We start from the raw sequence: 277,187 nt of genomic DNA on the forward strand, positions 1-277,187 counted from the left end.
TTCAGGCAGCGTCTTCTTTAGGTTGGTCTCTGTGGGTCTCTGAGAGTTGTCTGGGGGACACAGCATCAGAGCAAGAAGAGCTGGATAGGGCTTCCCTGGTGGCGCAGTGGTTGAGAATCCACCTGCCGATGCAGGGGACGCGGGTTCGTGCCCCGGTCCAGGAAGATCCCACATGCCGCGGAGCGGCTGGGCCCGTGAGCCATGGCCGCTGAGCCTGCGCGTCCGGAGCCTGCGCTTCGCAACTGGAGAGACCACAGCGGTGAGAGGCCCGCATACCGGAAAAAAAAAAAGAAGAGCTGTATAGCTTCAAAGTGTATTGGCTTCAGGGGTAGGGATCTTTTTTTTTTTTTTTTAAATTAATTTATTTATTTGGCTGTGTTGGGTCTTCATTTCTGCACGAGGGCTTTCTCTAGTTGCGGCGAGTGGGGGCCACTCTTCATCGCGGTGCGCGGGCCTCTCACTGTCGCGGCCTCTCTTGTTGTGGAGCACAGGCTCCAGACACGCAGGCTCAGCAGCTGTGACTCATGGGCCCAGTTGCTCCGTGGCATGTGGGATCTTCCCAGACCAGGGCTCGAACCCGTGTCCCCTGCATTGGCAGGCAGATTCTCAACCACTGCACCACCAGGGAAACCCAGGGGGAGGGATCTTCATGCTTCCTTCACCACAGGGATGCCTTTAACAACTGAGCCAGAAATACTTGAATTCCACCCCCTAAGATGTCTCACACCAGTAACTAATGGTTGTCACTGCGTGTCTCAGTTATTTATTGCTGCATAACAAACCACTTCATTTAATTTTGTTGGCAATTGTGTGTGTCAGGAATTCAGGAAGGGTTTAGCCAAGTAATTTGTATTTGATCCACATGGCATTAGCTGGGGCAGGCTGGGGCTGGAGGATTCATTTCCAAGATGGCTCTATCACTCACATGTCTCCCTACCCCCTCTCTCTCCATGCAGCATCTCACCCTCCGTGCACCAGTCTGCACATGGCTTGGGATAACTTGAGATGATATACATATATATGTGTGTGTGTGTATAAAGATGTTGAATAGGAAATGCTCGTCGGGAATTCACTGGTGTAATTTGGGCTGGAGATATAAATCTGGGAATTATTATCATATTAGAGAAGGTAGAGCAACTGATGGATGCTCAGCAGCCTGGATGAGTTCACTTAGGTAGTGTAAATGAGAAAAGTCCAGGGACTGAGCCCTGGGGCTCTTCAACACTTAGACGTTGGAGAGGTAAATCAGATTTAATGAAGGAGACTGGAAATGATCAGCCAGTAAGGTAGGAAGAGAATCGGGAGGGTGGTACTCCAAAAGCCAAATGAAACTGTTTTAAGAATGAAGCTATGACTTTGTCAAATACTTTATATAAGTTAAATGAGGTGACCATTAGATTGGACTGACCATTGGATTTAGCAATATGGTAACTGATGACCTTGTTTAGAGTAGTTTTGGTGAAGTGTGGGATGTAGGGGGGTAAAGGCATGATTGGAGTAGGTTTACAAGAGAAAGGGGACTTCCCTGGTGGCGCAGTGGTTGAGAGTCCGCCTGCCGATGCAGGGAACATGGGTTTGTGCCCCGGTCTGGGAAGATCCCACATGCTGCGGAGCGGCTGGGCCCGTGAGCCATGGCGGCTGGGCCTGTGCGTCCGGAGCCTGTGCTCTGCAACGGGAGAGGCCACAGCAGTGAGAGGCCCACGTACCACACACACACACAAAAGAGAAAGGGCCCAAATGTCTATCAGTGGATGAATGGATAAACCAAATGTGGTTTTATCAATACACTGGATTACTATTCAGCTGTAAAAAGGAATGAAGTACTGAAACATGCTACAACATGGATGAACCATGAAAACATGCTAAGTGACAGAAACCAGACACAAATGACCCCATAATATATGATCCCATTTAAAGGAAATGTCCAGAATAGGCAAATCTGGACAGGAAGTAAATTAGGGGTTTCCAGGGCCTGGGGGAGGGGGACTTTGAGACTGATTGCTGATTGGTATAGGATTTCTTTTGGGGGGAATAGAAATGTTCTGGAACTAGATAGGGGTAATGGTTACACAACTCTGAAAATACTATTTAGTATAGTATACTATACTTCAGTATAAATCACTGATTGTACACTGTTTTGTTTGGCTGTGTTGGTCTTCCTTGTTGCGCGCAGGCTTTCTCTATTTGTGGAGAGTGGGGGCTACTCTTTGTTGCGGTGCACGGCCTTCTTATTGCGGTAGCTTCTCATGTTGCAGAGCGCGGGCACTAGGTGTGTGGGCTTCAGTAGTTGTGGCACACGGGTTTAGTTGCTCCGAGGCATGTGGGATCTCCCTGGACCAGGGCTCGAACCCATGTCCCCTGCATTGGCAGATGGATTCTTAGCCACTGCACCACCAGGGAAGTCCCTTGATTTTTTTAAACAATATTCGTTAGAAATATTTTCATATCATTATGTAAACAGCTCTTTCATTGTTTTTTTTTTTTGAGAGCTATATAGTATTCATTATGGATATACCGTAATTTATTTAACCAATTCCCTACTGACATTTAGGTTGATTCAAATTTCTTGTTATTACATATATTGCTGCAAGGAATATATAGTGCAAATATATTTTAAGAAAAATTCCTAGAATTCGAACTGCTGAGTCAATGGCTACACACATTTGTAATTTAGAAAGATACTAATTGCCCTCCATACCAGTTTATACCCCAAACCATAATATACAAAAATGGCCCATTTATCATCCTGGATGATATGGTATTTAATCACTTATGGCCCTTTCTGTGAATCAAGTACATCAGAATTAAATGACTGTGGTCAAACACTTTCTAAGTTATTAACTGAAAAGAGGTCAAGATTATATTTCCTTGTGGGGTGGGTGGAGTGGGGGGGGTCAGAGATCGACTAGGAAAGGCCACAAAGAAGGGCATTATTTACCTGTGCCAAATTATTGTCTCTCAGCTCTAAATTCGCTCTTCCTTGCCCAACTTTGTGATATGGAATTGGATTCTGTAAACCGTTTTCCTTTGGAACAACAGAGGGCACTGGAGTGACACTGCAAGGCAAAAATGTATCAAGATTTATACTTAAAGATTGTGCCCTTTTAATTAATTAATTTGGCTGCGCCGTGTCTTAGTTACAGCACAAGGGATCTTCGTTGCCTTGTGCAAGATCTTCCTTGTGGCATGTGGGATCTTTTTTTAGCTGCAGCACGCAGGATCTAGTTCCCTGACCAGGGACCGAACCCAGACCCCTTGCATTGGGAGCATGGAGTCTTAACCCCTAGACCACCAGGGAAGTCCCAGTCGTGCACTTTACGCTTCTTATTTTTGGTGTACAATTATCTGAGTTGGTGAATACACTGATACATAAGAATAAATACGTTGTTCGATGTGAATTATTAAAAGGTCATGAACGTATTACCTCTCAGTTCCTGTTACAGATTGTTTCTTGCTAATTTTAGAGACAGTCTGTATTTAAGGAGGGCACATCTTCTAAGATTTCAAAGTATTCAACAGCAGCCCATGAATGCTGTTAATTTGTGGAATAAACAAAAGTAACACACACCCCCCTTTATGGATCTTACATTCTTGGGGGGGAGTAATATCATAATAAGACTAAGTAAGATCTGTTGTGTACTTTAAAGACTCTAAACATCTCAAAGCAGGTTTATTTCCCATCTACCAAAGGATTTGTTAGCACAGTGCTTGGCTCATACAGGTGCTCAACAAACATCTGGTAAAGTAGGATACGTTGTTGGCCTACAGTAACCTTGGCAGGCTGTTAGCAGTAAGATAAATCCACATGGCCTTGACCAGAACAGCCGAGCCTCTGTTACTTGCCCAAGTCTTCTACACTAAGCTGCAAACCCTTCCTCTCTTCCCTTTGCTCAGGATCTTTGTTCCAGGATGGCAATTAAACAAGACATTTCATCACTATACCCATTAGAGGGTGTGTGGGTGGCAGGTAGCAGAGAAGCAGCAAACCTGAGATCCCAGGGGACCAAAGAAAGGTTATGGGCAAACAAACCTCCAAGTTGGCACAGATATATATTTAGTTTCTCTGTATATCAAAGTGTCCCAGCATGTTACCTCACTTAATACTCACAATAACCCAGGAGTTTTTTGTTTTTTTGGCTGTACGCAGGTCTCTCACTGTTGTGGCCTCTGCCGTTGCGGAGCACAGGCTCCGGACGTGCAGGCTCAGCGGCCATGGCTCACGGGCCTAGCCGCTCCACGGCATGTGGGATCCTTCCGGACCGGGGCACGAACCCGTGTCCCCTGCATCGGCAGGCGGTCTCTCAACCACTGCGCCACCAGGGAAGCCCAGGAGACTGGTTTTATAATCTTTTTCTTATTGATGAGGAAGTTGAGGGTCTATCTGAAAGGTAACTTGCCCTACAACCAATTAAACATCAGCTAGAATATGCATCCAGGACTGACTCTATGGCTGTTTCTCTGCTAGTCTGTCTCTCAGACAGTGACAGTGAAATGATTTAGACACAACACCGTCCCCATGGATGGAAAGGCCTTTATTTGATGTACTCATTCTGGAAGATTCTAATCTGCTTCAGAAACTAAAGTTCTTAGTATCTTGGAGGAAGCAACTTCTTCTGTTCCCAACCCACCTGAGTATACTTTGATATCTGTGGCATGAGACCACCCACAGATCTCGTCTAATCATAGTCCAAGTGGCTCTGAGGGTAGGTGAGGGGGGATTCATTTAAAAAATGAGAACACTTGGAATTTAGGCTCGCCTGCTTATGAAATTAAGACAAATTTCTTTACAGTTCTTAAAAAATTCAGATTACTTGTACTAAGAGAAAATGTCTCTAGTATCTCGATTACTATGATTTAAAAGGAATTATGTAGGTACAGAATAAATAAATTATGTTTTGGAAGTTGTTCAACAGACAAAGTACACCTAGAGAACATAAAAATTCTTTATTTAACCTAATCCAGCCAGTGTTGAGATAGTCTGTTAAAAACAAGACGTTTAAAAAAATTACAGCACAGTTAGCAAGGCAGTGACTAATTAAGTCACTCAGTTTAATTTTATATTCTTCACAGTCATTTGCTAATCATGTAATGATGAACAATATTTTCTGCCACTTTGGAGATAAGTTAAATTCTGCAAAGAAGAGAATTCTACTAGTTGTCATTGAATTTTATAAAAGAGGTTTAAAACATTAAAGTTTATAGAAATAACACAGTAATGTGAAAATAAACTGGAAAACACAAATATACCTGCCCACCCCAAAAGTCTAGAGCATCCCTTTAATCTGTCCTCTAATGTTTCTCTTTTACTGCCTCCCTTTTCCTAGCGTTCAGCAATTAAGACACTACTGCTCTGTATAGGCTATTTTGAGCTTAGCTAAAGTGCCTCTCTCTGTTTCTTTCTCAGTTAATCCTAGAAACAGTCTTCTGAATATTACTCGTATTTCAGAGATGAAGAAAACTGTAGCTGAGAGCAAGTTGTCACTCAATGAAAGTCATACATACAGTTATTAAAAGCAGAATTAGGATCTGAACCTAGGTCCACCCAACTTTAGTCAGCCCATGCTTTTGTTGATTCAGGGTGGTGCAGGACACTTTCTGAAGAGGCTGGTACCTGGTACTTCTTGAGCTAAGGCTCTTTAGATTTAAATGTGTCCAATTCCAGGGCTGAGGCTACTCTGGTCCCCAGGCATTTGCAGTTCCCTCCTCACAGCCCTCAAAACTCCTTCTCCCTGCCTCTAAAGGATTAGAGTTGTTTCTCTGGCTCTCACAAGCCCTGATGCCAAACAAATCCAAGCAGTTATTCCCCCACTTTGGGCATAAAGTAATAAATGGGGAACTGTGTGCTTGTGTAACTTTAGTAAAGGCTGCTAAAAGCTGTTCTATATAACAAAATTATGCAGGCAATATCCAGTATGTCTTTTCGTATCGAAAATTTAAGAAAGCCAATATATTTTATAAGCACAGCTATATAATGTTATTTTTATATATAATCATAGTTTTATATTTCCCCTTCAGAACTGTAGCAGTGATCTTAATATAAGGCTCACTGTCAGTCAAATATTCCCTTCCTCCCCAAGTAATTACAACTTTGAATGTTCAATAGCCATTCACATAAATTTCATGTTATAACTCAAAATTAAGACATTCATACTATAGAAAGGTACCAGTCTTAAATTACTGAAGTTAACATATACTACTGTAATCTAACATAGCTCAATCTATACTTGCTACAATCCTAAAGAGAAGTGGCCACTTATCAGTAAGGGGGAACATTCATGTTGTCATGCATTAGATGCTGTGAACAAGAAAATAAATAGGGTTTTTGGAACTATCTTTAAAAAACTTAATACTAATTGATGAAAATAACTCCAAGACCAGATCGCTGAACATTAAAAGGGTCACTACTGAACACCTTAAAATAAATAATTGCTTTTGAAAAATGAATATAAAACTAGTTAAACAGTGACTATTAAGGTGCCAGCCTCCTCAGTATGACAAGCAATTTAAATTTAAAAGTATTAGTATTGGTTTTTTTCTTATAATAATTTGACAAAAACAATGACCTTAATATTTACTCAAGACTTGTTTTCATAATTATTTCCTCACTGACTGGTATAAAAACAAAGAGCTCAAGGCCTCACCTTGGTTTACTCACTGCTGGTTTTCTACCTGTTGAAACTAGACTGTAAACTACATAAAAGCAGGAACCAAGTCTGTCTTGTTCACCACTGTATCCCCACAGTACTTTGCATAGTGCCTGGGGAAGTAGGAGGTGATCAACAAACACCTGAATAACTGAATCGATGAGAAAGGAGAGGAAAATAACTTTATTGATTTTTTGCAAATCGTTCTCTGTGCTCAAACTACTATAAACTGGCAGTTCTAATTTCTAGAAACACGAATTTAAAAACCTTACTCCGGTGACGGAAGGACCTGATGTCGCTGTCTCTGCCTCTCCCTCTCTCTCCTCTCTCTCCCCTCTCTCCCCTCTCTCCTCTCTCTCTCTCTCTTTCTCTCTCTCTCTCTCTCTCTCTCACTCACACACACACACACACGCGCACACACACAGTAATTAAGACTGCATGAGTCAAAATTACAATATGAACTATGAGATGTCAACATTATATAAATAAAATTTAATAGTGAAAAAGTGATCTGGAAGCCCTGTGAATTTTTACCCTACACATTTTGGAGGACATCACATGGGTTAAGAAAAACACAACAAAATTGCATTTGTTCAGATAATCATTTGAATGTTTACATACATTTTTGGTTTGTTAATTATGTATAACTAATTTACATTTCCTCATATTAACATATACTCCTGTTTAGCTTGTAATCAAATTATGCCAGTGAGAAAAATCCTCATAGTACCTTCATTGAGTTGCTGATTCTGAGAAAACACTGAACATGTACAAAAGAGGCCTTTGAATAAAACAGCATGTGCATTTAAAAATATTTGCACAGTTTGATCTTTACATTTCTGTCTGAAGAAAATATGAACAAAACTCAAGTTCACCATGCTAAGATAATGGTTCAGATGATGGCCATAAAAGAAGTACATACAAAACAATGAAAACAAATCACATCCTTAGGTTCCGTGATTACTGAGAGGGTTTCCCCTTCCCTAAGTGCTTTATTTTACTTCTTAAAAATATGAGAGCAGCAGCTTATCGCCAAGTCTCCACTACTGTGCATTAATGATGGAATCAAAACAACACAACAGACTCATAAGAATGAGAGGACTGCAGAACAACGAGAAGTCACAGTTTTATGCTTCTTCTTGCTCTGGATAATTTAGAATTTTGCGGTGTGCCTGACGTAAATATTGCTGCTGTTTGAAATAAACCTTGAATGCTCCTTTAATGGCAACAAAAGCAATTCCACCCTAAAAAAAAAGAGAAAAATTAGCTTTTTATAATGCAGATTTAGAGAAACATAATAAAAATCATGTTACTTAAATCACAAACGACACAGGCATTGTTGCTAATTCAGATGACTGCAAATGAAATTGTTCTCCTTTTTTTACTAGGGGGTAAGATAGGAATAGACATTAGAGGTCAGAAAGCCTTTATCCTCTCTGAGTAATCTTCCTTCCACTTAGCTCTAAATCCATTCTCACATAGTAGAGAGAATGCCCAGGCATTTTATGCAGGCTGCTACCAGAGGGGAGAAATGGGAACAATAATAATGACATCAAACAATATAAGGGCTTACTATGTGCTAGCACTTCAAATGAATTATCTCATTTAACCCTCACAATAATCCTGAGGTAGCTACCATTACTATCTCCATTCTACAAACATAGAGAAATCAAGAAATTTTATTTAGATTTCTCAGCAAGGCAATGTCTGTGATAGGATTTGAACTGGGCAGTCTGACCCTAGAGCAGAAACTTTTCAACACTATCTTTGGGGAGTAATGATTCACACATATCCCAGGAGAGAACTCCCACAGCATAGTTCCAAAAGACCAGAACTACTGCAGTGGATCCTCCTCTTTTTATTGCTATTGGATGACAGCAGGGATCAAACAGAGACTTAAGGCACAGGAGCCATAGTATAAATATTTATATAGTCCCATTCTTCTTTCTTTTTTTAAAAAACAAATATACAGTTCTTTCTCTTTTGCATAGTCACTTGAAAAAAGTAACATTAAAGCCACCTTACCAAGATTGTCCTTTGTAAATTAGAGTTAACACTACTGAACATTAGTTTACCAACTATTGTTGCAATAGTAGGAAAAACAAGGGCTCCACACAAAATTCGGGTTGCAGAGACATGATCTGCTAAAGGGTTAGCCTCAGCTGGAATTCGAGGAACAGGACAACCAATCCCTAGAGAAAAAAATGTAGGGTATTAGTGCTAATAAATCAGAATACCTAAAATATTTTCGCATGCTAGAATTTGTCTACAAGATTAATTTGGTATGTTCATTACCACCACAATTCAGGGCCTTACCTGGGAATATACTGTTCAAAATTTGTAGTTTATTTGAGTATTTGCGCCATAGTCTAAGCACATAGTCCTCCCAGCGAATCATCTTGCCTAATATCAGCATGACAGGAATAGTAGGAAGTCCAATTAACAGGAATAAAGGATCAGCTCTCTCCATAACATCCAGACCTTCTTTATGGCCTACAACCTGTGAAACAGATAGCATTTGCTCCAATCATTTCCTTATCTAATGAAGGGTTGAATGCTTGAGTGCAATTCATTTTAGAGGAAATGCTAAATTTCAAAAGAAGACAGAAATAAAAAGTTTAAAAAATAAGCTGGAAAGCTATCAATCCTGATTTATTTATAAGAAATGTCTCTCATTGAAGGGGAAAAAGAAAAGCTCCCAAGCTGTTTCATATTACATTGGAATAAAAGCTCTGATTACACATGATTACATTTCAATAGAGGGGAGGGGACTTCTGGTTCTTGCTTCCATTCCTCTATTTAATTTGGTTAGACTGGGCTATAATTTTAGGTCTCCTGTGTCTTCCAGAAGACCAACTGTTTTCCTGCTCTTCCTACTAGGAGGTAAGCCCCAGCCAAGGGGCAGGACCGGCCTTCAGGAGATGGTCTGAAATCTCATTTCTCTTTGGCTTTCTCCCTGCTCAGTGGTGTCTGGGATTGAGTGTGATTTCTCTGGTTGGCTAAATGCCTGCTCTACAGACCTAACTCTCCTAAAATGCAATTCCAAGGTCTAGATTTGAGGGAATGCAAATAGGAGGTCCAGTTTTGGTTACAGGTTCCAGTCACTTTTTCTAATCCAGGAACCCAAGGGTGTCTATCTATGGGGTAACAAAGCTAAGACAATCCTTCCCCTCTCATTTGGGTCTTGGGGTTATTTCTCAGTTGGTTTAGATCTGAGAAGGCAAGAAGGACATGATTAATTCGCATTTGTGCATCTCCATATTTCCCCTCCTGGCAAAATTCTTTTCACTTGCTGATCAAATCTTGGTCTTACATGTCTCTCAACATGGCCATTTTGTTGGTGAGCATCTTACTTTTAACTAGAGAATTTCCTTAAAAATTCTTTCACCGGTCTCAAATGACCTCCCTTTAGTCAAAAGTCTCAAATGCTGGCAAATTAAATATATTTCTCTGAGGGATTATTCTTGGCAGTTTTGACAGGGGAGACTATTTCAGAACCTTGGGGTTTTAGCCCATCCAGGTATCACAGCTTGATATGAAGAGAATACTATAAAGGTTTCTATATAGTTTTTCTGTACACACTTGAGGATTAAACTATGAAGAAAGGATTGTTGATATAGACAATCTATATCTTTGTCTATATCTCTGAGAGGGACCAGGGAAAAGAAAGGAAGGAAAGGCAAGGGGGGAAGGGAGAAAAGAAGGTAGGGAAGACTAAAAGCTCCAGGGACAAGATCTACTCGGCAAAGCAAACTCATGAAAAAGTAAATGGGATTTTTTTTCCAAAATGAGATGCCCTTTATGCCAGCTATTATAGCAGATTTTCTTAGGTGGACTTCAAGGAGATGTGAAATAAGGAAGCTGACAATGGTCACAGCAAATTGAAATTTTAGACAACAGACTTGATCTAGGTAGAAATAGTTTATAAAATTATGTGGAGGGACTTCCCTGGCAGTCCAGTGGTTAAACTCTGCACTTCCAACGCAGAGAGCATGGGTTCAATCCCTGGTCGGGGAACTAAGAGCCCACATGCCATGCTGTGTGGCGTGGCCAACAAAAAAAAAGGAAAAAAAAGAAAAAAAAAGAGAAAAAGCATGTGGAGAGGATCAAAATGGGTGCTTTTCTCAACGCTGTGGCCTCTCGAGCCGCTGTGGAGCACAGGCTCCGGATGCGCAGGCTCAGCGGCCAGGGCTCACGGGCCTAGCCGCTCTGTGGCATGTGGGATCTTCCTGGACAGGGGCACGAACCCGTGTCCCATGCACCGGCAGGCAGACTCTCAACCACTGCACCACCAGGGAAGCCCTGGGTGCTTTTAAAATTTCAGCTAAGGATATAGCCTAAACTTTTGTGCATGGTTAATTTATCTAACCAAGATGTAACATTAAAGAACAGGGGACTAGCCTCTTCCAAATGGTCAAAACCCATGGTATCAGTATCTGATATTCTTCTGTGTTTCCAGGTAGAAATTAACAACCTCATATCTTGCATGTGAAGGGTGGTTGTTTTGAGCTGTCCTAAAGTGAAATAGTCTGGTTCACCATATTTCATAAACACATATCCCACATTGGTGGCAAAAGTGGATTAACCCAGAAACTCTCTTTACCTATAATGCCTGTCACATGACACTCTATTTTTTATATCATTTTATTATTTTCAATATTATGATCACTTTAAAGTTAAAACTAAATGTGATTTAAATACTCCCAAAGTGTTAGCAAATAAATTCAGAAATTTGAAAAATTCCTTTGTTGGGTTATATTTTCTTTTTAGAATTTAGGGTTTAAAAATATAAAGCAAAGTGAATATTCAGGTATGGACTACAGTAAAGGAAAATTTATTCCTCATGGGTAGCAGTAAAAACTTTCCAACCAGGTGTCTAAGAATGAGGAAATAAGAAAGAAAATAGGGCAAACAATGAGCAAAAGCCCATTTTCCCCACCTGTGATCAAGAGCCATGTTTTGTGCTTAAGCTGAGGCTGACCATTACATGCATACCTGCATGCATTCATTCAACTGAATACTGATTATGTGCCAGACACAGGCCTAGGTGCTGGGAATTAAAAGGTGAGCTAAATAGACGTCTTTTGGAGGTAAGAGGCAATCAAATCAAACAAGTGTGCAAATATAAATGTTAAGGAACTAGGACACTGTAACACCTGTAGTGTCATACTACGTGCCGCTACAGTCAGACTCAAGGGTAATAAATGAAAGCTGAATTAATCAATGGGGCTGATTTAACTTTGGTCAATATAAAACCAGCAAACCTCGTGTAGGATCATGTACATTCTGATGTTATGCCCTAAGACTGAAAAAGAGATAATTTTCAAGACTTAAATTCTGAGGTTAGATTCAGGAACTACAGAATGTCTTCTCTAAGAATTTTTTATCCATGTACAAAATCAAGGCCTATGGAATTACAGGTTTAGAGAAAGGTTTGTTTGTTTTTCTGCTTAAGACCTAAAAGCTAAATCTCCATAGTCAGCTAGGCCTGCGGTTCATCAATGCTAAAAAGCTAAGAGTTTTAATTAAGGTTTGATCTTTTAAAGCACTGCCTATAGAACCCTACTTTTAAATGGGAGGATGGAACAGCGATGAACTAAAAGATTTCTTTAGAATTCAGGGTAATTATATGCAACACAATTAAGAAGGGACAATGCACGTGGGGGCTGCTTTACAGCAGAGGCAGAAGCAGAGATGGGCCGGGTGTTAGTGTTCCACTGTTCCCCGATACAATGCTCCAGCTGCCTCTGGGATCAGCTTTCATTTCAGGAGCCCTAGATTAGGGACAGGAGTCCTAATGCTTCTTCCTTGCTGGAAGGTGGTACTGGTACTGGACATGTGAGCTCTCTGAACCTGTAAACTAGGAATAATTGATAGTATCTATGTCACAAGATTGTTACAAGAATTATATGCATCAGTGCTTGAAAGGTGTTCAGCCAGGTGCTAGGGGAAGAAAAAGTTAACTATCATGTTGTCTTTTCAACAGAAATTTAAATCAAAGGGGCCATTCAAGTTCTTTACAACGAACAGGGATTGAACCTAAGACTGGTTTGTGAAGAAATAAATGGGAAAAAACCAGTGATCTGATTCCTTAATCTGATTTACCTGAACTTCAGAGTAGTCAGAGAACAAAAGGAAAAAAAATAGTTAAGTGTTAAAAAGAAAATCTTAAATTCTGCTGATGGAGTAGGGGGCATGACTGCTATCAAATATTCAGAAAGATAAAAGTCTTCCAAATACTCTTAAATCACACAACAGGAGCTATCCACTGCCACAGCTAATCGCTCCCATTTCAGGGCTTAAAAAAAAAAATCTTTTCAAGTGAGACAGTACATGTGAAGGTTATATCTAAATGGTAACACATAATATATATATATATGCATTATCATCATTTTAGTTCTTTTCTGTCACCATTAACCTTCTTTACTGTCACCATTAACATGTTTATTTTTGTCTCCTTGCTCATATCATTTCCTCCTCTCTGCCAATCCAAATCATTCTCTTCAAGGGTCAGCTCAAGACTTATTTTTTTCATAACTTCAAATGATCTTTCACTTTTACTGAATTAAAATACTGTTAATGTAGTCTTTCCTTAATTGGCTCCTGTTGTTGAAGTGTCTCATTAATTATGAGAATTCTTTGAAGACTGTGCTATAGCCTAAAATCTTTTCAAAAAGAGCCATCCCATTTCTTATGGTCAATTAGGTCTTAAAGAGAAATCACTCAATCACAGAGGGCCTTAATTTCCCCATCTGCAAAAACATACTTTTGTATAATGTATTTGTACATTAAACAATGTATAATCTCTAAGTTTTCAGGTCTTTGTCAGTCCTAGTGAATGGTCCTGAATTTCCTTGATCTAATGATATACTAAAACTCATTACTGGAGCTTAACAAATTATTACAGAACATATAATCAGTTAAACAAACCTGTTACTACCTGATAGAATTGGTCATATTAAAAAAATCATTTATGAAAGCCTTTTAAAGTTAACATCTGTGTATATGCTATACAGGGAACACCTACGTATAAGATAGTCTCTAATTTCTCAAGGAAATTAGCTGCTAATAGGAAGAGAGGCCTGAATACAGCAAAAGTTAAATAACTTAGGTAATCTATATAAGAAATAGCATTTGGTCAACATAGAATTGGCTGCCATTTGAGGAATAAAAATGTCATGAATGCAGAGGAAGAAGAAATCACACTGGGCAGCAGTTGCCTGATAAGTTTCATGGAGAGAAAGTGGCTGAACTAAGCCTGGAAGGACGGTTTAAATTCAGAGAGAGGGCTTCCCTGGTGGTGCGGTGGTTGAGAGTCCGCCTGCTGATGCAGGGGACATGGGTTCGTGCCCTGGTCTGGGAGGATCCCATGTGCCGTGGAGCGGCTGGGCCCGTGAGCCATGGCCGCTGGGCCTGCGTGTCCGGAGCCTGTGCTCTGCAACGGGAGAGGCCACAACAGTGAGAGGCCCTCATTCCGCAAAAAAAAAAAAGAAAAAAAAAAGAAAAAAATTAAATTTGTAGAGAAAGGACTGAAAGGACAGGTATTAGGCAGGGAGGGTGACATAAGCCAAAGGACAGAGGTAAAAAACCTAAACAACGTAAGGATGGGTTGGAGGAGACAGCCCTATAGGCCTCAAAGTAGAATGAAGTTAAGATTGTGGAGAACACTGCAGAACAAACCAGGTTAAGGAAATGGAATCTTTTTCAAGTCAGTGATTCTCAATCTTTATCCACTAACCTATGACAAATAATTTGTGATTCATTCCAGTGACTACATCTAGATTTCTGGGGTATCATCAACATTTTATAAAGAAGCATTGCAATATTCTGTCTCACCATGATTATTAATGTAGCAACCAGAATGGCGGCTCACTATGGACCTCGCATAGATAGGTTATGTGCAACTTCTAGAATATTATATATAATCCCTTCAAACCCTTTTTCTTTCGTGTACTCTTTAATTTATATTAAAGAAAAGCAAGTTATATCACCTACAAACCAAAGTGTGTTAACTATTACTGAGTTAGTTATGAAACATTTAACTGGGCTTCCCTGGTGGCGCAGTGGTTGAGAATCCACCTGCCAACACAGGAGACTCGGGTTCTAGCCCTGGTCTGGGAGGATCCCACATGCTGCGGAGCAACTAAGCCCGTGTGCCACAACTACCGAGCCTGCGCTCTAGAGCCCGCAAGCCACAACTACAGAGCCTGCGAGCCACAACTGCTGAGCCCACGTGCCACAACTACTGAAGCCCATGCACCTAGAGCCCATGCCCAGCAACAAGAGAAGCCACTGCTATGAGAAGCCTGCGCACCACAACGAAGAGTAGCCCCCGCTCAGCACAACTAGAGAAAGCCTGAGTGCAGCAACAAAGACCCAACGCAGCCAAAAATAAATAAATTTATTAAAAAAAAAAAAGAAACATTTAACCAACCTAGGTGCTGCTTTTGAAAATGATCACTTAAGTTAGAGGAGACGTTAAGCTTTGAAGTAAAACGTTGAAAGGTATTATTTTAGGAAGATTCATTTGTAAGGATGGATTGACAGAAAAGAATGAAGTTAAAGAAAACAATCAAGAGGCTCCTTTAGCCATCCAGGTATGATGGCAGAAAGACAATAAGTCAGGTATTAAAGATTGTGGAAAGGAAGCCACAGATGTTAAGACATATCTAGATGGAAATTGCTAGGACTTAGTGGACTGGATATAGTGCTATGAAGCAGAAAGAGTTAAAGGTAATCCTAAGAATGTAGGCTATATATCAAGTAGATGGGAAAATAATTGTAGGAATAAAAGATATAGAGAAATTATAACAGAGAATAAATTTAGGTTTCAAATTGAGGAAAAGACAAGTTTGATTTCAATAATATTCAGTGTGAAGTCATAAGAGGTCATTTAAGGAGAAGGGCCATGCTGTTCTTATAGGACTGATTTTGGGAAAAGATTAGGGTGAAAGACATAGATCTAAACACAAAACGCATAGTTAAGATGGCTGGGAATCTTCAAAGAAGAGGTATACAGAGAGAAGAGTCAAGGGCCTGGGACTAAATCTTGAAATTTAAGTCATTCTGATTTTCATCAACAGTTCCTAACTGTAGCATTGTTTCATAATAGCAAAAAACTAGAAGTAACTAACTGTCTAATCAATAAGAGACTGGTTAGTAAACTGTTGAAATTCTATACAAAGAATGCTACGCAGATTTCTCCACACTTTGTGAAAAGATCTCTAAAATTCATTCTTTTTGGAAAAAGGGGGGTCAGCTCTAATACATTTCCTTTGGGGGGGGGAAAACTATAATGTGTGTGGGAGAACATATTTATTTTATCTTGCATATGCACAAAGGAAGTCTGGAAGAATATATCTGGCTAACTGAGGAGAGGGGAACCTGGGCAAATGAAGGACAGGAGTAAGAAGACTTTCCCCTAGAGAGCTTTTATATATTTTCTTATTTTTAAGCCATGAGATTGTTATCATTTGTTCAAATAATAATTTTAAAAACTCCTAACAAAAATCTATTTAATCTGTTTGATCTTCATATCAAAAGTAACATCATCAAATAGAATAAAATAGTGAACCTGCATCACTGTCACCGCTCCATAAGTCACAGCTGTCCAATAGATAGAGCCAACCATTATTCCTGCTGCAGCAAATGGACAGGCTTTTGAGATCAGTCTATCTGCAAGATCCAAGACGTAAACAACTGGACCTATAATATAAAGAAAACAAAGTTTCAACACAAGACAGACTAAAAAAAAAAAAAAAAAGACCAGATCTAAAATATTTTTATGAAGTTAGATGCCCTGATGCTTTAGAAATAACTTATAAATGTAATGGGAACCTAGATTTGAACAGATTTAGAATTTCTCAGTCATTTGCATGAATAGCTGAGTTTTACTTCCTAAATCCTAGGAAATAGCGTCTTCAAATTTTTATCTTTATCAGTAAACCTAAGAGTAAAGCCTTAAACACAGCTGCTTCTTATAAAGGAAAATAGTTCTCTTACTTCTCTTAATGACACTGGCTACTGCAGAATGACACGGCCATTTCAACTTGCTCTTCACAAACAGTTCCTGGCCACAATTAGATTCTATAGTACTTGGTAAGACTATCACTTTTTGACTTCACTTATTACTTCCTTGATAGTTTGTGAAGGTAACCTAGGCTATTTTTTTGTAGTTACACAAAGTCAACCTATCTTACTTTGATATCCAATATACTGTAATTAGTTCAGTACTATTCTCTAACAAACTACTTTTAATGATCATGCCAGTTTTTATGGTATTCCAACAGCTGTATATGCCAATTATGCTTCTATTATTATGTGCTTACAAAGTGAAATTTGGTTATTATCTTCTCTGGTAGTTATTTGGAATAACTATACTAGGAGGAATCATAATAATTGCAATTAAGCCCGATATAATTTAGCTCCAGAATTTTCCAGAATAGTGGAAAAGTCTTAGACCTGAATTAGAGCAAGGCCTAAAGAACTGAATATCTAAGTTGAACTAAAGGAACATGCAACCTTGTCTTAGTTAGTAATCATCATATTTGTTGAATGCCCTCTACGTACAAACTATTACTTAGGACATTTTCTTAGAAATGTATAAGAGGTATTACCTACCTCTGGGGGCTTACAATCTATAGGAGGATGCTGTATACAAAACCAATTTATTTGCATTGTACAAAGAAATTCAAATAGCAATATGATGATAAAATCATTAAAAGAACAAGCATCCATCTATAGAGCCCTGATCAACAGTTCCCCCTGATTGCTGGAGCCAGTAATATTACTAGTCACTGTATAAAGAGAGACCATACTGTGAAGAAGGAAGAACATTAGGAGATATGTCAAAGGGACCAATGATTTAAATTTAGCATATAAACTTACTATTGTCAAAATCTAACTTACATAACATTTAAAACTATGACAAGGTATCTTTTGGGACCAAAGAGATAAAGTAAGCCTAGTTCAATGTATACTGACTCTACATTCTACATGATAGCAGGCGCTGTGCCACACATTACATGTATCAGTATTTAATCTCATAATGTAGGGTTTAATCCTTAAAATACACAAATTTGCAGGTTTAAGTTTATAACGCTCTCAGAAGGCACAATAAAAAGCATTTTAGTAAGTCACCAAAGATCCCTGAAATGCTGGTACTAAAAGTTAGCCAACAGGTATATATAAAACCTCAAAACTTCAGCTTTCATATTCTCTATTGATAGTTCTTTAATCAGAAAATTGAAGCCACAAAACAACAACTACAGACTCTTTACAGCATGTTTCCACCTACCAACATCACACGTATCTGAAGTCAATCCCCACTTATACACCAGATCCCATCCCCTCACCAACTCAAAGACACAGCTCTAGCAATTCACTTCTACCCTCTTACATCATTTCCCTCTACCCTTTATTGGATTATTTTCATCAAACATGTCATTATTTATTCTATCTTAAAAAAAAAAAGAAACCCCTTCTCTTGATCCTTCTTTTCCCACTGCTCCATTTCTTTGTTCCCTTTACAACAAAATCACTCAGAAGACTTTTCTGTTTTCACTCACTCTCCAATTCTCTCTTGAATCCACTCCACCAAAACTGCTCATCAAGGTCACTAACAACACACACATAGCTAAATCCAATGGTCTAATCTCAGCCTTCCTCTTATTTGGCCTACCACCAATATCTGATAGATGTTCCCCTTCTTCTTCCCAATAATCATTGCATCTCCAGGACCATCACGAACTCTTGGTTTTCTTTCCATATCACCAGTCACTAACTTTTCAGTCTCATTTGCTGGTTCCTCCTCTTTTTCTTGACCTCAGTGAGGCCCAACCTGTCAACTTCTACTTCATCATACTCCCTATTTGATTACTCTGCTCTATTTTTCTTTTTCCTAAAGCACTTACCACCTAACATACTCTAATTTACTTATTGTTTCCACCTACTAGAATAAGGGTTGAAAAACCATGGCCCATGGGCCGAATCCACCTGTTACTGTAAATAAAGTTTTTGAGAAATATGGCTACATGCAAAGTTAGCTGACCCTTGAACAACACGGGTTTGAACTACATGGATCCACTTACACTAGGATTTTTTTCAATAGTAAATTCTACAGTTCTACACAATCCTCTGGTTGGTTGGTTGAATCCATGGATATGGAGGGATACAGAGAAGCTGTGGATACGGAGGGCCAACTAAAAGTTATATGTGGGTTTTTGACTGCAGAGGGTTGGACCCCTTCCCCCCTCCAAGCCTGCACTGTTCAAGGGTCAACTGTATTTACTATATATATATATATATATATATATATATATATATATATATATATATTTTTTTTTTTTTTTTACAGAAAAAGTTTGTTGGTTCCTGAACTAGAATATGAGCTCCAAAGCAAAAGTAACCTTTTTATTTTGCTTACTGATGAATCCCAATTCCTTTGATTCTCAAAAATTTGCTTAAAAGTAGTTCTGTGCAATTTTTTTTTTTTTTGGATGTACACAGGCCTCCCACTGTTGTGGCCTCTCCTGTTGCGGAGCGCAGGCTCAGCGGCCATGGCTCACGGGCCCAGCCGCTCCGCAGCATGTGGGATCCTCCCGGACCGGGGCACAAACCCATGTCCCCTGCATCGGCAGGTGGACTCTCAACCACTGCACCACCAGGGAAGCCCAAGTATCCTTTTTAAAATCATGTCTATTTGTAAATCTTTCAGCATATTCTAAGGAAAGGAGGCCACACAGAAATTGAACCTCAAAATTTCTGTCAAGTGTTTCACAGAGAGAAAGCTACGCTCATAGTCTTATGAAAATCTATGATATGAAAATCTCTAGGTCTTCCTTTTTCATTCTTCTGTATGAAGCCCAAGTTATGAGACTATTTTCTACCCAGTCAGAATCAGAATGTATTACGAGAGAAGGTATTTTACCTGCTTCCAGCTGACCTTCTTTCCCCATCCCCCACCTTTTCAAAAGGGTGCTTGGAAAGATCTACTGATGGAGCAAAGCAATATAATTCCTAAAAAAAGTAACATCATTTAGATGAAAACATAGTTCCTAAAAAGTAATCAGTCACTACTGATTTTATCTATTATGAACACGGACAATAGATAGATGTTTGAATTGTCTTTCCTTTAAAGATCTCAGAAGGTTCTAACAGAATAAGCTCAGTTTTCAATTTTCTTCTGAATCACTGGGTATGAATTCTTTCTGTACAAACAAAAACAAACAAATAAGTCCTCATACTTCCTTCTGGAAATTTTTTACTTATCCCTTGGGTCATATGCAACAGATGTGCTGGATTAAATGAAGTCATTGGCTGCATTTTATAATCCCTATTTCCAGTTTTTCTGGCAAAATTCTGTCTAGGCTTTTGTCTTAAGTTTATTTTGCCTAAACCTCTCAAGTCTTTTCCAGATAGACTAGTCCAAGATTAGTTTAATATTTAAAAGGAAGGATAAATGCCTAGTGGTAAACATACCATTAGAATTATAAACTGCCACCCAGGGGAGGTATTTCTGAGAGCTAAAGATTATCTAGGCAAGCTGTTTGATGAATAAGAACAATCACTCAAATCCTCCGGATGCAGTCCCTCATCATATTTTTCTTACTAGGAAGCTTATCATGTACTATCCTATGACTTGAGGTCATAAAAGGAAAACAGCCAACAGTCACTAGCCTCTTCTTATTGTCAGATTAAAGTACAAACAGTTCCGGGAAATGAGGAAAGGCAAGACTCTAGCCCTTGAAAATCTCAATTCTAATGGGGAGGAAGAAGTATGAATAAACGTACTTCACAAGTTAAATATGCAAGAGCATAAAAAGGTTTTATTTAGTATTTTAAAAAGGTATTATTGAATTTTTAATGCCTCAGTGGGCTTCATCACTTATGTTTCCAACAGTACTGTATTTACACAATGAATGGCAACTGGAGAAGGTTTGTATAAATACAAGTCTTGAAAATTCAATAATTTAAAGAGCATTAGGGACACTTGCAATTAAAAGGAAATCTAGGGCTTCCCTGGTGGCACAGTGGTTGGGAGTCCTCCTGGCGATGCAGAGGACGCAGGTTCGTGCCCCGGTCTGGGAGGATCCCACGTGCCCCACGTGCCGCAGAGCGGCTGGGCCCGTGAGCCATGGCCGCTAAGCCTGTGTGTCCGGAGCCTGTGCTCCGCAATGGGAGAGGCCGCAACAGTGAGAGGCCCACGTACCGCAAAAAAAAAAAAAAAATCTATTGTGAATTCTTTTGCACAATAAAGCTTTTGTAAAGAAAATAACTACACGTAATGTTTTGGGTAAATTCAAATCTTCGCATTTCAGATTTGAATGACATCAAACAGTGAGCTGAGAACTATTAGGGAAACTCCTAAGTCCATGTCTACTGAAAAGAAGTAATCAGTTTTATCTGGCAGACACTGCAAAGGTAGATTTGTTGTGATTGTTGTGTTGTGATTTAAATTCAAGTTTCTGTATGCATGGTATTAAAGGTACATTTTGGAAATTAAGAATTAATGACTGAAAGGCAGGTAATACTTAGTGTTCAAAATCTCCTGGCACTGCATACAATCATACCCAGAATTCCCAGGACCTTTCCTGGGGATAGAAAGGTATCCTCAAAAACACCTCTGACCAATTCTTGAAAAATAATTTCTGAACACTGCCAGGGTGCTAAAGTTTCTAACATAAAACATAATTTAATGCTTCACAAGATAACCTTGTATAAGTCCCTGAGATGGTAACAGCTCCCATGAACTCCAAGGTTTCTGTTAAGTGGCCAAATTTATAAAAGAGATTGCCAGACCCAACTCAAATGCCAACCTGCTAAGCCAAAACATCAACCCCACTTTCAGGTTCAGAACTGCTGAGAATTGCAGATTTTAGAGGTCACCAAGAGTCTAAAAATACAGTTCTAAACTTCTTTCCTTGCTCCAAGTCTTCTTTTTGTTGCACACTATTTCTGGAATGTCCTGTCCCTACTTTGATTAAATCTGTATGAAAACCCAAATTCCCAATGAAAACTAACCTAACCTAATACAGGCTGACTAATTGTTCTACCCCACCCTGTTCACGAGGCTTAAGCCTCGTGGAAGCCTGTTCCACGAGGCTTCCTTTACATACTGTCCCACAAAATGCACTTACCCCTTTGCTTGTGCATAATGTTAGTACTTTATTTTCTTGTTCAATGTTTGTTCAGTTGTCTCAATATCCTTTAAGTCTGTCCATGTCAGCATCATCTGAGACTGAAAGCTCCCAGGGGGCAGGGGCCATGTCTGTTTAACTCGTTTTGTACAGTGCCTAGGATAGAACCATGTACAGATAGGTGCTTAAAAAATGCTTTTTAATGATGATTGGTATCTATCACTCTCAGGGACTGTCTAAGCTACAGCTATCTTCAGCACATGGTACTTGGCAGTATATCAGGGTACTTTGGCCTGTTCCACAGGGCATTAGAATATAATGGCACAGGACCTAGCTGCAGCACTCTGTGGCAAGTATTTGACTCAATTCATTGTTAAAAAAACAACTTAAAAAAAGTATTAATTATATGGTCCAACAACAAATGTGGATTTTACGGAAAACATGAATATCACAACCACCAATTCAATTGAGTTAAAAACATGTGGGAATTTTGATGGGATAGTAAAGAGTTTTAACTTGTAACTCTTTCTCTAGCATTCATCACCGTTTTAAACACTAAGATGCCGGAAGGTAGGTCTAAGAGCCCCAGACAAGCTCATTTAAGTTCATCTTTAATTGCTCTGCTTGTAGGTTGAGATTTTACCATTTTTTATGGAAAAACAAACATCCTGCAAACTCAGGCTTTAATTTACTTTGCTTAATGATGAAAGTTAGTCATTAGATTGTCAACAGAAGGAAGGATATGTTCTTGGACAATTTTTTATTTAACCAAACTAATAATAATTGACCAAAACCCCCTCAAAACAAAACAAATGATGAATAAACGATTCAGAGTCAAAGCAGATGAATATTATGTCTTGGTGTATATATATATAGTGTATTACCAAGAAAAGTAACTAAAGATCATCAAAGTAGTTCTTTATGAGTACATAGCTTGTGCCAAGGGAAAGCTTATATTTTTCCCATTAGAATAGATTAGCCCATAGAATATTTGAGGGCTATGACGTCAACTACTAAGTACTTATTAAGCACCTATTGTACACATAGCATTTTACTATGCATTAAAAAAATGTAAATAAAATTTAACACACTAGCCTCTGCCTCCAAGGAGCCTACAATCTAGTTAGGGCCAAACAATAAATACACATTAAACAACTGGAAAACTTTATGGCAAAACTTACAAATATATGATAGTATCATACACACTACACAGATACATGTTAACAAATTTAAAGATTATAGAGGGGGTAAGGGTGCAAAGAGTTTTAATATTACTGTCTGTATGTATGTGTTTACTAATTAACAGAAGTGAATCTTGACCTTGAAATCTATGATCTGAAAAGGGGGGCATGCTAGAAGACCTTCTAACTAGAGGCAAAAGACTTTATTCAACGGGTTTATATATTTTTAAAAAGCTAGTATGCCAGTAAGGTGGGGGTTAATTGATAAAAATCGTTAGCCAGATCTCTGAAGAACATGACACAATAGGCAGGAAGGAAGTTCCTGGTGACAGGCATACTAAAATGAATATGATATTTTAGGAAAACTAAGAATGTTTAAAGTCAGAATAAACTAGAATAGAATCCACAAGGTTTTGTATCTAAAGTGAGTACAAAAAAAGAGAAAGTAGCATCAATCTAAAGTAGTTTAATATAAAAGAGAGTTGTTAGAAAGGATAAAGAAATATTAAATCTTTTAGAGAAAAAATGTTTTGTCTGCTTTTAGGAGAAACCATGTCTAAGGTATTAAACTCTTTGAATTTCCAAATTAAAAGTTGAAAAAGTTGTGATAAAAGAAACACCACCATCAATTATCATTAATACATAAAAATAGATGGCAATATTAATTATGTAGTTACTACATATATGCCAAGGAATTGTTATTACATTTTCTTTTTTCTTCTTTAAACATACCTATATTTTTCAAATTTTCTATGATGAGAATATAATTACTTTTATTAATAAGAAAAACGACTTTTTTGAGAATAACAAAGAGTTATCATAAAATTCAGGTAACCATACCCTAAGGAAAGTCAACCTGACATTACTGTTTCATTTTCTTTTCCCCTTTATATGAGAAACCCACAGTAGGCTACTTAGGAGGCAAAATAACAAGGGGAGTAAGGATTAGGTAGGGTCTACCGTATGAATTTGGACAAAATGCTATCTCCAGACCTCAATTTCTACATCTATAATGATAATGAAGATAATATCTACCTCAGAGTTTTTGTGAAAATTAATGCATATGAAGCTCTTGATACAGTACTTAGTGTTACACTGTACCAACATCGGATATCAGTTCTTTCAAAAATGGCATACTAAATTAAGTAGAATAGAACTCTGGAATAGGAGGTATAATCCAAGACAGATGTTTGAGAAAAAGTTATGGTATAAGGCTCTGGTATAAAAATAAGACTGTTTCAGGAAAATCTGAGGTAAGAAATAAAGGACAGATCTTTTTTGCCTAAAGGTCTGGGACAAGGAGGAAGAGGAAAATTCATGGTGCCTGGGAATCTGAGAATGAAGAGGGAGAAGACACCAGACTATAATTAGTAATTACTTTTTAAAAAATGTAAGATTCTGTAATTGTGTTTTGGACCTATAATTCAGCTACCAGTATTTATATATAGTGTGCACCCAGAAAGCCTCACCCTATTGAAGATACTTATTAAAACAAATTTATATTTAAATCTTAGGGAACAAGACTAGATGTGATCCAGCAATAAACATGAGAAATCCTTACTTTGAAGGCATTCTAGTCATCTGCCTCATAAGAGGGTATATAAAGGAGGGCCAAAGAAGATCTAATGAGATGCCTACCTACAAACTTTAACATCAGAGGGTACTCAAAGATTGAATCATTATGGAATAGGATTTTGGTTTTTCAGTTCCTTTATTTTGATCATCCATAGACGTTTAGATATAATGCAAAGCAAAAATAAACACTTCTCTGATGGCCAAGTGTAAATATTACTAGAAACTCTTAATTATATGAAGAAAGTACCTGAATTCTTAAGTCTGTACTGGTTTTCAAGTAATGAAATAAGCCAACAATATATTTTATGAGAGCAGTCAGGAAAGTAACCGCTTGGATTTACAGTGAGTAACAGAGGGCCATGTGGTTAGAGGAAACAATGCAGACTATTCTTAGAAAGTAACTGATAGCTTAGAAAATATTAAAAATGTAAAATTCTCATTAAATTGAAGCCATGAAAAACTTTTTTAAATTTGGAGAAAATTAATATATATTTAGTACCCTTTTTCAAACAAAATGATGCTCAACATCACTAATCATTAGAGAAATGCAAATCAAAACTACAGTGAGGTGTCACCTCACACCAGTCAGAATGGGCATCATCAAAAAGTCTACAAACAATAAATGCTGGAGAGGGTGTGGAGAAAAGGGAACCCTCTGGTACTGTTGGTGGGAATGTAAATTGATACAGCCACTATGGAGAACAGTATGGAGGTTCCTTAAATAACTAAAAATAGAACTACCTTATGACCCAGCAATCCCACTACTGGGCATATATATGCCCAGAGAAAACCCTAATTCAAAAGGAGTCATGTACCACAATGTACACTGCAGCTCTATTTACAATAGCCAGGACATGGAAGCAACGTAAGTGTCCATCAACAGATGAATGGATAAAGAAGATGTGGCACATATATACAATGGAATATTACTCAGCCATAAAGAGAAATGAAATTGAGTTATTTGTAATGAGGTGGTTGGACTTAGAATCTGTCATACAGAGTGACGTAAGTCAGTAAGAGAAAAACGAATAATGTATGCTAACACATATATGGAATCTTAAAAAAAAAGGTTCTGAAGAACCTAGGGGTAGGACAGGAATAAAGATGCAGACGTAGAGAATGGACTTGAGGACACGGGGAGGGGGAAGGGTAAGCTGGGACAAAGTGAGAGAGTGGCATGGACATATATACACTACCAAATATAAAACAGATAGCTAGTGGGAATGCAGTGCACAAGGAGATCAGCTCAGTGCTTTGTGACCACCTAGTGGGGTGGGATAGGGAGGGTGGGAGGGAGTTGCCAGAGGGAGGGGATATGGGGATATATGTATATGTATAGCTGATTCACTCTGTGATACAGCAGAAACTAACACATCATTGTAAAGCAATTATGTTCCAATAAAGATGTTAAAAAAAACAAAAACAAAAAACCACAACAGCATTCTTTCTTGTTTTCCAATGGTTAGCCACCTCACTCATAAAGAAATGGAAATTAAAACTCTGAGATACCTTTTCTTACTTAACAGATTATACCAACAAACTAAAATGTTAGCCAATCTACTGGCAAAGCTGTAAGTAAACAGGCAAACTCATCCATTGCAGGTGCATATAAAATGGTATAGTACCTAATCCAGCAGAAGTATATGTGCTATTCACCCCAATTTAGCAATCCCTTCTTGGTTCACCTTTAGTAGTATTCTAAGCTAACAAACTCAAAAAAAAAAAAAAAAAAAGAGAAAGAATTACAATGTCATTCTTCTGTACCATCTAATGAAATAATAGATCTAGAGCCAATGAATAAAAAATTTATCAATCTCTGCTAAAACCAGTAAGTGGAAACTGACAGGGAATTCTGTTGGAGTTATCAGGTTGATAACACCTGTATCCACTGATCAGTCTTATCATAAAAAAAGATATCTATACATTTTTCCAGCTTTATTATTGACATATAACATATATGTTTAAGGTGTAGAATGTGATAATTTGATAATATATATTGAGAAATGATCATCACAATAAGGTTAGTTAACACTTCAATCTTCTTATATAATTACCATCTTTGTGGTGCTAACACTTAAGATCTACTCTCTTAACCTTCATTTATATAATACAGTGCTAATTATGGTCACCATATTGTACATTGATCTCTAGAACTCATTTATCTTTTAAATGGAAGTTTGTAGCCCTTGACCAACATTTCCCAATATTCCCCAACCATTCTACTATTTGAGTTTGGATATTTTAGCCACATATAAGTGAGAACATACAGTATTTGTCTTTTGAGAACATACAGTATTTGCCTTTCTCTGACTTATTTCGCTTAGCACAATGCCCTTAAGATCTACCCATGTTCTTGCAAAAGGCAGGGTTTCCTTTTATTTTTTTAAAAAAAGGCTGAATATTCTACTGTATATACACACACATTTTCTTTATCCATTCATTCGTCGATGGACACTTAGGTTGTTTTCCATGTCTTGGCTATTGTGAATAATGCTGCAGTGAACATGGGGGTGTAGGTATCTCTTCCAGACAGTGATTTAATTCCTTCAGATATCTACTCAGAAGTGGGATTGCTGGATCACATGATAGTTAAAAAACATTTTTTTGAGTAATCTCCATATAGTTTTTCATAGTGGTTATACCAATTAACATCCCCACAAACAGTGCACACAGTACCCTTTTCTCCACAGCCTTGTTAACACTTGCTGTCTATTGTCTTTTTGTTAATAACTATTCTAACAGATGTGAGGTAACACCTCATTGTGGTTTTGATTTCCATTTCCCCAATGATTAGTGATGTTGAGCATCTTTTCATGCATCAGTTGACCATTTGTAGGTCTTCTACAGAAAATTTTCTATTCAAGATCTTAACCCATTTTTAAATCAGATTGTGTTATGGTTTTTGTTCTTGGATATTGAGTTTATAAATTCCTTATATTTTGGATATTAATCCCCTATCAGACAGATGATTTACAAGTATTTTCTCATTCCATAGGTTACCTTTTCATTTTGCTAATTGTTTCTTTTGCTGTGCAAAAGCTGTTTCGTTTGATATAGTCCAACTTACTTCTGCTTTTGTTGCTTGTGCTTTTGGTGTCATATCCAAAAAATCAAAAATGTCAAGGAGACTTTCCTGTTTTATTCTAGAAGGTTTATAGTTTCTGGTCCTAAATTTAAATCTCCAATCCATTTTGAGTTACTTTTTGTGAGTGGAATAAGACAGGGACCAATTTCAGTCTTTTGCATGTAACAATTCAGTTTTCCCAACATCACTTATTGAAGAGACTTCTCTGAGTATTCTTGGCTCCCTTGTCAAATATTAGTTGAACATATATGTGTGGGTTTAATTCTGGGCTCTCAACTCTGTTCCACTGGCCTATGTGTCTTTTTACACTAGTACCATATTGCTTTGATTATTATAGCTTTGTAATAAAGTTTAAATCAATAAATGTGATGCCACCTGCTTTGTTCTTCTTTCTCAGGATTGCTTTGGCTATTTGGGGTCTTTTGTAGTTCCATACAATTTTAGGATTATTTTTCCTAATTCTGTAAAAAATGCCATTGGACTTTCAGGGATTACACTGAATATATAGATGGCTTTGGGTAGTATGGACATTTTAACAGTATTAATTCTGCCAATCCATGAATATGAGATAGCTTTTCATTTATTTGTGTCTTCTTTAATTTCTTGCATCAATGTGTTGAAATTTTGTTTTACTCCTAAATATTTTATTATTTTTGGTATTACAAATGGGATTATTTTACTTCTTTTTCAGATAGCTTAGTGTATATATAGAAATACAACTGATTTTTATGTTGATTTTGTATCCTGCAATTTTACCGAATTCATTTATTAGTTCTAACAGGCTATTTGGTGGAGTCTTTAGGATTTTCTATATATAAGATCATATCATCTCCAAGCAAAGACAACTTTACTTCTTTCTTTCAGATTCAGATGTCTTTTATTTCTTTTTCTTGACTAATTGCTCTGGGTAGGACGGGAGTGCTGAGAACAGATACTCTTGTTTTGTTCTTGATCTTAGTGGGTACACTGTGTATGATGTTAGCTGTGAGAGTTTGTCATACACAGCCTTTATTACGTTGAGGTACGTCCTTCTATACCCAATTTGTTGAGAGTTTTTATCATGAAAGGATGTTGAATTCTGTCAAATGTTTCTCTGCATCCTGCAGATAATGAGATGCAGAGATAAGATTTTTTATCTTTCATTCTATTAATGTGGTATATATCACACTGATTGATACACAGATATTGAAACATCCTTGTATCCCAGGGATAAATCCCACTTGATCATGGTGTATGATGCTTTAATATGCTGTTGGATGTGTTTTGCTAATATTTTGTTGAGATTTTTTCATCTATATTCATCAGGGATATTGGCTTGTAGTTTTCTTATAGTGTCCGTATCTGGCTTTGGTATCGGGGTAATGCTGGCCTCATAAAATGCGTCTGGGAATGTTCCCTCCTCTTTAATTTTAAAGAGTCTAAGAAGGACTGGCATTAATTCGTCTTAAGTGTTTGGCAGAATTCACCAGTGAAACCATCTGGTCCTGGGTTTTTCTTTGTTGGGAGCTTTATGATGTCCTTAGTTGTTATTGGTCTGTTCACATTTTTTATTTCTTCATGATTCAGTCTTTGTAGGTTTTATGTTTCTAGGAGTTTATCCTTTACTTCTAGGTTATCCAATTTGTTGGCATACAACTGCTCACAGTACTTTCTTAAGATCCTTTGTATTTCTGGGACTTCTCTGGTGGTGCAGTGGTTAAGAATCCACCTGCCAATGCAGGGGACAGGGGTTCAACACGGGTTCAAGCCCTGGTCCGGGAAGATCCCACATGCCACAGAGCAACTAAACCTGTGTGCCACAACTACTGAGCTTATACTCTAGAGCCTGTAAGCCACAACTACTGAGCTCACGTGCCACAACTACTGAAGCCCGTGTGCCTAGAGCCCGTGCTCCGCAACAAGAGAAGCCACGGCAATAAGAAGCCTGTGCACCGCAACAAAGAGTAGCCCCTGCTTGCCGCAAATAGAGAAATCCCGCACTCAGCAATGAAGACTCAATGCAGCCAAAAAAAAAAAAAAAAAAAGTACAGGGGAAAATATAGTATCAGAGGAAAAAAATTCCAATCCACAAGATGATCAACTAAAGGGGAAAAAAAGAGAAAAAAGGACAAATAGACTGCATAAAATTTGACAGTAAAAACCCAACTATATGAGTATCACTATAAGTTTACACAAAAGAATTCAGAAGAACTGAAAATAAAAGGATGAGAAAAGATAAGCAAATGCAACAACATCAAAAAAAGCTGGTATGAAAGGGGGGAAAGAGTAACTTTACAGTGAAAAAACCTGACAAACATAACCTTACTGAGATGATCAAGATGATGATTAGTATCATGAGTGATAAGTAATATTGATAGTATGTGCCTGTGATGTGATGTGATGAAAATGGCACTTCATCTCTGTGGTCTTGTACCCCAAAACTCATAACCCCAGTAGATAATGGGAAAAACATCAGACAGATCTGAATTGTGAGACATTCTGTAAAACATCTAACCAGTATTCCTCAAAACCATCAAGGTCAACAAAAACAAGTTAAGTCTGAGAAGCTGCTACTGCCAAGAGGAGCATTAAGGAGACATGATTAAATGTAATATAATATCCTGAACAGGATCCTGGAACAGAATAAGGACATTAGGGAAAAATTAAGAAAACCTGAGTAAAGTATGGACTTCAGTTAATAATATCATCAGTACTGGTACATTAATTATAACAAATGTACCATACTACATAAGGTGTTAATAACAGAGGAAACTGGATATGGGATATTTGGGAACTCTCTGTACTATCTTTAAAATTTTTCTGTAAATTAAAAATTGTCCTAAAATAACAAATCTATTTTTAAAAAGCTGGTATAGCTATATTTTCATTCTACAGTTGGCCCTCCAAATCTTTGGGTTCTGCATCTGCATATTCAACCAACTGCAGAATGAAAATATCTAGGGGAAAAAAATTCCAGAAAGTTCCCCAAAGCAAAACTCAAAGTTGCTGCACACCAGCAACAACTTACCATTTACACTGTATTAGAATATTATGAGTAATCTAGAGATGATTTAAAGCATATACTAGGGGGACTTCCCTGGTGGCGCAGTGGTTAAGAATCCACCTGCCAACGCAGGGGACACAGTTTCGATCCCAGGTCCAGGAAGATCCCACATGCTGAGGAGCAACTAAGCCCGAGTGCCACAACTACTGAAGCCTGCACGCCTAGAGCCCATGCTCAGCAACAAGAGAAGCCATGGCAAGGAGAAGCCTGTGCACCACAATGAAGAGTAGCCCCCGCTCGCCACAACTAGAGAAAGCCTGCATGCAGCAATGAAGACCCAACGTGGCCAAAAATAAATAAATAAAATAAAGTATATAGTATGTGCATAAATTATATGCAAATACTATGCCATTTTATATAAGGGACTTGAGCATCCATGGATTTTGGTATCTGCAGGGGTCCTGGAACCAACCTCCTGCAGATACCGAGGGGTAACTGTATTCTATATTATCATGTCTATATTATATAGAAGTTTAAGACACACACAAAAAATTCTTATAGATAAAATAGTCATTACTTAATGATAAAAAGTTGAAATCACCAGGATATTTTATTTCTAAACCTGAGGGATAAGTAAATGGATGATGGCTTATTAGTCATTATTCCTCATATGTAGTTATATATTCTTTCTCAACAAATGAAATTTCATAATAAAAGAAAAAAACCTTAGTGAACATTCTGCTGAGCTTTGATCAATGCTAAGGCAGCAGATATAATTAGTTCTGTATATTGATAGTAGCATGTTGGTAAAGGCAATGGAAAAGCAGGCACTCCAATACACTGCTGGGAAGATTAAACAGACAATCTCTACAAAAGCCAATCTGATGATGTCTACTAATGTTATTAACTGCACATACCCTTTAACTTATAGCAATTCCACTCTAGTCATTTTGCACATTTGTAAAATTATTTTACACAGTTGTCTATGACAGCACTCTTTGTAGTAGTAAAAGATTACAAACAGCCTGTATGTCCATCATTAGGAGACTGGTTATATAACCATACATTTATGTAACAGAATACTATACAACTACAAAGAAAAAGAAAGCTCTTTATACACTAATATAAAATGGCATCTACCATATATTGCCAAGAAAAAAAAAGCAAGCATAGAACATGATGTACAGTATACTAGTCTAGAATATATTAACATATAAACGAATTGTGCTCAATATTCTGTTTGCCTCTCCAAATTTACTCCTTTCTCTACCCTGCTTTGTGCATTGGGAGACTGACCAAACAAAAGTGCATCCTTTAGGTAACCTTCCCATCTAGCTTCTGATGTGCTTTGGCAATTTAAAATCCTGGCTCCTTACTTGCTAGAAACCCGTGGGATTCCATTAAATAAATTTGCCAAGTCTGTTTCCTTCACTGTAGAATAAGGACACTATCTATTGTGTAGAGCTTTAGAGAAGCTTAAAATAATATAGGCAAACTGATTGACATAGTGCCTGGCAAAGAGTCAGTGCCTGTTAGGAAGTGATAGCTACTAATATCACAGTTAATATTATTAAAAGAAAATATTATAAAATAAAATAGTAGCAACTATTAATTTTATTTGCTAGATTTTCTAGGAAAGGTTTCTCCCAGGAATCATTCTTCATCATCCCTAGTGAATATATGTTCCTTCTAAGCTTTACACTCCACTTAACATTTGACAACCAGTTTTTGAGGGTAATTGTTAGTTATCTCCATCTCTACACAGAAGTTTGAATTAATGCTTAGTTGAGAACAATAAAGAAATAAAAAACAAAGCTGTAATAAAATTTAACTTGAAAGCAATCTAAGAATTTACATAAAGAGTGGAAGTGGCAACACTATCAGTTAAAATCAATTTTAAGACAAAAAGTGTTACTAGAAACAAAGAAGGACATTTTATGATGGTAAAAGGGACAATCCATCAGAAAGACATAAGAATTAGGAACATTTATGCACCTAACAACACTCCAAAATAAACGAAGCAAAATGGGCAGAACTGAAGAAACAGACAATTCAACAATAGCTGTAGACTTCAATAGCCCACTTTCAATGAAGAATAGCTAAAAGAACGACAAGGAAATAGAAGACTTCAAAATTCTATGAGTTGGGATTCCCTGGTGGTGCAGTGGTTGAGGGTCCGCCTGCCGATGCAGGGGACACAGGTTCGTGCCCTGGTCCGGGAGGATCCCACATGCTGCGGAGCGGCTGAGACCGTGAGCCATGGCTGCTGAGCCTGCGCGTCCGGAGACTGTGCTCTGTAACAGGAGAGGCCACAGCAGCGAGAGGCCTGCATACCGCAAAAAAAACCACCAACCAACCAAACAAACAAAATTCTATGAGTCAACTACATATTTATATCACACTCTACCACCACCACCACCACCACCAACAGGACACACATCCCTCTTAGAGGAAAACATAGGCAGAACACTCTATGACATCAATCACAAAAGATCCTTTTTGACCCACCTCGTAGAGAAATGGAAATAAAAACAAAAATAAACAAATGGGACCTAATGAAACTTAAAAGCTTTTGCACAGCAAAGGAAACCATAAACAAGACCAAAAGACAACCCTCAGAATGGGAGAAAATATCTGCAAATGAAGCAACTGACAAAGGATTAATCTCCAAAGTTTACAAGCAGCTCATGCAGCTCAATATCAAAAAACCAAACAACCCAATCCAAAAATGGGCAGAAGACCTAAATAGACATTTCTCCAAAGAAGATATACAGATTGCCAACAAACACATGAAAGAATGCTCATCATTAATCATTAGAGAAATGCAAATCAAAACTACAATGAGATATCATCTCACACTGGTCAGAATGGCCATCATCAAAAAAATCTAGGAACAATAAATGTTGGAGAGGGTGTGGAGAAAAGGGAACACTCTTGCACTGCTGGTGGGAATGTAAACTGATACAGCCACTATTGGAGAACAGTATGGAGGTTCCTTAAAAAACTACAAATAGAACTGTCATACGACCCAGCAATCCCACTACTGGGCATATACTCTGAGAAAACCATAATTCAAAAAGAGTCATGTACCAAAATGTTCATTGCAGCACTATTTACAATAGCCAGGAGATGGAAGCAACCTAAGTGTCCATCATCGGATGACTGGATAAAGAAGATGTGGCACATATATACAAAGGAATATTACTCAGCCAAAAAAGAAAAGAAATTGAGTTATTTGTAGTAAGGTGGATGGGCCTAGAGTCTGTCATACAGAGTGAAGTAAGTCAGAAAGAGTAAAACAAATACTATATGGTAACACATATATATGGAATCTAAGAAAAAAAAAAGGTCATGAAGAACCTAGGGGCAAGACGGGAATGGAGACGCAGACCTACTAGAGAATGGACTTGAGGATGTGGGGAGGGGGAAGGGTAGGCTGTGACAAAGCGAGAGAGTGGCATGGACATATATACACTACCAAACGTAGAATAGATAGCTAGTGGGCAGCAGCCGCATAGCACAGGGAGATCAGCTCTAGCACAGGGAGATCAGCTCGGTGTTTTGTGACCACCTAGAGGGGTGGGATTGGGAGGGTGGGAGATGAAGAGGCAAGAGATATGGGAACATATGTATATGTATAACTCATTCACTTTGTTATAAGGCAGAAACTAACACACCATTGTAAAGCAGTTATACTTCAATAAAGATGTTTTAAAAAATAATAAAAAAAAAAGAACACACATCTTCCCAAGTACACATGGAACATTTACAAGTATAAAGCTTGCTAGGCCATAAAACAAGCCTTAATCATTTAAAAGAACAGATAGCAAAGTATGTTCTTTGATCACAATGGAATGAAATTAGAAATCAGTAAGAGAAGGGCATTTGGGAAATTTACAAATATGTGAAAATTAAACACACTCCTGAATAATCAATAGGTCAAAGCAGAAATCCAAGCAGTGCTTAGAGAGAAATTTATAGCTGTAAATGACTACATTAAAAAAGAAGAAAGATGGAGAGAATTAGAAGACAAGCCACAGACTGGGAAAAAATATTTGCAAAAGATATACCTGATAAAGAACTGTTATCCAAAATACACAAAGAACATTTAAAACTCAACAATAAGAAAACTGATGTTCCCTGGTGGCACAGTGGTTGAGAGTTTGCCTGCCGATGCAGGGGACATGGGTTCATGCCCCGGTCTGGGAGGATACCATGTGCTGCAGAGTGGCTGGGCCTGTGAGCCCTGGCCACAGAGACTGTGTGTCCGGAGCCTGTGCTCCGCAACGGGAGAGGCCACAACAGTGAGAGGCCCGCGTACCGCAAAAACAAAAACCAAAAAACAAAACAATCAAAAGACTTAACAGACACCTCATCAAAGAAGACTCTTTTTTAATCTTTTTAAAAAACATCTTTATTGGAGTTTAACTGCTTTACAATGGTGTGTTAGTTTCTGCTTTATAACAAAGTGAATCAGTTATACATATACATATATCCGCATATCTCTTCCCTCTTGCGTCTCCCTCCCTCCCACTCTCCCTATCCCACCCCTCTAGGTGGTCGCAAAGCACTGAGCTGATCTCCCTGTACTATGCGGCTGCTTCCCACTAGCTATCTATCTTACATTTGGTAGTGTATATACGTCCATGACACTCTCTCACGTTGTCCCATCTTACCCATCGCCCTCCCCGTGTCCTCAAGTCCATTCTCTAGTAGGTCTGCGTCTCCATTCCCGTCTTGCCCCTAGGTTCTTCATGACCATTTTTTTTTTGTTTTTTAGATTCCATAAATATGTGTTAGCATACAATATTTTTCTCTTTCTGACTTACTTCACTCTATATGACAGACTCTAGGTCCATCCACCTCACTACAAATAACTCAATTTCATTTCTTTTTATGGCTGAGTAATATTTCATTGTATATATGTGCCACATCTTCTTTATCCATTCATCCGATGATGGACATTTAGGTTGCTTCCATCTCCTGGCTATTGTAAATAGAGCTGCAATGAACATTTGGGTACATGGCTCTTTTTGAATTATGGTTTTCTCAGGGTATATGCCCAGTAGTGGGATTGCTGGGTCATAAGGTAGTTCTATTTGTAGTTTATTAAGGAACCTCCATACTGTTCTCCATAGTGGCTGGATCAATTTACATTCCCACCAACAGTGCATGAGGATTCCCTTTTCTCCACACCCTCTCCAGCATTTATTGTTTGTAGATATTTTTTAAAAAAATAATTAATTAATTAATTTTTGGTTGTGTTGGGTCTTCATTTCTGCACGCAGGCTTTCTCTTGTTGCAGCAAGCGGGGGTTACTCTTCATTTTGGTGCACAAGCTTCTCATTGCAGTGGCTTCTCTTGTTGTGGAGCACGGGCTCTAGGCGCGCGGGCTCAGTAGTTGTGGCACGCAGGCTTAGTTGCTCCACGGCATGTGGGATCTTCCCAGACCAGGGCTCAAACCTGTGTCCCCTGCATTGGCAGACGGATTCTTAACCACTGCGGCACCAAGGAAGTCCCGTTTGTAGATTTTTAAAAAACATCTTTATTGGAGTATAATTGCTTTACAATGGTGTGTTAGTTTCTGTTTTATAACAAAGTGAATCAGTTATACATAAACACATGTTCCTATATCTCTTCCCTCTGCGTCTCCCACCCTCCTTATCCCACCCCTCTAGGTGGTCACAAAGCACTGAGCTGATCTCCCTGTGCTATGTGGCTGCTTCCCACTAGCTACATATTTTACATTTCGTAGTGTATATATGTCCATGCTACTCTCTCACTTTGTCACAGCTTACCCTTCCCCCTCCCCATATCCTCAAGTCCATTCTCTAGTAGGTCTGTGTCTTTATTCCTGTCTTGTCCCTAGGTTCTTCATGACCTTTTTTTTTCTTTCTTAGATTCCATATATATGTGTTAGCATACGGTATTTGTTTTTCTCTTTCTGACTTACTTCACTCTGTATGTCAGACTCTACATTAATCTACCTCACTACAAATAACTCAATTTCATTTCTTTTTATGGCTGAGTAATATTTCATTGTATATATGTGCCAAATCTTCTTTATCCATTCATCTGTTGATGGACACTTACGTTGCTTCCATGTCCTGGCTATTGTAAATAGAGCTGCAATGAACATTTTGGTTCATGACTCTTTTTGAATTATGGTTTTCTCAGAGTATACGCCCAGTAGTGGGATTGCTGGGTCATATGGTAGTTCTATTTTTAGCTTTTTAAGGAACCTCCATACCATTCTCCATAGTGGCTGTATCAGTTTACATTCCCACCAACAGTACCAGAGGGTTCCCTTTTCTCCACACCCTCTCCAGCATTTATTGTTTGTAGATTTTTTGATGATGGCCATTCTGACCAGTGTGAGGTGATACCTCATTGTAGTTTTGATTGGCATTTCTCTAATGATTAATGATGTTGAGCATTCTTTCATGTGTTTGTTGGCTATCTGTATATCTTCTTGGGAGAAATGTCTATTTAGGTCTTCTGCCATTTTGGGATTGGGTTGTTTGTTTTTTTTTGATATGGAGCTGCATGAACTGCTTGTAAATTTTGGAGATTAATCCTTTGTCAGTTGCTTCATTTGCAGATATTTTCTCCCATTCTGAGGGTTGTCTTTTGGTCTTGTTTATGGTTTCCTTTGCTGTGCAAAAGCTTTTAAGTTTCATTAGGTCCCATTTGTTTATTTTTGTTTTTATTTCCATTTCTCTACGAGGTGGGTCAAAAAGGATCTTGCTGTGATTGATGTCATAGAGTGTTCTGCCTATGTTTTCCTCTAAGAGTTTGATAGTGTCTGGCCTTACATTTAGGTCTTTAATCCATTTTGAGTTTATTTTTGTGTATGGTGTTAGGGAGTGTTCTAATTTCATACTTTTACATGTACCTGTCCAGTTTTCCCAGTGCCACTTATGGAAGAGGCTGTCTTTTCTCCATTGTATATTCTTGCCTCCTTTATCAAAGATAAGTTGACCATACGTGCATGGGTTTATCTCTGGGCTTTCTATCCTGTTCCATTGATCTATGTTTCTGTTTTTTTGCCAGTACCATACTGTTTTAATTACTGCAGCTTTGTAGTATAGTCTGAAGTCAGGGAGCCTGACTCCTCCAGCTCTGTTTTTCTTTCTCAAGATTGCTTTGGCTATTTGGGGTCTTTTGTGTTTCCATACAAATTGTGAAATTTTTTGTTCTAGTTCTGTGAAAAATGCCAGTGGTAGTTTGACAGTGATTGCATTGAATCAGTAGATTGCTTTGGGTAGTATAGTCATTTTCACAATGTTAATTCTTCCAATCTAAGAACATGGTATATCTCTCCATCTGTTTGTATCATCTTTAATTTCTTTCATCAGTGTCTTATAATTACCTGCATACAGTTCTTTCATCTCCTTAGGTAGGTTTATTCCTAGATATTTTATTCTTTTTGTTGCAATGGTAAATGGGAGTGTTTTCTTTATTTCATTTTCAAATTTTTCATCATTAGTGTAGAGGAATGCCAGAGATTTCTGTGCATTAATTTTGTATCCTGCAACTTTACCAAATTCATTGATTAGCTCTAGTAGTTTTCTGGTAGCATCTTTAGGATTCTCTATGTATAGTATCATGTCATCTGCAAACAGTGACTGCTTTACTTCTTCTTTTCCAATTTGTATTCCTTTTATTTCTTTTTCTTCTCTGATTGCAGTGGCTAAAACTTCCAAAACTATGTTGAATAAGAGTGGTGAGAGTGGGCAACCTTGTCTTGTTCCTGATCTTAGCGGAAATGGTTTCAGCTTTTCACCATCGAGGACGATGTTCGCTGTGGGTTGGGCATATATGGCCTTTATTATGTTGAGGAAAGTTCCTTCTCTGCCTACTTTCTGCAGGGTTTTTATCATAAAAGGGTGTTGAATTTTGTCAAAAGCTTTCTCTGCATCTATTGAGATGATAATATGGTTTTTCTCCTTCAATTTGTTAATATGGTGTATCACATTGATTGATTTGCATATATTGAAGAATCCTTGCATTCCTGGGTGTTTGTAGATTTTTTGATCATGGCCATTCTGACAGGTGTGAGAAGGACATAAGACTCTTAATAAGCATATGAAAAGACACTCAACATGTATGTTAACTAGGGAATAGCAAATTAAAACTGGTGGCGCAGTGGTTAAGAATCCGCCTGCCACAGCAGGGGACACAGGTTCGAGCCCTGGTCCAGAAAGATCCCACATGTCGTGGAGCAACTAAGCACGTGCGCCACAACTACTGAGCCTGAGCTCTAGAGCCTGTGAGCCACAACTACTGAGACCGCATGCCACAACTACTGAAGCCCTCACACCGCAATGAAGAGTAGCTCCCGCTTGGTGCAACTAGAGAAAACCCACGTGCAGCAACAAAGACCCAATGCAGCCAAAAATTAATAAACAAATTTATTTTAAAAATAAAAATAAAAAATAAAACAATGAGATATAAATGGTTAAATCCAAAACACTGAAAAAAGCAAGTGCTGCAAGGATACAGAGCAACAGGAACTTATTGCTGGTCAGAATGCAAAATGTACAGCCACTCTGAAAGACAATTTGGTAGTTTCTTACAAAACTAAACATACTCTTACCATATGATCCAGCAATTATGCTCCTTGTTATTTACCTAAATAAGTTGAAAATATATGTCTACACAAAAACTTGCACACAGATGTGTACTGCAGTTTTATTTGTAATTGCCAAAACCTGGAAGCAACAAGATGTCCTTCAGTAGGCGAATGGATAAATAAGCTGTGGTATGTCCAGACAATAGGATATGATTCAGTATTAACAAGAAATGAACTATCAAGCCATGAAAGACACGGAGAAACTTTAAATATATTTACTAAGTGAAAGAAACCAATCTGAAAAGGCTACATACTGTATGATTCCAGCTATATGACATTCTGAAAAAGGCAAGACTGTGAAGATGGTAAAAAGATCATTGGTTGCCAGGGTTTAGGGAGGAGGATGGGATGAACAGGAGGATATATTCACAATATATTCCCTATTGACAATTAAACACACACTTGCCACCATCCTTCCATTCTGGCCACCACAAAGTACCAGAAAAGATGCAGACTTTGGCCAGCTAGCCAGATAGATTGAGTCTAAATCCATATGAAAACTCTTTTTTAATACCTGCTACACAGAGATCATCTCATAGAATGTTAACCATCACCTCTTCTTCTCTGCATCTTTTCTCTTGTCTTTCATTCTTTCTTCTGGCCAGTGTCTCCTAAGTGTTGTCTGGGGACCAATGGTGGTCCCTGGCAATCAATTAACTGGTTTACTATAGACAGTTTGATTTTTTTTAAAAAGTGATAAAAACTTTGATCATAAACATTTCATAAATTGAAAAGATTAATTATGACTTTCAAGGAAATTCCTTTAGCTTCTTAATTGTTATGTTCCAAGTGTCACACATGCTTTACAAGGATAGTTAAGAGGGGACTGTTTGTTTCAGCGAACAAACTTTGACATCATGAGCTGTTTACATTGGTTAAATATACATTTTGTTGTTGTTCCTATCAAGGTGTTAAATCCCCAATTAGGAAAATGAATCAATGCCTCAAAAGTGTTCACTGAAGAGTAAAAGTGATAAAAACACATTTGACTCAGAATGTCATAAATGATAAATAGTATGATCTTATAGAGTAGGATCTTACAATGGGCTATGACCAATGAATTACAAGTTATTAGTTTATACTGGGGGACCTCCTTGTTCCAAAGTATAATACATTTTTAAACAGGGACTGAAACATTATAAAACAGGGATAAGAAACCACTGAAGCATTCGTATAATTTTCAACCACTCTAGTAAACCAATCAAAACCTGCATTATGAATTTTGTCATTGAAAGCAAAGATTAAAAACTGTGAAGGAACTTTAAGTTATTTTAACAAAAACAGGTATAATTATGGTCAGCTGCAAAATTAATGACAACTATGCTCAGAAAGAAAACAATTTACTGGTATGTTTCTGTATCAGATGACACTACTGGACATTAATTACATAATGTTAGGTGTGGTATTTAGTGAGTAAGAACAGTTAGTATCACAGATGTATGCTCTTTAATATTTTGTTTCATGGCTACAAGAAACCACTAGTATTCAGAATATGAATCAACTCTTGGTATGTACATAATATGTAAATTACGAAATACAAACAGTTCTGATTATCAATGAAAACATGCTTTAGAGAAGGGATTTTCCTTTAACCAACAATTATCTTTGAACCTTGACTTGAAAATGTACACTAGGATCAATATGGCCAAAAGCACTAGTCATGTGTGTAGCAAGGAAGAGTATAGCATCTGAAAGTCAGTTCACACATGGCTTCATTTACAGACAACACCTGACATTTGACAGTAAGTCTTCTATTGAGTCTGTTAAAGATTGCATGGAAAATTGTGAATGTAATATTCAAACTGCAGTCCCTGAGCAGGTATCTTCAGCATGTTATGTCAGGAAAAAAGGAGCAAATACAACACTCTGCTTTCCTATCTTGTCAGGAGGAAAGATGCTAACAAAAACTATTTAAATGAAGTATGTACATTTTTTCCCCCATGGACACCAGTAAGGTCAGTAAAAAATGTCTATGATTATCTGTGGCTTACTCAAGTGGCAGATTTCTGTGATATTCAGTATAGTGAATAGCTTGAACCTATCATATGAGGGTGAAATAACAATTCTTATTGATAAAATACGAAGACCAAATCATGATACACATAGCTTAAGCAAAGAGTTTGACTTTTCCAACATGTAGCCATTTTCTTTCCTTGCTGTAGAATGAAATCAGTGTCTTATTATTAGTATACTTAAAAAATGTATTCAATTACCACATTAGACCTAAAAACATGTTTCCTAGAACTGAAATACAACCAGAAGGACAAATTTATCCACTGCCATCTTCCAAACTGAAATATTCAACTTCATTGCTGAGTGCCATACATTTGTCAACTCAGTGCTTCATCGGATATTGTAGGTAGTTTTCAGTGAGAATTCTTGGAATAATTTTTGTACCCATCCATCTGAATATCTAAAACTGCTAAACGAATCATCCTATACTTGCTGCTATTCCCAACAACCTATAGTTGAAAAGTGGGATTATCTGATTTAGCAGAACTAAGAAGTAGGAAAAGAAACAGTTAAATACTACTGAGCCTGTGTGCCGCAACTACTGAAGCCCTTGCGCCTAGAGCCCATGCTCCGCAACAAGAGAAGCCACCACAATGAGAAGCCTGCGCACCACAACAAAGAGTAGCCCCCGCTTGCTGCAACTAGAGAAAGCCCGCGCACAGTGACAAAGACCCAACACAGGCAAAAATAAATAAATAAATTAATTAACAACAACAACAACAAAGACCTGTCAGTGTGGTCCACAAATTCTAAATGTCTGAGAAATGCTACTTTCTCTACTATTTTTCTTTCATAGAAAGCTATCACTTCTTCCTATGCATTATGTTAGAGAAATATAGAGAGCTATGGAAATTTTGTTCGCCCTCATTATTAATCTTCTCACATCAGAAAAGCACTTCATCATCTGCACTTAGGTTGCCTTATTTTTTTAAAGAAAGGTCTGATTTCAATATGTATAGCACCTAGAAAAAAAAAATCTAATGATTAGTTCCAGTTTCTCCTTGAACTCTATTCCTCCACAAAGTCATTTTTTCCTTGACTTTCCCAAAACCCAAACTGCTTTCATATACCTCTTGATCATAGTCAAGTGTGATATTAAAAATGTTGAACAACTGGCATGGCATAAACACCAAACAAAGAGAATGACACCAGTTCATAATCACATGGATGAAATGGAACATGCTAACTAAATATCAGCCTTAGTTATAGCTTCCTTTAAACAATCGTCTATACTTGTTTCAACACTAGCCTCATTCTCAAAGACCATTGGTTATTCCTTGCCTGCCAATTCACAGAAAAAGGAAAGTAGTTTTCATGAAAAACAGCCATATTAATTGGATTCCAAACACTGTCTTTTATTAAATATTTAATTTCCCTTTTATTCCTTAATAGAAGAATTAAGAAAAATAAGTATTAGAAAGAACACACTATTGTTTTCTTTCTCCCACACCAATGGTTTCCAGAGAACGAGGCTCTTTAGTCAGCCTTTTATTATAGTTTTGTTAACTTGATTTTACCCACACAATTAGATATCCAAGTTCTTTATCCACTCAACCAAGTGAAAACATTGAATACACAGACAAATGGATAGATCTGGGGATATATTAAGGATAATGTAAACTGTTAGCAAAACAAATATCTGACATTTAGAGAGAAAACAACAGAAATGGAATAGAGAAATTCAAAAAAAGCAAAGACATGAGTCACTTAAAAATAAAACTAGGATCACAGAGTCATATATTATAACATTATATATATATATATATATATATATATATATATATATATATATATATATATATATATCTGTGTTGGTTTTAAGGATCTTCTTACCCAACTTTGGAAAAACTATTAAGTATTCAGCATTGCACTGGGGACATGCCACTCTGGCTGTACTGTTTCCTCTTTGTTTTTCATCCACCCAGCGCTGCAGACAAGCCTGGTGAACCCATTTTGTAGATCCTCTGCATCTGCATGGTCTCACCCATTCAGCTGTTCTATCATCTTCATCAGTGGCAAAACACACCCAGCAACTTCTGTAAATTAAAAGAGAAAATAATGACATTATCATTAACATCCCAGCCTCCTCTTCACTGCAGCTCTCACTTAATGGGATAAGCCTACTATGTTATATTACAAGAACTTTTAATTCTATATTAAAAGACTGAGGAGAAAAACAACCAACACATTTCCAGTAGAGTAGTTTCTTCTTTTTCTGTTTTTCCTTGTACTCTTCTGCAGAATCTTGTGTTTTCTGAATTTTGTTTTTATGTAACTTCCTCCATCTTTCTAGTACATTAAGGGTTTAAAAAATAATTAATTAATTAATTTATTTTTGGCTGCACTGGTCTTTGTTTCTGCGTGTGGGCTTTCTCTAGTTGTGGTGAGCAGGGCTACTCTTTATTGCGGTGCACGGGCTTCTCATTGCAGTGGCTTCTCTTGTTGCAAAGCATGGGCTCTAGGTGTGCGGGCTTCAGTAGTTGTGGCTCGTGGGCTCTAGAGCACAGGCTCAGTAGTTGTGGTGCACAGGCTTTAGTTGCTCCATGGCATGTGGGATCTTCCCGGACCAGGGATTGAACCCGTGTCCCCTGCATTGGCAGGCAGATTCTTAATCACTGCGCCACCAGGGAAGTCTATCTTTCTAGTAATTCTTCATCTTCTCTAATGAACCAGAATGCAAAGAGACAATCCTCAAGCTGCTTTTATAAGACCTAATAATTCTTCGAGGAGTGGTAAATATAGGAATATGTGAAATTCAGTGTATCTCCCATTTCAACAACATTAACCTCTTAACCTCTTGAACTTGGAAAACTAAAGTATTACATAAATGATTTCACATATGGTCTCATTCAGTTTTCAACTGAGACAAGAAAAAAAACCCACTCATTTCTCTTTCTGGTAAAGTATGACTATAAGAGAGAAAGATGATTAAATTAAAAAGCACAAAGGGAAGAAGAGATGAAGATATCACGATAAATTATTTTAGAATAGTGATATGATAAATTTGGGCCTACATGTTTCCATTATAGGTATGATTGGTTTTCCTTTTTTGTGGGAATTAAATTGTATTTATTATATTTGAAATCTAAAAGTCAAGTATGGGATGCCTATATTTTAAAAAATTCTATTGAGATGGTAAATTTTTAAACATTTCCCCATTTTGCTTTTGAGGATACTTCATGAACTCTAATTTGTTCTTGTGGAATTAGGTTGCAATTCCTTATTTTTTTCCTCTCAATTAACACAAGTTTTGACACTCATTTCCATTAGGGCAAATACAATTTAACTCAAAGACACCATTCACTCCCCTTTACTACCTTAAAGTTTGACTGCACAATAGGAAACTGCTAATTAAAGCTTGTCACCTACTGTGCACATTTCACTTAATTAGATAAGTGGCTTCTGTCAGAACTTAACTATGCTTAGTGGGAAAGACTATATAGTCAGGTACTATATACAGGTGAGGTCTCCAGTCTGTAGAACAATATGAATTTTAATTGTGTGCTCCGATTAAAACTTTGCAATTAGAATAGGGAAAAAAACTGAATTGAATATGTGCAACAATATCCAAAATTGTGCTTTTACTCAGCTTTCAAATTCAGTCAGATTTCATTTGACCTACCTAGGTAGAAACTGGAAGTTGGGAGCATTTGTTTGAGCATGCTTGACTCTCTGACCCACCTCAGCCAAGCTGTCTGGGGCCTCGTGCTATCTTACGGTTATCCAGAAATGCCTCCTCCTCCACGTCCTTATTCTTTAAAATTTTATTGTGGTAAAATATACGTAACATAAAATTTACTACTTTAACCATTTTTAAGATTGCAATTCAGTAGCACTAAGTCATTCACACTGGCAACCATCATCTTTATCCATGATTTGACTGGGTTTCAACCTAGTTTTTTTCATAAAATTTCAATTGACAACTATAGAGCAAATAAACCAGTTATTTGAGGTGTTAGTATATATTTTCCCTATTTAACCAAGGTAATTTTGTAAATATAATTGTATACCTCTGGGAAATGAAAACCATATTTGGTAACAAAATATAGGCAGAATATCTAGAAACTAGATTTCTAGGTTCTTGTAAGTTTTTCATATCAACAATGGAACATATATGTAGCTAAGTACATCTAGACCAGCATAATTAATCAGTATTAAGGTGAACTGAATCTTAAATTAAGCCAATTTCCAGTCATCAGGAAAAACCAAAATAAAATGTAAAGAACCTTAACACTAGGTTGAACGAAATGAAATTGCCTATATTTATCTGTTTTTTTTTTTTTTTTTTTTTAGTGGTACACGGGCCTCTCACTGTTGTGGCCTCTCCCATTGCGGAGCACAGGCTCCAGACGGACAAGCTCCAGACGCACAGGCTTATGGGCCCAGCCGCTCCGCGGCATGTGGGATCTTCCCGGACCGGGGCATGAACCCGTGTCCCCTGCATCGGCAGGCAGATTCTCAACCACTGCGCCACCAGGGAAGCCCTATTTATCTGTTTTTAACTTACATAAATGGCAGCTTCATATACCAATATAATGGGAATATTTATATAGCTATAATCCCCATAAATTCTGCATAAGTAGAAGTTTATTCTTCCCCACCATTTAATAGAAAATATTTCAAACTTTCGAAAAAAGTTGAAAAACTGGTGAACATCCATATTCTTAACACCTAGATTCTACAATTCTTATCATTTTGCTACATATGTACTTTACTACATATTCTTTCATCAATCTTATTTTTTGATGCATTTCAAAGTTTCAGACATTAGTGTACTTCACCCCTAAATAAACACTTTTACTTTTTAGAAGGTACTCAACTAACATTTAAAAGAGGCACTTTCCGGATTTTTTTTCTAATTTCACAACTATGGTAGATAAGATAGTTGAACAATGATTTACAGTGAAAACTTATTAGGTGTTAAACCTAATTGGAAGTGTTAATACCCATAACCTTGTTTTTATTGTTTGATTCATAGTGATAGTGAGGATACAGCTTACAAATTTGGATTTTAAAGCTAATGATCATTAGAGATTAACTGAAATTATCCTATAGAGGAGATATCAAAAAAAACCCTTATTGATAATAATACTCTCAAAAAGTCTGCTGATATTCAACATCTACCAACATACCACATCCATTTTCTATTTATTCTAATCACTAAACAGTACATCTGATGATGGTCATCTGAGATCAAATAGTATTGCCCACAATACATAAGCTTCTGATAACACCACCAAATTACTTCATCTAAAAATTATAATTTAGATACAAGTAAATGTTATATAAAACGAAGACTTCTAACTTAATAGTACAAAACAAACAAGCAACTGAAAATTATAGAAACTGCCAGCAACATTTACTGAGATTCACTGATTCCATGTAGTTTCACTGGTTCCATGTGGTTGCACAAACAAAATAAATGGAAGATTGTACCTATCTAGAAAACCCTGTAATTTAATTGGGGCTACATCCAGTAGATACAAGAGATTTAAGGTTCCAATGAAATTACCATAGGTACATCCATTTTAAGAAGAAGGAAGGATCAATTTGGATAGATCAGAAAAGGTTTCAGGGAGGAGTGATAGCAGAAATTAGCAGGGGCAAGTGATTTTATTGCAGGGATTCTCAAAACAAAGGTCTCAGGACCAGTAGTTCAGGATCACTAGGGAACTTGCAAATTCTCTGGCTCTACTCCAGATCTAGTAAATAAGAAACTCTAGAGGAAGAGGGCCTACAAATCTGTGATTTAACAAGCTCTCAAGGTGATCCCAATATTCAATAAAGTTTGGGAACTGCTGGTGTAGAAAAATGGCAGGTAAAAAAAAGCAAACATATTGGAGAAAGCAGACTGTGTGAAAGGGATAATTACTGGATTTACTTAAGGTAGAAATAATTGCTTCTGATGACTAAAGATTTTTAATATAAATAATAGTACAGAAAATGTTAGGTTCTAAAGAATTTATTAACTGATTAACTACCTTACTAGGTATATGAGTTTAATCTACGTAATATGGAAAGAATATTAGTCTGTGAAATAAGGGCCAGGTACATGGGAAGTTAAAGCATATAAAAATGGTCACATAAATGTTTTTAGGCAGACAGCCTGTAAGACAGTTATTAGTCTTCAGGGCTGGAAATGAGGGGAGGGAACAAAGTTATGTATAGGAATCTTCTCTTCCCTCATTAAAAAAAAAACTTCTAATAGGCTAACCAGGAATATAACCTAAGAAGAAGGTCTTAAAATTATGCCTTCCCCCTTTGCTTCCCCATACCCTACTCCCTCCTTGATGCAATCTATTTCAGCTATTTATTCCCCAATTCCCCACCTCCTTCCATTTAAGGAGAAAAGAGTTTGTTTAAAAATGATGGGTTTAGAGTTTCTCAAGACCTTAGAATAGAGGAGAGAGTAGAAGCTTGTGGTTTAATGTACAGCACAATTTCTCTTTTTTAGGGACAAAAAGTATACCATACTTTTTAAGGAAAACCACTCTTCCCTCCAACATCAGCCATGTATGTGGTTTATTTAGGCAGTTAGTCCCACATCCCCAGCTCCAGGAAGAGTAATCCCTAGATTGGTTTAAGGGAGTATCCCATGTCCTAGATTATAGTTATTGGGAGGCTGGGCCCATAAAGTTTCATTAGAGTGAACTTCAGGGCTTCCCTGGTGGCGCAGTGGTTGAGAATCCGCCTGCCGATGCAGGAGACACGGGTTCGTGCCCCGGTCCGGGAAGATCCCACGTGCCGCGGAGCAACTAAGCCCGTGAGCAAAGACTTTAGAGTGAACTTCAGAATTTTTGCTGGGAAAGTTGGTACACAGACTTTCTTTTCCACTGAGCCTGAAGGCAGGAAAAGTGTGAAGCTAAATGAGAGTGTGAGGCTCTGCTGCAAGGAAAGCCACAATGTGGAGCCTAAAGAACCCAGAGGAAGCTGAAAGATAGAAACCGATGACTTCGTTTGAGACATGGATCAAGCTGTGCTTAAAGCTAAATATACCCTTGCACTGTTCACTTACATAAACCCACAGATTTTTTTGTTTTGTTTTGTTTAACCAGTTTGGGGCAGATTCTTATCAGATACGACCCAAACAATCTTGTTATAGATTGTGAGAAACTGGATATAAGGGATAGCCCTGAACAATCATATAATGTAGACTCTTAAACAGCTTTTATAAGGACACTATTTTTTGTCAATAGCTTTCTTTCCTACTGACCGCAACTTGAGCTGAAACGGCTTAAATAAATCTAATTTCCACTGCAAGTACTTTGAGTCTTGCAAGTTTTTCTATTTCTCACACTGGGCAAAAATATGCTCCTGATTCTGGCTACTGGATCAGGTCATTTCTTAGATAAAAACAGCCAACAAAGATAAAACCAAACATTTTGAAATTAAAAATTCTTACTGACAATGCTATAATATTTGCATTGCAGGATCAATTTAACTATAGTTCTACTTTATTACATATTTTAATGTTATATTTTATAGGATGACAATTTTAATACCCTTAAAAGGCGAGAACTGGCTATTTGCCATTTCAAAGGACAAAGCCAAAAACCTTTCAAAGTCCACACTTAAGAGGTTGTAATTTCTGACAAAATTCTAATTAAGAGTTTCTCTGAGTCATTTCCTCCCCTTCTCTTCAATCCCACAATCTCACACACACACACGATGCAGAAGCATCATCTGAGAACTTGCTAGAAATGCAAATTTTCAGGTCCCACCCCAGACCTGCAGAATCAGAAACTCTGAGGATGGGACCCAACACTACATTTAAAAAATTTATTTATTTTAAATTTCTTTAAAAATTCTTCTTTTTTTATTGCAGTAAAATATATAACATAAAATTTTCCATCTTAACCATTTTTAAGTGTATAGTTCAGTGGTATTAAATACATTTACACTGTTGTGCTACCATCACCACCACCCATCCCCATAACTCTTCATCTTATAAAACAAACTGTACTTATTAAACAACTCTCCAATGTCCTCTCTCCCAAGCCCCTGACAGCGACCCTTATACCTTCTGTCTTCATAATTTGGACTACTCTAAGTACCTCATATAAGTGGAATCATCCAGTATTTGTCTTTCTATGTCTTCAAGGTTCATCCACATTGTAGCATATTGCAGAATATCCTTCCTTTCTTTGAGGCTGAATACTATTCCATTGTATGTATATATACCACATTTTGCTTATCCATTCATTGGTCTTAGATACTAAGGTTGCTTCCAAGTTTTAGCTATTGTGAATAATACTGTTACGAACATGGGTGTACAAATATCTCTTTGAGATCCTGTTTTTTTTGTTTTTTTTGTGGTATGCAGGCCTCTCACTGTTGTGGCCTCTCCCGTTGCAGAAGCACAGGCTCTGGACGCACAGGCTCAGCGGCCATGGCTCATGGGCCCAGCCGCTCCGCGGCATGTGGGATCTTCCCGGACCGGGGCACGAACCCGTGGTCCCCTGCATCGGCAGGCGGATTCTCAACCACTGCACCACCAGGGAAGCCCAGAGATCCTGTTTTTAATTCTTTTTGGATATATACCCAGAAGTGAAATTGCTGGGTCACATGGTAATTCTATTTTTAACTGTTTTGAGGAATCACCAACGTGGCATTTTAACAAACCCTTCAGGTGATAGTGATAACTGAAGTTTGAGAACCTCTGGTCTGGCCATTCTTCTTTCCTTTTTCCCTTTGTAAGTTTCCTCAACTCACCATAATACAAAAATGAAATTTTATTTTACATTCAATGTAAACATTTTTAAGCTATTTGGTTTTTAATTTAAATAGTAAGCAAAATGCTTGAGATCCTTTTTTTCTAAGTAAAAAAGCTAGCTAAATTTGGGGAAAAGATTTTATGAGTTCAGGATATTCTAACTGGTTAAAGAACTTGGGATGCCTGAGTTCAAATTCCTGCTTAACACTTATTTTAGGTTTAATGACAATCTCTTTTAAAGAGTTTTTGTAATGCAGGGGTTCTTAACCTGAGGTCAATGAAAAATTTACGGGACTGGTAAATTTGGATGGGAAAAAAAATAATTATACCTTTATTTTCATTAAACTCTAAATAAAATTCAGTTTTCCTTCAATGATGAATAAACAATAATATTAGCATACAGTAATTAAAAATTAGTACAGTGACCAGAAATTTTCATATTACAGCTGTGCAGATCTCAACATTTAACCCACTGCTAATTTGAAATTAATTATCAGACCCACCAGTAAGAGATCTTGTATTTTTGTTGTTGTTGTTGTTTTTGCGGTACGCGGGCCTCTCACTGTTGTAGCCTCTCCTGTTGTGGAGCACAGGCTCTGGATGCGCAGGCTCAGTGGCCATGGCTCATGGGCCTAGCCGCTCCACGGCATGTGGGATCTTCCCGGACTGGGGCACGAACCCGTGTCCCCTGCATCAGCACGTGGACTCTTAACCACTGCGCCACCAGGGAAGCCCTTGTATTTGTTTTAAAACTCATATTACCATGTCAGATTTTAATATTTTGGTAGCTGTATTTCATAATTTGTCCATTTCTAACCTGTATATTTTGTTTTATTCTTTCAAAACATTCTGAGAAGGAACCCATAAGCTTAACTAAACTTCCAAAGGAATTCTCAGCATAAAAAAGGTTTTATGTTAAAATTCCCTACTGTAGAACCCTCCTACACTGTTGGTGGAATTGTAAATTGGTACAGCCACTATGGAAAACAGTATAAGGGTTCCTCAAAAAACTAAAAATAGAGTTGTCATATTATCCAGCAATCCCACTCCTGGGCATATATCCAGACAAAACCATAATTCAAAAAGATGCATGCACCCGAGTTCACAGCAGCACTACTCACCATAGCCAAGACATGGAAACAACCTAAATGTCTACTGACAGATGAATGCGTAAAGAAGACATGTACACACACACACACACACACACACACACACACACACACACACACAGGACTACTCCTCAGTCATAAAAAAAATGAAATAATGCCATTTGCAGCAACATGGATGGACCTAGAGATTATTATACTTAGTGAAGTCAGAAAGTGAAAGACAAATACCATATATCACTTACATGTGGAATCTAAAATAGGACACAAATGAACTTATCTATGAAATAGAAACAGACTCACAGACATAGAGAACAGACTTGTGGTTGCCAAGAGGGAGGGATGGATTGGGAGTTTGGGATGAGCAGATGCAAACAAATATATATAGAATGGATAAATAACAAGGTCCTACTGTATACCACAGGGAACTATGTTCAGTGTCCTGTGATAAGCCACAGAGAAGAAGAATACGAAGGAGAATGTATGTAGGTGTGTGGCTGAGTCACTTTGCTGTACAGCAGAAATTAACACAACATTGTAAATCAACGATACTTCAATAAAATAAATTTAAAAAGAAGATTCTCTATTGTAAAGGATTAAACAAGTGATCATGAAACTGCTTAAGAATTGCCTGGCACATACATAACCACCAAATGAACAGTAGCAATAATGGCACCAAGAGAGATGAGAAAGATGGTGTCAACTTTACATCTATGCCTAGATTTTTATGGATGCATTTTCTTACCTAAATTAGCACATACAGCAGTTCTGCCTGGCACCCTGGTATTCAGTGGGAAAGGTCCTGGATTCCTGATCATCCCCCCAATTGTTCAATAGGCCAACACCACTGCTTAAGATATTTATTCAAATCCTCAGTTCATTTTCTCCCACCCTTCTTCCACTAGGTTTTCTAAATGCCGCCTGCTTGATGATAATACACAATCACAATTTACTTCCACACCTTTCCACCAGCCAAGTTACTGCTCATTAGGTTACAGAGTAAAGGGAGATCTGGGAATTATCATGATTGGTTCAGAGATCAAAGAACAAATCACTATTATAATATGAAGACATGAAAAAAGAACTAAACCAGACAATTCTAAAGAATATTACTTATTCCTTAAATGTATGGCCTTAGTGGTACTGGTAATGTCACTAATGCCTTAGTGGTACTGGTAATGTCACTAATCTGCATGTATGACATGCCACTCTTTATAAAAAAAATCATTTATTTCTATGTAATTTTCTGGTTTTTTTTTTGGTACGCGGGCCTCTCACTGTTGTGGCCTCTCCTGTTGCAGAGCACAGGCTCCGCGGCCATGGCTCACGGGCCCAGCCGCTCCGCGGCATGTGGGATCTTCCCGGACCGGGGCACGAACCCGTGTCCCCTGCATCGGCAGGCAGACTCTCAACCACTGTGCCACCAGGGAAGCCCCCTCTATGTAATTTTAAATAAAATTATAACTTTTTTCCAATTATTGATATAAATCCTTCTCAACAGTAAAATTTATAAACAGTTAAAGGAATATACATCTAATTTGCCTTAAATCAAAGAGTATTCAAGATCTCCCCCTAAATTAACTTGAACGTACTTAGTATGTTCACTATTTGATGCCAGAAGAAATACATTTAAGGAACTTACAATCTAGCTAAGGAACAAATATATACATAGAAGGATCACATAAAAACAACCACACAAAACACTTGAGTGCCAAGAAATGATGTTGGTGACCAAAGGTAATACAGAAACGTGATGATGACCATAAGAAACACAGAATGAAATAGCTGAGAAGGTTTCATGAAAAGGAAGAACTACAAATGAGATGACAGTTGGGGAATGAAAAGAATAAGGGTATCTGAAGTAAGAATAACAGCATAAATAACCTTAGAGATAGACATGAGCATATGGTCATGGACAATGATAAAACCAACGTGGTTGGAGCAGAAAGGTTTAAAAATAAAGCTAGATATTACAAACCAGTTGGTAAAGGATGGATGACAAAGGTAACATCACTTCACAGGGTTCATTTGTGACTAAACTAGTTTATACGATTAAGTTAATTATTTTAAAAGTATATGGGGAAAAAAGGGGAGGAAACTTACCAATAGAATAGTTTCTCACTGGCACATAAATTAACTAAGCAAGATGGGTATGGTTATCTAATGAAACAGTTGGCAGTAAAGTCTACCTTTGCAGACTTAGACTGTAGGAGTTTATAGTGGATTATTAGAAAGATCTGGAAAATCATAGGCTCCTGCCTATGATCACTTTGATGAAAACTGGAGGGAAGCAGAATAGAAGAGTTCCAGAATACAGGAGTGAGAGCAATGAAACAAGCTTTAAATTGTTGTTGTTATTATATATGGTGCCTTACCAATGTATTTCCATGACTGTTTTAAGGAAAGAGAACATGTCCTTAATTCAGAAGATGCTTAGAGGGGGCTTCCCTGGTGGCGCAGTGGTTGAGAATCTGCCTGCCAATGCAGGGACACGGGTTCGGGCCCTGGTCTGGGAAGATCCCACATGCAGCAGAGCAACTAAGCCTGTGAGCCAGAACTACTGAGCCTGCCCGTCTGGAGCTTGTGCTCCACAACAAGAGAGGCTGCGACAGTGAGAGGCACACGCACCACGACGAAGAGTAGCCCCCACTCACCGCAACTAGAGAAAGCCCGCGCACAGAAATGAAGACCCAACACAGCCAAAAATAAATAAATAAAAATTAAAATGAAAAAAAAAAAAAAAAAAAAAAAGAAGAAGAAGATGCTTAGAGAACCATACTCTGGTTAATGAAAGGCACGCCTAAATTTAACAATGGAGCAAACTGCTTGCTTTGTCTCAGGATTAAAAGTGTCACATCCCATGTATTCTTTTTTTTTTTTTGCGGTACACGGGCCTCTCACTGTTGTGGCCTCTCCCATTGTGGGGCACAGGCTCTGGACGCACAGGCTCAGCGGCCATGGCTCATGGGCCCAGCTGCTCCGCGGCATGTGGGATCTTCCCGGACCGGGGCACGAACCCATGTCCCCTGCATCGTCAGGCGGACTCCCAACCACTGTGCCACCAGGGAAGCCCCCCATGTATTCTTAAACAGGAACTATACCATCAAGAAGACTAAAAACCCAGGACTTCCCTGGTGGCGCAGTGGTTAAGAATCTGCCTGCCAGTGCAGGGGACACGGGTTCCAGCCCTGGTCCGGGAAGATCCCACATGCTGCGATGCAATGAAGCCCGCGAGCCACAACTACTGAGCCCAAGTGCCACAAGTACTGAAGCCCGCGTGCCTAGAGCCTGTGCTCTGCAACAAGAGAAGCCACCCAATGAGAAGCTCGGGAACCGCAACAAAGAGCAGCCCCCGCTCGCGGCAACTAGGGAAAAGACTGCACGCAGCAACAAAGACCCAAGGCAGACAAAAATAAAAATAATAAATAAATTAAATTTAAAAAAATGACTAAACATCCCTTTATGTCTGTCTAGCCAAGTGGAATAGAAGTATCTGGATTTATCAAAGAGCTATCACAATTATGACACATTACAAAAAAGGGAAAGGGAAATACCCCACAATGAAAGCGATCATTTATTAAGCATATATTCATGCCATGCTCTTTGTCTCTGATCTTCACAAACTGCAAACATAATTATTTCTGTCTTAAATAAATAAGGAAACAAAAGCCCAGAACAGTTAAACAGTCTGCCCAAGGCCTCATGGTTAAGTAGAAAGGCATGGATGCAACCTAGGCCTCAACTCTAAAATACGAGCTTTTTTGTAAATTATATCCCCCCCCCCAAAAAAAATTAAAAATTAAAAAAAACCCACCAAAAACATCAGCTTTTTTCACTGCACCATGCTGCCATATGGATAGTGTAGTCTGAGAAAATTTTCCATTTCTCGTTTCTAAGGAAATTATAGCCAGTACAAGTAATTATGTTTGTTGTTTTTTTTTATGTCTGATCTTATTTATTTATTACTCTTAGAACATCTCATTTTTGACTGGACTCAGAAGTAGAAGCTCTCAGAGAGGAAAGCCTCCGTCTCTTGGAAATCTGTTCCTGGCATTCTCCTTTGGCCTCCTTCATTCTCTTGGCCAAAAATTTAGCATATTCTGCAGCCTCTTCCTTATTTTTCTTAGGACGCCGTTTCTTCAGAGCAATTCGCCAACGTTTGTGTTGCAGAACACGTGGAGTAACAAGACGCTGAATCTTGGGTGCTTTGGTCCTAGGTTTCTTACCTTCTTTGTTTAGGGGCTTTCTCACAACATTGGCGGACATCATCTTCTTTAGAGACATTGAAAAGTTTGCCGATTCTGCTAGCCCTTTTGGGCCCCAGGCGACAAGGCACAGTAGTATCAGTGAGTCCAGGAATATCCTTCTCCTGTTTTTTTTTTACAATGACCAAATTGAGAACGCTCAGATTGGCATCCACAGTGCAACCCCGTACAGATTTGCGCTTTCTTTCTCCAGTCCTCCTTGGTCTGTAACAGGAATGTCCCTTACTCAGTAGCAGGCGGACTCAGCCATGGGTCAAGACACCCTGCTTCATGGGGAAACCCTGTTTGTCGTTCCCACCACTGATTCGGACCACATAACCCTTCCATTCTTAACCCAGAGAGTCAGCAGCAACTTCTGTGGCCATACGCTTCTCATAAAAGGTACGAAGTTTTCATTCATCATCCACTTCAATGAGTTTCTGGCAGCCAGTGGCCAGGAAAGAGATGTTCAGCTTCATTCTGAAGCGGCTGACCACCTCCGAGGTGCCACGAAAAAGAGCTATGTGTTTCATTTTTGCTAGGGTACTTTTTTTTTGGTGGTACACGGGCCTCTCACTGTTGTGGCCTCTCCTGTTGCAGAGCACAGGCTCCAGACGCGCAGGCTCAGTGGCCATGGCTCACGGGCTCAGCCGCTCTGCGGCAAGTGGGATCCTCCTGGACCGGGGCACGAATCCATGTCCCTCACATCGGCAGGCGGACTCCCAACCACTGCGCCACCAGGGAAGCCCCACTACAGTACTTCTAAGCAGCCATAAGGAGCTTTCACTAGAGATCTAAACCCCTGCCAGTGTACTCCAATGTGCCATATAAATGTTACCATCTCTCATCTTATGAACTATGGCATGTAATGAATTGGGAGGCATGTGTGTACATGTGGCCTGTAAAGAACTGCTACATGAGTCTGGAGAAGGGGGGAAATATTTCTGGCTGAAATGGTCAGAAAACCTTTATAAATGAGGCAGAAACTAAACTGGGTCTTGAAGAGTGGGTAGAATTTTGAAAGACAAGATGCTGAAAAGAACACAGGACAGTCAGTGAATCAGTTTGGGCTAGGCAAAACATATCTACTTTATGAACTCATTCTTAAACAGAAGCAAAGCTTTAAGAAGGTAGCTGGTGCCAGCCATATATACTCACAGTCTTAAACATAATAGAGAGCACAATAAATATAATTATGGAGGGTCTTGAAGGCCAGATTAAAGAATCTGAACTTAAGCTTAATAAGCAATTAAGAAAATACAGAAGGTTTTGAGCAAATAAATATTTGGTGCTTCAGCAAGATTATTCTAGGCACTCATATGCTATAAACAGTGAAAAGACAGACACCATGATTCAACAGTGTCTCCAATGTACTTTCCCCTTCTGGGGAAATGGGATAAGGAACGGTTTCTGTTCTCAGTGAACTTCCACTTGAATGTGCATGGTGGTGGTGGTAAAGGGTATGTGTGGAAGGCTCTGAGACTTGGGATAGGTGCATTAAAAACAATTACCATACAGTGTGATGTACTAAAATGAATGCATAAAGGTTCTATGGAAATACAGGAAGTAACTCACTCTGCCTGAAGGAGCTGTGTAATGCTTCAAGGTGATACTTGAGCTGAATTCTAAAGATGGGTCAGAGTTAGCCAGGTGTCAAAAGGGAGAAAGTCATCTAAAGCAAAAATAAGAAGATGTACAGCAGGATATATCCAGAGGACAATGAAGTGCAGTGCAGAAGAGTATGGTTAAGGAAGGTTGGGGCTGGATTGGATTAATAGAGCTAAACCTCTTCACCAGGGCCTTGAAAGTTTAGAATTTATCCTATAGGTGATGTAGAGACTGACAGGTTTTAAAGTGTGGAAACGCCATGATAATTGTGCCTTCCTTGGCCAATTCTGGTACCCCTCTGTTAAGTCAAATTGGAAGAGAAAAACTGGAGTCAGAGAAAGAAGAATCTATAGTATCTGATAAGCAAGTGGATTTGGAGGAAAAAAGAAAAAAAGAAAAAAAATATGTAGGTCTTATGGCTGGTAGACTGGAAGAATGGTCCTATCAAAGACCAAAATTGGGAAGTCAAGATAAGTAAACGCCAGGGAAATAGCAGTAGTTTACTTTTAGGTACCTTAAGGCGCTAGTAATACTTTGTATACACAAATGGAAATGTCTACTGGGCAGCTAGAATGCAGACAACTAAAATGTGGCAAAGAAGTCAGGAATAAAGACATAAATCTGGGAGTCACTCAAATAAAGGTGACAGTGAGATAGTAAGCAGGTATACTTTTCAGAGAAGAATGATAAGTGCTGAGGATTGAACCATACTTAATTGACTGAAGAGAGTAAAGGTAAGGTGATACATAAGAGAGGAAAAAAGTAAAAGACAAATAGTATGGTAGACTAGAACACAGTTTCGAGAAGTTAGGGGGTGGTGGTCACCAGTTTCATCTCCACTACATGTATATGTCAAGGACATGAGGACCAGAAAAAAAGTCATTAGGTTTACCGATTAAGAAATTATTGGTAACCTTCAGTATCCTTTTAGTAGTGCTACGGACAAGAAAGGTAGATGAAAATCAAATTACAACAAGAGATAATGAGGAGAAAATAAGAATATAAATGTCACAAACAGGGAAACGGATTTAGAAAGAAAAAGAGTGGTAAGTTAATACAATGAATTATATATATATTCTCTTTAATTGCTGTATATCACAGAACTCAATATTTTAAAAAGTCAATTGTAGATTGATATATTTAAATTTTAGAAACAAGAACAAAACTGTGAATTACATATGGTATATATAAAAGCATTAAACAAAGACTGGAAGAACATGAACCCATTTATGATAGTGGAGTGGGGATGGGGAGAAGATATGGGACTGGGGATAGTGGCCAAAGGGGACTTTATCTGTAATGTTTCCACTTTTTACATAGAGATGGAAGCAAATACAACTAATTGCTAATGTTTTTTATTTCTAGGTATTGTTCTGTAAATGTCAAAATGGGATAGTGATATGATTGGTGAAAATATGCTTCAGAGAATGAGAAGTTGCTTTAATGGAAACTAGAGATGGTTATATAAGTAAGAAGATAACATAGCACGTTCCTATCAGAACACTCTACAGCTTCTAAAAGGATGTACATGTGTGGTTGACAACACCCTGAGACTGGGGATTCTAATTCACTTTGCCACTGCAGGAGGCTCATGGAGAGCAGACGATTCTCCCTGCTTTTCTTCCCATTTGACTGTTCTGGGGACACTGGCTACATTCCTTGCCTACTCACCAGGTGCAAGTAAGTGATGCAAACAACCTCAACAAATTCCTGAGTGTTTAATGTGAAAGGGGTACACAAAAGTCAAGTTTCCAGAAGCATCTCTCACCAGGCTTTAAACCTGAGGTTCATTCCTGCAGTTTGTTACAGTATTCTTTGTATTCTCTATACATTTAATCCTAATTTTGAGAAATAAAAGAGAAAACGAGAAAGTTTAATGGTGATAGAATAATATATAACAGACTTCTCCTTAAAAAAGTATGGCAATGAAGGGAAGGAAGAGAAACTGACCAAGATACAGAGAGCCTGATGTAAAAGGTCTGAGTTTATGAATGGTTATAATTTCAGGGCAATGATTTGTGATCCCAAATCATTCATGACACTAGAAAACCACCCACTTTCTCACCCCCTTTCTCAAACAATTTAAAAGGTTCAAATGATAAATTTATATAAAACAGTTGCTTACTGTTTATAAAAATGAAAGGCAATCAAAATATATATCTATATATACTCTATCTACAAATACTGCAATAAAATTTATCAAGATAAACAATTGCTAAACTAAATTTAGTTATTCACAAAGGACAAGGCAATTGAACTTCAGCTATTAATAAGTTGCTATTAATTAAAAAACCTTGAAAGACTAAGTATATAAACTGAACATACCATCCATGTTATGTAAATATAATCTTCATTTTATTTGACAGTTTATGGAACACAAACCTCACTAGAATTAAAGCTCCATATGAGCATTTTTGCTTATGTTCACTACCACCATATACCGAGGACCTAGAATGGTACTGGGCAAATGCATCGATATTTATTAAGTCAATTCATTCAATACAAATGTTTAATAAGCACTAAAATATATCTAATTTTAACCTAGAAGCAAAAGAACAATATATGTCATACACATTTCCTAATCTTCTCAAGGATAGAACTTGCACTGAAGAAATAAAAATAAGGGCAAGTTTCTGAGCTAAATTCTATCCCTCAAAAATTGCCACCCAAAGACCAAGCTGGGGGGAAGCCAAATTCAAAGCAAGAATTCTAGGTCCTAACAGGTTGACATATTTTACTCTGTTGGGCCTGTCAGTATTCCTCAAATGAACCCATCACGTATCTTTGTGTTCAATTTGCATGTAAGGCCAGCCCCAATTAAGATGATACTGTAAATATGGAGATGGGTGTGTGTGTGGTGGGGAGGGAATTGCTACATTAGTTGGTTACACTAGAATCTTAAGTACCTTCTGTGTGGCTAACATATGAATAGCATTTTACTGTTTTATAAAGTGCTTACTCGTGTTCTCATTTATACAATCCTGTGAGGTAGGATATTGCCATTTTATAAATGAGGATGTAGAACCTCAGAATTTAAGTCCAAAGTCACATAGCTAGTAAGTGGCAAAATGAGAATTTTAAGATTTCTGGCCAAGCTTACATCACTAAAATGTACTATCTCTTATCATGAAATAATCCCTTGGGATTCAGGGTAGTGGAAATTCCCTGGTGGTCCAGTGGTTAGGACTCTACACTTCCACTGCAGGGGGCCCAGATTCAATCCCTGGTCCTGGTTGGGGAACTAAGATCCCCCAGCAAGCCGTGCCGCGCCGCCAAAAAAAAAAAAAAAAAGTGATTTTCAACTACAATAAACATTTGGAAAACTTTTGAAAATATACATGCTCAGGCCCCATTCTCCAGAAATCTGTGAATTAATTGGTTGCCGGCAGAGCCAGGCATCCATCCATATTTTAAAATGCTCCCCAGGTTGATTCCAACGTGGGGCCACGTTGCAAAACACTGACTTAGATAGTAAAGATCTTTGAACGTCATCTTAATCTACCCTGAGGTATGTCAAAAAGGTGCTGAAGATGAGGGAAGCCAGTATTATAGTCACCTGTTTCAGTACATGCAGCCAGAATTTCCATGTTTCTATTAGATGTTTTAAATGCCTGGCTAGCACTCCTTGGCTTTTTTACTTTTATGGAAATCTCCAAAGAGTGTATGAAAGCCAGATCAGCTTTTGGACACAAAAGCTTTTCTAAAAGTCACCTACATAAAAGTGAAAGCAACAGGCCCTCAGAGGGGGAAAAAAAATTAATTACAAAATACCCAGCACCAGAATAGGGTCTCATTTGATTGGAATTGGCAGTGGCAGAAAGTGGTTTCCTGTGGGCATATTTCAGTAGTCCTATATAATTTGCCAGTATGGTAAATTATAATTTACCTGGTAAAACGTGGTAAATTATCAAACCCCTGGACAACTGGGGAAAATGACAAAAAAGTTCATGCATTTGTTCATTAAAGAAATATTTACTGATGACCTGCTTAGTGCCAGGCTCTGCTGTAGGTTTCAAAATAAATAATGATGCATACGTTTCTGCCTAACAGGAGCTTGTAAACTACTTACATAAAAAGGGGTTAGTCAATACAACTTGACCTGAATGCTCCCCTCAAACAAGGGCTGGATTAATCACTGGGTCACCCCAACTGGAAAAAGTCAGTACCATGATTTCTATCAACTTAGATGTCTCAAAATTCTAAGCTCCAAAGGAAATGTCTGTCACTCTGGAAGATGTACTCTTGAGTGACTTGTGTTCTGGGTGTGACCCAAACAGCATTTAACTGGGTATAATCTCATTTAAGGTTGGCCTTTCATTGCCAAGCTTACAGTTGGACTTTTCCTCAGTACGAAGACCTGTACTACACGCTGAACTGGGTGGCAAATGGTCTACTGAGAGTTGTAGACAACCAAACACGCATTAGCCTGTCGCACTGGCTAGGTCAGGAAGTTACGTCGTGGCTTAGGGGAAAATGTGGAGTAAGGGTCTCCAAAAACTCGTGGTAGAACCCATGGCCTAGAATTTTAACAGCAGAGGGCGGTGCAGCCGATTTCACAGAAAGAGTTTTACCGACTGGAGTCCCCCCAGGAACTTGCCCCATGATAAGATGAAACTTTCTCAGTGAACTCAACGAATGGTAAAATCCCCTAAGTGTTCAGAGTTGGACTTAAGGCTGTTTTCCATAACCTCTACTCTGGTCTGACCGTTAAAGTCCCTTGCGGATACTCTTGACCTTATAGTTTGGGGTGGGGATGGGATGGGGGAGGAAGCAGGAATGAAGTCAGCCTATCAGGCTTTCCAAAAGAATACTTATCCTTGGTTTTTGGAAAGAGTGTACAAATTAGAGGGGGATCACTCCCCAGAGAATTAGTCTGGTCCTTGCCAGTGACAACGCTGACAAACACGTTACAAGACAGTTTGGGGGGAGGGGAGAAGGACAGTAAGAAAAAGAAACTATGTCTCTGGGTTCACACGAACCCTTCTCACTTCGCAACGGCGTTCGGACAAAACCAGACGCCAATCCGTAACTAAGTTTCGCTTTAAGTCTACGCACCCAGGCCGCCCGCTCCGTCCTCCCCCCAAGTACGGACTCCAAACTTTCTGCCCCTCACTCGGCCCCCAGGCCGTGGAACTCCTCTCGGCAGGCTAGGCTCCGCTCCGAAGAGCCCCGAGGCCCGGCCCGCGTCCTCCCCCAAGGCTGCCCGTACCTGTCCAGCATCTGCTGTAGGGCTTGGTCCGGCATCTTCGTCGGAGGCGGCGCACTCGCCTCCCCAGTGGGCCCGGTCAGGGCCGGGCCCAGGGACAATAGCACTGAGAGGCGGCGGAGTAGGCCTCAGTCCGGCGGCAGCCGCGAACCCCCCCACCCAGCCTCCCGGGGCGGCTCCGCGAGCCCGGCGGTGGCGGTGCGCGGCCCGCGGGCGTCGGGAGAAGGCGGTGGGGAGCGAGGAGGAGGAGCCTGGGGCGGGGAGGTGGCGATCGCGGCCCGGGTTCCTGCCCGTCAGCCCGGGGTTCCGGTCCATGGACCGCGGGCGCCGAGTTGCTGCCGGCGGAGGAGCTACCTCTGTGAGGTAAGAGTCACCGCTTCAGTGCGCGCCGGGGTCACAACGCCAGGCGGCGCAGAGCAGCCTGGGAGATGTAGTCCTCGGACCGTCCCCGCAAGAGGCTGCACAGCCCGCCCCGACCACCGCCGTCGCGCCCGCCGCCGCCCGGCCGGCGCCCTCCCGTTTCCTTCCTCCAGGGGGAAAAATGTCCTGCGGGCCGCTTTCCAGGAGGCAGCGGGATGTGCCGCTCCACCGTCAGTAGCATTAAGGTCAGCCCTCCTTGCCTGTTTCTTTTCTCTCCGCTCTCGTGCTCAGGTGGGACCAAGCCAGGTGAGGGGGGGTGGTGGTGGCTAAAAGGCCATTTCTCGGCAGGGTCCCCAGTCGCGGCCGCGGCGTCGGGGCGGGCCGTGGCGGGGGTGGGGGTGGCAGAAGCGCCTTTGGAAGCCCTCGGCGCTGGGGCCAGCGTCTGTCGCGTCTGAACCCATTTTGGGGAGTTACGCAACCCCCGTAAGGGGTCGGATGCTCTAGTACGTGAGGTTATTCCTGAGGGGTCGGAGGGCAGTGGCTGCCTAGACGAGATGGTTCCCACCCGAACCTCTCTGTGTATGTTTGCCCGACGGGGGGGTGGGGGAGAGGGGCGGGGTAATGGGGGGAGTTTATTCCCTCCCTCTCTAGGAACCTTCTAAAATGTGCCTGGGCTTTCAAGGGCTCGCCGCTAGTCTCCAAATGGAACGTGTTCGTGAATAAACAGCTCTTGCTTACTCAGCTGTGGGTCGTCAGGGGTGTTTGTTTCTGCTGCTGGTCGCTGTTAACCATTTCTAGTCGCCTTGACACCTCCAAGCAGGTGGATGTGTGTGTGTGTGGGGGGAAGGGGATCAAAAGGGAAAAATGATGAATCCCTCGTTGGTTTATTCTCTGACGCTCTAGGGACAGCTTTGGCGGGAGGAAAAGAGCTGTTGGCTAACAGAAATGCGTCTTTTGGATGACCTGTGGCGTTCTCTAGTGCTGCGATTGGTAGGATGTCTGGTAGTTTTCCCCTGAATATGTCTAATTTCTGCCGCAAGAGATTTGATTTTTCTTTAAATTAAAATGTGTTGCTTAAGCTCTTTTTTTTTTTAACGTAGAATTTTACAATCCGCTCTTAATTCTCTGCTCAAAGTCTGCTTCCTGAATATATTTGAACTAGAATGTACATCACCAGGAATAAAAACAAAAATAACATGTGACCAGAAGTTTATTTGGCCTCCAATTTCTGAAAGATGCTTTTATGAAAAGCTTTGGGAATTTACATGACTAATTATAATTAATGCATCACCTTTTTCTCATGAAATGAAAAGCAGGCCCCTGACAGGGGAGGGAAATAAATAATTTAATCAGGGTGTTTGATAATTTAAATTCCTATTTATTGCTACTTCTACTGGGTAAGTCTTCCCTTACTGTGTATTTATCTCTTAAGCAATTGTCAGCCACAAGGAGATTGATGCATACATGCCGGTCAAAAAATAGAATTTGATCTTAGCATATTGAAAAAAAAAAAAGAATTTATATTAGCATTTTCATGAAAATTCTGTTTCCTGGCTGTGTCAAAAATCCTTTGAAATAGGAAAAAAAAATGTCTGTTATTCATCTTAAGAGTGATTAGCAAAAAAAAAAAAAAAAAAAAGCGATAAGCACCTGACCTAGTAATTCCACTCCTTGGTATCTGCCTAAGAGAAATAAAAACGTATGTCTAGGGGCTTCCCTGGTGGCGCAGTGGTTGAGAGTCCGCCTGCCGATGCAGGGGTCACGGGTTCGTGCCCTGGTCCGGGAGGATCCCACATGCCGCGGAGCAACTAAGCCCGTGAGCCATGGCCGCTGGGCCTGCGCGTCCGGAGCCTGTGCTCCGCAACCGGAGAGGCCACAGCAGTGAGAGGCCCGCATACCGCAAAAAAAAAAACAAAAAAAACAAAAAAAACAAAAAAAACAAAACGTATGTCTACACAAAGACTTGTATGCCAACATTCATAGCAGCATTATTCCTAATAGCCAAAAAGTGGAAACAACCCAAATATCCATCAACTGATGAATGGATAAACCAAGTGTGGTATAGTCATACAACAGAATGTGATTAGGTTATAACAAGGAATGAAGTTCTGATACATGTGACAGCATGGATGAACCTTGAAAACATTATGCTAAGTTAAAGGAGCCAGTCACAAAAACAACATATTGTATGATTCCATTTATATTAAATGTTAAGAGTAAATTCATAGATGGGCTTCCCTGGTGGCGTAGTGGTTGAGAGTCCGCCTGCCGATGCGGGGGGCACGGGTTCATGCCCCGGTCCGGGAAGATCCCACATGCCGCGGAGCGGCTGGGCCCGTGGGCCATGGCCGCTGAGCCTGTGCGTCTGGAGCCTGTGCTCTGCAACAGGAGAGGCCACAACAGTGAGAGGCCCGCGTACCACAAAAAAAAAAAAAAAAAAAAAGAATAAATTCATAGAGACAAAGTAGATTAGTGGTTGCCTAGAGCTGGAAGAGTTGGGGAGTAATGGGGAGAGATTGCTAACGGGTATGAGGTTTCTTTTTGGGTTGATGAAAATTTCCAGAATTAGAGTGGTGATGGTTACAGAACTTTGTGAATTATATTACAATTAAAAAAATAAGATAAAACAAAATTAGATTCTGGTGATGGTGGCACAGCTCTGTAAATATACTTAAAAACTGAATTGTATGCTTAATATGAGTTAATTTTATAGTATGTAAATTACATCTCAGTAAAGCTGTTAAAAAATTAGCTCCATAGAAAATGTTCATAAGGACATCTAAAGAGAAACAGATCAACAGATAACTGATAATTCTTTAATTTAACTTTAATTTTTTATATTTTTTAATTAGTATGGACAAAAATCATGATTGATAGAACTCATGAAATAAATTCCTTCAGATAAATTTGAAATGGGTGACACACATAGCTTGAATTTCAGTATTGTTTGTCAACTTTGTTTTCCTTGGCTCTTGTGTTTTCAGATAAGACTTGGAATAATTGGAATTATAATTGACTTTCTGATTTTGAAGGAAAAAACTTCTTACTTACTTAGATCTTAGTCTGACCCCCTGCCCAAAATAAAAAGTTGAAATGCACTTAAGCATTAATAATTTTATAGTGGATTTAGAAATAACTGAGTATGGAACTGTTCTAAATATGTTAGGAAATTTAAAGTAGTATATTACTTTAATGTTCTCCCATGACACTTGTTTTGAACTGTCTGCCAAAAGGGGCCCTGGAGATATTCCAAAGAGATATAGAAAGTATCCAGGTGCCTTCCAAGGAGAATTGTCAATTGCCAAATTTGGTGATAAACTGCAGGCTGAGTCCACATTGCAGGCCACAGAATATTCTTCATTAATTTATTCAGCAGACATTTCCAGAGGATTTATGATGTGCCTGGGTACTCTAGTCACAAATTAAACAATAACTACCCTTTAAGAACATACAAACTACCTACGAACGCTTATATTAAAAAAAATTAAAACAAGGCATTTACGTATGAAATACTATATAATGATACATGGAAGCATATGATTAAGTGCCAAATGAATTGGCCTAGAAATACAAAGTGAGGTAGAAGTTTAGAGACTGTTATGGGCTGGTGTGTTAGAGAACTTTGTGAAACAAGGGGAATTTAGGCTCTACCTTGTAGCAATAAGAATTATGTAGGTAAAGGAGTGGAGAAGGATCTTGGGTCTGGATAAGGATGAAAAGATGTAGAGAGAGGAGTTAACCTCTGTAAATTGAACTGTGTCTCTATTGAGTAAGAGTGAAAAATATGATTGGTTGGTTAAGTAGGGAATAGTTAAAAGGTCTTGAAGCTATTAATTCTTTTGATAATTATTTATTGAACGAGCAATATTTATATGACAGGCACTAAGCTAGGTACTGGAGACACAATAATGAGAAAAACAAGCATGGTCCCTACTTCTATGGAGTTTACCGTTTATAGTGGGAGAGAGAAATCACATAAATACATTTTTTAGGTTGCAAATGTAGTACATGGTGTTATGAGAGATAATAACTAGGGTTTTTACTTAGACAGGGAGGTCAGAAAAGTTTCTCAGGAAGTGTCCATTATGCTGAGAACTGAGGAAGAGCAACAGGTAATTGGACAAAGGGAGAAGGGAAGAGCATCCCAGGCCAAAGGACAGCATGTGCAAATACCCTGAGAAAGAAAGCCCTGTGGTGAAGAGGAGAAATCAAACCAAAGAGAGGACTTGGGGTAAAATGGGATCACAAAGGTCAGTCAAGTGACAGACTCTGAAGAGCTTTGTAAGCCAATTTAAGGAATTTTGCCTTTATCCTAGAATCCTGCTGGGAGGAGGACATAAGAAATGGACTCCATTATGTAGGAAATGGAGAGTTAACTTGTAGTGGTTCTCAAACCTGCTGTGAGTCAGAGAATTACCCTGGAAATTCTGATCCATGTGCCTTGTAGTTGTGCCCAATTAGCTGTTTTTTTTAAAAAAACAAATTTCCTAAGTGATTATTAGACCAATGGTATCTCTGCAGAAGGACCGCAGTGGTTGAGAGCTTTAACTCAAACCTACATTTGAGTGTTAGCATTGCCACTCAGGGGCTCAGCAATTTTGGGTGGGTTATTGAATCTTTTTAAGCCAAAGTTTCCTCATCTTCAGGAGAATTACAGAACGTACACTTGGTTACTGGGAGGATTAAATGAGAAAATTCATTTAAATTGTTCAGGACAACGCTGGGTACATGGTTAAGAGCTACATTGGTGTTAGCTCTTAATTATTACTAAAAGTTCTTGAGTCAAGGTGAGAGTGACTTAGGGGGATTAATTTCGCAGTGGTATGCAGGGTGGGTTGGTCACAAAGACAAGTTAGGACTGGCCTAGGTCTCAGTAACTTAGCCATGGTCTGTAACTATTTCAGAAGTTTGCTTTAACACAGCTATAAGTCCTTGAAGAGCCTTAGATTGGCTAAGTAGTTTCCAAATAGATAATGTTCCTGGGTCTTTTAAAGGACTTTTATAGGGAGACCTTGGTCCCCAGAATACATTTTACTGGCTTAGCATCTATAATGTTACTTTTAAAAAAATATATAAATTTATTTATTTTATTTATTTTTGGCTGCATTGGTCTTCGTTCCTTTCTCTAGTTGCAGCGAGTGAGGGCTACTCTTCATTGCTGTGCGAGGGCTTCTCATTGCGGTGGCTTCTCTTGTTGCGGAGCATGGGCTCTAGGCACACGTGCTTCAGTAGTTGTGGCACGTGGCCTCAGTAGTTGTGGTTTGCAGGCTCTAGAGCGCAGGCTTAGTAGTTGTGGCACACGGGCTTAGTTGCTTCTCAGCATGTGGGATCTTCCTGGACCAGATCTCGAACCTGTGTCCCCTGCATTGGCAGGCGGATTCTTAACCATGCGCCACCAGGTAAGCCCTTTAAGATTACTTTGAATTGACCTTTTCTTAATTCTGGACAGAGGCTTCACTGGCCACTTATAGAAGACAGTCTAAAACCTGTCTCTTTATCTTCATTTGCTATGTAGAGAATAGAATTTTAACAGCTTATGTCAACTCTAACGGAAAAGATATTTACAAAGGGTAAATAATTTTACAAAAAAAATCATCATCTACTAATTAGTCTTTTCCTCATAAATATTGTGGAAGACTCTTTACTTTTCATTGTCCTTGGTTAAATTCCTCTCTCTGGGTTAAGTGTCCCTGGCATAAGGCAGTGGTGTGTCAAGAGTAGGTAAAAATCACAGGATAAGATGCCACATCTTCCTTCTTGTATCTTGTTTCAGGAGTATCAATTTTATACGAAAATGTATATATAAAGAATTTTTTCTTTTTTAAACAAGCGTGGATGTCAGAGCAGCAGTTCTCAGAAAGTCATCCAACAGACTCCTAGGGCTCCCTGAGAACCTTTCCAGGAGGTATGTGAGGTCAAAGCTATTTTTATAATATTAAAACATTATTTGCCTCTTTCACTGCATTGGCATTTACACTGATAGCACAAGCAATGGTGGATGTAACTGCTTGTATCTTAGCACCATTAAAGGCACTGACACCAAACTGTACTAGTGGTTATATAGTCTTCACTATCACACACATAGAATAAAAACAAAAGTTCACTTAAGAATGTCCTTGATTAAACAGTAAAAAATATTCATTTATTAAATTTTGACCCTTGGATATGCATATTTTAAATATTCTGTGTGATGAAATGGGAAATATGCACACTTCTGCTGCATCCAAAGTATGATAGTTGTATCAGAGCAAAACACTTTACATGATTGAGCTACAAGCTGAACTAGCTGCTCATCTCACACTATTTTACCTGAAAGACTGACAATAAACATTTTAAACTTTTGTGCTGTTAAGAAAGTGAAAAGACTTTCACTCATTTCCGAATGGGAGAAAATTTTTGGAAATAATATATATGAAAAATGACCTGTGTATAGAATATATAAAGATTTGTTGCAACTCAATAATAGAAAGGCAAAGAATCCAATTAAAAAATGGACAAAGGATCTGAATAGACATTTCTCCAAAGATATACAAATGGCCAGTAAGCACCTGAAGAGATGCTCACCTACGTTAGCCATCAGGGAAATGCAAATCGAAACCGCGATGAAATACCACTTCACTCTCCCTAGGGTGGCTATAATAGAAAAGATGAATAATAAATGATAAGTGATAATAAGTGTTGGTGAGAATGTGAGGAAGTTAGAGCTCTAGTACACTGCTAATGGGAAGGTAAAATGGTGGAGCCATTTTGGAAAACCGTCTGGCACTTCCTCAAAATGTTAAACATAAAGTTTCCATATGACCCAGCAGTTCTACCACCAGATACATACCCAAGAGAAATGAAAACCTGTCTACACAAAAACTTGTACATGAATGTTCATAGCAGCATTATTCATAATAGCCACAAAGTGGAGCAACCCAAATGCTTATCAACTGATATATGGGTAGATAAAATGTGTCCATACAATGGAATATTATTCAACCATAAGGGATGAAGTACTGTTAAATGCTATAGCATGGCCGAACCTTAAAAACATTGTGCTAAGTGAAGTAAGCCAGTACGAAAGAGAACATATTCTATGATTCCATTTATATGAAGTGTTCAGAATAGGTAAGTCTACAGAGACAGAAAGTAGATTAGTGGTTGCCTAGGGCTGAGGGGGATGGAGTTTTGAGGAGTGACAACTAAGGTGTGCAGGGATGTGCACCTCTTTTGGAGGTGATGAAAACATTCTAAAATTGATTGTAGTGATGACTGCACAACTCTGTGAATATACTAAAAATCAGTGAAGTGTACACTTTAAATGGGTGAATTATTTGGTGTTTGACTTGTATCTCCATAAAGCTGTTGTTTAAAATAACACCAGATAAAGCATTAAAATCCATTGTTAGTTGACTGATGTATTAACTTATGACATATCAATATAACATAGTATTATATAGCTGAGCTATTGAAACAAATGAGATATTTATATATAGGCCATAATGAAAAGTTGCTAAAGATGTAGTGGTCATCAGTTAGGTTTTTTTTTTTGTTCCACAGAAATCAACTCTAGCTAATTCGGTCCCACTAGGGGACATTTGTTCATGTCTGGAAACTTTTTTGATAGTTACACTAGCATCTGGTGGGTTGAGACCAGGGATGCTGCTAAACATACTATAATGCACAGAACAGCCCCTCACAACAAATATGTTGTAGCTCAACATGTCAATAGCGCTGAGGTTGAGAAACACTGAGCTAACTTAGGCAAAAGGAAATTTATTGGAAGGAATTGGGTGAGCTCACAGGATTGAAAGTAAGGCAGGAAAACCAGGCTGGAAGCAGTCAGGTAGGCTACCAGAGAGAATCGTCTTGCAGGAACATTCCATGCTCTCATATGGGTTCAGCACTGGAATGGATAAACTCCCTCCAACTGTTTGTATTCTGCTCACAGTTCAAAATCTAAGGAGAGAGCATCTAATCAATCTTCCTTGCCACTTTGCTAAAGGAAGGCAATGTACCTTGAATGAAGGCAGTTCCTCAAAAGGAAGTACATTTATTAGCAAGCACTTTTGACCATATAGTTATGATTCATTAACTATCTAGGTGCTGGGGATAGAGGAGAGCAAAAGAGACAAAAATGCTCTTGTGGAGCTTATATTCTTATGTTGCTAAATCAGGGCAGATCTTTAATAACTTAAAGACGGTTGAATAGTTGCCAAACTCCAAAACCAATAAATACTACCCATATGTTAAGTGAAAAAAGCAGGGAGTGGATTGTATCTATAGTGTTATCCAAATTATTATTATTTTTAACTTAGCATGAGTATGTAAGGAGATTTCTAGAAAGACACATAGGAAATGTTTTTTGCTGTTGTTTTTTTAATATTACCTGTGGATGGTGAAACTGAATATGGGGAGAGAAGCCTACTTTTCATTTTATTCCCTTATGATGTTTTCATTTTCACCATGAGCATGTATTTCATAGTTAAAAATTTTAAATTAAATTAAAAAAAAATCATTGGTGCAAGTGAAGGATGATTAAAGGCTTTTAAAAAGTCACAATATTGGGATTTCCCTGGTGGTCTAGTGGTTAGGATTCCGGGCTTTCACTGCCATGGCCTGGGTTCAATCTCTGGTCGGGAACTGAGATCCCACAAACCGTGTGGCCCAAAAAAAAAAAAAAAAAAGTCACAACATTATGGTGGTTCTGCTTATTATGGAAAAATGGAAAGAAAGAAAGAAGAAAATCTGACTGGAAAGTGTGGCGTGTAATCAGTTAACAAATATTTGTTGAACACCTACCTGCCTTAGGTCCTGTTTGGACAAGGTGGAATATAAGTAAATAAAATATCAAGCAGCAGCCATGTGTGAGGCACTCTGTGAGGTGCTGTATCTGGGAGGGGATTGACATTTGAAAAAGATCCGACAGCTGCCCTTAACGAGTGCCTGTTGGCATCTAGTTATTGAACACCTAATATGTGGCATGTGCTGGGCCCTATACACACATTATCTCAAACCCTAACAATGACCTTATCAGATAGATGCTGTGTCTCTCATATCACAGATAAGAACTTGAACACTGGAGAGATGAAGTCATAGCAAATAAGTGGCATAGCTGACCTTTGAATCTAGGTATACTTCACTGGAGAACAGTGTATGAATATGTGATAGTTAAATAACAAGTAAAGAAGAAAGTGATTTATTGCGAGAGCAATCACAGAACTACCCATGGTTAATTTCTGAAGAATTTTAGGTACCCCAGGAGCTCAGAGAAGTTGCTGCATATTGGAGTGGTCTGGGCAGGCTTCCTAGTGGAGGGGTGGTTTGAAGGTGGGTCTGGGCAGGCTTCCTACTGGAGGAGTGGTTTAAATTGGGTCTCGAAGGAGGAGTATATGGATATGTAAAGAGAAAGGCAGTGTCAATCTTTACTAAATGCCTGCTTGAGTCTAAAAACACTTCACCTAATCCACGTAGCCTCATTTGGGAGGTGAGGAAACAGAGGCTTCCCCTTACCCCCACCCCCTGCCACGAATAGGCTCTTAATAGGTCTTAATTTTTGGCAGTCTGATAGAGTGAAGTGAAATTTCATTGTTATAGTCAAATGTTTACCTCTATTTTATAGCTTCTGGGTTTTACCTCTTCAGTAAGATGAATTAATGATAGAAGGGAAAGTGTATGTAATAAACTAAAACACCAGGATATAGTCTTTTGGGAGAATAGATATTCAGTATAAGTCATTTTCCTCTACTAAAAGAGTTTTAGGCTTTTATGAAGGTTTTATAACTAATTTGATACCCTACAGCTGAAATCTCAACTCAGTAAGTCTGAGAAGGATCACCTATTTGTTTATTCAACACAAGTTCTTGAACTCCAACTATGTACCAGACACTGGGAATACTGGGGATACAAATATATGAATAATACATTGTTAATCTGTTCTTGTCATCAGGTTGTTTACCATTTAATGGAAGAGACATATTGTCATATATTTATAATATATGGAAACCTGAGCCATTATATCTGTACACACTCCCTGAAACCTAGGTGTCCTCCTTGAGTCATCTATCTCCTTTACCTCATACCCCTACCCTTCGGTCAGTCACCAAGTGTGGTCCATTTATCCCTAAGTATCTCTCAAATCCATTTATTTTTTTTCCATTGCCCCCTCCCTTCACCCCAGTCCAGCTGCCTGTCATCTCTTACCTTGGACTACTTACTAGTCTCATAATTGGTCTCCCCACCTTTGCTTTCATCCCTCTTCAACTGATTTGACAATTGGCCTCTCCAGTTTACTCTTTCTTCCTTCGATTCACGAGTAGAATGACTTGTTAAGAAATGTACAACTGCTCATGTTACCTGCTTGAAGTCCTTCTGTGGCCTGTTTAAATCCTGGTGAGGAGCCAGTAGAAAGCATAAATTTAGCAATTTGAAGAAAAGGGGAATAATCCATGAATTATGCCTTCTAAGCTTCATGAGGGCAGGCCAGGACCATACCTGTTTTGTTCACGGTTGTATCCCCAGTGCCCTGCACAGAGCCTGGCCCTTGGCAGGTGTTCAGTAAATATTTAGTGAATTTTTAAAAGGGAGAGACACTTCTAAGGCGAGAATGAACCCTGAGATGTTTGGAATTGGAAGTATCGATACAAACTCATGATTTTATAGATATACATACATAGATAAACATACACAGATGTGTGCATACATATGCTTTTGGCTTTATCTGCTGAGAGGGCCTAAGGCAGCTATACCCCAGAACCAATGAGTATACCTAGTGCTATCTCCAATAGAGGGAACAAGGGCTCTTTGGAGAAACTGCTAATCCTAGACTAGTAGGAAAGGAAAAGTATATGAACCTGGAACATCTGCAGTGCCAGAAAGTAGGGATGTGCCAGAAAAATGATGCGGCCATGTCAAAAGGGCCTAGGAGTCAACTTGAAGGGACCCCAATGGCCAAATCAGGGACATTTTGAGTAACATAATAAATAACGATAATGAATTATAACCTGTAGAATAAAATAAGAATCTGTGAGTCTACGCTGTTAAAAATAAATGAATAAATCAGGGGAGAAGAAAAAACTCTTCCTTATAGTGGCATTCCAACTAATGAGAAGCATTGATGAAAGTAGCAAATCAACATTTGCAAACACCACAGGAATAATTGATATAGGCAAGAATCATTGATGGATGCTAAAATTAGTGGGTGAAAGTATGTTGATAAACAGGATGTTCACATAGTCAGAAAGTATCTTCCCCAAGATATTTAAGTAGAAAGGGAAAAATAGTAGCTTTACAGTGGAGAAATCTGGCAGACACTACCTTAACCAAGTGATCAAAGTTATCATTACCACAATGGGGCATATCCACATCGTGTTCCTTTTGGAATGATGCACTAAGAAGGACACAACATGACTTCTGTGGTATTATTGTCAAAAATGCATGACCTGAATTTGATCATGAGGAAACATCAGAGACACCAAAATTGAGGGACATTCTACCAGATAGCTGGCCAGTGTTCTTCAAAAGTGTCAAGGTCAGGGGACTTCCCTGGTGGTCCACTGGTTAAGACTCCACGCTTCCAATGCAGGGGGTGTGGGTTTGATCCCTGGTCGGGGAATTAAGATCCTGCATGCTGTGTCGTGTGGCCAAAAAAAAATAGTGTCAGGGTCATGAAAGAGAGGTACTGAGGAATTGTCCCATATTAAAGGAGCCTAAGGAGACATGACAACTAAATGCAGTGTGTGATTCTTGGTTGGATTCTTAGAAGGGGCATTGGTTGGCCAGTTGGTAAAATAAGGTCTGTAAATTAGATAATAGTACTGAATCAATGTTAATTTTCTGATTTTGATAGTTATACTGTGGTCATTTAAGATGTGAACATTTGGAGAATGTGGGTGAAAAGTAGAGGGAAATTCTTTTTTGTAACATTTTTTTAATTCTGAAATTATTTCAAAGTGAAACATTAAAAGTAAAATAAAACCCCTTTTTTTGAATTTTTGAATTTTATTTTGTTTTTTTATACAGCAGGTTCTTATTAGTTATCCATTTTATACATATTAGTGTATATATGTCAATCCCAGTCTCCCAATTCATCCCACCCCCACCCCCACCCCCCCTGCTGCTTTCCCCCCTTGGTGTGCAGACATAAAACCCCATTTTTAATGGTTTTGTATTGCCCTCACTTACTTTATCTTGCTTTACTTTACTCCCCACCTCCCTCCAGCTTCCCAAATGAACCCTGAACTCTAGCATGCTAGCTGCTGGCTTTCTTCTTTAGTTCCTTGAATATACCATGCTTCCTCCTCTTCAGATATTGACGGTAAGAAGAAGCATGGTATTCTCTTTGCATGGAGCATACTTCCTTTGAACTTTATCCTTTTGTTCTTTAAGGCTCATTTTACTTACTCTAGAAAACCCCTCCCTGACCCCCTAATCCAGGTCCCAACATTGTATGGTTTCATAACATCTGGTACTTTTTCATAGCATTTTTATCACAACTGCCATGAAATTATCATGGAGTTTACTGTTTAAAGTCCTTCCCACTCAGTAGAAATTAATGTTCATAAAAGATGTAGGGATTGTCTTTTTTTACTCAATATTATTTCCCTGGTACCTTGCACAGATTTTCAATGACTCTTTGAGTAATTAATGCAAGTCATGCAATGGAGCATCCCCCCTGCCAAAAAAAACCCAACACAACTTGGATGAAACTGGACACAAGAGATGTTTTAAGTTTGAGGAGATGAAGGTGGGGACCAGAATTGGTGGCAGTGACAGAAAAGGATAGATGGAGGAGTCTTATCATGGAAGGAGCCATAGGACTTGATAAGGGAGGAGGAAGAGTCAAAAATGACTCAGGTTTAAAAATCAGCTGCAAAAAGGTACACAGTTGAAATGGCACTTGAGTCACTTTTCCAGCAGTATTTCTGAGAGTATGTTCCTAAACATTTGAAAATGGTCTCTATTTATTTTTAATAAAAATGCTTTAAGTGGTAAAATAGTGTATTATATGGTACATACCAATTGCCATGCTGATTAGTATGTTTGGTATACTAAAAAGTACTAGAGTATTTTAATAAAAATACTATAAACCCATGGTAAAATACTGCCTTGATTCATATTAAACGATAAAAATGACTATATGAGAACACCTGAGTATCCCTCTGTAGTGGGTACTGTGGTGCTCCAATCCAGATCCTCTCTTCATGGGTAATGTACTCCTCCCTCAGCTGCTGGGAGTTGTTCCTGATGGTGAAAAGCTTTGTTTTTGCAGGGTGTTGCCTTAGGTTGCAGGGAACTGCCTCACTTTAGGTTATCCTCCCAGGTTATGCCTCACTGGCCCACAGCCAGTGACTGGATGATTTAAGATGCAAAGACCCAGATTCCTTGCCTTATTTGAAGACAAGTCTGAGGGACCTGTCCCAGCTACCACAGGTATTGGCCAAGTGGCAACCACTTTGGGGTCAGTGTCTCCCTTTGACTCTCCTGGTCTTCCTCATTGCATTGCAGAGGTATTTGCCAGTTGCGTCCTGCCTCAGTAAATCTCTTGCTTGAAATTGGTCTCAGACTCTGTCTCCAAGGAACCTAACCTATGACACTATCTAATCTGCCTACTCTCTAAAGGTTGCCATCATTGGAACCTCTGTGTGTGTGTCTGGGTTTTGTTTTTGTTTTTGTTTTCTCCCCCAAATATACCCCAAAAGTGCCCAAATTAAATGTACACCTTGATGAATTTTCAAAAACTCAGCTTCGTTTTTATCAAAGAAAGAATAAGAAAATGAGTTTGGGTAGAGTGAGAACCACCTACATTTACAACTTCCTCATGGTGAAGTTGCCAAGGGAAGTTGGAAGTTTCTCTGATTTTAAAAGAGCAAACAGTTTTGCTCTTTTGGTTGACTGCAGTGTACTCTGAAATGAGAGGAACAATCTCAGTATACTTCATAATACATGTAAATGAAATGGGGAAAATAATGAGTGTCAGGGACCAGAGGAGAAACTGAATCATTTCACTAGAGGAAATGATTCAGAGAGAGGAAAAGATGATCTTCCTGAAGGTCAAATATCTATAAATCAAACATGTCAAAATATTGCTAAAATTTTGAGTAACCAAGATTTTTCTGTTAGTCAAGCTCTTTATAGTACTCTTTTGATTTTAAAGTAAAATTTCAAGAATTCTTCTGTGTTTTTGTTTCTCAGTGATAGAGCTTTCATCGAGAGTGTTTAGTTCCCCTCTGTTCAATTCTTTCTGTCTCTAACATCACTCTCCTCGTTCTCTCCTGCCTGGATGATACAGTAGCTGGCCTCCTAATCAACTATCTTTCTCTTTCCACTCTTATCCCCACCACATTCTGTTCTTCACACAGAACCACGGTGGCCTTTTTAAAGCATAAATCAGATCATGTCACTGCCCTGCTTAAAACTCTCCAGGGGATTCCCATCACACTTAGAAAAAAAACCCCAAATCTTAATTTAACCTAAAAGGCACTATACCATATGGCTCCTGACTACCTCTCAGACTTCATCTTGCACCACTTTCTCCTTGTTTACTCTAGCTACAATAGATTAGATGTTCCTCTAAAGCAGGGGTTAGAAAACTAAGAGGGGCCAAATTTTGCTAGAGGCCTATTTTTATACTGCCATTTTTAAAGGAGTGTGAAACAACTACAACAACAGGAACAAAAAGAAGAATATGGAACAAGAGACCTTGTGTGACTTGCAAAGCCTAAAACATTTACTATGTGGCTCTTTTACAGAAAAAGTTTGCCAACTTCTGCTTTAAAGGCTTATCCCTCCTGCATTAGGATCTTCACATTAGCTGTTCCCTTTGCGTCCTCCACCACCAGTCTTCACATGGATGGGTCCTTTTAATTCAGGTGTGAACTTGATTCATGTGTCACTTCATCATTGAGGCCTTTAATGACTACCTAATGTAAATATCTTACCAGATTCTCTCAATCACATCACCATTTTTGTTCTTTACAGCACTTATCTGATATTTCTTACTTTTTATTTTTTCAATAACCATTCCCCCTCTCCCCCCATGTAGAAAGATCTTTTCTTTCTTGTATACTACTTTTGAGTATTCTTGATCTTGCATTTAGATGGAAGAGAGCAATAATAAATGTTCGGAGCCTACTGCATAGTTGGTGCTCAATAAATGTGTTGAATGAGTGAATTTCCAGATAATTTCTGCGTATGAAATTTAGGTCTTCTGCTTCCTTTTTATCCTCTCTGAGAGGACCTACAGGGCAAACTGCAATAAAGAGCTACTTTAGAATGGAGAGGCCAAACAATGTCTCTCCCTTAAGAGAACAGATAAACTTCTCTTTTCCTTTTCCTTGCTTTCCCTGGGAGAGCCCATTGATAGAAGAGTGGGATGTTTCAAACGGATGTCTCAAGGACAACTTATATAAACAAAAAAAAGAAAAGAGGAAAAAAACCGTTTCACCTTTTTCTTTGGGGAGAGGAATTTTTTAGGGTGGTAAGATTGGTCGAGGTCACATTTTCCACAAGGCTCTGAGGCTTTTGGGTGAAGAGTTTAGGGGAGGGCTCTGCTTGGGAGATGGATTTAACACTAAGAAGAACCAGGTCTGAGCTCAAAAGAGAAGCCAAGAACAATGTGAATAGGGCTTGTTCTAGGTGATCAGGTATGAGGGAGGAAGGTAAAAGCCCAATAGCACAGGTCCTGGATTTTTCTAGAGTTTAATTATTTCACATGGTCAGGCCACATGTTTTGATTTTTGGTAGGAAAAATATGGTTACTAAAGCAATGAGAGGCATTGCCTGCTGCAGCTAAGACCGGTGCAACCAAATAAATTAATTAACTTAAAAAAATAAAAATAAAGCAATGGGAGGCAGTGATTGTAAAGAAAATGTGGGCACTGTCCTCAGGGTGTGGCAAGATGTGAGGGATAAGAGTTAAGCTGTAGAGCTTGAGTTTTGGAGTCAAAATAGACCTGAGCTTATTCATCCACTAGTTATGTCACCCTGGGCAAATTATTTAGTCTTTCTAAACCTTGGTTTCCTTATCTGAAAAATGAGAAGAATGACAGCTTCTATCTTTTAGGATTATTTTGAGGATTAACTGATAAGGCATGTAAAATGCTTATTTAGATGCCTACATAAATAAATGATCAGTTAGTATAAATATCATCATCATCATTGCCAGGTGGTGAAGAAATTTTCTAAAGCTACAGATGTTGAAACTAATGAACAATAAAATCTGTACCCTCTAGCAGTTTAAGGATATGTCCCACTGTATTTTGCTTCCATAAGTAGGAACACAGGATATGGAAAGGGGTGAGGTAAGAAATGTGTGGGAGCAAGATCATTGTTGTTCAAAGAAGCATGGTCTTTTTTTTTTTTTTTTTTTTTTGGTATGCGGGCCTCACACCGCTGTGGCCTCTCCCGTTGCAGGGTCTGGAAGCACAGGCTCAGTGGCCATGGCTCACGGGCCCAGCCACTCCGTGGCATGTGGGATCTTCCCGGACCAGGACACGAGGCCGTGTCCCCTGCATCGGCAGGCGGATTCTCAACCACTGTGCCACCAGGGAAGCCCAGAAGCATGGTCTTAACACAACTCATTTGACTCCTAATATTAAGTGGAAAGGAGACAAGGAAATCTGTACTTGTGTAGACCTTCCAGATAAACCCATCTGCATGTCAATGTTAGCTTTGGATTTCATACATTGACCTTTACTGCTTTACAGTTTATTGAAAATGCCCTTGTACATGCTAATATAATTCTGATTATTTGGGTAGGGCAGCTGTTATTATTATCTCTATTTTATTCTAGAGGAAACAAAGGCTAAGAAATTGAGAACATGGGTTTTAGAGTCATATTGCTAGGGTTCGAAAACCTGGCTTCTCCACTTCCCAACAGTGTAACCTAGGGTAAGTTACTTGAACTTTCCAGAGCCTCAATATCTTCATCTGTGAAATGGGAGTAATGAAGATACATACCTCTTAGGATTGTGTGAAATTATTCATGTAAACAAAGTACATGGTATGGCAAATAGTATGTGTTCAATGAATATTTGTTATTGTTATCTCCCAGGGCCAGGCAGCTAATAAGTGGTAATGCTAGTATCTAAATTTAGATAATTGGATTTCATACCTTATGGCCTTTCCACACACCATCTCCCATAATATTAATAATGTTAACTCTCTGCCACTGTGATGATGTATGATCCATAACATTAGGACAGGTGGTCTAATTTGTTTTTCCAAAAGTGGTAGGAGATCCATCTAAAGTATCCCTTTTGGTACAGTTGGCACACATATCTGTTTCTCAGCTTCTTCAGTAAGAGGACAGCTGTGGCTTCAGGACAGAACAACACCAAAAAGCTCTGGACTTTGTTTCCACTGGTTGGAGCAAAGTACTGAGGATACCAGTCTGCCACATGAGAAGACAGAGATAGCCTACATTAAACTGAACCAATGGGAGACTTGTAGTATAGTTGAAAAAGCATGCAAACTAGAACTAATAAGTTGGAAGACTTGAATTCTAATCTTGGATCCACCAGTTATTAACTATATCGTGTAACATCTCTGAGCCTGGGTTTCAACATCTTTATTTATTCTTTATTTTTCTAGCTTTATAGTCATCCTTGTTGCTGTCACCTATTCATACAGTCCCTTTGTGGAAATTAGGAAAAGATGCCTTTTCCTCCAGGCAGAAGCAGCTCTGCCACTAAGGTTCATGAGCTTGGTGCCCGGAGCATGTAGATTTCAGTCTCTACTAGCCTCCTTGGCCAGCCTTCTGGTGCACTGCAGAAGGAAACGCAAGGGCCCTGTCTGTGCCGTCTTTCCACTGCACAGGGCTGTTAATATCAAGTGAGATAATAAGTTGAAGGCGTTTGGTAAAGTCTAATCCCCTCTGTGAATGTAAAGCACTGATATCACACAAACACTACCTGATTTCAAATACCAGGATCCAAGGGTGACTTGGGTAGACATTCTGACCATTGCCCTTCCCTTTGGTTCTGATGATCCTGGTGACTCGTTAACTCGTACAACACCTATTGTGTATGTCTGTAGAGATTGTGGCCAGGAAAGATTTTCTCCATCATTTTCAGGCTTGGACCAGCCTTGCTCTCTAGATACAAGACTTAAAATCAGTTCTTTGGATGATTCATCCTCTTGGAAACAATCATATTGTTTTTAGAACACCCTGGAGTGGGACTGGGTCTTCCTCATAGGTGGAATTTGGAATCCTTTGGTTAGAATTTTTCTTTGGTTTTCAGGCAGAGGTCATTGTATAAAAGCTTTGTGTCAAGGGGAGAAAGAAAATTTGCTGAACCATAATTTGCCCTCTTTTCACACCTCTGAAGCCCAAGCTATCTGCTGGGCTGTTCAGATCAAGTAGGACAAGAGGACCTGCTTGTATGGCCAGGTAAATCACCTTTCTACGTTTCCATTTTGTTATCTCGAATTAGGGACAATAACAGTACTTACCTCATAGGTTTATTACATGGATTAAATGAACTAATAAGTAGAAAGCACTTGGCACACAGTATATGTGCAATAAATGTTGGCTCTAATTACTAGGCTCCCTGCAGGATACTACCTGACTTTGAGGAAGAACAAAAGCATAAGTTCCAGTGCCTTCCCTCAAGAAGCTTAGAGTTCTAGCTGGGGAATTAACATAATTATACCAGAAAAGGTAAATAGAAATGCAAAGCTATAAATGTGTGGTACAGATAGATGCTGTTTTTAGGAACTGGTGTTTGAACTAGGCCCTGAAGAAAGGTGAGATTAGGATAAGTAGAGAGGATGAGGAGGGTATGCCATATGGGAGCGGTAACATTAGCAAGGTTCAGGACCACAAGTAGACCAATTTGCCTGGAGAAGTGGGGTCAATGCTATCTGAGAATAAAGGTTGGGATTAGAAGGAGAGAACCCTAAATAGTAGGGTAAATGTTTGCTCTTGTCCCATAGAGAACGATGAGTGACGCGGTAAAACTTGAATATGGAAATGTCCAGCAGGCAGTTGGAATGCTCTTAGGAAAATGCTCAAAGCTGTAGCTAAAACTTTCGGGTTGGAAGTTGAAATTGTGGAAGCTGGTGATACTTCTAAGGCAGCTCCTTGAGAGGTGCCTGTTGATTCCAATTTAATGAGGGCAACCTGTGAACAGCATTTAAAGTGAAATGGTGAAACTGTCAGGAGATTTGAAGAACAACTTAAAACATTAACTAGGTAGGGTTTGCTTCTCTGAAGTCTTTGCTTCCCAGGGGGAAGCTGTATTTAGTGGCCAAGGGACTGAGAAGAAACTTCAGAAGTGAAGAACCAGGAGAGCAGTGTCTTCAAAAACAATGGAGTACTGTTGTGTTAGTTTTCTCCTGATCTGTAACAAATTACCACAAGCTTAATGGCTTAAAAAAAAAAAACAACCCCACTCACTTACTAACTTACAGTTCTGTAGTCAGCATGACTGTGGGTTCTCTGTTTAGGGTGTCCAATCCACTTTCAGGTTCATTCTTATTGTTGGCAGAATTGCCTTTGTAGGACTAAGGTCCCTGTTTTCCTTCTAGCTTGGAATCTTGGGGAGCCATCTTAGAATTCTGCCTAATGCAAGTGTTTTATGAAAGATAAATGGCAAATAAAATAAGAATTGAAAAGGTGTCAGTTGGTCATTGGTGATTTGAGTAAGATCAGTAGCAAGAGCAATTTTGGAAGGATTGTAGGGGCAGAAGCCAGATGCAGTAAGTTTGTGGAGTCAGCTGGAAGTGAGAAAGCAGTAAAGCTTGGATTTAGGGTTTCTTTCAAATGGCCAGGCTGGAATGGGAAGGAGAAAGTTGGACATAATTAACTAATGAACTAGGTCTCAAGGAAACTAGATGGAATGAACTCTAGACTATAGATGGAAGGATTAGTGTGGACTTGTAGGGGAACTCAGCTTCCTCTGAGGTAGGAGGAAAGCAAGTATGGGTGGTGATGTAGATAAGTTTGTAAAGAGAGGGTGGGCAGCTGAGAAATTGAGGAAATTACTAATATCCTGTTTTCTCTTAGAGGTTAGAGACAAGGTCAGTTAAAAAAGCAGGTGAAGTTTTGGAATTTGTACTTTGTGGCTTGGGGGTTTTTCATAAAATTGCTGAATGAAATAAAAACTAATGGACAGAGAGGCAAGAAACATAAAGAACCCCAGGTGCTCTTCAGAGTGCCCACCAAACCATACCTGACTCACCTGGCTCCCCTTTTGCTCCCTTTCTTTTGTTCTGTTCTCAGACAGTCTGATCTAGAATTGCTTAACCGGTCCTTACTCAGAGGAGGTGGACTTCCTGCTAGTAAATTGTCTTAGGCTTTAAGATCTTAAAAGCTTTCTAGACCTTAAAAGCTTTAAGATCTTAAAAGCTTTCTAGATTACTTAGGGGATATCTAATTTACCATAGTTGACCATAATGATTTTTCCTTCCTTAGGCTGTGGGGTCTTTGAAGTCAAGGGATTTAGGCTTTTTTTCATCTTTGCACTTAGTGCCTCTGATACAAGTCTGGCACATAGGAACTCCCCAGTTTTATTTCTCTAGCTTAGATGACCCAGACTTAAGGCTCCCCTCCGTATTTGGCCAGATTGTGCTATTTTTTCCTCTTTACTTTAGAGAAGATAGTTAACCTTTACAAATACATGTATATGTTTTATAAATTTAAAGAAAGTATAACAAAAATGTAGAAAAGTACAAAAATCATGTCTGTTTTCTGAATTTTTAAAGTAAATATACTTGTGTAACAGTGTCCAGTTCAAGAAACAGAGTAGGGACTTCCCTGGTGGTCCAGCAGTTAAGACTCTGCACTCCCAATGCAGGGGGCCTGGGTTCGATCCTTGATTGGGGAACTAGATCCCGCGTGCCACAACTAAGAACCTTCATGCCACAATTTAAGACCCGGTGCAGCCAAATTAAAAAAAGAAAAAAAAAAGTGTATCACCAGCATCCCTGCAGCCCCCCCCCCTTTTAAACATATTTATTGGAGTATAATTGCTTTACAATAGTGTTAGTTTCTGATTTATAACAAAGTGAATCAGCTATACATAAACATATATCCCCATATCTCCTCCCTCTTGCGTCTCCCTTCCTCCCACTCTCCCTATCCCACCCCTCTAGGTGAACACAAAGCACAGAGCTGATCTCCCTGTGCTGTGCGGCTGCTTCCCACTGGCTATCTATTTTACATCCGTGTCCTCAAGCCCATTCTCTACATCTGCGTCTTTATTCCTGTCCCCTGCAGCCCCCTTTTATATCCCCTATCAATCATTATTACTCTGCAGAAGTTACCAGCATGCTGCCTTCTAGCCCCATAAATTAGTTTTATTAGAACTTTATATAAAGTGAATCATACAGTATATATTCTTAGGTGTCAGGCTTCTTTCACTCAGCATTGTATTCATGCAGTTCATCCATGTTGTTTTATAGAGCTGGTGTCTATTCATTGTCTTTGCCTTATGATATTCCATTATATACTTCTATCACAGATTTACTTATTCAGTCTATTGTAGATGGATATTTGGGTTGTTTCCAAGTTTGGGCTATTATCAGTAATGTTTTGAACATGTCTTTTGGTGAACATATGTTTGCATCTTTATTGGGTATATATCTAGATGCAGTATTGCTGGGTCATAAAGTGTGTGAATGTTTGCTTTAATAGATCCTACTAAATAGTTTTGCAATGTGGTTGTATAGTTATACTAAATTATACTTCCATCAGCAGCATTTGAGAATGAGTTACCCCACATCCTGTGAATGTGTGGTATTGTCTGCCTTTTCCAATTTTAGCCATTCTGGTTGTATTTTGTATTTCTTTTATTATTAGTGACGTAGAGCACCTTTTCATGTGCTTTTTGGATATTTGAATATCTTTCGTTAGAGTCTCTTGCCCATTTTTCTTAGGGATGTTCACTGTTATTAATTTGTAAGGGTCCTTTATATATTTGAATTACAAGTATTTTGTTGAAAAAGAAATATATATAACATATATTTCTCCCATTCTGTGATTTTTCACTCTGACTTTCGGTAAACAGATGTTCTTAATTTACTTAGTTTAATTTATTAAAATTTTCCTTTATAGTTATTGCTTTTGTGACCTGTTGAAGAAATTGTTGCCTGCTCTAATGTCATGAAAATATTCTTTTAAAGGCTTTATTGTTTACCTTTCACATTTAGACTCACAATCCATCTGGAATTGATTTTTGTGTATGGTGTGATAAGGGTGAAGGTCTCTTTTTTGCCATATGGATATTCAGTTGACTCCAATATCCTTTATTGAAAAGACCATCCTTTCACTACTGCAATGTTACTGTTTTCCTAAATCTGGTCACCATGTTACAGGAAGGGGGATCCCTTCCAGGGCCTGAAAGTGGGCTCTGGTCTAACGCTCAGAAATGAATTGTCCAAGGAAACACATGTGCTGACAAAGCAAGACACTTTATTGGAAAGGGGAACCCAGGCGGAGAGCAGCAGGGTAAGGCAGCCTAGGAGAACTGCTCTGCCACGTGGCTCACAGTCTTAGGTTTTATGGTAGTGGGGTTAGTTTCTGGGTTGTCTCTGGCCAATCATTTCTGGCCCATGGTTTGACTTAGGGCCCTTCCTGGTGGCGCGTGCATCTCAGCCAAGATGGATTCCAGAGTGAAGGAGTCTGGGAGGTGGGTTGTCTCCTCCCTCTTTTGGCCCCTCCCGAATTCTCCTGGTTAGTTTTCAGAGGCAGCACCATGTTCCTTATCGGGACCTCTTGTTGTGAGATAACTCAGGCAAGCGGTTATCATCGTGCCTGGCCAAGGTGGGTGGTTTTGGTCCACAGTTCCTTAACAACTATACATATGTGGATCTGTGTCTGGACTTTTTGGTCCATTTGTCTATTTGCTTATCCTGTGCCAATAACCACACAATCTAATTATTATAGCTTTATAATAGGTCTCGATATCTGGTGGTGTAAGTCCCTCTAGGTTTATTTATTTTTTGCCACCTAGAGTGTGTTGGCATCCTTGCCCTTTGCATACAAATGTAAATTTAATTCAACAAATATTTCCTGAATACCTATTTATTATGTGCTAGGCACAGTGATAGATGTTGGGAATATAGCTGTCAATAAAGATAGGCCTGGTCCTTTCCTTTTAGTTGGGAAAGCCATTCAAATGAAGTGAGATGAGAAGAGGGCCTAGGACAGAGCCCTGAGGAAATCAATATTTAAAGTCAGTTAGCAAAGAAGACAGAGAGAGAGCATGTGTGTGCACATGTGGGCAAGCGAGTAAAACTGCAAATGTAAGAAAACCAAGAAAGGACAGCATGAAGGAAGCCAAGGGAAGAAGGTATATCTAGAAAGTGTGGTCAGTTATGTCAGTGTTGCTGCAAGGTCAAGCAAGATAAGACTAACAAAACATCCTTTGGACTTAGCTCTGAATGGCTATTGTGAACTTAATGAAGCAGTTTTTGTGGAGGGGTAGGGTGTGTGTCTTTATTAGATTGTAAACTCTTAGATGGGAACAAAGTTCCTGTTCACTTAGTGCTTAATGAATGTTATTTTATGATGATAATCCAATGATCTGCATACTGCTGAGCATCATAAAGGTCCAAAATTGTGCTGTTTTATAACACTTCCCATTCTTGCAGCTGATGAAAAAGTAATTGCTCTTGTAAATGGAGGATAATTTAATACTTACTCAAACCTTGGCTGTTTTATTTATTAAATGAACTTTATTTATTTATTTATTTTGGCCACTCTGCGCAGCATGTGGGATCTTAGTTCCCCGACCAGGGATCGAACCCTCGCCCCTGCATTGGAAGCACTGAGTCCCAACCACTGGGCTGCCAGGGAAGTCTCAAACCTTGGCTGTTTTAGATACTCAAAAACTATGCTTCATCCATCCATTCATTTATCCATTTATTCACTTATCAGCAAGGGTACATGGAGCAACCACCAACTACCCGGGGACTCATAAGCATTGTGCTGGAGATGTAAGCAGGGAAAGAAAGGAAAGAAGGAAGCCTAGAAAAATGTATTTGACCCAGGTATATCTCAATGAATTAACTTTGCAAGTGCAATCTCTATTTTTACAGCCTTCCATGACTATTCAAAAGGGGTCTATGGTTAAGCTTTGTGACCTAAAGACAAAATTTCAGAAAATGCTTCCTTTTTGGTTAAATAAAAAACAAGATTTCAGTAGAGAAGTTCTTTGTCTTTGTTAGGGGTCCTCCTATAATTTATTGTTTGCTTGGTATTTACTTATACCTTCGTATATATGTATGAGTCATTTTCTTTTAAATTTGAGTGCTCGTTTTAGGAGTGGAAGAGCAGAGATAGTTCATTTTCAAATACAATAAAATTATGTTAAGTATGGGCTGTGCTAATTATTGTCATTTATCAAAGGGTTAGAGGCCAAAGTTTATTTTTCTTCATTGTGAGAATTATTAGTAGACCTGTACTTGGGGTCAGGTGGATTGATAAATGCCCAGGTAAACCATTTTCAAGCACACATGAATAACTTAAGAACTTCTACTTACCGATGAAGTCTTGACATATTAATTTCAAATAATTTTAAAAAATCGATTTCTTAAAACAAGTCTTTATAAGGGTTTTATGAGGGAACTTTTTTTTTAACTTAATTGAAGTGCTTGAAAATGTAGACGTTTGGTAGGTTAGGGAAGTATTCAGGAATAAGATTAGCCATGAGTTGATCTTTACAGACTCTGTAATGAATATGGTTAGTATAGCATGTTGGCGGAGGTAAAGCTTTCTTTAGGAAGGTAGAGGAAGAAAAAAAAAAGGGGAATAGACGCTAAGTTCACGGTAGGAATAAGAAGATAATTTATTTAATTCTTTTAAAAAGAGCTTTCGGCAGATTCATTCAAAATTATTTTTTCCTCTTAAATTGTTAGTTTTGTTTTTTTCCTTAGAAATAACTAGAAACAAAGACTACTAACTGCTGCAAATTGGTAGTCTCTGGTAATACTACTTTAGTTGTAATTGGTGAAGAGGGGAAATAGAGAAATAAGACAGTTTTAAATGGTGCTTAACATTTTTAGTTCTAAGTCCAATCAGCATAATCATCAACTGACATTTACTCTGAACCTCTTGGGTGAATGGCACTGAACCAAATCCCACAAGAAATAATATCTTCTGCCTATGTGAGCAAACTGGTAATTGAACTATTGCTCTCAGAAGCTATAGATAATACCAGTTGATAAGATGTTATGAGATTCCAGCCTTGGAATTATGAGGTTAAGATAGGAAAAATGTACACCGGAAAAAAAAATTTTAGATAGAAACTGTATCTACTTTCTGTCTTGAATAAAGAAGTCACTGCCCTATACGGTGAAACTCTAAACATGTCAAATATTTTTTTAATGTTTAACCAAACACTATTTTAGCTTAAAAGAGTTGAATTTTATTTGATTGATCATTTTATGAATAATGCAAGGTAAACTTTCATTTTGACAAGTAAAATAAGGAGATGAGTTGATTTCGAGCATATGAAATAGAATCTTGAAGTAATTGATTTGTGCCTTCATTTCAAATACAAAGAAATCTTGGTGATTAGATAAGATGTCAAAAATTCGTGACTGAAACCTATTTTTAACCTGACCTCCAAGGTTTATATCATATTTAATATTAAGGTACTTTTCATTTTATAATATTAAGCATGTGTCTTTTAAGTATGGTCAGATTTTAAGTATCTTTCCCTAGTAGTCCACCTCCTCCCTTCCTTATTCCTCCCCACCCCATCTCTTTTGCTGTGGTAGGGTTCCTATTGCTGGCTACCCAGTCATTACCATTCTAACACCATTTAAGGTAGCTCCGTTGGGTTTCTTTATTTTGAGTCCTAGAATCCAGTTTCTCTTTTAACCTGGCCTCCTAAATCAGTTGACAAACCGGTTTATTTTCCCCCTGTGTTCATCTTAACAACTCGTGATTCAGATTGGTTAGGAAGATACAGTGTAATAGGCACAACCTCTTTCCCGTGGAATCAGTATTTTGGAGGCTTCCTCCTTTCCTAGCGGAACATTCTCCAGTCGGGCAGCGGACCTAGCTAAGGACTTCAGCCCCCACAGTTCCCTGTGTGCGCATGCCCTCTCTTCTTACAGTTGTCAAAGTGCTCTTGCCAGAGCGGTCACATAATCAACCTGAAAGAAGAAAATAAATACTGTACACTTTTAAATTTTATCGATCCTTAAAAACTGGACCCTCAAAGGTAACTGCTGCTAAGAATTTGTTACTTGAGATTGGGTGATTGCATGTAAAGGAAGATCTATTGTGTGTGGGGTGGGGGGAGGGGAAGGAGGTATCTATTTCTCGGACTCTGCTGTAAATAAGAAAAAAGAAAAAAAAACCCAACAAACAAAAAACCCACCCAAAGGAACAGACTGTACAAGCAGTTACTGACATTGCATATTAACTTTGTAAGTGTTATTTTCATCTATTGCTTATCTTTTGTTTAAAAGGGTCTTATTTATTAAAGATGGGTCTTGACCTTGACAGAGTGAATTTATGCAGGCAGTGAAATTTATGTCTTTAAGAAATATTGAAAAGAGAAATGGGTGTTCCTGGTATGATAAAAAATTTTTAATTTAATAAATATATTCATATTACTTATAGCCTTCAAATATTCTGAGTCTAGCTTACTTTTTGGCTTTTTTGCTATAGTACAGCATTAATTTTTCCACCACAGATATATAGTTTAAACTGAAGGCATTAACAGAAAGCATTGATACAAGCATTGGAAAAGCTGAGTGATATTAAGATTATAATCAAATGCATATTTCAGCCATGATGATATGGCTGTTGTAAAGACAATTCTAGCACACTGGAAGAGACTCAGATCCCAGATTATAATGGTTTACTGCAGCACTGCTTAAACCAAGTATGAAAATGTCTCTTTCTGTGTCCATTTCCTTTGGCAGCAATAGAACTTTGTGCTGTTGTGAATCCAAGCTTTGCTTGCCTCTTTGTCATATTTTACAGTACTGATCAAAGCCATTATTTTAGACGAAGGGAACTAAGGAACACAAAGTCAATCTTAAGTATGTTTTATTGGTAGTAGCTGGCAATTTGTGATGTGTATTATATTGGGTTGGGTTTTTTTGGGGTGGGGGTCAGGGAGGGAGGAGTAGAAAGGAGAATAAGGTGGCTGTGAAGCTTTTCCTCGAGCCCACTATTTTGTCTATGTATGAAACTTTGAAATGAAAGATTAACCATTTTAAAGATACTCTTTAATAAAACAGTAGAACTACTTTTAATCCCATTTCTTAGTCTGACATATTTTGCTTAATAGTTGAGAAGGGGAAGCATAGACATTTTCCAACACATTTATCTTACAACATTTATTATCGTGAGAATGTCCAAAGACAGAACTTCTGTGTGTATCTGAATGCCCTTTACAAGTGTCCTGAGAAAGATGCTTTTCCAAGTATCTGAGTTAATTAACTGCATTAAACATATTAATAACTTTGTTGCAATTAGTGAATCATCATCTAAAAATAATTGTATGTTTGGTCATATGCTCCTTGAACACATCAAAATACTTGTTTTCAGGGTCTTAGCACTGTAATATTTAAAACAATTAATGTGCTCTAAGGGACAAGCTAACTCAGTGATAACTATGTATGGAAATCTGGTTTTGAGCGATGACTATTTTCATCCTTGAATGATAAAACATGCTGTATGGCAGAGGTGAATATAGCCCTTCTGTGCGAAATGGAAAATACCATACTCTCCTTATATGGCTAAATGAAGCAGTGATGGCAATGCACTATAATTACAATGTATGAGAATTGGGGACTTTGTACTATGCTATTTTTAACACGTTAGCTAGCATTTGGTAATTCAGGGTCTTCAAACCATAATCTTTCACTGCTAATACTAGTGATAACAGAATGGATTCTAAATTTGCCAAAGTCTTGTGACAAAGGCAGTAGCAGGAGGATTCAAAAATGAAAAATCTGGCAACCCAGAATTATCTTGACTTTCTACTTAAATCTCAGAGGGATTTTTTTAAAAGCCCCGCCCCCACCCCATCTCATAGTCACAGTCCCCCGCCCCCTCCCTCCGTCCCTCCCTCCTCCCTCCCTCCGCGTCTCTCTCTCTGACCTTAAATCCAACCAGAACATTTCTTCACTATGCGGAGAAATTCTCAGGCTCCTGTTGAGACCTGAACCACTGAGATGCCAAAAAATCTCTTGTGAGGCAGAATTGGAGACGAGAAAATTGGAGAATAAGCAGAAAAACCCTAATCCTTAGAGTAACAAGAAGCAAGCACTTGAAAATGTTTCAGTAGATTTTTACCTCTTTAAAAACAATGTGTTTCTTGTTGTTGTTTGTTTTAATGTCTCCTAACAAAATGGAGTAGCTGCAGCTCCTGGGAGGCCAGAGAATGATTGTGCAGCTGAGTCCTCCTCCTAACAAATGCCAAGGATTTCCTCCCTCGTGGTTCGCTGCTGTTAAATGAAACAATTATCGAGGCAAGAAGGCAGTTTGCTAATCAAGGGGGATAAGACTTCTGTTTCTTTAAAGTGCCGGAGTGGGGGGTAGAAAGGGTCGTGTGCGGTGTCTTTTTAACCTTGCTGAAGGACGCAGCAGTATTTATTGACGTATGCAAATAGCTAGGGGAGGGTGGTGCTTGGGAAAAAACAGGAACCAGAATCGGTTTCTCATTGCAGGGTGAACGCTCTGAGTTCCGGTGAAGGGAAAAGAGACGTGGCGAAATTGCCGTCTTTCTGTCTTATAAGCACATCTCTCACTAATACAGAAAAGGAACCTAGACATCAGAAAGGGTGAAGACGCTCTCAGAGTATTTTTAGAGACCTTGCATGAGCTCCCCCCCCCCACCGCACCCCCCCCCACCGCTCCCCCAGCCGGACCTGTTCTTCTAAATGGGAGATTATGGATTTGCATTGCAATTGGCTAATAGCGGTGGCACTGGATTTTCGCAAGTAAAACACCCGCCCGCTTCAGCAAGGGGCATTAACGAACACATTGACAATAACGCGTCTCTCTTTTTTCCCGTTTCAGCTGCGCAAACCATGCAGGATGATTTACTGATGGACAAAAGCAAAACCCAGCCCCAGACCCAGCAGCAGCGGCAGCAGCAGCAGCAGCCCCAGCCCGAGCCCGGCACAGCCGAAGCCCCGTCCACGCCCCTGTCCTCAGAGACCCCCAAGCCGGAGGACAGCAGCGCAGTGCCGGCCCTCAGCCCCGCCGCGGCCCCGCCGGCCCCCAACGGCCCCGACAAGATGCAGATGGAATCGCCGCTCCTGCCGGGCTTGGGTTTCCACCAACCCCCTCAGCAGCCGCCGCCGCCGCAGGAGCCCGCGGCGCCGGGCGCGTCGCTGTCGCCGTCCTTCGGCAGCACCTGGTCCACGGGCACCACGAACGCTGTAGAGGACAGCTTCTTCCAGGGGATCACGCCAGTCAACGGGACCATGCTCTTCCAGAACTTCCCTCACCACGTCAACCCGGTCTTCGGAGGCACCTTCTCCCCGCAGATCAGCCTGGCGCAGACCCAGCACCACCAGCAGCCGCCGCCGCCCGCACCGCAGCCCGCGCAGCCCGCGCAGCCCCCGCAGGCGCAGCCCTCTCAGCAGCGCCGGTCGCCCGCCAGCCCCAGCCAAGCGCCCTATGCGCAGAGGGGTGCCGCCGCGGCGTACGGTCACCAGCCCATCATGACTAGCAAGCCGTCCTCGTCCTCGGCCGCCGCGGCCGCCGCGGCCGCCGCGGCCGCCGCCTCGTCCGCGTCGTCCAGCTGGAACACTCACCAGAGCGTGAACGCGGCCTGGAGCGCGCCGTCCAACCCGTGGGGCGGCCTGCAGGCGGGCCGGGACCCTCGCCGGGCGGTCGGCGTGGGCGTGGGCGTGGGCGTCGGGGTACCTTCACCGCTCAACCCCATCTCGCCGCTTAAAAAGCCCTTCTCCAGCAACGTGATCGCGCCGCCCAAGTTCCCCCGCGCGGCCCCGCTCACCTCCAAGTCCTGGATGGAGGATAACGCTTTCCGGACGGACAATGGTAACAATCTGTTGCCATTTCAGGTAATGCTCCAGTGCACCTGCACACGCCTTCCTTCTCTGCTCCCTTTGCCTTGTCTTCCCTGCCGTTTAATAGGCCGTTGATTTTTGTTCTTTAAAAAAGGCAGCGATGTCCAGCCGCCCTGCCCTTTTTCAAAGCCTTCAGTTCACTGGGGCTGTTCCACGACCGGGGACAAGGGTGGGGGAACACTGTGACTGCTGGAGGAATCGTATATATGCACCCTGACGAGATAGAAAAGAGCCTTTTTCTTTTAGCTTATTTTTTCCTTCATCGTGCTTGCGCCTCTTCTTTTGACCTTCGACAAGAAAAGCTGCAAGTGTATGGCAGGGTGCCGGCATAGTCCCAGGATGGGTAGGCTGAGATTCCTGTCGTTTTAAGTAGCTACACATTTCACGTTATGCAATCCCGGGCTCAGGGTGCCTCCTGAAAGCCCTCCACTCCCAAACCACTCTGGCCCCACTCTTAAAGGGGTTATTAACAGCCCTTGAGTGTTGCTATTTCAGACACTTGCATACGCTCAATTAAACTAATGTGAACACATGTGTTTATGTCTCGCGAAGGTGCTGGCATCATTAATAGCAATCATCATATTGCCCCTGCCGGGAAAATTATGAGTGTGAGATTCCAATAAACACTGGAACTCTATCAGGGACCAGGATGGAAGATTGGGAATTCTAGGGGTAACCCTTCCTATGTTACCTAGAAGAAGGACTTAGAAATTGTTTTTTCCAGAGGAAAGAGACAATAGGACGCGACCTTCAGAGCCATATTGCAATGGAGACTATTTGCTAGGTAGCGCTGAAATATTTAAAGCTGCAGTGTCCTTCAGTTGGGTTATTTAAGAAGACAATGCAGATCAATTACACCATCTGAAACTGGGCAAAGTGAAAGTCTTGCAACTTTAATGAAAAATGAGCCTTGTGTCTTGGTGTTAAATGCCAATGAAAAACCCAGGAAGTGCCCCAGACAAAAAGGTTGAATGGAGTGTCCTTATTCTGTTCTCGCTTTCTGATCCACTGTATGACCACATCGGTTGGCAGTGTCCTGGACATCTTGAGTTGGAAAGGGGTGGTGAGGGGGAGTGTTCACTGGAGGGCTTTGTTCTCAGGTAAACATTCACCCTTCACTTACAAATTGATTTGGCCATGCTTCCAGGCTCAGTTAAAAAAGAAAAGAAGGAAGGAGAGAGGAGGGCTTCGGATAAGACCCAGTTTGGATCTTTGGATCCAAGGAAATGAAACAGAAATCCTTTGAGCATTGCTGAAAAATGGCAGAACCGACATTTGACAGTTAGTTTAAAGCATCAGGTGCAATTGGAGACTTCATTTTATTGCTGTTTACATTTCAGATGTGATGTTTGGCATGGCTCCCATCCATGAAGGAGGAGATAGGGTTATTAAGAAGCACATGATTCTCTAAACTAGAGCAAGGATTTTTAACCTCAACAGTTCAAGGGGGTTCCTGAAACTCATAAATTATGTGTATGAGAGTTTTTAATGAGACAGTCTTAACACATTTTTACAGGGCCCTTCAGGAATGGAAGAGTTTCATATTAAGGTATATTTCTCCCCATTATTCTAAAGTTTGTTTTAATAAAATGAAGAGACTGCACGCTGGGATTAGATCCCTAGAGAAAAGGAGGACTCTGCTTTCTGGAATTTCTTTGTGTGTGTGTGTGTGTGTGTGTGTGTGTGTGTGTGTATGTGGTGGGGGGCTGGACAGGGAGGCTGCATGTGGTAGGAGAGCCCCTCTTTTTCTACTAGTCCCTCTTATTATTCTGATGATCTCTACCCAAATCCAGTCTTAGAGGATAACCTAAAATCCAACAGGGAGGTTTTTGGGCCTGTAAGCTGATAGTGTAGACATCAATTATCTTTTTCTAAGAGTAGAATCTGAATACAACTAGCTTCTGATTATCTCCAGAAATGGGAACTGGGGAGAGATTAAATCCATAAAATTTCCCCCAAACTGATATTGACAAGTAATGTGGGGATTGCCAGTTGTTTCTCAGCAAACCATTTACCAGCCATGCTAATGAGAGCCAGATGGACTGGATTGAGTTTGGATTCTTGTTTTTTCATCCCTGGTAGTGCTATTGAGTAGGGAAAGATGGCCAAAAGATTTGTAGAAGGAGAGATTTGATTGAAAATTGAGCTTTATAAATTTGGCCTCAGGAGGAATTACATGGACTTTATGTCTCATTTCTTTTTCTTACTTAAAATGGAGCTTCAGGGTTTTGAAGCAATATTAGAACCAGAGTAGGAGTAACCTGGCTGTGTTTTGGCTTGGAAAATTATCAGACTTGGTTTGTGTTGATAAGCATATTAAGTTTAAAAAAACAAAAACAACTTGAGTCTTGTGTGCAGAATTTTACATGTTCATATATTTATTTAAATCATTTTTCTACAAAGGGAAGATAACTTAAGTAGCTCCTAATGACTTTTTAAAAAATTATTTTGACGAATAAGATTGTTCTCTTTAAATCTAGGACTGTATTTCATAGAATACCAACTTAATTTTTTAATTTCAGACTCTTTGAGCTAAAAGGGGCTTTCAGCAGTAGTAGTGATCTACTCTACTGTATCATTAATTTTTAAATTTCAGACTCTAAGCTAAAAGGGGCTTTCAACAGTAGTAGTGATCTACTGTAATGTAACATAATATTTTTAAAAAATCCATTACCCACCCCCAGCAGTGCTGCTTCACTCTCTTTTGCCAACCCACACAATAGAATTTTTGGAGCTTTACTTCTGTGGTTTATATTGTGAAAGCCATAACTGCATTTGAATGTGATTTTTCAAACTGCAGGTGCTTTCTTATGCCCTTCCCTTAATTCTAACAGAGTTGATTGGTTTCTTTGGGTTGGGGTGGCTGCTTCCTTAGGGATTACTTGTATCTAAAAGCCACTTCATTTCTATAAATAAGGAAACTGAGGTCCTGAGAGAAAGAATGGCATAACTTAGGTAATAGCGCTTTGGCTAGTTTTGTTGATGTGTGTCCTTAACTTCCTTGTAGCTCTAGTGCTGTCAGGTAGACTTCATTTATGTCAGGTTCTCTTTGGGCTCCATTCAAAGGGACTTACGTATGGAACTATCTCATGAGGTTCTCTATCTGGCTCTTAGTGATGTACCATCCACCAACAGAGCTCAAAAGCAGTGAGAGGGCTTCCCTGGTGGCACAATGGTTAAGAATCTGCCTGCCAGTGCAGGGGACATGGGTTTGAGCGCTGGTCCAGGAAGGTCCCACATGCCATGGAGCAACTGAGCCTGTGCCCCACAACTACTGGAGGCCGTGCTCCGCAACAAGAGAAGCCACCGCAATGAGAAGCCCGCGCACCGCAACGAAGAGTAGCCCCTGCTCGCCTCAACTAGAGAAAGCCTGCGCAGCAACGGAGACCCAACGCAGCCAAAAACAAACAAATAAATAAATTTCTATTAAAAAAAGTTTTTTTTAAAAAGCAGTGAGGTATCCCACCTGGTGTATTATACATATGCTTCATTCTCTATAAGACAGAGAAGCATAGATTTGTAAAAGGACTAGAACAGAGGTATTTTCTACATGTAGTGAATTTTCGGTTTAAATAGTGTTGTTGTCCAGAGAAGTTTAGAAGGGACTTTTTGCGGTACGCGGGCGTCTCACTGTTGTGGTCCCTCCCATTGCGGAGCACAGGCTCCGGACGCACAGGCTCCGGACGCACAGGCTCAGCCGCTCCGCGGCGGCATGTGGGATCTTCCCGGACTGGGGCACGAACCAGTGTCCCCTGCATCGGCAGGCGGACTCTCAACCACTGCGCCACCAGGGAAGCCCTAGAAGGGACTTTTGAGAGCACCTATTCCACTACTCTGCTCATTTTCCAGAAGAGAAAAATCAAAGTCCAAATATGTAAAATGACTTGCTCAAGTTCAGGTGGGTAGTTTCTATCAGAAGCAGACTTTGGAGGCAGATTGCCTAGGTTCACATCTCAATGCTGCCAGTTCCTGGATTTGTAATCTTGTGCAAATTATGTATGTGTTGACCCTCAATTTTGTCATCTGTAAAATGGGAATAATAAGAATTACTTGCTTCATAGGAGTTCAGATCAGAAACTGCATGTAAAGTGCTTAGCACAGTACTTGGCCCATAGTAAAGTACCATATAAATGTTGAGTTATGATTATTGTTATTATAATGGTGGGCAGAGGCTCTGCGTGATCTTTTCTTAGTATGGATTACTGCTTTTTCATCCCATGCAATCTGAAAAACCCCAAACTTCTATGTAATGTTATTTAGTCTTTTTTTTTTCTGTCTGAAGGTACCCCCTGGTTACTGTAACAACGTGATACTACACCATTTACCTATGACCCGGGCCCTTTGCTAAGCACTTTACATGTAGTTTCTTATTGGAACTCCTTTAAGGTAGAGGACTATTATTACCCTCATTATCCTGACAAAGAAATTGAGGGTTAGTGCATTTACATTATTTCCTCATCATCACACAGCCAGTAACTGGCAGTTGGGATTTGAACCCAGGAGATCTGCCTCCAGAGCCAGTGGACATCAGTTAACAGTGCAGTGTAGAAGCAGGAGATGGGCGGCATGTGTACTTGACCTTATGATATACCCTGGAGATTGTGTTGTTAAAATATATTTTATTGAGAGGAACAGAGGAAGAAAAATATAGTGCCATACGTATACTAGATTCAACAGTAGTCAATATTTTCCCCTATTTATTTATTTACTTATCTATGTATTTTTGAATTTGTATTTTTGGAAAAAAACTCAAATTATGTTCTGCTTTCTCTCTGCATTTCTGCCTTTATCCTGCCCCTCTATTCCTACCCCAAATTGAAAGCCACTGTATAGATTTTATATTTTCTGGCATAAGTCTGCTTAAATATAATTTAGTGTTGATTGTGCTGGTGGGTTATCTATAACAGAGAAAGAAATTCCTTACATGAATTCATGGGAATATAAATTATTTTGAAAAATAAATATGCCTATTCATAATAAATTTTGAAGAAACATCATTGTTTTCAACCAGCCTAGGCTCCTTCTTTTGGAACCATCTTTTCAGGAAGTAATATAAGTTGTCTACTTTATGGTTGCTTTTGAATAAGGATACTATGACCTAGATGTAAAACTAGAGACTCTTCTGTAGTTGGTTTCTTAACTACTGCTCCAATGCAAAACCACTTAAAGTCCACCCAACTCTACAAACTGTTTCAGAACTTATTGTAGCGTGGTTAATATGTATGCCAGCAAAGCCACATCATCTATATTCTATTTAAAAGAAATATTGGTTAGGAAATATTAGAAAGTTTTCTATGCTACTGAAAACATTTATCTAATATAAACTGTTTACTTTAAAATTGCATGTTGAAAAGTACTTAGCTTTAAACGCTTCATGACCTTGCAGCAAGTTGATATAAAAATATGCTCTCAGAAATGTAATGTGTTTAGATATCCTCTAAGACACAAATTTCTGCTTAAATAGCTTTCTCCGCTGGTTGGCCTATTTTGCTATCTTTCAAGGGCTGCACAAGGTGTAATGCTCGTCCATTTGGAAGGTGTCATTGCTCAGGTGGATTTTGGAGTGTTTTGATCTGCAAGTGTCAAAAGATTATGGCTTCGTTACTACAATATGAAAAATCTGATGCAGCCATGTGGATTTTACTGAGGAAAGGAATGGAGGGGAGTATAGAGTAGTGGACAGCCCATGAAGCTTGGAACGAGGAAGACACTGGTTGAAGCCTCAGCTCTGTCATTGGTGATTGGAGTCAAGTCATTTATTCCATGTTTCTTTTTCCAAGAAGTCTGCAAAAATAGAGAGAGAGCCTATCTTCTGGGTTTGCTTTGAGAATGTATACAAAATGTTCAAAAAATTAGATACTGTTATGACTCTTAAATGCCTGCCTAACCACCAGTAATTAGAGACAGTCCGAGTTTAATAGAGGAAATATTTGTTGATAGCTACTAGTCCAGGATTAAATGCTAGTTGATGACATCTGGAAGTGGAGAAGGCCTAGAAAGATGTGTCCAGCAGGGATGGAAGAGCAATGAAAGGCTCTTTGTATGTTATGGTGACTGCTTGTCCTAGAAAGCCAATCATAGTGCTCTGAAAGTTAGGGAGTATAGTGTTAGTCACAAGGATGGTGTATATTTGTAACTGCCTGCTTCTGCCATAGCTGACTCACCAATGCAAATGTGAGATTTTGGTAGTTCTGGAGCTCCAAAGGCTCTGATTTGAAGTTCCTTATCACCACTTCCCTGAAGACCGTGCCTGACTCTGTAGAGGCCAGCATGTTTGTCAGAGATAGAATTCAGTATAGAGGCCCAAGTTTGGATTTTGAGAGTTGAGGAATATCATATAGCCACAGCTTCAAAGGTGCTTTCCTGGGGAGATTGCTGTGCTTGCAGTAGTAGCCGGCCTTACAAGGAATTTTCCGCAACTGGTCCTTATACCTTGTACATGGCTTGTTCTCTGGGGGTTCTATTATGCTTCAGTTCTTTTACATTTAGTTTTCATATCCTTCAGTGTTCATTACAGGTGCTAGGCATGTAAACTTAATGTGAAACCATTGTAATATTTTGACTTAACTTGATGTGGAAAAGTACTAGTGAATTAAAATAATACAATAAATTAGCATCTTAGAATCAACACCACTTTTCTTCCCCCAGAAGCACTATTATATAATTCTCAAAAATAATGACTATATGATATGAATCCTTGTTGGCAATCTTCAGAGGAGAGGAACAGAAATGGGTACCAAACAGCCTTTATATCATTTGAAGTGATCATAGAATAAATGTACACAGAGGGAAGGAAACTTTGTACTGATATTGTGTGATTAAGACTGTTGTACAGCCAAATATCTTCATTCTTCAAGTGTTCAAGCTTATTTCAAAGGCAAGATCAAATTCAAGAGAAAAATATAACTCCCTATCTTTAGTAATTCAGTGCAACGAATTAAATGGCCAGTGCTACCAACTGAACCAGCGTCTAGAAGTTCATGAGCACTTGACACTTAGTAGGTGCTTATTACATGAATGACTAAACATTTAAATACAAGTTGCTATAGTTTTGTCCTTTCTACAATACAGTATATTTAACATTTTCAAGACAGATTCTCCACTATAGCATTTCTTTACAAGATGTTCACAGAATATGGGAACATAGGTGAATGTGTACAGAATGTTATAAAGGACATCTTCAATTTGTAAAAATAGAAAATATCTGACTTTTCAGACTTTATGGACATCCCATAGTTTCTAGGCTATGACTCTGTTTGTACTTTGGTATACTAAGAAGTAAGCAGGGTTCTTGCTTTGACATTAGAGATTTTGGCAACCAGTAGATGGGAACATTAAGTTGTATCCTATGAGTTAAATTTTTCTTTACCTCTTCACTGTTAATCATCTCATTCTTGTGGAGTTAACTTACCCTGTCATGGTGGTCTGTTTTATTCCTGTCTTCCCAAATCAAGTTATTAATGCTAGAAGTGATCAGAATGAGGGTCAAAATAATTTCTGACAATAACACTTAGAAATATTAAGGTGACAATTCTTTGGTCTAAGAGGTTGACAAAGAGTAGGTTATAGTAGGCCCATTCAGCTTAGTCATTCGTTTGAAGATCGTGAGATTGGAAAGCAGAGATGTAAAGGGCAAAAGACTTTCTATCTTAAATATATGGTAGAGTTTGGGGACTAGCTAGGGATTTAAATACTTCAGAGGAAACATTTTATTGATCTGACACTCTAACCCCCTACTCAAAGTCCAGGAGACCCAGTTCTTAGGTTTCAGATAGGCAGCAATTAAAAAGGACAAGAAGTGAATGTGCCCAGAAGCACCTCTCTTTTGCAATCTGCTGTGGAAAATTTCCTTTCCTCTTTTGGACTAGAGAAATATAAACTAGATATGCAGGAGATTAAAAATAGTGAAGACCAGTGAGGTTTATGAATAAAGATTGTGGGGAAAGGCTGAGAGACAGTTTTTGGAGCATGACTTTTTTTTTTATGTGTTTGCATTTGATTTCATGGGTAAGCTAGTCAACTCTTTGCCACATTGTTGTTTAAAGTGGTTGTAATCAATAGTAGAATCCTGAGTTCAGATAAACAGTTAAGAAGGATAGTGTAAGCGGTATTTTTGTTAAGCACGTATCTATTACAGGATTCCCTGATCAAAGGGATAGGATTTACATTAAGTATCTTTTGGCATCGTCATTCGCAGTCATAATCCATGTACTCCACCTTTTGGGTGTTGTATTATTTTTGATGTCTTCTCCAAATAGATTCAGCTAACAAATACATGGGACTCTGCATGTCAAGCACTGGCCTCACCCTTTGCACATAAATTATCTTATTTAATCCTTACACGTTCTTGTGAATTAGGAATTATGGTCCTACTTGAGACTCAGAGAATATCACCTGACTAGTTAGGTGACAGGAGGAATGGAAATGTAGGTCTTTAGACTCGATGTCCAGTTCTCTCATTTTATTATACCCGCTTGCCTCTTATCACTTACCATCTTTCAGTGTGTCTTTGATGTTGCACTCTTTCCCCAGATCTTCCCTGATTCCTCTCATCCCACATTGTCTTTATAGCACTTGTTACTGTCTGAAGTGAGCTGGGTTTGTTTGTTTCTGCACACTAGAATGTAAGTTCCACAAGGGCAAGGACCTTTTTCACTGTAGTGTGTTCAGGGGTTGTGACAGTACCTGAGATATTTTAGGCACATGGGAAATGTTTGTTGAATGTGTTAATGATTTATATTTACAAATGATTGATAAGACACTTATTGGTCATTTACATGTAGCTAGCAGTGTAAGAGCAATTTCATTTTATAAACATTTACCTGGCTGCTACCAGAGGTCAGGCACTAGGGATTAAAGCTAAACCATATCTGGTCCTCAGACAGCTCCCTGAGAGACATAAATTAAAATACAGGATGATAAGTTTTATACTTGTGTGTGATATGCACAACAAAGAGAATGTGTACTTGCAGAGGAAGGAATAATTAAATTTGTGTGTTGGGGGAGGGAGCAAGGTTGGGAAGTCTCCAGGAAAGTCTTTTGTAATTTAAAATACTTTCTCGAAGTTTTTCTGATTTCGAAAGTAATGCATATTCACTGTCTAAAACTTGAGGGAAAAAAAATTGCCCATAATTCTGTTACGCAGAGATAAGTACTCTTAATGTCTTGGTGCATTTTCTGCCAATTCTCTCTTTTTTTAATGTATACGTATAGTGTACTTTATATGGTTGAGATTCTGTATAAACAATTTTATCACCATGTTTTTTAGCTTTTCATATCATTAATTTTTAAACATTTTTTTACTATTACATAATAGTCCATCACAGGAATCCACTGTAATTTAACAGATTATTTCTGTATTTGGAGGATTTCGCTTTTCAGTTTTTAACTGTTAAACATAATGCTGTCATGAACATCTTTGGGCATTTTAAATCCTTATTTAGAAGTGAATGGGTAGGGTTCCATAGACAGACCAGGGCATGGGGTAGAGGTTGAAGCAAATATTTATTTTAAGCAGAGGGAAAAGCAGGGACACAGGTAAAAAACAGCATGGTGTGTTGAGGGAGCAGAAGATTCAGCATAGGGGTGAGGCAAGTGAGAGATGAGAGTGGAGATGTAGGTAGGGGCCACATCACAAAGGACATTCCAGCATTTCTGTGCCTTCAACTTTGTCCAGTAGGGACACTGAAGGATTAAAAAAAATAATAATTTATTAATTTTAAAATTTATTTCTGGCTGTGTTGGGTCTTCGTTGCTGCATGCGGGCTTTCTCTGGTTGCGGTGAGCAGGGGCTACTCTTTGTTGCGGTGCTCAGGCCTCTCACTGCAGCAGCTTCTCTTGTTGTGGAGCATGGGTTCTAGGCGTGCGGGCTTCAGTAGTTGTGGCATGTGGGCTTGGTAGTTGTGGCATGTGGGTTCAGTAGTTGTGGCACGCAGGCTCAGTAGTTGTGGCTCGCAGGCTGTAGAGCACAGGCTCAGTAGTTGTAGTGCATGGGCTTAGTTGCTCCACGGCATGTGGGATCTTCCCAGACCAGGGCTTGAAACCATGACCCCTGCATTGGCAGGCAGATTCTTAACCACTGCGCCACCAGGGAAGCCCACATTGAAGGATTTTTAAGCTGAGAGCCATTGTAAGGCTTTAATTTGGTGAATGAAGTGATCACATCTTTGTTTCAGAAAGATTATTCTGGGATATGGATTGTCAGGAACCAAACACAGACAGGGAAACCAGTTAACATGTAAGGACCTAAATTGATTGAGAGGAAGGGACAGACTTGATAAATGAATTAGGAGACCAACTGGAGGACTAGTGATTGCTTGGATGTGGGTAATAAAGGAGAAGGAGGAGTTTAAAATGACTGTTCAAGTTTTGGTTTAGGCAGCTGGGAAAAATGCTTTAGAGGTGAAAAGGCTTAATAGTGGCAGATTAGAATTTTCATGACTCATAAGCCCAGGTGGGTTTAGACTGGAGGAACTTCAGAAGAGAAAGCTATGTGTTGGGAATACTTGAGCAAGTGATTTGACATCTCTTATCCACCCATGCTTTTATATGACTCTTAATGCGTAGGAAGGAAAACCTTATTAAGATAGATTACTTTGTGGACTACTTATTAAAACACTAAACCTGAGAGAAGAAATAACTACCATTCTAAGTCAAGAGCTTTTTCTGATTCTAGCCTTATTTATTTATTAAAAAAATTTTTTTATTGTACCCTGAGAATTAGAGTATGTGTTTGCTTGTTAGTCATCTTGTTTATGGGTTACAGCTAGACATTGCAGAGAACTAACTATAAGGAATTGCTAACCAATCAGTCATATGGGAGGATCACAGGAATTAAGAGAAATGAGACCTGGCATCCTTTATTATTTAAGCTGAATAAACTCACTTGAGAGGTCAGTGTATGTTATTAGAAGGTCTGAAATATCGCTAATAAGGTCTTAGCAAAGTTGAGATTAGACCTTATGGAATTTAGTTCTGCTGTACTAATAAAATGCTTAGTTTTTTAATGGGTGTAAACATGATGAAATGTTTTGAAGCTTAAGATCCGTAGAGCCACAGGGAGATGAGCTTTCATGGAGCATGAAGGAGAGATGGGGACGGTATAATATCCACCAGAATTGTGTGTTTATTCATTTGTATTTCTAGGGAGAGAAGTGGGCTGTAACATTCATTAAATTTCCTGAGGAATCCATAACTTGAAAATGGTTAAGAATTACAGATGCTGCTACATGGCACCCAATAAATCTTTAAAAGATTTTTAAAACTTAGGCATCTTATAAAGTTTGTCTTTCTCCCTCTTCATAACTCACAGGAATTTTGCCTAACTTTAATTTGAGAGCTTTCTATAGAGAAGGGACCAGGGACTTCCCTGGCAGTCCAGTGGTTAAGGCTCTGTGCTACCAGTGTAGGAGGCACAGGTTCAAACCCTGGTGGGGGAACTAAGATCTCTCATACCATGTGGCGTGGTCAAAAAATAAATAAATACATAAATAAATAAAATACAAACAAATAGAAGGGACCCAACTCCTCTTTTATCTAGCTTTTTCTAGAGCATTCAAATTACCTTTTTTTTTGGCTGCGTTGGGTTTCGTTGCTGCGAGTGGGCCTTCTCTAGTTGTGGCGAGCGGGGGCTACTCTTCGTTGCGGTGCGTGGGCTTCTCATTGCGGTGGCTTCTCTTGTTGTGGAGCACGGGCTCTAGGCTCACGGGCTTCAGTAGTTGTGGCTTGTGGTCTGTAGAGGACAGGCTTAGTAGTTGTAGCACATGGGCTTAGTTGCTCTGCAGCATGTGGGATCTTCCTGGACCAGGGCTCGAACCCGTGTCCCCTGCATTGACAGGAGGATTCTTGGCCACCAGGGAAGTCCTCAAATTAGCTTTTCATCATAATTTTTTGGCATTCATTTCACTGGCTTGCATATATTAAATCACATACTTATAGTAACACTAGCATTACAAAGATTAGGGGACAAACCCATCATTTCTAGGTTGACTTGTAACTAATCTGGTAGGACAGAAATTTATAGGCTTATTGGTCACAGGTGTTGAATGTACTATGGGCATTTTTTTTTTATTGGGAAGGTGGAACTCATGGGTTAATCTGGAATGTAAATTAAGCAAAGCTTCAACTATAGTAGATGCTTATGTATTTTAATGAATAAATGGACTAGAAAGTTTTGATTCAAGAGAGGGATGTGTGGCTTCTCTGGTGGCGCAGTGGTTGCGAGTCCAACTGCCGATGCAGGGGACACAGGTTTGTGCCCCGGTCCGGGAAGATCCCACATACCGTGGAGCGGCTGGGCACGTGAGCCATGGCTGCTAAGCCTGCACGTCCGGAGCCTGTGCTCCACAACGGGAGAGGCCACAGCAGTGAGAGGCCCGTGTACCGCAAAAAAAAAAAAAAAAAAAAAAAGAAAGAGAGAGGAATGTTATTCCATTTCTGGTATAGGAGGTACAATTAGAAATATTGACTTTCAGAAATTACAAATATATGTGACCTCCTTTCCTCAAGAGGAACATGTCCACTTTTCCATTCATGTCTTTGTTGTTGCTTTTCCTACTACTATAACCTAATGAAGAGAGTAGAGAGTAGAACTGGGGGAGAAGGTAGAAATTCGGGGTTTGGGGGGTAGAGGAGCAGTTGTTCTAGATCTCAGTGATAGACCTGCAACACACCAAGAGAAGTGAAACAGATCTTAAGTTTTTCACATAGAAACAATGTTGCCTAAATGATGTAGGGTTTTTTTGTTTAGCTTTGTAACCAATTAACTACTTCTAGGCTAGTGTGGAAACCTAACTATCATCTATTACTTAGTTTTTATTGGTAAAGAGCCATTTTAACAATAGAGCATTTTGGAATACAGTGTCTTTAAGAAGTTATGACATCAAGGTCTGGTAAGAAAAATTGACCAAACCTTTGCCAGTTGTGAATTCTTTTGCAGCATCATATTCTGTATATGCCTCAATTAAGCAGAAAGACTGTTTTGTTAGTTTGCTCATTTGGGAAGGGAGTTGGCTGTTTTTTTTTTTAAGATGACAGTTTAAGTTGAAGCTTTACCAGGCACCTTATTGCCATCATGCTCATTCAAAGGTCAGAAGGTATCTGGTGGGGGGAAAAGCTTTAAAATAGTTGGCTCTTAAGAACATAATCTATCAATAAATACTTTGAATCATTTTACAATGCTGATGAAACATTATTTTGCAATGTTTGTCAAATTAAACTTTGTGTTGATTTTAAGCAGAATAAAGGCAGACTAATTGTGCTAATGTTTCAGGATGTTGCTAAGTAAAACCTGGTGAATGGAAAATTTTAAACTCTACTTTCAAAGGCATTATAAGTTTAGTATTTTAGAAGATTTGGGACTGGGTGGGGAGATTGATTTTATCATTTTGACCTTGAATTCCTCAATATTCCAAAGACATGAGCTCATATGAAGGTAACAAAATTATTTGGTTAATGTTTTAGAGCTTACTGCCTACTTCCTACTTATTTGCCATGGTAGATGACTCCATTTGACCTATCAACTTTGGTGTGATCTAGCATATGAAATGTTATTCCCGAACAGCTGTTTTAAAGTTGGTGAATCATCCAGGTATAACAGAAGATTTTCATTTTAAAATACAATGGGATATTTGATATTCTAATTCTAATTTAGGGCTAGATTCTGTTAAATGTGAAACATAGAAGGAGACTTAAAGGAAATTATAGTTTAATGTCAAAAATATAGACCTGGAGTGAGGAGGAAAGGGAGACAAATCTCTTGATAGTGAATATATTCCTTCACACTTGAGGGATATAATGGAGGGCTGAAACAGACAAGGGAGGTGAAGTGACACATTCTGTTAGAGGGATATAAATAATAGAGAATGTATTGAATACTGAGACATCAAAGGACATTGAAAGACAGTGAAGAAGATTTCAACGAAGAGGACAAAGCAAGGTAAAAGGATGCTTCAGCTTTTGTTACAATAATTAAATATTCAAAAAGGCAGCCACTTTATCCTGTCCAGGAAGTTAAGCAATTGCCCATTTTATATTCCAGTTTTATGCAAGCAAGCCATAGGCAAGTAAGCTGACATCAGGGATTTATATTAAAAAGTTTCTTGTAGTGAATGTCAGAAGCAAGTTCAAAACCCAATCTTTTAATCTCCTGTGGCATGATCATAATATTCATGATGCCTCTAAGATACTTCGTTTGTTCTAAACCATCAAAGAGAGATAGACTGTGTATTTAGCATAATTTGCATTGTGTGTATTATTGATTTAGTCTAATGACTTCGCACAATAGTCAGAATTGTAAAAAGACAACCTATGTAGAAAAGATATGTTCTGTAGATCTGTGTTCTATAGAAAAAGCTGTAGAAACTATCTGTACTGTGAAAAATTCTTATATACTCTTATGTATTTTCTCTTTATTATAAATCTAGAAATTCATGTATATGTGGCAGTGCTGTTAACTGGAGTTTGAATTCAGTATTTACAAAGTACATACTATGTTCTTGGACTGGTGTTAAGTATTGTGAAATATCTGAATCCTATCTTTAGAAACTAACATACATGCAACGGAGCATAATAAGAAAGCAAGGACCAGATTGTGTGATGTGTTATTTGCCATGAATAGCCAAGTAGGGTCAAGAATAATTTGTCCTAGAATGCTTTTTTGAAAAAAGTGATAGGCGGTTCCCTGTGGTCCAGTGGCTGAGGGTGTGGGTTCAAACCCTGATCTGGGAACTAAAATCCTGCAAGCTGTGTGATGCGGCCAAAAAAAAAAAAAAAAAAATTTAAATTAAAAAATTTAAAAAGTGATAGTGTCCCATAGTACCATTTTGAAGGATAGATAGAATTTGATTGGGTAGAATGGGAATCCAAAATAAGGAAAGAAAAATGAGCCGTGAGTGGTGTTATCGAGCAGACTTTCCTGACTAGAGCTGGGGATTTTTCATCTTACTGGGAGATGAGGATGGATTGGTTGTTCCTTAGGATTAAAAATAAACAGGGCTTCCCTGGTGGCGCAGTGGTTGGGGGTCTGCCTGCCGATGCAGGGGACACGGGTTTGTGCCCCGGTCTGGGAGGGTCCCACGAGCTGCGGAGCGGCTGGACCCGTGGGCCATGGCCGCTGAGCCTGCGCTCTACAACGGGAGAGGCCACAGCAGTGAGAGGCCCGCATAACGCAAACAAACAAATAAATAAATAAATAAATATTTTATTTACTAGATTCCACTTGGTTTTAAAAAGCATTTAACATGTCTTTGTACATTCTACACTATAAGAGAACTTAGATTAGAAGTAGGTGAGATAAAGGTAACAAGGATGCAAAATGGAGCTGAGAATTAGACTAATACTGATGATACTTATCATGATAGTGACAGTCTTGAATGTCTGGCTTAGGAATGTGGGTTCTCCAGACAATGGAGAGCCCTGAAGAACTAAGATCAGAGCAGTGACACAATAAAACTATATGTTTAGAAAGACAAGGCAGGTGGATTGGAGAAGTGTGTGTGCCTGCCACAGTGCAGCCTGGGAGCAAGGAGACTGGTGAGAAGGCATGATAGTAATCTTGGGAGGTGTACCTGTGAGAAACCTTACAAAGGAAAATATGTCGCGAGTGCTGATGGAGGGAGTAGAGGATGTGAAGGAGTGGTGACACTGTTTCCCACAACATTCTACGTGGATGTCCCCATCCATTAAAAGAATTGAGGGAGAGGAGAAGAGGATGGTCTTTCCCCTTTCTCACTTCGACACTTACAGAATTTTTCTGCCTTCTCTCTGAATTTTATCATTTGAAGCTCAAGAAGTCAAAACTGCTGTTGCCTCTTTTCATCTTAAACTACTGATAGAGATATTTTGACTTATTGAATCCCTGTCCCCACAATAGGTTGAGTGTTATGCTGCTGAAGGGCTACTCAGGTAAAGACGAGCAGCAGGCACGCAATTAAAAGTGAGGATGTAGAACTGATGTGAGGTCAGGCCCTGGCAGTGAACAAGAGTGTCTTTTTATGCTATAATGTTCCCTGTAAGACCTTCTGTTGCTCTTCCTCCACAGAATTCACAAAAGGGTCGTCTTAGCTGTTCAGCGATTTATATTGGCTCACTATGGGTAGTATATTTGAAGGCAGGCTGGAGAACAGGGTCTCTGCTTGTAACTCTTTGTAGTACAACACATCTCTCCCTTTTACATATGTATGCACACATATATACATGCACCCTGTAGAGACATCTTGAATAGACCATTTAATTATGAAGTGGTATTAATGATATAAAAGTCAAAATGTCTCTGTGATTTTGGAATACTGTTTTGTCAGTGGTCATTCTTAATCATTCTTAATTTTGTTAATATGGACTTGATTGAGTATTCATCAAGGGTGGAGAAATACTTAAGAAACTTACTGAAAATCAAAGTAAAGCTGCCAAAGTTGCAAAATTTTTTTTTTTTTTTTTTGGCGGTATGCGGGCCTCTCACTGCTGTGGCCTCTCCCGCTGCGGAGCACAGGCTCCGGACACGCAGGCACAGCGGCCACGGCTCACGGGCCCAGCCGCTCTGCGGCATGTGGGATCCTCCCGGACCGGGGCACGAACCCGTGTCCCCTGCATCGGCAGGCGGACTCTTAACCACCAGGGAAGCCCCAAAGTTGCAAAATTGATTGTGGTTCATCATATTGATAAATCAAGTAAATGTGTTTTTGTCGTAAATGAATGATTCTCAAGTTAAGGTTTTTATTCTGATGTTCTATAGTTAGGTTGTCATAGTGTATCTGATGTCTTTGTTTATTAAGAAAATCTTCTAACTCACTGATGTGGAGTATACTAACAAAGTTGAAAGAAAATGGTTAAAATAAACTTAGGTGGGATGGGTGACTATTTTGGGGTAAGCGAAAGTGTGTATTACTTGAGATTAATATGTGTACAATGGTGAAAAGTTAAAAATTGAGTCTTATGTATGGTTTTGTGTTTAGTGATTTGAGGATGTATTTAGCTTTTCATAAATATGGCCTATTTAGGTGGCTGTAATTCTGGAGTTTAAATGTCGCCATTGAAGGGAATCAAAATGGCAGGGTGTAATTCACTTTGTACTGGAAAAACTTGGTGGACTTCAGCTAACTTGCCACATTATAATCAACTCTAGACTATGGGGTTTACCCTGGCTCCTGGGCTTTAAAATGGTATTCTACTGAGTCCTGAGACTGAAAAGAAAGTAGTAAAGATGGCTACATTTGTTTTGTGTCTCCCTTAAAACCCCACCCATTGCTACTCTAAAGACTCAGTCAGGAGTTGGGCACAAATCACAAAACAATAAGGATTCTGTAAAGTCTAAAAATTTAGATCATGTTTTCAGCCTGTTTGTAACACTCAGAAACCTCAGTGAAACAGATACATTATTCCTGTTGTCTAATTTAGACCTCAGTGAAACAGATACATTATTCCTGTTGTCTAATTTAGTGTTACATACTCTGTCATAGCAGGAACCTTAGTGCCCATATGATTTGCTCTTTCACTTTTCCAAAATAAGGTAGATTGCTGCAAGTGTGGATTTTAATTTAGGTAATTTAAATCACTAGACAGAACAACCTATATAATTACTTTTTTCTAACTGTTCTTGTTATGCCTCCTCAATACAATTTAGTGCATTTTACAATTCTTATTCATTGACTTTGTCAAAGCCCTGTACAAAGACCACCAGGGAAACCTGTTGATCATATAAAGCTGGGTTTCCTGAACTTGCTGAGCCAGCACCACCTTGACAGTCTCAGGAGTGCCTTAAAAGTGGGGAAGTTAGAGTATATAAATAAATTTTGGAGGCTGAGGTTAGTAGGGTGGTTTTAGGTCAGAAATTAGCACAGTTTGGGCAGGGATTGGTTAAGTGTGTAAACTAGTTGCTGGAATAGTCAGTGATCTTAACTTTGGAACACAGGAATTCAAGCTGAGTTACCATTAAATCTATTTGTCTGTAGCTGCGCTGACCAATAGAAATAGACTGCAAAGTACAGTCTATTTCTATTATCCTGCAAGGATAATGTAAAATTTTCTAGCGGCATATTTAAAAAGTAAAAAGAAACAGGTGAAATTAATTTTAATAATATATTGTTTTTAATCTGCTATATCCCAAATATTTCAACCTGTGATCAATATAAAAATTAATAATGAGGTATTTTACATTGTTCTTTTCATACTATGTCTTCAAACTCCAGGATGTATTTTACACCTACAACACATCTCAGTTTGTTCTAGCAACGTTTCAATTGCTCTATAGCCACCTGTGGGTAGAGGCTACCATATTGGACAGTGCAGATATATTGTCTTAGAACAAATGGATCTGAATGTACTGATGTTTAAAACAATTTTGTCTTAAATAGTTTGTGCTTTATGTCATGATTTGGCACAGTATATCTGTACTGCAAGTCATAGTATAGTTTTATAACTTGTGGTTTCTGTTTCATTTCTCACTTTTATGCATAAATCTATGGTTTTCCATTAGATGCCATCATTAAAGCAACATATATATAGAGAGATACAATATATAATTTACAAGGAGAATGTAAGGTTTTTCTTGTATGCTTGACAGACTGTCTACTAGGCTAAGCCTTTGCTTCCAGTAGGTAGAATGTTTCATCAAATTTTCTAAAGCTAGTGAGTGTTTTGAACAACAACAAATATTGCCCAGAAATGGCTAAATCTTACATATATTGTACTGACACTGTTTCTATTAATTTTATGTGGTGCTTTCTTTACAGTTGACAAAAGCATTTTACATTCATTCTCATTTGTTACCACTAAAGATATTCCTAGATATTATCTTTGAGCTTTTATGTTTACATTTTGAATTTTATTTTATTTATTTTTTATACACCACGTTCTTATTAGTTATCTATTTTGTACATCCTAGTGTATACATGTCAATCCCAATCTCCCAATTCATCACACCCACCCTGCCACTTTCCCCCCTTGGTGTCCATACGTTTGTTCTCTACATCTGTGTCTCTATTTTTGCCATGCAAACCGGTTCTATACACTTTTTCTAGGTTCCACATTATATGTGTTAATATACAATACTTGTTTTTCTCTTTCTGACTTACTTCACTCTGTATGACAGTCTCCAGGTCCATCCACATCTCTACAAATGACCCAATTTTGTTCCTTTCTATAGCTAAGTAATATTCCATTGTATATATGTACCACATATTTCTTATCCATTTGTCTGTCAATGGGCATTTAGTTTGCTTCTATGACCTGGCTATTGTAAATAGTGCTGCAGTGAACATTGAGGTGCATGTGTCTTTTTCAATTATGATTTTCTCTGGGTATATGCCCAGGAGTGGGATTGCTGGGTCATATTGTAATACTATATTTAGTTTTTTAAGGAACCTTCATACAATTCTCCATAGTGACTCTATCACTTTACATTCCCACCAACAGTGCAAGAGGGTTCCCTTTTCTCCACACCCTCTCCAGCATTTGCTGTTTGTAGATTTTCTGATGATGCCCATTCTGACTGGTGTGAGGTGATACCTCATTGTAGTTTTGATTTGTGTTTCTCTAATAATTAGTGATGTTGAGCAGCTTTTCATGTGCTTCTTGGCCATCTGTATGTCTTCTTTGGAGAAATGTCTGTTAAGGTCTTCTGCCCATTTTTGGATTGGGTTGTTTGTGTTTTTTAAATTGAGCTGCATGAGCTGTTTATATATTTTGGAGATTAATCCTGTGTCCATTGATTCATTGGCAAATACTTTCTCTCATTCTGATGGTTGTCTTTTCGTCTTGTTTGTAGTTTCCTTTGCTTTGCAAAAGCTTTGAAGTTTCATTAGGTCCCATTTGTTTATTTTTGTTTTTATTTCCATTACTCTAGGAGGTAAGTAAAAAAAAATCTTGCTGTGATTTATGTCAAAGAGTGTTCTTCCTATGTTTTCCTCTAAGAGTTTTAAGTGTCCGGTCTTACATTTAGGTCTAATCCATTTTGAGTTTATTTTTGTGTATGGTGTTAGGGAATGTTCTAATTTCATTCTTTTACATGTAGCTGTCCAGTTTTCCCAGCACCACTTATTGAAGAGACTCTCTTTTCTCCATTGTATACCCTTGCCTCCTTTGTCATAGATTAGTTGACCATAGGTGCTTGGATTTATCTCTGGGCTTTCTGTCCCATTTCATTGATCTATATTTTTGTTTTTGTGCCAGTACCATGTTGTCTTGATTACTGTAGCTTTGTAGTATAGTCTGAAGTCAGGGCGTCTGATTCCTCCAGCTCCATGTTTTTCCCTCAAGACTGCTTTGGCTATTCAGGGTCTTTTGTGTCTCCATACAAATTTTAAGATTTTTTATTCTAGTTCTGTAAAAACTGCCACTGGTAATTTGATAGGGATTGCATTGAATCTGTAGATTGCTTTGGGTAGTATAGTCATTTTCACAATATTGATTCTTCCAATCCAAGAACATGGTATATCTCTCCATCTCTTGTGTCACCTTTGATTTCTTTCATCATTGTCTTATAGTTTTCTGAGTACAGGTTTTTTTACCTCCTTAGGTAGGTTTATTCTTAGGTATTTTATTCTTTTTGTTGCAATGGTGAATGGGATTGTTTCCTTAATTTCTTTCTGATCTTTAGTTGTTAGTGTATAGGAATGCAAGAGATTTCTGTGCATTAATTTTGTATCCTGCAACTTTACCAAATTCATTGATTAGCTCTAGTAGTTTTCTGGTGGCTTCTTTAGGATTCTCTATGTATAGTATCATGTCATCTGTAAACAGTGACAGTTTTACTTCTTCTTTTCCAATTTGTATTCCTTGTATTTCTTTTTCTTCTCTCATTGCCATGGCTAGGAATTCCAAAACTATGTTGAATAATAGTGGCGAGAGTGGACATCCTTGCCTTCTTCCTGATCTTAGAGGAAATGCTTTCAGTTTTTCACCATTGAGAATGATGTTTGCTGTGGGTTTGTCATATATGGCCTTTATTATGTTGAGGTAGGTTCCCGGAGAGTTTTTATCATAAATGGGTGTTGAATTTTGTCAGAAGCTTTTTCTGCATCTATCGAGATGATCATATGGTTTTTCTTCTTCAATTCGTTAATATGGTATATCACATTGATTGATTAGCATATATTGAGGAATCCTTGCTTCCCTGGGATAAATCCCACTTGATCATACTGTATGATCCTTTTAATGTGTTGTTGGATTCTGTTTGCTAGTATTTTGTTGAGGATTTTTGCATCTATGTTCATCAGTGATATTGGTCTGTAATTTTCTTTTTTTGTAGTATCTTTGTCTGGTTTTGGTATCAGTGTGATGGTGGCCTCATAGAATGAGTTTGGGAGTGTTCCTTCCTCTGCAATTTTTTGGAAGAGTTTGAGAAGGATGGGTGTTAGCTCTTTTCTAAATGTTTCATAGAATTCACCTGTGATGCCATCTGGTCCTGGACTTTTGTTTGTTGGAAGATTTAAAATCACAGTTTCAATTTCATTACTTGTGATTGGTCTGTTCATATTTTCTGTTTCTTCCTGGTTCAGTCTTGAAAGGTTATACCTTTCTAAGAATTTGTCCATTTCTTCCAGGTTGTCCATTTTATTGGCATAGAGTTGCTTGTAGTACTCTCTTAAGATGCTTTGTATTTCTGTGGTGTCCGTTGTAACTTCTCCTTTTTCATTTCTAATTTTATTGATTTGAGTCCTCTCCCTCTTTTTCTTGATGAATCTGGCTAAAGATTTATCAATTTTGTTTACCTTCTCAAAGAACCAGATGTTAGTTTTATTGATCTTTGCTATTGTTTTCTTTGTTTCTATCTCATTTATTTCTGCTCTGATCTTTATGATTTTTTTCCTTCTACTAACTTTGGGTTTTGTTTGTTCTTCTTTCTCTAGTTCCTTTAGATGTAAGGTTAGGTTGTTTATTTGAGATTTTTCTTGTTTCTTGAGTAGGCTTGTATTGCTATAAACTTCCCTCTTAGAACTGCTTTTGCTGCATCCCATAGGTTTTGGATTGTCGTGTTTTCATTGTCATTTGTCTCTAGGTATTTTTTGATTTCCTCTTTGATTTTTTCAGTGATCTCTTGGTTATTTAGTAACATATTGTTTAGCCTCCACGTGTTTGTGTTTTTTACATTTTTTCCCCTGTAATTGATTTCTTATCTCATAGCGTTGTGGTCGGAAAAGATGCTCGATATGATTTCAATTTTCTTAAATTTACTGAGGCTTGGTTTGTGACCCAAAACATGATCTATCCTGGAGAATGATCCGTGTGCACTTGAGAAGAAAGTGTAATCTGCTGTTTTTGGATGGAATGTCCTATAATTATCAATTAAATCCATCTGGTGTATTGTGTCATTTAAAGCTTGTGTTTCCTTATTAATTTTATTTGGATGATCTGTCCATTGGTGTAAGTGAGGTGTTAAAGTCCCCCACTATTGTGTTACTGTCAATTTCCTCTTTTATAGCTGTTAGCAGTTGCCTTGTATTAAGGTGCTCCTGTGTTGGGTGCATATATATTTATAATTGTTATATCTTCTGGGATTAATCCTTTCATCATTATGTAGTGTCCTTCCTTGTCTCTTGTAACATTCTTTATTTTAAAGTCTATTTTATCTGATATGAATATTGCTACTCCAGCTTTCTTTTGATTTCCATTTGCATGGAATATCTTTTTCCATATCCTCACTTTCAGTCTGTATGTGTCCCCAGGTCTGAAGTGGGTCTCTTGTAGACAGCATATATATAGGTTTTGTTTTTGTATCCATTCAGGGAGCCTGTGTCTTTTGGTTGGAGCATTTAATCCATTCACATTTAAGGTAATTATTGGTATATATGTTCCTGTTACCATTTTCTTAATTGTTTTGGGTTTGTTTTTGTAGGTCCTTTTCTTTTCTTGTGTTTCCCACTTAGACAAGTTCCTTTAGCATTTGTTGTAGAGCTGGTTTGGTGGTGCAGAATTCTCTTAGCTTTTGCTTGTCTGTAAAGCTTTTGATTTCTCCATTGAATCTGAATGAGTTCTTTGCTGGGTAGAGTAATCTTGGTTGTAGACTCTTCCCTTTCATCACTTTAACTATATCATGCCAGTCCCTTCTGGCTTGTAGAGTTTCTGCTGAGAAATCAGCTGTTAACCTTATGGGAGTTCCCTTGTATGTTATTTGCTGTTTTTCCCTTGTTGCTTTCAATAATTTTTTTTTGTCTTTAATTTTTGCCAGTTTGATTACTGTGTGTCTTGGCATGTTTCTCCTTGGGTTTATCCTGCCTGGGACTCTGTACTTCCTAGACTTGGGTGGCTATTTCCTTTCCCATGTTAGGGAAGTTTTCAACTATAATCTCTTCAGATATTTTCTCAAGTCCTTTCTCTCTCTCTTCTCCTTCTGGGACCCCTATAATGCGAATGTTGTTGCGTTTAATGTTGTCCCAGAGCTCTCTTAGGCTGTCTTCACTTCTTTTAATTCTTTTTTCTTTATTCTGTTCCGCAGCAGTGAATTCCACCATTCTGTCTTCCAGGTCACTTATCTGTTCTTCTGCCTCAGTTATTCTGCTATGGATTCCTTCTAGTATATTTTTCATTTCAGTTGTATTGTTCATCTCTGTTTGTTCTTTAAATCTTCTAGATGTTTGTTCTTTAATTCTTCTACGTCTTTGTTAAACATTTCTTGCATCTTCTTGATCTTTGCCTCAATTCTTTTTCTGAGGTCCTGGATCATCTTTACTATCATTATGCTGAATTCTTTTTTTGGAAGGTTGCCTATCTGTACTTCTTTTAGTTGTTTTTCTGGGGTTTTATCTTGTTCCTTCATTTGGTACAAATTCCTCTGCCTTTTCATTTTGTCTGTCTTTCTGTGAATGTGGTTTTCCTTCCAGAGGCTGCAGAATTGTAGTTCTTCTTGCTTTTGCTGTCTGCCCTCTCTTATGTTTTTTTTTGTTTTAAATTAATTAATTAATTAATTTTTGACTGCGTTGGGTCTTCATTGCTGCATGCAGGCTTTATCTAACTGTGGCGAGCAGGTGCTACTCTTTTTTGTGATGTGTGGGCTTCTCATTGCAGTGGCTTCTCTTGCTGTGGAGCATGGGCTCTAGGTGCACAGGCTTCAGCAGTTGTGGCACGCGGGCTTAGTAGTTGTGGCTTCCAGGCTCTGGGGTGCAGGCTCAGTAGTTGTGGCGCACAGGCTTAGTTGCTCCGTGGCATGTGGGATCTTCTTGGACCAGGGCTTGAACCTGTGTCCCCTGCATTGGCAGGTGGATTCTTAACAACTGAGCCACCAGGGAAGTCCCACCTCTCTTATGTTTACATTTTGAATGAAATTGTTTTTATAAAGGGTAGATGAGTTGTCAACAAAATCATAAAATTATTCAAATGAAAAGTATTTTTAAAAGCACTGTATATCTATTGAAGTTTTTTTCATACCTTCAGTTTTTCCAAGTTACTACAGATTGTTCAGTAATTTAGCTATTACTCCTTAAAGTGTATGTGTGTGAGGGGAGGGGGGTGTGTGGGTACATATATATAATATTTTCCCTCCTTTCTTTTGTTCTCCAACAACTTTCCTGTCTTCTATTATTTCAAAATAATTGCTGTAGATTTTTCATGTGCATTCAGTTCCACTTGAATGTAATTTATTTGCCACTTGCTTCTTTCATAATTCTCTAGTTTTCAACTTGTAAATCATGCCTTACTTTTACTTCGTCATTAGTTCATGAAAAAGAAATTTAGGTTCATTCAGAACTTCCATATTGTGGTATATGACCACCTTCACTTCCCTGCATGATGACAGGGATGAATGGTATTTGTTTATTTTACTTATTTCACACTTACTTGGTGCTACATTATGCTGCATAGCCTACTAAGTGCTTTGCAAATATCTTCATAGCATCCGTGTAAGGTGGGTATTAGTGTTATCACTATTGTTCATATGAGGAAACTGATTCACAGGGAGGTTAAGTAGCTTGTCCATTTCTATTGAAATGTGAGTGCTTATCAATGTGCTGTGATTTACGAATTTTTACTTCTATCCACCTTCAGAGCAGCAGTGTTATCTGGCTACCACTGGTCATCCCAGTGAAAATACTTTTTTTTTCCTTTGGCTGTAGTGCATGGCTTGCGGGATCTTAATTCCCTGCCCAGGGATTGAACCTGGGCCTTGGCAGTGAAAGCACTGAGTCCTAACCAGTGGATTGCCAGGGAATTCCCAAGACTGATTATCTTGTGTATACCATTGTAAGAATAGTGAGTTCTATCTGCTTTTCCTTTTTATTTTTTCTTGGCTTTTCTCTCCTTTTTCCTTTCTCGAATTGTGCCTTGAAATCTCTCTTTTGAGTCTTTGCTTTTGGAATACTGTTTATACCCTGTAGTCTCATTGAATGAGGATAATCAGAACATAGCCAGTCCACTTGCTTGTTCTTTTTTCTGTCTCCAGAAGCCATGACATATTCTAGTGACAGTAAAGGTTTATGGAAAGAATAATATATATGTTCTCATACATAAACATGTATTTATGGTTATATATTTATGTCCATATGTAAAGTTTTTTACATTGATACCTCACTTTTTTTTTTTTGATACCTCACTTTTTATGAAGTAAAATTCCCACAAGATTTTGGGAATAAAATTAATTTTTGTAAATTGAGTCAATTTAAGAACCTCCAAATAGCTATACCTTAAAAGGAGGTCCTACTTTAATTATTTTTCAAAAGCAAATTAAGTGAAATTTTTTCACTTAAGCAAACAGTTTCCTCAAAATAGTGTTTGAAACACAAATTGAAGTAAAATGTTAGGGTTTTTTCAGCCCTCTATTAGATGTGGGAGAGAGATGTAAAATTACAGACGGGAAAAAAAACCATTTTAGAATTATTCATGTTTTTGCTTTCCCCTTGTTCCTATGGGGTTCAGCTTAATGAATAAGAAACAATAATATATCAATAAGAAGTTACCATACAACTCTTTTTCACAAACACACACCCCTCCACACCAGGAATGGTAGAAAAATAATGATTAGATAGTAACAGAAATGAGAATTATTAACTAGGAATGATTCTCCACCTTGATGCAGAAGAGCACAATGGTTTTAAGGCCCAGAATTGCCTAGGTTTGACTCCTGTCTCAGATACTATCTGTTTGTTATATTTTTGCCTCAGTTTTTTCCTAAAACGAGGTAATAATAGTATTTACCACCACAGACTCTTATGAGGAAGAAATGAGATGAAACATGTAAAGTGTTTAAAACTGTACTGGGCACATAGCCAGTATCAGTCAGTTCTGCTATTATTTAATTATAGGAGTTTTTGTTAGCCCTGTTGCTGGTTTAATAAGAAGAGAAAGGTTCTGGGATATGTTGAAGTGGAATAGGGCATGCTAAGTAAGGCTCAAAAGAACACCCTAAGGTTTCCCTGGTGGTGCAGTGGTTAACAATCTGCGTGCCAGTGCAGGGGACACGGGTTCCAGCCCTGGTCCAGAGCAATCCCACATGCCGTGGAGCAACTAAGCCCGTGCGCCACAACTACTGAGCCTGCTCTCTAGAGCCCATGTGCCACAACTACTGCAGCCCGTGCGCCTAGAGCCCGTGCTCCGCAACAAGAGAAGCCACCACAATGAGAAGCCCACACGCCGCAACGAAGAGTAGCCCCCGCTCGATGCAACTAAGGGAAACCCGTGTGCAGAAATGAAGACCCAATGCAGCGCCCCCCAAAAAAAACACAAAACACCCTAATGAGGTTCAGATGAGCAAAGTTGTATGAAAATGCTTTCGGAGATGTAAAGTACTCTGTAAATAAAAGGTAATAAGAGGAAATCAGATTATTTGTTGCCTTAGTATGCTAGAGGATGAATATTTGCAGATCTAACTTAACAGATAATGGTAATATTCCCCTCCAGATCCCCAAATTTGACTACCAGGAAAAAGATTTAAGGCCACAAAAAAAAAGTCTTTAAAATAAACTTGGACTCTTTTGTGGTAGAATATTATTCTGAAATTGGGCACATTCACACACAAATTAACCTGATACTGTCCTGGAGAAATGGTTTCCTAAGCTACATCGTTAATGTTAATAGTATTTACAAACAAGTCTTATCTATTTATAGCCTATAGCATATATTTCCTTTGAAGAATCTCTTCTAGGGTCCTTCCAAATTTCTTGAGGAAGTTGGACCCAGGTGTTTGTGCAAGTCTCTGTGCTTCTGGCCTTCCTTTTCTGGAAGCATATTTGATCTCTCTGTCATTTGTGCTCCCATAATTCCAAGCGCATAGCTCTGTCACTGCATTTACCTCATTATATAGTAATTATCTGTAAACTAGACAGCTGGCTTATGGACAGACTATGTATGCCTCACTTAACCTTTTAATCTTTAATGCTTGGCATATTAAAGTTTTCAATAAATATATGTGGAATAAATGAAGAAAGAGTAAAACAGCCCTCAGCACGCTTGGCAAAATCTTGTTAGCACTAACATTTGAAAGTGATAAAGAAAGCTGTTCTTCTAAGAAATATTCTGTGATGTAGATATTTTGGAAATTCTGAATGAACTTCCCTTAATCTAAATTATTGCATTTTACTGTATAATCTCTAAAGTACTTTAAAGTAGCGTGACTAGAATGATACAGGCTTCATTTTCAACTAATTTTTTTTTAACCTTACAAATACCAAATATTTTAATAAATGTAGATGCTTTGCATTTTAGGTACTTTAACGTGTTCACCTTAAATGTGGTAACATTTAAATGGAAGATTAGGCTAAGGGTTTATAGATGTTCTTTGCTTCCTGGAATTCTTACATAACAAATGATTTGTGTGTGGTTAGCCTTCTTCAAGGATCACCTGATTTGTATTAAGAACTGAATTTAAGATTTAGTTTCCTCATCTGTAAAATAGAGATTATAATATCTATCTCATAGGACAGTTGTACAGATTAAATAAAATAATGCACATAAAGTACTCAGCACAGAGTCTGGCATATATTAATTATCTATTATATGGTACCTATGACCGAATAAATTCTACAAGGCTTATTATGAAAAACAGTATACCCATCCATTTCCCTCTCTCCAGAGGCAGATTGGTAGCTTTTTTTGTAAACCAGCATTATCTTATGTCAGAGACAGTTGGGCATAAAGGGGGAGTAAGCCTGTTCAAATTCAGAAAGAATAAAGCTTTAAAAATGGTTAAGACAGGGCTTTTGACCATACTATCCTATTATATTTGTTTGGTTACTCAGTCTGTTTTTATTATTGGTCTCATCTGGAATCAGATGAGATTGTACAATAAACTTGAGAAGCAGTGTTTGCTTTTTTTTCCCTCCAGTATTTTGTATTAGAATTCTTTAAATGCGTACTGCAATAGAGAAAAAACAGCAAAACAACAATATAACATGACATAGATATGGTCTTAGCAATAACTTTTTTGAGATTCCTTTATATAATTTAAGGAATTTAACAATTATTTTGTTTTTTAATATAGTGAAGATAATAGAAAAGATTAATATAGCTTAATATAATAATTTATTAATATAGCTTAATAATATAATTTATTGTTACTTTATGCATGGTAGCTTTAAATGTTCTGGTTCTGTGTAAATATTTTATTTGTTGATGATTTTTTTTATTGTGGTAAAATATACAAAGCAGGTTTTTTTGTGGTGTGTTTTTTGTTTGTTTTCCCTTCTTCCATTAGAAGAGAGGGGTTTGGAAACTGAGAAAAAAATAATACTTCTCTTCTTCTGGTTCCAGTCCATCAATGTGGAGTGAATTTTTTTGGTACTCACCATGTTCCTTGCTTAGAAAATAAACACACAGCACATTGGTGACCTCTCCAGTGGTGGCCAGGGAGTGACAGTGATAAGCTATATTCCATAGCTCTTAATCTGTGTGTATGCTGGGCACAGCATCATCTGTTGGTTTCTGAAGTGGGAAGAACCCTAAACGGGTGCTAGCCCAAACTGGCAAAGTTGTTACTTTATTGCTTTCATTGCCATAGGACTATTTGCATAAAAGCAGCTGTGTTCTGCTGATCAGTTTTTAAATACAGGGATCAAAGGATAGCAGGGGGCTACAGCAGAAGCGTTCACATCGCAGCCCCTGTCAGATTCTGGTGAATCTGCGAATTCTGCTGTGTTACCTCAACTAACCATTGAAGCCAAACAACAGTTCAAATGAATAGCAGCAGGGCATACTTTGGTGTTTATGGATATAGGTATCTTTTATAGTCTAGTAGTGCCTTTAGGTAGATGCTGGAGCATATCATTCATTTTTTAAAAAAAACTTTTTATTTATTTTAAGTTTTAATTTTATTTTTGGCTGCGTCAGGTCTTAGTTGCGGGATCTTCGTTGCAGCACGTGGGATCTTTCATTGTGGCGCGTGAGCTTCTCTCTTGTTGTGGTGTGAGGGCTCCAGAGCATGTGGGCTCTGTAGTTTGCGGCATGTGGGCTCAGTAGTTGTGGCGCACGGGGCTTAGTTGCCCTGCAGCATGTGGGATCTTAGTTTCCTGACCAGGGATCAAACCCGCCTCCCCTGCATTGGAAGGTGGATTCTTAACCATTGGACCACCAGGAAAGTCCCTGGAGCATATCATTCTTTTTTTCTTTTTTTTTTTTTTTTTAAATTTAATTTATTTACTTATTTTTGGCTGCATTGGGTCTTCATTGCTGCGCGCAGGCTTTCTCTAGTTGCGGCGAGCGGGGGCCACCCTTCGCTGTGGCGCGCGTGCTTCCCACTGTGGCGGCCTCTCGTTGCGGAGCACGGGCTCTAGGTGCACAGGCTTCAGTAGCTGCGGCACACGGGCTCAGGAGTTGTGGCTTGCGGGCTCTAGAGCGCAGGCTCAGTACTGTTTTACTGCTATGTGGTTTAGGTTTAATTACCTGGATCCGTCAGTGGCTCCTGAATGGAACAGCTGGAGTCAAGACTTTGCCTTCCTTCAGTTATAGCTCAAGAGTTTTTTCTGTTTTTTTTGGCGGTATGCAGGCCCCTCACCGCTGTGGCCTCTCCCGCTGTGGAGCACAGGCTCCGGACATGCAGGCTCAGCGGCCATGGTTCACGGGCCTAGCTGCTCCGCGGCATGTGGGATCGTCCCGGACCGGGGCACGAACCCGTGTCCCCTGCATCGGCAGGCGGACTCTCAACAACTGCGCCACCAGGGAAGCCCAGGGAGGATGATTTTAAATGCAAAGCAAGCATTTACTGAATGCCTGTTATATGCCAGGCCCTCTACCGGGTGATGGAAATACGGAGAAATAAGATATATCTCTGCTCCCATGGAAGTTACAGTTATTGAGGATATCAGGCATTATTGCTAACTATCTGGGGTTAAGATATTGGGGAGGGGATCACCAGTAGAGTCCAACTATAGCTAGAAGTGGGCAGTTTTGTGGAAGGATTTTGGCATTTATGATCAATAAAAAGAAAACAATATGAGGAACCCTATGTGCCTTTGCATAATGTTCTAAGATAGGTTTTGGTCGTGAAGGTCAAGCTCTTCCTACATTGTCATGTCTAAGAATCAGTTCCTAATAAGCTACTTGGGATAATATTCTGATGCCTAACAGTTTGGGGGCAACACCAGCTGGTCACATATGCACAATAACCAGGGAAAGGGGAACTGTAATATTTTGTAGTCCTTGGAACCTGCTCTTTTGACCCCTGTAGTTACTGTTATCCCTTTCTGTGTCCATCCTAGGTCTGGCTTTCTGCCTTTTACCTCACACACTGCTAAACTGTATAATCACTCCTTTTAAAAGTGCATATGGGGGGCTTCCCTGGTGACGCAGTGGTTAAGAATCTGCCTGCCAATGCAGGGGACACGGGTTCAAGCCCTGGTCTGGGAAGATCCCACATGCCATGGAGCAGCTAAGCCCATGCACCACAACTTCTGAGCCTACACTCTAGAGCCTGTGAGCCACTACTGAGCCCACGTGCCACAACTACTGAAGCCTGTGTGCCTGGAGTCTATGCTCTGCAACAAAAGAAGCCACTGCAATGAGAAGCCCGCACACCGCAATGAAGAGTAGCCCCTGCTCGCCTCAACTAGAGAAAGCCTACGCACAGCAACGAAGACCCACCGCAGCCAAAAATAAATAAATAAAATAAATAAATTTAAATAAATAAGTAAGTAAGTAAGTAAATAAATAAATAAATAAATAAATAAAAGTGCATATGGGTACTTCCCTGGCCATCCAGTGGTAAAGAATCCGCCTTCCAGTGCAGGGGACGCAGGTTTGATGCCTGGTCATGGTCACGTAACTAAGATCCCACATGCTGCGGGGCGACTAAGCCCACGTGCCTCAACTAGAGAAACCACGTGCCACAATTACAGAGCTCAGGTGCTCTGGAACCCGCGTGCCACATCTATAGAGCCCACACGCCCTGGAGCCTGCGTGCCACAATAAATAAATAAATAATAAATGTTTAAAAAAAAAAAAGTTCATGTGTACTTAGCCCTGAACTGTTTACCACAGTCAGAAGTGGTAGCAATAGACATTTGTACTTTTTGTCCAGTTGACCCCTTCAGCATTCACCCAGCTAGATCTGGCCTCAGTATGAAGGTCATTTCAGGTGAATAAGATTCCAAGAGCCATGTTTCTTATGTTTGATAAAGTGGGCCTCTTATCAGACCTGTGTGGCAAACAATTGAGAAGAGCTGTGAAGGAAGATTGGAGGTGGCATGGAGCGGGAAGAGACTATGGAATTGCTGGGTCGTGCCTCAAGTTGTCATGCTTATCTAATTTTTGAGCATCTCTCAGAGCAGGTCCAACTATTTTTTGCTTTCTTAAAAACTCCTCAAGAAACTTAGCTTCATTTGCTGTTATACAGCAAGGAAAAATATGATCTGATAAAAAGTTTAAAATGATTGGAAGTCATTCTCATGAAGAAAAAGACGAGAGTCATGATTTCTTTGTGTACGGCTATATCCTCTAAATTCTTGAGAATTTCTTTCATGGAAGACTGGGTTTAACAATAATGTTAAAAAATATTAAAATTCATAGCAGGTGCTGATCAATTTTTTTTTTTTTTTTTTTTCTGAAGACAGAAAAGCAAGAGAGAGTTCAACTTTGTAAGGACTTTAGGTTGGCTATAATGGAGCATTTGCTTGCTATTGAGGGACTGAAGGAGAGTCTACAATCACGTTTTCCAGAGAGCTACAAATACGATAGTCTCATTTGGGATGGTTAAAATTTACCATTGACTGAAGGACTTGCTACCTACTGAAGATGGGATGAAAATCTGCGTTTGAAAAGTTTTTTTGTTTCTCTTCCCCATAGGTTAGCGACATTGATTTTCTTTTATTTGGTAAAGGTTTTAATCTTCGGGCAAATGTTTGTCAAGCTGCTTGGTACTATAGTAAAGTTCAGTTTGATACAGGAACCTCATGCTTTTGATAGGTTCTGACAAATAACAGTAGTAATTGGTTTAGGACTATAAATTCCTAGTTTATAAAATTCTACTTTGCGATACATAGAAATTTTATATTACTAGTCATCTAACTGTTTCCTGCCCCTATCTAGTATTTGTTACTAAATGTTTTGTCTGTTCTTTCTGGTACTGTTAAGCATATTCTGAGCTTGAACTCACTACATGTTGATCTTTTGGATATATTACCTCTTTGATTTTTACTCAGGGCTGGCAGCTTCTATAGATCCTTATGTTTCATTAGTAGTGGTGTCCTTCATAGAAACCAGGGATCAGGAAACGATTGTGCCAAAATAGACCAAGCATGGAAGAGATGCAATTAAAGGAGCAGAGCAGAAATTTGGGGGAAATTGGGGGATAGGAAAGAAATCTCAAAATCAGAAATTATTTTATAGAATATACACTGAGATGATTACTTGGTTCTTTTAACATACTCACTATGCATTTACCCTGTAGGAGGCATGTGTGTATAGTTGCGTGAGGGAGAGGCAAGAACATATATTAAAAGGGACCAACTCAGAAGCACAATATTGGTCAAAGAAAGCAAGTTGCAGAACAGTATGCATATTTTTACATTTAGGAAATAACATAAAACAATATCTATTTTCTATGTGTATGTGTCCATATATATATGTGTGTGTGTATATATATATATGTATATATATGTATATATATTTTAACATCTGAAAGAATATGTGCCAAATGTATATGTGCCAAATGTATATAGTGGTCTGAAGAGAGTGCAAGAAGGCAGGAGGATTGGAGACTTTTGCTTTTTCTGTAATATTCGTTGTGTGTGTGTGTGTATTTGAGAAGAATACGTTCATATTTTAATTATGTAATTAAATATCCATTTAAAAATAAAGAATATTCATTACCCTTAAACAATGTTTATAGTGTAGGTGGGGAACTGAGATAGTTTCAAATAATGTAAACTAATTAGAAAATAAAAGCAGTAGGGTAGAAATTCAGGAATGGCTAGTTTTGTGGGTTAATTCTCTTTTATGGGTTGAATACACTTAACTTTGAAATGTTTTATCCATATGTACATATATTGAAGCCATATGATAAATAGAAAAACCTTCCTTCAGGAATTCCTCCTCTTTTTTTTCTGTATCATTTCACAACCCTATTTATCCTTTGCTAACCCTTTCAAACATCTATCCTCCTTTTGACTTTTGATCTTGTCTGTGCCCCTTTGTTCCCAGCCAAGCTCCCATTGTTCATGGGACAGACGGGCAACTGATCAGTGTAGAGCATTGGAGCATTACTGGTGTGGACTTGAAAGTCACAGACCTGGGTTCACATCCTGATTTCTGACCAGCTTTGTGACTTGGAGCAGTTATATAACCATGATTAATTTTATCATTTGGTTCCAGAGCTGCTTTTTTTTTTCAGATGTTCTTGGCCCCTTGCAGCTTTGACCTTATATCTCTAGGAGAGGAAATGTCTGGGGATAAGCCAGAAAGGGTAGAAAAGGGTCCTGGATTTCTCTCCCAAGAAAAAGGCAGGTGAATGGGGTAGGGCTGGTAGAGGAAGGCCTGGGGCTGTCCTGGAGGGTAGATCAAGCTACTACTTGAATTAAACTGGTTGTCAGTAGAACAAGGGTCATTGACCAAGGGCAAGTGAGGGTTAGGTTGCCTGTGTGGAAGGGTGGGATCAAAGAGTCCTGTCTCTGATTGTGTCAGTATTAGGCTGAAGTGGGTGTTTGTGAAAAGCATTTAAGGTGAAGGGAGTAGGAGGAAGTCAAGGAAGCAGTACACTGGGAGTCCTTAAGAGCACAGTCTGGATTTAGCTGAGTCCTGGCTCTGCCTCTTATTAGCCTTGTAACCTTGAGCCAGTTACTTATCTCTTCAAGATTTAATTGCTTAATTTATAAAATGGGGATAGAAGTTACCTACCTCATAGAGTTGTGAGGGAATACATTTAGCATTCTTAGAACAGCGCCAGGCACATATTAAGTACTTGATAAATTTATAAATATTAAGTCAAGCTAGGGGAAGAAGGAAAGCAGGCCTAATGAACTGTATAGTGGCGGTGGCTGCCTCTATGTACATCTAACTGATGACATCTGTCCTTCGTTATCTCCAGAGAAAAGAGTCAATAATAGGAATCATTATTTATACATGTTCTAATACTTCCTGATGTGTTTGCTTGTTCAAAACACACTTAAAAAGATGTTTTCCTTATTTGTTATTCCCTATACCTGGAAACAAAACTTATGAAAAAGAAAGACTTTAAATGATTATTTGCCATTTGTAACCTTTGCTGTTAACTGATAAATTGCGGACTTGTTTTCTCTATGCATAATTTCTGTTGAATTTCACTGCAGATGTTTTAGTTTTTCTGTCTTTTTTGTTTTTTCTTTCCAATTAATCAGTTATTTCAGCAACATTTACTACTTACAAAACTAAGAAGGATGAATCGTATGCAAATTGATGAGGCATAGATAGAATTAATTTTAGTGAGAAAATAAGTCTCTCAGTACTTACTGAAGTCTGTTCAGTTAAGAAGCCTGTGCAAATTCTGTTGTGCATTTCACCTGTTTCATCATTGAGCACTAGTGAACCCTGTTAGGTTAGCATCCATGAACCTCTAGGTTCTAAAATCTATGTTCCAGTACTCTGAGGTGGCATCACAGAAGTCTCTTTGTGTTTTCCCTAGTATTCCAGTAGCCACCACAGTACAGATGCCTTGTTGTACGTTTGTCATATAGCACTGAAAACAACCATAAAAAGAGAATTATTATCACCCCCATTTTATAAATGTAGATAATCAAGGCTTAGAAACTTGTTCAGAGTGACATGTCACCAAGTGGCAGAGCCAGAATTTGAAAATTAGATGTCTGATTTCAAAGTCTGTGCTTTTAAAAACTAGGCCACCACCTGCTTCTCTCACCCACAATCAATTGGAAGACTGCAAAGCTGACCCTTGGCAAAGTGGCCGGGCTTGTTTATTTCTTGCTGCTATCTAGTCTCTCCCGTCACTTTACTGTCCCATTTTTGTGATCAGATTCATAAAGGTAAAGGCTTAACTTGAAGAATCATCCAGTCCAGTGGCTCTAGAATCTAGCAAGTCATAAGAATCACCAGGACATTAATTTCTTTTAAAATTACAATTAAGTTGGTTTTAGCCAGAGCCCAGGAACCTGCATTTTAACCATTCCACATGTGATTTTAACAGTCTGACAGGTTTGGGAACAACTTCAATTACGTGAATCCCCTCCAAATACCCCCTACAATTTTCCTGACAGGTAGTCATCTAATATCTGATAGTCTTCTGACAAACTCACTACCACCTTGCCAGGAAGGTTATTTCATTGGTAATTAGATGCAATGTTATGCTTCTATAGGGCTTTCATTTACTGTCCCATATGGATTGGATTAACTTCTTTGGACAGATTTTTATACTCCTTAGATATTGGCTTGGAGGTCAGATCCATGTTTGAATCTTCTCTGAACCTTACCTTCCTTGTGTAAAAGGAGTATGTTATTATCCACCTTGAAGGATAATATCAAGAGTTAAATGAGAGAAATAAACTGTTCTGGCTGGAAAGGTACTAAAGTCAGCCAGAATTTTTTATAGTTTTATAAAAAACTGTAGTTTTTTTTTTATAGTTCCAAACAGTCTTTTTTTTTTTATATAGTTCCTTCACCTCATCAGCCTTTTTGGAAATAGTTCCACGTCTGCAGGGTTCTAGTTAGAAGTGTGGATATGTATGATAGAAGGCGCCTAGACACATTCTGGGATTGTCAGTGCCAGAAATAGGCTGTCACTTTGACTACTCATCAGCACACTTTTTTACCTCTGGCTTTTTCTTTGGACAAAGAATGTGATATTCATTCTTATGGGTACAAACTTGCATTTCTGGAAATTCAGCTTTACTCCATAAGTAATTGGAGTTTCCACTGATAACTTGAACCCAAAGCAAAACAAATGATCAGCAGCAAGACCCTAAAGGCAAAAGAAAAGACCTTCTTCAATCATATAGAGACCAAAATGGAGAACCAAAGAAAATATTCCATGTCTCTTTCTTATCCATCAGTAGAGATAGGTAACTGCTGAGTGTTAGTTAAAAAGGAAAAAAAATGGGGTGGAGGTAGAAAGGAGTTGGGGGGCAGCAGTAAAGAAAGAAATGTTGAGCACTTGCTTTTTGTCAAACATAATGTGAGTAAAATGAATTCTTAAGCAATTTCACCCTAATCCTCACAGGTAAGATCCCATTTTACCAATGAGAATAATGAAGACAGTTAAAATACCTGTCATACTCTTATTTTAATTGGTTGTGTCTCTCTCTACCATTTACTTAAAAACAGGGACTAGGTTATAACATTCATCTCTGAATCACCAGGGCCCAGCCCTACACTTGTGCATTAAAGGCTTGTAAAAATGAAATATCTCTCTGTGGCATTTGATAACATCTGTGCCCTCTACCCCTACTCCTCATGTGTGAGTTAAAAAAAAAAAAAAGTATACTATTGGAAGGGATGTTATAAATAATCTAGCTCAATCCTTTCATTTGTATAAAGGGAGGAATTTCAGGCATAGACTAGAGATCATGATGTACTCAAAAGCTCCTAATTGATTGTAGTTCTAGCACTCTTGTGTTCTGGTTCTCAGTTCAGGGCTCTTCTTTGGACCTGCATCCAAACTTACTGCATTCATTCATTCAGTAACCCTCTGGTTTCCTCCTCTATGCTCAGAGCTGAGGAAATGCCACCTTCCTTTCTGCCTCCCTGGATGGATACACAGCCATGCTTTCCAGAAACCAGAAGAAAACAGCTTCCCAAGATTTTAAGACTTAAACTAGAAAATGATCACTGTAGCTGAGATTTTTACCTGTTGTCTCCCTTTTTGCTCATCAAGGCAGTGATTTTGTTATTCTGTGGCTCATAGGGGTGGAGAAGTGATCATTTGCAAAACTGGATAAACTTTTCAAGACCCTGAAAATAATCTCTCATTGCTGTGGTTTGATTTGGTGTGGTTGTTGAGGTTTATGACTGTATTGCTTTTCTTTAGCAAAAACAAGCTAAATCTGTTCTATAGTATTGTTAGGCCATGAACTGCATTTCCTTTTAGGCTGAGACTACTAAAAATAACTTGTCAGTGATGGTCTCCCATGGGCTTGAGTGAAATGCAGTAGAACAATTTTTTTCTTCACTTAGTTTGTGTTAGCTTTCTGTTTTCAAAACGTTTTTGAATCTAACATCATGAAAACACACTACCTTGGGTTAAAGTTTTTTTTCATGTGAGTGCTATTCAAAAGGTAGTTTTAGTACTTTGGACACATTTTAATTTTTATAAAGTATATGTAATGTATGGAACTTATCAGTAATAATCATTAAAGATACCCAATGAAATTACATTGAAACTACAGTCACCTTTTGATTTTTCAGGGAAGTGATTCTGTTTGGAGACTAAAGAATTGTTAGGGTAAAGGATACAATTTAATTAACTATGGAAACTTGTATTAAACTTAATGTTGCCAAGTCATTATTCTTAATGAAAAGAATGTGTTATTAAAACTACCTGGAATTTTGATTCATGTCATCAATCCGTGGCAAGAAGCAAATGATATGGTTATTAATTTTATGAAGTAATTTTATGTATTGTCTTGTTCTGTTTTTATTTTTAGGACCGGAGTAGGCCCTATGACACTTTTAACTTGCACTCGTTGGAGAACTCTTTAATGGATATGATAAGGACTGATCATGAGCCTCTGAAAGGTAAACACTACCCTCCCAGTGGCCCACCAATGAGTTTCGCTGATATAATGTGGAGGAATCATTTTGCAGGTTAGGAATATTCATATGTCCATTCCTTGCTTGGTGTTTTAAACAAAAATCAGCTTTTTAATAATTGTGGTTTTGTTTTTGTTTCTTTTTTGTTTGTGTTTTTGTTTGCTTCTGTAAAGCATTGTGGAATGTATTTAAAGTTGATTTTTTTTTAAACCTTGGGTTCAGCTACCTACCATAATCAAGGTTGTTTGCTTTAATCATAATGTCTGGCAGAAGCATGTGTTGGGTAGCTGAGGTCGTGGTTTATAGCATGAGACCAGAAGCCAAGTTTTTTGGGCTTTGTGCATTTGTAATGTTTAGCTGAACCTGGATAATTCATTTAAGTCCAAGTATACTGCAAGGAAGTATGAGATTTAATCTCCAAAGACTACTTCAGAAAACTTTGTAGAAAAGGGTTTCATGTTATTAAAATACAGTCACTTTCCTAGTGTAGGAAAATATCGCTACACAGACTTAAGAGTAGACAGTGACCCTTTGCATTCTCTAAGGCTAAACACAAGGAAAATATTTTGGGTTAAATATAAGGCAGAAAGTCCCAAGGTCAGCAATATTAGGACTTCCTATATTTAGAGCCCATGTAAATTCAGGATAGAGGCTGATGTTACATTCATGATTACAGATAGTTCTTATTATGCGGTATAGGACTTTTCAGGGGCCCTGTGATATTTTAAAATACTGGAATGGAAATTTTCTGTGGAAATAGCCACTGTACTTGGGTTTAGAGCCTAACTATCTGAAAACTGGAAGCGTTAGCCACAAGGGTGCCCATCTTATATGAACCCTATGTCCTCTAGAGTTGTGAGGAATTTGATCCCCTCTGGTTCTCTGCAGGCTTTTATATAGGGTATGACTGACTGTGAACCTGATAGTCATTTCCTCATGCCACACCAAAAATCTATTTCATCATTTCCTTGTCACACTCATGATTTTCTGTTGCTTTCCTCAATTTCCAGTGAAAAGAAAGTAGTTAACAGGCTATGAAGAAAATAAAAGATTTTGAGAAAAGCTATATTTTAAGGCCTTCAGAAGTAGGAAAAAAGGCCTCTCATTTAGTCATTGTTATATTTAGTCACTGTTACCACATCTTTCTTCAGTAAAGATTAGGTACATGGTAATTTCACTTAGAAGTGAGAATGGTGTTTAAAAAAAACCCACAAAAAACAATATTCACAGAGTGTTTTGTGTTTTTAGTATCTTCTAAGGCTACATTTGTCTTCCTTTTCTACTGCGAACAGCTGTAAGCCCATCCTAATTATTCTAAAATATTCAGTCCTTGTTCTTTATGCATACCTGTTTTGTCTTCTCAGTATTCTTCTAGCAATAAAAGATTATGAAAGGATCTTAGATTATAGTCTGTAAAATAATTTTCTAGAATTTTTTGAATATTGATTAAGCAGGAGCTGTTCTGCCCTGTTGAGAGTAGCACTGTCAAAGTGTAAGGAGGGTACCTCACTATGGGATAATGTAAATACCTTATTCTACTTGTGATGGCTCCTTTTTTATTTTATGTCCAACCACCTCTGCATAAATTTCTCCACTACACTTGGCAAATGTGAGGTTTCATCTATCAAAGCCTTCTGAATTGTACTTACAGATATAATATGTGCTAATAAGTTGGAAGGCACTTAACATGTACTTTTTTACAGCCTCAATATGGTTGCAACCACCCACATTTATTTCCTATGAATGGACTACTTCCCATGGTCAGTTACATCAGCATGTTATTGTCCCCTGGTTAGGGTGTTTGAACTTCAGGCTTCCCTTTTCCAGCTGAGAGACTTTTTCGTTTGGTTTATGGCACCATGTGTTTGATCCTTATTACTTCTAAAAACATAATTATGATGCTAGCATTTTAAGGGAAAGATTTTCAGTAACGTTTGATTTTTAAAAATGGAGCAAATTATAATACTAAAAGATAATTTAAAAATAAAAGAAACATTGTCATGATGTATCTTTTTAAAAATTTTCCATATAATAAACATTATGTTTTTACCTTGTTTTTATAATTTTTTGATAGACCTTAACTTTGGACTCTTAGGTTGTTTCCAGCTTTTTCTCCATTATAGGTAATGCTGCCATGGATGAGTTCTTGCACGTAGCTTTTTCTTAAGGTAAATTCATAGAGAGGGTCTCTGGCTCAAAAGATGTAAATGTCTAGGTGAATTGAGCTTTAAGAGAAAGGTGGTAGGATAGGGGAACTACCACATGGCTTCTGTATGAGTCTGTCTAGAAACACTTCCTGCTATCCATCCTGTTCTTTCTCCTAGCTTTAATATCCTCTTGTTTTACTTGAACATTATTTTGAGGGTCTTAAAATTCAAGTTAGAGTCATTTGTTTTTTGTGTGCTTACTTGTTTTGGTGTTTTTCTATGGATTTAGGTTTTCTTTAAAAAAAAATACATTCTTGCTCATTGTAAGATATTCAAGTAGTACATAAAAAGACAAAAAGGAAAGTGAAAAAAACCACCCGAGACTTACTACCTAGAGATAACAAAGGTTATTATTTTTATTAATATTCTTCCAGACATTTTATATTCTCTGTATAGGAAATGAAATTTCAACTCAGCCTTTCCGACTTTGCAGTCATTCAAACCTGGGTTTGAATTCTGGTTCTGCCTTTAGTTGGCTATTGATCTAGATAAGTTAGCCTCTTCAAAGCCTTAGTGTCTTCATCATTAAAATAAAGCACCTACTTCATAGAGTGGGTGTGAAGGTGAGATAAAGTCCCTGACACTAGAAACTGCTCAAAAGTTATCTGTGATATTTTTACCAGCAGTGGTAGTGGTGTGCCTACTGCCTGGCCTGGGTAATAAAGTAAACCTTTATATCCCCACAATATTTACTTCCTTCCAGTTAGACTGCAGCTAAATGTTGAAAGTTTTCGAATGCAAGTTGTCAAAATTGTGTATTTGCCATAGATATAAGTAGTGATTATTGAAGGATAAACATTCTGTCATTATCAAAAACCACCTAAAGGAGAAAGAAGAATAATCCTCCTAAGTTTTGTTGGCTTTACAAAATTTTATACCTGAGTAGTGTAAAGAAAGTATAATAAAGTAGAATATCACATTCATGAAAAATAAAAGTACTTCATGATGTACTTAAAGTGAACATGGTGAAAATAAATTCACAGTGATATTTCATCGTATAAATGTATTCAATAAGAAATCACTTTATTCAACTGTTCTCTTGATTCAGGCAGAAAAAGGGTTAGTGGGAGAAATGACAGAATAGGAAGTTTAGGAAGTAATAAAACTTGTTTTAGTAAAGAGCTTTAACAGTTTTCCAATCATATTTCTACCTATACTAGGTCAGCCTTAGAGATGTTTGTAGGAAATTTAAAAATTTTTTAAATTAAAAAAAAACCTCCTCCCCACGTTAAAAATGTCAAGTAGTGTAGAGAAAAAGTCAAACTGAGCTTTTTTCACAGAACTCTGAGGAATGTCTTCTGCAATGTTGCTCAGATCACAGAACCCTTATTTAAACAAAAATTAATTTAAATAAAATAAAAACTAATTTTGGGGGGGGCTTCTTAGATCTCAAACTACAGTTCTTGATTGTAGCAGAATAACATTTTAATAATTACCTGTTGTCTCTTACCATAACTTAGGTATGACTTCTCCTGTCATTCATTTGAGAAAATATCTCCAGGAAATGAGAAGGAGGGTTTTGAGAAGGGTGGTGAACTAATGAAAACTATCCCTTATTTCTTTTCTAAGTACAGAAATCCTTGGGTCAGTAGAGGTATGAGTGAGGCCTGGGTGGGAAGAATTGTCCTCTGCCCCCTTTTCTAGTAGATGCAGGGAAAGCCAACTCTCCTCATGATTATGAGGATTAGGGGAATTTCTGGCATCGGGAGAGTTAGGATTAGGAAAGGGGAAAATGTTCCTCCCTGCATCCTCCTTACAGCTGTCCCCTGACTTGCTACCAATGATGAGGGTCCACCTAGCCCCTGGGGAACCCCTCTGAAAACCCAGGGACTTAAGGTTTGATTATTCATACCCTCTCTTGGGATTATTATTCAAGGAGGACAAAGTGATGAGAGATAAGAATAATAGGGAAAAACCAACACCGTGCATTGGGCAGGGTAGGTGACATTATGAAGCAAGGTCCCATTGCCTGGCTGGGGTAGTACAATATAGCAGAGTCCTTGGCAAAAAACAGTAAGGAGTCACCCTTCTCTCATCCCGTGTAGTCTCCCTGTTATAACAGAAGAGTAGGCTTGGCTGAGCACTTGGGGGTAGTGCCTGATGAAACATTTTTGTATATTTGAATTTTTCTCTTCCTTCACCATTCATGGAACTGAAATTTGAAAAATGAAAAGAGCAGGTGTCAGCTGAGAACTGATATCGAAGGGTTTGTTTTTCAAATGTATACTGAATCTGGGAAAAAATAGCAGCTATCCTCTGATAATAGTGCTTTAAAACATTTAAATTGACAGAAACTTGGAAGAAATAATGCCATCCTTTTGGTATTATAGAGGCATTTTTCTTTATTCATCATAATTTAAATGTAGTATTATAGAGCCTTTCAGAAAATTTGTCCCTTTTGTGGAATGTTGAGGTCACCTTGTTTTAGAAAAAGTGCACCTTCATTACATTTAGTTTACTCAGAAAAATATACAGTCTCTTTACGTACTTGAATTATTACTCCAGTTCTAATTTTGAACTACCTCCCTTTGGCCCATATCAGTCTGCCTTGTATAAAAGTTTGCAGATTCCAGAAACTGTTAGGGCACAGGTTCGAAGTTAGCAAGAAGTCATTGTTCCTCTTCTACACAAAAGGGAAGACAACAGATAGAAGTTGAGTGATTTTGTTTTTATAGGTAATTCCCATTAATTTGCCCAATGATCCTTTCGATATAGCACTATAATCACCTGAGAGTAAGAAAAAGATTAAGGGTTCTTTAATCCTGGGTACTACCTCTGGAAATTCTGATTTAATTGTTCTAGAGTACAGCCTGAAATGAGGCAATGTAGGCACAAAGGAATTGATAACATACCAAAAATTATTCACAATTGGTATGCAAAGAAACAAGGATTTGACCTCAGGTCAAAGCTCACCTTTTTTGTTTCGTGGTTCTTTGGAACACATTTTGAATATTATAGTACCATACTTTCATAATTTTTCCTTAAAAGGAATTTGAAACACCATTTTATTGTATTCTTACATATCACATTATTGTACCTTGTAGATACTTTTTCTGAGAGACTGTCTCTTCAACTTTATGGAGAAAATTAGTAGGAAATAGAATCTAGTAGAATATGCGTTGTCTCATAACGTTTTCTAGAGCACAGCACTCACATTCTGTTATGTAAAGGTCTCCAAAGGACTTGACTTTTTAGAACATGTGGGGATGATTAGAGAAAGATAGTTGCTCCCTATGTCATAAGGAATTGCAGAAGTGAAGAGGTGACTTTCATAATTAGTTACAAATTAATAAAAATTCCAGTTTTTATTTTGGACATATAAAAGTATGGGTTTAGTTTGACTCTGAAACTTTGAATAACAGTAAGGGCAGTTTTTTATAACTAACATCTTAAATATGAATTGAGCTTATGAGACTGTGATTTTTACAGTCTGAATAGCCATATGTAACCCTATTCTCCAACCTCCCCCTGCATCCTCTCCCACCCCCATTTATCAGGCCTTGTGCAGTGGGGAAAGTGGGACACGGTCTCAGATTTCCACAGCATCGTTTAACTCAGTAAAACTAAGTATGCCTTCCAGTTTTCGAAACCTTATATTTTACACTATACTTAAAAGATAGCTAGCTGACAAGAACAATTTAAAAATAGCAGACCTTGGACAGGTGACAAAATGTCACGCTGGCAGCACCAGACTGCATTAACAAAAATCACCAGATGTCACACACTTGATTTCTATTTTCACAGCTGATTAAACAGCAGTATATGTTGGACAAAAGGAAGAAAAAAGAAATGGCCTCATCTGAATTTGGAGTCAGTTTTTCTTTTGCTGTTGGTATTTTCTCTCTCCTTCAAAATCCCATAATAACTGTAAAACTTAAGGCATACCATATATTAAATTTTAAAAATATTATAAAATAAACCTAATTTTAGAAGAGAAACCTTTATACATATATACTCCCTAAACTGGCAGGCTATAAATCAAAATGTTAGCAGAGCTTGTCTTTGATTGGTGATTTTGTTTTCTTCATTTTTCTGTATTGTCTAATTTTTCTCCAATGAAAATATATTGTATTTTCTAATCTAAACATTAATTTTTTTTTTTTTTTTTTTTTTTTTTTTGTGGTACGCGGGCCTCTCACTGCTGTGGCCTCTCCCATTGCGGAGCGCAGGCTCCGGACGCACAGGCTCAGCGGCCATGGCTCACGGGCCCAGCCGCTCCGCGGCATGTGGGATCTTCCCGGACCGGGGCACGAACCCGTGTCCCCTGCATCGGCAGGCGGATTCTCAACCACTGCGCCACCAGGGAAGCCCTAAACATTAATTTTTGAAGAGGTAGAGAAAGTAGCTTAAAGAAGCCATAAGTGGTTTACTAAAAAGAATTAGGGAAAAAATTAGATTACATTTAAGTAATTGGTTCTGATGGTTCTGACATTGAACTAGAGTTTTCGTATAAAATCTTTGGTTGATGATCTTGATCTAGAGATCATTAAAGTCAAAGAGGCCAACAAAATTAGGAAGGATTCCAGGAAAGGCAAAAAAATTTTCTGCTTTTCAGCAAGTAGTGATGCCTTCATCTACAAAACATTGCCTAAGTCTCTTGTTTTGCCACATCTTTAGAAAGACTGAATTGGAAGTTATCGGTGTAGGATAGAGGATGATAATTAGAAAACTACTGAGCTTCCTTTCAGTTTCATCTTTCCAGATTGAAAAGTCCCAAGGCCTGATGGAAAGAGTACAAAAGGATCCAGCTTCCAAAGGACTACAGAGAGGGGCACCCCTTAACGTTAGGGAACATAAGTAGTTCCAGAAACATATAAAAACTATTATTTGATATAGTGGTTGTAAACTACATAATTCTGTATCATAAATGATTGTAGCACAGGAAATAAAAGAAGTTGAATGAGCTAAATTTGGGCTTGCTTGGATTTCTTGATAACCCGTTATTATTCTGAGAACGTTTAGGGAACATCCCTAGTTTATAGGAACAACACCCATATCTGAATATTCCTAGGTAAGAGATTGAAAGACCCTCTCAGTGTGCCATTTCCTTAAATTCTCCTCAGCAGTGATTGGGTTTTTTAGGCAGACTTTCCAGTGACGGGTTGTTTATTGTTTAGTTTGAATACCTCAGAATATGATAAGTAAATCACAAATAATTAATACATCTTCCTTTTTCCCAAGTAATTAATACATCTTCTGCTCTTAAACCTGGAGGCTATTAGTTGAAACATCTTATTCAGACTTGTCATCTTATAGAACAGAGGCTGGCAAACACCATCTGTAAAGGGCCAGAGAGTAAATATTTTAGGCCTGTGGGCCATATGGTTTCTGTTGCACATTATTCTTTGTTTTTTAATTTCTGTGTTTGTTTTTACAACTCTTTAAAAATGTAGAAATGGTTGTTCATTTGGAGGCAGACAAAACAAGCAGCCAGCCCCCTGTTACTATAAGGACAAAGGTCTGGACACAAGCATTATGCCCAAGGTCGTATAACTAGTGAGTGGTAGGGGCAGCACAAGAATCCTAAATTTTTAGGCCAGTCATTGTCCCCCACTATATCTGTTATATAAATTTTACATCTTTCTTCTGGTCGCCATTCTGATTGCATTTTTGAGCCACCATGAAACCTTTATCTTTTAATTCCCTCTAAGCTTCAAGTTTATATACTTCTTTGAATTCATTATTTTGCTGCTTGAATTTGAAGGGCAGTATAAATTGTTTAAATAAAATGCTTAATCCAGGGAGTTGGCATGTTTAAATTGGAATGTGGGAGATGCATTAAATTTTCCTATTATAATGGAAGCTTCTTTTTTGTTTTGTTTTATTTCTTTGTTGTTATTGAGACTTTAGTTTGTTTTAAGATTTTTCATGTGTATGTTTTATGACTTGATTTAAAACTGTTTTAACTGCTATGGCCTTTGATAGCATTGTTATAGATTAATCTGTTTTAGTTTTTTGTAATGTTCATATTGTACAATGTATTTATGATTATATTAAGCATTCTTTGTGCTTAAAGTAAAATTATTTTATTTTTTAGGACGCATGGGAATAAATTTTCATCATCCAGGAACAGATAATATTATGGCACTTAACAGTAAGTCTTCATATGAAATATTCTGTAAAATTAGCAGTCAAGTCTACAGCATGTAATTTCCACTTTCTCAGCTGTTCATTACATTTCAGCCTTCACTGAGTGTAGTGTAGACCATTATTCTATACCAGTGGTTTTCAGAGTGTGGACCCTGAACCAGCAGCATCAGCAGCATTTGGGAACTTATTAAAAATGCAAAATCTCAGGCCCCATTACACATCTGCTGAATCAGAAACTTTAAGCATGGGGCCAAGAAATCTGTGTATGACAAAGTTCTGTAGGTGATTCTGATGCAGGCTGAAGTTTGAGAACTGCTACTGTAAACCAGGGGTTGACAAACTACAGCCCTGTGAGCCATATGTGGCCCACCGCCTGTTTTTGTAAATAGTTTTATTGAAACACCGCCAAACCCATTCATTTATGGATTGTCTTTGGCTACTTTTGTTCTACAGTGGAAGAAACAAAAAAACCTAAACTGTTTATTGTCTGGCCCTTTTACGGAGAACTTTGCTGACCCCAGCTGTGTGGTAGGTGGGAGGAAGGAGGGGAGGAAGAAGGAGGGAGATGATAGAGAGGGACTGGGCTAGAGAGTGTGAATAAACAAATCAACTTATTGTAACTCAGAATTTTCTCATTGTGGTAGATAGCCAACAGGTGCTTCAAACTGGACATAAGGGGTTTCCCATTAGTGGAGTTTGCATAGGAATAGTGGCAATAGCTTTGTTGCTTAGAAATGGTTTTGTCAGTATACTTAATTGGATTGGGTTCTGGAGCATCAAAACCTTATTAGCCAGAAAGTCATTGTATTAAATAATACTGCAAGAAATATCTGGCTGCCATCAACTCTCCTTCCTAGTGTCTATGGACCAAATAGCTTTGCAGAAGAACAGTCTCTAAATGGAAATTGTCCCTTGTCTAAAGGACCATACAAGCCATTGAATCCCTCAGGATATAAGTTTTCTCCTCTATCAAATGAATGATATCAGGTTGTCCCCTCTCATCCTCCCTGACATACAAGCTGACTCTCAATACACATGGAAGACATGCTGGGTAAATCTACGGTTGTCTACAATATTACCCCTTTTCTTCTTGCTTGAGTAAGGATGTTGAAATGCCATTAGTGTTCCTTAGGGCATATTTTAGGTTATCTCTAAAATATATATTCCATATTTCTTTTGGTTCTGACGTGTAGCCTACCTTCCAAGGAGCACTGGTAAGAACCAGCACTGCTGGCATTGTTTGATAATGCAGGTCCTAATCCACTCCATGCATATTTTGTTCTAAATAGCTAGCATCTCCTCTTTTTGAGGGTCTTGGAAACAATGGGAGTTCCAGACTATCCACCTCTATTTTCTAATTGCTAGAAGAAAGATCACTTTAGAGTTAGATTCTGCTACATCTAACTTTTTTTCTAGAAGTAGATATTTTTGGGGTGAGGATTAATAAACATGCTTAACTTTCCGAGCCACAGCAATTTTGTGAAACTTTGTGAAAACACTTCAGTTAGATGATGGGATTTAGAAATGAATGTAAAAGAAAAGATCAGTATGATAGTGTGTCTGCCTGCAGGAATAAGTTTGTATTTTAGAAAAGACCTAATTTGACATGGTGTAAGTCCTCTTCTGCAAGAGGGAGAGGATATAATTTATGATTTTCCGTGTAAAAAATGAAGCTGAAGGACACTTTTGTTTTTAAAAGGTTTTGATTCTCTTTGATTTGATTCTCTTTAATCTCTGCTTTTAAATAAGAGATTTCATTTATGTTCTTTCTACTTTGTGCATGTTGTTTAAATCCCCCTTTCAGCCTTGAAATTTCTTCATCCTTACAGATGAGGGGACTGAATTAGGTCATCTTAATGATTGCTTTCAGAATGAAGATTCTGTGATGTTGTAATATTTTCTAAAGTACCAAAAGGGTCATTTCGCTAATATCTATATCAAATGTTGATGAGTTATGCATATTTCAACATAATGGCAGATACCAGAGCACACCTATCTACAAATGACTCTGTGGGTCCTGCCCTATAGGCTCCTCAAAGTAAACCGTAAAAACCACTGGCGTTTGACATTTGCATTTGTCAGTTCTGTTTCAAAGTTGACTTCTACTTGAAATGATCAGAATAAACAAAATATCCTCCTTGGTAGATACTTGTGAGGTCTACAGGTTTTGACAGATTTGCTGTGATAAAGCTTTTTTTCCCCTTTTATATAGTTTGGCCCAGCCCATCTGGTGACATATATATGTAACACATGCACAAACACACCTATTTTGTCTTCCCTTTTATGCCTACCATTTGTCAGCTCAACAGTTACTGTCCTGTGACTGGTCTGTCCTTCTTATTTTCCCTCAACCTTCATATAGATGAGGTCACAATTCACTAAATCTTTATTAATTCAGAATTTGCAATTATTGAAAGGGGCTGCGTTGAAGTTGAACTATATTACAGACAAGATACTGGCTAAGAAAATTTAAAAGAATTGAGTCAAGGGTTAAATTTTTTAAAAAAGGAAATGTGAGACAGTTGTAGTTCCTTTTTTATTAACCGTTTTTGGTATGCAGAATTTATGCTTCCTAACTGTGTTCATAATGCTGCCATTCACCATGTCTTCAAAAAATCTCCCATTCTTTCACTTCCTTGATGTCACCCAAACCCAAATCTCTCCTGAAAATACCATGTTGTCAGCTCTCCTGACTTGATGAGACAGACAGAGGTGTCAGGGTGAGCATTCTCACTTCTTATTACTACTGCCCAACTTTGAATGGGCCAGTTTCCCGTTTTTCGGTGTTCCTAGTGCATGTCTTCCACCTATACCTTCCTCTCAGAATCACCACTGCTGATGACATCTAGAAGCCAGAAAATGGAGCTTGGGAGAAGACGGTAGCAAACCAGCTGTAGAAAACAGTAAACCTGTAGACATTTAGGGTGTGGGAAGACTAGCAAAATCTGTGTAAAGCCAAAGACTCTCCTGATTTTTGCTACTCAAGACCATGAATTTAGTAAGAATTAGCAGGCCAACCTTTGGGGAGGAAACTAAGACACATCTAAATTTTGGCTGTTACCGAAAATTTTAGTCCTCAAGTATTGTAGAATACAGAAGTGGGGATGGGAAGAAATTCTGATCCATCAGTAAGATCTGCCACTTGTTTGCTATTTCCAAAATATAGTTAGTTCTGAAACAATATGCCCCTTCCATTTAAACTGTTAATGTATTTTTCCTTAACTTTCTAATAATGCCCTCTTTTCATCTTCTTCACCCTTACACCAAAGACACTAGAAGTTTACATAATGTATTTTTATTTTTCCTGCTGGAGAAGGAAGGAGTCTATGAGAGTGCTTCCAGCTATATCTCTAGTAGTTTTATCAGCAAGGTTTTTTCTAACACTTAAGGATAGTTTGTGTTTTTTGTTTCTTTGATTGTCTGTGGGTTTTGTGTATGTGTGCATGTGTGTGTATACCTGCACTGTAGGTATAGAGTTGAGTTTAGCAGTTGTGGGCTTGTATGGGATTGATGCCTGACTTGGTGCTTTTTCCTCTATTATGATGATCCTCAGAAAAGGATATTGGTGCTCCATCATTAGTCAAGTGACCAAATTTATGCTCAGGTTAATGTTCAAAACCAGAATGCCTGGTCTTGTGATTTACTATAGGAGAATCACTGCTGAGTATATCCACTTTATTCCTTTTGACTGGTCAGCTCCCCTTTGTTCAAGTAGAGAATGGGCTTGGAAAAACAGTGAAATATCAGGAAGTTGCTTGATGAGTACAACATTAGAAACAGGGGGAGCAGTGTGGCCTAAGTATCACTCAGCTTCAGGGAGGTATCTTCCAAGTAGGCTGGAAGGCTTGTGAAACCTGAAGATGAGCAATAAATTAGCATAGCCACGAAAAGCATTGTTTAGAATCTAGCAGATCTGGTCCCACTTCTTAGAAACTGTATGACCTTGGGGCCACCTTCTTAACTTCTTTGTCTCTGGTTTCTTCACTTGTAAAATGGAGATAATGATCACTAAAGTGGCTATACATAAATCTTGTAAAGTTTAGCATAGCGGCCTAGTAGATAATGCTCAGGTGAACTGCTGTCATGATTGCTTGTATCAGAGCTTTAGTGCTGCCTTTTATTTTATTTATTTATTTAATTTATTTATTTTTGGCTGTGTTGGGTCTTCGTTGTCGCACGCACACGAGCTTTCTCTAGTTGCGGCGAGTGGGGGCTACTCTTCATTGCAGTGTGCGGGTTTCTCATTGGGGTGGCTTCTCTTGTTCTGGAGCACAGGCTCTAGGCATGTGGGCTTCAGTAGTTGTGGCATGTGGGCTCAGTAGTTATGGCTCACGGGCTCTAGAGCGCAGGCTGAGTAGTTGTGGCGCACGGGCTTAGTTGCTCCGCGGCATGTGGGATCCTCCTGGACCAGGGCTCGAACCCGTGTCCCCTGCATTGGCAGGTGGACTCCCAACCACTGTGCTACCAGGGAAGCCCTAGTGCTGCCTTTTAAAGATTTCCTTTTCTTTGCATGTTAGACTTCCAAAACATATCTTACATTTTTGTATTTAGATAGAGGTTTTCCTGATGGAATTTGAGGCAGCACACCTACAAATCACTAATAGGCTAGAGTGGCTGTCCTGGAGTATATTACCATCTCTTTTTTTTTTTTTTAAACATCTTTACTGGAGTATAACTGTTTTACAATGGTGTGTTAGTTTCTGCTTTACAACAAAGTGAATCAGTTATACATATACATATGTTCCCATATCTCTTCCCTCTTGTGTCTCCCTCCCTCCCACTCTCCCTATCCCACCCCTCTAGGTGGTCACAAAGCACCAGCTGATCTCCCTGTGCTATGCGGCTGCTTCCCACTAGCTATCCACCCTACGTTTGGTAGTGTATATATGTCCATGCCACTCTCTCACTACCATCTCTTTTTGTGTGAATCTTTTTCTCTGCATGAAATGCTTCCTGTCTCTGTCTCCTGACTGAAACATGCACCTTCTTTGGGGCTTAGAGTTGCTGTACCTTTCATGATGTTTGGCACTTTTAAAGATTCTATACAATGCAGTGATGTTTGGAATGTAAAATGGGATAACCATTTTGGACAACAGTTTGGCAGTTTCTTAAAAAAGTTAAACATACACACCTACCATAGGATGCAGCAGTTCTATCTTAAGAATTTACCAATGTCCACACAAAGATGTGCATGTGAATGTTTAAAGCAGCAGTATTCAAGATAGCCAAAATTATAAATAATCCTGATGTCCCTCAACTGGAGAACGGTATGTTTGCACAGTGGAATACTATTCTGCAATAAAGAAGAGCAAACTGTTGGACTTCCCTTGGTGGTGAAGTGGTTAAGAATCCACCTGCCAATGCAGGGGACTAGGGTTCAAGCCCTGGTCTGGGAAGATCCCACATGCCGCGGAGCAACTAAGCCAGTGTGCCACAACTACTGAGCCTGCGCTCTAGAGCCCGTGAGCCACAACTACTGAGCCCGCGTGCCACAACTGCTGAAGCGCATGCACCTAGAGCCCATGCTCTGCAACAAGAGAAGCCACCGCAATGAGAAGCACGCATACCACATCAAAGAGTTTCCCCCACTAGCCACAGCTAGAGAAAGCCTGTGCACAGCAACGAAGACCCAACCACAGCCAAAAATAAGTAAATAAATAAATTTTTTAAAACGGATGAGCTGTTGATTCATGCAACATCATGAATGACTCAAAATAATTATGCTGAATTTAAAAAACTAGACAGAGTACATACTAGATGATTCCATTAATATAAAATTCTAGCAAATGTACACTAATCTATAGTGATAGAAAATACAACAGCTTTAAGAATATTTTGAAGTAATATTGTCCCCCTCTTTTCAGAGGACAAGAGTGAGGGCTTATATTCTTGGAGGAGTCATGTGATAAGGATGGCTTCTGGTTGAGCAAGTCTCCGAAATCTCCTAAGTCTCTCTTTAGTTAAAAAAACCTACAAGAGGACAGTTATGATACTCTAACTACCTCATTATTTTTGTGAGATGTAGATGAGATTAGGCACAGGTACAAATAAGGTGTTAGTATTGCTGCATTTGGAAAGTAGGGGGCATAGTCTTTTTAGAGAAAAGGGTCTAAACAGTTTTGTAATGTAACAGAGGTTCAGTTTTATTTAAATTAAAAATTTTCACGCCATTCATTTTTTGATATCTCTCAGCTTCTAACTACAGCCTGTTCCAAGTTATGAAGCAAATAAGAAATTTGAAGTGCTGTTATGTGCCTTATTTGTCAACTGAACTATAAACCCAGTAGAGCCTTATACATCAGTAGGTATCTTCTACAGCTTCTTATTAATTGCAACCTCTAACCCAGTAATTTGAACTTAACACAGCTAAACTTGCTGTCCCATATGATAATTATGAAATAAAGAATTTGTTTCCACAAGTCAAAAAAAAAAAAAAAAAAGAAATTTGAAGTTCCACTTTCCCTCTGACAGGGAGGGATGATTGTTTGCTGTCACTCTTCCTTATCAAACTTTTAAAAACACTGATAAATTGAGGAGTCCTAGAATAAAACCTTGGATGTGTGAAGACTTAAATTTTTACTATCTTAAAAAAAAAACCCCAAAAGACATTCATCTGCTTGAGAAACTCTGAGGTCATTGATTGTTAACACCTTGTACACAGCTGATGCACCAAGAAACTTGGGGCTTTAGATCATGCTGTCTTCCACTTTTTTCCTCTTATTAATGTGTTGAAAATATTTTAGAAGACTTCACTTCTATTTCTATTTGAACTGAGGGCTGCCAGAGGCAATGTGGAAGGGTTTTGGTATGAACTTTGCATTTGGCAGACTCTGGTGTGGCTGCCCAGACTCCTCTTCCCCCTCCCTTTCATTCTCTGCTGAGAGTGAGCTCCTTGGGGAGAGGCTCAGCTGAGAGGAAGTGGCAGAGAGGGAGCTGAACACATGATGCTTTTATGCCAAAATGGGAATAGAGCCAGTTTTGCTAGAATTTCAAATGGAATTTTCCAAAATTTGAAGAGTGCATTGTATTTCTCCTCACCACGAGTGGATATAAGTAAATAGTTTTTTTTTTTTTTTTTTTAGCAGAGTAATAAGATAGTGAAGGAATTATTTTGAGATTCTCAGATTAAAGACTTTGTCTTTGAGTATTTTGAACTTTTGGAAGACAAGATCCCTGTTTCTATCTGAACAGATTTAGAAGTAAAATTAGTATATAATTGTGGAATGAATATATTGTAAATGATGGCTAATTTAAAAATGCAGAATAGTAATCAGAAGGACATGTAATGATCTATACTCAAATTTGAAACTATTTTGGGTAGATGCTGCACGTGAACATGGTAGGGGACCTAAGGGCATTGTTGTTTTGTTTTGACCTTCTCATTTTACAGGTGGGGAAGCTGAGGTTCAAGAGACTATGTGAACTGGCTAGGGTGACATGATGGAGCCAGAACCTTCTGGATCAGAACCTTCTGCCTCCAGGTTGAGGATGATAACCTTTGCTTTAAATACTTAATTGATAAGAGTGGTTATATTATTTTTATACTAGTTTAACACACACAAATTCAATGTCTCTGGGAAAATCATTTTTCTAATATTACTTGTCACGTTGTTTATGCTCTGAATGCTTAATGAATCTTCTTTTCCTGAAAAATAAAGTGATATTCCTGGTCTACATGGCCTGGCATTGAGTATTGTAAAGAAGTGAACTCTGAAATTCTTGACTTACTTTACTGGATTTTGGAAGAAGTTCTTTGTGTGTGTGAATATGTCTAAAGTGTCAGGATTTGGGTGCTTCGGACCTAATAATAAAGATGCAGGAAACTGAAAAGTTACCTTTTTCCTGTGTACCTCCCTGTTTGCTTTGTCCACTTGTGTCAGCAGTAGAACCTGGATTTCTCTTTTATAGCACTCCTCACACTTGTAATTAACTATTTTAATGTTGGTGTTTCACTTTAATATGTATGCTTCAAGAGGGCAGAGAATGAACTTCTTTTCACAGCTGTTCGTTGGTTTCCAGTGCAATGCCCAGCCCATAGAGTAGGTACTCAGTCTGGAAGACTGGAAGAAAGGGAAAGATATCTCAGAGAGGCTGTGAAAAGCACAGTATAACAGCCTTAGAGAATATCTAGTCCAACTTAGTTCCTTCCTAAAGATTTGTTTTAATGTTTCCTTTTGGAAGATGGTACTAACATATATGGATCTAGCAATTAACAGTTTACAAAGTGCTTTCACAGACCTGTCGCTGCCATTGTAATGCTTAAAATGGTTTGCCAGGGCATGATCAAAATTTTCCTTGAGCACCAATTTCACCCCAGAATTATTCTCTTATCCAAACAAAATATGGCTGTGTGATAGAGCAGTATATGAAACTGAATACAGTTTTTCAGATAAAGCTGGAGACTTCAAAAGATTTTCTAGATTTCAGCAAGTTTTAAGAATGCTTCGTGATTTGTTTCTTTCTGCTATTGGGGCATTTTGATAGAAAACAGAGTATCGTGGTCATTCCTTTCATCTTTATTGCATCCTTGTTTAAAACATGGCAGTGTCCTCATTTCTAAAAAAGGTAAAGGAACTTGCTGATGTCATACAGCCAGCATAGCAGATAGCCATCTATGACTTGGACACACAGATTAGTCTGCTAACCAGTCCTTTAATCCAAAAGAGCAGTGATTTCTGCTCTTTTGGGTTTTCCCAAAAAGATCACTCAGGTTTCCTTTAGTAACAGTCAACTAAATAATACTTTATTGATTGTAGAGAATTAGTGCATTTCTGAAAATGATCAGTTTTAATTTTACAACCTAGTCTCCCTTATTAGTGGCAGGAATTTTAACACACTGCCTCTCAGGCCTCTAGTATACGCAGACTGGAAATCTGAGACTTGGGCGAAGACTTGGTATGCGGTGATCCGGAGGGAAAGTTAAGTACCTGAAACTTTTCCTTCTTTTCTTTGTTAACCTCCACACACACACATACCTTTGTTATCTGACTAAAGTTGTTGTTGTTGTTTTCCCAGCCTAACATAGTGGAAATAATGTAGTTTGGAGGGACCAAACATATCTGAGCTTAAATCCTGGACCCATCATTTGTTTGTTTCCTTGGGAAAACTACCCGTATTTTTTATTTTAAATGGATACATTAATCCCGTCTTTACCAATAATAAGGTTAAATGTGCAATGCTCCATTACCAATCATGGCAAGAAATCCATACCTAACAAATGCTAGTCTCTGATGCTTCCCTCTTCTACCCGTTTGCCCCCATTTTTTCCTCTTGAGTTAGCAGTAATTCTTAATCCTGGCTCTACAATCAAAATGGGAACCAAAATAAATAACCTATATGGGAAAAGAATCTGAAGAATGGATATACGTATATATGTAACTGATGCACTTCGCTGTATACCTGAAACTAACACAACATTCTAAATCAACTATACTCCAATATAAAATAAAAAATTAAATTAAGAAAATAAAGGAACCAAAATAGGAAATACTTGTGACCCCATACCAGGGACTGTAATTTAATAGGTCTGGGATTGAAGCTGGTTGGGGGGGGTGGGTGGAAAAGACCACAATTAGAGGTAGTTACCTCTTGAGAAATTCAGTGCTGCCCCCCAACCCCTTTCCATTGTCTATCTGAGTATGAAGGGATCAAACAGTATAAGGATTGTGCTGTGTATTCCCTCCTATTGTTTCTTTCTGCTCAAGGCTTGGTCTGCTTTTATTGTTCCCTGAGGTTTTTCCAAGTCCAGGTTACTAGAGGAAGCTGTCTTTGAGAGGTCAGGATGGGTGAGGGGAATGAGCAGTTCTCTGTGTTGCCAGAGTTCATCCCAAATTCTCAGGTCCATTCCTTTCCACAACTTTGGTCCATGAAGGAGCCCTCCTTCCCACATGAGAGGAGTCTTGTTGGTAGGGAGGAGACGAGGAGGCTGACTAAGGGGCCTGGGCACAACGGCACCTGTTTTGTTCCCACTCTCTCCCCTCTGTATAATTTCCTACATTATCTGGGGGCTCAGACATGTGGGGTTAGCAAGTATTGGCTGTCCTGAACAATCTAAATAAAAACTGAGTGTTTCAAGTTTGAAGAGACCACAAGACACCTGGGCATAGTGAAGACTTTGGTATAGTGAACACATGCCAGATATTTGGGTGCATGGAGTAGGCATTTTCAGACCTGGTTTGGACAGACTGGTGTGTGTAAAATATAAAATATTCTGGTATGTGATTAGAATCCGTAGAACTTTGCTTGATTTTCTTGCTTTTCAGGATGGCAGTTAGTGTGTCATTTAGCAATGTGCTACTGAGATAAAGGTAAGGTGGTAATTAATTACTCTCAGTGGAATACTATTAGGGCACCGGTGTGAGGGTGCATAGGCACCAGCTGATGCAAACGCATGTGCATGTCCACTCTCTCCAACCAGTGATAGCAGTATCATGCAGACATTCTTTTTTTTAAAAAAAAAAATTTATTTATTTATTTGGCTGCATCAGGTCTTAGTTGCGGCATGCAGGACTTTTGCTGCAGTATGCGGGATCTTTCATTGCAGTGCACGGGCTCTTCCGTTACGGCGGGCAGGCTTCTCTCTAGGTGTGGCACATGGGCTCTAGAGTGCGCAAGGTTAGTTGCCCTGAGGCATGTGGAATTTTAGTTCCCCGACCAGGGATCGAACCCACGACCCCTGCATTAGAAGGCAAATTCTTTTTTTTTTTTTTTTTTTTTTAAATAAATTTATTTATTTATTTATTTTTGGCTGCATTGTGTCTTCGTTGCGGTGCACAGGCTCTAGGCGTGTGGGCTCAGAAGTGTGGCTCACTGTTTCTAGGGTGCAGGCTCAGTAGTTGTGGCACACGGGCTTAGTTGCTCCATGGCATGTGGGATCTTTCCGGAGCAGGGATTGGACCCATGTCCCCTGCATTGGCAGGCAGACTCTTAACCACTGCGCCACCAGGGAAGTCCCCATGCAGAGATTCTTTACCTAGGTTTATTTCCAGAGAAATCTTGTCAGACATACAAATTTTAAATGATCTTTCTCTGTTTTAATGAGAAATTTAAGACATGGACCTGGAAGTTCCGAAGTGATTACTTTGATAACATGTCACATATTGAGACATTTAATTAGTAACCTATATGGTAAATGTAGTTTAGAAATTAATACTAGGTGTGCATGGACACTACAAGATGCTATAGTGAAGCCTTGGATTTACCATTTTGGACAAGATTGGAAAAATAATAGTGGATGGAAATGGACAAGGGGATTAGGAGTTTCCTAGGAAGCAGAGAAGAAGAGATGTTAAAGCATGTGGGTATCTAGATCCTTATGTTAACTGGATAGGTGATTATATTTTAATGATACTATCAGAGGAGTGGGTTGAATTGGTGTGACTGGAATATATGGGTCTGATGTATGGAATAGTGGGAATGAGGATCTGAAAGGTGGTTAGAGATCAGGTGGTAAAGGGCCTTGATTGTTCTTATGAGAAGCTGGGACAGGCAAGTACTGTCTTACTGGAAAATTAGGTTTATCTGAAGGAGGATGTTCAGGATGATGTGGGGTATGGAAAACTATTTCTTATGAGGAATAGCTAAATATAACTTCATTGTAGAAAAGAAAACCAAAAGGAGATAAAGTAGTGACCTTTGAATAAAAGGCTGGTGTCTGTGGCGAAGCATAATAGTGAGGCAAGTATAAGAAAGAACTTTCTAACTAGAAAGAATTGTCCTACCATGTAGCATGAATCTTCAGTTTTCCTGTCATGTTCTATGGAACCCCAGCATCCAAGGAGGTACTTTAAGGGCCACTGTGGGGAGGGATACCTGACAGGTGGGGCTCCGAATCCCTGTGCTGCTTCAACCTGAACAGCCTTGTTCAGGGAATAAATATCTCATATTTGTTGGGGTTCATTTGTTGGAGGAGAGAGGGTTCTGCTACTTAGAAAAAAGTTTGAAAAGACTGAAGTGAGCCTCCTTATTCTTTTACCTTAACTCTTGATTAAGGTATTCTAGCAGAACCAGGGAGAACATCTTTGTGTTGGTTATAGAAGTAATTCCCGTTTTGTTTGGGACATTGATTAAAGATCTATAGGTTTCCTATAAGATTTTGTAAGCAATGAAACAGAATGTTGCAAAAATTCAGTTGTTTAGAATGTAGGGCAGTTTCATATGTTATTAATGACAATTAGATTTTCTGACCAATCCACCAAAACACCTATTAAATTCTGATCTTAATTCATAAAATAACAGCTTTTAGTGATTAATAGAAAACAATAGTGCTATGGTAGTAATAATGAAATAAAACAAAGAAAATTTGGGTGAGAAGTTTCTCTTTATTAATCTTGGATTATGATACTAAAAGCAAACTCTTGGAGGATGATAAGTTTTTGGAAATCCTAAAGGGAATTTCTGGGTACTTTTGAGGACTATACAGGTTTGAAATACTGGCTTTTCTATCTAGGAATAAAGGCTTTTTTTTTCAAATGTCCATTGACTGGTGTATTACTTTACTAGGGATGCCATAACAAAATATCATAGACTGGATAACTTAAGCAAAAGAAATTTGTTTTCTCATAGCTCTGGAGACTGGAAGTCTAAGATCAAGGTGTTGGCAGGGTTGGTTTCTCCTGAGGCCTTTCTTCTTGGCTGACAGATGGCTGCCTTCTTGTTGTGACCTCACATGGCCTTTTCTCTGTGCATGGGCACTCCTAGTATCTCCTCTTCTTATAAGGACACCAGTCCTGTTGGATTGGGGCTTTACCCTTATGGCCTTATTCAACCTTAATTACCTCGTTGAAGACCCTGTTTTCAAATATAGTCACATTGTGGGTTGGGGCTTCAACGTATGAATTTTAGGGGGAACACATTTCAGTCCCTAATAACTGTTGAATGGATCAGTTGTGGTATTTCCATACTATGGAATACTACTCAGCAATAAAGAGAAACAAAATATTAACAAATGTAATAACATGGATACATCTCAACATTGTGCTAAGTAAAGGAAGTCAAACACATTGATTCCATTTATATGAAGTTGTATAAAGGGCAGACAAAACTAAGGAAGCAGACTAATGATTGCCAGGAGCCATGGTTTGGGGGATAAGATCAATAGCAAAAGGGCACAAGGAAATGTTTTAGGGAGATGAACTGTTCTATATCTTGTTTATGATGGTACCGGTTGCATGGCTGTGTATGATTACCAAAATGGATCAAACTGTAAACTTACAATGGATGAGTTTTATTGAATGTACATACTACCTTAACTTAAAAGAGAAAAAGAATAAATGCTTTAGAGCCAGTGTGTACCTAGATTCTATCCCAGCTCTGCTGTTGAGGTAGCTGGATAACCTGGACCAGTCATTCTCTTTGGACCTTAGTTTGCCCATCTGGAAATATATACTATGGTAGTTGCTTTGGGAATTAGAACAGACAACATTAAACATTCAGCATATAATGCCTGGAGCATAGTAAATTATCAGGTTATTATATTTTACTTTGTGGTATTTCTTTTCCTTTATGAAGTATGTAAGCAACACTAGTATTATAGTTGCCACTTGTTAATGTTACTTTTTAAGCTTGCACATGGAATGGAAAGATTTTTCTGAGAAAAATGGATAAGAGTCAAAGAGAAGAGGGTGGGAAGAAGGGATTTTAAAATATCCAAATACTTTATGGGAAATGTAGTAGATTTCCCAAGCATCCTTTCTACCTGCTAAGTTTATGTTATGAATAAATTGACCTTTTCAATGATAATTTGCCAGATTTGAAAATTACTGGGCTAAAACTATCTCGCCTGCCATTATAAAGACAAAGATAGAGGAGGGGCATATATGGGACAAACTCCATCACTCCTATGCTTTGGGAATTTACAGTCTAACCTAGGGAAAAGGTGATATTTTTGTACTAACTTTAAGATCTTAACCCATCTTAGGTAGAATTTTTTGCATGACTGATACTTAGATGGAAGTTGAAAGGGACCATTAGATATTCGAATAGAACTTAATTTTGTATACTGAAATGATATTCAAAAAATAAGTTTACAAGGTGTTTTTAAGAAACTGATTTTATTGCAAGGAAGGTAATTAACAATTTGTTCCTACAGTTAACTTTTAACAGCCTTGACAGATATTTCCAAGCCAGTTAGTAAAATGTTGTACTAAGATCTCTGTATCTTGTTCATTTGATTTCGTAAGTACGGCATTCCAGGGTGCTTAAGTTCCTGAAATGGGTGCATGCTACTTTGATCCGCAGGAGAATGAAGATCTCCTTCTCTCTCTCTGTTGTGCCATGCACGAGCATTTTTGAACCTCTGTAGTAGAATCTGTGTATGATGTTACTTGGCTTACAGAAACATCAGCAACTTTGGATGAATCCATGTAGCTGAAGATTTACTTTAGATGTTAAAATCAGATTGTAAGTTGCCCTTAGGGAATCACATGTGTGAGTGTAGCCATTTAAAACTGAGTGCAGGCCAAGTCTTAAGGAGTAACAGATGATCCATTTTACAGTGCTGCCTCCTGTGCCTAACCAAACACCATACCATTAACATGAGGTGCCATTCACAAGGTACTAGTCATTGATCATGTAAACTTATTTTTAGAGTAACTGGCATATCCCACTGCAAAGTACATGTACCATTTTATATTTATTCTGATGAATTGAAAATAAGTAATTTTTTTCAATTTTGGATTATTCAGGTTTATGATTTAAAGACTACAAAAATGTTAGCATTTTGGACCTTCTACGTTAATCTTATAACCTTTTATCCCAGTGAATCGGTCTAAAATGTTTGTAATATTTTGGTTTTTATTAAAGTAGAATTATATACCAAATAGTGTGCAGATCATAAATATATACTGTAGCTTGATATATTATCACGGAATTGAACACAAATTAACCAGTACCTAGATCAAGATCAAAATGTTACCAATACCCCAGAAGCTCCCCTCAGGTTCCCTTCTAGTTAATACCGCTAGCCAAGGGTAACTACTACTTTGACTTCTAGAAATTGAATGTAATTTTTTATGAGGTCTAAAGTTGTTTAATACATAATGAAACAGTAAAAAGAATTTTATCTGTAATGTTGATGATTGATAATAAAGAATTAAAGTTCTTGGAGGAAGTAGTTCTTAGACTTTGAAAATGTATTGTATCTTGGCATATCTGGTATAAATCTGTACTAGCATAGAATATATTATATACCCAGAATTAGTCACATTATTTCCTTTTTTTCTGTGTGGGGTTGTTTTGTGCTGGCTCATGCGAAGTTTATATGTTCGGTAGTCTTTCTTGTTTAAAAGTCATATTTCTTCTCAGGGGAAAGCACTACTTTCGTGCTCCCAAATTTCTCTCCTTGGTGTTCTCTTCATTATCTCTCCCTTAGGGAAAGGTTTGACTCTAATTTGTCTATTTGCAAGTGGCCCTCATGAGCAAATTTTTTGAATATAAATTTATTTATTTATTTATTTATTTTTGGCTGCGTTGGGTCTTCGTTGCTGCACGCAGGCTTTCTCTAGCTGTGGAGAGTGAGGGTTACTCTTCCTTGCGGTGCGCGGGCTTCTCATTGCAGTGGCTTCTCTTGTTGCAGAGCACAGGCTCTAGGCACACGGGCTTCAGTAGTTGCAGCACGCAGGCTCAGTAGTTGTGGCTCACGGGCTCTAGAGCACAGGCTCAGTAGTTGTGGTGCACGGGCTTAGTTGCTCCGCGGCATGTGGGATCTTCCCGGACCAGGGCTCGAACCCATGTCCCCTGCGTTGGCAGGCAGATTCTTAACCACCGCGCCATCAGAGAAGCCCAAGATCACTACTTTAAAATGGCTGCCTATTCCGTATGCCATCTTTGCCTCCATATTATCAGCGCCTCCAGACTGACATGAACCAATTTTCTGTCTTCTATTAGAAATAGGAAAAAGAGAAGAATCTATAAAAATCATGAACTGTTTTAAGGAAGCTTTGATTACAACTCCCAAGTAACTGTGAAATACTGATCTATTTTTGCAGTTTCAATGTGAGAGATAAATAAAACCTCCTCCAAGGCAAACAAACAAACAAAAACCCAAAAAACAACTCCCAAGTATGCCTTTTGCAACTCTACCCCATCTCCAGTTCCGGGTGCTCCTCCCCGCCCCCATGCCTGTCTGGGACTTTGCACTTTGTGCAAAGAACACTTTGTGTTCTCTATTACCTGAATGATTAGAAGTTGAAGACTTGAGTGGACAGCATTTTCACTTATCCTTTAGGGCTGTTAAGGTCTGATGAGTCATTTGTACCTTAGTATTGTAATCAGATTCTTTTTTATTGAGTATCTGGCCAGAAATCAGTTATAATGAAAGAATGGGAATGTGTTGTTTGGGAGAGAAATGAGTAATTTTGAAATACAAAATGTTTGATTTTCTCTCTAAATAGAGGTTTTGCATTGGGGGGCTTGGACAGCATGACATCATTGGGGATGGGGGAAGGACAAAAATAAATGGTAGGACATCAAAACTGGTTTTCATCTCTTTTTTTAAGTGTTGTCTATTAGTGTTAATTCACCCATGTTATTATAAGTGAAGTAGGCTTTTGGGGGGACCAAGCTAGGAAACTACCATTTATTATTCTGGGAAGATGAATTTCAGGTTCCAAATAATGAAAAGTGTAAAAGTTCCTTAAAATTTTATTTTAGAATGCATTCCCTTTGTAAGTGATGCAAACAGTAATTGCTATGTAAATTCAGAAAAGGTGTTTTTCCTTGAGAGTTATACCGATGGATGGAGTTAGGGAGTAAGTAGGGTCTGAATAATCCTTTTTAAGCTGGATAATACTTTTTAATATTTGTGTCATGGGAAAGTGAAGAAGCCAAAGGTGTATCAGTGGGGTGAGTACAATGTCTGAAGAAAAATGGAAGCTAGAAGAAGATGAGATTGGCCAACTGGTATTTCAACTTTCTAGCTGAAAAGTCTGAATTCTTTTCCTAGGAGAGAAGTAGTTTTCTTTAGTTCTACCTTATACTGCAAATGTAACCCCAAATTATCCTTTTTAGTTTAAAGTTAATGTTATAACATTTCATGCCTTTAAAAAATGGATTAGAATTCTCATTTATTTTTTACAGAACTCGGGGTTTCAAATTTGAAAAACTTTGTGCTTTGAAAGTCATTTTAGATGAAAGGATCTTCTAGCAATATATGTATGATGCCACAGTCTAGCTCTATTAAACATTGTAACAATGCATTCTGTGGGCCTTGAGTTTTGAGGGGGAAGAAAATCTTTAAAGTGCTCTATTCTTCAGCATAGCCTGGGATGTACCCATTGCCTTAATCCCTTTCTACTTTTTCAGTTCACTTTCTAAATGAAAAATACATTGTTTTCCCTGCATTTGTAATACTGTATGGAAAGTAACTGCGGTGGCTAAGAGAAATGTCATTGAAAATTTTACAGAAACATACTTTGTAAAGCAACAGCTAATTGTGTATAAAATTTCTATGCAGTTTTCAGGGGACTCTGTGAAGTGTGTGTGTGTGTGTGTGTGTGTGTGTGTGAAGAAATTTAGAATGACCACCACACGCTGCAGATTTTATTTAGAATGAATGGTTTTATCTTTAAAGTGATGTCTGGTGGTAACATGTAGTTCAAATGAAGACTTATAAATCAGAAAAAAATTTTAAAGAACTCTATCTATATCTGATATAGATAATGGGCCACAATGTAAATCCTTATAAGACTTGTGAAACTTAAGCACCCATTGTATCTTTTCCAGTGGCTGCCACATCCAATTGAATTTCTCTTTAAGATTGTGATTTAACTTGTGCTTCATAAAGGTTTTTTTAATATAATATGTCTGTAGTCAAGTTGAACAGTATCTCCAGATTAATTGATTCTGAGAATACTTAGAAAAGCTTTGTGTGAATATTTTTTTATTTCTAAATTCACCATTTTGATACAAATACCCATGGTTTTCTTCTGTGTTTACATGCAGCCAGGAGCTATGGGCGAAGACGAGGTAAATTTTTTTTTAATGAGATCTTTTGCTTGCCAAATTGTGAGTAAATATGAGTGTGTGCGTGTTTATACCCGTGTGTGTGTAAAACAATAATTATTGTATAGTATGATGTTCTAGCTTAATTATTTTAGTGAGATAATTCTCTTGTTACTTTCATTGTAATTATTTTTTGTTGTTAGTAGGTAATTTGTTCTTTTAATCCTAATAAAGACATAGCAAAGACTATAACTGGAAGTTTTTGTTATATGGTTTATTTTGAATGATCTTGAGGGAATCAAGGCCAAGCATACATATTTTGTTGTTGTTGTTCTGTGTCCACCGTGTTCTTTTCACACTACTTAGAAGACAGAAGTTAGGATTTAGAGGGCAATTCTTTATCTTAGTAGGTTGGCTGAATTTTTTGTGTGTTATATTCAGAGGCAGATTTACCTTGAAGCTAAATGAAAGTTAAGTTTCAGGTATCCTCACTTTCATGGGTCCCCTCCAAGATTTTTACCTTATCATTGTATTCTTTTTCTTAAAGAGAGAGCCTCAACTTGTATAGGCTCTAAGCCCCATAAAACTTGCATTCTCTCCTGGCCACACCCAAACAAAATAATATTGCTTTCATTTGTGTATTGCTGTAACCTTTCTAAAACATTTCCATATCTGTAATTTGTTCAAATAATTTTATGAAGTAGGTAGGGTAAGTCTAATGTAGTGGAAAGAGTATGGGGTTTAGGGTCAAAGACTTATGTTGGAATCACTGCTTTATCACTAATATCTGGTATCCTCATCTGCAAATTATGAAGTAATAAAACCAGTCTTTTCCAACTTCAAGAATGTTAGTTAGTGAAGTTATGGTATAAAAAATGGGAGAGGAAAACTTATCCATGAAAACTGAAAGCATTCCATAGATGTCAGTTACTTTGGTGCTCATTTGCAGAAGTTGGGAGAGATGAAGTAATTTCCCCAGCTGTGTGATCTCAAAGTCAGAGCCAAGTCCAGAACCTTTGTCTTTTGGCTACTTATTGGGTGATGTTTATCATTCATCAGGCTGTCTCTGACTCTGTAGTTGAGTCCTGAAGATAATAATATTAAATTCATAGTATTTATTCCACAGTAAATGTTTGTTGAATAGGTGAATATTGGCAGAACCTAATATGTGTTTGAGTTACCAATGAAACCTTCTGTCATGATGGAATCATATCATCAGTTTTGTTCTCATGTGGTGGTGAAGAGAAACATTTGTATAGTTGATTACTTTTTAACCATGGAAATAAAGACCATTTAACATTTGTTAATCTTATAATCTTACAATTTCAAGTATAGTAAATAATATTACTAGAAATCATTTTGTAACATATATTTTTTTCTTATTGCTAGGAAATTGATGGCTCTCGGGAAGGAATAGAGAAGGACACTCTCTGGGCGGTAGACAACAGGGACTACTCTCTTCTTAGGCACTGATCAATCACCAGATCTTGTCAGTATTTTCCTTCTAGTTTCTCAGGGCTTAACCCTCCCTTTCCATTCTATTGTTTCATCTCTCTGAAACACCACTTTGTCCTTCTCACCCTTGTTCTCCATTCAGGATCCCTATCATCTGGCTTCTCCCTGTTTCACCAGCCTCATCATCTCCATTTTTCCCCCATCACCTTCCTCTGACCAATCCCTGTGCTTTCCCACTCTCTAGCTATTGCAAATACTGTCCACCCTTCCTCTCATTTACTTAACTAAAACCTATCCTTAGTTCATGCATTCAAGCCCAACTCAAGCCTTACCCCTTCCAGAAAGCCTTGCCCAGTGGCCTTACAGGCCGTGTTTTCCTCTGCTTCTGTTGCCTTACGTTCTTTCTGTCTTTTCTGTATGCCCTGATTCTTCAACTGGAGATAGGTTCTTTGAGGACAGTTGTCTCTTGTGCCTAACACTGTGACCTACATATAGTTAGCACTTATTAAATGCTTATTGATGAGGATTGTTTGGAAGTAAAACCCCATATCTCTGCAGACCAGAGTTTGGCATTATATTTTTTCAAAATTATTTTATATTTAAAAATCATAGTATACTAAATACTAGACATCAAGAATATAAGATCACCTGTAGTTTCTAAATTCCTGAAAAAGTATTTACTCTTTCTATTTCTGTGTTACCTTCCCCATCTTTATTTGTAAGGTTTGACTTAATCGTTTTCAGAAGCCATGATCATCTTTGCATCAAGTGCTAAACACTGCCTGGAATGACCTGGTCACTACTCTTCATAAGTCTGCAGTTTGATAGTTGTAGATGAAGAAAATAATGGCAAGAGAAAGAGAGAGAGAGAGAGAGGGAGAGGGAGAGGGAGAGGGAGAGAGAGAGAGAGAGAGAGAGTGCGTGTGTGTGTGTGTGTGTGTGTGTGTGTGTGTGTGTGTGTAAAGTTGAAAAAGAAGTCATCTTTTTAAAATGTAGTGACAAAGTCATATGGGATGGAGCAGGTGTACCTCATATCCACTCTCATTCCTTGAAATATACTCATGTGGGCCAGCATTACATAGTATAAACTTGATGATCTGGCAGATTTCCTCATGCCATTTATTTGTTTGATCAGGGATTATATTAATGCTTGATTTCTTTCCTCCAAACAAAATTTAGACTTTTCTCCAAAAGCATAAAAAGTGAACCTGCTGATGTGTATTAGCTGTAACTCATATTCTATGCTTTACATACATGTTGGTAAACATTTTAGGAACAGAGGGCAAAGAGAATTATCTGTGACAGTTTTGAGATCTGTCAGCAAAAATTAGGCAGTGAAATCTTTCACCTCTCCTGGAATAGATTCCTGGAATAGGTAGAATTTCAGGAACTATTTGGATGACGGAAGAGGAGTAGGAAGCAAAGCACTCCAGGTATCTGATTCAACTTAAAAGAAAGCTTTGAGGTGAGATTGGCATGACCAGATGCTTGGAGCATATGTCCGTGAGTGGATGCAGTGGGGGCCAGCTGGAGAGGAGAAGTTGGCAGTGACATGGTCTGTGCTGCCCTGATGAATGGTTTTTGACACAGATAATGTCAGGCTTTAGAAAGAGAGTCTCATGATACAAATAATGAAAACAGGAGAGAACTTGGGCATCAGTTGACAGCTTGGATGGGGAATCAAGTGTTGGAGGGTAGACTCTTTGGCAAATCAAGCACTTCCAGTAGTACAGCTGAAGCAGTAGCAGTTGGGAAGAAGAATAATTAGCTGTGAAAGAATAGGATTTGAAAATGAATATTGATTGTACATAAAGTTTTAAAATATTCAATTATATTTCCCACTGATACCCACTTTTATTTTAGAGATGGGTTTCAGTAGACAAAAGTTGATTTCCCTTGTGGAATCAAAATGACAGCAAAGAATCTTAACCTCTTCTTTCCAGAGTGTTCTTTCACAAGTTTTTTTATTTAACATCTTTATTGGAGTATAATTGCTTTACAATGTTGTGTTAGTTTCTGCTGTATAACAAAGTGAATCAGCTATATGTATACATATATCCCCATATCCCCTCCCTCTTGCGTCCACGTCCCACCCTCCCTATTCCACCCCTCTAGGTGGTCACAAAGCACAGAGCTGAGCTCCCTGTGCTATGTGGCTGCTTCCCACTAGCTATCTATTTTACATTTGGTAATGTATATATGTCAGTGCTACTCTCTCACTTCGTCCCAGCTTACCCTTCCCCTTCCCCATGTCCTCAAGTCCATTCTCTACATTTGCGTCTTTATTCCTGTCCTGCCCCTAGGTTCTTCAGAACCTTTTTTTATTTTAGATTCCATATATATGTGTTAGCATACAGTATTTGTTTTTCTTTTTCTGACTTACTTCACTCTGTATAACAGACTCTAAGTCCATCTACCTCACTATAAATAACTCAATTTCATTTCTTTTTATGGCTGAGTAATAGTCCATTGTATATATGTGCCACACCTTCTTTATCCATTCCTCTGTCAGTGGACACTTAGGTTGCTTCCGTGTCCTGGGTATAGTAAATAGTGCTGCAATGAACATTGTGGTACATGACTCTTTTTGAATTATGGTTTTCTCCAGGTATATATATGCCCAGTAGTGGGTTTGCTGGGTCATATGGTAGTTCTATTTTTAGTTTTTTAAGGAACTTCCATACCGTTCTCCATAGTGGCTGTGTCAATTTACATTCCCACCAGCAGTGCAAGAGGGATCCCTTATTTCCACACCGTCTCCAGCATTTATTGTTTGTAGATTTTTTTGATGATGGCCATTCTGACCGGTGTGAGGTGATACCTCATTGTAGTTTTGATTTGCATTTCTCTAATGATTAGTGATGTTGAGCATCCTTTCATGTGTTTGTTGGCAATCTGTATATCTTCTTTGGAGAAATGTCTGTTTAGGTCTTCTGCCCATTTTTGGATTGAGTTGTTTGTTATTTTGATATTGAGCTGCATGAGCTGCTTGTGTATTTTGGAGAATAATCCTTTGTCAGTTGCTTCGTTTGCAAATATTTTCTCCCATTCTGAGGGTTGTCTTTTCATCTTGCTTATGGTTTCCTTTGCTGTGCAAAAGCTTTTAAGTTTCATTAGGTCCCATTTGTTTATTTTTGTTTCCATTTCTCTAGGAGGTGGGTCAAAAAGGATCTTGCTGTGATTTATGTCATAGAGTATTCTGCCTATGTTTTCCTCTAAGAGTTTTACAGTGTCTGGCCTTACATTTAGGTCTTTAATCCATTTTGAGTTTATTTTTGTGTATGGTGTTACGGAGTGTTCTAATTTCATTCTTTTACATATAGCTGTCCAGTTTTCCCAGAACCACTTATTGAAGAGGTTGTCTTTTCTCCATTGTATATTCTTGCCTCCTTTATCAAAGATGAGGTGACCATATGTGCGTGAGTTTATCTCTGGGCTTTCTATCCTGTTCCGTTGATCTATATTTCTGTTTTTGTGCCAGTACCATACTCTCTTGATTACTGTAGCTTTGTAGTATAGTCTGAAGTCCGGGAGCCTGATTCCTCCAGCTCCATTTTTCTTTCTTAAGATTGCTTTGGCTGTTCGGGGTCTTTTGTGTTTCCATACAAATTGTGAAATGTTTTGTTCTAGTTCTGTGAAAAATGCCATTGGTAGTTTGATAGGGATTGCATTGAAGCTGTAGTTTGCTTTGTTTTCCTATGCAGCTGCAGCCCCTGTTAGAAAGTAGCCTGATAGCTAGTGTCATACATGATCTTTGCCTACACATTAAACAGCACACTTGATTAAAATATATGTTGTGTTTTCATTTCACATGAGTTTTTATGGTCTCTGGGAGACTTTTGTCCATAAACAGAGATGTTGGCTATGCCAGTGCTTTTGATGTTTAACAGAATTTCTTAGTTAAAGAGCAGCCAAGAAAATATGAAATATCTTTTTAAGTAATGTGAATGAGCAAATGGAAAGAATGATTAGAGTCACTTTGCTGTTGGATTTACTGTGGATTGGTGTTACTATTGTAAAATGTTCTTCTGTGTATATTTAATCCATAAAAATCTATTGAAATTAATGGATGATTTAGTAAATAAAAAAGGTTCTAAGAATCCAATAAAACAAACTTGTGTATCAAATTGGAGTTAGGTCTTTCTGCCAAAAGCCTGCCCAAGGGAGGAGAGATCGGCTGTATCAGTGAGACCATGGTACAAACATGCCATCCTGCTAATTCAAACTGGGGTTATGTGAGCTGTCTTGTCTAAAGGAATGGATGGTCCCAGAGTGAAACATGAACAGCTGAAGAAATATCTGAGTGTTCATAGCTATAGTGTCTGAAGTATTATTGCTGCTTATAGTGATAGGAAAATTTTTCACTTTTGCAAGAAGTTGCTCTGGAAGGAGCATAAACTAATAATGAAGGAGGGGTTCTGGGCTATCCACCCTAATTTCCTTCATTAAATGTTTGTGTGCCCATTATGGGTTGGATGAGGTGCTAGACCCTAGCTGTCTCTCTACTGAATGTTCACTCTAGTGGGGGAGAGAGAGGTAATACATCAGTATTAACAAACATTTTTATACTCAAAAGTTGTGATAAGTACTAGGCAGGAAAAATGGGAGGGTCCCTTTAAGGTAGGATGGTTTTCTCTGAAGAGATGTTATTTAAGCTGAAACCCAAAGGATGGAAAGATAGGATGGAAAGATTTATTTATCTTTAAATAAATGTTTTATTTTGGAAATTTCCAAACATACACAAAAATAGAATTGTTTAATGAGCTGTGTACCCATCACTTAGCTTCAATGATTATCAACATTTTTGCCAATCGTGTTTCATATGTTCCCCCTCCTCTTTTCCCTTAGAATATTTTAAAGGAAGTTCGAGACATCATAATACAGCTATTTTAAGAAGCTTGAAGCATAGTACTGATAAATGCTACAACATTGGTAAACTTTGAAAACATTAGCTAAGTAAAAGAAGGCAATTAGAAAAGATCACATGTTGGATGATTCCACTTTTATGAAATGTCCAGAATAGGCAAATCTATTGAGACAGAAAGTAGACTAGTGGTTGCCTAGGGCTGAGAGGGTTCAAGGAAAATGGGGAGTGGCTGCTAATGGGTTAGAAGGATGAATTGTATAAAAAGTAAATTATTTCTTAATAAAGCAGTATTAAAAAGGAGTGGTGGGGGAGGGGAGAGGCACCTGAGGCAAGAAAGGGCTTTGTTTGAGGAAGTAAATAAAGCCCAGAATGGCTGAGCTTGGTGGGAGAGAAGGGAGGGTGTATTAAGATGAGGTTGGAGGAAGGAAGGAAATCTGATCTTGCTGGGCTTTAGCTCCTGGTAAGGATTTTGAACTTGGTCCAAGTACAAGAGGCAATCTATGAATGTTTTAAAGCATGGTCAAGTGATCAGATTTATGTTTTTAAAAGTACTCTGGCTGTTGTTTGGAGTAGAGTGAGTGAAGTGGATTGTCTACATTGGAATGATGGTAGTAGTCTAGGCAAGAGGTGATGGTGCTTTAGGATAGGATGATGGCAGTGGAGTTGGAAAGAAGTGAACAAATGGGGTTTTACGTAAGAGTTTTGTGTAATAAAAGGAATGCTGGGGCTTCCCTGGTGTCGCAGTGGTTGAGAGTCTGCCTGCCGATGCAGGGGACACGGGTTCGTGCCCCGGTCTGGGAAGAGCCCACATGCAGCAGAGCGGCTAGGCCTGTGAGCCATGGCCGCTGAGCCTGCGCGTCCGGAGCCTGTGCTCTGTGACGGGAGAGGCCACAACAGTGAGAGGCCCACGTACCGCAAAAAAAAAAAAAAAAAAAAAAAAAAAAAAAAAAAGGAATGCTGGGACTTCCCTGGTGGTCCAGTGGGTAAGACTCTGCACTGCCAATGCAGGGGGCCCGGGTTTGATCCCTGGTCAGGGAACTAGATGCCACATGCATGCCGCAACTAAGAAGCCTTCATGCTGCAACTAAGGCGTCTGTGTGTCGCAACTAAAAACAATCCTGCATGCCGAGATCTCACAACTAAAGATCGCACAAGCCACAACGAAGATCCTGTGTGCTGCAACTAAGACCTGTCGCAGCCTAAATAAATAAATAAATATATATTTTTAAAAAGGAATGCTGCTGCCCCCAGAGATTTGAAACCTTTCATCTAGTTCAAATCTCTCATTATATAAATGAGACTCAGATAAGTGAAATGTCCAAGGTCACAGAGTAAAACAACCTAGGTTAGAATCTGACTATCTTGACTTATAGGCAGTTCTTTTTTCTTAAGGGAGACATGCTTCATAATCCATTTTAAAAAAAATTCCCCAGAGTGACTTATTTCTGAGCTCCTTGTAAAACTAAGATGGAAAGGGTCAGGCTTGGAGTGGAAGTATTGGGCCAGGAGTGCCCTGGAGCTGCTGGATTGACAGCAGAGACATGGCAGCTCAGAGGTGAGGTCCAAGCAGTTTTGGCAGTACAGCATGGCTGGTGGGCTTTTGTTTTCCCCTCATAAGCTGCAGGAAACTGAGCCTTCTGGGGAAGAGTTATCTTGGACAAGCCTTTCATGCTTAACTAGGCTTTGCAGGTTTCTTATTTGGCCCTTGTCTTCCAAGTCTCCTTTAGCTTTTTAAAAAATAAATTTATTTATTTATTTATATTTAAAATTTTTGGCTGTGTTGGGTCTTTGTTGCTGTGCACAGGCTTTCTCTAGTTGTGGCGAGCGGGGGCTACTCTTTGTTGTGGTGTGCGGGCTTCTCATTGCGGTGGCTTCTCTTGTTGAGGAGCACGGGCTCTAGGTGCGCAGGCTTCAGTAGTTGTGGCTCGTGGGCTCTAGAGCGCAGGCTCAGTAGTTGTGGCACACGGGCTTAGTTGCTCCGTGGCATATGGGATCTCCCTGGACCAGGGGTTGAACCCGTGTCCCCTACATTGGCAGGTGGATTCTTAACCACTGTGCCACCAGGGAAGTCCAAGGCTCCTTTAGCCTTAAGTCATCTCTACATCGAGAGAATTTTTGTCCATTTACTGGACCAAAAACTACATTCTGCTTATTAATTGAAAATAGATATCAGAAAACCAGACCATTGGTGGAAGAGAAAGCCAAATGGCCAAAGTGCAGCAGTTGAGAAGTATTTCTCCTGCTTCTGTTGAAATATTGAATATCAATATTTTATGTGAAAGTATCATGAGATTCTAAAGCAGATTTATATGCTAGGTACATAGAATATAATTTTTGGTAAGTAACGTGACTTACTTAAAACATTCTGGTCTTGGGGAATGCCTTTTTTTTTAAAACATCTTTATTGGAGTATAATTGCTTTACAATGGTGTGTTAGTTTCTGCTTTATAACAAAGTGAATCAGCTATACATATACATGTATCCCCATATCTCCTCCCTCTTGCGTCTCCCTCCCACCTTCTCTATCCCACCCCTCTAGGTGGTCACAAAGCACAGAGCTGATCTCCCTGTGCTATGTGGCTGCTTCTTGGGGAATGCTTTTATTAAAGAAAAGAAGTATGTCAGAGAGATACTACTTTAGTGAAACAGGGCCTCTCATGGGACACAATTTGAATACATCCTCTTAAGTTTCAGTTTCTAGTAACACATGTCCAGGAACTAAAATTATACCAGTCTTCCCAGGGACTGTTTGTCATGGGAGGATGATTTATGCCAACCAAATGAATGCAGGAATACCAACCTCTTTAGTCTACTGGACAGATCAGAGTACTGGTGTTTCGTCTTATCATGGAGATGGGTGTAACAGAAATACAGTTTCAGTGGCTGATTATTTTTCTACTAGTTCAAGAGTCACCTCTTCATAATAACAAGGCACTAAAATTAATAGAACAGCCCTTTAGGAGCTTATAATTAGAGCATAGGGAAATAGATGGTTTTCAGGCTTTGGAAAGATCAAATGAGCCATTCTGTCCCACATAGGAGTAATCTCGCCAGTATGGTCAAAGTCCTCCTATCTCCTGTTGATATGAGCTGGGTAAATGCTGCAAGTTCTTAGTCTACCCTTCTGTCTTTTAAATGCTTCCTGCATACTAACTTTTTGTTCCATCAGTACTTGAGGCAGTCATGTTACAGTAAGGTTGACTAGATTATAGATCTTGTATTCCATTCCTGAGCATATACTTTTCTTCTTCTTTTTTTTTTTTCTTAAGTCTTCACTGAATTTGTTACAATATTGCTTCTGTTTTATGTTTTGGTTTTTTGACCCCAAGGCATGTGGGATCTTAGCTCCCCGACCAGGGATCGAACCCGCACCCCCTGCATTGGAAGGCAAAGTCTTAACCACTGGACTGCCAGGGAAGTCCCATCATATACTTTTCTTAACTTCATTGAACTTGGATGTTTCCCAAGGCTCCATACACTTCACACAATGTCTCTTTCAGTGGCTGTTTGCTACAGACAGATAATCTGCATTTCAGTGGTTCTTAAGTTAGAGCATAGGAATCACTGAGGAGATTTGTTAAAAGTGCAGATTTTCAAGTTTGACCTCCATGATTCAATTTAAGTAGATCTGGGGATTGAGTTCTGAGACCTGTATTCTTAGTTCTTTAACCTACAGTTAGAGAAACATCATGTATGTGTGAATTCTTAGCAGTTTCATTTTCCAGGGGCAAATTTATTACTAAAGTCTATGGTACTCTATATACTAATAATAAGACAGAAGTTTGGTTTTAAAACCTTGGAAAGTTTCTTAAGTACCCATAACCATTTTTTAAAACAGCCCAAATTTTTGCAATTAACGTTTGCTTTTATTTTCTTTGCCAAAATACTCCGGGGAAAGCTGTGGTTATGTTGGGCATGCAGAAAGAAAGTTCTCTTTGTTCCAGAATGTCTTGAACATCCGCTGCTTCTCCTCACCGATCTGGTTCAAGACTTCCTCATCTCTCAACTGGACAGTCACAGCTTTGTTCAGAATTTCACTCCATCCTCCCTCTCCCTGGGTGCTGATTGCTAGTGGAGGTGATGTAGCTATTGTAGGATTTGGGGTGGAGGGAATAACGTGGTCCAGGGCATCTTAGAGAAGTCATGCTGACAGGATGGAAGGTGGATTAGATGGGAGTATCAGAGTCTTCAGGGAGTGAGTGTGGTTTTTTTTTTTTAAAAATGCTAGTATTAGAATGAAATAGCAAATTTGGAAAATGTGGAAATTTCCTGTTGCTTTTGTAATATATACTGTAAAACGTAATGCTTGAACAAACAGAAAGAGGAGAAAAGGTCTCAATTTTCTAGGAACAGGATCCCATCTCTTGCCGTACTCACACCTGTACATTGTGTGCCAGCATTTATTTGCACATACTGTTTTCCTTTCTTGTCTACTGCCTCGCTTTTCACACTTACCGAATACCTATTTTGTGTACTCTTATTAGGACATGAAGATACAGTGGTGAACAAGATTAAATTGGTCCTTGTCATAATAGAGCTTACAGTTTCACGGGGTTGGGAAACAAGATACCAAATGAAAACCCATATGATAGCATAATGGTAATTGAGGAAAAAATGTTAGGAAAAGTGCTGTGAGTGGACAGAAATGGGCATCTAATCTAACCTAGAAGGTCAGGGAAGTTCTACCTGAGTTTCAATGACTTTTCAGCTTAGACCTGAAGAATTAATAGGAATTAACTAGAAAATTGGGGAGTTGAGAGGAGGGTGTTTGTTTTGGGTGGGGGGAACACCTTGTCCTTAGGGCCTGAAGCAGGGAGGAATAATCAGGAATTTCTAAGGAGGTCTGGGTGATTGGAGGTTAGTGAACCAGAGGGAGAGGCAGCAACTATGATGAAGGAGAGGTAGGCAGAGGCCTTACAGTTTACAGTGTTTTTGTACTTTATCCAAATAAGGGGTGAGGGGCTTTAAGGATGGGGTGAAGAGTGTAGTTACATGTTCAGATTAATATTTGAAAATGGTGACTTTGGCTGTTTTATAGAGAAAGTATTGTGGGACACAAGGTAGAAATCAGTAGACTAAACAGGTTGTTGTATAGACTCGTTAGGCTGTTCAGGGGAGAGATGATGGCAATCTGGACCCCAGGGTGTTAGGACTGAAGGTGGAGAGAACTAAATGGATTGAAGAATTATTTTGTAGCTTGAGTTGGTAGGACTTAGTGAGAGATGGATTAAATGTGGAATATGAAAGAAAGGGATGTCAGGGATGACTCCTAGATTTCGAGATTGAAATGAGTGTGGATAATCGTTTTTATTGAGATTGCAGGGGATGCCAGAGGCGCAGGTTTAGAGGGAAAGATAAGAGCTGTTTTGAAAGTTCTTTCTCTGTGGATTCTTGTTCTTCACCTTAGAAACTCCCACTCCCACAAGATTCTGCTCAAAATTGTCCTCCTGTGAAATCACTATAAAGCTCTCCCCACCCCTTGCTACCTTTTTCTGTAGAGCAGTAAATTGTGCCATTGTCTCACTTGATAAAGTCTTCTCTTAGTATTTCTCTCTCTATTTTATAATTATGTGCTTGCCTATCTCTCACCAGACTTGATTTCTTTGGCAGCGATGTCCAAATAACTATCTTATTTCTTTGGTGTTCCTGGAATGTGGATAAACATTTCTTCAAGTGTTTTCCACTGAGTTATACATGTATGTTAAAGTTTCCTTTATCTTAAATCCAAATGCTAGATTCAGTGATTTTACTGCAGAACTTTACCCAGTCTTTGTATTCTTTTATTTTTTTCTTCCAGTCTTTGTATTCTAATATGGCTTGTGAATCTCCGGGAAGGGCATAAGGTGTGCAGTATTTTCCAATATTATTTAGTTCTCCCAATGCCTCCCCCCCACCAGCTTTTGTTTTCTGAGCATCTCATGTTACTAGTGTTGAGGGTAAGAGGCAGGGATAGGAACATAACGTGGGAAATGCTGATTTGGGTGTGTGAGTACGATAGGCACATAATTCACTGAGTGTGGACTACGTGAAAAGCAAACCCGGTGGCCGGGGGGGAACATCTCTGGATGTTTTGGGGAAGCTCGTTTTGCCTATAGTTGTTGCAGATCTAGTTCTTTTACCCCCAATGAACAAAACAGACATCAGGTGATGAGAATTTACTGTCTATTGTTTGTCCTTGCCAGGCTAAAATGCTAGGTAACACGAGGTGACAAATTTTGTTCTGTTTCTTTGTAGCTAAGCTAGGAAGAGCTGAACAAAAAATTGTTTGGTCCTTTTATTTATTAACTCTCAACATCAAAACAGTGCCTTTCTTATACCACCTGGGTTGTTAATAAAATAAACAGTTATATTAGTAACTTTTTTACGGAAGAATTAATGTTCAGTATTTTTCTAGGTCTATTCATATTCTGTTTTAGAGAGCTGGCTGTAGTGACGCAGAACCTAGGTCTCAGGGAAATATAGAGAGGAGAGACTAAATAGGGAAGACAGTGTCCTGTTTTTGAAGAGTGTATGATATATTTTAGAGGGGAATTTTTCTTTTTTTCAAAAGTTAGAGAGCTCAAGATAGTTCAATTTTAGAGTGGATCCTAGTGGAAACCTTTACTAGGAACTCACTGACTCAAACTGGAAAAAATATATATATATATTAAAATAAATTTATTTTTGGCTGTGTTGGGTCTTTGTTGCTGCATGTGGGCTTTCTCTAGTTGCGGTGAGCCGGGGCTACTCCTCATTGCGGTGCACGGGCTTCTCACTGCGGTGGCTTCCCTTGTTGCGGAGCTCAGGCTCTAGATGTGCGGGCTTCAGTAGTTGTGGCGCGCGGGCTTAGCTACTCCGTGGCGTGTGAGATCTTCCCAGACCAGGGCCCGAACCCATATCCCCTGCAGTGGCAGGCGGATTCTTAACCTCTGTGCCACCAGGGAAGACCTATATATATTTTTTAAACTTATATTTTATTTTGTGATGCGGATGGCATTATTGTGTCACATTTATTGACAGACTTTAACTGCTGGCATCTTTCTTATGTCATGTGGAGTGGGTAGGGCCTTTACTCTACAGACTTTATTTGGCTATAGAGTTAAGAATAGACATCGTTTTTTTGAGTGATATAAAATCCAGCTTAGATTAGTAAAGATGTCATAACCACATCTACATCTATACTCCCAAATCTTAATTTACATGTCTTCATTTACTTGCCCCACCCTTTATTATTGCGGATGTTTATTTCTAAATTGGAGTAGCTTGGACTGGCAGGGAAAATTTGATCATTTTTAGTACTGCTATCAGAGAAGTTATCAGCCTCTGTCATCAGTTTAGTATTCCATCAGCTATCAGACCCAGTCTTTAGACATGAACCTCTGATGTCACCATAAAGAACAATCAAAACCTGTCAATAAAGATTACTTTTCCATTTATTTTAAGAAAACCTTGGGGAAAGGAAAAATAACTGCTGAATACTTTTAGCAGCAGTGATAGGGAATGTATGAGTAAAATGTAGTAATTTTTTTAGCAGCGAAAACAGCTGCAATTTTTGACGCTTATTCCTTAATATCAATCCAGTTGTTTCTGTGCTATACATACCTTTACACAAAAATGATACTATAAACTTGTCTAGACCTGGTAACCTGTAGTTGCTTATTCTATTGAAAAAGTCACAGCTCAGGATATATTTTTTGGAATGCTTCACTCTGTGCTTCAACTCTTAATAAAGCATGTGTTGTCCAGGAAAATAATTTTAACCATAGAAATTCCCACATTTGTTTCAGGTCGATCTTCTCTCTTTCCCTTTGAAGATGCCTTCCTGGACGACAGTCACGGCGATCAGTCCTTGTCATCCGGCTTAAGTTCTCCCACTCGCTGTCAAAATGGGGAGCGAGTAGAACGCTACTCTAGAAAAGTGTTTGTTGGAGGCCTTCCTCCTGATATCGATGAAGGTACAATGCACTCACTTTATAATGACTTTATAAAGGCCAGGTTTGTTATTTGTGTGATTTGACCCTACCTCTCCTCTTGGAGGCAGCTTCAGGACGTTCATATCTTGGTGTCAGGAGATGAGGATATTTGATAGATGGGGAAGTGAGAGATTGTGCACTTTAGGTCTGCTCTTCATGCATAGCAGTCTTTAAACAACTTCCCATTTCCTAGTTATTAGTGTGGGGATACATTTTAAATAATAATGAGAGCTAATATGTATGAAACTCGTACCACAAGCCCATTGTTGTGCCAGGTGCTTTACATTATCTTGTTTAATCTCCATAGCGACCCTGTAAGGCATCTCCTACCAGCTCTGTTTTGTGGGTGAGGAAACTAAGGATCAGAGAGAAACAGCTTATCCAGGGTTATGCAGCTAATGGTGCAGCTGGAATCAAAATCAGTCTGATTCCAGAGCTTTTAAAGCTCCTATTCATCACACCATACCATCTCATATTTTAATGTAGGTACCTATTAATGAAAAACCCCCTCTTGCCTTTAAAAGAATGAAGACTTATTGGAATATTTCCTAATAATATTTTTGAGATACTGCCAGTCCAAAAGTGAGTTTCACTTATGCCTAAAGCCAGCCAACATATAGTAGGTTGTCAGTAACTATTTGTTGAATGGACAAATGACATAGAATTGTGACAAAGTTACCTCAAGGGAAATAACAGTGGCTCTATTTCTAGTAGGCTTTGGATCTGCTATAAAAACATTGTTAAAGCAGAATTGTTTAAGCAGAATTGTTTTTTTGTTTGTTTGTTTGTTTGTTTGTTTTGTGGTATGCGGGCCTCTCACTGTTGTGGCCTCTCCCGTTGCGAAGCACAGGCTCCGGACGCGCAGGCTCAGTGGCCATGGCTCACGGGCCCAGCCGCTCCGCAGCATGTGGGATCTTCCCGGACCGGGGCACGAACCCGTGACCCCTGCATCGGCAGGCGGATTCTCAACCACTGCGCCACCAGGGAAGCCCAAGCAGAATTGTTTTGCCAGTATTATTTAAGCTATGATATTTCTTTAATTTATCATGATTTTCTTTTTTTCATAATGAGAGAAGAATAGTCTCTAAAAATAGTTTTACTTTAGGCTTACTGCTTTAAAGTTGTACATTTTCCTCTAAACTATTCTTGTACTAGTGTTAATCTCATCCATGGATTGGATTTTTCTTTAAGACCAAGTTTTTGATCATGGCTGAGAGAGTGGTAACTTAAACCTGATTAGGAGCTTAGTTATGACCTTCTGCTTTGAGTCAAAAGTCAGAAGGAAAAGATAAATTTGTTAAGCTATAACTTTTGAAACATTTTCTTTATAGGCTGTGTAGTAGGTATGTATGAGAGAAAGAGACCATTGGCTTTAGCTTTTTCTTATCCCTAAATAGAATTACCTACTTATTGTCTCTAGAGACCATTGACTTTAGCTTTTTCTTATCCCTAAATAGAATTACCTACTTATTGTCCCTACTCCTCACCAAAGGAATAATATTTCTAAAACAATCTTAATAATAATCTAAGATCAATAATCTTAGAGTTTATTTCACCACACAAGTGGAAGTGTATTTTAAATATTTTGTGTACTTTTACCTCTTTTTCTAAAAACAGAGAACATTCCTATTTTTAGAATCTCCTTTTTACTTGACAGAGGTCACCTTAGCTAATGTCAGACTTTTTTCCTTCCAAATTCTTTATATCAGGTTTATTGGAAGTGAAGAAGGGAAGTGAACTATAGTTAGAAACACATTCTGCATTGTTGAAATACAGTGGTATTTCACTTAGTAAGTTTGACTTCTGTAAAAATGCTTTAGAATATAGCTCTCAAAACATTTTAAAATAGGACTTCCCTGGTGGTGCAGTGGTTAAGAATCCGCCTGCCAATGCAGGAGACACGGGTTCGAGCCCTGGTCCAGGAAGATCCCGCATGCCGCGGAGCAACTAAGCTCGTGCACCACATTTACTGAGCCCGCATGCTACAACTACTGAAGCCCGTGCGCCCTAGAGCCTGTGCCACACAACAAGAGGAGCCACCACAATGGGAAGCCTGTGCACCGCAACGAAGAGTAACCCCCACTCACCTCAACTAGAGAAAGCCCGCGTGCAGCAACAAAGACCCAACGCAGCTAAAAATAAAATAAATAAATTTTAAAAAAGAAAAAATCATTTTAAAATAAAAAGACATGTTTTATGCTATTCTGTTTGCAGTATTATTTTCTATTCTGCTAAGAGTCCTTCCTTGTTTTGTAGATGAGATCACTGCCAGCTTTCGCAGGTTTGGACCTCTCGTCGTAGACTGGCCTCACAAAGCTGAAAGCAAGTCATATTTTCCTCCTAAAGGTAATACGCTTAAAATGTCTGCACTGCCTGCCTATCGGAGAGCTAACGTGATAATTCAATAAAAGGCAGCCTTTTAACTCTGAAAATAGCTGTTGACTTTTTCCCCCCAATTAAGAAAATATTTTAATGTTGATCATCTTTTTATATTTTACTGTTTCCACTTGGAGACTATTCTCCCAGGAGCACACTGATTGTTTTGTGGCATCTACTTTTATTGACAGTGAGGTCCTGTGTTTATTGTGAACAAGCCTTGGCTAACTTTTCATTAACTGAGAGAAGAGATCTAGGGTTTTGAGGAATGTCAGCAATGGAAAAGTAAAGATTGTTTTGAGTCAAATTTTATAGTAGCCCATAGCCCTATGGTTTTATAGATCTTATAAACCCCAAACTTGGAAAAGCTAGTGACTGAAAAATGACATTATATAAAATTACTTTTATCCATGTCTGTATCTTAAGTGACTTACCCTTTTAACAGGTAGAGGGCACACTAACAGAGGACTCTTTACATGACCTTGCTTCCCTTATTTTTGATAGGCTTTTTTGTTAGTTTATGAGGGCATGAAAATATATCACTTTGTTTATATTTTGTCATTTCTGTGGAATCTAGGGAACTTTTCTGGTGATATTAATTCTACGTATGTTCCTAGATTTATATTGAAGAGTGTTTTGAGTTAAAGAGAAAGTTTTCTTCTTGTGTTATGTTCTGTATGTTTCAAGGATGTCCTTCATCTCTAAGGAATTGGGTTTTGATGTGTATTATTGTGTAACAGTACTCACCACGAGAAGATGGAGTCAAAATATTTGTCCTTCCTGGGCCTTATACGTATAGGAATCAAATTATAGCTTAACCTAGGAAAGGCAGGAGCTTCCTTTTATGTCTGGTTTATTAGATTTGTCACCTGTACTTCTCCCCACTCTCTTTATAGCCTTTGAAAAATATTATAAGGCTGTTTGTTTGCTTTTAACATTCTTCTGTTAATCTTCTCCAATAATTTTTAAAATTAAGTTTTACGTTAGTCAAAAAAGATAAAGATCATCATGCTGATTCTTTCAGTGAAGGAATGTATTCACTTTGTGGGGCATGTATAACGCTAAAGAAACATGTTTAAAACATGTTTTTAAGAATGCTAATGGTTTGTTGAATCAGAATAGTGGTATTTCAGTGAGTGAATGAGTTCACCACCCTGTGCTGCATGTAATACACTCTGTAAAGTCACATGTATAACAAGATGTCCCTGAGAGTACTAGCTGCACGTGTGAATGAAGGCAGTGTTATTTCAGTGAAAGAATGTATTCACCACACTGTGGTACATGTAACACACTCTGTAAAATGACATGTATAAAAGATATTTCTAAGAGTACTAGTTGAAAAAAAATCATTCTGAGAAGGTTATAAAAATGATTCTGGGATATAAAAGGTGTCAGGTGATCATTGTAAAAAATAAAAATGAAGATAAGCACATCTGTGGTTATGTCCAAAGAAAATTATCCCAAATCTACCTCTGTCAGAGATAATCACTGTATACATTTTATTAAATATTCTTCTTATATCTCTTTATGAATATATACATTTATATGAAATTTAAAATTTTACATAAATGGGATCACACTATATATGCTGTTTAATAACCTGCATTTTCCCTCCAGCAAGGTCAGCATCTTTCTGTAAGAAACCTATATTATCCTTAATGACCTTGTTTTATTTAATCAGTCCTACTGATGGTCATTTAAGTTGCTTTTAGTTGTTTTTTCTCATGGATGATGCTTCAGTGAATATCCTTGTGCCTTCATTTTTTTTGCTTTTTTCTAATTACCTCTTAGGGTGAATTTCCAGAAGTGAGGTACATATTTATATGTACTGCCAAGCTGCCCTTAACAAAGGTCATACACATTTATGTTCCCACTAATAGTACCTGATTCGTAAAACTTTGTTTTATTGAGGGTCTGGCGATATGGCTCTTTTTTGACCTTTGCCAACCTGATGGTTAAAATAACGTCATTTTTGGCATTTTTTTCTCTTACTGGCCATTTGAATTTATTATTTTACTGTCTTACATCGACATCTCATTTCTCTCTGGAATTTATAATGGAGTAAGTCACAAAAAAGGATCCAGCTTTATTTTTCCCGGTATCATGCCAGTTGTCCCAGCAGTCATTTATTGACAATTCCATTTTTTCCTCATTGATTTGAGTCATTAGAATTAAGTATTGGTTGGAAGGTCATCTCTTCTGTTTCCCTACACTGAATTTCAAAGACTTAGTTTTAAAAAAAGGTAAAGAATTTCATTAGTAATTTTGTTTACATGTTAGAATGATAGTTTTTTGGATATTTTGGATTAAATAAAGTATATTAAAATTAACTTCTCCTGTTTCTTTTTAACTTTTTAAATGTAGATATTGGAAAATTTAAATTACATATGTGACTCATATATTTATTGGACAGCACACCTGCAGAACATGAGTCAGCAAACTATCTTTGGCCTGTGCGCTAAGCACGGTTTTTATATTTTTAAGGGTTGTAGAAACACACACACACACACACACACACACACACACACACACACACACAGAAGAATAGGTAACAGAGACTATACGTGGCCCTCAAATCCCTTTGCAAAAAGTTTATTGACTCCTGTTCTAAAATAGCCCAGAGAAATGTTCATTTAGCTTCTGAGACATCCAGTGACAAAGGAGGCAGTTTGTTTCAGAGGAAGTCTATGTATTTGCAGACCTAACTAATTATTAAATTTTGTTCTTCTATTGAAGATGGTCATTGTAAAAAGTAAAAATGAAGATAAACATATATGGTCATGCAATCTTTACCCAATGGTCAATTGTGTTCTATAAAGTAAAACTGAGTCATTATTGTGACATATATTTTTCGGTACTTAAAGAACTATCAGTTTCTCTTTAAGTCTTCTCTTTTCCAAGCTACGCATTTTTACATCTCTAGTCATACCTTATGCCTAATGGATTCTGGACCACCATTATTCTTGTTTGCCTTTTCTGTGCATATGTCATCTCTACAATATCCTACTTAAATTTGTTTCCAAGAGTTGAAGAGAGAACATTTGGGTTGGTATGAGCAGTATAGAGTTTAGCAGCTCTGTGAACTCCGTGGTTTTGGTACCACTCCTATGTAACAGCACAATAATATAGAATTGTAGAACGTTAGAGAAAGTGCCCTTATTTTATAGCTGAGGTTAAGCGTTGAAATGGACTAGGGAGAGCCAGGCCAAGAAGAGAATCTGGATCTCCTGGTTCTGGTCCTCAGGCTTTCATCCTCCGAGAGCAGATTGCCTTTCTGGTGATTTTGGGGTCAAGTAGGAGAAATAATTATACTGTTGGCTCCTGTTGTGTTTTGCTCTCAGCTAAAGTCTGAAGGTAGACCTAGTTTGGAAGGACCTAAAGAAATTTGGTGTTATTCCAAGATTGAAGTAACTTTGAGAATCCATGCCCATTGCTTTGAACATTGGGAACATCTAAGTAGTTCACCCCAAACTGTTCTGTGCCTTCTTAATAATACCTCTTCATGCTGTTTCTATTTTTCCTTAAATTCCTTTGGTTTTAATTCAGGTCAGTGTTTTTTTGGTAATCCCCCTCTTGCCGATTATAGTTTTCTTAGGTCACCTCAGCTTGGCCGTAAGGCACAGTTCCTTTGGCTGTATGCTTTAGGCTTATGTATAAATAAGAGGAAAATATGAACCATCCACTATTGAGTCCTCCTGTCTTTTTCTCAGAAAGTATATGCCTAATGAAATAAACAGAACCATTCATGCATCCAGCAGGTATTCCTGTACAGATGTGGAGTACGGTTTGTAAAACCATGGCCATTTCAGTGGACTGTGGGGAACTTAATATCCACGTAGAGAAACGGTGACCAAGCACGTCAGCTGTCCCCTTAAGTGTTGTTGGGCCAGCAGGGTGGGAGGTGATGGAGACTGGAGTTCTCTCCAGCACAAAGCCACTGAGGCATTTGATCAACTCTTTGAGGATACGCAGAGCCCTCCGGATCATTTGTCTGTGGGCCACAAACAGGTACTTAGTGTTCTCCCGAGCACCTCTGAGAACCTGGAAGGCGAAAGAAGGCATGGAAATCAGATCGTGTCTTCATGATATGTTCTCAGACCTCCGGAACTTAGAGTCCTGTGGGGGAAATTAAAAGAAGTCAAATAGTCACAATATACCACAATTATAAACTATAATAGTTCTCTAAAGGAAAAAATGGAGAGTGCGGTGATTTTAAAAGGGGGACATCGATTTAGATTGGGTATATGGAGAGAGCTTCTTTGAGAAAATAGCGATTAAGTAGACCTGAAAATTGAGGAGTTAACTAGAAAGTGTAGGGAAGCAAGTTCCAAGCAGAGGAGTACCATATGGGAAATAGTATGAAAAGGGCTTTATTACCTTTGAAGAAATGAAGGAAGTATGGTTGGAATGTTGTGAGGGTGGAGAAAATGACATGAAAGAAAGTCTTGAAAAAAAGTATGATTATTTTCCCTTCCCTGAATTGCTCTAGTCCCCCAGAGAGAGGAGATGCAAAGGCATTCGTGTGGTGTTTGTCTTTGGGGTAGAGACAGAATGGAGTTGGGTCACATAGAAATATCAGTTTAAAATACTTTCAAAGAGCTATTGATAAAGCTGAAGCAAAGTTTTCCTTTGTGTTTTCTGCCTTTGGTTCTTGATGATGAAAAGAAATTCAACCCTAATCAAAATATTGAGGAAGTTTCCTGAGATTGCATTCTCATGCTTTTTACTTCTGGAATAGTAGAGTTGGAGTTGTGAATCCTGGAGAGGGAGGTTCTCCCAAATGTTAGTGCATGAACCAAATCCTGCATTCATACAAAATACTAATCAACATCACTGTGTTTATAGTAGGTTGGGTGCAGGTAATTTGAAGATATTGCAAGGGGATGGTGAGAGAACAAATAAATGCAGACAGAGGGCCTGGGTCCTGGTGCAAATGATTATGCATCAATCCATCTAATATCTGTTGCACATTAGGCTCTGAAAGAGTCTATACTATATGGCCTTGTGGGGGATCTGGAGAAGACACCATTCTTGTTTTTGAGAAGGCCGCAGTTTTCCAGAAGAGACGTGAGAACACAGCGGTGACACATAAAGTAATGGTAAAGAGCATGGATTCTGGAAGTAGACTTTCTGGGCTACTCCATTTATTAACTGTATGGTCTTAGACATGCTGTTTAGCCTTTCTGTTCCTTAGTTTCATCACTTGTAAAAGAGGGACAATATGAGTACCTACTTCATAAGTTGTGTGATGAGGATTAAAATGGGTAAATCCAGTGGAGTGCTTAAAATAGTCCCTGCATACAGGTTTTATGAGTGATGTTGTTATTTTCATTAAAATACAGATCAACTTATATTTAATGACAAGTGAGTAAAAAATATTCTAGGCATCTAGAGGAGGAATAGATTACTGTGGGCTGTGTAAGACCTTGGTCTTAAAAGCTAGGCAGGAAAAGAAGAGGCAGAATAATGATAATTATTCTGGGGCTAGAATAATGGTAATTAGGATGGCTAACATTTATTAAGGGCTTGTGAGCTCGGCAGTGGGTTACTATTTTCTAAGCTTAATCTAATTTAATCTTCTTTAATCTTCCTAACTCCACAAGGTAGGCACCCTTATTATTACCATTTTAAAGAGTAAGAAACAGGTGTAGAAGAGAGTAATTTGTCTATGGCCATGTGTTAAGTGATGGGACTAGGATTTGAGCCTAAACAGGCTAACCCTCAGAGTCCCAAGGTTCTTAGATATTACACTATACTGTTGTCATTCGGGAATAAGAATGGCCTAGAGGTAGGTGTATTCAAGGCGGGGTTATGTGGTAGCCTCACTGCCAGGCTTAGGACTTGGGTCCAGTAACCAGTGATCAAGAGTACAAGCTCTGGAGTCAGCTGCCTGGGTTGAATTCCTGTTCCACTACTTGCCATTGCTGTATCTTTGGGCTGATTATTAATCTTCCTAAATCTCTCTCCCTCTCTGTCTCTCTCTCTCTCTCTTTTTTTAATTTTTAAAAATTTATTTATTTTTATTTTTGGCTGCCTTGGGCCTTTGTTGCTGCATGCAGGCTTTCTCTAGTTGTGGCGAGCTGGGGCTACACTTCATCGCGGTTCACGGGTTTCTCATTGGGTGGCTTCTCTTGTTGCAGAGCATGGGCACTAGGCGTGCAGGCTTCGGTAGTTGTGGCACTCGAGCTCAGTAGTTGTGGCTCGTGGGCTCTAGAGCACAGGCTCAGTCGTTGTGGTGCACGGGCTTAGTTGCTCCGCGGCATGTGAGATCTTCCCGGACCAGGGCTCGAACCCGTGTCCCCTGCACTGGCAGGCGGATTCCTAACCACTGTGCCACCAGGGAAGTCCTGTCTCTCTTTTTTTTTTTAATCTACAAAGTGGAAACAATAATACCACTTCTGAGTTTATGAGGATTAAATGAGACAATGCACATAGGATACTTTCTTAGAGCCCAGATATCATTCAAGACTTTTTTTTTCTTTTCTTTTCTTTTTTTTTTTTTTTTAAGCAAGGGAGAGGTTAGGTTTAGTATTTGGTTTTGGTTTTTTAGCCAGGGTCAGCAAAACCGTTTAGGTGTTTTCTGTAATCAAGCTCATAAGAAGTAATAAGGACCATGAACTCCTAAGATAGTAGCATTGAGGTATTACTGGAATGAAGGGAGAAAGGGACCAGTGGTCTTACTGATAGAGTAGATCATGATGGTGATAGATTTGATGGCAGGGTTGTGCTAAAATTCCTTCCACTGAATGGGAGAATTGTGACACTATTGAATGTGAGGGAGTCAGCAGAGGGAAAACCAGTTTGGTGTAGTGTTGAAATGTTTGAAGATCTGTAGAGTTTGGTATGTCCTCACATTTTATCTGAGAGGAAATTCCTAACGGGTGGTTGGAATTGTGGCTAGGGAGTTTCGGAAAAGAGTCTGGAGCTGGAGGTACACATCTCTTGCGAGTCATCTTTATAGTGTGGAGGGAAAAGAAAATGAAAAGCCATTAATAAGTAAGTTTTGTCAGGAGCCAGAAAGAAAAAGAGGACATGGCAGTGGAGATGCAGGTGAGTGAAGGACTGGGGGTGTGTCTGTGGCTATGGAGGTGCAAGGAAAGAAGCTTGAAGAAAGAATAGTCAGCACCATCAGATATCACAGCGTTATTGAGAAGTCCTTCATGGAATAGAGATGCATGTGGCCCTCTTGTCAAGTGCATGATCATAGTAATTTCTATTGTTATCCTAATTCTAGGCCTTAATATTTTAATGAAGTAATAGAAGCAGAACAAAGCAATCTGGCCACAGTGAACAAGTGTTATTTTATAAGCAGTAAGAATAATCCTGCCTCCCTAGTGGAGCCAACCATCATCAGTTTTGTTTTCCTCCAGTCTTTATTCATATATATCTTTTTTTGTGGGAGTGTAATAATAGCAGAGATACAGTTTTCCATTCTCCTTCCTGCCAAATTTCTGCTTAGTTTTCATATTTTTTAAGTGTCTGCCTAACCTACTGCTGCACCATAATTTACTTGCTTGTTGGTCATGTAGGCTATTATAAATAATGCTTCTGTTAATATATCCTTTTGTGTGTGGTTTTTCTTTCATAGTATTTTCTTTAGGATAAATTTGCAGCAGAAGCTTAACCAGAGTTAAAAGAAATGAAAATCTTAATGACTCCGGATCTGATATCACGTGGCTTCCCAAAGCAATTTTCTTTATGAAGTTTATGCTAATTTGGACATCTGCAGCACATTTTCCAAGTCAGATAAATGGTACATTACAGTTGTGGACTTACCTCTTTGCCTACTTGTTTGGAATATAATGGACCCCTGCAGAACCCAGGAACCACATTGATATGAATCTTGTACATTGAAACCTTTTCCTCTTGGGTCTCATCGGTCAAGTCCTGGGTGTTCTTTGACATCATCTTCTGTCATTCTCTGCCTTACCTTCTCTGGCCACACTGACTCCTTTGCTATTCCTTGAGGTAAACTAAGCCTCCTCAGGGGCTTAGTACTTCCTTTTGTCTAAAACCATCTTCCCCCAAATTTCTGAATGGACCACTCCTCTCTTCCCTTAGACAGACCTCTGCTCAAATGACACCTTCACAGAGAGATCTTTCTTGAATTCCTCATCTCACATAGCAGCCCCTCTCCCCTCTTACTCTTTGTACCTCTTACCCTCATTTTATTTTTCCTCAAAGTACCTATTTTATCACAACCTGAAAAAAATTATATGTGTTTTTCTGCTTTCCAGATTGGAATGTAAGTTTTATGAGAACAGGGTTTTTTATGTTTTGTTCCCTGCTCTATACTCAGAACTTTGCATACCTGCATCAACAGCTAGCCCTCAGATGTTTGTTAAATGGATGAATTTTATCTTTGCAAATGATGAGCTCATTATTTGTAGAGTCCATCAAATTTTAGAGCTGCCCTGAAGATCGTCTTATTCTAATTCAACCTTTATTTTAACCTAAGACTGAAAGAGGTGATGTGTCTTTTCCTAGGAGCACACAGCTCTTATTTGACAGACTTGAGCTGGGAAGACTAATAGTTTATACTATTTTACCTGGTGAATTACCAAGAAAATAATTTTTGTTTTGCTAGGGTGTATAATTTGTGGGAAAGGAAGATAGGTTTAAACTATGCAATCTGATAAATTATGCTGTTATTTACAGGGCTGGATTTTATATAAAAATTAGCAGCTTAAGCTATATGACCCATGGCACACTTTCATAGCTATTTAAAAATGAAAGTGAAAAAGAAAAAAAAATGAAAGTGATCCTTGGCTTTTTCCTCAATTATTCTATTCTGTTGGCCACACGGACATAGCTGGGGTATTTCCAAAGAGCTGGTTTAGGCTGAGGCTGTAGGTCTGAGCTGCCCTTTAGCTATAGCTTAACAATGGGATTTTGCCTCTGGGGTGATACCACACCATTTCTGGACATGAGTGCGCTGCTTTGTAGGGGAGTTCTTTGACCACAAGGATCAGAGGGTTCTCTTGTGCTACTTCAAATTAGGGAAGTAGTTATGAGTGACAAGGAAAGCCCCAAAATAGGAGCGGTGACACACCAGGTGTCATGGAGACTGTGCTAGGGGGTGGCAGGCTAAAAGGATTTGAACAGTGGGAGCTATTAATTCTTCATTGTAATGTTCCACATTATCATGACTCAGCTCTTCTCTGCATGTGTGCGCCTCTCTGTTTGTGCTTCCAGTGGGCAAATTGTTTTCATATTTCTAGTCGGAGTCCAGAGAGAGGGAATCTGATTGGTTCAGTTCATCTTTTAACCCCTTGCTGTGACAAAGGCCATCCTAATGGTAGTGGCCTTAGAATCCCTGACTGCTTGATAAAAAATAAAAAAAGCAAATGGTTTAGTTCCGCTTCCTCTAGCATGGGACTGGGAATGTGGCAGCTAGGAAGGTAAGTTGGGCAGGGCAAACTTTTATGATGGTAGATGTGCTTAGTGTCACCTCCCTTATTGCCTCCTGGGAGAATAGCCCATGTCCAAAGTTGCTGTTACTGGAGCTACAAAAAAAAAATGTCTCCCTACCCTGAGCCTTCTACCCCTGCCTGGTTCTGAACCAAGCAGCTGCTCCTGATACTGCCAACAGCCTTACCTCTGAGGTGGAGCTGGGGCCAGGGAGAGGAGCTGGCATCTCCTGGGCAGTGAGCGCAGCTACACTATACCACAGTTGGCAGAGACCTCTGGGGCAAAGGCAGGGACAGCAGCCAGCTGCAGATGTTGGACAGGCGATTGGCCACATGGCTCTGAATCTGTGTTAAGTCAATGGTGCTGGCATCCTCAGCCCATATGGAAGCCAACTTCAGCCCTGGCAATTCAGGTGCACAGCCAGGTGGATTGAACAGTAACAGTCATGCATATTTATGCGAGAGTGACCCATGCCTTGCGCTCTGATGATTCCTGCCCACCAGGAGTAAAGTGTGTACTTCTAAGTGGCTGTTTCTAGTGGTGATCACGTATTTCCTCTACCCTGGTCAGGCTGACTTGACTGCTAGTCCTTGTGACCAAGGTCATGCAGGCACGGAAGTTTATACAATACCAGCATGGTTTGTGAACCTGGCATAAGTCAGGCCACATGGGATTCAGATTGACTTTGAGCTGACCAGCTAAGGAGATGCTGTTTGAAGAACAGGAAAGAGGACTCTACTTGAAATGGGCAAAATAGGTCACTGTGAAGCTGCAGTGGGCTGGATTCACAGCATCTCTCTCCTTTTTCCTTCAGTTTGTCTAAATCTGGCTTTGGAAAGGAAAGTTTTCAAACTTCACATTTTTTTCCCTTGTAGCGTAACTTGGATGAAAATAAGTCAGTGTTGTTTTAGGCCCAGATTCCAAGTTTTTCCACTTTCTGAGTTATGTAAACTGATAGAGTTGGGAACCTAATGGAGTTTTAGCATGTACTTAACCTTTTACAGTTTGTAAGCTTTTGAGTAATACTTGGCCTTTTTTTTTTTTTTTTTTTTTTTTTTAATGCAGGTCCTGGCTTATAATACTCATACTCTTTGGTGAATTGTGAATCCTATATTTTAATATTTGACTGATGGAAATTTTTGTTCTCTGGATGGATTTTTCTCATAAAGACATGGAAACTGTATTGCAGAGCAGCAAGAGTGGACTTTTTGTTCTGTTTTGTCCTGTTTTGAACAGATGGAGCAGCATTCTATTGTTGCTTTTAAAAGCTTAGCACACCCTCAGTTTAAACTGTTCTATTAAACATTTCTCTGTTTTGCATGATATTAAAGAGGAACCGTTAGAGTTAGTGTTTGATTTCAAAGCATTAATAGTTTGAGGGACTGTATGAAACGGAATGGGCAGAAGGAAAGTACAGGCCACAGGACAAAGCTGAGCAGCCACTTAAATAACATAGACATCTTGTACTGTGTCACAGCCGTACTTGTGCTATCGCCAGGCAAAGGTACTGGAAAGGGGGGGGATGTTTGTTTAGTTCAGAGAAGCCACAACCACCCCCGATGAGAACTTTCTTTTGAAGAGAGTGAAATTCAGGAACTGAAATGCCAGCTGCAAATTTGGTAGGCTGAGGCAGAGAGAATGTTTTAGAAGAGGGCGTAGCTTGGGGTAGGACTTGCTGACAGGAATTGGATAGGGCTAAGGCTATGAGCAAGTGAGACCAAGAGAGGATGTATCATTTGAAAGAGTTCAGAATCGGAAGCTGACTGGGAGGATCTGGTGAAACGTTTTGAAAGCTGAGAGCAAAGACTTGGGTTGTCTTTCAAAATAGAACGGGATAGACTTCGTCTTGAGAAGGAGAAATGGTGACGCCAAGAAAACCCACTGGCAGCAGCATTAAGAACTCATCAGAGGAGCGTTAAAGTGCAAGGAGGAGAAATTAGATTGTCAGAGTTCAGGCAATCTACAAGCAGGGCTGGACTAAAGCTTCATCTTCAGGGAAGCGTCTACTGGGTTAAAATGTAGAATTTGCCAATTGTCTGATGCTGCCTGAGGCAGAGCAACAAGCAGTGGGGCAAGAACTAGATATTTGTGGACTCAGACATGGGTGCCAGCAGTTACCAGCTAGATGACCTTGAGCAAGTTATTTAATCCCTGAACCTCAGTTTACTCATCTGAGTTAATACTACTCGTTGTTATTAAAAGGATTATGTGAGACAGTGTACATATGCACCAGCACTTAGGCTTCATAGAGGTTAAATAATATTAGTGTCCTTCCCCCTGATGAAAATACGTTGTTCAGTAAAAATAAAACTGCCCAACTAGTTTGACCAGTTCCTTCCCACACCCCCAGTCTGATCTCAGTTTTCTTGGTCAGGTGCTTGTTAGAACTGACTGTGACTAGAACTGACAGATTTGGCAGACTTCACAAGGACCTCTTTATATAGAGAATGTGTGGTTACGTAAACAGAGCAGACTTTAAGCCCAAATGCCCCAGGTCACTGCCTTGGACTGCAGGACTTTACTAAAAACACAGGAAGTAGACTGCCAGTTTTCAACTCTGGGGTGGTTCTACCCATCAGACTTGTTTTCTTGTCCATTCTCACCTTCCTCCACCCCTGCTGCCAAGCAACAAGCCCACCAAGAAACAGTCACTAGTGTAATAGAAAACACGAAACAGGCTTGAGCCAAAATGTTTCAGCCTCAGCTTTTTGTAGTAAATATAGTCAAAGAAATACGTTTGGTTCTGAATCCAAGGGGAATGTTTAGGCATACATGGACAGTACCTGCTGAGCCATCTCTACATCTTAATTAGGCTAAATCCTTCCCTTGGATGTCCTTCTCCAATTTTTCACCAAAGATCTGGCTCCTGTGCCACCACCGACAGAAAGTCTTCCCTGATTTCTCTATCCATGTCTTCTTCACTGAAAGATCTGTCTTCCTTCTACTAAATCCAACTTTTAAAAATATGTGGGGCTTCCCTGGTGGCGCAGTGGTTGAGAGTCCGCCTGCCGATGCAGGGGACGTGGGTTCTTGCCCCAGTCCGGGAAGATCCCACATGCCGCGGAGCGGCTGGGCCCGTGAGCCATGGCCGCTGAGCCTGCACGTCCGGAGCCTGTGCTCCGCAACGGGAGAGGCCACAACAGTGAGAGGCCTGCGTACTGCAAAAAAAAAAAAAAAAAAGTTTAGAAAATACTTTTAAGGGTCCTGAATGCATTGTTCCTAAATTGGAGTTCTCTTTATACTTATTCTTCATGACCTTCATGTACTGGTTTATAAACTTCTTGAGAACAAGGAACAAGGACTTGCTCATGTCAGAATTCCCCTGCATTGCCTAGGGTGCACAGTAAGTGTTCAGTCAGTCTTGGAGATCAGAGGTTCTCATCCAAGAGGAGAATGAATAAGGAATCCAGTTCAGAGACTTACTGTGTTCTCCAGGCAGCAGACAGGGGGTTGATGAGCTGCTTCATCTCTTCCCACCTGGTACCCCCAATCCTATACTCTTAACTAATGCACTCTACTCACTTCCAAATAAGCCAGTCTTTGGCCCTTTGAAGCCTTGGCCTGTGCTATTTCATGGACTTGGATTGCCCTTGCTTCCTAGAAAAGCAGTTATCCTCCAGCCCAGATGTGGCCTTTACTGTATGACTTTCCCTGATGTTTGGGCACCTCTGCTCTGCTTGTCTCTTACCAGTGTTTTATAGGCTATAACCCTAACTAGCACTTTTCTTGTTGTTTCTTAGTCACTTATTTACAGACTGAGTTTTTCCAGGGCAGGGTTCTTTTTTGACTTATTCATCTTTGTAGCTTCAGTGCCTAGTATCCTGCCTTGTACCTCCTAAACATTTTTGGTTCTATTGAATTGAATCCAAAGGCAAAGACTCCTGAGGCAAACCAGGTAAGTCCTCTGACCTGAAAGCCAAGGTCAGGGAGAATGTTTGGAACAGACTTCCTGTGCCAAAAATGTCTGAACTCATTCACCTCTGGCTGGAGAGGTGCCCTTCAGGTCTCTCTAGGAAGGTCACAGGAAATCAGGGAGTGTGGATTCTGTGCAAGGAGCGATCTCTCTCTCTCTGTCCAGACCTTGGATCTTTCCTTCTGGGGCTGACCTCCTGTCATCAGAAACCAGTCCTCCCTTGTCAGTCACCATTTTATGAATACAGCCATAGCTCAGGGCACAGCTGTACAAGTTGGAATTGTTTTTCCAATCTAGTTACTACTTAAAACATATAAATCACTTAGAGCATTAGTTGATTTTAAGAACTGTTGGGTCTTTCAGAAGACCATACACCTCTTTGAAGAATAAGAGAGTATATCACCCTCTTCTCCAGAGAGACCTGTGGTTTCGATTTTTTTCCACAAATTTTTATTTTGAAAAATTTCAAAATGTACAGGTAAGTTGTAAGAATAGTACAGTGAACGCCTATACTGCCTTCCTCTAGGTTCACCAGTTGTTAGCATTTTGCCACATTTGCTTTCTGTTTTTATTTTTGTCAGTATGTGTATATTTACATACATATTTTTTGATGCATCGTTTGAGAGTAAGTTGTAGACATTAAGACCCCTCACTCCTAAATGATTCACCATATGTCTTCTGAGAACAAGAAGTATCCAGATTATTCTAGTAATGTCCTTTAGAGCTTTTTTTTTTTTTTTAAATCCAAGATCCAGTCAAAGTCTAGCCATACATTTAATTGTCATGTCTCTTTAGTCTCCTTTACTTTAGATACTTTCCTAGGCTTTTTGTCTTTTGTATCATTTGAAGAGTTCCTGCCGGATGTTTTATAGACTGTCACTTAATTTGGAATGATAGGTTTGTTTCCTCATAATGAGATTCAGGGGAAGCACTCTTAGCAGATGACGTACTGCACCAAGAAGGACATAATATGAGAGGCACATGATGTCAGTTTGCCCTGTTGTTGGTGATGTTCAGTGCGATCATTTGGTCATGGTGCTGTCTGCCAGATTTCTGCACTGTGAAAGTACCTTTTTCTCCCTTTGCAAATACTTATTCATCTTCAAAGTGATACCTTCAAATAGCATGAGTATCTTGTATCCCCTCCCAGATTTACCCAATGGTTTTAGCATCCATTGAAGATTCTTGCTTAAGCTGATGATTACTGTGATGGTGATGTTCATTTTATTAAAGTCTAATTTAGTGAGATCTGCTCTTTAACTCCCTCAAGAACCTTCATTCTAAATATACAACTTAAAAATACATTGAGAGGGCTTCCCTGGTGGTTCAGTGGTTGAGAGTCCACCTGCCGATGCAGGGGATATGGGTTCGAGCCCCGTTCCGGGAAGATCCCACATTCCGTGGAGCGGCTGGGCCCGTGAGCCATGGCCGCTGAGCCTGCGCGTCTGGAGCCTGTGCTCCGCAACGGGAGAGGCCACAACAGGGAGAGGCCCGCGTACTGCAAAAAATAAAAAATAAAATAAAATAATAATAAAAATAAAAAATACATTGAGAACAGTAAGGATCTTTACTAAATATGATAATTCGATTGACCTAAATAAACTAAAACTAAACTGATTATTTTGAAATTCATCATTTCAGCTCTTCTTAATATAGTTTTTTTTTTTTTTTTTGAGCTGAGATTATTTGCTTTTACAGCTCTTCTTAATATAGTTTTTGTGGGCTTTAGAGCAAATATATCTGCATAGACCTTAAATTGTAGGACTAAAGCACAGGTGACCACTTCATGCCACTAAACCATTGTCAAATGATCTCTGTCACAAAAGTGACAATAAATAGGCAAGTACTTATTTGCTAGTGATATTGAAAACTTTATCTCATCATTTTTAGTTGAGACAGTATAAGTTAGTGGATAAAGATTGAGGGCTCTGGAAGCTGACCTAAATTTCAATCCCAAATTTAATCTCTAGGTTTTAATCTGAGGTATCCCTTAACCTCTCAGAGCTTCAGTTTCCTCGCCTATAAAATGGTAATAATAACGACTGTGTTTACCTCATAGAAATACTGTGAGGTAAAGTGTTTATTATTGGCAAAGTGCATCGCACATTGTAAGCACTTAGTAACTGGTGTTTGTGGTGGTGAAGTTGGTGGTGACTTATTTGTACTAGGGATCAAGTATTAAAAAATTATAACATGAAAAATTATGTATTTAAGAGCTCAGGAAGCTTTGTTTTTGAAAGGTAGCCAAGAACATTTTGGAGATTGTTATACTCAATGTGTTCTGGGTATTAAGAGAAAAAAAATCTTTAATTAAATTTATCCTTCAAAAACTTGGCCAAATAAAATGGAATTATCCCGATTAAGTCCCCTCTCCCACTCCATACCTCTTCACCCCAGAGAAGTACATTGGTCAGTTCAGGCTTGTCCAAAAATCCCTCACTGTTCTCCCTTCCTTCCCAACCTACTTGGCACCAGTGGGAAAGCAAGCAGCTTCCTGCCACCCATTCTGCCCGTAACCCAAGGTGGTGATGGTGACCATGCCAGGAGTTCCTACTGCTTCCCCAGAGCCCCTGTTTCCACCTACAGACTGGCTCTGAGTTGAGGGCCTCCCATATAGCTCAACACACTTCTTAGGTACTTGGGTAAGAAGGTCACCATTTCTGAAACTTGAGTTTTATAATCCTGTTATCTCTTGGCTGGCTCAGAGGGCAGTGGAAAACAGGGAGTTCATAATTTTGGAGCCAAGTTTTTTTTTTTTTTTTTTTTTTTTGTGGTACGCGGGCCTCTCACTGTTGTGGCCTCTCCCGTTGCGGAGCACAGGCTCCTGACGCACAGGCTCAGAGGCCATGGCTCACGGGCCCAGCCGCTCCGCGGCATATGGGATCTTCCCGGACCCGGGCACGAACCCGTGTCTCCTGCATCGGCAGGCGGATTCTCAACCACTGCGCCACCAGGGAAGCCCAAGCCAAGTTTTTTTTATACCTTTCAGACTAACAGAAGAACCTGCCATCATAGTGACAGTTTGAGGAGCTTGATTTACAGGTATAATAGGCTTTTATTTAAAGAATGTATGAAAATCAGCAAATAGTACCACATCGGATGATTTTCTCTCCTAATAGAACTTGCTAATGATATATGAAAGCAAATATTCAGTTGCTTTATTGATTGTTTACAGTAATATTTATTGAACCTGTCATTCAAAAAACTGTTTTCCTTTAGTATCTAGATTACTTCCCTTTATTTACCAAATGCTTGCAAATGCAAAGTAGAAAGTATCTCATTCATCTGAACTCTAATTTTTATAATGAGACCATATGCAAAACAATTTAATTTTACATTATCACAAAAATAACTGAAAATGCAGTAAAAGAAAAATTGACACTTGCACAATATTCTGGTTTTCAAAGCACCTTACATATATCATCTCATGACCTTCATCTCTGTAGGATAATCTTCATTTTACAGATAAAAGATCCAAGACTCAGAAACTTTTTAAAAATAATTTTTATTGGAGTAGAGTTGAGTTACAATGTTGTATTAGTTTCTGCTGTACAGAAAAGTGAATCAGTTATACATATACATATATCCACTCCTTTTTACATTCTTTTCCCATGTAAGCCATTAAGACTCAGAAACTTTAACATTCAAGTCCATGATTCCACCACTTACTGGGTGATAGAACAATCACCATCAAACAAGTTGCTTAATCACTCTTGAAGTTTCTTTAACTGTAAAACAGAATTTAAAATAGTGACTATCTCAGAGTGTGTGTGAAGATGAAACGAGTTAATACACATAAGGCACTTAGAAGCAGTGCCTGGCACATAGTAGTTTCTCAATAAATGTTAGCTATTAGCTGTTATTACTACACACAGCCAATAAGTGTTAGGACTAGGACCCAAATCCAGGCATCTTGACTCCTAGTCCAGAACTCTTTCTGTAGTACCATGTGGAATTTGCCTTTTAGTAAATCATTGATTTACTGTCCATCTCACATTGACCTTGTTATTCTTGAAGGGATCTTTTTCTACTTTGTTCACTTTGACCTCCAATTTCTGAAGATCAAAAGGGAAATGTGTTTGAAGTTTTCTTCCTTCCTGATTTTTTTTTTAATCCTCTGATTTCTGTTGTTGTCTGGGTTTGGTTGACCTTGAGATATCAGAAGGTGTTGTAGTAGGTGAACGTATCATGAAGTTGTTTTCATGGGTGTGTTGGGGTCTCTGGTGAATTTTGTTTTGGTTGAGAGGCCTGAGGTAGGAGGCAGGGTTGAAGGAAATGGTTGGACTTGAGTTACACCTCTTAGTTGTGGTGCTAAGAGAATGTTGTTGTTACTGAGAGTAGCAGCTTGCTGATCAGGAAGGAGAGATGATTTGTTGTAAAAGAGCCATTCTGAGGAAATTGGCCCATTCCCTGGGAAAGGAAAAGAAGTTATAGATGTTTTTCTTGGTAATAATATTTGTAGCAGGCTTTTACTTGTGACTCCCAGTTGTTTTTACTCTGTCTACTGCCAGTGTCATCATTTATGGCTGTGAGACAGGCCTGAGTGAAAAATCTGTGTGATTTTGTGGTAGCTACTCAGCTGCTATGGGGAGACACTCTCCCTTTCCTCTGATGCCCAAGTTGAACACCGTGTGGGATTTGATGTGGAAGATAGTAGGAGGTGGGCAGCAATGTGCAGGAAAGGTGCAGCCAGCTCGGTGGCCTTGCAGAGGCAAGGAGCTAGAGAGAACCCCAGCTCACTGAGCTGCCCCCTCCCCAGGCCTTTTTGATGTGCCTGGGCATACTGTACACAGACAGGGTCCTCTCCGAGAACAAGATATTCAGCATATGCCTCTGAGGACCTTTGTGGAAGATTTGCACCAAGATTTAACCTGGTGAGGCAGGACGTTTGAGAGGACATGCTGAGACCCCCTCTTTGTGATCTTTGCATTTTTTAACCCACTGACCTCTAATATTCTCTTTGGCAAGTGTAATTAATGTTCTCACATTAAAGGAAAACAATGAACTTCTAATAGATTCGCTGGGGCTTCATAATCGTTTGATACTATTTCGAAAAGAGAGAGGGTATGAAGAAATGATGTACTATCCTTTCTAGTTGTGCAGTTAAGTTTTATTGTTCTTGCCTGGCCATCTGCTGAATCCTTTGACCCATCTAGCCTGGGAGCAAAGCCCAGAAAACAGCTCTGGGTCCTGCCATGTAGGCAGCCTCCATCTTGTAGCTCCATACCCCTTCCTGTGGGCTTGGTGCTTTCCCCTGTGTATTGGCTTCTGCCTGTTGCATTGGCCACTCCTGATGTGCTGCATAATGGTTGATCTTTTTCCTACTCTGTTTGCTTGGATGCTCTGTATAGTAGATGAGGAGTTGGGGAAAAGGATAAAGAGTACCCCATTATTCACCGTCCACTGCCACTGTCATCACGTGCTGCCCAGGACTCCAGAGAGCTTTGCTTCTAGGCCAGTTGATTAGCATCTTTGTTTGATGTGTGAGAAGCTTCTGAACACGGGGGTTCTTATCCTTCTTCACCACTTACATCTTTCTGGCACACAGTGCGCCAGAGGAGAGCCTTATTGGTGATGGTTTCCTTTGAGGTCAGTAGCAGGACTGGGAGTGGAGGTGACAGCTGAGAGACTTAGCAAAGCTGAAGGGATTGTAGAGAGGTTGAACAGCTGAATACTCAGGTTTAGACTAGCTCATCATGGGCCTTTGCTCAGCTGCCATTCATGAATGCCAGTGTGGCAGCAATTGCCACAGTTGGCCCCTTGAACATCTATTGTCCTCTTTGATGTCTTTGCTGATTCTCTCAAGTCAGATTCATTCCTTGCTTGTCTGGGCTCCCATAGAACTTTTTATTTCCGTTTATCTCCATCAGCTTTGTAGCAAGAAGTTAATTGTCTAAAAGCCTGTTTCTTCTATCATATAAGTCTCTGGACAGCTGGAACCTAGTCTCGTTCATCTCAGTTTTCCTCATAATCCATAGATTGTGTCTCGTTTGTAACAGTTGCTTGGTAAATCTTACTGAATTGAACTGAACAAAGCTGGTTGTGTCCATGGACATCCTGCAGCTCGTGTCCACGTTCACAGATCATGTATTCAGCCACGAGACAGGAGAATATCCTTGAAGAAACAGAGCATCACCATCAGATATAACATATAAAGACACGTTAGCCTATTGTTGAGCTTTTTTTTTTGGACAACTTTTGTTGAGATATAATTCACAGTTCACTCATGATTTTCATCATCCCCAAAACAAACACTGTACCTATTCCCTCCACTCCCCCAGCCCTAGGCAACCACTAATCTATTTTTTGTCTCTCTAGATTTGCCTATTCTGGACATTCCATATAATATGCGGTATTTTGTGCCTGGCTCCTTTCAGTTAGCATAATGTTTTCAGGGTACATCCATGTTGCAGCATGTGTCAAGCCTAGAGCTTGGTGGAAGTTGGAGGGCAGGTGATGCTTGTTTCCTGGGCCGTTGTGGCTCAGGCCATTGGTGAGTCTGCCTGCTCTCATTAAAGATGACCAAACCTATTTAATGGAAATTCCATAGATGTGTTCTGAACTTGCTCCCCTGAGTAATTATGGAAATTAATCAAAGTAAAGTCTGTGAGTACCTAATACAGTGCCTGTAATACCCAATACCAGGTAAAGTCTATGAGTACCTAACACATGAGGGTCTCAATGACTCTTACTTCCCTGTGTCCCACTTCAAGTTCTTAGATTTTAGTAAGAATTTGTCAAAGTGGAACAATAGGTAAATTTTTAATTGGTACTTTGAGTTTAATTTACTGATTCCTCCCCCCACCCTTTTGTTTTTGTTCTCCCCAAGGCTATGCCTTTCTGCTGTTCCAGGAGGAGAGCTCAGTACAAGCTTTGATAGATGCCTGCCTAGAAGAAGACGGGAAACTGTACCTGTGCGTGTCAAGCCCCACCATCAAGGATAAACCGGTGAGTAATATGCAGCCAGCTGTTGCTTTTCCAGAGCACGTATGCAGTTGGAATAGCTGATCGCCTTTGCCTTGTCATGGGAATGCTGAAACTAGGATCCTCTTACCCCGGGTGACCTTGGTATGCAGTAGCGCTTGACGGCTGTTGATGGGAAGCTAATAACAAATTACTCAATATTTTGCTTTATACCTTTGGGACCACATGTAAACAAAGGTGCCCTTGTCTTTCACTTTATGGCTCTTTTATGCTAATTCCTATTCAGAAACTCTGAATTGAAGTAAATAATGCTCTTAGTGGTTTTGGCAGCTGGTTTCTGTCATTATTTCAGATCAAGGGCAAGAGTAATTTATTTATTTTTTTAAAAAAGATCATAATCATCAATGTTTATATGCCTTTGAATGCAAGGCATTGTGCTGGGTGGTACCCACAGCTGGCTAAATAGCGCCTTCTGGGCCAGGAGCTTATAATCTAAAATGGGATAGCTTCAAATAGGGCAGTGGAGGGGAAGGACAGAGAACATGGATCCAAAATCATAAATAATGTACACTTCTACAGAATTTGTGGTTAAGTTTGTGGTTTCTGAGCCAAAGAGTGTAAGTCACTAGGTAACAGAGGAAGACCGCTTCCTTTCTCCTGGCAGAGGGGTTATCAGTGGAGAAGGGGCAAGACTGTTTAGAGCAGAAGAAAAAACGTGGTTAACATGGCAGAAGTAAAGATCCTTAGGAGGTTGGGAGGGGGGTGAGTTTGTGTGTCAAGACTTGGTGCTAGGAGTGGGAAATAGAGTAAAAAATAGTGGTGTGGACTAAGGGACCAAGGCAGGTATCTGTCACGGGGCCTAAAGCATCCTCTTACACCAGAGGTGTTGGGCTTGGTTGACAGCCAGGTTTATTCTCAGAAATGTGTATGGGGAAAGAGTTGTGGTCAGATGTAAAGTTCCCAGTTTGAGTCTTGACTCTAGCATTTAAATATCTACTTGACTCTGAATAAGTCACATAATCCTCGCTGCAACTTGGCTTCCTCACCTATAAAGTGAGAAGAATGATGGTTCCTCTCTGGGATGTTGAGAGGCTCAGATAAGAACAAAATGAATGTGAAAGCATTTGGTGAGGTCGGGTACTTGCACAAGTGGTGCCATTAGTTCTACATAGTGCTAGAGGATTCAGGAGAGCAGGGTTAGAGCTTATCTACCTAGTAACATCTTTTGAAAAGAATGGTGACATCTAGAACAGGGTTTATAATTGGTTGCAAAAAAATGATGCTGGGACTTGGCCACCCATAAGTGGGAGATTACAGTATGTAGAGCAGAAGAGGGAGTTACTAAAGAATGGGGATCCTGAGTCATGGCTATTGCCCAATTTTTATAACAACAGTTAACAGCATTGGATAGGGTAGCTATACAGGTAGCTGTATAGGAAAACAGTAGAAAATAACAGGCTGGGAAAAAGAGCAAGGAGCCTTTGTTAACTTTCGTCTTAATTTAAACAGTGTAGAGAGGCTGTGTGTTAAGAGGGAGACATGGGGACTGACTAGAATGGGAGTGTGCAGTGTTCCCTCTGAAAAAATAATAAGAAAGCTGCAATAACTTCTAAATCTCTTTGGAGTAATATGAAGACAGACTGAGCCCACTTTGGCAGGGTCAGATGTCAGAGGAAAATGGTCAACCTCCAGAGAGTCTCTGCCACTGACACGTCAGTGGGAGTGGGAGTGAGCTCAGAAGGGTTAAGGTGGGGTTGGTCATGCACTGTAGGAGAGGATTTGAAATATGTTCGTATCTGTAAAACGACAGAGGGGTAGAGGTACATACTGAGATAGTTACACCCAGAGTAGATTAAGAAGCTGTTGAATTGAGGGGAGGAGTCTGGAGGTGAGCAGGTGGGGCTTGTGTACCTTGCAAGGGCCATGTCACTGGCTGTGTGGGAGGAGGTGGGTCATATGTTCCATCAGGGCAAGCTCACACCAGGGCTGGACGTCTTGTGAGAGGGGATGGGCAGTGGTGGTTGCAGGCGGAGGTGGTATGGAGGCAACACCATTACTGTTGAGTGTTTCCACTCCAAACATGTGTATTACCCTTGGCTTGAAGGGCTTTTGAAATTAATTAGTGTAATTATCTGTTTCGGAAATGTTTATAGGGAAACTAACTTTCATTGTTTGTGTTTCTACAAATTTCTGCCTTATTGCAGTTTCCATTTTCTGAGCTCAAGTGAAGCAGTTTTATTGGAGCTTGGTGAATTCTGAATGGTGGCTGCTGATCACATATTTCTTTGACCCAGGCATACTCAGAATTTCCAGCATAAACAATTTAAATAAAACTTAGGATGGGAAACATAGAAGTCCCCAAATACCTGTAATTCTAATGAACTGGATCCCATTTTGGGTTCTGGCTCTTTTGGCTCCATTTTGAAACCTCTTTCTTGGCTTCAGCTCCACATCTTCCACTCCCAGCCTCATTTAGTCACACTTCCCTACCAGGTTTCGGTACATTCCACCTCATTTTGGATGCTCCCACAGACAGTGAGAGCTGGGTTGAACCTTTGGGAGTAAATGAGGACCTGGGCAATAGCTCAAGGTAAAGTCAGCCTCTAGAGCTCATTCACCAAACCTTCTGAGCTGTGGCTCTTTCTGGCTTTTTCTGCTTCTCAGCTTGGCTACCTTTCAGGATCTTAGTGCCTCATTCTGTTGTTTAGTTCTCTCCAATCCTCCCTGAATTTCACCTTGGAAATATACACCATGTTCTAAAGTGACCTCACAGATTTTCTGTCCTTTGCCCTCTCCCTTTCCCCCAAATCAACCCCCCACTCCCTTTGTGTGGATTAGGTTAATCACATGGTTTTCCTAATACAGCGCCTGTAGAAAGGTTCCCTCTCACTTATCCTTTCTAAGATTATGTTTGTTTTTTAACTCAAATAAATCCATACTTAGTGGATTTCAGGTAGTTATGTTTTTGGTCAGTGATTACCTTTCATTGGATGACTCCACTCAGACTATTCTATATATAGGTCTGATCCTGAAAGATGGCAAAAGAAACTATTTATGGCCTGATTAATTGACCCCTCAGTCTTTTTTAAATATAATTTTCATTGGTGTATAGTTGATTTACAGTGTTGTATTGGTTTCAGATGTACAACAAAGTGAATCAGTTATACATATATCCACTCTTTTTTAGATTCTTTGCCCATATAGGCCATTACAGGGTATTGAGTAGAGGACCCCTCAGTCTTAAAGAATGAAAGACAAATTGGCAAGAGTAGGAGTAATTGCAAAGCCTCTAGATCTGTGATTTTTTTTTTTCCCCCTCCTCCAGCAAGAGGAGTTCCATACCTCAGATGTCCCAGGCATCCCAGAGGATAGCTGTGTTCTTGTCCATGCTTCCAGTAAAGCAGGCAGCCATTGTGACAGTGGTCCCTCTTGTTAAGGGAACTCTACTTTTCAAATGTAAAAATAGGCTGAACCTGAAGGTTCAAGACAGCGGACTGATAGATAAGGAAACCTAAGAGGGTCTAACAGATTGAGGGGCTGAAAAGAGTAACCTTAAAAAGGAGGTGAGGAAGGAGATGTTATGGTTCTTAACTTCTAGAACACTTCTGGCCAGAGATGTGGGATAGCAAACACCTTGAAAGGAGTATCAGAAAAGTTTCCTAATTCTTCCTCCTTACAATTTATAGCACAATCACAATTTATAAATATTCTAAAACATGACAGATTGACTTTGCTATATATTTTAAAACTGTCTTACCAAACTGAAGTGTCTTATGTAAGGTGAATTCTTTAGGTTATTGCTCAGGTCATCCACTTAAAACTAGAAAGACAAAAATTTTTTTTAAATGGTGGGAAAAAAAGGAAGCTGGAAATAGAGGCTGGTTTAATCATTTAATTTTTAAATCTGTCTAATCTGTCTGTCATTCCAGTGTCTCCTATCCCCATTTATATATCAGAGGAATCTCTAGCATTTTTCATCACTTTTTTTAGTTACAAAAATAGGCCAGATCGTTTTGCCTAGGCTTTAAGCTGTCTCCAGCCCACATACAGCTTTTAAAAATGCTGTGCCTTCCTTTTTTCCTTCAAACCACATTTGAGTGCCTACTATGGGCAAGGCTTTAGTATTGATTACTATGAATCAGAACTTATTTTGAATCGGACATAAAATCCTGTGTTCAAAAACTTAATAATATAATGAATAGATAAAACAAGTGTATAAATAGACAAATCTGTAGAGCCCGGTGCATAAGAGGTTCTCAAATATTTGTCAGATTAAGAAAAATAACAAATACAATGAGGTAGGATGTAGATTAAGCACTTGGGACAGTTTATACATACCAGGAGTGATGAAAGAAAGCTTCTTAGATGAAGTGTCATTTAAACGAGGTCATGAAGGATGAAGAGAGTTTGGAGATTGGCCAGGAGAAGTATGGAGGTGTGGGGGAATAGACATTTTGGAGAAAGGCAACAGTGTGAACACAGAAATGAGAAATTGTGTGGTATGAATGCAGAACACTTAGGATGGAACACAAATATATGAAAGGCAGTAGAGGGAAATTAAATTGGGAAAAAGAGGTAGGGACTTGTAGGGCAGTCTTGACTGATGGCCTCAGTCCTTGGGTTTGTGGTATAATTACTCAAACTCTTTCATTCCCCACCTACTACCTCCTAAGACAATAACTATAATTTTATCTTGGCTCAATCAAATCTGGTTTTGTGTCATACATATCCCACCTTGGAAATCTTTAGCACTTCTAATTTTCTTGATTTATTTATTTGTTCCTTGGTCTAAATTCATGCTTTGGGCACCTCCCATCATAAGAATTTCTCCAAAGAAAGAATTCCTCCTTTAAAATGAGAGAAGTACCTCCTATTCATAATAAGTCTTATTTTTTTTTTCCTCTATGAATCTCTGATTTTGCAAATGGGTCCAGAGTTTCTTAGTGCTTGAGTCTTTGGAAGCTGTTATTCCTTTCTAGGGAGGTCTAAAAGATGCTGCAGTTCCAGTGTACAAAATGGTAACCAGGGGACAAAATAGCCAATACCATCCCCTAAGGGATCATAGTCAGTGTTTTCCAAAGTGTGTTCTGAAGAACGCTTGTCTCATCAAACACTGGTCTCTTGAGAGGATCATGGACAGAACATTTGCTCTTAATAATAATAGCTGTCCCTTATTGAGCACTTACTTTGTACATTTTATATCTACTTTCTCCTTTAATTAAAGATTCCATAGCCAAGAACATTTGGGAAACATTGATATATTAAAGTTCTGAGAAGTTTTGCAATAAATAAATGTGTGTAACATTCTTTAATCCAGCATATTATATACCTCTTTGGGGATTATACTTGTGAAGATTCTGGTAGAATTAGTATTTCATGAAGCTCACTCCAAGAATAGGCTTCTTCCCAGGAAAATCTTAGGTAACGTGAACTTTTTTTTTTTTTTTTTTTTTTTTTGTGATATGCGGGCCTCTCACTGTTGTGGCCTCTCCCGTTGCGGAGCACAGGCTCCGGACGCGCAGGCTCAGCGGCCATGGCTCACGGGCCCAGCCGCTCCGCGGCATGTGGGATCTTCCCGGACCGGGGCACGAACCCGCGTCCCCTGCATCGGCAGGCGGATTCTCAACCACTGCGCCACCAGGGAAGCCCTAACGTGAACTTTTATGTGTACATTCCTCTCAAGAGTTTGAGTGATCGGCATGCCAGTGACAACATCCTTGCCCTAGTGCCATGGAACTGAAAATACAGATTTATGTAGACATTGGACAGAATTGTCTGGCTGCAGCACAAGAGTGCCTGAGGCTATGAACCTAGAAGTTAAAATAGCCAGTTTCATTGCCAAATCATATTTGAGCTTTTCTAACTGCTAGTTTTGTTCAGTAGCTTTAAGAAGAGTCTATGGGTCATTTCTTAATATGTTGAAAATGGGCCAAATGAGATTGGAAAGAAGAGAGAGGTTAATCATTCACAAATAAAAATGTATTTTGGCTTTTCCAGGAGACTCTTGGGAAGCAGAGCTGGTGGCCAGTAGCCTGGAGGACAGGGAGCCTTGCAGGCACACAGCATCTCATTGCGGTGGAAAGAGTGTCTTTAGACTTGGGGTCAGATAAACCTGGGTTTCAGTCCTGAGTTGACGTCACACTTCTGAGTCTTAGTTTCCTTGTTTTTAAAGTAGAGGTAATTTTTACAGCATAACAGTTAACGATGAGTTTAAATGTGACAGTGTATGTAAAATGCCTAGCACAGTGGTTCAGTGTAGGTGCTCAAGAGTGCTAGTTTCTTCTTTCTTTCAAAAGGGAACCATCTATCACGCTTATACTTTCCAAGCGATGCGGGAATGTCAAAAGTGATGACAGGCAGTAGGTAATTCTGATCACCGTGTGCGTCACCTGGTGGCATCAGGAATTTGCACTGATTAGGCCCAAGCCCTGGTGTACCCACTGGTGACCACACAGTGTATTTCCATGCCTCTAGAAGGTAGCTTTCAGTGGAGTGAGGAGAGTGATTGGGGAGCTATAGAGGGGCAGCTGCTGGACAAGTTCTTACAGCGCCACTGTCTGCCCCTCGGGAAAACCTTCGTTAATTCACCAGCACGCTGAGGAGCACACGGCACTCACTAAGGGCTGGATGCTGTGCTGGGCTGTTGGGACCCACACAGAGATATGGTCTCAGCCTTAGAGGCCCCCAGAGTCCAATGGAGGGAAATAGCCAAGTGAATAGTAAGTGGAGTAAGGAGTCACAGGTGCTATGATGGAAGCGTTATAGACGGTAGTTGTTGTGGGGTGGCTCAAAAGCAAAGTGGTCAGCTGTTCCTGAGGGAATCTGGAAAGCCTTTAGAGGGAAGATGTTTCTTTGAATCTTACGGTTGTAAGTAAGAGTATTAATCATAGCATCTAATTGGTAATGGCTTTATTATATCAAGCATAGAGCAAGGATGTACATCACCATTTTCAGGGCACAGTTTATGCATGCTCTGTTTTTGTACTGGGTGCCCTTAATGAAACAGTATACAGAGTGTTATTTGAATTGTTCAACAGTACCTGAAGTTCCCAGTGGGGCTATAAGCCTGTGGTTTCCGTGCATCAGGCTGTGTAGCCTGGTGCAGATGGCAGCAATTTCCTTTTTGTACCTGCACTGTTTCTTGATGCTGGTGGTGGGTGTGGAGCATCCTGGGAGAGCGTAAGAGAATTTCCCAGGGTTACTTTCGGCTTCCTGTCTAAGAAGAATCCAGGCTATTTTGCTGAGGTTCTTTGGGGCCTGTGATCTACTGGTATCTGAGGAATCGTCTTAGTGTGAGAGTGAGAGCTTTTTGCTTTGAGTCCCAATGGAGTTCTTCCTGGAGGCCCCAGAGCTGCCCAGGGTACAGAAGTCTCATCAGGGCCAATGCCTCTGAGCAGCTATTAAGTTTCTTTCTGGCCACTTACCGCAGAAGATACAGGGAGGGCATCTTCTTTTCCTCTCTATTGGGTGGAGGGCAGCATTTGAGAATCATAGGTAGCATCTAAACTCCACAAAGGTGGCTGAGCCCTTTGTTCGGGAGCTATGTGGTGAAAATTAGGTTGACATGAGATACCAAATGTGAATATACTTCGAAGAGTCCAAACCACAATTATTGCTGTTGTGGCTGTTAGTTTTGGTGGTTATAATAATAAAACAACTCCTTACACATGGAAGAGATAAAGATGCCTCACAAACCACAAACTAGTTTATTTGTGATACTGTGGGGCACTCCAGTCATTCTGTGAGGTCTGTGATTCTTAAAATAGAATTGCTGACAGCTGGGGTGGGTCTGAGTTCATTGCTACTGCAGCCGAGCTGTTGCAGCTGTATCAGCGGACCTAGGTTTAGCTGACTCATCCTGGTTGTCAGAAGAGCCGGGATGCTGCTGCTTACTGGGGAGAGCGGTCCTGATGGTTCTGGGCTATTGTTTTTCTGATTCATGTACATTGAAAGGATTGTAGGATTAGGGAGAGAAAAATTGAGACTTTTTCCTGAAGAGCTTGAGTCGGAGTTTGAAGAGTGTTGAAAAGAGGAAAAAGGAAATGGGGTGGGGTTGGGGCGATGCTGAGCTATGAGCTTTATGGATAATTTGTGGGAAAGAGATCAGATGGCAGGGAAGGGGGATTTGGTCAGGTGATTTCCTGAACTAGCCACCAGATTGCACTGTTGACTCTGAACAGTTTGGTTGCTTTTTGGAGCTGCCTTGAGCCCAGCAAATGAAAAGGAAGGCTCTGTGCAGTAGACCCTTCATGTGGTAGATGTTTGTAACCTAAGGAGAGCACCAGACCACATATAGGGTGAGATGTTTAAAATGAGCTCAAGATAAGGTTATTTACTGGTAGATGATGTCTAAATTCTAAATAGTGGTCTAAACTGAGAGAATTCTAGAGCTATAGGGAGATTTGGTCATGTTCAGAAACTTGAAGTCCTAAGGCTTGTGTTTAATACTGTTCTTACTAAAACTGTATGTTTTCTCTTATGCTGCTATTAAAGATACAATAAAAATGCATTTTATATTTAATTTTAACTTAGAGGCTTTTGCAAATTTTCAATGAAATTATCTTTTTGGGAAATGATATTATCTTGTAGCATCCTGTCAAAATAAGTGACCTCTATTGCATTTCTTAAATATTTTTCCTAGAAATTAGCGTAATCCTATCCCTATTAATGACTTTCAGTTTTAACCAGGATGAAATTTTAGTTAACTGTTTGAGAGCAATAGCAGGAAATAAGTGAGGAAAAGGTCTTGATTGGAGTGAAGTTTCTATGATGTTTTGTTCAATTAGTCCAACCTTATTATGCCATTTTTTGATACATACTAAGAGTAAGATATAATAGGGCAGTATTACCCAAAGTGTGGATAGTAATAGGTGTTATGCAAAAAAATAGGTTCCATGGAAGTAATTTTGGAAATGCTGGCTTAAACAACATTTGAATAGATTCATTTCCTGTAGAACTTCTTAGAGCCTTTAATTAATATACAACAGTGTGTGCTGTGAAGAAGGAAGTTTATAACTTTTTCCTAAACACTGCTTTTCTGGCAGAACAATCCTAGGGAATCTGCACTTCACAGAACACACTTCGGGAAACCTTGAAAAGGAAAATTCGTGCTTTTAGTACGAACTGTTGCTGTTACATATTAATGTTATGTTCATTTAGATTTCTTGATGGCTGTTGAAATCACTTTATGGTGTAAATTGGTATATTTATACTACCAAGCCTTATGTTTGGTTTTTGCCTTTATCCTTAAAAAGATTTTGCCTTTGCAGATAAGCAGTTATACAAAGCCAATTATTAATTAAGGAGATAAAAATTTAGAAGACAAATAATTCAGCTAAAAGTAGGTTTATGGTCCTGACCAGAACTTCCACAGGAATACATGCTTAAAAAAGAAACTAAAGAAAAACCATTTTTAAATTTTGTCTCGTAAGTGTTTATGCAATAAAACATTCCATTGTGAGGAGCTGTGTGGTAACTAAACCTTTCTAACCAGAGATCACAGACTGGGGCCCACAGGATAGATCTGGCCTGCAGATAGTTTTGTCTAGCATGTACAAGTGACTTTATACATTTGAATTAGTTCCCAACATTCAAAAATCTTGAAGTTTCATATAAAAATCTGAATTTCTAGCTACTTTTGAGAAATGGGAAAGTCTGACAACCCATTCGCAAATGATAACTACCAGCTGGAGCTGAGAGGTGTCTGCTTGCTTTAAAAAGAGCGGTTTAACACGGCTATGTTTAAAACAGGTAACCAGCAAGGGCCTACTGTATAGCACAGGGAACTCTGCTCAGTGTTCTGTAATAGCCTAAATGGGAAAAGAATTTGAAAAAGAATAGATACATGTATATGTGTAACTAAATCACTTTGCTGTATACCTGAAACTAACACAACATTGTTAATCAACTATGCTCCAATAGAAAATAAAAATTAAAAAAAATAAATAAAAGGAGTGGTTTACTCCATTGTGTCACTGCCTGCTTACTAACCGTTGTCCTGGTAGCTTGACATGTTTATGCTGCCTGTCTGGCCCTACAGACATTTGTTTTTGTGTAACCCTTACTGTAAGGTCATGGCATGGCCAAAGGGCTAGTGGGTGCGCCCTCCCAGATAGCCTCTTCCTAGAGTCACCTTCGTAATCAGATGTGGTCAGGTTTCTTCAGGAGGCAGTGTTGAAACCATGTCAGGCTCATTTAAGGTAATCTTCACCATTCTTCACCTTATCCTTGTCCTTAGGATGTTGTGGCTTTTACTGCCCAGTATAGCCTATTTGACAACATCCTGCAAGAGTTGTTTTACACACACACACACACACACACACACACACACACACACACAGAGTAATCCTTATGTATGTAAAAGCTGTTTTGCCAGGGGAAGTTTATGTTGAATTAGGACAGAGATCTAATTTCATCCTTTCTCAAAAATAATTATTAAAGAAATAAAGATAATGAAAAAAACAGCTCTTTTACTTATATTCTACCCCTTCTACAAAATATCTGAGTCAGCTTATAAAGTATGGGATTAAAAGAGTAGAGAAACATGTATATATATTTTTTTCGAAGAGTAAGTCAGAAAGATAGAACATGGATGTTAGACCCTGAGAATAACCCTTAGAAGATGGAGAACATGCCTGTATGAGAATGGTCTTATATTTCAGAGAGAAACCAGAGTGTGAATGGAACTTCTCAGTGCAAACAGTACCACAGTATTACTTTTTGCTTAGCTCTTAGAGTGTACTGATGTTGGCCTGTGTTGACATTTCTCTGAATCTGCAGTGGTGTGAGCTCTGAGGAGCTGTTCTGTGGTGGCAGCTGGGAAATGTGGGTTTTGTGAATAGGATTAATCATTACTGTCTCCTTAGTCCTCTTCCTGTATTTTTACCAAGAATAGGGTAAGGGAATGGGTTGTGTGTGATGTAATGAAGGGGGTGGGGAGGGTGTCAGAGGGAAGAAGAGGCAGCAATGAAAACTCTCAACAGGCAGGTTTGAGATCGTCTGCAGAGTTCTTTTTTTTTTTTTTTTTTTTTTTTTTTTGCGGTACGCGGGCCTCTCACTGTTGTGGCCTCTCCCGCCGCGGAGCACCAGCTCCGGACGCGCAGGCTCAGCGGCCATGGCTCACGGGCCCTGCATCGGCAGGCGGACTCTCAACCACTGCGCCACCAGGGAAGCCCTGCAGAGTTCTTTTGAGCAGGAGTAACCTCTAGCTATTGTACAAGGCTACATTTTCTGTACTTTTGATTAAATGAAACCAGAACACTATGGATACTACACAGGAATCGTTTTCATTTGTGAGCCATATGTGCAAACTCAGTTATCATAAAGTTACTGGAACCACCTAGTCCTGAAGCTGCCTTAACTACTTAATAAAGGATGAGACTAGAAGAAGAGAGGGCTCTGTGTAGAAAAAGATTTGCCCTACTTTTTTTTTTTTTTGGTGACATTACAATCCTTTTTCTTAGTGTCAGGACATTGTGTTTTTAATTAAAAATTAATGGGCCCTCATGAAGGCATTTGAAAGTGGTGTTTTATGGTATTGGTGAATCTGCCTTTGTGGTAAATGTCAAGGGAACGATAATTTAGTCAAACGGACCAAATTTTACAAGGAAAGAACTGGATTTTTTTTTTAAGTGATAAAGGTAGAGCAGATGCCTGAGTGTTAACAAAATTACAAACAGGTCCAAGGTTTTAGGGTCTAGGGAAGAAGTGGAGATTTTATAGCTTCTGGGTAACTGGTGAAGGCAACTGTGTCATAAAAGCCCAAAAAGCTGTGGGGCGGGGGGTACATTTTGTAACAATCATAAGGAACGTGTAGCCTGCTTCTAACTGAGCAATGCCAGTGTTAGAGTTGACCCAACATGTTTTGAAAGTGTAATTGGCATATTTACTACCTTTCAAATAGGAGTACTCCTGGATATAGCCAGGCCACATAAGAAATTATCATATGTGTTTCCTTGCATTGTGTTGTTGGTTGAGTAATGGGGCAAAAGAAGAATTTTGTTGATACTAAGAAAATGAAAATTCAGCTGTTTTGTTTCCTATCCTAATCGATGAGGGGGCAGGAGAGGGGTGTTCCTTAAAGACCGACACTATTTTCTCTGCTTCTATACTTGGCCCACTTCCCAGTGCGCATGGCCAGCTGAGTGACTGGTTGGTTTTCAGGCAGTGCTGAAACTGGTCTTTCGGTATGAGAGGGGTTTTCTGTGCTTTTTTTGTTTTGTTTGGTTATGGATCGAAAGGAATATGCTTTAAGGTTACGATTCTGATGGAATACCTTATTTTATATGATAATAGTAAAATAGTATAAACTATGGGCAGGAAGTCAGAGTCCCAGTGAAGAGACATTACCAGTTAGAAATATGTCATAGAGATTTCTTTTTCTATTCTTTGAAAATTTGCTTCATTTTCTAGGCTTACCTTTATTTAACCAGACTTGTTTAGGAATATCAGATCAACCAAAAGTCGATAAATCTGTGACCTTCAGTATTTGATATTGCTGGTAATTGTGTGCTAACTTGATAAGTGTTAAACTGTGTTAAATCATATTGCTGAAAGAGAAATGTTTTAATTTTAGGGGGTGATCATTTAAAAGCCAGACATATGGATAATTTTTAGAAAATATTCCCAATGTTCCTGTCCCTCTTTAGGTGAGCTCTTAAAAAACTAAGTGCTATAATGTGACAGGTTATAAACAGTCTAATGTGTTAAAATTCAAAACCCAGACTCTATCTATAAAAGACTGCCCTTTTTTAAACCACAGGTGGTTTCTGAAGGTTTCATGGTATATGTCTAGAGTGTTGAGTCTAATACCTGTAAGTAGATTCCCCAAGAGTTCTATTGAAAGGCACTTAATGCAGATTACATGAACTAATAACTGGATTTTGTTTGGGTTGTGTATGTTGTAAAATGCACAAGTCAGTGGGTTTGTCTTTAGTCACCTTATTCTCATTTGGGGTTGCTGGAAATGAAGTAAGGACCAAGTAAACGACTTTTTTTCAGGTGCAAATTCGACCATGGAACCTAAGTGACAGTGACTTTGTAATGGATGGTTCTCAGCCTTTGGACCCCAGAAAAACTATCTTTGTTGGGGGAGTTCCACGACCCCTTCGAGCTGGTGAGTGGAAATAGTAACACCACAACAACAAAACCAACAACAAAATCCCCTATGTGTTTAGTCTTCAATATTTTCTAGGTTTCTGGTCAGCTGTGCACAATCTCCAAAAAGAAGGCTGTCGGGTCAGTTTCACTGAGCTGACCCTTAAATGTTTTCTCCCAAGACATTGTATTTTCTTATGGTATAAGAGTGAATTTCATTAAATTGTTATTTCAGAGGGATGAATTCTAATTAGTACCTCCCTGTTCAACCAATTATTTTTAAAATAACAATACATTTGGCAGTGTGCATTCTTATGCCAGTTAGCATTGTTATGTATGACAGAGAAGGAGTCACCCCATCAGAAATCTGTCCAGTGCAGCTGTGTGCCCACTTAGTCAGTGAGGAACCAAACCACTGCTAGAAATTGTGTCACTGGGAATCAAACTGAACTTTTCCCAAGTGAAACAGGTTCCTATTTTTTCTTACGTACTTTGAAAAGTGAGGTATGTATTTGAGCATCTTTATTTTGACTTCTTGAAAGCTCCCCTGTTTTTTGTTTTTTAAGTACCTTTCCAATGATGAAATAATTGTGCCTGCTGGGATTGGGCAGAATCATTATTGACTGGGGCATTTGAAGTGATGCTGTGCTGATCACTTCAATATTTAAATCCAAAGACAAATCTAATTGGTTGTGGATTAGTGTGATTGCCCGTGGAATATAATAAAATTATTTGTAAGAACAAAGTTTTCAAAGTGCTTAAAATAGATGAGTTTATTTTCTTTTAAATAAGATGAAAAAATAAGGTAGCTGTTGCCACTGTGGTAGCAAAAAGGACAGTGTTATCTCTACATTAGTGTAAGCAAGTAGACTTAGTTCTACTTAAAAAGTAAAAGAAAAAGCAGAAGTCATTAAAATCAAGTTGTGAAACAGAATTGTAAAATGTACCTACAGCTCTTTGGCTCTGTGACTTTGGGGACTTCTTAATTCTGAATGTTCTTCAACATTTCTAACATATTTATTCAAATCTCAACTCCAATCTGCTCCTAAAAGATAAGTTTTAGGTCTGTATAAAGGTATATTCGTAATTCCATTTTGAAGGACTTTAAAACATATTAATTATGACTGTGGAGTTTGTAATTTTATGCTACTTCAGAAAGTCCAGCATCGCTGGGTCTTTTTCTCATTCTCATGGAAAACCTGCCCAGAGAAGGAAAGCAAAACACCAGAGATGCTTCCCCCATTATCTGCTGTCAGAAAATAAAGTCTAAGCAGGGCTAACTCGAACGTGAACAGCATTATGAGATGAGGGCCAATGCAGCCCTTTGTTTCTAAACAGCTTGTGCGCTTCAAGAAAAAAAAAAGTGTGGGTGGGGGCACAGTGTAATATTCCTGGCTTTTTCTATCTGGTGGTGTGTTTAGGAGTGGAGAGGGAGAAAAATCCTCTTTGATAGTGTTTTAACTGCAAATGGATTCTACAAAAATGGACATTCATTGCTAGTATTCTAGCTGTTCTTTTCTGCAACTAAATACAAGCACAAATTAGTTTTAATATCTCAACCCCTCTCCTTTTTCTTAGCTGGGAATCTGAAAAAAAAATTTCTGAAAGAAAAGTTCCCACAGTTGTAAAAATAACAGAACTGGCTTTAACCTCTTATGTCTTTTTTTTTTTTTTTTTTTTTTTTGTGGTACGTGGGCCTCTCACAGTTGTGGCCTCTCCCGTTACGGAGCACAGGCTCCGGACGCGCAGGCTCAGCGGCAATGGCTCACGGGCCCAGCCGCTCCGCGGCATGTGGGATCTTCCCCGACCGGGGCACGAACCCGTGTCCCCTGCATCGGCAGGTGGACTCTCAACCACTGTGCCACCAGGGAAGCCCCTCTTATGTCTATTTTTAAGTCACAGACACAATAGTTTATAAATTAAATTCCCTTTTTTATTAGCCACTCTTTATTCTTTCTGTTTAAATGATTTGAAAGGATCGGTATGGGCCTCTATATCTTTTTCTCTATATAAATCTTGTGATGATCTATTTTTCACACTGTTCTTATGATCACACTGACGCTGCAAGACAGGAAACCCAAGATGCTAAATTATATTCTTTCTTTAACATTCTGTGTCTATAAGATGCTGCAAGTTCTACGGTTAAACAAGAATTATGTTTAGTTATCTAGTCAGAAATGGGATTTTGTGTGCCCTGCCTAGATAGTACATATTTTGTAAATTTCAAAGTTCTTTTTTCTTTAACGTAAGCTAAATTTTTTTGTTGCAAAATTTTGTTTTTGCCATTATTGGCTAGTAATCTATAGTCACTTGGTCTAATGGCAGTGTTCCCCCATGCCAGCACCTCCTATGAGTGTATCTAGTTTCTAGAAGGCTAAACAATCTACATTAGCATCTTAGAATTTTACTCTATCTATCCAAGACTTCCAGATTGGAGACCACGTAATCTAGATGAAAAGAATTAACATCTGCAGCTTTTATCCCTGTGCATAGAATTAGTTTTCTTTGGAACACACTGAGCTTTGTGGATTGGTGTGTGTCTTGGAATAGAAGACTGTTTTTAAAAGAATTCATTTTGACTTTGCTAGACAATCTTAAATTGAATACAGTGCAGTTCACTTGAATAATAAATACGTATTGAGCACGCACTGTGTTACTGGTACTGAGAAAGTGCACATCATGCCACACTGAATGGACATCCCACTATCATGTCGAACAGGTCGTCACCTACAGAATCAAAGATTTCAGAACAGAAGAAAATGAGAAATGTATGAATAGAATACTAACTCAGTTAATTGGATGCTAAATTATACTCCTTAACCTAGTGGGTCTCAAATTTTGGTTTTTAAATACTTCAGGGCATTTTAAAAATTATTTCTAGGGGTATCGTGGTTATGAATTCTGAAAAGTCTTAAAACTATTTCAGGCACTATATACAAGGTGATCCTAGACTAGATATCAGCGATGAGACTCAACAGGTGAGATTTTATGTGTCCAGATTGATTTTCACCTTATCCTGGGCCAAAAATGGTCCTTCAGCACGTTACAGTGACTAAAATGTTATCACTGAAGAATTATTCCTTTGGATCTTGTGAGGCTTTTTTTTTTTTTTTTTTTTTTTTTTTTCAGTATGCGGGCCTCTCACTGTTGTGGCCTCTCCCGTTGCGGAGCACAGGCTCCGGACGCGCAGGCCTAGCGGCCATGGCTCACGGGCTTAGTTGCTCCGCGGCACGTGGGATCCTCCCGGACCAGGGCACGAACCCGTGTCTCCTGCATCGGCAGGCGGATTCTCAACCACTGCGCCACCAGGGAAGCCCTTGTGAGGCTTTTTATCTTTGATATTTTCCCATTGTAAGACAGGGACCATTATCACTAATAAATTATTCTAAATAGAGTTATCCCACCAAATAGAAGTACAGAAACACTTCTAAAGAAACAAGGCAACCTGTTTTAAGTGGTAGTGTCTTGACTGAGGAGTTTAGGTTGCTCCTTCTGGTCTTTTGACAAGCGTGACTTTTAAAAATTCAGGTTGGAAAAAATCAGGGGCCTAGAAAAATTAGCCTGAAAATGGGAAGGTATCAGTGGAAAATCTAGATGAGTTTACCCAAAGTTGGACTGCCTGATCGTTGCCTTCTCTAAGTCAAATGATACACATTTCTACGTCTCTTGTCTCTCCCTTCCATCACTCCTGTCAGTGACAGTGGCAAGCCGAGGATGGTTTGCCTGAAGTCTCCTGGTGTTTCTCCATCTTGCTTTCCTTCCACTCCCCACCCCGACGCTAGGAAAGGCCGTCGGTAGACTCGCCATGCCACCGTGTGGCTAAAGTGTACATATTCTTCAGAGAAGTCAGTACAGGGAAAGGGGTGGTCTGTCTGTCTGGTCTGTCTCTCCTCCCGCTACTACCTGGACGTGCAACAGCATGTTGCCACTCTTCATTCAAGTGTTGTAAGCAGCATGTCTTCCTAAATCTCAGTATGGAAATATCCCTGTTGCATAGCCCTATGACATTAGAACCTCTCCAGACCACATCTCTTTGCTCTGAGAGCAACTAAGTGCCGGGCTTGGGGGTTATGAGGGGACCACCAGGAAAAAGCGGAAAATGAAGGGTCTGGTCCCTGTACTCTTCCCTGGTTTGTAAATGTGAGTATTCTCTGACTCTAGCTTCTTGGCTTAGACATCTCATTTGGGGGCTGCCTCAGTGATCAAGCTTTGGGACCCATCCACTTCCAATTTTGTTCAGGCTTGAAAAGCCCTCAGTCTTCCTCTGTAATTAGAGGCATCTGTGAGCTGTTCCTCCACTTTATGACTTTCTTCTGACAGTTTATCTGACCAGGTCCTGCAGAACAGATCAGTCTTGATTGAGTTCCTGGAGCCTACCATTTGCCCATCATCTTTGGGTCTCCCATCTTCCTAACTATTGCTCTGATGATTCTTTCCTGTCTTTTTCTCCCCCCTGCTAATATTCTGTGATGGATCCTGAAATTTCCTTCTCCACCTTCCCACCTCCCAACTCCCCCACTCCCCACTGTCGTGAGGATGGCTTTCTATGGAAATTCTAGGGGAAATTTGAGGTAAATATTCAGTAAGGTATGACATACATCTAGAGAACATACATGATGAATTTTTCTAAGAGCATTTATTTCAGACATTCTGCAAATATTCTGGTAGTCCACATGTATTAGGAATCACATCCTGATATATGATTAAGGAAATAGTATTATAACCATAGCCTTTTTGTTCAGTGAAGTGGTAGCAGGCAGAAATCATCTTTATGTCAAGTTTGTCAGCACTAGAAGCTTTTTCTTTTTGTTTTTCTTTTATCTCTCTCTCTCTCTCTCTTTTTTTTTTTTTTTTTTTTGGCTGCACCATGCGGCATGTAGTATCTTAGTTCCCAGACCAGGGATGGAACTCGCACCCCCTGCAGTGGAAGCACAGAGTCTTAACCACTGGACCTCCAGGGAAGTCCCCCTGCCAACACCTTTTTATTATTTTTTTTAAACATCTTTATTGGAGTATAGTTGCTTTAGAATGTTGTGTTAGTTTCTGCTGTATAACAGAGTGAATCAGCTATATGTATACATCTATCCCCATATCCACTCCCTCTTGCATCTCACTCCCACCCCTCTAGGTGGTCACAAAGCACTGAGCTGATCTCCCTGTGCTATGCAGCTGCTTCCCACTAGCTATCTGTTTTACATTTGGTAGTGTATATATGTCAATGCCACTCTCTCACTTCGTCCCGGCTTACCCTTCCCCCTCCTCTTATCCTCAAATCCCTTCTCTACATCTGCGTCCTGCCCCTAGGTTCAGCAGAACCTTTTTTTTTTTTAAGATTCCATATAGATGTGTTAGCATACGGTATTTGTTTTTCTCTTTCTGACTTATTTTACTCTGTATGACAGACTCTAGGTCCATCCGCCTCACTACAAGTAACTCAATTTCATTTCTTTTTATGGCTGAGTAATATTCCATTGTATATATGTGCCACATCTTCTTTATCCATTCATCTGTTGATGGATACTTAGGTTGCTTCCAGGTCCTGACTATTGTAAATAGTGCTGCAGTGAACATTGTGGACATCTTTCTTTTTGTAGAAGCTTTTTCTTTCACCAAGTCCCAAGTTCAGAATGAGTTGTCTCAGATGAACTCCAGAATTGGCATACTGACTTGATGAACTGCATTGCCCTTAGGCTTAAGGATTTTATAATGTCTGTGTTTGTTTGCTCCTCCTCCAAAAAAGCAAATTCTCCCCACAGCTGATGTCACAGTTTGCCCTATCAGTGGCAGTTTGAGCAGCATTAGCATAAAGCCACAGTAAGACTGGGATGAATTGGTGCTTATGGAGCAGAAACCAGGCCAAGTAAATGTTAAGCAAAGATTTACGAGTAGAGGGGAAAACAACTGCTGGACAAAACTAAACATTTGAGCCCTGCTCTTTGCCCAGCAATGTGCTCAGAGCTCTCACATATGTTTAATCCTCATGATAACCCTGTGAGGTTATAAGTGGTAGACTTTTCATTGGAGAGATAAGGGAGCAGAGTTCAAAGGGGGTGATTAGTCAAGACCACAACAAGTGAAAACACCAAGGTTCAAACTCAGATCTCCAGACTTCAAGTTTGGGGCTCCTTGCACAGAAGGAAACTGCTTTATCAAGCTGAGATCTGAGATGTTGTCTCAGTAACAGCAATAATAGTCAATCTGGTACCAGCTCGATTTAATCAAGTTAAAACTCTTATCCTTCTTACTTGGTTGGTTGTTCATATCATTTATTTGGAAATATTCTTAACTTCCCAACATCTCATGCAGAGTGGAAGCTAATGAGCACATTTCCTCCACTAAAGATGTGTGCACTGCTCTCATGAACCAACTCAGCGGTCATAAACCCAGAAAGTCCACCTTCAAGTTGAGTTTTCCTTTCTTTCAGAAGTCCAGACCTCTTATCCTCCTGAGGTGCCTTAGGCCTCTTTCCTGTCTGCTTTGTTATTTCCAAAGAGGAGAAATGTAGCTTCTAGATTCACAATTTAGAATTGTGTGCAGTAGTTCCCTCAGGAATCCTCATTCCTGCTCTACCCTGTTTGGCTCTCATAGTGTCTCAGACTTATACATTGCCTCAGGCTAGCTTTGAAATCTAATTAAATGACAGGAATAGGATCCTGGGGTGGGGCATGATGGGGAGTCATCATGATTTTCTTTCTGATGAACTGAAGTCCCTTTCAGATCTCTGTGAAGAATTAGCAAAACAAGGAACCACAGTTGGGGTTCAGATTCACCTTCAGGGCATAGTCACCACAACCCAGAGGAATTCGGAAACGCTTTACGCTACATACAACTGCAATATTCTTGTTTCCTTCTCCAGTCTGGGACATGGTGAAGCTCATCACAAGAGCCAATGTGTGGGTTCTACTCATAGTAGTGTACTGTTCCCATGGAACAGTTGTTTATGAGATGATTTGAGTTGTCTTAAGAGCACAGAACATCTTATCCAAAGTACAAAATGCCCTTGGATATAGCTACCAGAACTCCTAATTTCTCACCCCTGTGGTGACCAAACAGACACCGTGAACGCTGTCTGGATGGGAAGGAAAAAATAGAAGTGGTTTGGAGGTTCCTGACTTCCTCATGGACTCTATGTCTGCTGTCACCTCCATCTGTCTGAATTTCAGCCTCTACCTGTATGTCCTGCTCCGGTAGCCTCATCTTCCTCAGGTTAAACGTTAAGAACGTGCTCTGGGGAGCTACGCTGTCCTTGTCCTCTACAGAGGATGGTTTAGAATGAGGCTTCACTGTCATAGGTTTAGTAGGTGGTTTGACTACATTTTCCAGATAAGACACTTCCTTGATCAAGGACTCACATTTCTTGAGCAGGATTGAGATCATAAGGTATAGATAGACCCACGAATGTTTTAGTTGACTTCTACCAGATCCTTACTCCTTCTTTTCTGTTTTTCTCTCTTCCTCCCAAGTAGTCAAAATGGTAGCCCTCTTCTTGGCTCAGCTTCCCCCTAATCAGAGGAAGGGAATTTATATGGGACTTTCCTACATTAACTGATCATACTCACTCTAAAGAACTCTTTAAAACCTAGTCTCTGAAAGTAGTGGTACATTATGACATCTGTAGGTGAATTTGTATCTTCCATGTAAAAAATATTTTCGGATTGGGAATTTGTAGGATTTGAGGAGAGCTTGCTCTGTGTTTGTTAGTTACCTATGTAGTGGATGAATTGTTAGTATTTTTTTTAATGTTGTTTTTACCAACTGGTTACTTTTCTCGATAATTAAAAACTCTGTTTAGTACTTAAGTGACATACCTCTGGTGTTTGAGCCCAGCATGAGTTTAGCCTGCAAGAAGTATTCTTTTAGTGAAGACTTGCTGATTGAGTAAAGGACCAAATACAAACAGCAGTTGTTTGGTCATTATTTACTTTTCTTCAAGGGTCAGCACAGTATTAGAACTTTTGTAGTTAAAATACAGATTAAGGTAGAGAGATGGGTAATCTTCATATTCTTCCCCCCGCCAGAAAACTTTCTTTAGTCACCTTGGTTTCTTTCTTGTAGCTTCTCAACAAATTGCCCTTCACTTGAGTGAGACTTCATTGGCTCAAATGTCTGCAGAGTTTTGGGTGGCCAAGAAAATGACTGTATATAAGCTTTTAAGTGGAAATTATTTATTTATATAGTTTTCATAAAAACATAAGTGAACAAGGGTTTCTTTTTCCTATCAAAAGTACGTAACTGCCAGCAGCATCAGCCATGACCTAATCTTTGGCACATGAAGATGATTTTCCAGCAGCCAGATTTCACAAAGTGCTTGTGGAAGGTGCCATCTCTGGCATCTGAGGATCCCTAAGGTTCCTTTAGAGACCAAGATGCAGTAGAAGAACCTGTGGTTACAGTAACTCTTCTCTTCAGCTGGAGCTTCAAGCTCACAGCTGGTATGTATACCTTCTTTGTAAATTAGATATTTTCCTGAATCCTTCCTGAGGGTGGAAGACAAGTGTATTCAGTCCCCTGACAGCATTCTTTTCCTGGCCATTCACCAGGCTGAGGGAGTTTTCACTGTCTTATTCCGTTCCAGAGGAAGCCAGGTCTTTGGAAAATTAGTGTTTAATTTCCAGGCGCTGAGGTTACATATTTTACCAAGCCCACTTGACTAATAAAGGAAATTCATTAATAACTGCAGTGAATTAATTCCACGTTCAGTTTCTTGTTCTCTGTAACTGGAATAATGTTAGCTATGTGAGGAAGTCACCAAGCCATCAGAAGTTGTTGGGGTGAAGTATGAGGACCCACTGAACTCTAATATCTAGGGTACACACATGATTCTTATTGCATTGTTTGAATGAATGTGATTCCTGGATCCTGCCCCAAGACTGCAGTCAGGGTTCACTTGGGCTCTAACCAGCAATGTTGCCTTGGCTGATGTGACTCAGTAATTCTGATCATAATGGGATCATTGGGATAGCTTTCTACTGTTCTGTCTTTAAAAGCACTTATTCTCTGGCTTAATTATTGCTAATTTATTTTCTCACCTTCTGAAAATTACCTGTTGGTTGGAAGTCACTCTTCCAGTTAGAAACAGGCACTTAGAAAACAATTACCAGCATTAGGCAATCTGGTTTGGGGACAAATTTTGAAGACGTTGAATAGAAAAACAGCCTTTCTGTCTGGCGATATAGCTTTCTTACTGCCTCAGCAGCTTCCTATTACAGGAACCAGTAGTACTCGGCTTTCCTTCTGTTTGTAGAAATCTTACACGGTTCAGCCCTTCAGCCCTTGTACCTGCTGCAGAGTTCTTCCCCTACCCCTCCAGGTTGTGCTGCTTTCCTTCTCCCAGATACTGATTCCTGTGGAGCTCTACTGTCTGATGGTCTTTGCACACTGGTTGTGACCCAGGTCATCATCTGTCTTCCCTGTCTGCTCCTTTCCAAATGCCATGTGTAGGTGTTTGAGGGAAGTGGATTCTTGGGTCGTTCCCCAGGGGTAGGACTAAGTCTTTTGGACTTAAACCATGTGAGTGGCCTGAAAGGAATGGTCATACCTGGAGGAGGTGTCATCCAGTATCAAGTAAACAATTACCTTCAGGCAATTTGGATCCAGGTAAGTAACTGCTATGTGTCTCTCCATGGTACCTTTTGATGAGGACAATTTTAGAATATCAGACCTTTGGAATGGTCCCATTTCCAAGTGCCTTCTGTACAAGTGTTTTGCAAATATACCAATATAAAGGTATACTTAGAAGAAATATGGTGAGGTGTGCAGACCAGACCTCTGGATTTATAGCAGGGTGTAGGATGGGTATGTTTTTACTGCCTTTGTAGCAGCTTAGTGTTTCCTGGCACATTGTAAGTGCTCAATAAATCATTGCTTCTGTGATCAGTTTTAGTACTATTATTTAAGAATTCAGTGTGAGAAGTTAGTATGGAGAATTCTCAATTGGGATAGTATATACTCTTAAAATCTTTATTTTTTTTTTAATTGTAGAGATTTACTTTAAGCCTGTAAACATATTGCCTCTAGTTAAAATGAATTAAATTCTTTTTTTAAAAATTAAATTCTTTCTATAGCTTGATCTTAATATAGTAGTGTGACTTTAGTAATTGCTTTCAGTCCTAGAGGTCAGTAAGTAGAGCTGTTTCTTATTAACTTGTTAGGGTACCTGAAATGCTTTGCCTACCCAGGGCCCACTCCAGTGGACTAAGCAGTTAGAAATTAGAACAGGAGGATTGCTGATAGATCATTTCTTTTATACTGTTGCTGAAATTCTGATTATGTAAACTCTTAAATATTTTTTCATTTTGTTTTCAAATATCCTATGAGGAGCTCCCCTTCTTGAGTTGTAAGACTGGTGTAGACACTCTTCATGAGACTAAACATGGGTTTTCCGTTTCTTAATTACACTGCATGATCCTTACACAGTCCTTCCTTCTCCTGGGCAAGAGTACCTTTTAAACATTTATACCGAACAGTGTTTATTTTCTTGCAGTTGAACTGGCAATGATCATGGACCGTTTGTATGGCGGTGTCTGCTATGCTGGCATTGATACGGACCCAGAGCTGAAGTACCCCAAAGGTGCTGGCCGCGTGGCATTCTCCAATCAGCAGAGTTACATTGCAGCCATCAGCGCTCGCTTTGTGCAGCTCCAACACAATGACATTGACAAACGGGTAAGCAATTGCTCAGGGTATAATTGCTATGGGAAAGAAATGAAATTTATTCTGTGGATCCCTGGGGAGAAAATCACCTTGTGATCAAAGTGAGCAGCTCTACCTTACATGACATTAGTCCATGAGTCCATCTAGGCTGCCTGAAAAAGAGAGCGCCCTTCGTATTTAAGGCCTTAATGAACTTTCTGCCTCACCCATGCCCAGGGTGATGTTACACTTATGAAAAGAACACTTCAGAATTTAGCAAAGCAAACCAGTGCTGTTCAGAATATGATGCCAACAGCACGTTAACGAAGATTGAGAGCTGGTAATCTGCTTGACCCATGTGGTACTCTTAAAACAAAGAGACTTGAACTAACATTTAATGTTAATATTCAGGAGTATACATAAAATTTTGAAGTTCTGGTTTCTTTTAAAATTGCAAGAACATAGGGACTTCCCTGGCATTCCAGTGGTTAAGACTCTGTGCTTCCACTGCAGGGGGCACGGGTTCAATTCCTGGTTGGGGAACTAAGATCCCACACGCCACGCAGCATGGCCAAAAAAAATTGCAAGCGTATACGTGGTAGCAGTCATTGGAGCCACATAGCTGCTGTCCCCTCCAGTGCCTTCTCCAACTCCCGTAGTTCTCCTGTTCATACCAAATATGCACATCCATTACCTGCCTCTTTGCTCATTGGGGTTACCTACCTGACCAGTAGAGGCACTCAGATTTGCTAACTCTCGTCTAAACAGGGGACAGTAGAGCTGTAGGGCATTGGTGTGCTCAGTTGGCTTTGGAGACAGACACAGGTTTAAATCCCTTAAATTCCAGCTCTGCTGCCATTTGGAAGCTTGGGGGGAATAGAAGGGGTTAGTAGCTAATCTGGGACCTGTATTGATAGATTAAAAGATCAAGTGGGAGAACATCAAGTCTTAAACACCTCCCTATGCAATTGTACAGTGGTTGTTAATGCTTCCAGCAAAGGCTGTTCTTGGGGCATACACTGGACTAGAATAAGTAAAGTAGTAAATATGTTGTATTACAAAGTTGCACCTATACTCTCTATGGTTGACGGACTAATTTTGCGTAGTAGACCTAAGTTTCTTAGGAGGTGAAAGTTTCAATTGTTGATGAATTTTTTTTATAGTCAACAAGATTACATTTTCTTTAAGACATAGATCAAATTACAAAAGCCAGTGCTTAAAATAAATAGTCTATTTGCTGCATCTACTGGGATCCTTAAAAGTAAGTAGTGGTGGTTTGTTTTTTAATTTAAATGAATGAAGTTTTACAGAATTTTGAAACACTCTGAATCAGTGGAAACTCAGGGGTGATAAACATTCAGCTCCATTCCTAGTTTTCAAGTGCCCACAGCACCCCTTCTGTATTAGTAATTCCCCTACAGACTGTAAGCTCCACAGAGCTTACCCATTGCCTGATGTATAGATACAGTAGATGATTGATAAACCTTTGTTGAATTGACAAATGGTGTTATGTGGAGTGTTCTCTTAAACTACTGCTGCTGGTGGACTTGCTAGTGCCTATACATTTGTGAGTGTGAAGCCCCAGATTCCATTACATTTAGACCGTTCTTGCCCCCATCACTAGTGGTCCCAGGCGATAAACTTACCCTAAAGAGCGCTTATGTTCTCATCTCTATCAAAGTAGCTTTCTTTGTTGCCCTCTGGAGCCAGAACTAATGAGACTTCTCAGGAGGTAGGTCCTAGAGGTGATAAAAGAAGGTTCCACTTGCTCATGCTTATATCTTTCCTTTGCTGTCACCCTAACAGCCTCCTGGCCTACTCCTTAGTTAGAGGGAAGCACACTTACCCCAGGGATTACAGTAATCTTTGAACCCCTTTAAGCATCATAGAAGATTCAGGCACTATTTGTTTTATTGCCTGCCTCTACTCTCACCCCTGCTATGCTCATGCCCTCAGCATTGATTCCCATAAGACTTTGACACAGGTAAAAAAGAAAGAAGTGGCTTTTCTTTTTTTTCTTTCTTTTTTTTTTTTTTTTTTTCTGGTACGCGGGCCTCTCACTGTTGTGGCCTCTCCCGTTGCGGAGCACAGGCTCCGGACACGCAGGCTCAGCAGCCATGGCTCACGGGCCCAGCCGCGGATGTGGGATCCTCCCAGACCAGGGCACGAACCCGCATACTCTGCATCGGCAGGCGGACTCTCAACCACTGCGCCACCAGGGAAGCCCGTGGCTTTTCTTTTGTTAACATAATGATAGGCCATGCTATAGAAATACATTTGGCACATCAAACTTCTCAAGACTCAGGAAAGCTATTGATTGTTTTCTGCTCATTGTATTTGGGTTAACCATACCCTCCATATCTTAGAGTAGTTCTTGATAAACATTTAGGGTAACAGCCAGTTGTAATGGAAGGAGTATGGAGTTTGAAGCTAGAACAACAGATTCCACTACACTTAAACCCTTGCTGCACCAGTCACTGGTGACTCAAGCAAATTACTCCATGCCGGGAGCCTTGGGTCCTCATCTGCAACTCCCTCCTGGGGATGGTGTGAAGATTAAATGAGATTTGAAGATTGAACAGCCAGAGTCATATGGCAGTTAGTAGATGTTTAACTGGCACTTGCTGGTTAATAGTATTCATCTTGCTGGAAGTATACTTACATTGTTGTTAATATTACGTAGCTTGAATTTTATCGGTTGCTCTGCTGAAGATGCAGTGAAAAGATACACTGGTTAGTGAAAAGGGCACTGGCTAGAGTCACATGACCGGGTCTAGGTCTGGTCCTGTTCCTGGTGGGTTGTGTGATTTTGAGCAGGTCACTTAAATTCTGAGTTTCAGTGTATAATGAGGGCAGTAGTAATAGCTTTGTGTATCCGACTAGATTGTTGAGAAGCCCAGAAGAGATACTGAGCAAGAAAGTAATATATACAGTGTGACTCACTGGACACATGTAGAGTGGGACTGCTGTGGGCAAAAGAATGCCATCTCCATCCCCGTGGTGTCAAAAGGGACCTATCAGTTCCTTCAGTGCCCTAGGATGAGAGTCATCTAAGTGGGAGAACTGGAAATCATTGAAAGTGATGGATTCCTTTCTCTCCCTGTCTCCCAGCTCCATCTTCATGCTCTTTGTTTGCCCTGACCAAGGTGCAGACCATTTTCTTTATTATAAGAGAAGGAAGTCAGCTTCCGTCTTGAGTGGGGCTCCCTTTTCACTGGTCTTCTATGAATATTACACTCCTTTCTCCCAAACTGTTACTCTATCCTCTTGTTTCCTTCTTGCTTTGAACATGGCGAGCAATACCTTATTTTGTTGTCTCTGGCATTCTGAGCCTCTGTTAACTGCACCGTTTGCTGTAGATGCTTTCTTAGGTTGATTCTACTTTTATATTATGTGTCTTTCTTCTAAAGCTTAAGTTTGAGCTTTCGAGAGAGCTCCCATTATATATAAGCATATTAGTATTTCCTTAGGTAATGCCCTTTTTCTTTCTCCGGGGCTCTGCTCTTGATTGACCACGGAGAATTTCTGTTGTCGGGCACACCCTTCTTTCCTGAATAACCCTTCCAGGTTTTTAGCAATAGTCTCATAGCTAAGGTTTTGAAGCTTTGAAAATCAGGGGCAGGTGTCTGTCTACCTGTGCCCACAATCCCTTTTCCTTGCTATTGCAAGTTCCAAAATGCTATAGTCTTTTTCTGCTTCATTCTAATGTTAGCCTAAAGTTGCTTTTAAACCGAGGCCTTGACTATTTTGAATAGCTTCAACCCTTATTATCCTTCTGGTCAAAGGAATCTCTTTTGCTGTCTGTATCATTATAAATGCAGATTCAGTGGAATCAGCAGACTTAAAAAACAAAAAACGAGTATAGATGGCGTTTAACAGGCCACTTGCTTCGTGTTTGCAGCCCTTTTCCTCTTTCACTGTCTGCCCCATATGGAGAGTGGGAGAGGGCCTCCTGCAGAGCAGCAATGTCTGGAATCATGGAATTTCTAGCACTGTTTAAGGTGTCTGTTCTCAGGCTACACCTTTCCTAGGTAAACTGTGGGAGGTAAATGAAGAAGGATCTGATTGGTATATTTCATTAACCTCTTTTATATCCAACCACCTTTTTTCAAAAAAGACATCTCTTTTGAGAGTTTATATGTTTATGTATCATCGTTGTTGTTATTGCTGCTCTTTGGCTAAGCTTTTAGATGGAGTGATTTATGGGGAAATGCAACTGTTATAGATTTGATTTCTTCTCATCACCGTAGAGACTTTTGGCTTGCCTATGAATATAAAATCTGCCAATATGCAACAGTTACAGAAACACTTTGGCACTTTTATCTCTGCCGTCATCTCACTCATCCATGTGTCATCATCTTTAAAGAAGAGGTGATTTAAAAAAATTTTTGTTTTGGTAACAACTTTATTGAGATATAATTCATATACCCTACAGATCAACAATTTAAAGTATTCAATTCAGTTTTTAGTATATTTACATAGTTGTACAATCATCACCACAGTCAATTTTAGAACACAGGAAAAACTATTTGAATGTGCATCCTTCAAGTCTGCAATAAAAGGTTCAATTGAATAATGACCCCAGTGAGGACAGGGAGTTGGGGGATAGTGCGTTTATCCTGTGTAATTTTACTCCGTTCATTATAGGGAGGGGATCCTACTTATTAACTTGTGCTCTCTGAAGTCACAGGAACAAGGCAGCCCAGGCTGTTGGGGCAAATTTCTGCCCCCTGCTATGGCAGTCATTAGGGTCCCCCAGGAATATGTGACTTGTTGGAGTGGGCTGATAAATCTACACATCAACAAGCTTTCCGCCATAGTATGTGTAGCAATGGGAGGACTAGCAGAGGTGGGAGGGGCTTCTAATGGTAGTTCCTTACGGAGCTGCCATGATCTTGACTCTGCCACCTGTGCCCAGAGGTCTGAATGGGAGTGCTTGGCACTTGGCTGACACTCAGTAAGTGTGTCGAATAAACTAGGATGGTATATGGGAGAGCAAGGACTAGAAGCAACCCCAATTCAGCTTTTTCCCAACTCCAATTCATTCTTTACGTTAAAAACTAAAGCGATGTTTTAAAATCATGATTTGAATCACATCTTTCCCTCCTTTAACCGTTTTGATTATGTTCTACTGCTCTTTGGTTAAAGGTCAAAGTTCTTAATTAACACTGCCTACATGACCCTTCGTGTATGTACTACATACTACCTCTGCCTCAGCTCTCATTTCCTCATCTTGAGCCAATCACAACTGGCCTTTTTTCTCTATTTTACAGGGTGATTATGGATACTGTTTCATCTGCCTGCCTAAACCTCACTTTTCCTTCAGGTCTCAGCTTAATTGAGAAAATTTTAGGAATCCTTTCTTCAGCAGAGCTTACATCTTCCTCATAGATCATTGTCATAATACCATCTATTATTCCTTTGTGGCATTAAGTACCTCTGTAAGGAAGCAATGCTTTAATGTCCACCTATGCTTCTAGACTCTGCAGTCGATGAGGGCAGTCAATGACTGTGTGTCTCTCGTGTTAGCTACTGTATACTCAATAATTGACACACAGTGGATTAAATATATTTAATTATATTTGAATGAGTGAATGAGTTGTTGAATGAATGCTGATTGAGAGCTTCCAGATGGGAAGCCCTTTGGCATATCCAACTGTCCACCAGAGGGCACTCTGCACAGCTTTCTTTTTAGCACACACTTGAGTAATAAAAAAGTTTAGGTTTTGCTGTTTAGCATATCAAAAAGTATTCTTTGACACTTATAGTACATTAAAGCTAGACTTTAACTTGGGCATGACCTCATCCAACCCCCTTTATTTGCAACAGAGAAGAATCTAGGAGAGGCTTGGAGACTCTCAAGACACCTGTAATTGACATGAGAGCTGCCTCTGCTTATGGAACTCCCTTCCCGAACGTTGCTGCTCATCCAGGGTCTAATGTTTCTTTAAACCCACTTCTTCTATGAAGTCATTTTTCCACAGACCTGGGTAGGAACCCCTGAGTTGTATTATAGGTCCTTTAGTTAGTTCTATACGTGTTTCCATATTTCATGTAACTTTTCAGGTGAACATATACTGCACAGAGGAGGGCACATCTGGAGTTTGTTATCAGAATTTGTCAGTATGTCTATAGGTTATTTTGAATATTAACAAAATGAATTTGAAATTTTTTTTTGCAATTGTTTTGATTTTAATTTTTATGTTGTCTTCATGTAAACCCTTTTTTAAGTCAGTGTGAGCCAATGCAACTCCACCGGACTATAACGTTTAGTGAAACTGGCATTTTTGCTGTCATAATGACCCTTGTTATTGAACATTATTATAAATGAGACAAATACAATTCATGCCTCAGTTTTTACTTCAAAAGAGAAGTTATTAACATTTTGAAATTAATCCTTTAAGGCTTACATTTATGCATATTTTATGGCTAATGTTCAACAGTTCCTGGTCAACTGGTTATTCATCCCTATGATGACAATATCGAAGTTGTATGATACCCAGCACAGGGTTCTCAGCATTTCTTCTGCCTTGGCGTACACTCTCATGGGTAACAGAGGCTCCCTAGAACACTAATGCGGGGGGGTGTTTATGTATCTAAGGGTCCCACACCCACTTCTGCCATCATCACCCACAGAACCATGGCTGTAGTAAAAAAAAAAAAAAAAAAAAAGTGTCCTGGCTTAGGAACTGAGAGATCTGAGTTTATACCCCTAGCTCTTCTCCCAGCCATGATGTGTCCTTGGGCAAGTTACTTAACCTTTTGAGGCTTGATTTTATTGTCCCAGAGTAATAAGAACACTAGCCTAACAATCTTAAGGTTTATTACACAGATAAACAATGAAGGTGAAGAAGTGCTCTGGAAAGTTATTAGGCTGTACAGACGTTGATTTGTATCAGTGCTGAACTTGGCCTATTTAAACTGTGCTGTTGGTTCCTAACCATATGTCCAAGACTAATAGTTGATTCGCTCTCTCTTTTTTTTTTTTTTTTGTCTTTTAAAGTGCCTACTCAGTTTCGCTCAGAATCTTTAATATAAGGATAATGAGATAGTTGAAACTAAAAAAAATAAAACGAAAAAAGAAAATTTAACGTAAGTGCCAATCTATCAACATGCAAGTTGGATGTTAGTCAAGACATGTATGTAGAGACTCAAGTTTCCTTTAAAGGTGTAAACAACTGGATGTATTTTCTATTTAAAGGATTGAAAGTGTTTCTCTCTTTAGGCTAAAAAGAGGTGTTTTTACCAGTATCTTCTCTGATAATGAAAAGATTTTGAACCTGAAATTGAGTAAAAGGTTAGGATTAAATTTTACTTATATTCTTTTGAACAGTGTTTCTGTGAAAAACTGGAACAGTTTAAAGTATTTAAGTACAATAAGGGCAAAAGAGGGCACCTGTACTCATTCTGTCTGTTTTAATGGTATTTTTAGAAGTGATGCCAAATGAACACTTAAGATGTGAAAGCTCTGCCAAATCCAGTTTTCTTTATAACTCGTGTAGGTCACTTACATATGAAAAATTTTTGTAGTGTGAAAAATGAGATTATTAGAAAATGGGTAATCTTTTTACATGGTCATTTTTCTGCTCTTTTATCTACTCTCCATGGTCCTGAGAAAATTTGTAAGGGTAGAATCAGTTGAGTGTCCCTTAATCTAAAAAAAAACATATGATTTGATTTATGTGAACTATTTCTTTATAAAAATCTCAGGGATCCCTCCCACAGCTATAGTTTAGCACAGCTATTGTTCTAGTACAAAGGATACTAGATTAGAATCAGCCAATCTTGGGTTTAGTCTTGACTATACCTACTAGTTGTGTAGCTTGAAGGAAGGACATGTGTGTATGTGTGTTAAAGTGGTTTTGAAAACTATAAAGTACTCTGTCAATACACAGTGACACTGACAACACATTAATTTACATGAAATCATAAATGACTAATATTTGAGCTCTTCTGGAATATGTTTATTAGACAGTCTAATTGGAATTTCACATTATAAAAGGAGTTACGTATTTCAGGCAAGATAGGGGTAATGTTGTTTGGTTATTTGGGTTTTTGAAACAGGAGGAGGAACTCTCAGTAGGCAGGTCGGCCCTGCCCAGGAATCTGTCCCTAAAATTAGTTCCCCAAATCATCATTTCTTACATTGTTCTCCATGAAACATGAATCCCTTGGGATTTTAATATTTATTTTATAAAAAAAAATCTTTTTCTGAGTCAAATGAGTTTAGAAATGCTTTCTTGAAGAAAGTTAAATAGGCTAGTTTATTCTAGGACTTCTTGGAAGCTTTTATATACTAATCTCATTGTGAACATCCAAGAAGGAAACAATATGCAATTTTTCACAAATTTTTTGATCATGGAACTCTTCTAAAATGTACCATCTCTTGGGAATAGTGTTCCAGGGAACCCAGTTGAGTAATTAGTGTTTTCAGCTTCTTTTCTTCTTTCATGCTCAAAATCAAAAGTTCAGGAAGCAGTTGATTGTTTTTCCCTTCCTTGGTCCTTTTTCCAAGTTTGTCCCACCCACCATATAGTCTCTCTCTCTTCTTTGTTTTGTTTTCTTATTGTGGTGAAAAAAACACATGAGAACTACCCTCTTAACAAATTAAGTGTACAGTACAGTATTGTTAACCATGAGCCCAAAGTTATACTACAGATTGCTAGAACTTTTTCATCTTGCATAATTGAAACTTTATACCCTTTGAACAGCAACTCCCCACAACCGCTGGCAATCACCATTCTGCTTTCTGCTTTCTATGAGTTTGACTACTTTAGATTCCTCATATGGAATCATGTGGTGTTTGTCCTCTTGTGGCTTATTTCATTTAGCATAATGTCCTTAAAGTTCATCCATGTTGTCACATGTGACAGGATTTCCTTCCTTATTACTTCTGGATAATATACTGTTTTATGTATATACTACATTTTCTTTGTCCATTCATCTGTCAGTGGGCATTTAAGTTGCTCCCACACCTTCGTTATTGTGAATAATGCTACAGTGAGCATAATAGTGCAAATATCTCTTCAAGATCCTGCCTTCAGTTCTTTTGACTACCCAGAAGTGGAATTGCTGGACATGTGTCTTCTGTCTACAAAGGTTTGGGGTGGGGTAGCTTCATATTCAGAATGCTGGGAAGGGCACTGAAAGCGTGGTTGCTATTCTCTTTAGTATTTGTAGTCCTTCATCTCTTGATTTCTTGAGATTATCTATTGTATCTTTCTAACACATCAGTCTCTATATAAGAAGGGAAAATAATTTTGAAATCAATATACCATTGGGAAATAATGTTCCTTTGACTCTATTTTAGCTTAGTGTAGAAGACCTGAGAGCCTGACTTCGTTAGCTAATTTGGAGCTTTCTGATACTTTTATTTAGGAACATTGTGATAGTTAAGCCATAGCACATTGTATTTGCTTTGAATAGCACATTTTAGAATAACCCATTTTTTATTTAGTGAGATGTTATCCACTGCACCTTTCTTTGCAAGCACTTCAAGTACTTCACACATTTAATCTTTTTTTCTCTCTTCACTAAAAACATGTTGTGCCAGAATTTTAGCTAAAGATTATCAGAGGCTTTATATTTTTAGCCTGCATGAAGATTAATATGAACTAGTAACCATACTAACAGAAGTGCTGATAATAATACTACTCTTTGTCCCTGGCCACAGCTAGAATATATGAGATGACTCAATAGCAAAAGAAGTGAGGGTTCTGACGACCTGTTCCCAGACTATTTCTGCTCCTAGCCTTAGTCTGGGACTCCCACAAGCCAGTCTTTAACTTGCTGCTGTTACTGGCCCTGGCCTTGATCTGGCTTGAAAGTTTCCCAGCTGTAGCTATAGCTATGTTTGGTTTGACCCTTTGAGAGGAAGCAACACCCAGAAGTGAGTTCAAATATTTTCTGAATACCACATGGGCTAATTTTGAAGCCCTGGGAGTCTCAGAGCCTTTGACTAGAAATAGCTTTTTAAATAGAGTTTGGGTCATCTTAAGAAAGAGAGAAAAATATTCCTCTTCTCTGAATGGCATGGGACCTTTTTGTCTTGTCTCTCCTTCCTGGTCTTGACCCCTCATCTCTTCTGTCCTTTGCTCTCTTTTTATGTCTTCTCCTGTGGAATGGTGATAATTTTTAATATGAAAACTCTTTAGAGTGATTAAGTGTTCTTCTTTCCTTCTCATATTTGAGTTTAGACGCTGTTTATGAGACTATTAATGGGAAAAAGACAACCAGAGTTTTTTAAAGTAGTAATCTTAGTAGGATATTCAAGTTCTTTGACCCCAGAAGGCAGGGGTATCAGTCAGTTAGCAATTTCTTGGTGAGTGCTTATTTTTACTTGGAAGAGCTTGTCCAAACCTCTAATATAGTAGAGGAAACTGTGGCCTGCAAGCCAGTTAAATGGATAGAGCCAGAGGGCTCTGCACGTCTGCATCCTGGGGGTTGGGGAGTGGTGATGCCATGGCAGTCATGCATTTAATAGATGTTAAATGACTTTCTTACCCGTTGTTCTCTATATTGTATACTCTTCTACTACTAGAAATTGATTTGGGGCTGATTTATACCCTCACCTCCAGCCTACTCCCAAGCAGCATGGAAGGAAACGAGATTAGAGAGCGAATGTATGGAGTATGCAGGATTCTGTCAGCTGGACCGTCTTCGTTTCATGAAAAAGTAATCTTAAGACCAAACAGAGCACTCACAGATCTCTCTGTGTTCTGTAGACATATAGCAAAGTTGTCAACATTAGCACACATAAGTATGTTTCCTTGTGGGAGAGGCATAAGGGTGATTTTAAAACCTGTCTTCCCCTAGCACTTGAAAATATGAAAAATGGTCAGTCCCATCCTTTGAAAGGTAAAAAGAAAATAAAATTCAACCATTCTTGCTGTGTTTATTTTAGTCTACCCCAGATTTCTTCTAAAATTAATAACTGCGGATTTGCTATAACTGGAAGGTTGTGGATAACTTTGTTGCTAAGGAAAAAGCTATTTTCACGTTGCTGCTTTAATTTCCTAGGCATCTGTCATCTGCTTTCTAAACAGCAGGATTCCAGCTCATAGTTGAAAAACTAAAAATTTATGTTTAAACATTCTTAGTATTTGCCTGCCGGTGGAGGACTTGCTTTAGCAACTGTAAAGACACCATGTTTAGTGGGAATGGTAATGAGGTTACTGTGGATTTTGGGCCTGGATAGATGTACTCTGTGACACATGCCAAGAAGATTAGGAATACGTTATGTTTAAAGCTTTGAATACGCCAAACAAAATGGTCTTTCCAGGAAGCACGTTGCTCCAGATGATAAGAAATGACCTACCTGACTTCTGGGCAGGCCTTTCCAGACAGTTATCCCTGTTAGATTATACCTCTTCACTGGGCCTCTTTCTCCAGTTTGTCTACTCTGGCTCCATTATCTGAAATCATTGCTGCTACTCATCTTCCAGCCACCTGTAAACATGCCTTACCTGCCTTGGGATGGCTGGGTATCTGACAGACTTAACTTGTTTTTTTTCCTGTCACCAAAGGGCAGACTGCAGCAGGGACCAGCTGTTCTTAATATGACCTTTAGCACATAACTCAAGCTGAGCCTGACCTTGGCTAATGCCTCCTTTCTCATTTCTACAACCTTTCGGGTCCAAGGAGAGAGAACTCTGGACCTGTGAATAGTTTATGGTCTCCCTAGGTATCACCTCTCTGCCACCAAGAGCTGTTAGTCACTGCTTTATTTACTTTAGGAGGTCATTATGTTGACCAATATCAAAATGACTGCCAAGCAAAATATTTTCCCTAGCTTGTTAGAAACACAACAATGTCAACATTGAGATCAGTTTATTAAAGTATGGCTTTTTTTTTTGCCTTTATCATTCTACATATATTATTCCCTTTTTACATCTTTTTATAGCCACTTATCCAGCATTCCCCATCAGTCTTCCTTATCCTTAATAGTTATCCCTCATCAATAAGTTACACATGTTCTCAGCATCCTTGTGTATGGTCACCTCCATTAGGTGTGTAGTATGAATTCAAACGTTTCTCTCTGTAGGAAGTTCTCATCTCCTGGTCCTGTAAATCTCTTTGAACCAGAAGGTCAGCTTGGTGATTTGATTGGCTCTGTGAAGGGCTGTAGTATTTGAACTTTAATGGTCATGTAGATCACTAATGTGATCCCAATTGGTTGGTGTCTCCAAAGTGCTGTAGCTTAATGATACTCCAGGTGTTTTAGGTGGTTAACAGGGAAGCCTCTTTTTATTTTATGTTATTTTATTTTAAATTTTATTTTTATTTTATTTGGGGGTATAGTTGATTTACAATGTTAGTTTCAGGTGTACAGCAAAGTGATTCGTTTATACATATACATGTATCCATTTTTCTGTTTTTATTTTAATAATTATGTGTATGTGTATTGGGAAAAATAGAATTAATCTGGATAGTCAGGTAAAACATCAAGTAATAGTACAGATGGCATTAGGATATGGCAAAAACTACAAATGGTTGGGAATGCCTTTAAGAAACTCTCAGATAGACCATAAATTATTCTAGGGAAGAACTATGTCTTGTTCTCCATTGTATTTCAGTTTTTAATATGGTGGCATATAAGGAATAGGCACTCCATAAATATTCATCAAATGAATGAATCCATTTGAGCCAAAATAATCACTCTTCTTTAGCATAACGACCACCTAACTACCAGTGTCCTTCATGCAGCTACTTCTCTTTGTTGATATAAATTGTCAGAGGTACTTCTCGACTGTTGCCCTTTGAGAGGCTGTGGTTGCCACTTTGCACATGTGTTTGCGGATCACTTTGACTCTTGTTGTATGTCCTACCTTTTGGGCAAGGCTGTACTCTTTGGATCAGTCCTTGCACACAGGTGCTGACAGCAGCTTTTCAGTAATAGCACCACTCACCTATCTGGAAGGGAGCCCTCTGGAAGGTGTCGAGAAAGGCCTCTGAGAGCACAGTGGCAGTCCAGAAGCCACATCCTTTACTTTTTTGTCTCTATTCAGAGTCTTAGTTAATGTGTGAGATTTAGCAAATGTGATTATCTAGCTTTTAATCCAATTAAAATGATTGGAAGTTGCAAAATTATAAAGGGTCTTTGAAAGGTATTAATAGAAGTGGTAGCAGATAGACACATTTTGAAGGAGGTGACAGAAAAAGTGAAAACTGTCCACTGCATTGTCCTACTGGTACTACTATATAGGACGCTGATAGTGCCTTTTGCTTAAGAGAGGGAAGAATAAATAGTACATTTTAGGAAGATTTCTATCAAGAAACATCAAAATTCAAGATGTTTAGCACCAAAAAGAAAAAATGTCTGCTCCATGGAAAAGTAACTTATGAGAAATCCATTATTCCTTAAGGAAGATGATAGAATAAGGCATCAGTATATGCCTAGGTCTGGTGCCTCTGGCATGATAGGGCTTCATGGTAGATCTTCTGAAGTACTGTGTTGACTAGATCCCTCAAAACCCCTCATGCAGTAAGGAACATTGGTGCCAAGCTCAGCTGGAAGCCTGAATACACGGAAGATGCAGTTTATTCATATTGCATTTTCAGATATCAGCATGAATGTATTACTTGACCTTATATTTATTTGTTCAGTGCTCTTCAGTTTGCAGTAAGTGCTTGTATCCATTACTCCACTAGATCTTAATATCCCCATGTTGTAGAAATCCTTTCAAAACAAACACTAATTCAGTCTTTTTCATGACTGCATGATATTCCACAGGGTAGATGTACCATATTTTATTTAACCATTTCCCTATGAAGTGGAGCAGGACCATATAGGGCCCTCCTGGGTATAAAAGCCCCTCTGTGTCCCCCGTTTCTTGTTTGTAGAAAAAGGCGTTAGTCTCCTAGGCCTTCCCTGAGTTCCAAAGAGCAGACTCAAGCAGCTACTAATTAGGAGAGTGAAGAAATGCAGAAACAAAGGAAAAATAGTCAAGAAACAACAGTTCAGTGATAAAACACAGTCCTAGTTCCTCCTCAAGGGAAATACATAACAATCTGACACATATCTTTGAGTTGTTCTGCAGGAACTAAGACCCCCACCCCACCCCCAGTGGAGGATGGTGACTACATGCTGACCACAAACTTACAGACCCCAGACTGGTTGGAACCAGAAGGTTGATGATTAAGATCCCTGAAACACCACCACCCTGTTACCTCACCACCAACCAAACAGAAGAAAGTCATGCCCCCTGCAACCCTCACCTCAAATGTTGCCTTTCAGAGCCCTTCCCTGAAAGCCATCAGGGAGTTTGGGTCTTTGAGCATGAGCCTCCTGTTCTCCTTGCTTGGCCCTGTAATAAAAGCTGTATTTTCCTTCATACAACTTTGTATCAGTGAATCGGCTTTGCTTTGTGATAGGCAAGCAGACCTAAGTTCGGTTCCATAAAACTAAAATTTCTGAACTCTGAAGATAAAGAGAAAATGTTACATGCTTCCACATGAAAAGAGCTAGTTACTATCTCCTACAAAGGAAAAAAAGGAAAGAAATTGGCATCAGAGTTTTCATCTGCAGCACTGGAAGCTAGAACACCAAGGAATACTATTGATTAGTCTAAGAGAAAAAGATGTGATCCCCAAATCCTGTGTTTAGTCAAGATATTATTTCTCTGTCAAGAAGCCTTGGAAGAACACTAGTAGCTTTATGCTATTCTAGAAATAAAAATGGAGAAAATAATCACAGTTGTAACAAAAATTATAAATTACTTGCAGTGAACCAAACCGTAAAGATAGGATCTACATAAAGAAAGATTTAAACATAAAAAAATAATGATAATCTTTAAAAAATAAATCAAAGGAACTAGGCCTGTATGAAAAAATTAAGGGCCAGGTTGGCCTTCTTCATAAGGATTAGAAACTTAGAAGCTTCAGAAAGAAATAAATATATTAGACTATGTAAAAGTAAAATACATTTAAATGGCAAAGATGCCCTGAGAAAAATCAATAGGCAAATGATGGATTTCGAAAACAATTGCAGATTATTATTTATACCATACAAAGAACTCTTAAAAATTTGCAAGAAAAAGACATACAACACAGTGGGAAAATGAGTAGAAGATAATTCACATAAGAATTCACAGGCAATGCACCTAAAAAGATGTTCACGTTTATTCATAGTCAGGAAAATGAAAATTAACGTCACTTTATTCTCATCAGACTGGAGAGCATTTAAAAAAGGTGATAATTACTTAATATGTGCTGATAGAGATGTGAATTGCTACATTTAAAAAAGCAAACTAGCAAAGTCTTAAAATTAAAAATACCTATACTCTTTGACCCAATAATCCTACTGTTGGTTGTTTTTAATGCTATAATTCCAATGCTTAGAAATAAAACCACAGATGTGAGGACACATGAAAGGCATATTTATTGCAGAATTGTCAATAGTGGCAAAAAACTAAAAACCAAAGTAAATGTACATGTATGGGTGTTACCCAACAGAACTTGGGTCCCCTCACCCATCGCAAAGCAAAGCCAATTCACTGACACCAGGTTGTGTTGAGGCATTTATTGCAGGGCCAAGAAAGGAAAATGGGCAGCTCATGCTCAAAAGACCCAAACTCCCTGATGGCTTTTCAGGGAAGGGCTTTGAAAGGCAACATTTGAGGTGAGGGTTGCAGGGGGCATGACTTTCTTCTGTTTGGTTGGTGGTGAGGTAACAGGGTGGTGTTTCAAGAATCTTAATCATCAACTTTCTGATTCCAACCAGTCTGGGGTCTGTGTGCTTATGGTCAGCATGTAGTCACCATCCTCCACCTGGGTGAGGGTCTTAGTTCCTGCAGAACAACTCAAAGATATGTGTTGGATTGTTATGTATTTCCCTTGAGGAGGAACTAGGACTCTGTTTTATCACTGAACTGTTGTTTCTTGGCTATTTTTCCTTTGTTTCTGCATTTCTTCACTCCCCTAATTAGTAACTGCTTGAGTCTGCTCTTTGGAACTTAGGAAAGGCCCAGGAAACTAAAGCCTTTTTCTACAAACAAGAAACGGTGGGGGTTGTATCCAGGAGGGCCCTACACTGTCCTGCTCCGTTTCAATCCCCTCTCCTTTTAAAAATTTATTTATTTATTTTTAATAAATTTATTTATTTTTGTCTGCATTGGGTCTTCCTTGCTGGCCGTGGGCTTTTTCTAATTGTGGTGAGTGGGGGCTACTCTTTGTTGTGGTGCGCGAGCTTCTCATTGTGTTGGCTTCTCTTGTTGCGGAGCACCGGCTCTAGGTATGTGGGCTTCAGTAGTTGTGGCACGTGGGCTCGGTAGTTGTGGCTCGTGGACTTAGGTGCTCCACGGCATGTGGGATGTTCCCAGACAAGGGATCGAACCCACGTTCCCTGCATTGGCAGGCAGCCACCAGGTAAGTCCCTGTTCACTTTAAACCATTTAACCAATTAACCATTTAAAATGGTTAATTCTTTATGACTTTAACCTCAATTTAAAAAATTAATTTAAGCTCTTAAAAAAAAAACTGAGGGACAAAATCCCCGACATAACCACAATGCCGCTTTTACACCTAAACAAAAGTAACATTAAAAAAATATATATATATATATATATATATATATATATATATATATATATATATATATATATATATATTACTGGAAAGTGCCCTTCGTGCTAGGCTTGAATCTCCTTAAGTACTCTTTTCACATGTGTATATATTACAAAGGGCTATTGTCTTTCTCCTCTGGCAGCTTTCTTTTGCTGAATGTAAAAGACTAATCCTCTCTCTCACTGCTGGATCCCCTTTTCTGGGCTTTTTGGGACTCAGATCTCGTTGCTGGAGCACCCTGAGTGTAGGCGTCTACATGGTGGTAGAAGCAAAGCAGTCCTCAGCTCATGGACCGAAGGTGGAAAAGCTGGCTGCTCCTCGTTCCCCACACACCCTGCCTCTACCAGTAGTCCTCCCACCTCAGGGCAGAGGGGACTTAGTCCACCACTTCGCTCCTTCTTGGCCTTCAAGTACAGGGAGTTTAGGCCAGGTTATATACACTTTCATGAGCCTACAGCTCCCTTCCCCCAGGAGCCCACAATCTCTGCAGATCGCATTCTTTCCCAGATCTACTCTGTCCTCAAGTTGCTTGAAGATAAGGAGAGACGTTGACCAAGGCAGAACTATAGATAGGAAATACCAGAGGAGCAAAGTGGAGTATTAAGTTCAAAGGAGGAAGGAATAGTTCCCTGTGGGACTGAAAGGCTGGGCCTATAGTTAATTTTTGACAAGGTTTGTGAGACCATTCAGTTGGTAAAGAATAGTCTCTTCAACAGATGGTCCCGGGGCAACTGGATATCCACATGCTAAAGAATGAAGTTGGACCCCTGTTTCACATTATATATAAAATTAACTCAAAATCAGTTAACCTAACTATACGAGTTAAAACCATAAAATTCTTAGAAGAAAACATAGGGGCAAGTCTTTTTCTTGTTTTTTTTAAAAATAAAATTTATTTATTTTATTTATGTTTGGCTGCGTTGGGTCTTCATCGCTGCACGCGGGCTTTCTCTAGCTGTGGCTAGTGGGGGCTACTCTTCGTTGCGGTGTGTGTGCTTCTCATTGCGGTGGCTTCTCTTTTGGTGGAGCATAAGCCCTAGAGCGCGTGGGCTTCAGTAGTTGTGACATGCGGGCTCAGTAGTTGTGGCGCGCAGGCTCAGTAGTTGCGGTGCACGGGCTTAGTCGCTCCACGGCATGTGGGATCTTCCTGGACCAGGGCTTGAACCAGTGTCCCCTGCATTGGCAGGCGGATTCTTAAGCACTGCACCACCAGGGAAGTCCAGGGAGCAAATCTTCTTGACCTTGAATTTGGCAGTGGATTCTTAGCTATGTATGACATCAAAAGGAAGAACAGCAAAAGAAAAAAATAGATAAATTGGACTTGCTCAAAATTAAAAACTTTTGTGCATCAAAGAACATTTTCAAGAAAGTGAAACACAACCTGCAAAATAAGAGAAAATATTTGCAAATCATATATCTGATAAAAGTCTAGTATCTAGCATACATAGAGAAGTCTTACAACTTAACAACAGAAAACAATCCAATTTTTAAAATGGGCAAAGGGCTTGAATAGACCTTTCTCCAAAGAAGGTATACGAATGCCAGCAAGTATATGAAAAGATGCTCAATGTTGTCAGTAGGGAATTGCAAATCAGAACCACAATGAGACATCTCTTCGTACCTATTGGGATGACTATAATCACAGAAATGGAGAACAAGTGTTGGTGAGTATATGGAAAAATTGAAACCCTTTTACATCGCTGGTGGGAATGCAAAATGGTATAGCCGCTGTGGAAAACAATTTGGCAGTTCCTCAAAAAGTTAATTATAGAATTGTCATATGCCCCAGCAATTCTGCTCCTAGGTATGTACTGAAAAGAACTGAAAACAAATATTCAAACAAACATATGTACATACATGTTCATAGCTGCACCATTCACAATAGCCAAAAGGTAGAAATAACCCAAATGTCCATTGGTGAATGAATACATAAACAAAATACCATATATATATACATGCATATACATACACAAACAATGGAATATTAGTCATACAAAGGAAGCAAATATTGCTATATGCTACGTGGATGAACCCCAAAGCATTATGATAAGTGAAAGAAGCCAGACACAAAAGGTCACAATTATGTGATTACATTTATATAAAATATCCAGAATAGGTAAATCCATAGAGACAGAAAGCAGATAGGTTGTTGCCAGGGGCTGGGGAGGGAGAGAAGGTAGGGAAAACTGCTTAGTGGCTACAGGGTTTCCTTTTGGGGCGAAGAAAATGTTTCGGAACTAAATAGAGGTAGTGGTTGTACAACATTGTGAATATATTCAACACCACTGAATTGTTCACTTTAAGATTGTTAATTTTATGCTAAGAAGGAAAGAGAAAAGAAAGACTGGGCCTTACTGGGTACAGGAAATTGTTGGGTGGGCTGAGCATGTAAGGTGGGAAGAAAGTGCAGGTAAGTTAGAGACCAGGTTGAGTTTGAGTTGGGGACTAGATGGGAGGGAGATTGGGGCAAATCCTGAAAGCTCTGGCTTACATTTGAGTCGCAGGGGACAAGGAGTAAATACCCCGTTATACTGAGGCAGCTGGGCTTACTCCTGAAGGTAGGGGAGAGCCTGAAGGGCTTTTGACCAGGCAAGAAACATTGAGAAGGCAGATGATTGAAACATCTACCTGGACGTAGGAGAATTGACCCAGGGAAGGCCTGGAGCTCAGTGGCCAGTGCACAGGCCCTCAGTATTGGACAGGTGTGGATGCACGTTGTGGTGGCCTGGACTAGAGAGGAGGCAGGGGGAGTGGTAACTACACTTAATGAGGGCATCTGATGTGCCAGGCACTGTTTTGTGTGCCTTATGTGATTTAACTCATTTGCTCCTCATAGGAACCCTATAAAGTATGAACTGTTCTTTTCCCCCAGGGTACAGATGAGGAAACAGAGGCTCAGAGTACCTGAGAAATTTGCCTAAGGTTGTACAGCTAGTAATGTGGCTGGAATTTGACCCTAGGCAGGTGACCCGAGAGCCACTAGTTTTAATTATGATGCAGAGATGAATGTGAGATTTTTTTTTTTTTTTTTTTTTTTTTTTTTTGAAGCTCACTCTCTAACCTGTTAGATTGAGGAGGGAAAAATGGGAAGGGAACTAGACCCTGAGCAAAGACATTTTCCCCCTTGGGTTAACCAAGGGCTGGGACAAGTCATCTCCAGTGGGTCTTCCAAGCAGAGACAGAACTCCAGAGGAGGCCGGCGAAGGGGCCTTCAGAAGGGAAGGTCCAGGAATGCCAGAGCCCAATCCCAGGCGTTCCCTATGTCCCTGCTCACCCCATGCTGTCCCCCATCAGCCCCTCGGTACCCTGCCCCGTGCCCTGCTGGAACCTCCTGGCTGCATCCAGAGGCAGCCCAAACTGTCAAGGCAGTTGGCTCATGTCAAAAAAAACGTGGGTCCCCGTCTCCACAGCCTCCGCGGCCACAGTGCTTGCTCTTCCCCAGAGCGGCTCTAGAGGTCGGTGTGGGAAGGAGCCTGATCACAGAGACTTGCCACCTTCCTGCTAATTTCTAACATTTGGGATGAAAACATTAATGATAGTCCATTTCTGAGGTTCCAGGAAGCGGACATGGGGGAAAACTGTGTTAACTTTTGTTCTTCCTAGCTTCTGGTTTTCCTCTAACATAGCCTGCAGGGCTGTGATGAAAAGTTCTCTATTGAAGCTTCCAGTTTTGGAGGGAGATTAAGGCAATAAAATCTAAAAAACAAAAAAGCCTCAATTGTTAGAGTAGCTTCTTAACATCCCCCTAGTCCCCCTTTCCCTGCCATCCATTGTGAAAAGTACTGGGAGGTTAGTCTTTTGAAAGTCTTGTGCTTAAAATATTTCTAAAAAACAAAAAAGCCTCAATTGTTAGAGTAGCTTCTTAACATCCCCCTAGTCCCCCTTTCCCTGCCATCCATTGTGAAAAGTACTGGGAGGTTAGTCTTTTGAAAGTCTTGTGCTTAAAATATTGAAGCCCAGAGCCTCACGGTCACCTTTCAGCTAGGCTTGCCAGCCTCAGTGCGACTTCCCCTTTGGCCCGGCTCCGGCCAAACTTCCCCAAGTACGTGCTCTGCCTTTGCCTACTTTTGGGCTTTGTCCTCGCTGGTTCCTCTCCCTGAAATGCTGTTCATGCATAGCTGGGTGCTTCCAGCCTTCAGGATTCAGCTCATGTGCTTTTACCTGTGCTGCCTCTCTTTTAATCCTCACCAGCACCCTTTGAGGTAGACCCGCTCTGCCCGTCATATAGATATCCAGATGTGTGTGTGTGTGTGTCCGTGTGTCACCCTTGCACCCACTTTACAGATCCACATATAGAGCAAACAGAAGCACAGAGAGAGGTCACTGCCATCACACAGCTAGTAAGTAGTACGCCAAGGAGCAGATCCCATACTCTCAGCCACTGTCTGATAACCAGCTGAGTTCAACACCGAGTCTGACTGGGACGTACTAAGCTCCATTATAAACTCTCAAGAGGAAGAAATGTGAGGAAGCTTTGCTAAAATCTTTTTTCCTGTCTTTCCTCTTTGGGTCCAGGTGGAAGTGAAGCCATATGTGCTGGATGATCAGATGTGTGATGAGTGCCAGGGCACACGCTGTGGTGGGAAGTTTGCCCCATTCTTCTGTGCCAACGTCACCTGTCTGCAGTATTACTGCGAGTACTGCTGGGCGAGCATACATTCCCGCGCCGGGCGGGAGTTCCACAAACCGCTGGTGAAAGAGGGAGGTGACCGCCCTCGCCATGTCCCGTTCCGCTGGAGCTGAGCCCAGGGTATACCCAGCCACAAGTACTGGAGTAGATAACAAGGAGGGAAAAGAGAGGGCACTGCCTCAGGGCTTACAGTGTTCTGGAAATCTGTGCATTTGTTCTCGATTTTTAAAGAAGAAATGGGTCTTTTTATTATTATTTACAGTCATATTACTGAACTCAGTGTCCAGTATAATGCAGAATTGCAGAGTGTATAACGGTACTGATTTGCACTTTGATTCACACCTTTGTCTGCTTGGTACCTTAATTTCTTACACCTGATTTGTCACTCGTAGACTGCCATTCTCATCAGCAGCCATCACGTTGATGTCTGTGATTTTTTTGTTTGTTGTTGTTGTTGTATTGTTATTGTTTTGATCGTTTTTGAACTGGAGCATGCACTTATTTTCAGAAACTTAGAGAATCGCCCCTAGGAGAAGACTTACCAAAGGTAATACTCGTGAGTAGGTGGCAGATGTAGCAAAAACTTCACAACAATTCAGCAGTCATTAGCTGGGGTCATTTAGAGTAAGGAAAACCCTTAATGAAAATAAGCCTTTAGTTGCTCTCTATTTTGACATGTAAGGATACCTCATAAGCTGAATCTTTATTTTTCCTTCATGTTTAATTTTTGTTTTGCTGAGGATTTTGATTAGATCTTTTAGTGTTATGTAAATTTATGCTGCAATAGCTTTTGCTGCTATTAAAGTGGTATTATTAATACCATAATACTCTATTCAGGCTAAGGTATCAATTACAAAAAACCCAACAACATACTTTTGTGATTTAGGGATAGAATCAGCTGCCGAAAGGAGATCAGAATAGACTTGAGAAAGCTTCAACGGAAGGTCACTATTTCTGACTGCATGTTTACTTAATCAGGTTGCTGCATGCAATAAATTTTATATCTGATGTTTAGTATAAAACCTTCCCACAATGCACAAATTAAGAATCTATATAAGCTATAAAATACTGATTTTTTTAAAAAAGATTTTTTTCATTCAAAGAAATGGTAATTGACTGGAGGAAGGCATGCCTCAATAAATGGAATGCTTCTGAAATTAGGAACAGCCCATAACAGAATGACCTATATTACAACCAATATAAAACCTAGGTGTAGGATATTCTTAAAGCAAATTTGTGGATGGTAGATGAAGTACTTTGCGGTGCTCTGTTATATATTGTGCAATTTATTTTATATAGTAAAGTGATTATGTCTAACTGTGATCAAACTTAACTGTTTAAAGCCTCTGTGTCAGACATTAACGAACTTGACAGTTCATAACTGGTATATTATTAACTAACACATGAGCTCTTAGTTACAATCTCCTAGTGCTTGCACCATTTTACATAGCTTCAGACCTTGTCCAGAAAACCAAAGAGCTCATCTTAGCTTACAAACACTAGGAATATATACAGTATATAGAGATAAGTTGTCAATTGACAAACTAGGCACATTTTAAGAAAGTTGTGTGATCGTGATGCTAAAGAAATGTCTGTACAAAATAAGATGGCCTGGGCAGGGTTGGTTGTCTGGGTGAGAAATTAACTACTTAATTCCCTGGATTTATCCTGTAAAGCTTGAATAGAATTCAGACCTGCTAGTACTACCATGGACATTTTTTTAGCATTCACTCTTGGGCTGCAGATAGTAATATATAAACACACACAATGATTACGAGACTATGTAAATCTTTTTTTAAATCTTCTTCCTATGTTTTGGAATTCTGGGGACAATCTGACTGGATATGACACTGCAGAATAGATTTAAGTCGCTGTGTTTTATGTGCTGTGATGTCCTTGTACTGTCTTAAGTTAATATCGCTTGGTTTTGTTTTGTTTCTCCAGTGTTTAGTTGCAATTAACAGCTCTCAAACTATAGTTTGTTTTCAAAAAGGAAAAAACAAAATAGTTTTTTACTGGATTCAAAATGCTTATTAGAATTCTCCCCCTTTGAGGTTACCTCTGGGCTTTTTGGTAATAATTGCTTTTTTCCAGCCCAGCTGTGGTTTTCTGTTTGTTTTTTTCTATGTTTGTGGTTTCTTTCATCTGTACAAGAAATTTTGTTATGCACTACTACTTTTTGTATTCTAGACAGTTTTCAAAAGTTGGCTGAAGATTTTTTTGTTTGTTTGTTTTTAAGGAAAAAGGCATGCTTTCTGACTGACATGATCTTTTGCAATACCTCAATTTTGAAATATAGGAAAGAAAATGATATTTTCTAAGTAAGTTTATTCAGAAAAATATATATTAATTTAATTCTGCAAGAAAAATGATTTAACAGATGGGTAACTTTATTTTTTTCATGCTTATTTGTGTTTTTTGAAAATGAAGAAGTTAGAGCTTTATAACTATAATATTAAAGATCATATCTAACCTACAGAAATCTACCTAATTATGTGAAAGAAGCAAAACTTTTTGAAGAAGCACCCCTCTTTCATGTACTAAAATAATACTGAGATTAAAAAAAAAAAGCTGGAATATTGTACAGCATAAAGCTGAAGTGAAGGCGAAAAAGCATTGTCATAAAGAATAGGTTTCAAAAAATAAACTCCATTTGGTGCTGAAAGTTGTGAATAGGTGGTGGAAACTACTTTCCCTTAATTTGTATATTTATAATCAAGCATTGATTGTGCACGACTGACCAGGATTGTGAAAGAGTTCTTCTGTTTGTATTTTTTTAAAGAGAACTTTTTTAGTTTATTAAATTATAACATGTTCCCTTTTGTTTTGTAAATAAATGTGCCCCCAAGTTGTTAATGTTATATTAAAAGAGAGGGTCCTTCAAAAAAAATTATTTTTTAAAACACAGAGGTGTTCTGACCTGCAACTTGATGGGAAGCCCCCGGGTATCACAGGTCCTGTTGTGGCCTTTCCTTGATGTGACACTTGAACTAGTCGATTTTTTGAAGGCTATAACCTAACCTCGACTATTTGTTGTTATGTGCAATACTGTTTGTACTGTTTGTATAAAAAATAGAAAAAAAAAAGAAAAGAAAAAAGGCATAAATCTTTATTGCAGATTTATTTTCATTGCAAACTTTAGACATTGTGATTCACTGAAATCATTTTTCTACTGTCAAATATGTACCTTTTCTTCATGCTGGTATTTTTTCAATAGTAATGTAGCCTTTGTACTGAGACAAATTTTCATTGTTATTTTTAGAAAGATTTTTTGCTAAGAAAAAAATTAAACATATTTACATATTTTTCATTTTATTTCGTATTTTCTTTAAGGAGTGCTTTCTCAATCATTAATAGAGTTGTTTCTGGGAGGGACTTTCATATCTGGTCAATGTCATAATATTATTTTGTATTTTTACTTGGAATAAATTAATTTTATGATGCTAATTCTTTAAAAGTTTATTTTTTTCATTTTCAGTTATTTTTGAAGCTAAAACCTTTGTAATATTGTTACTAAAGTGTCTAGTTTTTTGAAATGCAAAGCTTTATGTATTAACTTGCTGATGTGGTTTACAATAGTGTGACAAAGATGAAAATGGTTGGTTATGTAAAGTGATTGGAAAATGTAATGGATAATTGGGTAATAAAATGACAGAATGAGCAGAACATGTGAGATTTTGACAAGCCTTTTCCTTTATTACAGTGGTTTAGTGTAAGACTAGGGATGTCACAGTACAGTTCTCTAGGGATGTCACAGTGGATTTATACAACACCAGGTGCAGCCAAATCTGTGGCCCTGATGATGAAGTCACCCCTTACTGAGATACAACCAAGTTGAGAACCTGGCCAGGTTGACAGAGTGTTTTATTGCTTTTCTCATCTAACTCTTCATTCTGTCGTGTGTGTGTGTGTGTGTGTGTGTGCGCGTGCGTGCGTGTGTGTGTGTGAATCTGCCACCAACTGCTGTCCACATGTGAGTGGGTACATTTCGCCAGGCCGAATCTTTGCCCTGCATTTACAATGGTGACGTCTGAGAGTGAAAGGAGGTCTCTGAGAGGACCAGCCCTCTGGGTAGTTAGACTTGGATCGCAGTGTCTCGCCCGAGTGACCTCCCCGAGCACACGGGTGGCCTGGCAAGGCGGCACACTCCGAGGTCACCACTGTAAACGGACAGTCTCAGACTTCGTCTTCCTCCACCCCCAGCCTGCTCCCTGGTATGGTGCCCCTTGTTTGTCCCTTATTGTGGCAACACATCTGGCCACTCCAAGCATGATCTGTCTGCCCTCCTGCTTCTTTTCCAACACCCAAACTCACCTTGAAGCTGTGCTGTTAAGGCAGCGTGTCATTGTCATGGCACCTAAAATTAAACAAAAATCATACAACTGCAAAACTGGTGTTGCGTAAACAGAACATCCAATGACTCGCTCTAGACAGATGGTGTGTTTCTCCCAGTCCTTGATGGGCCTCTTCCAGGCCTCCTGCCACGGAGGCAAGGTTATCAATGACTCAGAGAAACATGTGTCCAGAGTTGGCTCTTGGCTATGCTCTATGTATTCAGTTTTGTAAATAATATATAGATTAGATCAAGTTGTGATGTAAAATTTTAACTCAAATTGGATATTACTGGTTGGAATTTTACATTAACTACAAATAAGTGATTAGGAACAGAAGAAAAGAAATTGGAAAATTTTTGCTTAGTGGTATAAAGATTATGCTTAGATTTCTGCCTATATCTTGTGTTTTATAGCTTGTTAGTGAGGCATGGGCTAATGCAGAATGTACTGCATTTATGCAATTAGCAAATAACTGCTAGTTTTCATTTTATCTATTATATTAGCAACAAAATGGCGTTTAACTGGGTAAAGCTCCTACCTAAATATTTGAGTATTGTGACATCTCTACTTGCAAGGTTTGAGTGAAAGATTAGTCACAGATTAGTGAAAAAAAAGTTATCTTTTTGTTAAAACTGGCTTATTTGTATGGATTGTTGCTTTTTCACCAGTTTGTGTGGTATGTCAGCTAACATTTTCTGTTGTTTTTTTTTTTATAATAACCAAACTTCTCTATCTCAGCTGCAATAGTGTTCCATTTTACCAGAGTATTTTATAATTAATGCTGTTGACTTTATACCCCAAAATGGGTCAAGAAATGGATATGTGATTTGGGGATGTTTAAATTTGTATGACAATGAAGTTAATCCCAACAAGTAGAAAACCTGGGTGCTAATACAGGACAACTTCTGCTCTTTTTCTTTTCTGGATATAGTTCTATTGGGGTATAAAGTATTAGGTATTTGTATTTTTGCTGTCAAAATAATGGACATAACTTTTAGAGTGTTCACAGCTAAGATCTCTGTATTTGTTTTTCAACTAACTAATTTTAAATGTATTGTATCTTTTATTACCTGTTCTCTTAGATTGTTTTTGCTAGTAACCCTTACTCAGCTTCCGCCTTTGGGGCTTGGACTGATATTGCTTGTGTGGAACTGCAGTACTGTGACTAACCATGGAGCTCAATGCAGCTATTGCTTACAACTGCTTAAACTTTGTAGTTTGGACTTTTTTTTTTTTCTGTAATAACAACTTATTAAATCTAGTTGTATGAAGTACTGACACTTGTCATCCTTTGCACTTGCCAAGGAGTATCTTGGAGTACATGGATTGCGTCTGGGAATATTTGCACACTCCAACTTGCTTGATGAGATTTGGGGGGGAGGGGGGACAAACTCCTTTAAGCAGGTAAAATACAGCAACATTCACCTTTTTTTCTGACACGAACGACACTCATTTAAAAAAGAGAAAAAGACCACGAGTGTATTTAAACAGGAAGGTGTTTGTTGACACAATGTGTGTATGCAAGATTTTAAGGTGCACGTGGGCATGCCAGCACTTGCCACATGAAACCAATTTTCGAAATTAAAACCAAGAAAGTCAATGAAAACGTTAAGTACGCCCCCTTTCGTTTTATTTTTTACGCTAGGCTCTCTGGGATCCTCTCGGAAAATGGGTCCTTTTACAATCCCGTAGCGACTTTGGACGTGCTAGAAGCTCTCTTGTAGGCACTAACTTCAATCCTTGTACGAAACGGACCACAGGCGGCCGCACCCAAGAATCCCCTGGCAGCTTTCATAACATGCAGGTGTCAGCGTCCCAACCCCGAGCCGTAGTTCCCTGGTGGGGAGCGGGGTCTGGCGCAGGTGTTTTCCACACGGGGGCTCCTGCGCCGCCCGAGAGTCCGCTGGCGCCCGAGGGGGCGGGGGCGGCGCAGAGCACCGCTCCGCCCCTCGGGAATCCCGACTCCGCCCTCCGACCGCTCGGCTTTGCAGGGGAGCTGGCGGGCTGCGCGGGGCGTCTTGGCTCCCTCCCGGGCTTTCCCGGCCACTCTCCTGCCTCGCGCCCCTTCCCGCCGCTGGTCCCCAAGTCCGGCCCCAGTCTGCCCTCCCCCAGTTGGCCCCGGCGCGTGGCCGCGGCCCACAGGTAAGCTAACCCGCGACCGGTGCGCGCGCGCCCACCCCGCCGTCTCCCGGGCTTCGGGCGCGGCCGCTGCAGCACCAGCCTCCCGAGATGCCATCAGGGTCCGGAGGCCTGAAGCTCGCGCGGGAGGCCCGGGGTTCAGCGCAGCCGTGTCGCCGGGCGGTATCGACCATTTGGACCTCTGTGTCTATGCCTCGTGCAAAATGGGGAGAGGAATACTGTGTTTCAGGTCCCTTTTACGTTTGATTTTCTAAAACTACATCATGCACCAAGCACCAAATGGAACGCTGTTTTCAGAATGCTGGTCTGACTTGGGCCCCACGTTTGTCTCCTGGCAAAAGCGTTCTGGGTTCCTAACTCGGAGGGGGAGTAAGTAAATGAGTGGCGCCGAGGTGCCGAGCAGCTTGTTATTTCTAGGGGTTAAAAGCCGGGAGGCCTGGCGTTCCTGGAGCGTGAGGTTGGAAGCGGCGGTTCTGAAGCAGCCCCCTTGCTGGACGCTAAACCCTCGCTGTGAGGGGATGTGCAGGACAGACCCTGACGGCTGAGAAGGCTGGGGTTAGGTCTAAGGTACCCGCTTTACAGAAAGAAAACTCATTACCCACAAACACTGATGAACACAGCTTAAAAATTGTAATTGGGTGGTTTTTCACAAGGCACATGGGTCACTTGGACACTTAAATTGGAAGACTTAAAATCATGTATTTTAACTAGAACGGTGGTACTAGATAGGTTAATGATTGCTAATGAGATGAGGGGAGTCCAAAATTGAGTCCTATTGCTATTCGGAGGCCTGTTGGGAAGAAAACCTTTGCTCTAATTTAGGCTGAGTGATAAGAAGCCTGTGAGACAGATTAACAGGAGCTTATTCATATGCACATGAATCCAGCCAAAGAAGTGGCCCCTCCATAATTAGAGGTAGGTGTCTATAACCTAATTTAATAGGGGAAAGGAAGGGGGGAGAAAGGAGCTTCTATGGGAAGATCAAATGGTTTCTTATTTTTTAAAAAATCAATTTTTTTCCAATGCAATTGTTTTTTAATTAGCAAATTTAAAAAAGTATAGTTGATTGACATTATTCGTTTCAGGTGTACAACATAGTGATTCAGTATTTTTATAGATTTAGGAAAGACGGTGGGTTTTTAGGGGAACAAATGGAAGATAAGAAAGTGTGATAATGTTTGTTTATGCAGGTGCGAGCGTTTTCTGTGTTCTTTTGGCCAGTGAAACTCCCCAGGAGAGGGCGTTCATTGATTGATTACAGCCTCGCTCTCAGAAGCTTCTGCCTTTAGTCAGATAAGGGAAGCTTTGAAAAAGCTTCTTTTGCATCTATTGAATTTCCAATGTCTTCAGTTTAAAATCATCTTAATATCAACTCTGGAGGTCCGAGGGGTCCCCACAGATAAACGGCCGGAATGACTCTATCACTGAACAGGTAACTAAAAGTTATCTGTATTCTGTCCCATTAGGGAGTATTATGGAGGGAACAAATTCTGAGTCTGGTCATTGTTTGTGTTTAGATAAAGGACTTGTCTGTAACTGCATGTACATTCACCTCAATATTTAATTCTGGCCCCGTAAGGGTCAGCCCAAGTCATGGAGTTTTCTTCTTTGCTGTTACTGGTCAAATCTTTGGTTAAGATGGTTTGAGCTGAACTGTTAAGTATAAGGGAAACATTCCAACTTGTCACCTTCAGTGCAGGCCTGAACCAAGTGAGACTCTTTTTCTGTAAATGGAAGAAAGACTCCCCGGGCAAGTTCTGGCCCCTAAGGTGGGGAGTTGTCTTGCATGCCTGGTCTTTCCTTTCCAAAGGACCCTTCTGATCAATTTCATTACTCATTATTAAAAACAAACAAACAAAAAAAGCAGTTTCAATACATACCCATAAGAAGGACTAAAATTTAGAAGACGGGAAATACTAAGTATCAGGAAGAATCTAGATAAGTGCTGATAGAGGTGTCAAGTGGTGCGACCATACTAGAAAACTGTTTACAAGGGCTGAATGTGTATATCCTATGACTCCGCCTTTCCACTCATAGGCAGAAGCCCAACAGAGATGTGTAGCACGTTCCCAAAAGATACTACAAGAAGGATCACAGCAGCATATAGCCCCAATCTGGAAGCTGTCCAAATGCCCTCCAACATTAGAATGGATACATTGTAGTATATCCACAAATGGGACACTGTATAACAGTAAGAGTGAAGATCTACAAGTATATGCCACATTAGGGAAGGCCATCACAAACTTAATGTTGATCAAAATCACCAAAGAGTACATAATGTATGATTCCATTTGTTTAAACAGGGAAGGAGTAACTGAAAGGGGGCATGGAGGCGGCTGCTGGGCTGCGGTAACTCTTGATCTGGGTGTTGCATACAAGGTGTGTGCGGTTTGTGTAAATTCACTGAGCCATACACTGAGATCTGTGCACTTTTCTATGTTTTAATGGAGCATTAAGACAACAAAAAAAGGAGGCTCTGTGAAAGGTAAAAGCTGATGCTTGGCACAAATGCAGTTCTTTCCAGGCATCCTCCATGCAATTCACTGTCTTATTCCTGAACCAGACTTCTTTTCTGGCTGTCACTGCTAGCAGGCGCCCATCCAAACTGGCCTGCTTTCCCAATCACCCAAACCTCGTTCTCCCTGCTCCCCATCTTCCCTGCTCCCGTGTTTAGGCTCCTTTCCACTCTTCCTTAAGCTTACCAACATCCAGGAGGATTTGTTTTGTTTTGTTTTAGTCAATTTGGGAGGAGGGGTGGAATCGAGAAACAGAGTTTAAAAACCCTCCATCTACTAGTCTCTGCAGTTGATGGTAAAACATCAAACATTGAAAGCCAGTTAATCTCACATGTGCATGTGCTGACTGGCTTATGTGATGTCTTGTTTAACATTTAACAAGATCTGTTGGCCCCCGCTTCTACATTTTAGCCTGATTGACTTTTTTTTTTTTTTCCCCCGGTACGCACGCCTCTCAATGTCGTGGCCTCCCCCGCTGCGGAGCACAGGCTCCGGACGCGCAGGCTCAGCGGCCATGGCTCACGGGCCCAGCCGCTCCGCGGCATGTGGGATCTTCCCGGACCGGGGCACGAGCCCGTGTCCCCTGCATCGGCAGGCGGACTCTCGACCACTGCGCCACCAGGGAAGCCCCTGACTTTTTAACATTATACCTTTTTTTATTTTTAGATACGTGTAGATGCAGATACTGTTGTAAGAAATAAGACAGATTCCATGTATTCTTTACCCAGTTTCCCCCTAATATCTTGCAAAATTGTGTTAAATATTACACCCAGAATACTGACATTGATACAGACAAAATGAAAAGCATTTCTGTCACCATAAGAACACCCGCTACCCTCCCTTTCCCACATCCCTAGAGCCATGGCAACAATGACTAATTTGTTCTCCACTTCCATAACTTTCTCATTTCGAGAATCGAATATAGGGACTGCCCTGGCGGTCCAGTGGTTAAGATTCCACGCTTCCACTGCAGGGGGAACGGGTTCAGTCCCTGGTCAGGGAACTAAGATCACATATGACGCATGCTCCACAGCAGGAAAAAAAAAGAATGGAAACATACAGTGTGTAACCTTTGGGGATTGGCTTTTTTCTTTTTTTTTTTAAATTTTATAAATTTATTTATTTTTGGCTGTGTTGGGTCTCCGTTGCTGTGCGTGGGCTTTCTCTAGTTGTGGTGAGCGGGGGCTACTCTTCGTTGTGGTGCGCGGGTTTCTCATTGTGGTGGCTCCTCTTGTTGCAGAGCACAGGCTCTAGGTGCACGGGCTTCAGTAGTTGTGGCTCGCGGGCTCTAGAGCACAGGCTCTGTAGTTGTGGTGCACGGGCTTAGTTGCTCTGCAGTATGTGGGATCTTCCCAGGCCAGGGATCGTACCCATGTCCCCTGCATTGGCAGGCAGATTCTTAACCACTGTGCCACCAGGGAAGTCGAGGATTGGCTTTTTACAATCATTATAATTCTCTAGAGATTCATCTTGGTTGTTGTATTTATCAATAGTTTGTTCCTTTTTGATTACCAAGTATTATTCCATGGCATGGATGCACCATGGTTTAACCACTGTTTGAAGGACATCTGGATTGTTTCTAGCTTGACACTATTAGAAATAAAGCTGCTGTAAACATTCGTGTACAGGTTTTTGTGTGAACATGTCTTCGTTTTCTCTGGGATAAATGCCCAGGAGTGCAACTGCAAGGTCATATGGTAGTTTCATGTTCAGTTTTTGAAGAAACTACCAAAATGTTTTCTAGAGTCCGGAATACCATTTTACATATTAACCAAAATGTATGCATGATCCAGTTTCTCTGTGTCCTCTCCGGCATTTCGTTTTGTCACTGCTTTTCAGCTTACCCACTCTGATAGGTGTGCAGTCATATCCCATTGTGGCTTTAATTTGCATTTCTCTAATGGCTAATAATGTTGAACATTTTATCATGTTCAGGTTTGTCATCTCTGTACCCTCTTCAGTGAAATGTCTCTATTGTTGCCCATTTTCTAATTGGTTTGGGTTTGTGTTTTTTTTATCATGTGGCTCTTTTTTATTCACTTTATTTGATTGAATAGTACAGAGTTCCCATGCACCCCCATCAGTCCTCTCCCCTCAAGTTCCCCCTATTAACACCTTGCATTAGGGTGGTACACTTGTTACAGTTGATAGCCAATATTGATAAATTATTAACTAAAGTCAACAGTTTAAATTAGGGTTTACTCTTTTTTAAATTTATTTTTTATTGAAGTATAGTTGAACTACAGTGTTAATTACTGCTGTACAGCAAAGAGACTTAGTTATACATACACACACACACACACACACACACACTCTTTCATATTCTTTTCCATTATGGTTTATCACAGGATATTGAATATAGTTCTGTGTGCTATGCAGTAGGACCTTGTTGTTTATCCATTCCATATATATAGAGAGAGTTTACTTTTATGTTGTACATTTCCATGGCTTTTGACAAATGCGTAATGTCATGTATCCACCATTATAGTATCATACAGAATAGTTTTACTGCCCTAAAAATGCCACATGCTCCCCCTTACCCCTTGCAATCACTCTTCTTTTTACTCTCTTTATAGTTTGAGCCTTTTGCAAAATGTCATAGTTGGAATCATACATTATGTAGACTTTTCAGACTGGTTTCTTTCGCTTAGTAATATGCATTTAAGATTCTTCCAAGTCTTCTCATGGCTTCACAGCTCATTTCTCTTTAGTGCTGAATAATATTCCATTGTCTGGAAGTACCATAGTTTACTTATTCATTCATCTACTAAAGGACGTCTTGGTTGCTTCCTGTTTTTGGCAATTATGAATAAAGCTGCTATAAACGTCCATGTGCAGGTTTTTACGTGGACCTAAGTATTCAACTCATTTGGATAAACATCTGTGAGCACGATTGCTGGATCATATGGTAAACATATGTTTAGCTTTGTAAGAGACTGCCAAGCTGTCTTCCAAAGTGACTGTACCATTTTGCTTTTTGTGTGCTTATTTGCTGTCTGTATTATTGTTGATGAGAAGTCTGTTGAGTTCTTTAGCCTATTTTTTACATTGGATTGACTGCTTTCTTATTGTTGAGTTTTAAGAATTTTTTGTATACATTGGGTACAAGTCCTTTGTATGTTTTGGAGATAAAGTTCAGCTTATTAATTTTGTCTTTCATGAACCGTGCTTTTCATGTTGTACCTAAAATTCATTGCCAACCCCAGGGTCATCTGTGTTATTTTCTAGAAGTTTTATACTTTTGCATTTAACATTTAGATCTGTGATCTACTTTGAGTTAATTTTTGTGAAAGGTGTAAGATCTGTGTCTGGATTCACTTTTTTTGCACGTGGATGTCCAGTTGTTCCAGCACCATTTGTTGAAAAGATCATCTTTTCTCCATTGTATTACCTTTGCTCCTTTGTCGAAGATTGGTTGACTACATTTGTGAGGGTCTATTTTGGGGCTCTATATTCTGTTTCACTGATCTATTTGTCTATTCTTTTGCCAGTACAACACTATCTTGATTACTGTAGATTTATATTGTCTTAAAGTCAGGTAGTATCAGTCTCACAACTTTGTTCTTTTTCAGTATTGTGTTGCCTATTGTAGGTTTTTTCCTTTTATATACAAACTTTAGAATCAGTTTGTCAGTATCCACAAAGTAATTTGCTGGGATTTGGATTGGGATTGCATTAAATCTGCAGATCAGCTAGGGAAGAACTGACATCTTAACAATATTGTCTTCTTATCCATGAATATGAAATATCTCTCCATTTATTATTTTTTCTTTTATTAGAATTTGTAGTTTTCCTCATATAAATCTTGCACATATATTTTAGGTTTATACCTAAGCATTTCATTTTTGGGTGCTAATGTTGATATATAGGAAAGCAATGAACTTTTTATTTTTTAGCCTTATATCTTGCAATCTTGCTACATAATCTCTTATAAATTCCAGGGTTTTTTGTTTGTTTTGTCAATTCTTTGAGATTTTCTACACTTACAACCCTATGTCATCTGCAAACAAAGACAGTTTGATGTCTTCCTTCCTAATCTGTATACCTTTTATTTCCTTTTCTTACTGTGTTAGTTAGGACTTCCAGTATAATAGTGAACAGGAGTGGTGAGAAGAGATATCTTTGCCTGGTTTCCAATCTTAGGTGGAAAGCATCTAGATTATTAGCCTTAAGTGTGATGTTAGCTGTAGGTTTTTCATAGTTGTTCTTTATCGAGGTGAGGAAGTTCCCCTCTGTTGCTGGTTTTTTTTTTTTTTTTTTTTTTTTTTTTGCAGTACGTGGGCCTATCACTGTTTGTGGCCTCTCCTGTTGCAGAGCACAGGCTCCGGATGCTCAGGCTCAGTGGCCATGGCTCACGGGCCCAGCCGCTCCGCGGCATGTGGGATCTTCCCGGACCATGGCATGAACCCGTGTCCCCTGCATCGGCAGGCGGACTCTCAACCACTGCGCCACCAGGGAAGCCCTGTTGCTGATTTTTATAATGAATAGGTGTTGAATTTTGTCAAGTGCCTTTTCTGCATCTATTGAGATAATGACATGATTTTTCTTCTTTAGCCTGTTGATGTAATGGATTATACTAATTGATTTTTTTTTCACACACTCACACACACACACATTGTATTTTATTTTTGCAAGAGATAGATAAACTGACACCAAGCATTGTAAATGGATGACCACAACAAAAGCAACAATGATTGCAATTACCAAACACGAAACACCCTCATACTATGTCATAATATTGACATGCAGTCCAGTAATCCTCCACTGTAACAGCTCCTTACTTTGCAGTGATAATTGATCTTGTATATTTTTTGCCTCTGAGTCCTTGTGGGATTTTTTTTTTTATTCAAACAGAAAGTCACAAAAATTATAATCGCTCTCATCAGTTCACTCAGTCCCATGTAATTAATTATTTTTTCATCTTGATCTTTTGTTAGCACTTTTATGAATTCCTCAGTTTTCCATTAGAGTTATTCATTCAGTTCAGCAGTATAGTCAGTTACCAGAAACCTGTACTTGTCAGAGTCTTTTCCATGAATTCCTTGAAGATGAAACCCTTTTATAGGAACATACTTGCAAAAGCATCAGAGTACACCCAGAACTGTCTGTAAATGACAAAAGACTTAAAAATGACCACGGTTAAAGATTTGATGAAAGTTCATAATAATGCATTTGACAAGGAAATTTAGTTATTTCTGAGATATACATTTTAAAGTAATAACTAGAATTATGACTTATAACATTATACCAGAACATATAAGATTTTTAGAAATTTCATGTAATGTCTGAAACATTTATATTAACATATTTCCATACAAATAACCCAAAGAAAGTTTAGTATTAGTTTTTTTTTGTTAGTTTTTTTATACTGCAGGTTCTTATTAGTCATCAGTTTTATACACATCAGTGTATACATGTCAATCCCAATCGCCCAATTCAGCACACCACCATCCCCACCCCACCGCAGTTTTCCCCCCTTGGTGTCCATACGTCTGTTCTCTACATCTGTCTCAACTTCTGCCCTGCAAACCGATTCATCTGTACCATTTTTCTAGGTTCCACATACATGCGTTAATATACGATATTTGTTTTTCTCTTTCTGACTTACTTCACGCTGTATGACAATCTCTAGATCCATCCACGTCTCATTCCTTTTTATGGCTGAGTAATATTCCATTGTATATATGTACCACAACTTCTTTATCCATTCGTCTGTTGACGGGCATTTGGGTTGCTTCCATGACCTGGCTATTGTAAACAGTGCTGCAATGAACACTGGGGTGCATGTGTCTTTTTGAATTATGGTTTTCTCTGGGTATATGCCCAGTAGTGGGATTGCTGGGTCATATGGTAGTTCTGTTTTTAGTTTTTTAAGGAACCTCCATACTGTTCTCCATAGTGGCTGTATCAATTTACATTCCCACCAACAGTGCAAGAGGGTTCCCTTTTCTCCACACCTTCTCCAGCATTTGTTGTTTGTAGATTTTCTGATGATGCCCATTCTGACTGGTGTGAGGTGATACCTCATTGTAGTTTTGATTTGCATTTCTCTAATAATTAGTGATGTTGAGCAGCTTTATTTTTGAATAGTGAACCAGCCTTTTTATATTTGGAATAAATCCCACTTGGCCATGGTGTATATAATTTTATTTATACATTGTTGGATTTGATTTGCTAATATTTTGTTGAAGCTTTTTGCATCTGTGTTTATGAGAGATATTGGTCTATAGTTTTGCTTTCTTGTAATGCCTTTATCTGGTTTGGTATTAGAGTAATGCTCTCCTCATAGAGGTGAACTGGGATGTGTTCCTTCTGCTTCCGTTTCCTGAAAGACTTTGTAGAGAATTGATATCATTTGTTCCTTCAGTGTTTGGTAAAATTCATTAGTGAAACCATCTGGGTCTGGTGCTTTTTGTTTTGGAAAGTTATTTATGATTGATTCAATTTCTTTAATAGATGTGGGTCTATTCAGAGTATCTGTTTTTCCTTGTGTGAGTTTTGTTAGATTGTACCTTTCAAGGAATTGGTCTGTTTCATGTAAATTATCAAACTGTGGGCATAGAGATAGAGTTGTTCACAATCTTTTATTAACCTTTCAATGTCCATAGACTCAGTAGTGGTGGTCTCTTCTTCACTTGTGATATTAGTAACCAGTGCCTTCTCTTTTTTTCTTTTGGTTAGCCTAGCTAAATAGAGGTTATCAATTTTATTGATCTTTTCAAAGAACCAACATTTTTTGTTTCATTTTCTCTATCATTTTCCTGTTTTCAATGTCATTGATTTTTTTGCTGTCATTTTAATTTCTTTTTTAAAAATTTTATTGAAGTGTAGTTGACTTATGATGTGTTAATTTCTTCTGTACAGCAAAATGACCCAGTTACACATATATACATTCTTTTTCTTATTCCTTTCCATTATGGTTTGTTACAGGATATTGAATATAGTTCCCTGTGCTATACAGTAGGACCTTGTTGTTTCTCCATCCTATATATAATAGTTTGCCTCTGCTAATCCCAAACTCCCAGTCCTTCCCTCCCCTAACCACCCCTCTGCACCTTGACAACCACAAGTCTGCTCTCTACATCTGTGAGTCTGTTTCTGTTTTGTAGATAAGTTCATTGGTGTCGTATTTTAGATTTCACATATAAATGATATTTGTTTTTCTCTTTCTGACTTACTTCACTTAGTATGATAATCTCTAGGTCCATCCATGTTGCTGCAAATAGTATTGTTTCATTCTTTTTTATGACTAATAGTCCATTGTGTATATATACCATGTCCTCTTTATCCATTCATCTGTCAATGGACGTTTAGGTTGTTTCCATATCTTGGCTATTGTAAATAGTGCTGCTGTGAACATAGGGGTGCATGTATCTTTTTGAATTATAGTTTTGTCTGGGTATGGGTATGCCCAGGAATGGGATTGCTGGATCAATATGGTAACTCTATTTTTAGTTTTTGGAGGAACCTCCATGCCGTTTTCCATAGTGGCTGCACCAATTTACATTCCCACCGACAGTGTAAGGGGGATTCCTTTTCTCCACACCCTCTTCCACACTTATTATTTGTAGACCTTTTAATGATGGCCCTTCTGACTGATGTGAGGTGCTATCTCATTGTAGTTTTGATGTCCATTTCTCTAATAATTAGTGATTAGTTGAGCATCTTTTCATGTGTTTGTTGGCCATCTGTATGTCTTCTTTAGATGAACGTCTATTTAGGTCTTTTGCCCATTTTTCAGTTGAGTTGTCTTTGTTGTTGTTGAGTTGTATGAGCTGTTTGTATATTCTGGTAATTAAGCCCTTGTCTGTCACACTGTTTGCAAATATTTTCTCCCATACAGTAGGTTTTCTTTTCGTGTTGTTTATGGTTTCCTTTGCTGTGCACAAGCTTGTAAGTTTGATTAGGTCCCATTTGTTTATTTTTGCTTTTATTTCTATTGCTTTGGGAGACAGACCTAAGAAAACATTGGTACAGTATCTGTCAGAAAATGTTTGGCCTATGTTCTCTTCTAGGAGTTTTATGGTGTCATGTCTTATGTTTAAGTCTTTAAGCCATTTTGAGTTTATTTTTGTATATGGTGAGAGGGTATGTTCTAACTTCATTGATTTTCATGTGGCTGTCCAACTTTCCCAGTACCACTTGCTAAAGGGACTGTCTTTTCTCCATTGTATATTCTTGCCTCCTTTGTTGAAGATTAATTGATCATAGGTGTGTGTGTTTATTTATTTATTTTTATTCTGTTCCATTGATCCATATGTGTGTTTTTGTGCCAGTACCACACTGTTTTGATTACTGTAGCTTTGTAGTATTGTCTGAAGTCTGGGAGGGTTATGCCTCCTCCTTTGTTGTTTTTTCCTCAGGATTGCTTTGGCAATCCTGGATCTTTTATGGTTCCATATAAATTTTAGGATTATTTGTTCTAATTCTGTGAAAAACGTCATGGGTAATTTGATAGGGATTGCATTAAATCTGTAGATTGCTTTGGGTAGTATTTTAACAATATTCTTCCAATCCAAGAGCATGGGATGTCTCTCCATTTCTTTGAATCATGTTTCGTTTCCTTTATTAATGTTTTATAGTTCTCAGCGTGAAAGTCTTTCACCTCCTTGGTGAGGTTTATTCCTGAGTATTTTATTTTTTTGGATGCAATTTTAAAAGGGATTGTTTGTTTACATTCCCCTTCTGATATTTCAGTGTTAGTGTAAAAAAATGCAACCAATTTCTGTATGTTAATCTTGTATCCTGCTACCTTGCTGAATTCGTTTGTCAGTTCTAGTAGTTTTTGTGTGGAGTCTTTAGGGTTTTTCTATATATAGTATCATGTCATCTGTGTATAATGATAATTTTACCTCTTCCCCACCAATTTGACTACCCTTTATTTCTTTTTCTTCTCTGATTGCTGTGGCTGACTTCCAATACTATGTTGAAGAGAAGTGGTGAGAGTGGACATCCTTGTCTTGTTCCAGATTTTAATAGGCTTTCAGCTTTTCACCATTGAGTATTATATTGGTTGTGGGTTTGTCATAAATAGCTTTTATTATGTTGAGATATGTTCCCTCTGTACCCATTTTTATAAGGGTTTTTGTCATGAATCGGTGTTGAATTTTATCAAATGCTTTTTCTGCATCTACTGAGATGATAATGTGGTTTTGTCCTTTCTTTTGTTGATGGGGTGTATCACATTGATTGATTTGCATATGTTGAACCATCCTTGTGACCCTGGAATGAATCCAACTTGGTCATGGTATATGACCATTTTTTATGTGTTGTTGGATTTGGTCTGCTTATATTTTGTTGAGAATTTTTGCATCTAAATTCATCAAAGATATTGGCCTATAATTTTATTTTTTGGTAGTCTTTGTCTGGTTTTGGTATCAAGATGATGGTGGCTTGTCATTTTTATTTTTTTCTTCTGCTTGCATTTGATTTACTTTCTCTACTAAAGTGGAAGCTTAGGTTTTGATTTTGTATCTTTTGTCATTTGTAATAGAAAATATTACAATATTATAAAATAATAAGTTGTATTTTCATTTAGTTCAAAATTATTTTAATTTCTCGAGATTTTTTCTTTGGCCCATGTGTTATTTATAAATGTGTCATTTAATCTCCAAATATTTTTAGAATTTTCCAGCTATCTTTCTTCTGTTGACTTCCAGTTTAATTCCATTGTGGTCTTAGAGCATGCTTTGTATGATTTCTATTCTTTTAAGTTTGTTGAGGTGGATGTTATGGCCCAGAATGTAGTCTATCTTGGTCAGTGTTCCATGCCATCTTGAGAAATATATAAATTCTGCTGTTGGGTATTGTTCAGTTCTACTATATCCTTACTGTTTTTTTGCCTTCTGGATCTGTCAATTACTGATAGAGATGTGTTGACACCTCCAACTATAATAGTGGATTTATCTATTTCTCCTTTCAGGTCTATCAGTTTTTGCCTCAGGTATTTGCATGTTCTCTTGTTAGGTGCATATATCTTTTTTTTTTTTTTTTTTTTTTTTTTTTTTTGCGGTACGTGGGCCTCTCACTGTTGTGGCCTCTCCCTTTGCGGAGCACAGGCTCCGGACGCGCAGGCCTAGCGGCCATGGCTCACGGACTTAGTTGCTCCGCAGCATGTGGGATCTTCCCGGACCGGGGCACGAACCCGTGTCTCCTGCATCGGCAGGCGGATTCTCAACCACTGCGCCACCAGGGAAGCCCAGGTGCATATATCTTAAGGATTGTTATGTTTTTCTTGGAGAATGGATCCTTTTATCATTATATAATGCCCCTTTCTATCCCAGATAATCTTCCTTTTTTTGAAGTTTGCCTTGTCTAAAATTAATGTAACTACTACAGCTTTCTTTTGATTTGTGTTAGCATGATATATCGTTCTTCAATTTTACTTTAAAAATTTTTTTATTTTTAGTTGTGGTTAAAAAAAACACATAACACAACAGTTACCATCGAAACCATTTCTAAGTGTACAGTTCAGTAGTATTAAGTATATTCAGTAGTATTAAGTATATTCATTGTTGTATAGTGGATATCCAGAAGTTTTTCTTCCTGCAGAACTGAAACTCTATACCCCTTAAGCAACAGCTCCCCACCTTCTTCCTCCCCAGCCCCTGGCAACCACCATTCTACTTTGTTTCTATGAAGTTAACTACTCTAGATGCTTCATTTAAGTGGACTCATACAGTATTTGTCTTTTTATGACTGGCTTGCTTCACTTGGCATGATATCCTCAAGGTTTATCCATATGGTAGCATATGTCAAAATTTCCTTCTTTCTTTCTTTATATTTTTTTAATACATCTTTATTACAGTATAACTGTTTCACAATACTGTGTTAGTTTCTGTTGTACAACAAAGTGAATCAGCCATATACATATACATGTCCCCATATCCCCTCCATCTTGAGGCTCCCTCCCACCCTCCCTATCCCACCCCTCTAGGTCATCGCAAAGCACTGAGCTGATCTCCCTGTGCTATGCTGCTGCTTCCCACTTGCTAACTGTTTTTACATTTGGTAGTGTATATATGTTGATGCTACTCTCACTTTGCCCTAGCTTCCCCCTCCACCCCAGTGTCCTCAAGTCCATTTTCTATGTCTAAATCTTTATTCCTGTCCTGGCACTAGGTTCATCAGTACCATTTTTTTTTTTTTTTTTTAGATTCCATATATATGTGTTAGCATACAGTACTTGTTTTCCTCTTTCTGACTTACTTCACTCTATGATAGACCCTATGTCCAACCACCTCACTCCAAATAACTCAGTTTCGTTTCTTTTTATGGCTGAGTAATATTCCATTGTATATATGTGCCACATCTTTATCCATTCATCTGTCAATGGACACTTAAGTTGTTTCCATGTCCTGGCTATTGTAAATAGAGCTGCAATGAACATTGTGGTACATGACTATTTTTGAATTATGGTTTTCTCAGGGTATATGCCCAGTAGTGGGATCGCTGGGTCATATGGTAGTTTTCTTTTCAGTTTTTTTTAAGGAACCTCCCTACTATTCTCCATAGTGGTTGTATCAATTTACATTCCCACCAACAGTGCAGGGGGGTTCCTTTTACACCACACCCTTCCAGCATTTATTGTTTCTAGATTGTTTGATAATGGCCATTCTGACCAGTGTGAGGTGATACCTCATGTAGTTTTGATTTGCCTTTCTCTGTGTTGTTGAGCATCTTTTCATGTGCCTCTCGGCCATCTGTTTGTCTTCTTTGGTGAAACATCTATTTAGGTCTTCCACCCATTTTTTAATTGAATTGTTTGTTTTTTTGATATTGAGCTCCATGAGTTTTTTTGTATATTTTGGAGATTAATCCTTTGTCCATTGTTTCATTTGCAAATATTTTCTCCTATTTTGAGGGTTGTCTTTTCATCTTGTTTATGGTTTCCTTTGCTGTGCAAAAGCTTTGAAGTTTCATTAGGTCCCATTTGTTTATTTTTGTTTTTATTTCCATTACTGGAAGGAGGTGGATCAAAAAAGATCTTGCTGTGTTTTATGTCAAAGAGTGTTCTTCCTATGCTTTCCTCTAAGAGTTTTAGAGTGTCCGGTCTTACATTTAGGTCTGGACTCCATTTTGAGTTTATTTTTGTGTATGGTGTTAGGGAGTGTTCTAATTTCATTCTTTTACATGTAGCGGTCCAGTTTTCCCAGCACCACTTACTGAAGAGGCTGTCTTTTCTCCATTGTATGTTCTTGCCTCCTTTATCATAAATTAGGTGACCATATATGCATGAGTTTATCTCTGGGCTTTCTATCCTGTACCAACAGATCTATATTTCTGTTTTTGTGCCAGTACCATACTGTATTGATTACTGTAGCTTTGAAGTATAGTTTGAAGTCAGGGAGCCTGATTCCTCCAGCTCTGTTTTTCTTTCTCAAGACCGCTTTGGCTATTCGGGGTCTTTTGTGTTTCCATACGAATTGTAAAATTTTTTGTTCTAATTATGTGAAGAATGACATTTGTAGTTTGATACGGATTGCATTGAATCTGTAGATTGTTTTGGGTAGTATAGTCATTTTCACAATATTGATTCTTCCAATCCAAGAACATGGTTTATTTCTCCATCTGTTTATGTCATCTTTGATTTCTTTCATCAGTGTCTTATAGTTTTCTGAGTACAGGTCTTTCATCTCCTTAGGTAGGTTTATTCCTAGGTATTTTATTCTTTTCATTGCGATGGTAAATGGGATTGTTTCCTTAATTTCTCTTTCTGATTTTTTGTTGTTAGTGTATAGGAATGCCAGAGATTTCTGTGCATAATTTTGTATCCTGCGATCTTACTACATTCATTGATTAGTTCTAGTAGTTTTCTGGTGGCATCTTTAGGATTTTCTATGTATAGTATCATGTCCTCTGCAAACAGTGACAGTTTTACTTCTTCTTTTCCAGTTTGTATTCCTTTTATTTCTTTTTCTTCTCTGATTGCGTTGGCTAGGCCTTCCAAAAATATGTTGAATAAGAGTGGTGAAAGTGAACATCCTTGTCTTGTTCCTGATCTTAGAGGAAATGCTTTCAGTTTTTCACCATTGAGAATGATGTTGGCTGTGGGTTTGTCGTATATGGCCTTTATTATGTTGAGGTAGGTTCCCTCTCTGCCCATTTTCTGGCGTTTTTAATCATAAATCGGTGTTGAATTTTGTCAAAAGCTTTTTCTGCATCTATCGAGATGATCATATGGTTTTCATTCTTCAATCTGTTAATATGGTGTGTCACATTGACTGATTTGCATATATTGAAGAATCCTTGCATCCCTGGGATAAATCCCACTTGATCATGGTGTATGATCCTTTTAATGTGTTGTTGGATTCTGTTTGCTAGTATTTTGTTGAGGATTTTTGCATCTATGTTCATCAGTGATATTGGTCTGTAATTTTCTTTTTTTGTGATATCTTTTTCTGGTTTCGGTATCAGGGTGATGGTGGCTTCGTAGAATGAATTTGGGAGTGTTTCTCCCTCTGCAATTTTTTGGAAGAGGTTGAGAAGGATGGGTGTTAGCTCTTCTCTAAATGTTTGATAGAATTTGCCTGTGAAGCCATCTGGCCCTGGACTTTTGTTTGTTGGGAGATTTTTAATTACAGTTTCAATTTCATTACTTGTGATAGGTCGTTTTATATTTTCTAATTCTTCCTGGTTCAGTCTTGGAAAATTGTACCTTTCCAAGAATTTGTCCATTTCTTTGTGGTTGTCCATTTTATTGGCATATAGTTGTTTGTAGTAGTCTCTTATAATCCTTTGTATTTCTGCGGTGTCAGTTGTGATTTCTCCTTTTTCATTTCTAATTTTGATTTGTGCCCTCTACCTTTTTTTCTTGATGAGTCTGACTAAGGGTTTATCAATTTTGTTTATCTTCTCAGAGAACCACCTTTTAGTTTTATTAATCTTTGCTATTGTTTTCTTTGTTTCTATTTCATTTATTTCTGCTTTGATCTTTATTCTTTCTTTCTTCTACTGACTTTGGGGTTTTTTTGTTCTTGTTTCTCTAGTTCCTTTAGGTATAGGGTTAGATTGTTTGAGATTTTTCTTGTTTCTTGAGGTGAGACTGAATTGCTATAAACTTCCCTTATAGAACTGCTTTTGCTGTGTCCCATAGGTTTTGGGTCATTGTGTTTTTGTTGTCATTTGCTTCTATGTATCTTTTAATTTCTTCTTTGATTTCTTCAGTAATCTCTTGGTTATTTAGTAGTGCAGTGTTTAGCCTCCATGTATTTGTGGTTTTTACAATTTTTTTCCTGTAAGTGATTTCCAATCTCATAGCGTTGTGGTCAGAAAAGATGCTTGATACGATTTCAATTTTTTTCTTAAATTTTCCAAGGCTTGGTTTGTGACCCAGGGTGTGATCTCTCCTGGAGAATGTTCCATGTGCACTTGAAAAGAAAGTGTATTCTGCCACTTGTGGGTGGAATGTTCTATAAATGTCAATTAAATCTATCTTGTCTGTTGTCTCATTTAAAGTTTGGGTTTCCTTATTTATTTTCTGTTTGGATGATCTGTCCATTGGTGTAAGTGGGGTGTTAAAGTCCCCTACTATTATTGTGTTACTGTCTATTTCCCCTTTCATGGTTGTTAGCATTTGCCTTATGCATTGAGGTGCTCCCATGTTGGGTGCATAAACGTTTATAATTGTTATATCTTCTTCTTGGATTGATCCCTTGATCATTATATAGTGTCCTTCCTTATCTCTTGTAACAGTCTTTATTTTAAAGTCTATTTTATCTGATATGAGTATTGCTATTCCAGCTTTCTTTTGATTTCCATTTAAATAGAATATCTTTCTCCATCCCTTCACTTTCAGTCTGTATGTGTCCCTAGGTCTGAGGTGGGTCTCTTGTAGACAGTATATGTATTATTCTTGTTTTTGTATCCATTCAGCCAGTCTGTGTCTTTTGGTTGGGGTATTTAATCCATTTATGTTCAAGGTTATTATCAATATGTATGTTCCTGTTACCATTTTCTTAACTGTTTTAGGTTTGCTTTTGTGGGTCTTTTTCTACTCTTGTGTTTCCCGCCTAGAGAAGTTTATTAGCATTTGTTGTAAAGCTGGTTTGGTGGTGCTGAATTCTCTTAGCTTTTCCTTGTCTGAAAAGCTTTTGATTTCTCTGTTGAATCTGAATGAGATCCTTGCTGGGTAGAGTAATCTTGGTTGTAGGTTTTTCTCTTTCATCATTTTAAGTATATCCTGCTGCTCCCTCTGGCCTGCAGAGTTTCTGCTGAAAAATCAGCTGATAACATTATGGGAATTCCTTTGTATGTTATTTTTTGTTTTTCCCTTGATGCTTTTAATATTTTTGCTTTGAATTTAATGTTTGTTAGTTTGATTAATATGTGTCTTGGTGTGTTTTTCCTAGGGTTTATCCTGTATGGGACTGTCTGTGCTTCGTGGACTTGGGTTGACTATTTCCTTTCCCATGTTAGGGAAGTTTTCCACTATAATCTCTTCAAATATTTTCTCAGACCCTTTCTTTTTCTCTTCTTCTTCTGGGACCCCTATAATTTGAATGTTGGTGCATTTAGTGTTGCTTCAGAGGTCTCTGAGACTGTCCTCAATTCTTTTAATTCTTTTTTCTTTATTCTGCTCCTCAGCAGTTATTCCCACCATTTTGTCTTCCAGCTCACTTATTCATTCTTCTGCCTCAGTTATTCTCTTATTGATTCCTTCTAGTGTATTTTTCATTTCAGTTATTGTGTTGTTCATCTCTGTTTGTCCTTTAGTTCTTCTAGGTCTTTCTTAAACATTTTTTGTATTTTCTCAGTCCATGCCTCCAGTCTATCTCTGAGATTCTGGATCATCTTTACTATCATTACTCTGAATTCTTTTTCAGGTAGATTGCCTATTATCTCTTCATTTATTTGGTCTTGTAGGTTTTTACCTTGCTCCTTTATCTGTGACGTATTTTTTTGCCATCTCATTTTTTTTTTCCTTTTTTTTATGAGTGGGATTGTGTTCCTATCTTACTGGTTGTTTGGCCTGAGGCTTCCAACACTGGAGTTTGTAAGCTGTTGAGTAGAGGTGGGTCTTGGTGCTGAGATGAGGACCACCAGGAAACCTCACTCTGATGAATATTCCCTGGGTTCTGAGGTTCTCTGTTAGTCCAGTGGTTCGGACTCGGAACTCCCACCACAGGAGCTTTGGCCTGACCCCTGGCTCGTTAATGAAGATCCTGCAAACCACACGGGGCAGAAAAAAAAAAAGAACAATAACAAAGTAAAAATAAGATTAGACTAGGAAACTAGCAGATATGTTAGAAAAAATATAAAAATAAAAACGTAGATGAAACAACAACCAGAAGGACCACAATAGTGAAAAAGAGGAGGAGAAAAAAAAAGGTGGAAAAGGCCTTGGCTGTGGGGGAAGGGGCATAAGCAGGGGTGAGGTTTGCGTGGTGGGCAGGGCCTATGCTTAGGACCCACAGGGCTGGAAAAGGCCCTGGGAGGTGTGGGGTGTAGGGCTTAGGCTGAACAGAACAGAAGGGGCCCAGGCTGCCTCCCGCCTCTGGCCTCAGAGAGTGGGGGACCCCACCCAGAGGACCCCTCCCACCTGCCTGATTTCCCCAGCCTCCTTCCTATGCTCCCAGGACCCATGTGGCCTGGAGGGAGCTTTGCAGTGCCTCCTTCTTTTTTTAAAGCTGAGTAATATTTCAGTGTTTGTCGATACCACAATATTTTTATCCATTCATCCATCCATTGTTGCATACTTGGGTTGCTTCTACCTCTTGGCTATTGGGAATAATGTTGCTAGGAAAATGGGTGTGCAGAGGAACCAAGATGGCAGAGTAGAAGGACGTGCTCTCACCTCCTCTTGTGAGAACACCAGAATACAACTAGCTACTGGACAGTCATTGACAGGAAGACACTGGAACTCACTAAAAAAGATACCCCACATCCAAAGACAAAAGAGAAGCCACAATGAGATGGTAGGAGGGGCGCAATCACAGTAAAATCAAATCCCATAACTGCTGGGTGGGTGACTTGCAGACTGGAGAACACCTATACCGCAGAAGTCTACCCACTGGAGTGAAGGTTCTGAGCCCCACGTCAGGCTTCCCAACCTGGGGGTCCGGCAACAGGAGGAGGAATTCCTAGAGAATCAGACTTTGAAGCCTAGTGGGAATTGATCGCAGGACTTCAGCAGGACTGGGGGAAACAGAGACTCCACTCTTGGAGGGCACACACAAATTAGTGTGTGCATCGGGACGCAGGGGAAGGAGCAGTGACCCCAGCGGAGACTGAACCAGACCTACCTGCTGGTGTTGGAGGGTCTCCTGCAGAGGCAGGGGGTGGCTGTGGCTCACCGTGGGGACAAGGACACTGGCAGCAGAAGTTTTGGGAAGTACTCCTTGGCGTGAGCTCCCAAAATCATTCTATGAGGTCACCATCACCCTGATACCAAAATCAGACAAATATACTACAAAAAAAATTACAGACCAATATCACTGATGAATATAGATGCAAAAATCCTCAACAAATACTAGCAAACAGAATCCAACAACACATTAAAAGGATCATACACCATGATCAAGTGGGATTTATCCCAGGGATGCAAGGATTCTTCAATATACGCAAATCAGTCAATGTGACACACCATATTAACAGATTGAAGAATGAAAACCATATGATCATCTCGATAGATGCAGAAAAAGCTTTTGACACAATTCAACACCCATTTATGATAAAAACTCTCCAGAAAGTGGGCATAGAGGGAACCTACCTCAACATAATAAAGGCCATATACGACAAACCCACAGCCAACATCATTCTCAATGGTGAAAAACTGAAAGCATTTCCTCTAAGATCAGGAAGAAGGCAAGGATGTCCACTCTCGCCACTATTATTCAACATAGCTTTGGAAGTCCTAGCCACAGCAATCAGAGAAGGAAAAGAAATAAAAGGAATACAAACTGGAAAAGAAGAAGTAAAACTGTCACTGTTTGCAGAGGACATGATACTATACATAGAGAAGCCTAAAAATGCCACCAAAAAACTACTAGAGCTAATCAATGAATTTGGTAAAGTTGCAGGATACAAAATTAATGCACAGAAGTCTCTTGCATTCCTATACACTAATGATGAAAAATCTGAAAGAGAAATGAAGGAAACATTCCCATTTACCATTGCAACAAAAAGAATAAAATACCTAGGAATAAACATACCTAGGGAGGCAAAAGGTCTGTATGCAGAAAACTATAAGACACTGATGAAAGAAATTAAAGATGATATCAACAGATCAAGAGATATACCATGTTCTTGAATTGAAAGAATCAATATTGTGAAAATGACTATACTACCCAAAGCAATCTACAGATTCAGTGCAATCCCTATCAAATTACCAATGGCATTTTTTTACAGAACTAGAACAAAAAATCTTAAAATTTGTATGGAGACACAAAAGACCCCGAATAGCTGAAGCAGTCTTGAGGGAAAAAAATGGAGCTGGAGGAATCAGAGTCCCTGACTTCAGACTGTACTACAAAGCTACAGTAATCAAGACAATATGGTACTGGCACAAAAACAAACATAGATCAGTGGAACAAGATAGAAAGCCCAGGGATAAACCCACACACCTATGGTCAACTAATCTATGACAAAGGAGGCAAGGATATATAATGGAGAAAAGACAGTCTCTTCAATAAGTGGTGCCTGGAGAACTGGACAGCTACATGTAAAATAATGAAATTAGAACACTCCCTAACACCATACACAAAAATAAACTCAAAATGGAGTCCAGACCTAAATGTAAGACCGGACACTCTAAAACTCTTAGAGGAAAGCATAGGAAGAACACTCTTTGACATAAAACACAGCAAGATCTTTTTTGATCCACCTCCTTCCAGTAATGGAAATAAAAACAAAAATAAACAAATGGGACCTAATGAAACTTCAAAGCTTTTGCACAGCAAAGGAAACCATAAACAAGACCAAAAGACAATCCTCAGAATGGGAGAAGATATTTGCAAACGAATCAACAGACAAAGGATTAATCTCCAAAATATATAAACAGCTCATACAGCTGAATATTAAACAAACAACCCAATCCACAAATGGGCAGAAGACCTAAAAAGACATTCCTCCAAAGAAGACATACAGATGGCCAAGAAGCACATGAAAAGCTGCTCAACATCACTAATTATTAGAGAAATGCAAATCAAAACTACAATGAGGTATCACCTCACACCAGTTAGAATGGGCATCATCAGAAAATCTACAAACAACAAATGCTGGAGAAGGTGTGGAGAAAAGGGAATCCTCTTGCACTGTTGGTGGGAATGTAAATTGATACAGCCACTATGGAGAACAGTATGGAGTTTCCTTAAAAAACTAAAAATAGAATTCCATATGACCTAGCAATCCCACTACTGGGCATATACCCTGAGAAAACCATAATTCAAAAAGACACATGCACCCCAATGTTCATTGCAGCACTATTTACAATAGCCAGGTCATGGAAGCAACCTAAATGCCCATCGACAGATGAAAGGATAAAGAAGTTGTGGTACATATATACAATGGAATGCTACTCAGCCATAAAAAGGAACGAAATTGAGTCATTTGTTGAGACATGGATGGATCTAGAGACTGTCATACAGAATGAAGTAAGTCAGAAAGAGAAAAACAAATATCGTATATTAACGTATGTATGTGGAACCTAGAAAAATGGTACATATGAACTGGTTTGTAGGGCAGAAGTTGAGACACAGATGTGGAGAACAAACATGGACACCAAGGGGGGGGGGAAACTGCTGGGGTGTGGGGATGGTGGTGTGCTGAACTGGGCAATTGGGATTGACATGTATACACTGATGTGTATAAAATTGATGACTAATAAGAACCTACTGTATAAAAAAATAAAATAAAATTTAAAAATTAAAAAAAATGAGGGTGCAAATATCTCTTTAAGATCCTGTTTTCAGTTCTGTTGGATACTCAGAAGTATAAATTGCTGGATCAAGTGGTAATTATATTTTTAATTTTTTGATGGATCACCATGCTGTTTTCCTTAGTGACTGTACCATCTTATACTCCCACCACAAGGGTGCACAAAGTTTCCAGTTTTTTCACATTGCTAACACTTGTTATTTTCTATTTTTTATTTTGATTTAATAATAGCTATCCTAATGGTATGAGGTGATTCCATCCCTTTACTTCTAATCTATGTGTTTGTATTTAAAGTGGGTCTCTTGTAGATAACATATAATTGGGTCCCATTATTTCAATATCCTCTCTCAGTCTCTACCTTTTAATTGGTGTGTTTAGGTAATTTACATTTAGTGACTATTTATTATACATTGCTGTTTATAGCTGTTTATTATACATTGCTCTCATTTTGTTTTCTTTTTAAATTTTCCCTCTTTTTCTGCCTTCTCTGGATTTATCTGAGCAAATTGTTAAGATTCTATTTTCTCTCATTTCTTTTTTAAAAATTAATTAATTGATTTGGTTGCACCAGGTCTTAGTTGCAGCAGGCGGGTTCCTTACTTGCGGCTCACCAGCTCCTTTGTTGCGGTATGTGGACTCCTTTAGTTGCTGCAGGCGGGCTCCTTAGTTGTGGCTTGTGGGCTCCTTAGTTGCTGCCTGCCGGCTTCTTAGTTGCGGCATGCAGGCTTCTTAGTTGTGGCATGTGAATTCTTATTGCGGCATGCATGTGAGATCTAGTTCCCTGACCAGGGATTGAACCTGGTCCCGCTGCATTGGGAGCATGGCCTCTTAACCACTGTGCTACCAGGGAAGTTCCTTTTCTCTCATTTCTTAGAACTTCAATTATACTTCTTTAACAAATTATTTTTTACTAGAGGCCCTAGGGTTTGCAGTTTGCATTTACACTAATCTATGTCCACTTTCAAGTAACATTATTCCATGCTCCATGGGTAGTGCAGGTACTTTATAATAGAGTATTTCCAGTTTCTCCTTCTTGTCCCTTATAGCATGGCTGTCATTCATTTCACTTACATATAAGCTATAATCACCAAATATATTCTTGCTATTATTTTGAACAGTTACTATTAGATTAAGAATTTTGAAAGTAAAAGGTTTTATTTTCCTTCCTTTTCATGTTCTTCCTTTATGTAGATCTGAATTTCTGACCTATATCATTTTCCCTCTCTCTGAAGAATTTCTTTTAACACTCTGTGCAAGGCAGGTTGACTGGTGACAAATTCCCTCATTTTTTATTTGTCTGAGAAAGTCTTTATTGCTCCATTTTTTTTTTTTTCACTCAAGCTATTTTTATTTATTTATTTATTTATTTATTTATTTTTTAACATCTTTATTGGAGTATAATTGTTTTACAATAGTGTGTTAGTTTTCCCTCTACAACAAACTGAATCAGTTATACATACACACATGCTCCCACATCTCCTCCCTCTTGCATCACCCTCTCTCCCACCCTCCCTATCCCACCCCCCCAGGCGGTCACAAAGCACAGAGGTGATCTCCCTGTGCTATGCAGCAGCTTCCCACCAGCTATCTAATTTACATTTGATAGTGTATATATGTCCCTGCCACTCCCCCACTTCGTCACAGCCCACCCCTCCCCCTCCCCATATCCTCAAGTCCATGCTCGAGTAAGTCTGTGTTTTATTCCCGTCCTACCACTAATCTCTTCATGACATTTTTTTCCTTTAGAGTCCATATATATGTGTTAGCATACGGTATTTGTTTTTCTCCTTCTGACTTACTTCACTCTGTATGACAGACTCCAGGTCCATCCACCTCATTATAAATAACTCAGTTTCATTTCTTTTTATGGCTGAGTAATATTCCATTGTATATATGTGCCACATCTTCTTTATCCATTCATCTGTTGATGGACACTTAGGTTGCTTCCATGTCCTGGCTATTGTAAATAGAGCTGCAATGAACATTTTGGTACATGAGTCTTTCTGAATTATGGTTTTCTCAGGGTATATGCCCAGTAGTGGGATTGCAGGGTCGTATGGTAGTTCTATTTGTAGTTTTTTAAGGAACCTCCATACTGTTCTCCATAGCGGCTGTATCAATTTACATTCCCACCAGCAGTGCAAGAGGGTTCCCTTTTCTCCACACCCTCTCCAGCATTTATTGTTTCTAGAGTTTTTGATGATGGCCAATCTGACCGGTGTGAGATGATATCTCATTGTAGTTTTGATTTGCATTTCTCTAATGATTAATGAGGTTGAGCATTCTTTCATGTGTTTGTTAGCAATCTGTATATCTTCTTTGGAGAAATGTCTATTTAGTTCTTCTGCCCATTTTTGGATTGGGTTGTTTGTTTTTTTGTTATTGAGCTGCATGAGTTGCTTATAAATTTTGGAAATTAATCCTTTGTCAGTTGCTTCATTTGCAAATATTTTCTCCCATTCTGAGGGTTGTCTTTTGGTCTTGTTTATGGTATCCTTTGCTGTGCAAAAGCTTTTAAGTTTCATTAGGTCCCATTTGTTTATTTGTGTTTTTATTTCCATTTCTCTAGGAGATGGGTCAAAAAGGATCTTGCTGTGATTTATGTCGTATAGTGTTCTGCCTATGTTTTCCTCTAAGAGTTTGATAGTGTCTGGCCTTACATTTAGGTCTTTAACCCATTTTGAGTTTATTTTTGTGTGTGGTGTTAGGGATTGTTCTAATTTCATACTTTTACATGTAGCTGTCCAGTTTTCCCAGCACCACTTATTGAAGAGGCTGTCTTTTCTCCACTGTATATCCTTCCCTCCTTTATCAAAGATAAGGTGACCATATGTGTGTGGGTTTATCTCTGGGCTCTCTATCCTGTTCCATTGATCTATATTTCTGTTTTTGTGCCAGTACCATATTGTCTTGATTACTGTAGCCTTGTAGTAGAGTCTGAAGTCAGGGAGCCTAATTCCTCCAGCTCCATTTCTCGTTCTCAAGATTGCTTTGGCTATTCGGGGTCTTTTGTGTTTCCATACAAATTGTGAAATTTTTTGTTCTAGTTCTGTAAAAAATGCCAGTGGTAATTTGATAGGGATTGCATTGAATCGGTAGATTGCTTTGGGTAGTATAGTCATTTTCACAATGTTGATTCTTCCAATCCAAGAACATGGTATATTTCTCCACCTATTTGTATCACCTTTAATTTCTTTCATCAGTGTCTTATAGTTTTCTGCATACAAGTCTTTTGTCTCCTTAGGTAGGTTTATTCCTAGATATTTTATTCTTTTTGTTGCAATGGTAAATGGGAGTGTTTTCTTAATTTCACTCTCAGATTTTTCATCATTAGTGTATAAGAATGCCAGAGATTTCTGTGCATTAATTTTGTATCCTGCAACTTTACCAAATTCATTGATTAGCTCTAGTAGTTTTCTGGTAGCATCCTTAGGATTCTCTATGTATAGTATCATGTCATCTGCAAACAGTGACAGCTTTACTTCTTCTTTTCCTATCTGGATTCCTTTTATTTCTTTTTCTTCTCTGATTGCTGTGGCTAGAACTTCCAAAACTATGTTGAATAAGAGTGGTGAGAGTGGGCAACCTTGTCTTATTCCTGATCTTAGTGGAAATGGTTTCAGTTTTTCACCATTGAGAACGATGCTAGCTGTGGGTTTGTCATATATGGCCTTTATTATGTTGAGGAAAGTTCCCTGTATGCCTACTTTCTGCAAGGTTTTTATCATAAATGAGTGTTGAATTTTGTCAAAAGCTTTCTCTGCATCTATTGAGATGATCATATGGTTTTTCTCCTTCAGTTTGTTGATATGGTGTATCACATTGATTGATTTGCATATATTTAAGAATCCTTGCATTCCTGGGATAAACCCCACTTGATCATGGTGTATGATCCTTTTAATGTGCTGTTGGATTCTGTTTGCTAATATTTTGTTGAGGATTTTTGCATCTATGTTCATCAGTGATATTGGCCTGTAGTTTTCTTTCTTTGTGACGTCTTTGTCTGGTTTTGGTATCAGGGTGATGTTGGCCTCATAGAATGAGTTTGGGAGTGTTCCTCCCTCTGCTATCTGTTGGAAGAGTTTGAGAAGGATAGGTGTTAGCTCTTCTCTAAATGTTTGATAGAATTCGCCTGTGAAGCCATCTGGTCCTGGGCTTTTGTTTGCTGGAAGATTTTTAATCACAGTTTCAATTTCAGTGCTTGTGATTGGTCTGTTCATATTTTCTATTTCTTCCTGGTTCAGTCTCGGCAGGTTGTGCATTTCTAAGAATTTGTCCATTTCTTCCAGGTTGTCCATTTTATTGGCATACAGTTGCTTGTAGTAATCTCTAATAATCTTTTGTATTTCTGCAGTGTCAGTTGTTATATCTCCTTTTTCATTTCTAATTCTATTGATTTGAGTCTTCTCCCTTTTATTCTTGATGAGTCTGGCTAATGGTTTATCAATTTTATTTATCTTCTCAAAGAACCAGCTTTTAGTTTTATTGATCTTTGCTATTGTTTCCTTCACTTCTTTTTCATTTATTTCTGATCTGATCTTTATGATTTCTTTCCTTCTGCTAAATTTGGGGGTTTTTTGTTCTTCTTTCTCTAATTGCTTTAAGTGCAAAGTTAGGTTGTTTATTCGAGATGTTTCCTGTTTCTTAAGGTATGATTGTATTGCTATAAACTTGCCTCTTAGAACTGCTTTTGCTGTATCCCATAAGTTTTGGGTCGTTGTGTCTCCATTGTCATTTGTTTCTAAGTATTTTTTGATTTCCTCTTTGATTTCTTCAGTGATCACTTCGTTATTAAGTAGTGTATTGTTTAGCCTCCATGTGTTTGTATTTTTTACAGATCTTTTCCTATAATTGATATCTAGTCTCATAGCGTTGTGGTCGGAAAAGATACTTGATACGATTTCAATTTTCTTAAATTTGCCAAGGCTAGATTTGTGACCCAATATATGATCAATCCTGGAGAATGTTCCATGAGCACTTGAGAAAAATGTGTATTCTGTTGTTTTTGGATGGAATGTCCTATAAATATCAATTAAGTCCATCTTGTGTAATGTATCATTTAAAGCTTGTGTTTCCTTATTTATTTTCATTTTGGATGATCTGTCCATTGGTGAAAGTGGGGTGTTAAAGTCCCCCATTATAATTGTGTTACTGTTGATTTCCCCTTTTAAGGCTGTTAGTATTTGCCTTATGTATTGAGGTGCTCCTATGTTGGGTGCATAAATATTTACAATTGTTATATCTTCTTCATGGATCGATCCCTTGATCATTATGTAGTGTCCTTCTTTGTCTCTTGTAATAGTCTTTATTTTAAAGTCTATTTTGTCTGATATGAGAATTGCTACTCCAGCTTTCTTCTGATTTCCATTTGCATGGAATATCTTTTTCCATCCCCTTACTTTCAGTCTGTATGTGTCCCTAGGTCTGAAGTGGGTCTCTTGTAGACAGCATATATATGGGTCTTGTTTTTGTATCCATTCAGCCAGTCTGTGTCTTTTGGTGGGAGCATTTAATCCATTTACATTTAAGGTAATTATCAATATGTATGTACCTATTACCATTTACTTAATTGTTTCGGGTTGTTCTTGTAGGTCTTTTCCTTCTCATGTGTTTCTTGCCTAGAGAAGTTCCTTTAGGACTTGTTGTAGAGCTGGTTTGGTGGTGCTGAACTCTCTCAGCTTTTGCTTGTCTGTAAAGGTTTTAATTTCTCCATCAAATCTGAATGAGATCCTTGCTGGGTAGAGTAATCTTGGTTGTAGGTTTTTTTCCTTCATCACTTTAAATATGTCCTGCCACTCCCTTCTGGCTTGTAGAGTTTCTGCTGAAAGATCAGATGTTAATCTTATGGGGATTCCCTTGTGTGTTATTTGTTGTTTTTCCCTTGCTGCTCTTAATATGTTTTCTTTGTATTTAATTTTTGACAGTTTGATTATTATGTGTCTTGGCGTGTTTCTCTTTGGGTTTATCCTGTATGGAACTCTCTGTGCTTCCTGGACTTGATTGACTATTTCCTTTCCTATATTAGGGAAGTTTTCAACTATAATCTCTTCAAATATTTTCTCAGTCCCTTTCTTTTTCTCTTCTTCTTCTGGGACCCCTATAATTCGAATGTTGGTGCGTTTAATGTTGTCCCAGAGGTCTCTGAGACTGTCCTCAGTTCTTTTCATTCTTTTTTCTTTCTTCTGCTCTGCAGTAGTTATTTCCACTATTTTATCTTCCAGGTCACTTATCCGTCCTTCTGCCTCAGTTATTCTGCTATTGATCCCATCTAGAGTATTTTTAATTTCATTTATTGTGTTGCTCATTGTTGCTTGCTTCCTCTTTATTTCTTCTAGGTCCCTGTTAACTGTTTCTTGCAAATTGTCTATTCTATTTCCAAGATTTTGCATCATCTTCACCATCATTATTCTAAATTCTCTTTCAGGTAGATTGGCTATTACCTCTTCATCTGTTAGGTCTGGTGTGTTTTTATCTTGCTCCTTCATCTGTTGTGTGTTTTTCTGTCTTCTCATTTCGCTTATCTTACTGTGTTTGAGGTCTCCTTTTTGCACGCTGCAGGTTTGTAGTTCCTGTTGTTTTTGGTGGCTGTCCCCAGTGGCTAAGGTTGGTTCAGTGGGTTGAGTAGATTCCCTGGTTGGGGGGACTAGTGCCTCTGTTCTGGTGGATGAGGCTGGATCTTGTCTTTCTGGTGGGCAGGTCCTCGTCTGGTGGTGTGTTTGGGGATGTTGGTAACCTTATTATGATTTTAGGCAGCCTCTCTGCTAATGGATGGGGCTGTAGACCTGTCTTACTCTTTGTTGGGGATAGGGTGTCCAGCACTGTTCTTTGCTGGTCCTTGAGTGAAGCTGGGTCTTGGTTTTGAGATGGAGGTCTCTGGGAGATTTTCGCCGTCTGATATTACGTGGAGCTCGGAGGTCTCTTGTGGACTAGTGTCTTGAGGTTGGTTCTCCCACCTCAGGGACACCACCCTGGTGCCTGGCTGGGGCGCCAAGAACCTTTAATCCACACGGCTCAAAATAAAAGGTAGAATAAATAGAGAGGAAAGAAAAGGAAGGAAGGAGGGAGGGAGGGAAGGAAGGAAGAAAGGAAGGAAGAAATGAAGGAAGGAAGCAAGAAAGCAAGGAAGGAAGGTGCAGAGGAAGAAAGGGAGGAAGGAAGAGAGGAAGGGAGGAAAGAAGGGGGGAAGGAAGGAAGAAAGGAGGGAAAGAGGGAAGAAAGGAAAGAAGAAAGGAAGAAAGAAAGGGAGAAGACAGAGTAGTATAAAGTATAGTTATTAAAATAAAAAATAATTATTAAAAAGAAAAATTTCCTTAAAAAAACAACAACAAAAAAAACCCAAAAAACAAACAAACAAACAAACAAAAAACAGAAAAATGGGTCGGTCTAACCCTAGGACAAATGGTGCAAGCAAAGCTATACAGACAAAATCTCACACAGCAGCACACACATACACACCCATAAAAAGAAAAAAAAGGGGAAAATAATAGTATATCTTGCTCCCAAAGTCCACCTCCTCAACTTGGGATGATTCGTTGTCTATTCAGGTTTTCAACAGATGCAGGGCACTTCAAGTTGATTGTGGAGCTTTAATCCGCCGCTTCTGAGGCTGCTGGGAGAGACCTCCCCCTCTCCTCTCTGTTCGCACAGCTCCTGGGGTTCAGCTTTGGACTTGGTCCCGCCTCTGCGTGTAGGTTGTCCGAGGGTGACTGCCCTTCGCTCAGACAGGACGATGTTAAAGGAGCAGTTGATTCGGGGGCTCCAGCTCACTCAGGCTGGGGGGAGGGAGTGGCATGGGGGCGGGGCGAGTCCGCGACGTCAGAGGCCGACGTGACGCTGCACAGGCCCAAGGCGCGCCGTGCGTTCTCCCGGGGGAGCTGTCCCTGGATCCCGGGACCCCGGCAGTGGCGGACTGCACGGGCTCCCCGGAGGGCCAGTGTGGAGAGTGACCTGTGCTCACACACAGGCCTCTTGGTGGTGGTAGCAGCAACCTTAGCGTCCGACACCCGTCTCTACTGTCCGTGCCGACAGCCGCAGCTCGCGCCCGTTTCTGGAGCTCCTCTACGCGGTGCTCTTAGTCCCCTCACCTCACACCCGAGGAAGCAAAGAGGCAAGAAAAAGTCTCTTGTCTCTTCGGCAGCTCCGCGCCCGCTTCTAGGGCTCCTTCAAGCGGCGCACTTAATCCCCTCTCCTCGCGCCCAGGCAGCAAAGAGGGAGGAAAAGGTCTCTTGCCTCTTCGGCAGCTCCAGACTTCTCCCGAACTCCCTCCCGGCCAACCGTGGCGCACTAGCCCCCTTCAAGCTGTCTTCACTCTGCCAACTCCAGACCTTTCCCCGGGATCCGACTGAAGCCCGAGCCTCAGCTCCCGGCCCCGCCCGCCCCGGCCGGCGAGCAGACAAGCCTCTCGGGCTGGTGAGTGCCGGTCGGCACCGATCCTCTGCGGGAATCTCTCCGCTTTGCCCTCCGCACCCCTATGGCTGAGCTGTCCTCCGCGGCTCCGGAGCTTCCCCCTCCGGCGCCCGCAGTCTCTGCCCGCGAAGGGGCCTCTAGTGTGTGGGAGTCTTTCCTCCTTCACGGCTCCCTCCCACTGGCGTAGGTCCCGTCCCTATTCTTTTGTCCCTGTTTATTCTTTTTTCTTTTGCCCTACCCAGATATGTGGGGAGTTTCTTGCCTTTTTGGGGGTCCGAGGTCCTCTGCCAGCGTTCGGTGGGTGCTCTACAGGAGAAGCTCCACGTGTAGGTGTATTTCTGATGTCTCTGTGAGGAGGAAGGAGATCTCCGCGTCTTACTCTTCCGCCATCTTTAAGCCGTCTCTATTGCTCCATTTTTGAAGGATAGTTTTGCTTGATACAGAATTGTAGGTTGGTGGATATTTTTCTTTCACTACTTTAAATATTTTAATCCAGTCCTTTTTTGTTTGCATGATTTGTGAAGACAAGTCTGATGTAAGTTTTATCATTGTTCCTCCATAGGTAAGGTGTTTTTTTCCTCTGGCTTCTTTCAAAAATTTTTGTCTTTGATTTTCTGCAGTTTAAACATGGTATGCCTAGGTGCATATTTGGGGTGGGGTGGGGATTTATTCTGCTTGGTGTTTCGGAGCTTCCTGGATCTGTAGTTTGCTCTGTGACATTAATTTTGGAAAATTCTCAGTCATTATTACTTAAAATATTTCTTTTGCTCCTTTCTCTCTCTACTTCTGCTATTCCATTATGCATATGTTACACTGTAATTCTCTCTCAATTCTTGAATAGTGTTGTCTTTTTCATTGTTTTTCTTTTCATTTCAGTTTGGGAAGTTTTTATTGACATATCTTCAAATCCACTGACTCAGTGTCAAGTCTACTGTGAGCCCATCAAAAGTATTTTTCATTTCTGTTACAGTGTTTTTGACTTTTAGCATTTCCTTTTTTAAAAAAATTGTATTGAAGTACTGTTGATTTACAATGTTGTGTTAATTTCTGCTGTATAGCGAAGTGACTAAGTTATACATATATACATATACACATTCTTTTTCAAATTCTTTTTTAAAAAAATTATTTTTGTCTGCGTCAGTTCTTAGTTGCAGCACATGGGATCTTTGGTTGCGGCGCACAGCCTCTCCGTTGAGGCACGTGGACTTCTCTCTAGTCGTGGCACATGAGCTCCAGAGTGCACGTGTTCAGTAGTTGCAGTGCGCAGGCTCCAGAGCACAAGGGCTCAGTAGTTGCAGT

General features: G+C 39.2%; 2 protein-coding genes, 1 non-coding gene and 1 pseudogene across 11 annotated transcripts; 2 read left to right on the top strand and 2 right to left on the bottom strand.

Annotated features, from left to right (window-relative positions):
* Positions 1 to 4,517: 4,517 nt before the first annotated feature.
* MARCHF5 (membrane associated ring-CH-type finger 5) lies at positions 4,518 to 62,962 on the bottom strand. Its single transcript, XM_059055476.2, has 6 exons — positions 62,134 to 62,962; positions 43,087 to 43,289; positions 16,219 to 16,349; positions 8,961 to 9,144; positions 8,670 to 8,836; positions 4,518 to 7,888 (listed from the first exon to the last, which is right to left on the bottom strand). The coding sequence occupies exons 1-6, from the start codon at positions 62,166 to 62,168 to the stop codon at positions 7,772 to 7,774; spliced, it is 837 nt and encodes a 278-aa protein (XP_058911459.1). The 5' UTR covers positions 62,169 to 62,962; the 3' UTR covers positions 4,518 to 7,771.
* Positions 55,051 to 55,795, bottom strand: LOC131751572 (small ribosomal subunit protein eS6-like; annotated as a pseudogene).
* CPEB3 (cytoplasmic polyadenylation element binding protein 3) lies at positions 62,565 to 241,685 on the top strand. Of its 9 annotated transcripts, none has more exons than XM_067025047.1 (11): positions 62,645 to 62,735; positions 91,463 to 92,475; positions 130,458 to 130,617; positions 138,808 to 138,864; positions 156,801 to 156,824; positions 170,889 to 171,056; positions 173,331 to 173,420; positions 193,604 to 193,722; positions 206,698 to 206,812; positions 217,277 to 217,458; positions 238,504 to 241,685. In XM_067025047.1, exons 2-11 carry the CDS (start codon positions 91,474 to 91,476, stop codon positions 238,729 to 238,731), a joined length of 2,145 nt encoding a protein of 714 aa, XP_066881148.1. In that variant the 5' UTR covers positions 62,645 to 62,735; positions 91,463 to 91,473; the 3' UTR covers positions 238,732 to 241,685. The 9 variants fall into 9 exon arrangements, with proteins under 9 accessions (XP_058911443.1, XP_066881148.1, XP_066881146.1 ...); XM_067025045.1 differs by lacking the exon at positions 62,645 to 62,735 and adding an exon at positions 88,456 to 88,646; XM_067025049.1 differs by lacking the exon at positions 62,645 to 62,735 and adding an exon at positions 88,556 to 88,646 and having other exon boundaries at positions 130,458 to 130,548.
* On the top strand, positions 164,088 to 164,160 carry TRNAG-GCC (transfer RNA glycine (anticodon GCC)). Its single transcript has one exon. It is a non-coding gene; the product is annotated as a tRNA-Gly (tRNA).
* Positions 241,686 to 277,187: the final 35,502 nt, after the last annotated feature.

The sequence above is a fragment of the Kogia breviceps genome, chromosome 2 (assembly GCF_026419965.1).
Source record: "Kogia breviceps isolate mKogBre1 chromosome 2, mKogBre1 haplotype 1, whole genome shotgun sequence".
Classification (NCBI taxonomy): domain Eukaryota; kingdom Metazoa; phylum Chordata; class Mammalia; order Artiodactyla; family Physeteridae; genus Kogia; species Kogia breviceps.

What these genes read in the sequence shown, in the direction of transcription:
- MARCHF5 (XM_059055476.2), bottom strand. Translation starts at nt 62,168, where the DNA reads ATGCCGGACCAAGCCCTACAGCAGATGCTGGACAG. An exon ending in AATAGTTTTTCCAAAGTTGG is followed by an intron (nt 16,350 to 43,086) that starts GTAAGAAGATCC and finishes TTTATATTATAG; the next exon opens with GTCCAGTTGTTTACGTCTTG. An exon ending in ATTTACAAAGGACAATCTTG is followed by an intron (nt 7,889 to 8,669) that starts GTAAGGTGGCTT and finishes CTTTTTTTTTAG; the next exon opens with GGTGGAATTGCTTTTGTTGC.
- CPEB3 (XM_067025047.1), top strand. Translation starts at nt 91,474, where the DNA reads ATGCAGGATGATTTACTGATGGACAAAAGCAAAACCCAGCCCCAGACC. An exon ending in GTGGAGGAATCATTTTGCAG is followed by an intron (nt 130,618 to 138,807) that starts GTTAGGAATATT and finishes TTTATTTTTTAG; the next exon opens with GACGCATGGGAATAAATTTT. An exon ending in TAATATTATGGCACTTAACA is followed by an intron (nt 138,865 to 156,800) that starts GTAAGTCTTCAT and finishes GTTTACATGCAG; the next exon opens with CCAGGAGCTATGGGCGAAGA.